Below are 221,685 nucleotides of genomic sequence, written 5' to 3'. Positions count from 1 at the left end.
TGCTGGGATCCGGTACAGAGTAAACATGGCATGGCTGATAGCTATGGTCAGAGACAGAGCTGGGGTCTGGTACACAGTAATCAGGGCATGGTTCATAGCTGTGGTGAGATTCAAAGCTGGTGTCTAGTACACAGTAATTAGGGCATTGCTGATAGCTGTGGTCAGAGAAAAAGCTGGGGACAGGTACATAGTAATCATGGCATGGCTGATAGCTGTGGTCAGAAAAAACGCTGGTGTCTGGTACATACTAGTTACGGCATGGCTGATAGCTGTGGTCAGAGACAAAACTGGGGTCTGTTACACAGTAAACATGGCATGGCTGATAGCTGTGGTCATTGACAAAGCTGGGGTCTGGTACACAGTAAACATGGAAATGCTGTTGGCTGTTTTCAGAGGCAAAGCTGGGTTCTGGTACATAGTAATCATGGTATGGCAGATAGCTGTAGTCAGAGACAAAGCTGGGGACTGGTACACAGTAATCATGGCTTGGCTGACAGCTGTGGTCAGAGACAAAGCTGGGGTCTGGAACACAGTAATAATGGCATTGCTGATATCTATGGTCAGAGACAAAGCTGGGGACTGGTACACAGTAATCATGGCATGGCTGATAGCTGTGGTCAGAGACAAAGCTGGGGTCTGGTACACAGTAATCAAGGCCTGGCTTATAGCTGTAGTCAGAGACAAAGCTGGAGACTGGTACATAGTAATCATGGCATGGCTGATAGCTGTATTCAGAGACAAAGCTAAGGTCTGGTTCAAAGTAATCATGAAATGGCTGATAGCTGTGGTCAGAGACAAAGCTGGGGCCTGGTACACAGTAATCATGGCACTGCTGATAGCTGGGGTCAGAGACAATGCTCGGATGTGGAACATAGTAATCATGGCTTGGCTTATAGCTGTGGTCAGAGACAAAGCTGTTGTCTGGTACACAGTAATCATGGCATGGCTGATAGCTGTGGTCAGAGACAAAGCTGGGGTCTGGTCCACAGTAATCATGGCATGGCTGACAGCTGTGGTCAGAGACAAAGCTGGGGTCTGGTACACAGTAATCAAGGGATGGCTGATACGATAGCTGTCTTCAGAGACAAAGCTGGGACCTGGTACACAGTAATCATGGCATGGCTGATAGCTGTTGTCAGAGACAAAGCTGAGGTCTGGTACACAGTAATCATGGCATGGCTGATAGCTGTCTTCAGAGACAAAGCTGGGGTCTGGTACACAGTAATCATGGCATGGCTGATAGCTGTGGTCAGAGACAAAGCTGGGGTCTGGTACACAGTAATCATTGCATGGCTGATAGCTGTGGTCAGAGACAAAGCTGGGGTATGGTACACAGTAATCATGGCATGGCTGATAGCTGTCTTCAGAGACAAAGCTGGGGTCTGGTACACAGTAATCATGGCATGGCTGATAGCAGTGGCCAGAGACAAAGATGGGGTCTGGTACACAGTAATCATGGCATGGCTGATAGCTGTTGTCAGAGACAGAGCAGGGGTATAGTACAAAGTAATTATTGGAATGGCTGATAGCTGTGGTCAGAGACAGAGCAGGGGTCTAGTACATAGAAATCATGGCATGGCTGATAGATGCGGTCAGAGACAGAGCAGGGGTCTAGTACAAAGTAATCATGGCATGGGTGATAGCTGTGGTCAGAGACAGAGCAGGGGTCTAGTACAAAGTAATCATGGCATGGCTGATAGCTGTGGTCAGAGACAGAGCAGGGGTCTAGTACATAGTAATCATGGCATGGCTGATAGATGTGGTCAGAGACAAAGCTGCGGTCTGGGACACAGTAATCTTGGTATGGCTGATAACTGTGGTCAGAGACAAAGCTGGGGTCTGGTAAACAGTAATCATGGCATGGTTGAGAGCAGTTGCCTGAGACAAAGCTGGGGTCTGGTACACAGTATTCATGTCATGGCTGATAGCTGTGGTCAGAGACAAAGCTGGGGACTGGTACACAGTAATCATGGCATGGCTGAGAGCTGTGATCAGAGACAGAGCTGGGGTCTGGTACACAGTAATCATAGCATGGCTGATAGATGTGGTTAGAGACAGAGCTGGGGTCTGGAACACATTAATCATGGCATGGCTGATAGCTGTTGTCAGAGACAAAGCTGGGGTCCGGTGCACAGTAATCGTGGCATGGCTGATAGATGTGGTCAGAGACAAAGCTGGTATCTGGTACACAGTAATCATGGCATGACTGATAGCTGTGGTCAGAGACAAAGTTGGGATCTGGTACACAGTAATCATGGCATGGCTGATAACTTTGGTCAGAGACAAAGCTGGGGTCTGGTATACATTAATTATGGCATTGCTGATAGCTGTGGTCAGAGACAAAGCTGGGGAGTGGTATACAGTAATAATGGCATGGCTGATAGCTGTGGTCAGAGACAAAGCTCGGGTCTGCTACACAGTAATCATGGCACGGCTGATAGCTGTGGTGATAGACAAAGCTGGGGCCTGGTACACAGTAATCATGGCACTGCTGATAGCTGTGGTCAGAGTCAATGCTCGAATGCCGTACACAGTATTCATGGCATGGCTTATAGCTGTGGTCAGAGACAAAGCTGTTGTCTGGTACACAGTAATCATGGCATGGCTGATAGCTGTGGTCAGAGACAAAGCTGGGGTCTGGTACACAGTAATCATGGCATGGCTGACAGCTGTGGTCAGAGACAAAGCTGGGGTCTGGTACACAGTAATCATGGGATGGCTGATAGCTGTAGTCAGAGACAAAGCTGGGGTCTGGTACACAGTAATCATGGGATGGCTGAGAGATGTGGCCAGAGACAAAGCTGGGGTCTGGTACATAGTAATCATGGCATGGCTGATAGCTGTGGTCAGAGACAAAGCTGTGACCTGGTATACAGTAATCATGGCATTGCTGATAGCTGTGGTCAGAGAAAAAGCTGAGTTATGGTACACAGTAATCATGGCATGGCTGATAGCTGTCTTCAGAGACAAAGCTGGGTTCTGGTACATAGTAATCATGGTATGGCTGATAGCTATGGTCAGAGACAGAGCTGGGGTCTGGTACACAGTAATCAGGGCATGGTTCATAGCTGTGGAGAGATTCAAAGCTGGTGTCTAGTACACAGTAATTAGGGCATGGCTGATAGCTGTGGTCAGAGACAAAGCTGGGGTCTGGTACACAGTAATCATTGCATGGCTGACAGCTGTGGTCAGAGACAAAGCTGGGGTATGGTACACAGTAATCATGGCATGGCTGATAGCTGTCTTCAGAGACAAAGCTGGGGTCTGGTACACAGTAATCATGGCATGGCTGATAGCAGTGGCCAGAGACAAAGATGGGGTCTGGTACACAGTAATCTTGGCATGGCTGATAGCTGTTGTCAGAGACAGAGCAGGGGTCTAGCACAAAGTAATCAAGGGATGGCTGATAGCTGTGGTCAGAGACAGAGCAGGGGTCTAGTACAAAGTAATCCTGGCATGGCTGATAGCTGTGGTCAGAGACAGAGCAGGGGTCTAGTACATAGTAATCATATCATGGCTGATAGATGTGGTCAGAGACAAAGCTGGGGTCTGGACAACAGTAATCTTGGTATGGCTGATAGCTGTGGTCAGAGACAAAGCTGGGGTCTGGTAAACAGTAATCATGGCATGGTTGAGAGCAGTGGCCAGAGACAAAGCTGGGGTCTGGTACACAGTATTCATGTCATGGCTGATAGCTGTGGTCAGAGACAAAGCTGGGGACTGGTACACAGTAATCATGCATGGCTCAGAGCTGTGATCAGAGACAGAGCTGGGGTCTGGTACACAGTAATCATAGCATGGCTGATAGATGTGGTTAGAGACAGAGCTGGGGTCTGGAACACATTAATCATGGCATGGCTGATAGCTGTTGTCAGAGACAAAGCTGGGGTCCGGTGCACAGTAATCGTGGCATGGCTGATAGATGTGGTCAGAGACAAAGCTGGTATCTGGTACACAGTAATCATGGCATGACTGATAGCTGTGGTCAGAGACAAAGTTGGGATCTGGTACACAGTAATCATGGCATGGCTGATAGCTTTGGTCAGAGACAAAGCTGGGGTCTGGTATACAGTAATCATGGCATTGCTGATAGCTGTGGTCAGAGACAAAGCTGGGGAGTGGTATACAGTAATAATGGCATGGCTGATAGCTGTGGTCAGAGACAAAGCTGGGGCCTGGTACACAGTAATCATGGCACTGCTGATAGCTGTGGTCAGAGACAATGCTCGGATGCGGTACACAGTAATCATGGCATGGCTTATAGCTGTGGTCAGAGACAAAGTTGGGGTCTGGTACACAGTAATCATGGCATGGCTGACAGCTGTGGTCAGAGACAAAGCTGGGGTCTGGTACACAGTAATCATGGGAAGGCTGATACCTGTAGTCAGAGACAAAGCTGGGGTCTGGTACACAGTAATCATGGCATGGCTGAGAGATGTGGCCAGAGACAAAGCTGGGGTCTGGTACATAGTAATCATGGCATGGCTGATAGATGTGGTCAGAGACAAAGCTGTGACCTGGTATACAGTAATCATGGCATTGCTGATAGCTGTGGTCAGAGACAAAGCTGAGTTATGGTACACAGTAGTCATGGCATGGCTGATAGCTGTCTTCAGAGACAAAGCTGGGATCTGGTACACAGTAATCATGGCATGGCTGATAGCTGTCTTCAGAGACAAAGCTGGGGTCTGGTACACAGTAATCATGGCATTGCTGATAGCTGTGGTCAGAGACAAAGCTGGGGTCTGGTACACAGTAATCATTGCATGGCTGATAGCTGTTTTCAGAGACAAAGCTGGGGTATGGTACACAGTAATCATGGCATGGCTGATAGCTGTGGTCAGAGACAAAGCTGAGTTATGGTACACAGTAATCATGGCATGGCTGATAGCTGTCTTCAGAGACAAAGCTGGGACCTGGTACACAGTAATCATGGCATGGCTGATAGCTGTTGTCAGAGACAAAGCTGGGGTCTGGTACACAGTAATCATGGCATGGCTGATAGCTGTCTTCAGAGACAAAGCTGGGGTCTGGTACACAGTAATCATGGCATTGCTGATCGCAGTGGCCAGAGACAAAGATGGGGTCTGGTTCACAGTAATCATGGCATGGCTGATAGCTGTTGTCAGAGACAGAGCAGGGGTCTAGTACAAAGTAATCATGGGATGGCTGATAGCTGTGGTCAGAGACAGAGCAGGGGTCTAGTACATAGTAATCATGGCATGGCTGATAGATGCTGTCAGAGACAGAGCAGGGGTCTAGTACAAAGTAATCATAGCATGGCTGATAGCTGTGGTCAGAGACAGAGCCGGGGTCTAGTTCATAGTAATCAAGGCATGGCTGATAGATGTGGTTAGAGACAGAGCTGGGGTCTGGAACACATTAATCATGGCATGGCTGATAGCTGTTGTCAGAGACAAAGCTGGGGTCCGGTGCACAGTAATCGTGGCATGGCTGATAGATGTGGTCAGAGACAAAGCTGGTATCTGGTACACAGTAATCATGGCATGACTGATAGCTGTGGTCAGAGACAAAGTTGGGATCTGGTACACAGTAATCATGGCATGGCTGATAACTTTGGTCAGAGACAAAGCTGGGGTCTGGTATACAGTAATCATGGCATTGCTGATAGCTGTGGTCAGAGACAAAGCTGGGGAGTGGTATACAGTAATAATGGCATGGCTGATAGCTGTGGTCAGAGACAAAGCTCGGGTCTGCTACACAGTAATCATGGCACGGCTGATAGCTGTGGTGATAGACAAAGCTGGGGCCTGGTACACAGTAATCATGGCACTGCTGATAGCTGTGGTCAGAGTCAATGCTCGGATGCGGTACACAGTATTCATGGCATGGCTTATAGCTGTGGTCAGAGACAAAGCTGTTGTCTGGTACACAGTAATCATGGCATGGCTGATAGCTGTGGTCAGAGACAAAGCTGGGGTCTGGTACACAGTAATCATGGCATGGCTGACAGCTGTGGTCAGAGACAAAGCTGGGGTCTGGTACACAGTAATCATGGGATGGCTGATAGCTGTAGTCAGAGACAAAGCTGGGGTCTGGTACACAGTAATCATGGGATGGCTGAGAGATGTGGCCAGAGACAAAGCTGGGGTCTGGTACATAGTAATCATGGCATGGCTGATAGCTGTGGTCAGAGACAAAGCTGTGACCTGGTATACAGTAATCATGGCATTGCTGATAGCTGTGGTCAGAGAAAAAGCTGAGTTATGGTACACAGTAATTATGGCATGGCTGATAGCTGTCTTCAGAGACAAAGCTGGGTTCTGGTACATAGTAATCATGGTATGGCTGATAGCTATGGTCAGAGACAGAGCTGGGGTCTGGTACACAGTAATCAGGGCATAGTTCATAGCTGTGGAGAGATTCAAAGCTGGTGTCTAGTACACAGTAATTAGGGCATGGCTGATAGCTGTGGTCAGAGACAAAGCTGGGGTCTGGTACACAGTAATCATTGCATGGCTGACAGCTGTGGTCAGAGACAAAGCTGGGGTATGGTACACAGTAATCATGGCATGGCTGATAGCTGTCTTCAGAGACAAAGCTGGGGTCTGGTACACAGTAATCATGGCATGGCTGATAGCAGTGGCCAGAGACAAAGATGGGGTCTGGTACACAGTAATCTTGGCATGGCTGATAGCTGTTGTCAGAGACAGAGCAGGGGTCTAGCACAAAGTAATCAAGGGATGGCTGATAGCTGTGGTCAGAGACAGAGCAGGGGTCTAGTACATAGTAATCATGGCATGGCTGATAGATGCGGTCAGAGACAGAGCAGGGGTCTAGTACAAAGTAATCATGGCATGGGTGATAGCTGTGGTCAGAGACAGAGCAGGGGTCTAGTACAAAGTAATCCTGGCATGGCTGATAGCTGTGGTCAGAGACAGAGCAGGGGTCTAGTACATAGTAATCATATCATGGCTGATAGATGTGGTCAGAGACAAAGCTGGGGTCTGGACAACAGTAATCTTGGTATGGCTGATAGCTGTGGTCAGAGACAAAGCTGGGGTCTGGTAAACAGTAATCATGGCATGGTTGAGAGCAGTGGCCAGAGACAAAGCTGGGGTCTGGTACACAGTATTCATGTCATGGCTGATAGCTGTGGTCAGAGACAAAGCTGGGGACTGGTACACAGTAATCATGCATGGCTCAGAGCTGTGATCAGAGACAGAGCTGGGGTCTGGTACACAGTAATCATAGCATGGCTGATAGATGTGGTTAGAGACAGAGCTGGGGTCTGGAACACATTAATCATGGCATGGCTGAGAGCTGTTGTCAGAGACAAAGCTGGGGTCCGGTGCACAGTAATCGTGGCATGGCTGATAGATGTGGTCAGAGACAAAGCTGGTATCTGGTACACAGTAATCATGGCATGACTGATAGCTGTGGTCAGAGACAAAGTTGGGATCTGGTACACAGTAATCATGGCATGGCTGATAGCTTTGGTCAGAGACAAAGCTGGGGTCTGGTATACAGTAATCATGGCATTGCTGATAGCTGTGGTCAGAGACAAAGCTGGGGAGTGGTATACAGTAATAATGGCATGGCTGATAGCTGTGGTCAGAGACAAAGCTGGGGCCTGGTACACAGTAATCATGGCACTGCTGATAGCTGTGGTCAGAGACAATGCTCGGATGCGGTACACAGTAATCATGGCATGGCTTATAGCTGTGGTCAGAGACAAAGCTGTTGTCTGGTACACAGTAATCATGTCATGGCTGATAGCTGTGGTCAGAGACAAAGTTGGGGTCTGGTACACAGTAATCATGGCATGGCAGACAGCTGTGGTCAGAGACAAAGCTGGGGTCTGGTACACAGTAATCATGGGAAGGCTGATACCTGTAGTCAGAGACAAAGCTGGGGTCTGGTACACAGTAATCATGGCATGGCTGAGAGATGTGGCCAGAGACAAAGCTGGGGTCTGGTACATAGTAATCATGGCATGGCTGATAGATGTGGTCAGAGACAAAGCTGTGACCTGGTATACAGTAATCATGGCATTGCTGATAGCTGTGGTCAGAGACAAAGCTGAGTTATGGTACACAGTAGTCATGGCATGGCTGATAGCTGTTGTCAGAGACAAAGCTGGGGTCTGGTACACAGTAATCATGGCATGGCTGATAGCTGTCTTCAGAGACAAAGCTGGGGTCTGGTACACAGTAATCATGGCATGGCTGATAGCAGTGGCCAGAGACAAAGATGGGGTCTGGTACACAGTAATCTTGGCATGGCTGATAGCTGTTGTCAGAGACAGAGCAGGGGTCTAGCACAAAGTAATCAAGGGATGGCTGATAGCTGTGGTCAGAGACAGAGCAGGGGTCTAGTACATAGTAATCATGGCATGGCTGATAGATGCGGTCAGAGACAGAGCAGGGGTCTAGTACAAAGTAATCATGGCATGGGTGATAGCTGTGGTCAGAGACAGAGCAGGGGTCTAGTACAAAGTAATCCTGGCATGGCTGATAGCTGTGGTCAGAGACAGAGCAGGGGTCTAGTACATAGTAATCATATCATGGCTGATAGATGTGGTCAGAGACAAAGCTGGGGTCTGGACAACAGTAATCTTGGTATGGCTGATAGCTGTGGTCAGAGACAAAGCTGGGGTCTGGTAAACAGTAATCATGGCATGGTTGAGAGCAGTGGCCAGAGACAAAGCTGGGGTCTGGTACACAGTATTCATGTCATGGCTGATAGCTGTGGTCAGAGACAAAGCTGGGGACTGGTACACAGTAATCATGCATGGCTCAGAGCTGTGATCAGAGACAGAGCTGGGGTCTGGTACACAGTAATCATAGCATGGCTGATAGATGTGGTTAGAGACAGAGCTGGGGTCTGGAACACATTAATCATGGCATGGCTGATAGCTGTTGTCAGAGACAAAGCTGGGGTCCGGTGCACAGTAATCGTGGCATGGCTGATAGATGTGGTCAGAGACAAAGCTGGTATCTGGTACACTGTAATCATGGCATGACTGATAGCTGTGGTCAGAGACAAAGTTGGGATCTGGTACACAGTAATCATGGCATGGCTGATAGCTTTGGTCAGAGACAAAGCTGGGGTCTGGTATACAGTAATCATGGCATTGCTGATAGCTGTGGTCAGAGACAAAGCTGGGGAGTGGTATACAGTAATAATGGCATGGCTGATAGCTGTGGTCAGAGACAAAGCTGGGGCCTGGTACACAGTAATCATGGCACTGCTGATAGCTGTGGTCAGAGACAATGCTCGGATGCGTTACACAGTAATCATGGCATGGCTTATAGCTGTGGTCAGAGACAAAGCTGTTGTCTGGTACACAGTAATCATGTCATGGCTGATAGCTGTGGTCAGAGACAAAGTTGGGGTCTGGTACACAGTAATCATGGCATGGCAGACAGCTGTGGTCAGAGACAAAGCTGGGGTCTGGTACACAGTAATCATGGGAAGGCTGATACCTGTAGTCAGAGACAAAGCTGGGGTCTGGTACACAGTAATCATGGCATGGCTGAGAGATGTGGCCAGAGACAAAGCTGGGGTCTGGTACATAGTAATCATGGCATGGCTGATAGATGTGGTCAGAGACAAAGCTGTGACCTGGTATACAGTAATCATGGCATTGCTGATAGCTGTGGTCAGAGACAAAGCTGAGTTATGGTACACAGTAGTCATGGCATGGCTGATAGCTGTCTTCAGAGACAAAGCTGGGATCTGGTACACAGTAATCATGGCATGGCTGATAGCTGTTGTCAGAGACAAAGCTGGGGTCTGGTACACAGTAATCATGGCATGGCTGATAGCTGTCTTCAGAGACAAAGCTGGGGTCTGGTACACAGTAATCATGGCATTGCTGATAGCTGTGGTCAGAGACAAAGCTGGGGTCTGGTACACAGTAATCATTGCATGGCTGATAGCTGTTTTCAGAGACAAAGCTGGGGTATGGTACACAGTAATCATGGCATGGCTGATAGCTGTGGTCAGAGACAAAGCTGAGTTATGGTACACAGTAATCATGGCATGGCTGATAGCTGTCTTCAGAGACAAAGCTGGGACCTGGTACACAGTAATCATGGCATGGCTGATAGCTGTTGTCAGAGACAAAGCTGGGGTCTGGTACACAGTAATCATGGCATGGCTGATAGCTGTCTTCAGAGACAAAGCTGGGGTCTGGTACACAGTAATCATGGCATTGCTGATCGCAGTGGCCAGAGACAAAGATGGGGTCTGGTTCACAGTAATCATGGCTTAGCTGATAGCTGTTGTCAGAGACAGAGCAGGGGTCTAGTACAAAGTAATCATGGGATGGCTGATAGCTGTGGTCAGAGACAGAGCAGGGGTCTAGTACATAGTAATCATGGCATGGCTGATAGATGCGGTCAGAGACAGAGCAGGGGTCTAGTACAAAGTAATCATAGCATGGCTGATAGCTGTGGTCAGAGACAGAGCCGGGGTCTAGTTCATAGTAATCAAGGCATGGCTGATAGATGTGGTCAGAGACAAAGCTGGGGTCTGGTGCACAGTAATCATGGCATGGCTGATAGATGTGGTCAGAGACAAAGCTGGTATCTGGTACACAGTAATCATTGCATGGCTGATAGCTGTAGTCAGAGACAAAGTTGGGATCTGGTACACAGTAATCATGTCATGGCTGATAGCTGTGGTCAGAGACAAAGCTGGGGTCTGGTACACAGTAATCTTGGCTTGGCTTATAGCTGTGGTCAGAGACAAAGCTGGGGTCTGGTATACAGTAATCATGGCATTGCTGATAGCTGTGGTCAGAGACAAAGCTGGGGAGGGGTGCACAGTAATCAAGGCAAGGCTTATTGCTGGGGTCAGATGCAAATCTCTTGACTGGTACACAGTAATCATGGCATGGCTGATAGCTGTGGTCATAGACAATGCTGGGATCCAGTACACAGTAAACATGGCATGGCTGATAGCTATGGTCCGCGACAGAGCTGGGGTCTGGTACACAGTAATCAGGGCATGGCTGATAGCTGTGGTCAGAGAAAAAGCTGGGGACTGGTACATAGTAATCATAGCATGGCTGATAGCTGTGGTCAGAAACAACACTGGTGTCTGGTACATACTAGTTATGGCATGGCTGATAGCTGTGGTCAGAGACAAAGCTGGGGTCTGGTACACAGTAAACAAGGAATGGCTGTTAGCTGTTTTCAGAGGCAAAACTGGGGTCTGGTACATAGTAATCATGGTATGGCTGATATCTGTGGTCAGAGTCAAAGCTGGGGACTGGTATACAGTAATCATGGCATGGCTGATAGCTGTGGTCAGAGACAAAGCTGGGGTCTGGTACACAGTAATCAAGGCATGGCTGATAGCTGTAGTCAGAGACAAAGCTGGGTTCTGGTACACAGTAATCATGGCATGGCTGATAGCTGTGGTCAGAGACAAAGCTGGGGACTGGTACACAGTAATCTTGGCATGGCTGATATCTGTGGTCAGTGACAAAGCTGGGGTCTGGTACACAGTAATCATGGCATGGCTGATAGCTGTGGTCAGAGACAAAGCTGGGGTCTGGTACACAGTAAACATGGAATGGCTGATAGCTGTGGTCAGAGACAAAGCTGGGGTCTGGTACACAGTAATCATGGCATGGCTGATAGCTGTTGTCAGAGACAAAGCTGGGGTCACAGTAATCATAGCATGGCTGATAGCTGTTGTCAGAGACAAAGCTGGGGTCTGGTACACCGTAATCATGGCATGGCTGGAAGCTGTTGTCAGAGGCAAAGCTGGGGTCTGGTATACAGTAACCATGGCGTGGCTGATAGCTGGGGTCAGAGACAAAGCTGTGGTCTGGTACAGAGTAATCATGGCATGGCTGATAGCTGTGGTCATATACAAAGCTGGGGTCTGGTACACAGTAATCATAGCATGGCTGATAGCTGTGGTCAGAGACAATGCTGGGGTCTGGTACACAGTAATCATAGCATGGCTGATATATGTGGTCATAGATAAAGCTGGGGACTGGTACACAGTAATCATGGCATAGCTGATAGCTGTTGTCAGTGTATCACATCTGTGTCCCACTCCGTATATATTCATTCTTTCTAAACCTCCTTTATGTTACCATAGGAAACATAATGGAGGATTAGACAGAATGTATATTTACGCAGTGGGACACAGATGTGATACACTGATTGATACTGAGACCCTTTGATATATCCACAGTATACCTGATACAACTGCTTGTAAATGCACCGCTGTCCACATACATCTCCAGTTGGTGCTCTGTATGTTCTGATCAAGCTCCACGCTCTCCAGATATTGTGCATGTAACAGTGAGTACGGCTGTATAAACTTACTAACATGCAATACACCACTGTCGTTAACTCCTGAACTGTTTGCTGACTGTGAGGGTCCACTGTTGTGTACTATTATTATGCTTATACCATTGCCAAGTAGTAGACACATATAACATAATCAAAGCTAAAATATACAGTAGCCAGCAACAGGAGAATGCAGAGAGTGCTGGATATGGGTATAAGAACTCTATAATCTGGTAACATGGTCACTGGTGTCAGACACCAAAGATGAAGCCGGTGTGATTAAGGGGCCTATTCATTAAACATAAAAATTCTCTGGAGGTAATTAGCTTTAGAACTCTCATGGAGTTCTAGCTAATTATAGGTGGAATTCATCATTCCACCTCTCCATAAGTATCCATTCCGAAAGCTGTCATTTTTGCGATGACAGCTTTTCGGGAAATAGATACTTTTCCTGCCTACACTACCTTATCGCATCTGGAAACAGTGCTGCGCATGCGCTGTTACATCTGTAAAACCAGCGCATGCGCAGCACTGCCTACAGATGTGTTAAGTTTCGTACCCCCCCGACCACCCCCACCCCCCTCCGCTCACCTTCCCTCCCCCCCAACTTACCTGTCAGCGCAGCAGCCTCCGGCTCCATCCTGCTGGTCTGTCGTGTGGTTTCCCAGCAGACCACATGACAGATTAGAAAAAAAAATATTTTTTTTTTTGTGTAAACTTTCTTGTGCTCTGCTGGGGAGCACACATGTCTGACCAGCCTCCGGAGCCTGTGGATGGAGCAGAGCGCCAGAGGGACTCGTCGGGGGACCTGCACATGCGGATACAGGTAAATTTCACCTGCTATTCACCACCTCACAGTGGCGAATAGTAACTGCATCAAATTCCGAAAATTGATAATTTTAGGAATTTGATGAATACCATAATTTCCTCATCCCCATACTAATGTACTAATTTACCCATACTAATGTACTAATGTACTAATGTACCCATACTAATGTACTAATTTACCCATACTAATGTACTAATGTACTAATGTACTAATTTACCCATACTAATGTACTAATGTACTAATGTACTAATGTACTAATTTACCCATACTAATGTACTAATGTATGGGGAGTGTGGAAATTAATGCAGGGGAACTTAGCAAGGAGATATCTGTGATATCTCCTGTGGTAAGTGGCTACATGAATACCAAAATAACGTTATTTAAGAAAAATGTCCTTAAAAACGTTATTTTAGTGTTGATGAATAGGCCCCTGAGGCTGTGGTTTGTGTCTAGTAATAAGAAGTGCCCTAAGACTAACAGAGAATATTGGAGTCATTTGTTATTTTATATAAGTAAAGTTAATAGCAGACTCACGCTCAGTGACGGCCTTTATAGAAAAAATTACTTAGTACTTTTACCCTCAGTAGATGTGACAATATATTAATGGGAGGATGAGCCTTGTGTCATGTATTCATTATAATCTAAATGTAACTATTGCATTTCCACTGAGGGTAGACAGGACACATTCATCTGTAAATGTAATTAGGACTTTTCAATTTTACATTAATATGTTTGATACATAGAATAATATGTAATAGGAGGCTAGTTATATACAGAATCATAAACAGAACTACTTTTGTGGACTTATCATTACCCTATTCTGTTGCAATATTACTTAGTTCCTTGCTAAGGGGGCAGCTGGGGTACTATAATATAACACTTGGAATAGTTCTAAATGTCGGATGGGTACAGAATCCTGATGCTGGCATCCTGACAGGGTTAAAATACTGACACTTGCCAGACAGTATTCTAACCCTCCCCCTCTCCCTACCCTAACCCTAAACCTGAATCTAACCTCCCCCATAGTGTTTAAACCTAACCTCCCCACCCCGCACCCTAAACCTAACCATACCCCCTATTTGTCTAACCTTCCCCCCAACCCAGCTATTTACCTTTGGTATGCTGGCACTGAGATTATAACAGGTGTCGGGATTCTGGCGCTGGTATTCTCAGTGCTGGTATCCTTTGCACCAGGATATTGAACTGATCCCTTAAATGCATCTATATTTATTTCCATAAACAATCTTATGATACAACTGGGATTTTTTAAGCAATTTTCAGGTGACAAAAAACTATTAAGGTATATATTGGTACTATAAGCAATTCTTTATAATTTAGTCTGCCCCAGTATAATTTTTCTCGAGTTCAATTCAGGTTTTATAAGCAGAATATACATCTTTGGGAAAAATATACAGCCCAGAACTCCAGCACATGAGGACAATATGGCGAATATCTCCACAGCCACCGCGTCTTTCCCTTTGGTGCTCAGATAGGCCGGGATCATTGCAATCCAGACACTGGAGAACACCAACATGCTGAAGGTGATGTACTTGGCCTCATTAAAACTATCCGGTAATGTCCTCACCATGAAAGCCAGAACAAGGCTCACAGCCGCCAGGATCCCCATGTAACCCAACACAGAGTAAAACCCAATCACCGACCCTTCATTACACTGAATGATGATCATTCCCTGATAGGAGTGATGGTCATACTCCTGGTAGGGAGGAGAAACAGACAGCCAGATACCACAGATCAGAGCTTGGACAGAGGAGCACACAATCACTACATAATTAGACACTTTGAGTGTGACCCACTTTCTCCAGGGACTGCCAGGTTTGGTGGCTTTGAAAGCAATGCAGACAGTGACCGTCTTGGCCAGTACAGAAGAGACAGCTGTGGAGAAGAAGATCCCAAATGATGTCTGTCTCAGCCTGCAGGTTATATCCAGAGGCCGACCGAGGAACAAGAACACAGAGAAGAAGCTCAGCAAGATGGAGACCAGGAGAATGAAGCTTACAGCCCGATTATTGGCTTTCACAATGGGAGTGTCCCAGTAATAAATAAAGTTCCCTAATATAAATAATGTTATGGCAGAGAAAGATAAAGCTGTTACTGCAGAAATTAGCAACACAATGTCCTTCTCATATGACAGAAAGTCGTACAATTTGGGAATACAGCTCACTTTTCTCTCATCTGGCCATTCTTCATCAGGACATCTATGGCAGCTCTCACTGTCTGTGATGAAATATACAATAACACATAATATCTGTGTGGCCAATAATTTGTTTAATAAAAAAAAATTCTAAAACATCCATAGTAAATAAAACTCTACAGGAACAATGTATAACACAATTCACTGGTAATAGTCTTGCTGTGCTTCTACCTAAAATGCTTCATCATGTGGTTGACCAATTAAGGGATGTACTGTCAATGGAACAGTATGGCCAGGGCTGCCGACAGCCAAACTGGGCCCAGGTGACAGGTTGCATGGCCTAATCATGGGAGATTTTCAGGTCATCTGTCACAGCGCTGGAGCAATGATGAATTAATTCAGATTCCGTGACTATTTATAATGTCAGTTATCAGGGCCCAAATGGAATAGACCCTTAAGCATGTTACTGTTACAATAAAAAAATGTGCAGATGTCTACATTCAATTATTTTTAGCTGTGGTGACTGTGCAGGTACAGTATGTGATAGATGTGGTGACTGTGTATGTACAGTAGGTGATAGATGTGGTGACTGTACATGTACAGTAGGTGATAGTTTCCGTGACTCTGCATGTACAGTAGGTGATAGTTGTGGTGACTGTGCATGTACAGTATGTGATAGATGTGGTGACTGTGCATGTACAGTATGTGATAGCTGTGGTGACTGTGTATGTACATTATGTGAAAGCTCTGGTGACTGTGTATGTACAGTATGTGATATATGTGGTGAATGTGCTTATACAGTGTGTGATAGCTGTGGTGACTGTGTATGTACAGTATGTGATTGCTGTGGTGACTGTGTATGTACAGTAGGTGATAGCTGTGGTGACTGTGCATGTACAGTATGTGATAGCTGTGGTGACTGTGCATGTACAGTATGGGATAGATGTGGTGACTGTGCATGTACAGTAGGTGATAGCTGTGGTGACTGTGTATGTACAGTATGTGATAGATGTGGTGACTGTGTATGTACAGTATGTGATAGCTGTGGTGACTGTGTATGTACAGTATGTGAAAGCTCTGGTGACTGTGTATGTACAGTATGTGATATATGTGGTGACTGTGCTTATACAGTGTGTGATAGCTGTGGTGACTGTGTATGTACAGTAGGTGATAGCTGTGGTGACTGTGCATGTAGAGTAGGTGATAGTTGTGGTGACTGTGCGGGTACAGAAGGTGATAGTTGTGGTGACTGTGCAGTAAGTGATAGTTGTGGTGACTGTGCTGGTACAGTATGTGATAGATGTGGTGACTGTGCAGGTACAGTATGTGATAGATGTGGTGACAGTGCATGTACAGAATGTGATAGCTGTGGTGACTGTGTATGTACAGTATGTGATAGTTGTGGTGACTGTGCATGTACAGTATGTGATAGGTGTGGTGACTGTGTAAGTACAGTATGTGATAGCTTTGGTGACTCTGCATGTACAGTATGTGATAGTTGTGGTGACTGTGCATGTTCAGTGTGTGATAGCTGTGGTGACTGTGCATGTACAGTGTGTGATAGATGTGGTGACTGTGCATGTACAGTGTGTGACAGATGTGGTGACTGTGCATGTACAGTATGTGATAGCTATGGTAACTGTGCATGTACAGTATGTGATAGCTTTGGTGACTGTGCATGTACAGTATGTGATAGATGTGGTGACTGTGCATGTACAGTGTGTGATAGATGTGGTGACTGTGCATGTACCAGTGTGTGATAGATGTGATGACTGTGCATGTGCAGTATGTCATAGGTGTGGTGACTGTGCATGTACAGTATGTGATAGCTGTGGTTACTGTGCATGTACAGTATGTGATAGATGTGGTGACTGTGCATGTACAGTATGTGATAGATGTGGTGACTGTGTATGTACAGTATGTGATAGCTGTGGTGACTGTGCATGTACAGTATGTGATAGATGTGATTGTGTATGTACAGTAGGTGATAGATGTGGTGACAGTGTATGTACAGTATGTGATAGATGTGGTGACAGTGTATGTACAGTATGTGATAGCTGTGGTGACTGTGCATGTACAGTATGTGATAGCTGTGGTGAATGTGCATGTACAGTATGTGATAGCTGTGGTGACTGAATGTACAGTATGTGATATATGTGGTGACTGTGCATGTACAGTAGGTGATAGATGTGGTGACTGTGCATGTACAGTAGGTGATAGATGTGGTGACTGTGCCGGTACAGTAGGTGATAGATGTGGTGACTGTGCAGGTACAGTATGTGATAGATGTGTTGACTGTGCAGGTACAGTATGTGATAGATGTGGTGACAGTGCAGGTATAGTATGTTATAGATGTGGTGACTGTGCATGTACAGTAGGTGATAGATGTGGTGAACGTGCATGTGCAGTAGGTGATAGCTGTGGTGACTGGGCATGTACATTATGTGATAGATGTGGTGACTGTGCATGTACAGTAGGTGATAGATGTGGTGACTGTGCATGTACAGTAGGTGATAGATGTGGTGACTGTGCAGGTACAGTAGGTGATAGATGTGGTGACTGTGCAGGTACAGTATGTGATAGCTGTGGTGACTGTGCATGTACAGTAGGTGATAGATGTGGTGACTGTGCATGTACAGTAGGTGATAGATGTGGTGAACGTGCATGTACAGTATGTGATAGCTGTGGTGACTGTGTATGTACATTATGTGATAGATGTGGTGACTGTGCATGTACAGTATGTGATAGATGTGGTGACTGTGCAGGTACAGTAGGTGATAGATGTGGTGACTGTGCAGGTACAGTAGGTGATAGATGTGGTGACTGTGCAGGTACAGTAGGTGATAGATGTGGTGACTGTGCAGGTACAGTAGGTGATAGATGTGGTGACTGTGCATGTGCAGTATGTGATAGCTGTGGTGACTGTGCATGCACAGTATGTGATAGTTGTGGTGACTGTGTATGTACAGTATGTGATAGATGTGGTGACTGTGCATGTACAGTATGTGATAGTTGTGGTGACTGTGCATATACAGTATGTGATAGTTGTGGTGACTGTGCATGTACAGTATGTGATAGTTGTGGTGACTGTGCATGTACAGTATGTGTTATATGTGGTGACTGTGCATGTACAGTATGTGATAGTTGTTGTGACTATGCATGTACAGTATGTGATAGATGTGGTGACTGTGCATGTACAGTTTGTGATAGATGTGGTGACTGTGCATGTACAGTATGTGATAGATGTGGTGACTGTGCATGTACAGTATGTGATAGATGTGGTGACTGTGCATGTACAGTTTGTGATAGATGTGGTGACAGTGTATGTACAGTATGTGATAGATGTGGTGACTGTGCATGTACAGTATGTGATAGATGTGGTGACTGTGCATGTACAGTATGTGATAGTTGTGGTGACTGTGCATGTACAGTATGTGTTATATGTGGTGACTGTGCATGTACAGTATGTGATAGTTGTGGTGACTGTGCATGTACAGTATGTGATAGCTGTGGTGACTGTGCATGTACAGTTTGTGATAGATGTGGTGATAGTGTATGTACAGTATGTGATATATGTGTTGACTGTGCATGTACAGTATGTGATAGGTGTGGTGTCTGTGCTGGTACAGTATGTGATAGATGTGGTGACTGTGCATGTACAGTATGTGATATATGTGGTGACTGTGCATGTACAGAATGTGATAGTTGTGGTGACTGTGTATGTACAGTATGTGATAGATGGGGTGACTGTGCATGTACAGTATGTGATAGGTGTGGTGTCTGTGCTGGTAAAGTATGTGATAGATGTGGTGACTGCATGTACAGTATGTGATAGTTGTGGTGACTGTGTATGTACAGTATGTGATAGATGTGGTGACTGTGCATGTACAGTATGTGATAGTTGTGGTGACTGTGTATGTACAGTATGTGATAGATGTGGTGACTGTGCATGTACAGTATGTGATAGGTGTGGTGTCTGTGCTGGTACAGTATGTGATAGATGTGGTGACTGTGCATGTACAGTAGGTGATAGCTGTGGTGACTGTGCATGTACAGTAGGTGATAGCTGTGGTGACTGTGCATGTACAGTATGTGATAGATGTGGTGACTGCATGTACAGTATGTGATAGATGGGGTGACTGTGCATGTACAGTATGTGATAGATGTGGTGACTGTGCATGTACAGTATGTGATAGGTGTGGTGTCTGTGCATGTACAGTATGTGATAGATGTGGTGACTGTGCATGTACATTATGTGATAGCTGTGGTGACTGTGCATGTACAGTAGGTGATAGCTGTGGTGACTGTTCATGTACAGTATGTGATAGTTGTGGTGACTGTGCATGTTCAGTATGTGATAGGTGTGGTGTCTGTGCTGGTACAGTATGTGATAGATGTGGTGACTGTGTATGTACAGTATGTGATAGATGTGGTGACTGTGTATGTACAGTATGTGATAGCTGTGGTGACTGCATGTACAGTATGTGATAGATGTTGTGACTGTGCATGTACAGTATGTGATAAATGTGGTGACTGTGCATGTACAGTATGTGATAGTTGTGGTGACTGTTCATGTACAGTATGTGATAGATGTGGTGACTGTGCATGTACAGTATGTGATAGGAGTGGTGTATGTGCATGTACAGTATGTGATAGATGTGGTGACTGTGCATCTACATTATGTGATAGCTGTGGTCACTGTGCATGTACAGTATGTGATAGTTGTGGTGACTGTGCATGTACAGTATGTGATAGTTGTGGTGACTGTGCATGTACAGTATGTGATAATTGTGGTGACTGTTCATGTACATTATGTGGTAGTTGTGGTGACTGTACATGTACAGTAGGGGTGAGCGGGTTCGGATTTCTGAAATCCGAACCCCACCGAGCCCTCACGATCCGAGGCCGATCCGAGTCAGGCTCGACTTTTCCCGCCTGACTCGGATCTGAAATCGAGGCAAAACATCATCATTCCGCCTTCCGGGTCTCGCAGGTTTTGGATCCTATATAAGGTTCCCTACGTCGGCTCCATTTTCTCACTCGACTGTGGACAGTGAAGAGGGAGGGTGGGAGTTAGGGCTGGCTGGGCTGTGTAGTGTAGTGTAGTGTAGTGTTGTAGTGTAGTGTAGTGCAGTGTAGTGCTGTGCTGTGCTGCACTGTGCTGCTGTTTTCCATAGGGGCCCTGTCCACTACTTCAAAGTCCATAGGGGCTGGCTGGACTGTGTTGTGCAGTCAGTTGTCCATAGGGGCTGTGTCCACTCCAAAGTCCTGTGCAGTGTCCCAGTCCTAAAGGGGTGCTGTAGTGTTGTCCAGGGGGTGCTCTGTCCCTCAGGGGTGCTCCCCCCAAGTGCTAAAAAAAAAATATTTTTTCTGTGTTTGTGAATTGTGTGCACTGTGGCTGCACGTGCATCAAGAAAGGATCAGCGCCAAGCGTGCGCCTGTGTCACATAAGTAAAAGGCCGGCTGGCTTGTCCGTTAAAGGGTCCTGTAACCCCCAAAGGGCACTCCAAACAAAATAAAAATATATATTTTTTTGTGTTTGTGAATTGTGTGCGTAGTAGCCGCACGTGCATCAACAAAGTAGTGCCAAGCGTGCGCCTGTGTCCCTAAAGTAAAAGGCCGGCTGGCTTGTCCATTAAAGGGTGCTGTAACCCCCAAAGTACACTCCAAACAAAATAAAAAATATTTTCTGTGTTTGTGAATTGTGGGCCTGATTCAGAGCCACTCGCTCTTTGCGGTCTTTCGTTTTCTAAAAAGGGGTGGCTATTCAAATGAACCGTTCACACTTTGCGGTCTGTTCACGCCTCTAAGTCTGAACGAGCGAGCAAAACATGCGAACGTAAATTTGAAAAATACGCCCCCTAGCCGCTCGCACCATACGTCATGTCCACTATTTATTAGATTAATCGAGTAAATCGAACAGCGTCTGAACTGCTCACTATTCTAGTGGTTGGTTTTTTCAACCACTATTTTGCGAGCAGTTCTAAGTTAAAAAAAACCAAGTGACGTGGTCAATGACGCTGATGGATTAATTATGCACTCCCTTAAAACGCCCATTTTGACCTTTAAGCACGCCTGCGATCGGATCTCCACTCCTCATTTTCAAGCACCTTCCCCTGTTACCACCCACATATGCCTCATTCTGTCACTCAAAATAGCAGGCATTCGCTATTTTGCGAGCACTTTAATTTCGGCCGCACTGACTGGTTCGCGCATGCGTATAATGATCCGTACGCATGCGCAGTTGGGCAAACATTGCTCGGAGCGAACGAGCTGCCACTTACGAGTGGCTCTGAATCAGGCACTGTGTGCGCAGTAGCCGCACGTGCATCAACAAAGTAGTGCCAAACGTGTGCCTGTGTCATAAGTAAAGGCCCAGCTGATTTCTTAAAGGGTGGTGTAACCCACAAAGTGCACTAGTCTGCAACAAAAATAAAAAATTATTTTCTGTGTTTGTGTGCGCCTTAGCCGCACTTACATATCAATATAACATAAATGGAAGAACAAACTTTCTCCGATAAAAATAAAATAGGGAAAGATCAAGAACCACTTCCTCCTAATGCTGAAGCTGCTGCCACTAGTCATGACATAGACGATAACATGCCATCAACGTCGTCTGCCAAGGCCGATGCCCAATGTCATAGTAGAGGGCACATACAATCCCAAATGGCAAAGTTCAGGAAAATGACCTTGAAAAAAACATTTAAATGATCTGAAGAGAAACGTAAACTTGCCAATATGCCATTTACGACACGGAGAGTCAAGGAATGGCTAAGGTCTTTCCCTATGTTCATGACTGGTGGTACAGCTTCACATGACGATGGAAGCCCTCCTCCCACTAAAAAAATCAAAAGAGTTAAGCTGGCAAAAGCACAGCGAAGAACTGTGCATTCTAAGAAGATATCACAAATCCCCAAGGAGAGTCCAAGTGTGGTGGTGGTTGCAATGCCTGACCTTCCCAGCACTGGACGGGAAGAGGTGGCTCTTTCCACCATTTGCACGCCCCCTGCAAGTGCTGAAAGGAGCAGTCACAGTCCACTTGCTGATATGCAAATTGAAGATGTCACTGTTGAAGTACAACAGGATGAGGATACTGGTGTAGCTGGCGCTGAGGAGGAAGTTGACGAGGAGGATTCTGATGGTGATGTGGTTTGTTTAAATCATGCTCCGGGGGAGACAGTTGTTGTCCGTGGGATGAAAAAGCCCATCACGGTCATGCCTGGGCAGAAGACCAAACATTCCACCTCTTTGGTCTGGCAATATTTCTATCCAAATCCAGACAACAACTGTCTTGCCATATGTACCATATCTAAAGGTGAAATAAGTAGGGGTAGGGACGTTAACCACCTAGGAACATCCTCCCTTATACGGCACCTGCAGCGCTTTCATAAAAAGTTACTGTCAAGTTCAGAAACTTTGGCTAAGCAGTCCAGGGACACCTAAATCCCGTTGTCCTGTTGTATCCAAGCGCCTGCAAACCACTCCGTCAACTCCCTCCTCGTCAATTTCCTCCTTAGTCAGGATCGGAAGTAGTCCTGCAGGCCATGTCACTGGCATGACTGACTCTCCTATCCGGGATTCCTCCGGAGGATCCTGCATTGCTACGCCTCCTGCTGCCGCTGCTGCTGTTGCTGCTGCTGGGAGTCATTTATCTTCCCAGAGAGGAAGAAGGAACACCACTACTTTTACTAAATAATTGACCCTCCAACAGTCCTTAGCGAGGAGGATGAAGTACGACAGCAGTCATCCTGAAGCAAAACGTATAACTGAGGCCTTGACTGCTATGTTGGTGTTAGACGTGCGTCCGGTATCCGCCATTAGTGCAGTGGGATTTAGACAATTGATGGAGGTAGTGTGTCCGTGGTTCCAAATCACATCTAGATTCCACTTCACTAGGCAGGCGATACCGAGACTGTACAGATATGTCAGAAAAAGTGTCCTCAGTGTCCTGAAAAATGCCATTGTACCCAATGTCCACTTAACCACGGACATGTGGAAAAGTGGAACAGGGCAGACTAAGGACTATATGACTGTGACAGCCTACTGGGTAGATGTATCACCTTATGCAGCAACAGAAGCATCGTCACCAGTAGCAGCATCTCAGAAACGCCAGCTCGTTTTAAGGCAGGCTACGCTGTGTATCACCGGTTTCAGTAAGAAGCACACCGCCGACAACCTCTTAGAGAAACTGAGGGAAATCATCGCCCAGTGGCTTACCCCACTTAGACTCTCCTGGGGATTTGTGATATCTGACAACGCCACCAATATTGTGCGGGCATTACATCTGGGCAAATTCCAACACGTCCCATGTTTTGCTCAAACAATAAACTTGGTGGTGCAGAATTTTCTGAAAAGCGACAGGGGCATGCAGGAGACGCTTTGGGTGGCCCGAAAAATTTCTGGCCACTTTCGCCATTCAGTGACTGCGTGCTGAAGACTGGAGCGCCAACAAACACTCTTTAACCTGCCCTGCCATCACCTGAAGCAAGAGGTTGTGACGCGGTGGAACTCAACCGTCTATATGCTTCAGAGGATGGAGGGGCAGCAAAAGGCCATTCAAGCCTATACATCCACCTATGACATAGGTAAAGGTGGGGGTATGCACCTGACTCAAGCGCAGTGGAGAATGATTTCCGTGTTGTGCAAGGTTCTCCAGCCCTTCGAACTTGCCACACGTGAAGTCAGTTCAGACACTGCCAGCTTGAGTCAGGTCATTCCCCTCATTAGGCTTTTGCAGAAGCAGCTGGAGAAAGTGAAGGAAGAGCTAAGACAGAGCGATTCTGCTTGGCATGTGGGACTTGTGGATGAATCCCTTCATTCGCTTTGCCAGGATTCCAGGGTGGTCAATCTGTTGAAATCAGACCACTACATTTTGGCCACCGTGCTCGATCCTAGGTTTAAAGCCTATGTGGTGTCTCTCTTTCCGGCCGACACAAGCCTGCAGAGGTGCAAAGACCTGCAGGTGAAAACACTGTCAGCTGAAGCAGAAAGTGACACGTCAACAGCTTCTTCATTTTCTCCTGCAACTGGGGCTGCCAGGAAAAAACTTAGTTATGCTAAGCAACCCGCTGGCAGTGATGCAGGGCAGGCAGGACCAAGTTTGGACATCTGGTCCAGTCCGGAGGACCTGGCAACAATTTCTGACATGTCTACTGTCACTACATATGATACTGTCACCATTGACAGAATGGTGGAGGATTACATCGGTGACAGCATCCAAGTAGGCATGTCAGACAGTCCATACCTGGACTGGCAGGAAAAAGAGGCAATTTGGAGGCCCCTGTACAAACTGGCTCTATTTTACCTGAGTTGCCCCCCCTCCAGTGTGTACTCCGAAAGAGTGTTTAGTGCAGCCGGGAACCTTGTCAGCGAAAGGCGTAGGAGGTTGCTTCCACAAAATGTGGGGAAGATGATGTTCATAAAAATGAATTATCAACTCTTCCAGGGAGACCAGCCTCCAGAACGTACAGAGGGACCTGTGGTGGTGGATTCCAGTGGGGACGAGTTAATACTCTGTGAGGATGAGGATGTACACAACACTGAAGAGGGTGAGGAATCGGTGGATGAGGAGGATGAGGATGACATCTTGCCTCCGTAGAGCCAGATTGTGCAGGGACAGATTAATTGCCAGCTTGTTTTGTGGGGGCCCAAACGAACCAATCATTTCAGCCTCAGTTGTGTGGCAGACCCTGGCACTGAAATGATTGGTTTGTTAAAGTGTGCATTTTCTGTTTATACAACATAAGGGTGGGTGGCAGGGCCCAAGGACAATTCATCTTGCACCTCTTTTTTTCCTTTGCATTATGTACAGTTTGGGGCCTAGTTTTTCAAACTGTCATCCTGTCTGCCACTGTAGTATCACTCCTAGATGGGTCACGTGTTTGTGCCGCCCACTCGTGTTGCTTAGCATAGTCATCCAGCTACCTCGGTGCAACCTTTTGGACATAAAAACACTATTGTGAGGTGTGAGGTGTTCAGAATAGACTGGAAATAAGTTGAAATTAAGGTTATTGAGGTTAATAATAGCATAGGAGCAGAAAAACCAACACATTCTATGGTTTTAGCTGTTTTTATGTTTTTTTTTAAAAAAATACAGATCCAAACCACAAAACCCAGAACCCAAAACAAGAAAGGGTGGTTTTTGCCAAACCAATCCAGATGCAAAACACAAAGAAAGATCCAGATCCAAAACCAAAACACAAAACACGAAAAGTGGCCAGTGCACACCCCTAATGTACAGTAGTTGATAGTTGTGGTGACTGTGCATGTACAGTGTGTGATAGTTGTGGTGACTGTGTATGTACAGTGTGTGATAGCTGTGGTGACTGTGCAGGTACAGTATGTGATAGTTGTGGTGACTGTGTATGTACAGTGTGTGATAGTTGTGGTGACTGTGTATGTACAGTGTGTGATAGCTGTGGTGACTGTGCATGTACAGTAGGTGATAGCTGTGGTGACTGTGCATGTACAGTATGTGATAGCTGTGGTGACTGTGCATGTACAGTGTGTGATAGTTGTGGTGACTGTGTATGTACAGTGTGTGATAGCTGTGGTGATTGTGCATGTACAGTAGGTGATAGCTGTGGTGACTGTATGTATAGTGTGTGATAGATGTGGTGACTGTGCTTGTACAGTATGTGACAGTTATGGTGACTGTGCAGGTACAGTATGTGATAGTTGTGGTGACTGTGCTTGTACAGTATGTGATAGTTGTGTTTACTGTGCATATACAGTATGTGATAGATGTGGTGACTGCATGTACAGTATGTGATAGCTGTGGTGACTGTGTATGTAAAGTATGTGACAGCTGTGGTGACTGTGCAGGTACAGTATGTGATAGCTGTGGTGACTGTGCATGTACAGTATGTGATAGTTGTGGTGACTGTGCATGTACAATATGTGATAGATGTGGTGACTGTGCATGTTCAGTGTGTGATAGCTGTGGTGACTGTGCATGTACAGTGTGTGATAGATGTGGTGACTGTGCATGTACAATATGTGATAGCTGTGCTGACTGTGCATGTACAGTATGTGATAGATGTGGTGACTGTGCATGTACAGAATGTGATAGATGTGGTGACTGTGTATGTACAGTATGTGATAGATGTGGTGACTGTGCATGTACAGTAGGTGATAGCTGTGCTGATTGTGTATGTACAGTATGTGATAGCTGTGGTGACTGTGCATGTACAGTATGTGATAGATGTGGTGACTGTGTATGTACAGTATGTGATAGATGTGGTGACTGTGCATGTACAGTAGGTGATAGCTGTGCTGACTGTGCATGTACAGTATGTGATAGCTGTGCTGACTGTGCATGTACAGTATGTGATAGCTGTGGTGACTGCATGTACAGTATGTGATAGCTGTTGTGAATGTGCATGTAAAGTATGTGATAGCTGTGGTGACTGTGCATGTACAGTATGTGATAGGTGTGGTGAATGTGCATGTACAGTATGTGATAGTTGTGGTGACTGTGCATGTACAATATGTGATGATGTGGTGACTGTGCATGTTCAGTGTGTGATAGCTGTGGTGACTGTGCATGTACAGTGTGTGACAGATGTGGTGACTGTGCATGTACAGTATGTGATAGCTGTGGTAACTGTGCATGTACAGTATGTGATATATGTGGTGACTGTGCATGTACAGTGTGTGATAGATGTGGTGACTGTGCATGTACCAGTGTGTGATAGCTGTGGTGACTGTGCATGTACAATATGTGATAGCTGTGGTGACTGTGCATGTACAGTATGTGATAGTTGTGGTGACTGTGCATGTACAATATGTGATAGATGTGGTGACTGTGCATGTTCAGTGTGTGATAGCTGTGGTGACTGTGCATGTACAGTGTGTGATAGATGTGGTGACTGTGCATGTACAGTTTGTGCCAGATGTGGTGACTGTGCATGTACAGTATGTGCCAGATGTGGTGACTGTGCATGTACAGTATGTGATAGCTGTTGTAACTGTGCATGTACAGTATGTGATAGATGTGGTGACTGTGCATGTACAGTATGTGATAGATGTGGTGACTGTGCATGTACCAGTGTGTGATAGCTGTGGTGACTGTGCATGTACAATATGTGATAGCTGTGGTGACTGTGCATGTACAGTATGTGATAGATGTGGTGATTGTGCATGTACAGTATGTGATAGCTGTGGTGATTGTGCATGTACAGTATGTGATAGATGTGGTGATTGTGCATGTACAGTAGGTGATAGATGTGGTAACTGTGCATGTACAGTATGTGATAGATGTGGTGACTGTGCATGTACAGTGTGTGATAGATGTGGTGACTGTGCATGTACCAGTGTGTGATAGCTGTGGTGACTGTGCATGTACAGCATGTGATAGATGTGGTGACTGTGCATGTACAGTATGTGATAGATGTGGTGATTGTGCATGTACAGTATGTGATAGCTGTGGTGACTGTGCATGTACAATATGTGATAGCTGTGGTGACTGTGCATGTACAGTATGTGATAGCTGTGGTGACTGTGCATGTACAATATGTGATAGCTGTGGTGACTGTGCATGTACAGTATGTGATAGATGTGGTGATTGTGCATGTACAGTAGGTGATAGATGTGGTGACTGTGCATGTACAGTAGGTGATAGATGTGCTGACTGTGCATGTACAGTAGGTGATAGCTGTGCTGACTGTGCATGTACAGTATGTGATAGATGTGGTGACTGTGCATGTACAGAATGTGATAGATGTGGTGACTGTGCATGTACAGTAGGTGATAGATGTGGTGACTGTGCATGTACAGTATGTGATAGATGTGGTGATTGTGCATGTACAGTATGTGATAGCTGTGGTGACTGTGCATGTACAATATGTGATAGCTGTGGTGACTGTGCATGTACAGTATGTGATAGCTGTGGTGACTGTGCATGTACAGTTTGTGATAGCTGTGGTGACTGTGCATGTACAATATGTGATAGCTGTGGTGACTGTGCATGTACAGTATGTGATAGCTGTGGTGACTGCATGTACAGTATGTGATAGCTGTTGTGAATGTGCGTGTAAAGTATGTGATAGCTGTGGTGACTGTGCATGTACAGTATGTGATAGGTGTGGTGACTGTGCATGTACAGTATGTGATAGTTGTGGTGACTGTGCATGTACAATATGTGATGATGTGGTGACTGTGCATGTTCAGTGTGTGATAGCTGTGGTGACTGTGCATGTACAGTATGTGATAGCTGTGGTGACTGTGCATGTACAGTATGTGATAGCTGTGGTGACTGTGCATGTACAATATGTGATAGCTGTGGTGACTGTGCATGTACAGTATGTGATAGATGTGGTGATTGTGCATGTACAGTAGGTGATAGATGTGGTGACTGTGCATGTACAGTAGGTGATAGATGTGGTGACTGTGCATGTACAGTATGTGATAGATGTGGTGACTGTGCATGTACAGAATGTGATAGATGTGGTGACTGTGTATGTACAGTATGTGATGATGTGGTGACTGTGCATGTTCAGTGTGTGATAGCTGTGGTGACTGTGCATGTACAGTATGTGATAGGTGTGGCGACTGTGCATGTACAGTATGTGATAGTTGTGGTGACTGTGCATGTACAATATGTGATGATGTGGTGACTGTGCATGTTCAGTGTGTGATAGCTGTGGTGACTGTGCATGTACAGTGTGTGACAGATGTGGTGACTGTGCATGTACAGTATGTGATAGCTGTGGTAACTGTGCATGTACAGTATGTGATAGATGTGGTGACTGTGCATGTACAGTGTGTGATAGATGTGGTGACTGTGCATGTACCAGTGTGTGATAGCTGTGGTGACTGCATGTACAATATGTGATAGCTGTGGTGACTGTGCATGTACAGTATGTGATAGATGTGGTGACTGTGCATGTACAGTATGTGATTGATGTGGTGATTGTGCATGTACAGTATGTGATAGATGTGGTAACTGTGCATGTACAGTGTGTGATAGATGTGGTGACTGTGCATGTACAGTAGGTGATAGATGTGGTTACTGTGCATGTACAGTATGTGATAGATGTGGTGATTGTGTATGTACAGTAGGTGATAGATGTGGTGTTTGTGTATGTACATTATGTGATAGATGTGGTGACTGTGCATGTACAGTAGGTGATAGCTGTGCTGACTGTGCATGTACAGTAGGTGATAGCTGTGCTGACTGTGCATGTACAGTATGTGATAGCTGTGCTGACTGTGCATGTACAGTATGTGATAGCTGTTGTGAATGTGCATGTAAAGTATGTGATAGCTGTTGTGAATGTGCATGTAAAGTATGTGATAGCTGTGGTGACTGTGCATGTACAGTATGTGATAGGTGTGGTGACTGTGCATGTACAGTATGTGATGATGTGGTGACTGTGCATGTTCAGTGTGTGATAGCTGTGGTGACTGTGCATGTACAGTATGTGATAGGTGTGGCGACTGTGCATGTACAGTATGTGATAGTTGTGGTGACTGTGCATGTACAATATGTGATGATGTGGTGACTGTGCATGTTCAGTGTGTGATAGCTGTGGTGACTGTGCATGTACAGTGTGTGACAGATGTGGTGACTGTTCATGTACAGTATGTGATAGCTGTGGTAACTGTGCATGTACAGTATGTGATAGATGTGGTGACTGTGCATGTACAGTGTGTGATAGATGTGGTGACTGTGCATGTACCAGTGTGTGATAGCTGTGGTGACTGTGCATGTACAATATTAGATAGCTGTGGTGACTGTGCATGTACAGTATGTGATAGATGTGGTGACTGTGCATGTACAGTATGTGATAGATATGGTGATTGTGCATGTACAGTATGTGATAGCTGTGGTGACTGTGCATGTACAGTAGGTGATAGATGTGGTTACTGTGCATGTACAGTATGTGATAGATGTGGTGATTGTGTATGTACAGTAGGTGATAGATGTGGTGACTGTGCATGTACAGTATGTGATAGATGTGGTGACTGTGTATGTACAAAAGGTGATAGATGTGGTGACTGTGCATGTACAGTATGTGATAGATGTGGTGATTGTGTATGTACAGTAGGTGATAAATGTGGTGACTGTACATGTACAGTAGGTGATAGATGTGGTGACTGTGCATGTACAGTAGGTGATAGCTGTGCTGACTGTGTATGTACAGTATGTGATAGCTGTGGTGACTGTGCATGTACAGTATGTGATAGATGTGGTGACTGTGCATGTACAGAATGTGATAGCTGTTGTGAATGTGCATGTACAGTATGTGATAGATGTGGTGACTGTGCATGTACAGTAGGTGATAGATGTGCTGACTGTGTATGTACAGTATGTGATAGCTGTGGTGACTGTGCATGTACAGAATGTGATTGCTGTTGTGAATGTGCATGTACAGTATGTGATAGCTGTGGTGACTGTGTATGTACAATATATGATAGCTGTGGTGACTGAATGTACAGTATGTGATATATGTGGTGACTGTGCATGTACAGTAGGTGATAGATGTGGTGACAGTGCATGTACAGTGTGTGATAGCTGTGGTGACTGCATGTACAGTATGTGATAATTGTGGTGACTGTGTATGTACAGTATGTGATAGTTGTGACTGTGCATGTACAGTATGTGATAGCTGTGGTGACTGCATGTACAGTATGTGATAGTTGTGACTGTGCATGTACAGTATGTGATAGCTGTGGTGACTGTGCATTGACAGTATGTGATAGCTGTTGTGAACGTGCATGTACAGTATGTGATAGTTGTGACTTTGCATGTACAGTATGTGATAGCTGTGGTGACTGGGCATGTACAGTATGTGATAGATGTGGTGACTGTGCATGTACAGTATGTGATAGTTGTGGTGACTGTGCATGTACAGTATGTGTTATATGTGGTGACTGTGCATGTACAGTATGTGATAGTTGTGACTTTGCATGTACAGTATGTGATAGCTGTGGTGACTGGGCATGTTCAGTATGTGATAGCTGTGGTGACTGTGCATGTACAGTATGTGATAGCTGTGGTGACTGTGCATGTACAGTAGGTGATAGATGTAGTGACTGTGTATGTACAGAGTGTGATAGGTGTGGTGACTGTGCATTTACAGTATGTGATAGATGTGGTGACTGTGCAAGTACAGTAGGTGATAGATGTGGTGACTGTGCATGTACAGTATGTGATATATGTGGTGACTGTGCATGTACAGTATGTGATAGTTGTGGTGACCTTGTATGTACAGTATGTGATAGATGTGGTGACTGTGCATGTACAGTATGTGATAGGTGTGGTGTCTGTGCTGGTACAGTATGTGATAGATGTGGTGACTGTGCATTTACAGTATGTGATAGATGTGGTGACTGTGCATTTACAGTATGTGTTAGATGTGTTGACTGTGCATTTACAGTATGTGATAGATGTGGTGACTGTGCATGTACAGTAGGTGATAGATGTGGTGACTGTGCATGTACAGTATGTGATAGATGTGGTGACTGTGTATGTACAGTATGTGATAGTTGTGGTGACTGTGCATGTACAGTGTGTGATAGCTGTGGTGACTGTGCATGTACAGTAGGTGATAGCTGTGGTGACTGTGCATGTACAGTATGTGATAGCTGTGGTGACTGTGCATTTACAGTACGTGATAGATGTGGTGACTGTGCATGTACAGTATGGGATAGATGTGGTGACTGCATGTACAGTATGTGATAGATGTGGTGACTGTGCATGTACAGTATGTGATAGTTGTGGTGACTGTGCATGTACAGTATGTGATAATTGTGGTGACTGTGTATGTACAGTATGTGATAGCTGTGGTGACTGTTCATGTACATTATGTGGTCGTTGTGGTGACTGTACATGTACAGTAGGGGTGAGCGGGTTTGGATTTCTGAAATCCGAACCCCACCGAGCCCCCACGATCCGAGGCCGATCCGAGTCAGGCTCGACTTTCCCGCCTGACTCGGATCTGAAATCGAGGCAAAACATCATCATCCCGCCTTCCGGGTCTCGCGGGTTTTGGATCCTATATAAGGTACCCACGTCAGCGCCATTTTCTCACTCGACTGTGGACAGTGAAGAGGGAGGGTGGGAGTTAGGGCTGGCTGGGCTGTGTAGTGTAGTGTAGTGTAGTGTTGTAGTGTAGTGTAGTGCAGTGTAGTGCTGTGCTGTGCTGCACTGTGCTGCTGTTGTCCATAGGGGCTCTGTCCACTACTTCAAAGTCCATAGGGGCTGGCTGGACTGTGTTGTGCAGTCAGTTGTCCATAGGGGCTGTGTCCACTCCAAAGTCCTGTGCAGTGTCCCAGTCCTAAAGGGGTGCTGTAGTGTTGTCCAGGGGGTGCTCTGTCCCTCAGGGGTGCTCCCCCCAAGTGCTAAAAAAAAAATATTTTTTCTGTGTTTGTGAATTGTGTGCACTGTGGCTGCACGTGCATCAACAAAGGAGCAGCGCCAAGCGTGTGCCTGTGTCCCATAAGTAAAAGGCCGGCTGGCTTGTCCGTTAAAGGGTGCTGTAACCCCCAAAGGGCACTCCAAACAAAATAAAAATATATATTTTTTTGTGTTTGTGAATTGTGTGCGTAGTAGCCGCACGTGCATCAACAAAGTAGTGCCAAGCGTGCGCCTGTGTCCCATAAATAAAGGGCCAACTGGATTGACCACTAAAGGGTGCTGCAACCCCCAAAGGGCACTCCAAACAAAATAAAAAAAAATTTCTGTGTTTGTTAATTGTGTGCACTGTGGCTGCACGTGCATCAATGAAGGAGCAGCGCCAAGCGTGCGCCTGTGTCCCTTAAGTAAAAAGCTGGCTGGCTTGTCCATTAAAGGGTGCTGTAACCCCCAAAGTACACTCCAAACAAAATAAAAAAATATTTTCTGTGTTTGTGAATTGTGGGCCTGATTCAGAGCCACTCGCTCTTTGCGGTCGTTCGTTTTCTAAAAAGGGGTGGCTATTCAAATGAACCGTTCACACTTTGCGGTCTGTTCACGCCTCTAAGTCTGAACGAGCGAGCAAAACATGCGAACGTAAATTTGAAAAATACGCCCCCTAGCCGCTCGCACCATACGTCATGTCCACTATTTATTAGATTAATCGAGTAAATCGAACAGCGTCTGAACTGCTCACTATTCTAGTGGTTGGTTTTTTCAACCACTATTTTGCGAGCAGTTCTAAGTTAAAAAAAACCAAGTGACGTGGTCAATGATGCTGCTGGATTAATTATGCACTCCCTTAAAATGCCCATTTTGACCTTTAAGCACGCCTGCGATCGGATCTCCACTCCCCATTTTCAAGCACCTTCCCCTGTTACCACCCACATATGCCTCATTCTGTCACTCAAAATAGCAGGCATTCGCTATTTTGCGAGCACTTTAATTTCGGCCGCACTGACTGGTTCGCGCATGCGTATAATGATCCGTACGCATGCGCAGTTGGGCAAACATTGCTCGGAGCGAACGAGCTGCCACTTACGAGTGGCTCTGAATCAGGCACTGTGTGCGCAGTAGCCGCACGTGCATCAACAAAGTAGTGCCAAGCGTGTGCCTGTGTCATAAGTAAAGGCCCGGCTGATTTCTTAAAGGGTGGTGTAACCCACAAAGTGCACTAGTCTGCAACAAAAATAAAAAATTATTTTCTGTGTTTGTGTGCGCTTTATCCGCACTTACATATCAATATAACATAAATGGAAGACCAAACTTTCTCCGATAAAAATAAAATAGGGAAAGATCAAGAACCACTTCCTCCTATTGCTGAAGCTGCTGCCACTAGTCATGAAATAAACGATAACATGCCATCAACGTCGTCTGCCAAGGCCGATGCCCAATGTCATAGTAGAGGGCACATACAATCCCAAATGGCAAAGTTCAGGAAAATGACCTTGAAAAAAACATTTAAATCATCTGAAGAGAAACGTAAACTTGCCAATATGCCATTTACGACACGGAGAGTCAAGGAATGGCTAAGGTCTTTCCCTATGTTCATGACTGGTGGTACAGCTTCACATGACGATGGAAGCCCTCCTCCCACTAAAAAAATCAAAAGAGTTAAGCTGGCAAAAGCACAGCGAAGAACTGTGCATTCTAAGAAGATATCACAAATCCCCAAGGAGAGTCCAAGTGTGGTGGTGGTTGCAATGCCTGACCTTCCCAGCACTGGACGGGAAGAGGTGGCTCTTTCCACCATTTGCACGCCCCCTGCAAGTGCTGAAAGGAGCAGTCACAGTCCACTTGCTGATATGCAAATTGAAGATGTCACTGTTGAAGTACAACAGGATGAGGATACTGGTGTAGCTGGTGCTGAGGAGGAAGTTGATGAGGAGGATTTCTGATGGTGATGTGGTTTGTTTAAATCATGCTCCGGGGGAGACAGTTGTTGTCCGTGGGATGAAAAAGCCCATCACGGTCATGCCTGGGCAGAAGACCAAACATTCCACCTCTTTGGTCTGGCAATATTTCTATCCAAATCCAGACAACAACTGTCTTGCCATATGTACCATATCTAAAGGTGAAATAAGTAGGGGTAGGGACGTTAACCACCTAGGAACATCCTCCCTTATACGGCACCTGCAGCGCTTTCATAAAAAGTTACTGTCAAGTTCAGAAACTTTGGCTAAGCAGTCCAGGGACACCTAAATCCCGTTGTCCTGTTGTATCCAAGCGCCTGAAAACCACTCCGTCAACTCCCTCCTCGTCAATTTCCTCCTTAGTCAGGATCGGAAGTAGTCCTGCAGGCCATGTCACTGGCATGACTGACTCTCCTATCCGGGATTCCTCCGGAGGATCCTGCATTGCTACGCCTCCTGCTGCCGCTGCTGCTGTTGCTGCTGCTGGGAGTCATTTATCTTCCCAGAGAGGAAGAAGGAACACCACTACTTTTACTAAATAATTGACCCTCCAACAGTCCTTAGCGAGGAGGATGAAGTACGACAGCAGTCATCCTGAAGCAAAACGTATAACTGAGGCCTTGACTGCTATGTTGGTGTTAGACGTGCATCCGGTATCCGCCATTAGTGCAGTGGGATTTAGACAATTGATGGAGGTAGTGTGTCCCCGGTTCCAAATCCCATCTAGATTCCACTTCACTAGACAGGCGATACCGAGACTGTACAGAAATGTCAGAAAAAGTGTCCTCAGTGTCCTGAAAAATGCCGTTGTACCCAATGTCCACTTAACCACGGACATGTGCACAAGTGGAACAGGGCAGACTAAGGACTATATGACTGTGACAGCCTACTGGGTAGATGTATCACCTTATGCAGCAACAGCAGCATCGTCACCAGTAGCAGCATCTCAGAAACGCCAGCTCGTATTAAGGCAGGCTACGCTGTGTATCACCGGTTTCAGTAAGAAGCACACCGCCGACAACCTCTTAGAGAAACTGAGGGAAATCATCGCCCAGTGGCTTACCCCACTTAGACTCTCCTGGGGATTTGTGATATCTGACAACGCCACCAATATTGTGCGGGCATTACATCTGGGCAAATTCCAACACGTCCCATGTTTTGCTCAAACAATAAACTTGGTGGTGCAGAATTTTCTGAAAAGCGACAGGGGCATGCAGGAGACGCTTTGGGTGTCCCGAAAAATTTCTGGGCACTTTCGCCATTCAGTGACTGCGTGCTGAAGACTGGAGCGCCAACAAACACTCTTGAACCTGCCCCGCCATCACCTGAAGCAAGAGGTTGTGACGCGGTGGAACTCAACCGTCTATATGCTTCAGAGGATGGAGGGGCAGCAAAAGGCCATTCAAGCCTATACATCCACCTATGACATAGGTAAAGGTGGGGGTATGCACCTGACTCAAGCGCAGTGGAGAATGATTTCCGTGTTGTGCAAGGTTCTCCAGCCCTTCGAACTTGCCACACGTGAAGTCAGTTCAGACACTGCCAGCTTGAGTCAGGTCATTCCCCTCATTAGGCTTTTGCAGAAGCAGCTGGAGAAAGTGAAGGAGGAGCTAAGACAGAGCGATTCTGCTTGGCATGTGGGACTTGTGGATGAATCCCTTCATTCGCTTTGCCAGGATTCCAGGGTGGTCAATCTGTTGAAATCAGACCACTACATTTTGGCCACCGTGCTCGATCCTAGGTTTAAAGCCTATGTGGTGTCTCTCTTTCCGGCCGACACAAGCCTGCAGAGGTGCAAAGACCTGCAGGTGAAAACACTGTCAGCTGAAGCAGAAAGTGACACGTCAACAGCTTCTTCATTTTCTCCTGCAACTGGGGCTGCCAGGAAAAAACTTAGTTATGCTAAGCAACCCGCTGGCAGTGATGCAGGGCAGGCAGGACCAAGTTTGGACATCTGGTCCAGTCCGGAGGACCTGGCAACAATTTCTGACATGTCTACTGTCACTACATATGATACTGTCACTATTGACAGAATGGTGGAGGATTACATCGGTGACAACATCCAAGTAGGCATGTCAGACAGTCCATACCTGGACTGGCAGGAAAAAGAGGCAATTTGGAGGCCCCTGTACAAACTGGCTCTATTTTACCTGAGTTGCCCCCCCTCCAGTGTGTACTCCGAAAGAGTGTTTAGTGCAGCCGGGAACCTTGTCAGCGAAAGGCGTAGGAGGTTGCTTCCACAAAATGTGGGGAAGATGATGTTCATAAAAATGAATTATCAACTCTTCCAGGGAGACCAGCCTCCAGAACGTACAGAGGGACCTGTGGTGGTGGATTCCAGTGGGGACGAGTTAATACTCTGTGAGGATGAGGATGTACACAACACTGAAGAGGGTGAGGAATCGGTGGATGAGGAGGATGAGGACGACATCTTGCCTCCGTAGAGCCAGTTTGTGCAGGGACAGATTAATTGCCAGCTTGTTTTGTGGGGGCCCAAACGAACCAATCATTTCAGCCTCAGTTGTGTGGCAGACCCTGGCACTGAAATGATTGGTTTGTTAAAGTGTGCATGTTCTGTTTATACAACATAAGGGTGGGTGGCAGGGCCCAAGGACAATTCATCTTGCACCTCTTTTTTTTCTTTGCATTATGTACAGTTTGGGGCCTAGTTTTTCAAACTGCCATCCTGTCTGCCACTGTAGTATCACTCCTAGATGGGTCACGTGTTTGTGCCGCCCACTCGTGTTGCTTAGCATAGTCATCCAGCTACCTCGGTGCAACCTTTTGGACATAAAAACACTATTGTGAGGTGTGAGGTGTTCAGAATAGACTGGAAATAAGTTGAAATTAAGGTTATTGAGGTTAATAATAGCATAGGAGCAGAAAAACCAACACATTCTGTGGTTTTAGCTGTTTTTATGTTTTTTAAAAAAAATACAGATCCAAACCACAAAACCCAGAACCCAAAACAAGAAAGGGTGGTTTTTGCCAAACCAATCCAGATGCAAAACACGAAGAAAGATCCAGGTCCAAAACCAAAACACAAAACACGAAAAGTGGCCAGTGCACACCCCTAGATGTGGTTACTGTGCATGTACAGTATGTGATAGATGTGGTGATTGTGTATGTACAGTAGGTGATAGATGTGGTGACTGTGCATGTACAGTATGTGATAGATGTAGTTACTGTGTATGTACAAAAGGTGATAGATGTGGTGACTGTGCATGTACAGTATGTGATAGATGTGGTGATTGTGTATGTACAGTAGGTGATAGATGTGGTGACTGTACATGTACAGTATGTGATAGATGTGGTGACTGTGCATGTACAGTAGGTGATAGCTGTGCTGACTGTGTATGTACAGTATGTGATAGCTGTGGTGACTGTGCATGTACAGTATGTGATAGATGTGGTGACTGTGCATGTACAGAATGTGATAGCTGTTGTGAATGTGCATGTACAGTATGTGATAGATGTGGTGACTGTGCATGTACAGTAGGTGATAGATGTGCTGACTGTGTATGTACAGTATGTGATAGCTGTGGTGACTGTGCATGTACAGAATGTGATAGCTGTTGTGAATGTGCATGTACAGTATGTGATAGCTGTGGTGACTGTGTATGTACAATATATGATAGCTGTGGTGACTGAATGTACAGTATGTGATATATGTGGTGACTGTGCATGTACAGTAGGTGATAGATGTGGTGACAGTGCATGTACAGTGTGTGATAGCTGTGGTGACTGTGCATGTACAGTATGTGATAATTGTGGTGACTGTGTATGTACAGTATGTGATAGTTGTGACTGTGCATGTACAGTATGTGATAGCTGTGGTGACTGTGCATGTACAGTATGTGATAGTTGTGACTGTGCATGTACAGTATGTGATAGCTGTGGTGACTGTGCATTGACAGTATGTGATAGCTGTGGTGAACGTGCATGTACAGTATGTGATAGTTGCGACTTTGCATGTACAGTATGTGATAGCTGTGGTGACTGGGCATGTACAGTATGTGATAGATGTGGTGACTGTGCATGTACAGTATGTGATAGTTGTGGTGACTGTGCATGTACAGTATGTGTTATATGTGGTGACTGTGCATGTACAGTATGTGATAGTTGTGACTTTGCATGTACAGTATGTGATAGCTGTGGTGACTGGGCATGTGCAGTATGTGATAGCTGTGGTGACTGTGCATGTACAGTATGTGATAGCTGTGGTGACTGTGCATGTACAGTAGGTGATAGATGTAGTGACTGTGTATGTACAGAGTGTGATAGGTGTGGTGACTGTGCATTTACAGTATGTGATAGATGTGGTGACTGTGCAAGTACAGTAGGTGATAGATGTGGTGACTGTGCATGTACAGTATGTGATATATGTGGTGACTGTGCATGTACAGTATGTGATAGTTGTGGTGACTGTGTATGTACAGTATGTGATAGATGTGGTGACTGTGCATGTACAGTATGTGATAGGTGTGGTGTCTGTGCTGGTACAGTATGTGATAGATGTGGTGACTGTGCATTTACAGTATGTGTTAGATGTGTTGATTGTGCATTTACAGTATGTGATAGATGTGGTGACTGTGCATGTACAGTAGGTGATAGATGTGGTGACTGTGCATGTACAGTATGTGATAGATGTGGTGACTGTGTATGTACAGTATGTGATAGTTGTGGTGACTGTGCATGTACAGTGTGTGATAGCTGTGGTGACTGTGCATGTACAGTAGGTGAAAGCTGTGGTGACTGTGCATGTACAGTATGTGATAGCTGTGGTGACTGTGCATTGACAGTACGTGATAGATGTGGTGACTGTGCATGTACAGTATGGGATAGATGTGGTGACTGCATGTACAGTATGTGATAGATGTGGTGACTGTGCATGTACAGTATGTGATAGTTGTGGTGACTGTGCATGTACAGTATGTGATAATTGTGGTGACTGTGTATGTACAGTATGTGATAGCTGTGGTGACTGTTCATGTACATTATGTGGTCGTTGTGGTGACTGTACATGTACAGTAGGGGTGAGCGGGTTCGGATTTCTGAAATCCGAACCCCACCGAGCCCAAACGATCCGAGGCCGATCCGAGTCAGGCTCGACTTTTCCCGCCTGACTCGGATCTGAAATCGAGGCAAAACATCATCATCCCGCCTTCCGGGTCTCGCGGGTTTTGGATCCTATATAAGGTACCCACGTCAGCGCCATTTTCTCACTCGACTGTGGACAGTGAAGAGGGAGGGTGGGAGTTAGGGCTGGCTGGGCTGTGTAGTGTAGTGTAGTGTAGTGTTGTAGTGTAGTGTAGTGCAGTGTAGTGCTGTGCTGTGCTGCACTGTGCTGCTGTTGTCCATAGGGGCTCTGTCCACTACTTCAAAGTCCATAGGGGCTGGCTGGACTGTGTTGTGCAGTCAGTTGTCCATAGGGGCTGTGTCCACTCCAAAGTCCTGTGCAGTGTCCCAGTCCTAAAGGGGTGCTGTAGTGTTGTCCAGGGGGTGCTCTGTCCCTCAGGGGTGCTCCCCCCAAGTGCTAAAAAAAAAATATTTTTTCTGTGTTTGTGAATTGTGTGCACTGTGGCTGCACGTGCATCAACAAAGGAGCAGCGCCAAGCATGTGCCTGTGTCCCATAAGTAAAAGGCCGGCTGGCTTGTCCGTTAAAGGGTGCTGTAACCCCCAAAGGGCACTCCAAACAAAATAAAAATATATATTTTTTTGTGTTTGTGAATTGTGTGCGTAGTAGCCGCACGTGCATCAACAAAGTAGTGCCAAGCGTGCGCCTGTGTCCCATAAATAAAGGGCCAACTGGATTGACCACTAAAGGGTGCTGTAACCCCCAAAGGGCACTCCAAACAAAATAAAAAAAATTTTCTGTGTTTGTTAATTGTGTGCACTGTGGCTGCACGTGCATCAATGAAGGAGCAGCGCCAAGCGTGCGCCTGTGTCCCTTAAGTAAAAAGCTGGCTGGCTTGTCCATTAAAGGGTGCTGTAACCCCCAAAGTACACTCCAAACAAAATAAAAATATATTTTCTGTGTTTGTGAATTGTGGGCCTGATTCAGAGCCACTCGCTCTTTGCGGTCGTTCGTTTTCTAAAAAGGGGTGGCTATTCAAATGAACCGTTCACACTTTGCGGTCTGTTCACGCCTCTAAGTCTGAACGAGCGAGCAAAACATGCGAACGTAAATTTGAAAAATACGCCCCCTAGCCGCTCGCACCATACGTCATGTCCACTATTTATTAGATTAATCGAGTAAATCGAACAGCGTCTGAACTGCTCACTATTCTAGTGGTTGGTTTTTTCAACCACTATTTTGCGAGCAGTTCTAAGTTAAAAAAAACCAAGTGACGTGGTCAATGATGCTGCTGGATTAATTATGCACTCCCTTAAAACGCCCATTTTGACCTTTAAGCACGCCTGCGATCGGATCTCCACTCCCCATTTTCAAGCACCTTCCCCTGTTACCACCCACATATGCCTCATTCTGTCACTCAAAATAGCAGGCATTCGCTATTTTGCGAGCACTTTAATTTCGGCCGCACTGACTGGTTCGCGCATGCGTATAATGATCCGTACGCATGCGCAGTTGGGCAAACATTGCTCGGAGCGAACGAGCTGCCACTTACGAGTGGCTCTGAATCAGGCACTGTGTGCGCAGTAGCCGCACGTGCATCAACAAAGTAGTGCCAAGCGTGTGCCTGTGTCATAAGTAAAGGCCCGGCTGATTTCTTAAAGGGTGGTGTAACCCACAAAGTGCACTAGTCTGCAACAAAAATAAAAAATTATTTTCTGTGTTTGTGTGCGCTTTATCCGCACTTACATATCAATATAACATAAATGGAAGACCAAACTTTCTCCGATAAAAATAAAATAGGGAAAGATCAAGAACCACTTCCTCCTATTGCTGAAGCTGCTGCCACTAGTCATGAAATAAACGATAACATGCCATCAACGTCGTCTGCCAAGGCCGATGCCCAATGTCATAGTAGAGGGCACATACAATCCCAAATGGCAAAGTTCAGGAAAATGACCTTGAAAAAAACATTTAAATCATCTGAAGAGAAACGTAAACTTGCCAATATGCCATTTACGACACGGAGAGTCAAGGAATGGCTAAGGTCTTTCCCTATGTTCATGACTGGTGGTACAGCTTCACATGACGATGGAAGCCCTCCTCCCACTAAAAAAATCAAAAGAGTTAAGCTGGCAAAAGCACAGCGAAGAACTGTGCATTCTAAGAAGATATCACAAATCCCCAGGAGAGTCCAAGTGTGGTGGTGGTTGCAATGCCTGACCTTCCCAGCACTGGACAGGAAGAGGTGGCTCTTTCCACCATTTGCACGCCCCCTGCAAGTGCTGAAAGGAGCAGTCACAGTCCACTTGCTGATATGCAAATTGAAGATGTCACTGTTGAAGTACAACAGGATGAGGATACTGGTGTAGCTGGCGCTGAGGAGGAAGTTGATGAGGAGGATTCTGATGGTGATGTGGTTTGTTTAAATCATGCTCCGGGGGAGACAGTTGTTGTCCGTGGGATGAAAAAGCCCATCACGGTCATGCCTGGGCAGAAGACCAAACATTCCACCTCTTTGGTCTGGCAATATTTCTATCCAAATCCAGACAACAACTGTCTTGCCATATGTACCATATCTAAAGGTGAAATAAGTAGGGGTAGGGACGTTAACCACCTAGGAACATCCTCCCTTATACGGCACCTGCAGCGCTTTCATAAAAAGTTACTGTCAAGTTCAGAAACTTTGGCTAAGCAGTCCAGGGACACCTAAATCCCGTTGTCCTGTTGTATCCAAGCGCCTGCAAACCACTCCGTCAACTCCCTCCTCGTCAATTTCCTCCTTAGTCAGGATCGGAAGTAGTCCTGCAGGCCATGTCACTGGCATGACTGACTCTCCTATCCGGGATTCCTCCGGAGGATCCTGCATTGCTACGCCTCCTGCTGCCGCTGCTGCTGTTGCTGCTGCTGGGAGTCATTTATCTTCCCAGAGAGGAAGAAGGAACACCACTACTTTTACTAAATAATTGACCCTCCAACAGTCCTTAGCGAGGAGGATGAAGTACGACAGCAGTCATCCTGAAGCAAAACGTATAACTGAGGCCTTGACTGCTATGTTGGTGTTAGACGTGCGTCCGGTATCCGCCATTAGTGCAGTGGGATTTAGACAATTGATGGAGGTAGTGTGTCCCCGGTTCCAAATCCCATCTAGATTCCACTTCACTAGACAGGCGATACCGAGACTGTACAGAAATGTCAGAAAAAGTGTCCTCAGTGTCCTGAAAAATGCCGTTGTACCCAATGTCCACTTAACCACGGACATGTGGACAAGTGGAACAGGGCAGACTAAGGACTATATGACTGTGACAGCCTACTGGGTAGATGTATCACCTTATGCAGCAACAGCAGCATCGTCACCAGTAGCAGCATCTCAGAAACGCCAGCTCGTTTTAAGGCAGGCTACGCTGTGTATCACCGGTTTCAGTAAGAAGCACACCGCCGACAACCTCTTAGAGAAACTGAGGGAAATCATCGCCCAGTGGCTTACCCCACTTAGACTCTCCTGGGGATTTGTGATATCTGACAACGCCACCAATATTGTGCGGGCATTACATCTGGGCAAATTCCAACACGTCCCATGTTTTGCTCAAACAATAAACTTGGTGGTGCAGAATTTTCTGAAAAGCGACAGGGGCATGCAGGAGACGCTTTGGGTGTCCCGAAAAATTTCTGGGCACTTTCGCCATTCAGTGACTGCGTGCTGAAGACTGGAGCGCCAACAAACACTCTTGAACCTGCCCCGCCATCACCTGAAGCAAGAGGTTGTGACGCGGTGGAACTCAACCGTCTATATGCTTCAGAGGATGGAGGGGCAGCAAAAGGCCATTCAAGCCTATACATCCACCTATGACATAGGTAAAGGTGGGGGTATGCACCTGACTCAAGCGCAGTGGAGAATGATTTCCGTGTTGTGCAAGGTTCTCCAGCCCTTCGAACTTGCCACACGTGAAGTCAGTTCAGACACTGCCAGCTTGAGTCAGGTCATTCCCCTCATTAGGCTTTTGCAGAAGCAGCTGGAGAAAGTGAAGGAGGAGCTAAGACAGAGCGATTCTGCTTGGCATGTGGGACTTGTGGATGAATCCCTTCATTCGCTTTGCCAGGATTCCAGGGTGGTCAATCTGTTGAAATCAGACCACTACATTTTGGCCACCGTGCTCGATCCTAGGTTTAAAGCCTATGTGGTGTCTCTCTTTCCGGCCGACACAAGCCTGCAGAGGTGCAAAGACCTGCAGGTGAAAACACTGTCAGCTGAAGCAGAAAGTGACACGTCAACAGCTTCTTCATTTTCTCCTGCAACTGGGGCTGCCATTAAAAAACTTAGTTATGCTAAGCAACCCGCTGGCAGTGATGCAGGGCAGGCAGGACCAAGTTTGGACATCTGGTCCAGTCCGGAGGACCTGGCAACAATTTCTGACATGTCTACTGTCACTACATATGATACTGTCACCATTGACAGAATGGTGGAGGATTACATCGGTGACAGCATCCAAGTAGGCATGTCAGACAGTCCATACCTGGACTGGCAGGAAAAAGAGGCAATTTGGAGGCCCCTGTACAAACTGGCTCTATTTTACCTGAGTTGCCCCCCCTCCAGTGTGTACTCCGAAAGAGTGTTTAGTGCAGCCGGGAACCTTGTCAGCGAAAGGCGTAGGAGGTTGCTTCCACAAAATGTGGGGAAGATGATGTTCATAAAAATGAATTATCAACTCTTCCAGGGAGACCAGCCTCCAGAACGTACAGAGGGACCTGTGGTGGTGGATTCCAGTGGGGACGAGTTAATACTCTGTGAGGATGAGGATGTACACAACACTGAAGAGGGTGAGGAATCGGTGGATGAGGAGGATGAGGACGACATCTTGCCTCTGTAGAGCCAGTTTGTGCAGGGACAGATTAATTGCCAGCTTGTTTTGTGGGGGCCCAAACGAACCAATCATTTCAGCCTCAGTTGTGTGGCAGACCCTGGCACTGAAATGATTGGTTTGTTAAAGTGTGCATGTTCTGTTTATACAACATAAGGGTGGGTGGCAGGGCCCAAGGACAATTCATCTTGCACCTCTTTTTTTTCTTTGCATTATGTACAGTTTGGGGCCTAGTTTTTCAAACTGCCATCCTGTCTGCCACTGTAGTATCACTCCTAGATGGGTCATGTGTTTGTGCCGCCCACTCGTGTTGCTTAGCATAGTCATCCAGCTACCTCGGTGCAACCTTTTGGACATAAAAACACTATTGTGAGGTGTGAGGTGTTCAGAATAGACTGGAAATAAGTTGAAATTAAGGTTATTGAGGTTAATAATAGCAAAGGAGCAGAAAAACCAACACATTCTGTGGTTTTAGCTGTTTTTATGTTTTTTTTAAAAAAAATACAGATAAAAACCACAAAACCCAGAACCCAAAACAAGAAAGGGTGGTTTTTGCCAAACCAATCCAGATGCAAAACACGAAGAAAGATCCAGATCCAAAACCGAAACACAAAACACGAAAAGTGGCCAGTGCACACCCCTAATGTACAGTAGTTGATAGTTGTGGTGACTGTGCATGTACAGTGTGTGATAGTTGTGGTGACTGTGTATGTACAGTGTGTGATAGCTGTGGTGACTGTGCAGGTACAGTATGTGATAGTTGTGGTGACTGTGTATGTACAGTGTGTGATAGTTGTGGTGACTGTGTATGTAAAGTGTGTGATAGCTGTGGTGACTGTGCATGTACAGTAGGTGATAGCTGTGGTGACTGTGCATGTACAGTATGTGATAGCTGTGGTGACTGTGCATGTACAGTGTGTGATAGTTGTGGTGACTGTGTATGTACAGTGTGTGATAGCTGTGGTGACTGTGCATGTACAGTAGGTGATAGCTGTGGTGACTGTATGTATAGTGTGTGATAGATGTGGTGACTGTGCTTGTACAGTATGTGACAGTTATGGTGACTGTGCAGGTACAGTATGTGATAGTTGTGGTGACTGTGCTTCTACAGTATGTGATAGTTGTGTTTACTGTGCATATACAATATGTGATAGATGTGGTGACTGCATGTACAGTATGTGATAGCTGTGGTGACTGTGTATGTAAAGTATGTGATAGCTGTGGTGACTGTGCAGGTACAGTATGTGATAGCTGTGGTGACTGTGCATGTACAGTATGTGATAGTTGTGGTGACTGTGCATGTACAATATGTGATAGATGTGGTGACTGTGCATGTTCAGTGTGTGATAGCTGTGGTGACTGTGCATGTACAGTGTGTGATAGATGTGGTGACTGTGCATGTACAGTTTGTGACAGATGTGGTGACTGTGCATGTACAGTATGTGATAGCTGTGGTAACTGTGCATGTACAGTATGTGATAGATGTGGTGACTGTGCATGTACAGTATGTGATAGATGTGGTGACTGTGCATGTACCAGTGTGTGATAGCTGTGGTGACTGTGCATGTACAGTATGTGACAGATGTGGTGATTGTGCATGTACAGTAGGTGATAGATGTGGTAACTGTGCATGTACAGAAGGTGATAGATGTGGTGACTGTGCATGTACAGTGTGTGATAGATGTGGTGACTGTGCATGTACCAGTGTGTGATAGCTGTGGTGACTGTGCATGTACAGTATGTGATAGATGTGGTGACTGTGCATGTACAGTATGTGATAGATGTGGTGACTGTGCATGTACAATATGTGATAGCTGTGGTGACTGTGCATGTACAGTATGTGATAGCTGTGGTGACTGTGCATGTACAGTATGTGATAGCTGTGGTGACTGTGCATGTACAATATGTGATAGCTGTGGTGACTGTGCATGTACAGTATGTGATAGATGTGGTGATTGTGCATGTACAGTAGGTGATAGATGTGGTGACTGTGCATGTACAGTATGTGATAGATGTGGTTACTGTGCATGTACAGTAGGTGATAGCTGTGCTGACTGTGCATGTACAGCATGTGATAGATGTGGTGACTGTGCATGTACAGAATGTGATAGATGTGGTGACTGTGTATGTACAGTATGTGATAGATGTGGTGACTGTGCATGTACAGTAGGTGATAGCTGTGCTGACTGTGTATGTACAGTATGTGATAGCTGTGGTGACTGTGCATGTACAGTATGTGATAGATGTGGTGACTGTGTATGTACAGTATGTGATATATGTGGTGACTGTGCATGTACAGTAGGTGATAGCTGTGCTGACTGTGCATGTACAGTATGTGATAGCTGTGCTGACTGTGCATGTACAGTATGTGATAGCTGTGGTGACTGCATGTACAGTATGTGATAGCTGTTGTGAATATGCATGTAAAGTATGTGATAGCTGTGGTGACTGTGCATGTACAGTATGTGATAGGTGTGGTGACTGTGCATGTACAATATGTGATGATGTGGTGACTGTGCATGTTCAGTGTGTGATAGCTGTGGTGACTGTGCATGTACAGTGTGTGACAGATGTGGTGACTGTGCATGTACAGTATGTGATAGCTGTGGTAACTGTGCATGTACAGTATGTGATAGATGTGGTGACTGTGCATGTACAGTGTGTGATAGATGTGGTGACTGTGCATGTACCAGTGTGTGATAGCTGTGGTGACTGTGCATGTACAATATGTGATAGCTGTGGTGACTGTGCATGTACAGTATGTGATAGTTGTGGTGACTGTGCATGTACAATATGTGATAGATGTGGTGACTGTGCATGTTCAGTATGTGATAGCTGTGGTGACTGTGCATGTACAGTGTGTGATAGATGTGGTGACTGTGCATGTACAGTTTGTGACAGATGTGGTGACTGTGCATGTACAGTATGTGATAGCTGTGGTAACTGTGCATGTACAGTATGTGATAGATGTGGTGACTGTGCATGTACAGTATGTGATAGATGTGGTGACTGTGCATGTACCAGTGTGTGATAGCTGTGGTGACTGTGCATGTACAATATGTGATAGCTGTGGTGACTGTGCATGTACAGTATGTGATAGATGTGGTGATTGTGCATGTACAGTATGTGATAGCTGTGGTGACTGTGCATGTACAGTATGTGATAGATGTGGTGATTGTGCATGTACAGTAGGTGATAGATGTGGTAACTGTGCATGTACAGTATGTGATAGATGTGGTGACTGTGCATGTACAGTATGTGATAGATGTGGTGACTGTGCATGTACAGTATGTGATAGATGTGGTGATTGTGCATGTACAGTATGTGATAGCTGTGGTGACTGTGCATGTACAATATGTGATAGCTGTGGTGACTGTGCATGTACAGTATGTGATAGCTGTGGTGACTGTGCATGTACAGTATGTGATAGTTGTGGTGACTGTGTATGTACAGTGTGTGATAGCTGTGGTGACTGTGCAGTTACAGTATGTGATAGATGTGGTGACTGTGCATGTACAGTAGGTGATAGCTGTGGTGACTGTATGTATAGTGTGTGATAGTTGTGGTGACTGTGCATGTACAGTATGTGATAGTTGTGTTTACTGTGCAGGTACAGTATGTGATAGATGTGGTGACTGCATGTACAGTAGGTGATAGCTGTGGTGAATGTGCATGTACAGTATGTGATATATGTGGTGACTGTGCATGTACAGTATGTGATAGATGTGGTGACTGTGCATGTACAGTATGTGATAGATGTGGTGACTGCATGTACAGTAGGTGATAGCTGTGGTGAATGTGCATGTACAGTATGTGATAGATGTGGTGACTGTGCATGTACAGTAGGTGATAGATGTGGTAACTGTGCATGTACAGTATGTGATAGTTGTAGTGACTGTGCATGTACAGTATGTGATAGATGTGGTGACTGTGCAGGTACAGTATGTGATATTTGTGGTGACTGTGCTGGTACAGTATGTGATAGCTGTGGTTATTGTGTATGTACAGTATGTGATAGATGTGGTGACTGTGCAGGTAGAGTATGTGATATTTGTGGTGACTGTGCATGTACAGTATGCGATAGATGTGGTGACTGTGCATGTACAGTATGTGATAGCTGTGGTGACTGTGCATGTACAGTATGTGATATTTGTGGTGACTGTGCTGGTACAGTATGTAGTAGCTGTGGTGATTGTGTATGTACAGTATGTGACAGATGTGGTGACTGTGCTAGTACAGTATGTGATAGTTGTGGTGACTGTGTATGTACAGTATGTGATAGATGTGGTGACTGTGCATGTACAGTATGTGAAAGCTGTGGTGATTGTGTATGTACAGTATGTGATAGGTGTGGTGACTGTGGTGGTACAGTATGTGATAGCTGTGGTGACTGTGCATGTACAGTATGTGATAGTTGTAGTGACTGTGCATGTACAGTATGTGATAGATGTGGTGACTGTGCAGGTACAGTATGTGATATTTGTGGTGACTGTGCATGTACAGTATGTGATAGATGTGGTGACTGTGCATGTACAGTATGTGATAGCTGTGGTTACTGTACATGTACAGTATGTGATAGATGTGTTGACTGTGCAAGTACAGTATGTGATAGCTGTGGTGACTGTGTATGTACAGTATGTGATAGATGTGGTGACTGTGCATGTACAGTATGTGATAGCTGTGGTGACTGTGCAGGTACAGTATGTGATAGATGTGGTGACTGTGCATGTACAGTATGTGTTAGATGTGGTGACTGTGCATGTACAGTATGTGATAGATGTGGTGACTGTGCATGTACAGTTTGCGATAGTTGTGGTGACTGTGCAGGTACAGTATGTGATAGCTGTGGTGACTGTGCATGTACAGTAGGTGATAGCTGTGGTGACTGTGCATGTACAGTTTGCGATAGCTGTGGTGACTGTGCATGTACAGTATGTGATAGCTGTGGTGACTGTGCATGTACAGTTTGCGATAGCTGTGGTGACTGTGCATGTACAGTAGGTGATAGTTGTGGTGACTGTGCATGTACAGTATGTGATAGATGTGGTGACTGTGCATGTACAGTATGTGATAGCTGTGGTGACTGTGCATGTACAGTAGGTGATAGCTGTGGTGACTGTGCATGTACAGTATGTGATAGCTGTGGTGACTGTGCATGTACAGTAGGTGATAGTTGTGGTGACTGTGCATGTACAGTTTGCGATAGCTGTGGTGACTGTGCATGTACAGTAGGTGATAGTTGTGGTGACTGTGCATGTACAGTATGTGATAGATGTGGTGACTGTGCATGTACAGTATGTGATAGCTGTGGTGACTGTGCATGTACAGTAGGTGATAGCTGTGGTGACTGTGCATGTACAGTAGGTGATAGCTGTGGTGACTGTGCATGTACAGTTGGTGATAGCTGTGGTGACTGTGCATGTACAGTAGGTGATAGCTGTGGTGACTGTGCATGTACAGTATGTGATAGATGTGGTGACTGTGCATGTACAGTATGTGTTAGATGTGGTGACTGTGCATGTACAGTATGTGATAGCTGTGGTGACTGTGCATGTACAGTATGTGATAGATGTGGTGACTGCATGTACAGTATGTGATAGATGTGGTGACTGTGCATGTACAGTATGTGATAGATGTGGTGACTGTGCAGGTACAGTATGTGATAGATGTGGTGACTGTGCATGTACAGTATGTGATAGATGTGGTGACTGTGCATGTACAGTATGTGATAGATGTGGTGACTGCATGTACAGTATGTGATAGATGTGGTGACTGTGCATGTACAGTATGTGATAGATGTGGTGACTGAATGTACAGTATGTGATAGATGTGGTTACTGTGCATGTACAGTATGTGATAGATGTGGTGACTGTGCATGTACAGTATGTGATAGCTGTGGTGACTGAGCAGGTACAGTATGTGATAGCTGTGGTGACTGTGCAGGTACAGTAGGTGATAGCTGTGGTGACTGTGCATGTACTGTATGTGATAGTTGTGGTGACTGTGTATGTACAGTATGTGATAGATGTGGTGACTGTGTATGTACAGTATGTGGTAGCTGTGGTGACTGTGCATGTACTGTATGTGATAGATGTGGTGACTGTGTATGTACTGTATGTGATAGTTGTGGTGACTGTGCAGGTACAGTATGTGATAGCTATGGTGACTGTGTATGTACTGTATGTGTTAGATGTGGTGACTGTGTATGTACAGTATGTGATAGATGTGGTGACTGTGCATGTACAGTATGTGATAGCTGTGGTGACTGTGCATGTACAATATGTGATAGATGTGGTGACTGTGCATGTACAGTATGTGATAGTTGTGGTGACTGTGCATGTACAGTATGTGATAGATGTGCTGACTGTGTATGTACAGTAGGTGATAGATGTGGTGACTGTGTATGTACAGTAGGTGATAGCTGTAGTGATTGTGTAGGTACAGTATGTGATAGCTGTGGTGACTGTGTAGGTACAGTATGTGATATTTGTGGTGACTGTGCTGGTACAGCATGTAATAGCTGTGGTGATTGTGTATGTACACTAAGTGATAGATGTGATGATTGTTTATGTACAGTATGTGATAGATGTTGTGACTGTGCTTGTACAGTAGGTGATAGTTGTGGTGACTGTGTAGGTACAGTATGTAATAGGTGTGGTGACTGTGCAGGTACAGTATGTGATAGCTGTGGTGACTGTGTAGGTACAGTATGTGATAGATGTAATGACTGTGTATGTACCGTATGTGATAGATGTGGTGACTGGTCATGTACAGTAAGTGATAGATGTGGTGACTGTGTATGTACAGTAGGTGATAGATGTGGTGACTGTGTATGTACAGTATGTGATAGTTGTGGTGACAGTGTATGTACAGTATGTGATAGATGTGGTGACTGTGCAGGTACAGTATGTGATAGATGTGGTGATTGTGTATGTACAGTATGTGATAGCTGTGGTGACTGTGCATGTACAGTATGTGATAGTTGTAGTGACTGTGTATGTACAGTATGTGATAGATGTGGTGATTGTGTATGTACAGTATGTGATAGCTGTGGTGACTGTGCATGTACAGTATGTGATAGTTGTAGTGACTGTGCATGTACAGTATGTGATAGATGTGGTGACTGTGCAGGTACAGTATGTGATATTTGTGGTGACTGTGCTGGTACAGTATGTGATAGCTGTGGTTATTGTGTATGTACAGTATGTGATAGATGTGGTGACTGTGCAGGTAGAGTATGTGATATTTGTGGTGACTGTGCATGTACAGTATGCGATAGATGTGGTGACTGTGCATGTACAGTATGTGATAGCTGTGGTGACTGTGCATGTACAGTATGTGATATTTGTGGTGACTGTGCTGGTACAGTATGTAGTAGCTGTGGTGATTGTGTATGTACAGTATGTGACAGATGTGGTGACTGTGCTAGTACAGTATGTGATAGTTGTGGTGACTGTGTATGTACAGTATGTGATAGATGTGGTGACTGTGCATGTACAGTATGTGAAAGCTGTGGTGATTGTGTATGTACAGTATGTGATAGGTGTGGTGACTGTGGTGGTACAGTATGTGATAGCTGTGGTGACTGTGCATGTACAGTATGTGATAGATGTGGTGACTGTGCAGGTACAGTATGTGATATTTGTGGTGACTGTGCATGTACAGTATGTGATAGTTGTAGTGACTGTGCATGTACAGTATGTGATAGTTGTAGTGACTGTGCATGTACAGTATGTGATAGATGTGGTGACTGTGCAGGTACAGTATGTGATATTTGTGGTGACTGTGCATGTACAGTATGTGATAGATGTGGTGACTGTGCATGTACAGTATGTGATAGCTGTGGTGACTGTAAATGTACAGTATGTGATAGATGTGTTGACTGTGCAAGTACAGTATGTGATAGCTGTGGTGACTGTGTATGTACAGTATGTGATAGATGTGGTGACTGTGCATGTACAGTATGTGATAGCTGTGGTGACTGTGCAGGTACAGTATGTGATAGATGTGGTGACTGTGCATGTACAGTATGTGTTAGATGTGGTGACTGTGCATGTACAGTATGTGATAGATGTGGTGACTGTGCATGTACAGTTTGCGATAGTTGTGGTGACTGTGCAGGTACAGTATGTGATAGCTGTGGTGACTGTGCATGTACAGTAGGTGATAGCTGTGGTGACTGTGCATGTACAGTTTGCGATAGTTGTGGTGACTGTGCAGGTACAGTAAGTGATAGTTGTGGTGACTGTGCAGGTACAGTAGGTGATAGCTGTGGTGACTGTGCATGCACAGTAGGTGATAGCTGTGGTGACTGTGCATGTACAGTAGGTGATAGCTGTGGTGACTGTGCATGTACAGTATGCGATAGCTGTGGTGACTGTGCATGTACAGTTTGCGATAGCTGTGGTGACTGTGCATGTACAGTAGATGATAGTTGTGGTGACTGTGCATGTACAGTATGTGATAGCTGTGGTGACTGTGCATGTACAGTAGGTGATAGATGTGGTGACTGTGCATGTACAGTAGGTGAAAGCTGTGGTGACTGTGCATGTACAGTATGTGATATATGTGGTGACTGTGCATGTACAGTATGTGATAGATGTGGTGACTGCATGTACAGTATGTGATAGATGTGGTGACTGTGTATGTACAGTATGTGATAGATGTGGTGACTGTGCATGTACAGTATGTGATAGATGTGGTGACTGTACATGTACAGTATGTGATAGTTGTGGTGACTGTGCATGTACAGTGTGTGATAGCTGTGGTGACTGTGCATGTACAGTAGGTGATAGCTGTGGTGACTGTGCATGTACAGTAGGTGATAGATGTGGTGACTGTGCATGTACAGTAGGTGATAGATGTGGTGAATGTACATGTACAGTAGGTGATAGATGTGGTGACTGTGCATGTACAGTATGTGATAGTTGTGGTGACTGTGCATGTACAGTGTGTGATAGCTGTGGTGACTGTGCATGTACAGTAGGTGATAGCTGTCGTGACTGTGCATGTACAGTGTGTGATAGCTGTGGTGACTGTGCATGTACAGTAGGTGATAGCTGTGGTGACAGTGCATGTACAGTAGGTGATAGCTGTGGTGACTGTGTATGTACAGTAGGTGATAGCTGTGGTGACTGTGTATGTACAGTAGGTGATAGATGTGGTGAATGTGCATGTACAGTATGTGAAAGATGTGGTGACTGTGCATTAACAGTGTGTGATATCTGTAGTGATTGTGTAGGTACAGTATGTGATAGATGTGGTGACTGTGCATGTACAGTATGTGATAGATGTGGTGACTGTGTATGTACAGTATGTGATAGCTGTGGTGACTGTGCATGTACAGTAGGTGATAGCTGTGGTGACTGTGCATGTACAGTATGTGAAAGATGTGGTGACTGTGCATGTGCAGTAGGTGATAGCTGTAGTGACTGTGCATGTACAGTTGGTGATAGATGTGGTGACTGTGTATGTACAGTTGGTGATAGATGTGGTGACTGTGTATGTACAGTATGTGATATTTGTGGTGACTGTGCTGGTACAGTATGTAATAGCTGTGGTGATTGTGTATGTATACTATGTGATAGATGTAATGACTGTGTATGTACAGTATGTGATAGCTGTGGTGACTGTGCATGTACAGTAAGAGATAGATGTGGTGACTGTGCATGTACAGTATGTGATAGATGTGGTGACTGTGTATGTACAGTATGTGATAGATGTGGTGACTGTGCATGTACAGTAGGTGATAGCTGTGGTGACTGTGTATGTACAGTAGGTGATAGTTGTGGTGACTGTGTATGTACAGTAGGTGATAGTTGTGGTGACTGTGCATGTACAGTATGTGATAGATGTGGTGACTGTGCATGTACAGTATGTGATAGCTGTGGTGACTGTGCATGTACAGTATGTGTTAGATGTGGTGACTGTGCATGTACAGTTTGCGATAGTTGTGGTGACTGTGCAGGTACAGTAAGTGATAGTTGTGGTGACTGTGCAGGTACAGTATGTGATAGCTGTGGTGACTGCATGTACAGTATGTGATAGCTGTGGTGACTGTGCAGGTACAGTATGTGATAGCTGTGGTGACTGCATGTACAGCATGAGATAGCTGTGGTGATTGTGCATGTACAGTATGTGATAGATGTGATGACTGTGCATGTGCAGTATGAGGTAGCTGTGGTGACTGTGCATGTACAGTAGGTGATAGCTGTTGTGACTGTGTATGTACAGTATGTGATAGATGTGGTGACTGTGTATGTACAGTATGTGATAGTTGTGGTGACTGTGCATGTACAGTATGTGATAGCTGTGGTGACTGTGCATGTACAATGTGTGATAGATGTGGTGACTGTGCATGTACAGTATGTTATAGTTGTGGTGACTGTGCATGTACAGTATGTGATAGTTGTGGTTACTGTGCATGTACAGTATGTGATAGATGTGGTGACTGTGTATGTACAGTATGTGATAGATGTGGTGATTGTGCATGTACAGTATGTGATAGTTGTGGTGACTGTGCATGTACAGTATGTGATAGATGTGGTGACTGTGTATGTACAGTATGTGATAGTTGTGGTGACTGTGCATGTACAGTAGGTGATAGCTGTGGTGACTGTGCATGTACAGTAGGTGATAGATGTGGTGACTGTGCATGTACAGTATGTGAAAGATGTGGTGACTGTGCATGTGCAGTAGGTGATAGCTGTAGTGACTGTGCATGTACAGTTGGTGATAGATGTGGTGACTGTGTATGTACAGTATGTGATATTTGTGGTGACTGTGCTGGTACAGTATGTAATAGCTGTGGTGATTGTGTATGTATACTATGTGATATATGTAATGACTGTGTATGTACAGTATGTGATAGCTGTGGTGACTGTGCATGTACAGTAAGTGATAGATGTGGTGACTGTGCATGTACAGTATGTGATAGATGTGGTGACTGTGTATGTACAGTATGTGATAGATGTGGTGACTGTGCATGTACAGTAGGTGATAGTTGTGGTGACTGTGTATGTACAGTAGGTGATAGTTGTGGTGACTGTGTATGTACAGTATGTGATAGTTGTGGTGACTGTGCATGTACAGTATGTGATAGATGTGGTGACTGTGCATGTACAGTAGGTGATAGATGTGGTGACTGTGCATGTACAGTATGTGATTGTTGTGGTGACTGTGCATGTACAGTATGTGATAGGTGTGGTGACTGTGCATGTACAGTATGTGATAGATGTGGTGACTGTCCATGTACAGTAGGTGATAGATGTGGTGACTGTGTATGTACAGTATGAGATAGTTGTGGTGACTGTGCATGTACAGTATGTGATAGGTGTGGTGACTGTGCATGTACAGTATGTGATAGATGTGGTGACTGTACATGTACAGTAGGTGATAGATGTGGTGACTGTACATGTACAGTAGGTGATAGCTGTGGTGACTGTGCATGTACAGTAGGTGATAGATGTGGTGACTGTACATGTACAGTAGTTGATAGATGTGGTGACTGTGTATGTACAGTAGGTGATAGATGTGGTGACTGTGTATGTACAGTGGGTGATAGCTGTGGTGACTGTATGTATAGTGTGTGATAGTTGTGGAGACTGTGCAGGTACAGTATGTGATAGATGTGGTGACTGTGCATGTATAGTATGTGATAGTTGTGGTGACTGTGCAGGTACAGTATGTGATAGATGTGGTGACTGTGCATGTACAGTATGTGATAGCTGTGGTGACTGTGCATGTACAGTATGTGATAGCTGTGGTGACTGTGCATGTACAGTAGGTGATAGCTGTGGTGACTGTGCATGTACAGTAGGTGATAGCTGTGGTGACTGTGCATGTACAGTATGTGATAGATGTGGTGACTGTGCATGTACAGTATGTGATAGCTGTGGTGACTGTGTATGTACAGTATGTGATAGATGTGGTGACTGTGTATGTACAGTATGTGATAGATGTGGTGACTGTGCATGTACAGTATGTGATAGCTGTGGTGACTGTGCATGTACAGTATGTGTTAGATGTGGTGACTGTGCATGTACAGTTTGCGATAGTTGTGGTGACTGTGCAGGTACAGTAAGTGATAGTTGTGGTGACTGTGCAGTTACAGTATGTGATAGCTGTGGTGACTGCATGTACAGTATGTGATAGCTGTGGTGACTGTGCAGGTACAGTATGTGATAGCTGTGGTGACTGCATGTACAGCATGTGATAGCTGTGGTGATTGTGCATGTACAGTATGTTATAGTTGTGGTGACTGTGCATGTACAGTATGTGATAGATGTGGTGACTGTGTATGTACAGTATGTGATAGCTGTGGTGACTGTGCATGTACAGTAGGTGATAGCTGTGGTGACTGTGCATGTACAGTAGGTGATAGATGTGGTGACTGTGCATGTACAGTATGTGAAAGATGTGGTGACTGTGCATGTGCAGTAGGTGATAGCTGTAGTGACTGTGCATGTACAGTTGGTGATAGATGTGGTGACTGTGTATGTACAGTAGGTGATAGATGTGGTGACTGTGTATGTACAGTATGTGATATTTGTGGTGACTGTGCTGGTACAGTATGTAATAGCTGTGGTGATTGTGTATGTATACTATGTGATAGATGTAATGACTGTGTATGTACAGTATGTGATAGCTGTGGTGACTGTGCATGTACAGTAAGTGATAGATGTGGTGACTGTGCATGTACAGTATGTGATAGATGTGGTGACTGTGTATGTACAGTATGTGATAGATGTGGTGACTGTGCATGTACAGTATGTGATAGCTGTGGTGACTGTGCATGTACAGTAGGTGATAGATGTGGTGAATGTGCATGTACAGTATGTGAAAGATGTGGTGACTGTGCATTAACAGTGTGTGATATCTGTAGTGATTGTGTAGGTACAGTATGTGATAGATGTGGTGACTGTGCATGTACAGTGTGTGATAGTTGTGGTGACTGTGTATGTACAGTATGTGATATTTGTGGTGACTGTGCATGTACAGTATGTGATATTTGTGGTGACTGTGCTGGTACAGTATGTAATAGCTGTGGTGACTGTGTATGTACAGTATGTGATAGCTGTGGTGACTGTGCATGTACAGTATGTGATAGATGTGGTGACTAGTCATGTACAGTAAGTGATAGATGTGGTGACTGTGCATGTACAGTATGTGATAGATGTGGTGACTGTGTATGTACAGTATGTGATAGATGTGGTGACTGTGCCGGTACAGTATGTGATAGATGTGGTGATTGTGTAGGTACAGTATGTGATAGCTGTGGTGACTGTGCATGTACAGTATGTGATAGTTGTAGTGACTGTGCATGTACAGTATGTGATAGATGTGGTGACTGTGCATGTACAGTGTGTGATAGCTGTGGTGACTGTGTATGTACAGTTTGTGATAGTTGTGGTGACTGTGTATGTACAGTATGTGATAGTTGTGGTGACTGTGTATGTACAGTATGTGATAGTTGTGGTGACTGTGCATGTACAGTATGTGATAGATGTGGTGACTGTGCATGTACAGTATGTGATAGATGTGGTGACTGTGCATGTACAGTATGTGATAGCTGTGGTGACTGTGTATGTACAGTATGTGATAGTTGTGGTGACTGTGTATGTACAGTATGTGACAGATGTGGTAACTGAGCATGTATAGTATGTGATAGTTGTGGTGACTGTGCATGTACAGTATGTGACAGATGTGGTGACTGTGCAGGTACAGTATGTGATAGCTGTGGTGACTGTACATGTACAGTATGTGATATATGTGGTGACTGTGCATTTGCAGTATGTGATAGATGTGGTGACTGTGCATGTACAGAATGTGATAGATGTGGTGACTGTGCAGGTACAGTATGTGATAGCTGTGGTGACTGTGCAGGTACAGTATGTGATAGATGTGGTGACTGTGCATGTACAGAATGTGATAGATGTGGTGACTGTGTATGTACAGTATGTGATAGCTGTGGTGACTGTGCAGGTACAGAATGTGATATATGTGGTGACTGTGCATGTACAGAATGTGATAGATGTGGTGACTGTGTATGTACAGTATGTGATAGCTGTGGTGACTGTGCATGTACAGTATGTGATATATGTGGTGACTGTGCATGTACAGTATGTGATAGATGTGGTGACTGTGTATGTACAGTATGTGATAGCTGTGGTGACTGTGCAGGTACAGTATGTGATATATGTGGTGACTGTGCATGTACAGAATGTGATAGATGTGGTGACTGTGTATGTACAGTATGTGATAGCTGTGGTGACTGTGCATGTACAGTATGTGATAGATGTGGTGACTGTGCATGTACAGAATGTGATAGATGTGGTGACTGTGCAGGTACAGAATGTGATAGCTGTGGTGACTGCATGTACAGTATGTGATAGATGTGGTGACTGCATGTACAGAATGTGATAGATGTGGTGACTGTGTATGTACAGTATGTGATAGATGTGGTGACTGTGCAGGTACAGTATGTGATAGATGTGGTGACTGTGTCGGTACAGTATGTGATAGCTGTGGTGACTGTGCATGTACAGTATGTGATAGTTGTGGTGACTGTGTATGTACAGTATGTGATAGATGTGGTGACTGTGCAGGTACAGTATGTGATAGATGTGGTGACTGTGCAGGTACAGTATGTGATAGATGTGGTGACTGTGCATGTACAGTATGTGATAGATGTGGTGACTGTGCATGTACAGTATGTGATAGATGTGGTGACTGTGCAGGTACAGTATGTGATAGATGTGGTGACTGCATGTACAGAATGTGATAGTTGTGGTGACTGTGTATGTACAGTATGTGATAGATGTGGTGACTGTGCAGGTACAGTATGTGATAGATGTGGTGACTGTGTATGTACAGTATGTGATAGCTGTGGTGACTGTGCATGTACAGTATGTGATAGTTGTGGTGACTGTGTATGTATAGTGTGTGATAGCTGTGGTGACTGTGTATGTACAGTATGTGATAGTTGTGGTGACTGTGTATGTACAGTATGTGATAGCTGTGGTGACTGTGTATGTACAGTATGTGATAGTTGTGGTGACTGTGTATGTACAGTGTGTGATAGCTGTGGTGACTGTGCATGTACAGTATGTGATAGTTGTGGTGACTGTGTATGTACAGTATGTGATAGTTGTGATGACTGTGTATGTACAGTATGTGATAGTTGTGGTGACTGTGCATGTACAGTATGTGATAGATGTGGTGACTGTGTATGTACAGTATGTGATAGTTGTGGTGACTGTGCATGTTCAGTATGTGATAGCTGTGGTGACTGTGTATGTAAAGTATGTGATAGCTGTGGTGACTGTGCAGGTACAGTATGTGATAGCTGTGGTGACTGTGCAGGTACAGTATATGATAGCTGTGGTGACTGTGCATGTACAGTGTGTGATAGCTGTGGTGACTGTGTAAGTACAGTATGTGATAGTTGTGGTGACTGTGCATGTACAGTATGTGATAGATGTGGTGACTGCATGTACAGAATGTGATAGATGTGGTGACTGTGTATGTACAGTAGGAGATAGATGTGGTGACTGTGTATGTACAGTATGTGATAGATGTGGTGACTGTGCATGTACAGTATGTGATAGATGTGATGACTGTGAATGTACAGTATGTGATCGTTGTGGTGACTGTGCATGTACAGTATGTGATAGATGTGGTGACTGTGCATGTACAGTATGTGATAGATGTGGTGACTGTGCATGTACAGTAGGTGATAGCTGTGGTGACTGTGCGTGTACAGTAGGTGATAGATGTGGTGACTGTGCATGTACAGTAGGTGATAGATGTGGTGAATGTGCATGTACAGTATGTGATATCTGTAGTGATTGTGTAGGTACAGTATGTGATAGATGTGGTGACTGTGCATGTACAGTATGTGATATCTGTAGTGATTGTGTAGGTACAGTATGTGATAGTTGTGGTGACTGTGTATGTACAGTAGGTGATAGCTGTAGTGACTGTGTAGGTACAGTATGTGATAGCTGTGGTGACTGCATGTACAGTTGGTGATAGATGTGGTGACTGCATGTACAGTTGGTGATAGATGTGGTGACTGTGTATGTACAGTAGGTGATAGTTGTGGTGACTGTGTAGGTACAGTATGTGATATTTGTGGTGACTGTGGTGGTACAGTATGTGATAGCTGTGGTGATTGTGTATGTACAGTATGTGATAGCTGTGGTGATTTTGTATGTACAGTATGTGATAGATGTGGTGACTGTGCAGGTACAGTATGTGATATTTGTGGTGACTGTGGTGATTGTGTATGTACAGTATGTGATAGATGTGGTGACTGTGCATGTACAGTATGTGATAGCTGTGGTGATTGTGTATGTACAGTATGTGATAGCTGTGGTGATTGTGTATGTACAGTATGTGATAGATGTGGTGACTTTGCAGGTAGAGTATGTGATATTTGTGGTGACTGTGCAGGTACAGTATGTGATAGCTGTGGTGACTGGTCATGTACAGTAGGTGATAGATGTGGTGACTGTGCATGTACAGTAGGTGATAGATGTGGTGACTGTGTATGTACAGTATGTGATAGATGTGGTGACTGTGTATGTACAGTATGTGATAGTTGTGGTGACTGTGTATGTACAGTATGTGATAGATGTGTTGACTGTGCAGGTACAGTATGTGATAGATGTGGTGACTGTGCATGTACAGTAGGTGATAGATGTGGTGACTGGTCATGTACAGTAGGTGATAGATGTGGTGACTGTGCATGTACAGTAGGTGATAGATGTGGTGACTGTGTATGTACAGTATGTGATAGATGTGGTGACTGTGTATGTACAGTATGTGATAGTTGTGGTGACTGTGTATGTACAGTATGTGATAGATGTGTTGACTGTGCAGGTACAGTATGTGATAGATGTGGTGATTGTGTATGTACAGTATGTGATAGCTGTGGTGACTGTGCATGTACAGTATGTGATAGTTGTGGTGACTGTGTATGTACAGTATGTGATAGATTTGGTGACTGTGCATGTACAGTATGTGATAGGTGTGGTGACTGTGCATGTACAGTATGTGATAGCTGTGGTGATTGTGTATGTACAGTATGTGATAGATGTGGTGACTGTGCAGGTACAGTATGTGATATTTGTGGTGACTGTGCATGTACAGTATGTGATATTTGTGGTGACTGTGCATGTACAGTATGTGATAGCTGTGGTGACTGTGCATGTACAGTAGGTGATAGTTGTGGTGACTGTGCAGGTACAGTAGGTGATAGATGTGGTGACTGTGTATGTACAGTATGTGATAGCTGTGGTGACTGTGCTGGTACAGTATGTAGTAGCTGTGGTGATTGTGCATGTACAGTATGTGATAGTTGTGGTGATTGTGTATGTACAGTATGTGATAGATGTGGTGACTGTGGTGGTACAGTATGTGATAGCTGTGGTGATTGTGTATGTACAGTATGTGATAGCTGTGGTGATTGTGTATGTACAGTATGTGATAGCTGTGGTGACTGTGCATGTACAGTATGTGATAGCTGTGGTGATTGTGTATGTACAGTATGTGATAGCTGTGGTGACTGCATGTACAGTATGTGATTGCTGTGGTGAAAGTGCATGTACAGTAAGTGATAGTTGTGGTGACTGTGCAGGTACAGTATGTGATAGGAGTGGTGACTGTGCATGTACAGTATGTGATAGCTGTGGTGACTGTGCAGGTACAGTATGTGATAGCTGTGGTGACTGCATGTACAGTATGTGATAGCTGTGGTGACTGTGCAGGTACAGTATGTGATAGCTGTGGTGACTGTGTATGTACAGTATGTGATAGTTGTGGTGACTGTGCATGTACAGTATGTGATATTTGTGGTGACTGTGCTGGTACAGTATGTAATAGCTGTGGTGATTGTGTATGTACACTATGTGATAGATGTAATGACTGTGTATGTACAGTATGTGATAGCTGTGGTGACTGTGCATGTACAGTATGTGATAGATGTGGTGACTAGTCATGTACAGTAAGTGATAGATGTGGTGACTGTGCATGTACAGTATGTGATAGATGTGGTGACTGTGTATGTACAGTATGTGATAGATGTGGTGACTGTGCAGGTACAGTATGTGATAGATGTGGTGATTGTGTATGTACAGTATGTGATAGCTGTGGTGACTGTGCATGTACAGTATGTGATAGTTGTAGTGACTGTGCATGTACAGTATGTGATAGATGTGGTGACTGTGCATGTACAGTGTGTGATAGCTGTGGTGACTGTGTATGTACAGTATGTGATAGTTGTGGTGACTGTGCATGTACAGTATGTGATAGATGTGGTGACTGTGCATGTACAGTATGTGATAGATGTGGTGACTGTGCATGTACAGTATGTGATAGTTGTGGTGACTGTGTATGTACAGTATGTGACAGATGTGGTAACTGAGCATGTATAGTATGTGATAGTTGTGGTGACTGTGCATGTACAGTATGTGACAGATGTGGTGACTGTGAAGGTACAGTATGTGATAGCTGTGGTGACTGTACATGTACAGTATGTGATATATGTGGTGACTGTGCATTTGCAGTATGTGATAGATGTGGTGACTGTGCATGTACAGAATGTGATAGATGTGGTGACTGTGCAGGTACAGTATGTGATAGCTGTGGTGACTGTGCAGGTACAGTATGTGATAGATGTTGTGACTGTGCATGTACAGAATGTGATAGATGTGGTGACTGTGTATGTACAGTATGTGATAGCTGTGGTGACTGTGCAGGTACAGAATGTGATATATGTGGTGACTGTGCATGTACAGAATGTGATAGATGTGGTGACTGTGTATGTACAGTATGTGATAGCTGTGGTGACTGTGCATGTACAGTATGTGATATATGTGGTGACTGTGCATGTACAGTATGTGATAGATGTGGTGACTGTGTATGTACAGTATGTGATAGCTGTGGTGACTGTGCAGGTACAGTATGTGATATATGTGGTGACTGTGCATGTACAGCATGTGATAGATGTGGTGACTGTGTATGTACAGTATGTGATAGCTGTGGTGACTGTGCATGTACAGTATGTGATAGATGTGGTGACTGTGCATGTACAGAATGTGATAGATGTGGTGACTGTGCAGGTACAGAATGTGATAGCTGTGGTGACTGCATGTACAGTATGTGATAGATGTGGTGACTGCATGTACAGAATGTGATAGATGTGGTGACTGTGTATGTACAGTATGTGATAGATGTGGTGACTGTGCAGGTACAGTATGTGATAGATGTGGTGACTGTGTAGGTACAGTATGTGATAGCTGTGGTGACTGTGCATGTACAGTATGTGATAGTTGTGGTGACTGTGTATGTACAGTATGTGATAGATGTGGTGACTGTGCAGGTACAGTATGTGATAGATGTGGTGACTGTGCATGTACAGTATGTGATAGATGTGGTGACTGTGCATGTACAGTATGTGATAGATGTGGTGACTGTGCAGGTACAGTATGTGATAGATGTGGTGACTGCATGTACAGAATGTGATAGTTGTGGTGACTGTGTATGTACAGTATGTGATAGATGTGGTGACTGTGCAGGTACAGTATGTGATAGATGTGGTGACTGTGTATGTACAGTATGTGATAGCTGTGGTGATTGTGCATGTACAGTATGTGATAGTTGTGGTGACTGTGTATGTACAGTGTGTGATAGCTGTGGTGACTGTGTATGTACAGTATGTGATAGTTGTGGTGACTGTGTATGTACAGTATGTGATAGCTGTGGTGACTGTGTATGTACAGTATGTGATAGTTGTGGTGACTGTGCATGTACAGTGTGTGATAGCTGTGGTGACTGTGCATGTACAGTATGTGATAGTTGTGGTGACTGTGTATGTACAGTATGTGATAGTTGTGGTGACTGTGTATGTACAGTATGTGATAGTTGTGGTGACTGTGCATGTACAGTATGTGATAGATGTGGTGACTGTGCATGTACAGTAGGTGATAGATGTGGTGACTGTGTATGTACAGTATGTGATAGTTGTGGTGACTGTGCATGTTCAGTATGTGATAGCTGTGGTGACTGTGTATGTAAAGTATGTGATAGCTGTGGTGACTGTGCAGGTACAGTATGTGATAGCTGTGGTGACTGTGCAGGTACAGTATGTGATAGCTGTGGTGACTGTGCATGTACAGTGTGTGATAGCTGTGGTGACTGTGTAAGTACAGTATGTGATAGTTGTGGTGACTGTGCATGTACAGTATGTGATAGATGTGGTGACTGCATGTACAGAATGTGATAGATGTGGTGACTGTGTATGTACAGTAGGAGATAGATGTGGTGACTGTGTATGTACAGTATGTGATAGATGTGGTGACTGTGCATGTACAGTATGTGATAGATGTGATGACTGTGAATGTACAATATGTGATCATTGTGGTGACTGTGCATGTACAGTATGTGATAGATGTGGTGACTGTGCATGTACAGTATGTGATAGATGTGGTGACTGTGGATGTACAGTAGGTGATAGCTGTGGTGACTGTGCGTGTACAGTAGGTGATAGATGTGGTGACTGTGCATGTACAGTAGGTGATAGATGTGGTGAATGTGCATGTACAGTATGTGATATCTGTAGTGATTGTGTAGGTACAGTATGTGATAGATGTGGTGACTGTGCAGGTACAGTATGTGATATCTGTAGTGATTGTGTAGGTACAGTATGTGATAGTTGTGGTGACTGTGTATGTACAGTAGGTGATAGCTGTAGTGACTGTGTAGGTACAGTATGTGATAGCTGTGGTGACTGCATGTACAGTTGGTGATAGATGTGGTGACTGCATGTACAGTTGGTGATAGATGTGGTGACTGTGTATGTACAGTAGGTGATAGTTGTGGTGACTGTGTAGGTACAGTATGTGATATTTGTGGTGACTGTGGTGGTACAGTATGTGATAGCTGTGGTGATTGTGTATGTACAGTATGTGATAGCTGTGGTGATTTTGTATGTACAGTATGTGATAGATGTGGTGACTGTGCAGGTACAGTATGTGATATTTGTGGTGACTGTGGTGATTGTGTATGTACAGTATGTGATAGATGTGGTGACTGTGCATGTACAGTATGTGATAGCTGTGGTGATTGTGTATGTACAGTATGTGATAGATGTGTTGACTGTGCAGGTAGAGTATGTGATATTTGTGGTGACTGTGCAGGTACAGTATGTGATAGCTGTGGTGACTGTGCATGTACAGTAGGTGATAGATGTGGTGACTGGTCATGTACAGTAGGTGATAGATGTGGTGACTGTGCATGTACAGTAGGTGATAGATGTGGTGACTGTGTATGTACAGTATGTGATAGATGTGGTGACTGTGTATGTACAGTATGTGATAGTTGTGGTGACTGTGTATGTACAGTATGTGATAGATGTGTTGACTGTGCAGGTACAGTATGTGATAGATGTGGTGATTGTGCATGTACAGTTTGTGATAGCTGTGGTGACTGTGCATGTACAGTATGTGATAGTTGTGGTGACTGTGTATGTACAGTATGTGATAGATGTGGTGACTGTGCATGTACAGTATGTGATAGGTGTGGTGACTGTGCATGTACAGTATGTGATAGCTGTGGTGATTGTGTATGTACAGTATGTGATAGATGTGGTGACTGTGCAGGTACAGTATGTGATATTTGTGGTGACTGTGCATGTACAGTATGTGATATTTGTGGTGACTGTGCATGTACAGTATGTGATAGCTGTGGTGACTGTGCATGTACAGTAGGTGATAGTTGTGGTGACTGTGCAGGTACAGTATGTGATAGCTGTGGTGACTGTGCTGGTACAGTATGTAGTAGCTGTGGTGATTGTGCATGTACAGTATGTGATAGTTGTGGTGATTGTGTATGTACAGTATGTGATAGATGTGGTGACTGTGGTGGTACAGTATGTGATAGCTGTGGTGATTGTGTATGTACAGTATGTGATAGCTGTGGTGATTGTGTATGTACAGTATGTGATAGCTGTGGTGACTGTGCATGTACAGTATGTGATAGCTGTGGTGATTGTGTATGTACAGTATGTGATAGCTGTGGTGACTGCATGTACAGTATGTGATTGCTGTGGTGAAAGTGCATGTACAGTAAGTGATAGTTGTGGTGACTGTGCAGGTACAGTATGTGATAGGAGTGGTGACTGTGCATGTACAGTATGTGATAGCTGTGGTGACTGTGCAGGTACAGTATGTGATAGCTGTGGTGACTGCATGTACAGTATGTGATAGATGTGGTGACTGTGCAGGTACAGTATGTGATAGTTGTGGTGACTGTGCAGGTACAGTGTGTGATAGCTGTGGTGACTGTGTATGTACAGTATGTGATAGTTGTGGTGACTGTGCATGTACAGTATGTGATATTTGTGGTGACTGTGCTGGTACAGTATGTAATAGCTGTGGTGATTGTGTATGTACACTATGTGATAGATGTAATGACTGTGTATGTACAGTATGTGATAGCTGTGGTGACTGTGCATGTACAGTATGTGATAGATGTGGTGACTAGTCATGTACAGTAAGTGATAGATGTGGTGACTGTGCATGTACAGTATGTGATAGATGTGGTGACTGTGTATGTACAGTATGTGATAGATGTGGTGACTGTGCAGGTACAGTATGTGATAGATGTGGTGATTGTGTATGTACAGTATGTGATAGCTGTGGTGACTGTGCATGTACAGTATGTGATAGTTGTAGTGACTGTGCATGTACAGTATGTGATAGATGTGGTGACTGTGCATGTACAGTGTGTGATAGCTGTGGTGACTGTGTATGTACAGTTTGTGATAGTTGTGGTGACTGTGTATGTACAGTATGTGATAGTTGTGGTGACTGTGTATGTACAGTATGTGATAGTTGTGGTGACTGTGCATGTACAGTATGTGATAGCTGTGGTGACTGTGTATGTACAGTATGTGATAGTTGTGGTGACTGTGTATGTACAGTATGTGACAGATGTGGTAACTGAGCATGTATAGTATGTGATAGTTGTGGTGACTGTGCATGTACAGTATGTGACAGATGTGGTGACTGTGAAGGTACAGTATGTGATAGCTGTGGTGACTGTACATGTACAGTATGTGATATATGTGGTGACTGTGCATTTGCAGTATGTGATAGATGTGGTGACTGTGCATGTACAGAATGTGATAGATGTGGTGACTGTGCAGGTACAGTATGTGATAGCTGTGGTGACTGTGCAGGTACAGTATGTGATAGATGTGGTGACTGTGCAGGTACAGAATGTGATAGATGTGGTGACTGTGTATGTACAGTATGTGATAGCTGTGGTGACTGTGCAGGTACAGAATGTGATATATGTGGTGACTGTGCATGTACAGAATGTGATAGATGTGGTGACTGTGTATGTACAGTATGTGATAGCTGTGGTGACTGTGCATGTACAGTATGTGATATATGTGGTGACTGTGCATGTACAGTATGTGATAGATGTGGTGACTGTGTATGTACAGTATGTGATAGCTGTGGTGACTGTGCAGGTACAGTATGTGATATATGTGGTGACTGTGCATGTACAGAATGTGATAGATGTGGTGACTGTGTATGTACAGTATGTGATAGCTGTGGTGACTGTGCATGTACAGTATGTGATAGATGTGGTGACTGTGCATGTACAGAATGTGATAGATGTGGTGACTGTGCAGGTACAGAATGTGATAGCTGTGGTGACTGCATGTACAGTATGTGATAGATGTGGTGACTGCATGTACAGAATGTGATAGATGTGGTGACTGTGTATGTACAGTATGTGATAGATGTGGTGACTGTGCAGGTACAGTATGTGATAGATGTGGTGACTGTGCATGTACAGTATGTGATAGCTGTGGTGACTGTGCATGTACAGTATGTGATAGTTGTGGTGACTGTGTATGTACAGTATGTGATAGATGTGGTGACTGTGCAGGTACAGTATGTGATAGATGTGGTGACTGTGCAGGTACAGTATGTGATAGATGTGGTGACTGTGCATGTACAGTATGTGATAGATGTGGTGACTGTGCATGTACAGTATGTGATAGATGTGGTGACTGTGCAGGTACAGTATGTGATAGATGTGGTGACTGCATGTACAGAATGTGACAGTTGTGGTGACTGTGTATGTACAGTATGTGATAGATGTGGTGACTGTGCAGGTACAGTATGTGATAGATGTGGTGACTGTGTATGTACAGTATGTGATAGCTGTGGTGACTGTGCATGTACAGTATGTGATAGTTGTGGTGACTGTGTATGTACAGTGTGTGATAGCTGTGGTGACTGTGTATGTACAGTATGTGATAGTTGTGGTGACTGTGTATGTACAGTATGTGATAGCTGTGGTGACTGTGTATGTACAGTATGTGATAGTTGTGGTGACTGTGTATGTACAGTGTGTGATAGCTGTGGTGACTGTGCATGTACAGTATGTGATAGTTGTGGTGACTGTGTATGTACAGTATGTGATAGTTGTGGTGACTGTGTATGTACAGTATGTGATAGTTGTGGTGACTGTGCATGTACAGTATGTGATAGATGTGGTGACTGTGCATGTACAGTAGGTGATAGATGTGGTGACTGTGTATGTACAGTATGTGATAGTTGTGGTGACTGTGCATGTTCAGTATGTGATAGCTGTGGTGACTGTGTATGTAAAGTATGTGATAGCTGTGGTGACTGTGCAGGTACAGTATGTGATAGCTGTGGTGACTGTGCAGGTACAGTATGTGATAGCTGTGGTGACTGTGCGTGTACAGTAGGTGATAGATGTGGTGACTGTGCATGTACAGTAGGTGATAGATGTGGTGAATGTGCATGTACAGTATGTGATATCTGTAGTGATTGTGTAGGTACAGTATGTGATAGATGTGGTGACTGTGCATGTACAGTATGTGATATCTGTAGTGATTGTGTAGGTACAGTATGTGATAGTTGTGGTGACTGTGTATGTACAGTAGGTGATAGCTGTAGTGACTGTGTAGGTACAGTATGTGATAGCTGTGGTGACTGCATGTACAGTTGGTGATAGATGTGGTGACTGCATGTACAGTTGGTGATAGATGTGGTGACTGTGTATGTACAGTAGGTGATAGTTGTGGTGACTGTGTAGGTACAGTATGTGATATTTGTGGTGACTGTGGTGGTACAGTATGTGATAGCTGTGGTGATTGTGTATGTACAGTATGTGATAGCTGTGGTGATTTTGTATGTACAGTATGTGATAGATGTGGTGACTGTGCAGGTACAGTATGTGATATTTGTGGTGACTGGTGATTGTGTATGTACAGTATGTGATAGATGTGGTGACTGTGCATGTACAGTATGTGATAGCTGTGGTGATTGTGTATGTACAGTATGTGATAGATGTGGTGACTGTGCAGGTAGAGTATGTGATATTTGTGGTGACTGTGCAGGTACAGTATGTGATAGCTGTGGTGACTGTGCATGTACAGTAGGTGATAGATGTGGTGACTGTGCATGTACAGTAGGTGATAGATGTGGTGACTGTGTATGTACAGTATGTGATAGATGTGGTGACTGTGTATGTACAGTATGTGATAGTTGTGGTGACTGTGTATGTACAGTATGTGATAGATGTGTTGACTGTGCAGGTACAGTATGTGATAGATGTGGTGATTGTGCATGTACAGTTTGTGATAGCTGTGGTGACTGTGCATGTACAGTATGTGATAGTTGTGGTGACTGTGTATGTACAGTATGTGATAGATGTGGTGACTGTGCATGTACAGTATGTGATAGGTGTGGTGACTGTGCATGTACAGTATGTGATAGCTGTGGTGATTGTGTATGTACAGTATGTGATAGATGTGGTGACTGTGCAGGTACAGTATGTGATATTTGTGGTGACTGTGCATGTACAGTATGTGATATTTGTGGTGACTGTGCATGTACAGTATGTGATAGCTGTGGTGACTGTGCATGTACAGTAGGTGATAGTTGTGGTGACTGTGCAGGTACAGTATGTGATAGCTGTGGTGACTGTGCTGGTACAGTATGTAGTAGCTGTGGTGATTGTGCATGTACAGTATGTGATAGTTGTGGTGATTGTGTATGTACAGTATGTGATAGATGTGGTGACTGTGGTGGTACAGTATGTGATAGCTGTGGTGATTGTGTATGTACAGTATGTGATAGCTGTGGTGATTGTGTATGTACAGTATGTGATAGCTGTGGTGACTGTGCATGTACAGTATGTGATAGCTGTGGTGATTGTGTATGTACAGTATGTGATAGCTGTGGTGACTGCATGTACAGTATGTGATTGCTGTGGTGAAAGTGCATGTACAGTAAGTGATAGTTGTGGTGACTGTGCAGGTACAGTATGTGATAGGAGTGGTGACTGTGCATGTACAGTATGTGATAGCTGTGGTGACTGTGCAGGTACAGTATGTGATAGCTGTGGTGACTGCATGTACAGTATGTGATAGATGTGGTGACTGTGCAGGTACAGTATGTGATAGTTGTGGTGACTGTGCAGGTACAGTGTGTGATAGCTGTGGTGACTGTGTATGTACAGTATGTGATAGTTGTGGTGACTGTGCATGTACAGTATGTGATATTTGTGGTGACTGTGCTGGTACAGTATGTAATAGCTGTGGTGATTGTGTATGTACACTATGTGATAGATGTAATGACTGTGTATGTACAGTATGTGATAGCTGTGGTGACTGTGCATGTACAGTATGTGATAGATGTGGTGACTAGTCATGTACAGTAAGTGATAGATGTGGTGACTGTGCATGTACAGTATGTGATAGATGTGGTGACTGTGTATGTACAGTATGTGATAGATGTGGTGACTGTGCAGGTACAGTATGTGATAGATGTGGTGATTGTGTATGTACAGTATGTGATAGCTGTGGTGACTGTGCATGTACAGTATGTGATAGTTGTAGTGACTGTGCATGTACAGTATGTGATAGATGTGGTGACTGTGCATGTACAGTGTGTGATAGCTGTGGTGACTGTGTATGTACAGTTTGTGATAGTTGTGGTGACTGTGTATGTACAGTATGTGATAGTTGTGGTGACTGTGTATGTACAGTATGTGATAGTTGTGGTGACTGTGCATGTACAGTATGTGATAGCTGTGGTGACTGTGTATGTACAGTATGTGATAGTTGTGGTGACTGTGTATGTACAGTATGTGACAGATGTGGTAACTGAGCATGTATAGTATGTGATAGTTGTGGTGACTGTGCATGTACAGTATGTGACAGATGTGGTGACTGTGAAGGTACAGTATGTGATAGCTGTGGTGACTGTACATGTACAGTATGTGATATATGTGGTGACTGTGCATTTGCAGTATGTGATAGATGTGGTGACTGTGCATGTACAGAATGTGATAGATGTGGTGACTGTGCAGGTACAGTATGTGATAGCTGTGGTGACTGTGCAGGTACAGTATGTGATAGATGTGGTGACTGTGCATGTACAGAATGTGATAGATGTGGTGACTGTGTATGTACAGTATGTGATAGCTGTGGTGACTGTGCAGGTACAGAATGTGATATATGTGGTGACTGTGCATGTACAGAATGTGATAGATGTGGTGACTGTGTATGTACAGTATGTGATAGCTGTGGTGACTGTGCATGTACAGTATGTGATATATGTGGTGACTGTGCATGTACAGTATGTGATAGATGTGGTGACTGTGTATGTACAGTATGTGATAGCTGTGGTGACTGTGCAGGTACAGTATGTGATATATGTGGTGACTGTGCATGTACAGAATGTGATAGATGTGGTGACTGTGTATGTACAGTATGTGATAGCTGTGGTGACTGTGCATGTACAGTATGTGATAGATGTGGTGACTGTGCATGTACAGAATGTGATAGATGTGGTGACTGTGCAGGTACAGAATGTGATAGCTGTGGTGACTGCATGTACAGTATGTGATAGATGTGGTGACTGCATGTACAGAATGTGATAGATGTGGTGACTGTGTATGTACAGTATGTGATAGATGTGGTGACTGTGCAGGTACAGTATGTGATAGATGTGGTGACTGTGCATGTACAGTATGTGATAGCTGTGGTGACTGTGCATGTACAGTATGTGATAGTTGTGGTGACTGTGTATGTACAGTATGTGATAGATGTGGTGACTGTGCAGGTACAGTATGTGATAGATGTGGTGACTGTGCAGGTACAGTATGTGATAGATGTGGTGACTGTGCATGTACAGTATGTGATAGATGTGGTGACTGTGCATGTACAGTATGTGATAGATGTGGTGACTGTGCAGGTACAGTATGTGATAGATGTGGTGACTGCATGTACAGAATGTGACAGTTGTGGTGACTGTGTATGTACAGTATGTGATAGATGTGGTGACTGTGCAGGTACAGTATGTGATAGATGTGGTGACTGTGTATGTACAGTATGTGATAGCTGTGGTGACTGTGCATGTACAGTATGTGATAGTTGTGGTGACTGTGTATGTACAGTGTGTGATAGCTGTGGTGACTGTGTATGTACAGTATGTGATAGTTGTGGTGACTGTGTATGTACAGTATGTGATAGCTGTGGTGACTGTGTATGTACAGTATGTGATAGTTGTGGTGACTGTGTATGTACAGTGTGTGATAGCTGTGGTGACTGTGCATGTACAGTATGTGATAGTTGTGGTGACTGTGTATGTACAGTATGTGATAGTTGTGGTGACTGTGTATGTACAGTATGTGATAGTTGTGGTGACTGTGCATGTACAGTATGTGATAGATGTGGTGACTGTGCATGTACAGTAGGTGATAGATGTGGTGACTGTGTATGTACAGTATGTGATAGTTGTGGTGACTGTGCATGTTCAGTATGTGATAGCTGTGGTGACTGTGTATGTAAAGTATGTGATAGCTGTGGTGACTGTGCAGGTACAGTATGTGATAGCTGTGGTGACTGTGCATGTACAGTATGTGATAGCTGTGGTGACTGTGCAGGTACAGTATGTGATAGCTGTGGTGACTGTGCATGTACAGTATGTGATAGCTGTGGTGACTGTGCAGGTACAGTGTGTGATAGCTGTGGTGACTGTGTAAGTACAGTATGTGATAGTTGTGGTGACTGTGCATGTACAGTATGTGATAGATGTGGTGACTGCATGTACAGAATGTGATAGATGTGGTGACTGTGTATGTACAGTAGGAGATAGATGTGGTGACTGTGTATGTACAGTATGTGATAGATGTGGTGACTGTGCATGTACAGTATGTGATAGATGTGGTGACTGTGTAGGTACAGTATGTGATAGCTGTGGTGACTGTGTAGGTACAGTATGTGATAGCTGTGGTGACTGTGTATGTACAGTAGGTGATAGATGTGATGACTGTGCAGGTACAGTAGGTGATAAATGTGGTGACTGTGTAGGTACAGTATGTGATAGTTGTGGTGACTGTGCATGTGCAGTATGTGGTAGCTGTGGTTACTGTGCATGTACAGTAGGTGATAGCTGTGGTGACTGTGCATGTACAGTATGTGATAGTTGTGGTGACTGTGCAGGTACAGTAGGTGATAGCTAGGGTGACTGTGTATGTACTGTATGTGATAGATGTGGTGACTGTGCATGTACAGTTTGTGATAGAAGTGGTGACTGTGCATGTACAGTATGTGATAGCTGTGGTGACTGTGCATGTACAATATGTGATAGATGTGGTGACTGTGCATGTACAGTATGTGATAGATGTGCTGACTGTGCATGTACAGTATGTGATAGCTGTGGTGACTGTGTATGTACAGTATGTGATAGATGTGATGACTGTGTATGTACAGTAGGTGATAGATGTGATGACTGTGCAGGTACAGTAGGTGATAAATGTGGTGACTGTGTATGTACAGTATGTGATAGTTGTGGTGACTGTGCATGTGCAGTATGTGGTAGCTGTGGTGACTGTGCATGTACAGTAGGTGATAGCTGTGGTGACTGTGCATGTACAGTATGTGATAGTTGTGGTGACTGTGCAGGTACAGTAGGTGATAGCTATGGTGACTGTGTATGTACTGTATGTGATAGCTGTGGTGACTGTCTATGTACAGTATGTGATAGAAGTGGTGACTGTGCATGTACAGTATGTGATAGCTGTGGTGACTGTGCATGTACAATATGTGATAGATGTGGTGACTGTGCATGTACAGTATGTGATAGTTGTGGTGACTGTGCATGTACAGTATGTGATAGATGTGCTGACTGTGCATGTACAGTATGTGATAGCTGTGGTGACTGTGTATGTACAGTATGTGATAGATGTGATGACTGTGAATGTACAGTATGTGATCGTTGTGGTGACTGTGCATGTACAGTATGTGATAGATGTGGTGACTGTGCATGTACAGTATGTGATAGATGTGGTGACTGTGCATGTACAGTAGGTGATAGCTGTGGTGACTGTGCGTGTACAGTAGGTGATAGATGTGGTGACTGTGCATGTACAGTAGGTGATAGATGTGGTGAATGTGCATGTACAGTATGTGATATCTGTAGTGATTGTGTAGGTACAGTATGTGATAGATGTGGTGACTGTGCATGTGCAGTATGTGATAGTTGTGGTGACTGTGTATGTACAGTAGGTGATAGCTGTAGTGACTGTGTAGGTACAGTATGTGATAGCTGTGGTGACTGCATGTACAGTTGGTGATAGATGTGGTGACTGCATGTACAGTTGGTGATAGATGTGGTGACTGTGTATGTACAGTAGGTGATAGTTGTGGTGACTGTGTAGGTACAGTATGTGATATTTGTGGTGACTGTGGTGGTACAGTATGTGATAGCTGTGGTGATTGTGTATGTACAGTATGTGATAGCTGTGGTGATTTTGTATGTACAGTATGTGATAGATGTGGTGACTGTGCAGGTACAGTATGTGATATTTGTGGTGACTGTGGTGATTGTGTATGTACAGTATGTGATAGATGTGGTGACTGTGCATGTACAGTATGTGATAGCTGTGGTGATTGTGTATGTACAGTATGTGATAGCTGTGGTGATTGTGTATGTACAGTATGTGATAGATGTGGTGACTGTGCAGGTAGAGTATGTGATATTTGTGGTGACTGTGCAGGTACAGTATGTGATAGCTGTGGTGACTGTGCATGTACAGTAGGTGATAGATGTGGTGACTGGTCATGTACAGTAGGTGATAGATGTGGTGACTGTGCATGTACAGTAGGTGATAGATGTGGTGACTGTGTATGTACAGTATGTGATAGATGTGGTGACTGTGTATGTACAGTATGTGATAGTTGTGGTGACTGTGTATGTACAGTATGTGATAGATGTGGTGACTGTGCAGGTACAGTATGTGATAGATGTGGTGATTGTGTATGTACAGTATGTGATAGCTGTGGTGACTGTGCATGTACAGTATGTGATAGTTGTGGTGACTGTGTATGTACAGTATGTGATAGATGTGGTGACTGTGCATGTACAGTATGTGATAGGTGTGGTGACTGTGCATGTACAGTATGTGATAGCTGTGGTGATTGTGTATGTACAGTATGTGATAGATGTGGTGACTGTGCAGGTACAGTATGTGATATTTGTGGTGACTGTGCATGTACAGTATGTGATGTTTGTGGTGACTGTGCATGTACAGTATGTGATAGCTGTGGTGACTGTGCATGTACAGTAGGTGATAGTTGTGGTGACTGTGCAGGTACAGTAGGTGATAGATGTGGTGACTGTGTATGTACAGTATGTGATAGCTGTGGTGACTGTGCTGGTACAGTATGTAGTAGCTGTGGTGATTGTGCATGTACAGTATGTGATAGTTGTGGTGATTGTGTATGTACAGTATGTGATAGATGTGGTGACTGTGGTGGTACAGTATGTGATAGCTGTGGTGATTGTGTATGTACAGTATGTGCTAGCTGTGGTGACTGTGCATGTACAGTATGTGATAGCTGTGGTGATTGTGTATGTACAGTATGTGATAGCTGTGGTGACTGCATGTACAGTATGTGATTGCTGTGGTGAAAGTGCATGTACAGTAAGTGATAGTTGTGGTGACTGTGCAGGTACAGTATGTGATAGGAGTGGTGACTGTGCATGTACAGTATGTGATAGCTGTGGTGACTGTGCAGGTACAGTATGTGATAGCTGTGGTGACTGCATGTACAGTATGTGATAGATGTGGTGACTGTGCAGGTACAGTATGTGATAGTTGTGGTGACTGTGCAGGTACAGTGTGTGATAGCTGTGGTGACTGTGTATGTACAGTATGTGATAGTTGTGGTGACTGTGCATGTACAGTACATGATAGCTGTGGTGACTGTGCATGTACAATGTGTGATATATGTGGTGACTGTGTATGTACAGTAGGTGATAGCTGTGGTGACTGTGCATGTACAGTAGGTGGTAGCTGTGGTGACTGTGTATGTACAGTATGTGATAGATGTGGTGACTGTGCATGTGCAGTAAGTGGTAGTTGTGGTGACTGTGCATGTACAGTATGTGATAGCTGTGGTGACTGCATGTACAGTTGGTGATAGATGTGGTGACTGTGTATGTACAGTAGGTGATAGATGTGGTGACTGTGTATGTACAGTATGTGATATTTGTGGAGACTGTGCTGGTACAGTATGTAATAGCTGTGGTGATTGTGTATGTACAGTATGTGATAGATGTGGTGACTGGTCATGTACAGTAAGTGATAGATGTGGTGACTGGTCATGTACAGTAAGTGATAGATGTGGTGACTGTGCATGTACAGTATGTGATAGAAGTGGTGACTGTGTATGTACAGTATGTGATAGATGTAATGACTGTGCATGTACAGTATGTGATAGATGTGGTGACTGGTCATGTACAGTAAGTGATAGATGTGGTGACTGTGCATGTACAGTATGTGATAGATGTGGTGACTGTGTATGTACAGTATGTGATAGTTGTGGTGACTGTGTATGTACAGTATGTGATAGATGTGGTGATTGTGTATGTACAGTATGTGATAGATGTGGTGACTGTGTATGTACAGTATGTGATAGATGTGGTGATTGTGTATGTACAGTATGTGATAGATGTGGTGATTGAGTATGTACAGTATGTGATAGATGTGGTGACTGTGCAGGTACAGTATGTGATAGATGTGGTGACTGTGCATGTACAGTATGTGATAGATGTGGTGATTGTGTATGTACAGTATGTGATAGATGTGGTGATTGTGTAGGTACAGTATGTGATAGATGTGGTGACTGTGCAGGTACAGTATGTAGTAGCTGTGGTGATTGTGTATGTACAGTATGTGACAGCTGTGGTGATTGTGTATGTACAGTATGTGATAGATGTGGTGACTGTGCAGGTAGAGTATGTGATATTTGTGGTGACTGTGCATGTACAGTATGTGATACATGTGGTGACTGTGTATGTACAGTATGTGATAGATGGGGTGATTGTGTATGTACAGTATGTGATAGTTGTGGTGACTGTGCATGTACAGTAAGTGATAGTTGTGGTGACTGTGCATGTACAATATGTGATAGATGTGGTGACTGTGCATGTACAGTATGTGATATTTGTGGTGACTGTGCATGTACAGTATGTGATAGATGTGGTGACTGTGCATGTACAGTATGTGATAGATGTGGTGATTGTGTATGTACAGTATGTGATAGATGTGGTGACTGTGCAGGTACAGTATGTAGTAGCTGTGGTGATTGTGTATGTACAGTATGTGACAGCTGTGGTGATTGTGTATGTACAGTATGTGATAGATGTGGTGACTGTGCAGGTAGAGTATGTGATATTTGTGGTGACTGTGCATGTACAGTATGTGATACATGTGGTGACTGTGTATGTACAGTATGTGATAGATGGGGTGATTGTGTATGTACAGTATGTGATAGTTGTGGTGACTGTGCATGTACAGTAAGTGATAGTTGTGGTGACTGTGCATGTACAGTAAGTGATAGTTGTGGTGACTGTGCATGTACAGTATGTGATAGATGTGGTGACTGTGCATGTACAGTATGTGATATTTGTGGTGACTGTGCATGTACAGTATGTGATAGATGTGGTGACTGTGCATGTACAGTAAGTGATAGTTGTAGTGATTGTGCATGTACAGTATGTGATAGCTGTGGTGATTGTGCATGTACAGTAAGTGATATTTGTGGTGACTGTGCATGTACAGTATGTGATAGATGTGGTGACTGTGCATGTACAGTAAGTGATAGTTGTGGTGACTGTGCATGTACAGTATGTGATAGATGTGGTGACTGTGCATGTACAGTATGTGATATTTGTGGTGACTGTGCTGGTACAGTATGTAGTAGCTGTGGTGATTGTGTATGTACAGTATGTGATAGATGTGGTGACTGTGCTAGTACAGTATGTGATAGCTGTGGTGATTGTGTATGTACAGTATGTGATAGGAGTGGTGTATGTGTATGTACAGTATGTGATAGCTGTGGTGATTGTGTATGTACAGTATGTGATAGCTGTGGTGATTTTGTATGTACAGTATGTGATAGATGTGGTGACTGTGCAGGTACAGTATGTGATATTTGTGGTGACTGTGGTGATTGTGTATGTACAGTATGTGATAGATGTGGTGACTGTGCATGTACAGTATGTGATAGCTGTGGTGATTGTGTATATACAGTATGTGATAGCTGTGGTGATTGTGTATGTACAGTATGTGATAGATGTGGTGACTGTGCAGGTGGAGTATGTGATATTTGTGGTGACTGTGCAGGTACAGTATGTGATAGCTGTGGTGATTGTGCATGTACAGTATGTGATAGCTGTGGTGACTGCATGTACAGTATGTGATAGCTGTGGTGACTTTACATGTACAGTATGTGATAGATGTGTTGACTGTGCAAGTACACTATGTGATAGCTGTGGTGACTGCATGTACAGTATGAGATAGCTGTGGTGACTGTGCAGGTACAGTATGTGATAGTTGTGGTGACTGCATGTACAGTATGTGATAGCTGTGGAGACTGTGCATGTACAGTATGTGTTAGATGTGGTGACTGTGCATGTACAGTATGTGATAGCTGTGGTAACTGCATGTACAGTATGTGATAGCTGTGGTGACTGTGCAGGTACAGTATGTGATAGATGTGGTGACTGTGCATGTACAGTATGTGATAGAAGTGTTGACTGTGTATGTACAGTAGGTGATAGATGTGACGACTGTGCAGGTACAGTAAGTGATAGCTGTGGTGACTGTGCAGGTACAGTATGTGATAGATGTGGTGGCTGTGCAGGTACAGTATGTGATAGCTGTGGTGACTGTGTAGGTACAGTATGTGATAGATGTGGTGACTGTGCATGTAAAGTATGTGATAGAAGTGGTGACTGTGCATGTACAGTAGGTGATAGATGTGACGACTGTGCAGGTACAGTAAGTGATAGCTGTGGTGACTGTGCATGTACAGTATGTGATAGCTGTGGTGACTGTGCATGTACTGTAGGTGATAGATGCGGTGACTGTGCATGTACAGTATGTGATAGATGTGGTGACTGTGCATGTACAGTATGTGATAGAAGTGGTGACTGTGCATGTACAGTAGGTGATAGATGTGACGACTGTGCAGGTACAGTAAGTGATAGCTGTGGTGACTGTGCATGTACAGTATGTGATAGATGTGGTGGCTGTGCAGGTACAGTATGTGATAGATGTGGTGACTGTGCATGTAAAGTATGTGATAGAAGTGGTGACTGTGCATGTACAGTAGGTGATAGATGTGACGACTGTGCAGGTACAGTAAGTGATAGCTGTGGTGACTGTGCATGTACAGTATGTGATAGATGTGGTGGCTGTGCATGTACAGTATGTGATAGCTGTGGTGACTCTGCATGTACAGTATGTGATAGATGTGGTGGCTGTGCAGGTACAGTATGTGATAGATGTGGTGACTGTGCATGTACAGTGTGTGATAGCTGTGGTGACTGTGCATGTACAGTGTGTGATAGCTGTGGTGACTGTGCATGTACAGTAAGTGATAGATGTGGTGACTGTGCATGTACAGTATGTGATAGATGTGTTGACTGTGCATGTGCAGTATGTGATAGCTGTGGTGACTGTACATGTGCAGTATGTGATAGATGTGTTGACTGTTCATGTGCAGTATGTGATAGATGTGGTGGCTGTGCAGGTACAGTATGTGATAGCTGTGGTGACTCTGCATGTACAGTATGTGATAGATGTGGTGGCTGTGCAGGTACAGTATGTGATAGATGTGGTGACTGTGTAGGTACAGTGTGTGATAGCTGTGGTGACTGTGCATGTACAGTGTGTGATAGCTGTGGTGACTGTGCATGTACAGTAAGTGATAGCTGTGGTGACTGTGCATGTACAGTGTGTGATAGCTGTGGTGACTGTGCATGTACAGTATGTGATAGATGTGGTGACTGTGCATGTACAGTATGTGATAGATGTGTTGACTGTGCATGTACAGTATGTCATAGATGTGGTGACTGTGCAGGTACAGTATGTGATAGATGTGGTGACTGTGTATGTACAGTATGTGATAGGTGTGGTGACTGTGCATGTACAGTATGTGATAGGTGTGGTGACTGTGCATGTACAGTAGGTGATAGATGTGGTGACTGTGCATGTACAGTAGGTGATAGGTGTTGTGACTGTGCATGTACAGTATGTGATAGATGTGGTGACTGCGCATGTACAGTATGTGATAGATGTGGTGACTGCGCAGGTACAGTATGTGATAGATGTGGTGGCTGCGCAGGTACAGTATGTGATAGCTGTGGTGACTGTGCATGTACAGTAAGTGATAGCTGTGGTGACTGCGCATGTACAGTATGTGATAGCTGTGGTGACTGCGCATGTACAGTATGTGATAGATGTGGTGACTGTGCATGTACAGTAGGTGATAGATGTGGTGGCTGCGCAGGTACAGTATGTGATAGCTGTGGTGACTGTGCAGGTACAGTAAGTGATAGCTGTGGTGACTGTGTATGTACAGTATGTGATAGATGTGGTGACTGTGCAGGTACAGTATGTGATAGATGTGGTGACTGTGCATGTACAGTAAGTGATAGCTGTGGTGACTGTGCATTTACAGTATGTGATAGATGTGGTGGCTGTGCAGGTACAGTATGTGATAGATGTGGTGACTGTGCATGTAAAGTATGTGATAGAAGTGGTGACTGTGCATGTACAGTAGGTGATAGATGTGACGACTGTGCAGGTACAGTAAGTGATAGCTGTGGTGACTGTGCAGGTACAGTATGTGATAGATGTGGTGGCTGTGCATGTACAGTATGTGATAGCTGTGGTGACTCTGCATGTACAGTATGTGATAGATGTGGTGGCTGTGCAGGTACAGTATGTGATAGATGTGGTGACTGTGCATGTACAGTGTGTGATAGCTGTGGTGACTGTGCATGTACAGTGTGTGATAGCTGTGGTGACTGTGCATGTACAGTAAGTGATAGATGTGGTGACTGTGCATGTACAGTATGTGATAGATGTGTTGACTGTGCATGTGCAGTATGTGATAGCTGTGGTGACTGTGCATGTGCAGTATGTGATAGATGTGTTGACTGTTCATGTACAGTATGTGATAGATGTGGTGGCTGTGCAGGTACAGTATGTGATAGCTGTGGTGACTCTGCATGTACAGTATGTGATAGATGTGGTGGCTGTGCAGGTACAGTATGTGATAGATGTGGTGACTGTGTATGTACAGTGTGTGATAGCTGTGGTGACTGTGCATGTACAGTGTGTGATAGCTGTGGTGACTGTGCATGTACAGTAAGTGATAGCTGTGGTGACTGTGCATGTACAGTGTGTGATAGCTGTGGTGACTGTGCATGTACAGTATGTGATAGATGTGGTGACTGTGCATGTACAGTATGTGATAGATGTGTTGACTGTGCATGTACAGTATGTCATAGATGTGGTGACTGTGCAGGTACAGTATGTGATAGATGTGGTGACTGTGTATGTACAGTATGTGATAGGTGTGGTGACTGTGCATGTACAGTATGTGATAGGTGTGGTGACTGTGCATGTACAGTAGGTGATAGATGTGGTGACTGTGCATGTACAGTAGGTGATAGGTGTGGTGACTGTGCATGTACAGTAGGTGATAGATGTGGTGACTGTGCATGTACAGTAGGTGATAGATGTGGTGACTGTGCATGTACAGTATGTGATACATGTGGTGACTGTGCATGTACAGTATGTGATAGATGTGGTGACTGTGCATGTACAGTATGTGATAGGTGTGGTGACTGTGCATGTACAGTATGTGATAGGTGTGGTGACTGTGCATGTACAGTATGTGATAGATGTGGTAACTGTGCAGGTACAGTATGTGATAGGTGTGGTGACTGTGCATGTACAGTATGTGATACGTGTGGTGACTGTGCATGTACAGTATGTGATAGATGTGGTAACTGTGCAGGTACAGTATGTGATAGCAGTGGTGACTGTGCATGTACAGTATGTGATAGATGTGGTGACTGTGCATGTACAGTATGTTATAGTTGTGGTGACTGAGCATGTACAGTAGGTGATAGTTGTGGTGACTGTGCAAGTACAGTAGGTGATAGATGCGGTGACTGTGTATGTACAGTATGTGATAGCTGTGGTGTCTGTGCATGTACAGTATGTGATAGATTTGGTGACTGTGCATGTACAGTATGTGATAGCTGTGGTGACTGTGCATGTACAGTAGGTGATAGCTGTGGTGACTGTGCATGTACTGTAGGTGATAGATGTGGTGACTGTACATGTACAGTATGTGATAGATGTGGTGACTGTGCAGGTAAACTGTGTGATAGCTGTGGTGACTGTGCATGTACAGTAGTTGATAGCTGTGGTGACTGTGCATGTACAGTATGTGATAGATGTTTTGACTGTGCATGTACAGTATGTGATAGATGTGGTGACTGCGCATGTACAGTAAGTGATAGCTGTGGTGACTGCGCATGTACAGTATGTGATAGCTGTGGTGACTGCGCATGTACAGTATGTGATAGATGTGGTGACTGCGCAGGTACAGTATGTGATAGATGTGGTGGCTGCGCAGGTACAGTATGTGATAGCTGTGGTGACTGTGCATGTACAGTAAGTGATAGCTGTGGTGACTGCGCATGTACAGTATGTGATAGCTGTGGTGACTGCGCATGTACAGTATGTGATAGATGTGGTGACTGTGCATGTACAGTAGGTGATAGATGTGGTGGCTGCGCAGGTACAGTAGGTGATAGCTGTGGTGACTGTGCATGTACAGTAAGTGATAGCTGTGGTGACTGTGTATGTACAGTATGTGATAGATGTGGTGACTGTGCAGGTACAGTATGTGATAGATGTGGTGACTGTGCATGTACAGTAAGTGATAGCTGTGGTGACTGTGCATTTACAGTATGTGATAGATGTGGTGGCTGTGCAGGTACAGTATGTGATAGATGTGGTGACTGTGCATGTAAAGTATGTGATAGAAGTGGTGACTGTGCATGTACAGTAGGTGATAGATGTGACGACTGTGCAGGTACAGTAAGTGATAGCTGTGGTGACTGTGCATGTACAGTATGTGATAGATGTGGTGGCTGTGCATGTACAGTATGTGATAGCTGTGGTGACTCTGCATGTACAGTATGTGATAGATGTGGTGGCTGTGCAGGTACAGTATGTGATAGATGTGGTGACTGTGCATGTACAGTGTGTGATAGCTGTGGTGACTGTGCATGTACAGTGTGTGATAGCTGTGGTGACTGTGCATGTACAGTTAGTGATATATGTGGTGACTGTGCATGTACAGTATGTGATAGATGTGTTGACTGTGCATGTGCAGTATGTGATAGCTGTGGTGACTGTACATGTGCAGTATGTGATAGATGTGTTGACTGTTCATGTACAGTATGTGATAGATGTGGTGGCTGTGCAGGTACAGTATGTGATAGCTGTGGTGACTCTGCATGTACAGTATGTGATAGATGTGGTGGCTGTGCAGGTACAGTATGTGATAGATGTGGTGACTGTGTAGGTACAGTGTGTGATAGCTTTGGTGACTGTGCATGTACAGTGTGTGATAGCTGTGGTGACTGTGCATGTACAGTAAGTGATAGCTGTGGTGACTGTGCATGTACAGTGTGTGATAGCTGTGGTGACTGTGCATGTACAGTATGTGATAGATGTGGTGACTGTGCATGTACAGTATGTGATAGATGTGGTGACTGTGCATGTACAGTATGTCATAGATGTGGTGACTGTGCCGGTACAGTATGTGATAGATGTGGTGACTGTGTATGTACAGTATGTGATAGGTGTGGTGACTGTGCATGTACAGTATGTGATAGGTGTGGTGACTGTGCATGTACAGTAGGTGATAGATGTGGTGACTGTGCATGTACAGTATGTGATAGGTGTGGTGACTGTGCATGTACAGTATGTGATAGATGTGGTGACTGTGCATGTACAGTATGTGATAGATGTGGTGACTGTGCATGTACAGTATGTGATACATGTGGTGACTGTGCATGTACAGTATGTGATACATGTGGTGACTGTGCATGTACAGTATGTGATAGATGTGGTGACTGTGCATGTACAGTATGTGATACGTGTGGTGACTGTGCATGTACAGTATGTGATAGATGTGGTAACTGTCAGGTACAGTATGTGATAGGTGTGGTGACTGTGCATGTACAGTATGTGATACATGTGGTGACTGTGCATGTACAGTATGTGATAGATGTGGTAACTGTGCAGGTACAGTATGTGATAGATGTGGTGACTGTGCATGTACAGTGTGTGATAGCTGTGGTGACTGTGCATGTACAGTGTGTGATAGCTGTGTTGACTGTGCATGTACAGTAAGTGATAGATGTGGTGACTGTGCATGTACAGTATGTGATAGATGTGTTGACTGTGCATGTGCAGTATGTGATAGCTGTGGTGACTGTACATGTGCAGTGTGTGATAGATGTGTTGACTGTTCATGTACAGTATGTGATAGATGTGGTGGCTGTGCAGGTACAGTATGTGATAGCTGTGGTGACTCTGCATGTACAGTATGTGATAGATGTGGTGGCTGTGCAGGTACAGTATGTGATAGATGTGGTGACTGTGTAGGTACAGTGTGTGATAGCTGTGGTGACTGTGCATGTACAGTGTGTGATAGCTGTGGTGACTGTGCATGTACAGTAAGTGATAGCTGTGGTGACTGTGCATGTACAGTGTGTGATAGCTGTGGTGACTGTGCATGTACAGTATGTGATAGATGTGGTGACTGTGCATGTACAGTATGTGATAGATGTGTTGACTGTGCATGTACAGTATGTCATAGATGTGGTGACTGTGCAGGTACAGTATGTGATAGATGTGGTGACTGTGCAGGTACAGTATGTGATAGGTGTGGTGACTGTGCAGGTACAGTATGTGATAGGTGTGGTGACTGTGCATGTACAGTAGGTGATAGATGTGGTGACTGTGCATGTACAGTAGGTGATAGGTGTGGTGACTGTGCATGTACAGTATGTGATAGATGTGGTGACTGTGCATGTACAGTATGTGATAGATGTGGTGACTGTGCATGTACAGTATGTGATACATGTGGTGACTGTGCATGTACAGTATGTGATACATGTGGTGACTGTGCATGTACAGTATGTGATAGGTGTGGTGACTGTGCATGTACAGTATGTGATACGTGTGGTGACTGTGCATGTACAGTATGTGATAGATGTGGTAACTGTGCAGGTACAGTATGTGATAGGTGTGGTGACTGTGCATGTACAGTATGTGATACATGTGGTGACTGTGCATGTACAGTATGTGATAGATGTGGTAACTGCGCAGGTACAGTATGTGATAGATGTGGTGACTGCGCAGGTACAGTATGTGATAGATGTGGTGGCTGCGCAGGTACAGTATGTGATAGCTGTGGTGACTGCGCATGTACAGTAAGTGATAGCTGTGGTGACTGCGCATGTACAGTATGTGATAGCTGTGGTGACTGTGCATGTACAGTAGGTGATAGATGTGGTGGCTGCGCAGGTACAGTAGGTGATAGCTGTGGTGACTGTGCATGTACAGTAAGTGATAGCTGTGGTGACTGTGTATATACAGTATGTGATAGATGTGGTGACTGTGCAGGTACAGTATGTGATAGATGTGGTGACTGTGCATGTACAGTATGTGATAGATGTGGTGACTGTGCATGTACAGTATGTGATAGATGTGGTGACTGTGCATGTACAGTATGTGATAGCTGTGGTGACTGTGCATGTACTGTAGGCTATAGATGTGGTGACTGTACATGTACAGTATGTGATAGTTGTGGTGCCTGTTCATGTACAGTATGTGATAGATGTGGTGACTGTGCATGTACAGTAAGTGATAGCTGTGGTGACTGTGCATGTACAGTATGTGATAGCTGTGGTGACTGTGCATGTACAGTAGGTGATAGCTGTGGTGACTGTGTATGTACAGTATGTGATAGATGTGGTGGCTGTGCAGGTACAGTATGTGATAGTTGTGGTGACTGTGCATGTACAGTGTGTGATAGCTGTGGTGACTGTGCATGTACAGTATGTTATAGATGTGGTGACAGTGCATTTACAGTATGTGATAGATGTGGTGACTGTGCATGTACAGTGTGTGATAGCTGTGGTGACTGTGCATGTACAGTGTGTGATAGCTGTGTTGACTGTGCATGTACAGTAAGTGATAGATGTGGTGACTGTGCATGTACAGTATGTGATAGATGTGTTGACTGTGCATGTGCAGTATGTGATAGCTGTGGTGACTGTACATGTGCAGTGTGTGATAGATGTGTTGACTGTTCATGTACAGTATGTGATAGATGTGGTGGCTGTGCAGGTACAGTATGTGATAGCTGTGGTGACTCTGCATGTACAGTATGTGATAGATGTGGTGGCTGTGCAGGTACAGTATGTGATAGATGTGGTGACTGTGTAGGTACAGTGTGTGATAGCTGTGGTGACTGTGCATGTACAGTGTGTGATAGCTGTGGTGACTGTGCATGTACAGTAAGTGATAGCTGTGGTGACTGTGCATGTACAGTGTGTGATAGCTGTGGTGACTGTGCATGTACAGTATGTGATAGATGTGGTGACTGTGCATGTACAGTATGTGATAGATGTGTTGACTGTGCATGTACAGTATGTCATAGATGTGGTGACTGTGCAGGTACAGTATGTGATAGATGTGGTGACTGTGCAGGTACAGTATGTGATAGGTGTGGTGACTGTGCAGGTACAGTATGTGATAGGTGTGGTGACTGTGCATGTACAGTAGGTGATAGATGTGGTGACTGTGCATGTACAGTAGGTGATAGGTGTGGTGACTGTGCATGTACAGTATGTGATAGATGTGGTGACTGTGCATGTACAGTATGTGATAGATGTGGTGACTGTGCATGTACAGTATGTGATACATGTGGTGACTGTGCATGTACAGTATGTGATAGATGTGGTGACTGTGCATGTACAGTATGTGATAGGTGTGGTGACTGTGCATGTACAGTATGTGATACGTGTGGTGACTGTGCATGTACAGTATGTGATAGATGTGGTAACTGTGCAGGTACAGTATGTGATAGGTGTGGTGACTGTGTATGTACAGTATGTGATACATGTGGTGACTGTGCATGTACAGTATGTGATAGATGTGGTAACTGTGCAGGTACAGTATGTGATAGCAGTGGTGACTGTGCATGTACAGTATGTGATAGATGTGGTGACTGTGCATATACAGTATGTGATAGATGTGGTGACTGTGCATGTACAGTATGTTATAGTTGTGGTGACTGAGCATGTACAGTAGGTGATAGTTGTGGTGACTGTGCAAGTACAGTAGGTGATAGCTGTGGTGTCTGTGCATGTACAGTATGTGATAGATTTGGTGACTGTGCATGTACAGTATGTGATAGCTGTGGTGACTGTGCATGTACAGTAGGTGATAGCTGTGGTGACTGTGCATGTACTGTAGGTGATAGATGTGGTGACTGTACATGTACAGTATGTGATAGATGTGGTGACTGTGCAGGTAAAGTGTGTGATAGCTGTGGTGACTGTGCATGTACAGTAGTTGATAGCTGTGGTGACTGCGCATGTACAGTATGTGATAGATGTGGTGACTGCGCATGTACAGTAAGTGATAGCTGTGGTGACTGCGCATGTACAGTATGTGATAGCTGTGGTGACTGCGCATGTACAGTATGTGATAGATGTGGTGACTGCGCAGGTACAGTATGTGATAGATGTGGTGGCTGCGCAGGTACAGTATGTGATAGCTGTGGTGACTGCGCATGTACAGTAAGTGATAGCTGTGGTGACTGCGCATGTACAGTATGTGATAGCTGTGGTGACTGTGCATGTACAGTAGGTGATAGATGTGGTGGCTGCGCAGGTACAGTAGGTGATAGCTGTGGTGACTGTGCATGTACAGTAAGTGATAGCTGTGGTGACTGTGTATATACAGTATGTGATAGATGTGGTGACTGTGCAGGTACAGTATGTGATAGATGTGGTGACTGTGCATGTACAGTATGTGATAGATGTGGTGACTGTGCATGTACAGTATGTGATAGATGTGGTGACTGTGCATGTACAGTATGTGATAGCTGTGGTGACTGTGCATGTACTGTAGGCTATAGATGTGGTGACTGTACATGTACAGTATGTGATAGTTGTGGTGCCTGTTCATGTACAGTATGTGATAGATGTGGTGACTGTGCATGTACAGTAAGTGATAGCTGTGGTGACTGTGCATGTACAGTATGTGATAGCTGTGGTGACTGTGCATGTACAGTAGGTGATAGCTGTGGTGACTGTGTATGTACAGTATGTGATAGATGTGGTGGCTGTGCAGGTACAGTATGTGATAGTTGTGGTGACTGTGCATGTACAGTGTGTGATAGCTGTGGTGACTGTGCATGTACAGTATGTTATAGATGTGGTGACAGTGCATTTACAGTATGTGATAGATGTGGTGACTGTGCATGTACAGTATGTGATAGCTGTGGTGACTGTGCATGTACAGTAGGTGATAGCTGTGGTGACTGTGCATGTACTGTAGGTGATAGATGTGGTGACTGTGCATGTACAGTAAGTGATAGCTGTGGTGACTGTGCATGTACAGTGTGTGATAGATGTGGTGACTGTGCATGTACAGTATGTGATAGTTGTGGTGCCTGTGCATGTACAGTAAGTGATAGCTGTGGTGACTGTGCATGTACTGTAGGTGATAGATGTGGTGACTGTGCATGTACAGTAAGTGATAGCTGTGGTGACTGTGCATGTACAGTATGTGATAGCTGTGGTGACTGTGCATGTACAGTATATGATAGTTGTGGTGCCTGTGCATGTACAGTAAGTGATAGCTGTGGTGACTGTGCATGTACAGTATGTGATAGATGTGGTGACTGTGCATGTACAGTATGTGATAGATGTGTTGACTGTGCATGTACAGTATGTCATAGATGTGGTGACTGTGCAGGTACAGTATGTGATAGATGTGGTGACTGTGTATGTACAGTATGTGATAGGTGTGGTGACTGTGCATGTACAGTATGTGATAGGTGTGGTGACTGTGCATGTACAGTAGGTGATAGATGTGGTGACTGTGCATGTACAGTATGTGATAGGTGTGGTGACTGTGCATGTACAGTATGTGATAGATGTGGTGACTGTGCATGTACAGTATGTGATAGATGTGGTGACTGTGCATGTACAGTATGTGATACATGTGGTGACTGTGCATGTACAGTATGTGATAGATGTGGTGACTGTGCATGTACAGTATGTGATACGTGTGGTGACTGTGCATGTACAGTATGTGATAGATGTGGTAACTGTGCAGGTACAGTATGTGATAGGTGTGGTGACTGTGCATGTACAGTATGTGATACGTGTGGTGACTGTGCATTTACAGTGTGTGAAAGATGTGGTAACTGTGCAGGTACAGTATGTGATAGATGTGGTGTCTGTGCATGTACAGTGTGTGATAGCTGTGGTGACTGTGCATGTACAGTGTGTGATAGCTGTGTTGACTGTGCATGTACAGTAAGTGATAGATGTGGTGACTGTGCATGTACAGTATGTGATAGATGTGTTGACTGTGCATGTGCAGTATGTGATAGCTGTGGTGACTGTACATGTGCAGTATGTGATAGATGTGTTGACTGTTCATGTACAGTATGTGATAGATGTGGTGGCTGTGCAGGTACAGTATGTGATAGCTGTGGTGACTCTGCATGTACAGTATGTGATAGATGTGGTGACTGTGCAGGTAAACTGTGTGATAGCTGTGGTGACTGTGCATGTACAGTAGTTGATAGCTGTGGTGACTGTGCATGTACAGTATGTGATAGATGTTTTGACTGTGCATGTACAGTATGTGATAGATGTGGTGACTGCGCATGTACAGTAAGTGATAGCTGTGGTGACTGCGCATGTACAGTATGTGATAGCTGTGGTGACTGCGCATGTACAGTATGTGATAGATGTGGTGACTGCGCAGGTACAGTATGTGATAGATGTGGTGACTGTGCATGTACAGTATGTGATAGATGTGGTGACTGTGCATGTACAGTATGTGATACATGTGGTGACTGTGCATGTACAGTATGTGATAGATGTGGTGACTGTGCATGTACAGTATGTGATAGGTGTGGTGACTGTGCATGTACAGTATGTGATACGTGTGGTGACTGTGCATGTACAGTATGTGATAGATGTGGTAACTGTGCAGGTACAGTATGTGATAGGTGTGGTGACTGTGCATGTACAGTATGTGATACGTGTGGTGACTGTGCATGTACAGTATGTGATAGATGTGGTAACTGTGCAGGTACAGTATGTGATAGCAGTGGTGACTGTGCATGTACAGTATGTGATAGATGTGGTGACTGTGTATGTACAGTATGTGATAGATGTGGTGACTGTGCATGTACAGTATGTTATAGTTGTGGTGACTGAGCATGTACAGTAGGTGATAGTTGTGGTGACTGTGCAAGTACAGTAGGTGATAGATGCGGTGACTGTGTATGTACAGTATGTGATAGCTGTGGTGTCTGTGCATGTACAGTATGTGATAGATTTGGTGACTGTGCATGTACAGTATGTGATAGCTGTGGTGACTGTGCATGTACTGTAGGTGATAGATGTGGTGACTGTACATGTACAGTATGTGATAGATGTGGTGACTGTGCAGGTAAACTGTGTGATAGCTGTGGTGACTGTGCATGTACAGTAGTTGATAGCTGTGGTGACTGTGCATGTACAGTATGTGATAGATGTTTTGACTGTGCATGTACAGTATGTGATAGATGTGGTGACTGCGCATGTACAGTAAGTGATAGCTGTGGTGACTGCGCATGTACAGTATGTGATAGCTGTGGTGACTGCGCATGTACAGTATGTGATAGATGTGGTGACTGCGCAGGTACAGTATGTGATAGATGTGGTGGCTGCGCAGGTACAGTATGTGATAGCTGTGGTGACTGTGCATGTACAGTAAGTGATAGCTGTGGTGACTGCGCATGTACAGTATGTGATAGCTGTGGTGACTGCGCATGTACAGTATGTGATAGATGTGGTGACTGTGCATGTACAGTAGGTGATAGATGTGGTGGCTGCGCAGGTACAGTATGTGATAGATGTGGTGACTGTGCATGTACAGTATGTGATAGATGTGGTGGCTGTGCATGTACAGTATGTGATAGCTGTGGTGACTCTGCATGTACAGTATTTGATAGATGTGGTGGCTGTGCAGGTACAGTATGTGATAGATGTGGTGACTGTGCATGTAGAGTGTGTGATAGCTGTGGTGACTGTGCATGTACAGTGTGTGATAGCTGTGGTGACTGTGCATGTACAGTAAGTGATAGATGTGGTGACTGTGCATGTACAGTATGTGATAGATGTGTTGACTGTGCATGTGCAGTATGTGATAGCTGTGGTGACTGTACATGTGCAGTATGTGATAGATGTGTTGACTGTTCATGTACAGTATGTGATAGATGTGTTGACTGTGCATGTACAGTATGTCATAGATGTGGTGACTGTGCAGGTACAGTATGTGATAGATGTGGTGACTGTGTATGTACAGTATGTGATAGGTGTGGTGACTGTGCATGTACAGTATGTGATAGGTGTGGTGACTGTGCATGTACAGTAGGTGATAGATGTGGTGACTGTGCATGTACAGTATGTGATAGGTGTGGTGACTGTGCATGTACAGTATATGATAGATGTGGTGACTGTGCATGTACAGTATGTGATAGATGTGGTGACTGTGCATGTACAGTATGTGATACATGTGGTGACTGTGCATGTACAGTATGTGATAGATGTGGTGACTGTGCATGTACAGTATGTGATAGGTGTGGTGACTGTGCATGTACAGTATGTGATACGTGTGGTAACTGTGCATGTACAGTATGTGATAGATGTGGTAACTGTGCAGGTACAGTATGTGATAGATGTGGTAACTGTGCAGGTACAGTATGTGATAGGTGTGGTGACTGTGCATGTACAGTATGTGATAGATGTGGTAACTGTGCAGGTACAGTATGTGATAGCAGTGGTGACTGTGCATGTACAGTATGTGATAGTTGTGGTGACTGAGCATGTACAGTAGGTGATAGTTGTGGTGACTGTGCAAGTACAGTAGGTGATAGATGCGGTGACTGTGTATGTACAGTATGTGATAGCTGTGGTGTCTGTGCATGTACAGTATGTGATAGATTTGGTGACTGTGCATGTACAGTATGTGATAGCTGTGGTGACTGTGCATGTACAGTAGGTGATAGCTGTGGTGACTGTGCATGTACTGTAGGTGATAGATGTGGTGACTGTACATGTACAGTATGTGATAGATGTGGTGACTGTGCAGGTAAACTGTGTGATAGCTGTGGTGACTGTGCATGTACAGTAGTTGATAGCTGTGGTGACTGTGCATGTACAGTATGTGATAGATGTTTTGACTGTGCATGTACAGTATGTGATAGATGTGGTGACTGCGCATGTACAGTAAGTGATAGCTGTGGTGACTGCGCATGTACAGTATGTGATAGCTGTGGTGACTGCGCATGTACAGTATGTGATAGATGTGGTGACTGCGCAGGTACAGTATGTGATAGATGTGGTGGCTGCGCAGGTACAGTATGTGATAGCTGTGGTGACTGTGCATGTACAGTAAGTGATAGCTGTGGTGACTGCGCATGTACAGTATGTGATAGCTGTGGTGATTGCGCATGTACAGTATGTGATAGATGTGGTGACTGTGCATGTACAGTAGGTGATAGATGTGGTGGCTGCGCAGGTACAGTATGTGATAGCTGTGGTGACTGTGCATGTACAGTAAGTGATAGCTGTGGTGACTGTGTATGTACAGTATGTGATAGATGTGGTGACTGTGCAGGTACAGTATGTGATAGATGTGGTGACTGTGCATGTACAGTAAGTGATAGCTGTGGTGACTGTGCATTTACAGTATGTGATAGATGTGGTGGCTGTGTATGTACAGTATGTGATAGGTGTGGTGACTGTGCATGTACAGTATGTGATAGGTGTGGTGACTGTGCATGTACAGTAGGTGATAGATGTGGTGACTGTGCATGTACAGTATGTGATAGGTGTGGTGACTGTGCATGTACAGTATGTGATAGATGTGGTGACTGTGCATGTACAGTATGTGATAGATGTGGTGACTGTGCATGTACAGTATGTGATACATGTGGTGACTGTGCATGTACAGTATGTGATAGATGTGGTGACTGTGCATGTACAGTATGTGATACGTGTGGTAACTGTGCAGGTACAGTATGTGATAGGTGTGGTGACTGTGCATGTACAGTGTGTGATAGCTGTGGTGACTGTGCATGTACAGTGTGTGATAGCTGTGTTGACTGTGCATGTACAGTAAGTGATAGATGTGGTGACTGTGCATGTACAGTATGTGATAGATGTGTTGACTGTGCATGTGCAGTATGTGATAGCTGTGGTGACTGTACATGTGCAGTATGTGATAGATGTGTTGACTGTTCATGTACAGTATGTGATAGATGTGGTGGCTGTGCAGGTACAGTATGTGATAGCTGTGGTGACTCTGCATGTACAGTATGTGATAGATGTGGTGACTGTGCAGGTAAACTGTGTGATAGCTGTGGTGACTGTGCATGTACAGTAGTTGATAGCTGTGGTGACTGTGCATGTACAGTATGTGATAGATGTTTTGACTGTGCATGTACAGTATGTGATAGATGTGGTGACTGCGCATGTACAGTAAGTGATAGCTGTGGTGACTGCGCATGTACAGTATGTGATAGCTGTGGTGACTGCGCATGTACAGTATGTGATAGATGTGGTGACTGCGCAGGTACAGTATGTGATAGATGTGGTGACTGTGCAGGTACAGTATGTGATAGATGTGGTGACTGTGCATGTACAGTATGTGATACATGTGGTGACTGTGCATGTACAGTATGTGATAGATGTGGTGACTGTGCATGTACAGTATGTGATAGGTGTGGTGACTGTGCATGTACAGTATGTGATACGTGTGGTGACTGTGCATGTACAGTATGTGATAGATGTGGTAACTGTGCAGGTACAGTATGTGATAGGTGTGGTAACTGTGCATGTACAGTATGTGATACGTGTGGTGACTGTGCATGTACAGTATGTGATAGATGTGGTAACTGTGCAGGTACAGTATGTGATAGGTGTGGTAACTGTGCAGGTACAGTATGTGATAGGTGTGGTGACTGTGCATGTACAGTATGTGATACGTGTGGTGACTGTGCATGTACAGTATGTGATAGATGTGGTAACTGTGCAGGTACAGTATGTGATAGGTGTGGTGACTGTGCATGTACAGTATGTGATACGTGTGGTGACTGTGCATGTACAGTATGTGATAGATGCGGTGACTGTGTATGTACAGTATGTGATAGCTGTGGTGTCTGTGCATGTACAGTATGTGATAGATTTGGTGACTGTGCATGTACAGTATGTGATAGCTGTGGTGACTGTGCATGTACAGTATGTGATAGCTGTGGTGACTGTGCATGTACTGTAGGTGATAGATGTGGTGACTGTACATGTACAGTATGTGATAGATGTGGTGACTGTGCAGGTAAACTGTGTGATAGCTGTGGTGACTGTGCATGTACAGTAGTTGATAGCTGTGGTGACTGTGCATGTACAGTATGTGATAGATGTTTTGACTGTGCATGTACAGTATGTGATAGATGTGGTGACTGCGCATGTACAGTAAGTGATAGCTGTGGTGACTGCGCATGTACAGTATGTGATAGCTGTGGTGACTGCGCATGTACAGTATGTGATAGATGTGGTGACTGCGCAGGTACAGTATGTGATAGATGTGGTGGCTGCGCAGGTACAGTATGTGATAGCTGTGGTGACTGTGCATGTACAGTAAGTGATAGCTGTGGTGACTGCGCATGTACAGTATGTGATAGCTGTGGTGACTGCGCATGTACAGTATGTGATAGATGTGGTGACTGTGCATGTACAGTAGGTGATAGATGTGGTGGCTGCGCAGGTACAGTATGTGATAGATGTGGTGACTGTGCATGTACAGTATGTGATAGATGTGGTGGCTGTGCATGTACAGTATGTGATAGCTGTGGTGACTCTGCATGTACAGTATTTGATAGATGTGGTGGCTGTGCAGGTACAGTATGTGATAGATGTGGTGACTGTGCATGTAGAGTGTGTGATAGCTGTGGTGACTGTGCATGTACAGTGTGTGATAGCTGTGGTGACTGTGCATGTACAGTAAGTGATAGATGTGGTGACTGTGCATGTACAGTATGTGATAGATGTGTTGACTGTGCATGTGCAGTATGTGATAGCTGTGGTGACTGTACATGTGCAGTATGTGATAGATGTGTTGACTGTTCATGTACAGTATGTGATAGATGTGTTGACTGTGCATGTACAGTATGTCATAGATGTGGTGACTGTGCAGGTACAGTATGTGATAGATGTGGTGACTGTGTATGTACAGTATGTGATAGGTGTGGTGACTGTGCATGTACAGTATGTGATAGGTGTGGTGACTGTGCATGTACAGTAGGTGATAGATGTGGTGACTGTGCATGTACAGTATGTGATAGGTGTGGTGACTGTGCATGTACAGTATATGATAGATGTGGTGACTGTGCATGTACAGTATGTGATAGATGTGGTGACTGTGCATGTACAGTATGTGATACATGTGGTGACTGTGCATGTACAGTATGTGATAGATGTGGTGACTGTGCATGTACAGTATGTGATAGGTGTGGTGACTGTGCATGTACAGTATGTGATACGTGTGGTAACTGTGCATGTACAGTATGTGATAGATGTGGTAACTGTGCAGGTACAGTATGTGATAGATGTGGTAACTGTGCAGGTACAGTATGTGATAGGTGTGGTGACTGTGCATGTACAGTATGTGATAGATGTGGTAACTGTGCAGGTACAGTATGTGATAGCAGTGGTGACTGTGCATGTACAGTATGTGATAGTTGTGGTGACTGAGCATGTACAGTAGGTGATAGTTGTGGTGACTGTGCAAGTACAGTAGGTGATAGATGCGGTGACTGTGTATGTACAGTATGTGATAGCTGTGGTGTCTGTGCATGTACAGTATGTGATAGATTTGGTGACTGTGCATGTACAGTATGTGATAGCTGTGGTGACTGTGCATGTACAGTAGGTGATAGCTGTGGTGACTGTGCATGTACTGTAGGTGATAGATGTGGTGACTGTACATGTACAGTATGTGATAGATGTGGTGACTGTGCAGGTAAACTGTGTGATAGCTGTGGTGACTGTGCATGTACAGTAGTTGATAGCTGTGGTGACTGTGCATGTACAGTATGTGATAGATGTTTTGACTGTGCATGTACAGTATGTGATAGATGTGGTGACTGCGCATGTACAGTAAGTGATAGCTGTGGTGACTGCGCATGTACAGTATGTGATAGCTGTGGTGACTGCGCATGTACAGTATGTGATAGATGTGGTGACTGCGCAGGTACAGTATGTGATAGATGTGGTGGCTGCGCAGGTACAGTATGTGATAGCTGTGGTGACTGTGCATGTACAGTAAGTGATAGCTGTGGTGACTGCGCATGTACAGTATGTGATAGCTGTGGTGATTGCGCATGTACAGTATGTGATAGATGTGGTGACTGTGCATGTACAGTAGGTGATAGATGTGGTGGCTGCGCAGGTACAGTATGTGATAGCTGTGGTGACTGTGCATGTACAGTAAGTGATAGCTGTGGTGACTGTGTATGTACAGTATGTGATAGATGTGGTGACTGTGCAGGTACAGTATGTGATAGATGTGGTGACTGTGCATGTACAGTAAGTGATAGCTGTGGTGACTGTGCATTTACAGTATGTGATAGATGTGGTGGCTGTGTATGTACAGTATGTGATAGGTGTGGTGACTGTGCATGTACAGTATGTGATAGGTGTGGTGACTGTGCATGTACAGTAGGTGATAGATGTGGTGACTGTGCATGTACAGTATGTGATAGGTGTGGTGACTGTGCATGTACAGTATGTGATAGATGTGGTGACTGTGCATGTACAGTATGTGATAGATGTGGTGACTGTGCATGTACAGTATGTGATACATGTGGTGACTGTGCATGTACAGTATGTGATAGATGTGGTGACTGTGCATGTACAGTATGTGATACGTGTGGTAACTGTGCAGGTACAGTATGTGATAGGTGTGGTGACTGTGCATGTACAGTGTGTGATAGCTGTGGTGACTGTGCATGTACAGTGTGTGATAGCTGTGTTGACTGTGCATGTACAGTAAGTGATAGATGTGGTGACTGTGCATGTACAGTATGTGATAGATGTGTTGACTGTGCATGTGCAGTATGTGATAGCTGTGGTGACTGTACATGTGCAGTATGTGATAGATGTGTTGACTGTTCATGTACAGTATGTGATAGATGTGGTGGCTGTGCAGGTACAGTATGTGATAGCTGTGGTGACTCTGCATGTACAGTATGTGATAGATGTGGTGACTGTGCAGGTAAACTGTGTGATAGCTGTGGTGACTGTGCATGTACAGTAGTTGATAGCTGTGGTGACTGTGCATGTACAGTATGTGATAGATGTTTTGACTGTGCATGTACAGTATGTGATAGATGTGGTGACTGCGCATGTACAGTAAGTGATAGCTGTGGTGACTGCGCATGTACAGTATGTGATAGCTGTGGTGACTGCGCATGTACAGTATGTGATAGATGTGGTGACTGCGCAGGTACAGTATGTGATAGATGTGGTGACTGTGCAGGTACAGTATGTGATAGATGTGGTGACTGTGCATGTACAGTATGTGATACATGTGGTGACTGTGCATGTACAGTATGTGATAGATGTGGTGACTGTGCATGTACAGTATGTGATAGGTGTGGTGACTGTGCATGTACAGTATGTGATACGTGTGGTGACTGTGCATGTACAGTATGTGATAGATGTGGTAACTGTGCAGGTACAGTATGTGATAGGTGTGGTGACTGTGCATGTACAGTATGTGATACGTGTGGTGACTGTGCATGTACAGTATGTGATAGATGTGGTAACTGTGCAGGTACAGTATGTGATAGCAGTGGTGACTGTGCATGTACAGTATGTGATAGATGTGGTGACTGTGTATGTACAGTATGTGATAGATGTGGTGACTGTGCATGTACAGTATGTTATAGTTGTGGTGACTGAGCAAGTACAGTAGGTGATAGATGCGGTGACTGTGTATGTACAGTATGTGATAGCTGTGGTGTCTGTGCATGTACAGTATGTGATAGATTTGGTGACTGTGCATGTACAGTATGTGATAGCTGTGGTGACTGTGCATGTACAGTAGGTGATAGCTGTGGTGACTGTGCATGTACTGTAGGAGATAGATGTGGTGACTGTACATGTACAGTATGTGATAGATGTGGTGACTGTGCAGGTAAACTGTGTGATAGCTGTGGTGACTGTGCATGTACAGTAGTTGATAGCTGTGGTGACTGTGCATGTACAGTATGTGATAGATGTTTTGACTGTGCATGTACAGTATGTGATAGATGTGGTGACTGCGCATGTACAGTAAGTGATAGCTGTGGTGACTGCGCATGTACAGTATGTGATAGCTGTGGTGACTGCGCATGTACAGTATGTGATAGATGTGGTGACTGCGCAGGTACAGTATGTGATAGATGTGGTGGCTGCGCAGGTACAGTATGTGATAGCTGTGGTGACTGCGCATGTACAGTAAGTGATAGCTGTGGTGACTGCGCATGTACAGTATGTGATAGCTGTGGTGACTGCGCATGTACAGTATGTGATAGATGTGGTGACTGTGCATGTACAGTAGGTGATAGATGTGGTGGCTGCGCAGGTACAGTATGTGATAGATGTGGTGACTGTGCATGTACAGTATGTGATAGATGTGGTGGCTGTGCATGTACAGTATGTGATAGCTGTGGTGACTCTGCATGTACAGTATGTGATAGATGTGGTGGCTGTGCAGGTACAGTATGTGATAGATGTGGTGACTGTGCATGTAGAGTGTGTGATAGCTGTGGTGACTGTGCATGTACAGTGTGTGATAGCTGTGGTGACTGTGCATGTACAGTAAGTGATAGATGTGGTGACTGTGCATGTACAGTATGTGATAGATGTGTTGACTGTGCATGTGCAGTATGTGATAGCTGTGGTGACTGTACATGTGCAGTATGTGATAGATGTGTTGACTGTTCATGTACAGTATGTGATAGATGTGGTGGCTGTGCAGGTACAGTATGTGATAGCTGTGGTGACTCTGCATGTACAGTATGTGATAGATGTGGTGGCTGTGCAGGTACAGTATGTGATAGATGTGGTGACTGTGTATGTACAGTGTGTGATAGCTGTGGTGACTGTGCATGTACAGTGTGTGATAGCTGTGGTGACTGTGCATGTACAGTAAGTGATAGCTGTGGTGACTGTGCATGTACAGTGTGTGATAGCTGTGGTGACTGTGCATGTACAGTATGTGATAGATGTGGTGACTGTGCATGTACAGTATGTGATAGATGTGTTGACTGTGCATGTACAGTATGTCATAGATGTGGTGACTGTGCAGGTACAGTATGTGATAGATGTGGTGACTGTGTAGGTACAGTATGTGATAGGTGTGGTGACTGTGCATGTACAGTATGTGATAGGTGTGGTGACTGTGCATGTACAGTAGGTGATAGATGTGGTGACTGTGCATGTACAGTAGGTGATAGGTGTGGTGACTGTGCATGTACAGTATATGATAGATGTGGTGACTGTGCATGTACAGTATGTGATAGATGTGGTGACTGTGCATGTACAGTATGTGATACATGTGGTGACTGTGCATGTACAGTATGTGATAGATGTGGTGACTGTGCATGTACAGTATGTGATAGGTGTGGTGACTGTGCATGTACAGTATGTGATACGTGTGGTGACTGTGCATGTACAGTATGTGATAGATGTGGTAACTGTGCAGGTACAGTATGTGATAGGTGTGGTGACTGTGCATGTACAGTATGTGATACGTGTGGTGACTGTGCATGTACAGTATGTGATAGATGTGGTAACTGTGCAGGTACAGTATGTGATAGCAGTGGTGACTGTGCATGTACAGTATGTGATAGATGTGGTGACTGTGCATGTACAGTATGTTATAGTTGTGGTGACTGAGCATGTACAGTAGGTGATAGTTGTGGTGACTGTGCAAGTACAGTAGGTGATAGATGCGGTGACTGTGTATGTACAGTATGTGATAGCTGTGGTGTCTGTGCATGTACAGTATGTGATAGATTTGGTGACTGTGCATGTACAGTATGTGATAGCTGTGGTGACTGTGCATGTACAGTAGGTGATAGCTGTGGTGACTGTGCATGTACTGTAGGTGATAGATGTGGTGACTGTACATGTACAGTATGTGATAGATGTGGTGACTGTGCAGGTAAACTGTGTGATAGCTGTGGTGACTGTGCATGTACAGTAGTTGATAGCTGTGGTGACTGTGCATGTACAGTCTGTGATAGATGTTTTGACTGTGCATGTACAGTATGTGATAGATGTGGTGACTGCGCATGTACAGTAAGTGATAGCTGTGGTGACTGCGCATGTACAGTATGTGATAGCTGTGGTGACTGCGCATGTACAGTATGTGATAGATGTGGTGACTGCGCAGGTACAGTATGTGATAGATGTGGTGGCTGCGCAGGTACAGTATGTGATAGCTGTGGTGACTGTGCATGTACAGTAAGTGATAGCTGTGGTGACTGCGCATGTACAGTATGTGATAGCTGTGGTGATTGCGCATGTACAGTATGTGATAGATGTGGTGACTGTGCATGTACAGTAGGTGATAGATGTGGTGGCTGCGCAGGTACAGTAGGTGATAGCTGTGGTGACTGTGCATGTACAGTAAGTGATAGCTGTGGTGTCTGTATATGTACAGTATGTGATAGATGTGGTGACTGTGCAGGTACAGTATGTGATAGATGTGGTGACTGTGCATGTACAGTAAGTGATAGCTGTGGTGACTGTGCATTTACAGTATGTGATAGATGTGGTGGCTGTGCAGGTACAGTATGTGATAGATGTGGTGACTGTGCATGTAAAGTATGTGATAGAAGTGGTGACTGTGCATGTACAGTATGTGATAGATGTGACGACTGTGCAGGTACAGTAAGTGATAGCTGTGGTGACTGTGCATGTACAGTATGTGATAGATGTGGTGGCTGTGCATGTACAGTATGTGATAGCTGTGGTGACTCTGCATGTACAGTATGTGATAGATGTGGTGGCTGTGCAGGTACAGTATGTGATAGATGTGGTGACTGTGCATGTACAGTGTGTGATAGCTGTGGTGACTGTGCATGTACAGTGTGTGACAGCTGTGGTGACTGTGCATGTACAGTAAGTGATAGATGTGGTGACTGTGCATGTACAGTATGTGATAGATGTGTTGACTGTGCATGTGCAGTATGTGATAGCTGTGGTGACTGTACATGTGCAGTATGTGATAGATGTGTTGACTGTTCATGTACAGTATGTGATAGATGTGGTGGCTGTGCAGGTACAGTATGTGATAGCTGTGGTGACTCTGCATGTACAGTATGTGATAGATGTGGTGGCTGTGCAGGTACAGTATGTGATAGATGTGGTGACTGTGTAGGTACAGTGTGTGATAGCTGTGGTGACTGTGCAGGTACAGTGTGTGATAGCTGTGGTGACTGTGCATGTACAGTAAGTGATAGCTGTGGTGACTGTGCATGTACAGTGTGTGATAGCTGTGGTGACTGTGCATGTACAGTATGTGATAGATGTGGTGACTGTGTATGTACAGTATGTGATAGATGTGTTGACTGTGCATGTACAGTATGTCATAGATGTGGTGACTGTGCAGGTACAGTATGTGATAGATGTGGTGACTGTGTATGTACAGTATGTGATAGGTGTGGTGACTGTGCATGTACAGTATGTGATAGGTGTGGTGACTGTGCATGTACAGTAGGTGATAGATGTGGTGACTGTGCATGTACAGTATGTGATAGGTGTGGTGACTGTGCATGTACAGTATGTGATAGATGTGGTGACTGTGCATGTACAGTATGTGATAGATGTGGTGACTGTGCATGTACAGTATGTGATACATGTGGTGACTGTGCATGTACAGTATGTGATAGATGTGGTGACTGTGCATGTACAGTATGTGATAGGTGTGGTGACTGTACATATACAGTATGTGATACGTGTGGTGACTGTGCATGTACAGTATGTGATAGATGTGGTAACTGTGCAGGTACAGTATGTGATAGGTGTGGTGACTGTGCATGTACAGTATGTGATACATGTGGTGACTGTGCATGTACAGTATGTGATAGATGTGGTAACTGTGCAGGTACAGTATGTGATAGCTGTGGTGATTGTGTATGTACAGTATGTGATAGCTGTGGTGACTGTGCATGTACAGTATGTGATAGCTGTGGTGATTGTGTATGTACAGTATGTGATAGCTGTGGTGACTGCATGTACAGTATGTGATTGCTGTGGTGAAAGTGCATGTACAGTAAGTGATAGTTGTGGTGACTGTGCAGGTACAGTATGTGATAGGAGTGGTGACTGTGCATGTACATTATGTGATAGCTGTGGTGACTGTGCAGGTACAGTATGTGATAGCTGTGGTGACTGCATGTACAGTATGTGATAGATGTGGTGACTGTGCAGGTACAGTATGTGATAGTTGTGGTGACTGTGCAGGTACAGTGTGTGATAGCTGTGGTGACTGTGTAGGTACAGTATGTGATAGTTGTGGTGACTGTGCATGTACAGTATGTGATATTTGTGGTGACTGTGCTGGTACAGTATGTAATAGCTGTGGTGATTGTGTATGTACACTATGTGATAGATGTAATGACTGTGTATGTACAGTATGTGATAGCTGTGGTGACTGTGCATGTACAGTATGTGATAGATGTGGTGACTAGTCATGTACAGTAAGTGATAGATGTGGTGACTGTGCATGTACAGTATGTGATAGATGTGGTGACTGTGCAGGTACAGTATGTGATAGATGTGGTGATTGTGTATGTACAGTATGTGATAGCTGTGGTGACTGTGCATGTACAGTATGTGATAGTTGTAGTGACTGTGCATGTACAGTATGTGATAGATGTGGTGACTGTGCATGTACAGTGTGTGATAGCTGTGGTGACTGTGTATGTACAGTTTGTGATAGTTGTGGTGACTGTGTATGTACAGTATGTGATAGTTGTGGTGACTGTGTATGTACAGTATGTGATAGTTGTGGTGACTGTGCATGTACAGTATGTGATAGCTGTGGTGACTGTGTATGTACAGTATGTGATAGTTGTGGTGACTGTGCATGTACAGTATGTGATAGCTGTGGTGACTGTGTATGTACAGTATGTGATAGTTGTGGTGACTGTGTATGTACAGTATGTGACAGATGTGGTAACTGAGCATGTATAGTATGTGATAGTTGTGGTGACTGTGCATGTACAGTATGTGACAGATGTGGTGACTGTGAAGGTACAGTATGTGATAGCTGTGGTGACTGTACATGTACAGTATGTGATATATGTGGTGACTGTGCATGTACAGAATGTGATAGATGTGGTGACTGTGCAGGTACAGTATGTGATAGCTGTGGTGACTGTGCAGGTACAGTATGTGATAGATGTGGTGACTGTGCATGTACAGAATGTGATAGATGTGGTGACTGTGTATGTACAGTATGTGATAGCTGTGGTGACTGTGCAGGTACAGAATGTGATATATGTGGTGACTGTGCATGTACAGAATGTGATAGATGTGGTGACTGTGTATGTACAGTATGTGATAGCTGTGGTGACTGTGCATGTACAGTATGTGATATATGTGGTGACTGTGCATGTACAGTATGTGATAGATGTGGTGACTGTGTATGTACAGTATGTGATAGCTGTGGTGACTGTGCAGGTACAGTATGTGATATATGTGGTGACTGTGCAGGTACAGAATGTGATAGATGTGGTGACTGTGTATGTACAGTATGTGATAGCTGTGGTGACTGTGCATGTACAGTATGTGATAGATGTGGTGACTGTGCATGTACAGAATGTGATAGATGTGGTGACTGTGCAGGTACAGAATGTGATAGCTGTGGTGACTGCATGTACAGTATGTGATAGATGTGGTGACTGCATGTACAGAATGTGATAGATGTGGTGACTGTGTATGTACAGTATGTGATAGATGTGGTGACTGTGCAGGTACAGTATGTGATAGATGTGGTGACTGTGTATGTACAGTATGTGATAGCTGTGGTGACTGTGCATGTACAGTATGTGATAGTTGTGGTGACTGTGTATGTACAGTGTGTGATAGCTGTGGTGACTGTGTATGTACAGTATGTGATAGTTGTGGTGACTGTGTATGTACAGTATGTGATAGCTGTGGTGACTGTGTATGTACAGTATGTGATAGTTGTGGTGACTGTGTATGCACAGTGTGTGATAGCTGTGGTGACTGTGCATGTACAATATGTGATAGTTGTGGTGACTGTGTATGTACAGTATGTGATAGTTGTGGTGACTGTGTATGTACAGTATGTGATAGTTGTGGTGACTGTGCATGTACAGTATGTGATAGATGTGGTGACTGTGCATGTACAGTAGGTGATAGATGTGACTGTGTATGTACAGTATGTGATAGTTGTGGTGACTGTGCATGTTCAGTATGTGATAGCTGTGGTGACTGTGTATGTAAAGTATGTGATAGCTGTGGTGACTGTGCAGGTACAGTATGTGATAGCTGTGGTGACTGTGCAGGTACAGTATGTGATAGCTGTGGTGACTGTGCAGGTACAGTGTGTGATAGCTGTGGTGACTGTGTAAGTACAGTATGTGATAGTTGTGGTGACTGTGCATGTACAGTATGTGATAGATGTGGTGACTGCATGTACAGAATGTGATAGATGTGGTGACTGTGTATGTACAGTAGGAGATAGATGTGGTGACTGTGTATGTACAGTATGTGATAGATGTGGTGACTGTGCATGTACAGTATGTGATAGATGTGGTGACTGTGTAGGTACAGTATGTGATAGCTGTGGTGACTGTGTAGGTACAGTATGTGATAGCTGTGGTGACTGTGTATGTACAGTAGGTGATAGATGTGATGACTGTGCAGGTACAGTAGGTGATAAATGTGGTGACTGTGTAGGTACAGTATGTGATAGTTGTGGTGACTGTGCATGTGCAGTATGTGGTAGCTGTGGTTACTGTGCATGTACAGTAGGTGATAGCTGTGGTGACTGTGCATGTACAGTATGTGATAATTGTGGTGACTGTGCAGGTACAGTAGGTGATAGCTAGGGTGACTGTGTATGTACTGTATGTGATAGATGTGGTGACTGTGCATGTACAGTTTGTGATAGAAGTGGTGACTGTGCATGTACAGTATGTGATAGCTGTGGTGACTGTGCATGTACAATATGTGATAGATGTGGTGACTGTGCATGTACAGTATGTGATAGTTGTGGTGACTGTGCATGTACAGTATGTGATAGATGTGCTGACTGTGCATGTACAGTATGTGATAGCTGTGGTGACTGTGTATGTACAGTATGTGATAGATGTGATGACTGTGTATGTACAGTAGGTGATAGATGTGATGACTGTGCAGGTACAGTAGGTGATAAATGTGGTGACTGTGTATGTACAGTAGGTGATAGTTGTGGTGACTGTGCATGTGCAGTATGTGGTAGCTGTGGTGACTGTGCATGTAAAGTAGGTGATAGCTGTGGTGACTGTGCATGTACAGTATGTGATAGTTGTGGTGACTGTGCAGGTACAGTAGGTGATAGCTATGGTGACTGTGTATGTACTGTATGTGATAGCTGTGGTGACTGTCTATGTACAGTATGTGATAGAAGTGGTGACTGTGCATGTGCAGTATGTGATAGCTGTGGTGACTGTGCATGTACAATATGTGATAGATGTGGTGACTGTGCATGTACAGTATGTGATAGTTGTGGTGACTGTGCATGTACAGTATGTGATAGATGTGCTGACTGTGCATGTACAGTATGTGATAGCTGTGGTGACTGTGTATGTACAGTATGTGATAGATGTGATGACTGTGAATGTACAGTATGTGATCGTTGTGGTGACTGTGCATGTACAGTATGTGATAGATGTGGTGACTGTGCATGTACAGTATGTGATAGATGTGGTGACTGTGCATGTACAGTAGGTGATAGCTGTGGTGACTGTGCGTGTACAGTAGGTGATAGATGTGGTGACTGTGCATGTACAGTAGGTGATAGATGTGGTGAATGTGCATGTACAGTATGTGATATCTGTAGTGATTGTGTAGGTACAGTATGTGATAGATGTGGTGACTGTGCATGTGCAGTATGTGATAGTTGTGGTGACTGTGTATGTACAGTAGGTGATAGCTGTAGTGACTGTGTAGGTACAGTATGTGATAGCTGTGGTGACTGCATGTACAGTTGGTGATAGATGTGGTGACTGCATGTACAGTTGGTGATAGATGTGGTGACTGTGTATGTACAGTAGGTGATAGTTGTGGTGACTGTGTAGGTACAGTATGTGATATTTGTGGTGACTGTGGTGGTACAGTATGTGATAGCTGTGGTGATTGTGTATGTACAGTATGTGATAGCTGTGGTGATTTTGTATGTACAGTATGTGATAGATGTGGTGACTGTGCAGGTACAGTATGTGATATTTGTGGTGACTGTGGTGATTGTGTATGTACAGTATGTGATAGATGTGGTGACTGTGCATGTACAGTATGTGATAGCTGTGGTGATTGTGTATGTACAGTATGTGATAGCTGTGGTGATTGTGTATGTACAGTATGTGATAGATGTGGTGACTGTGCAGGTATATGTGATATTTGTGGTGACTGTGCAGGTACAGTATGTGATAGCTGTGGTGACTGTGCATGTACAGTAGGTGATAGATGTGGTGACTGGTCATGTACAGTAGGTGATAGATGTGGTGACTGTGCATGTACAGTAGGTGATAGATGTGGTGACTGTGTATGTACAGTATGTGATAGATGTGGTGACTGTGTATGTACAGTATGTGATAGTTGTGGTGACTGTGTATGTACAGTATGTGATAGATGTGGTGACTGTGCAGGTACAGTATGTGATAGATGTGGTGATTGTGTATGTACAGTATGTGATAGCTGTGGTGACTGTGCATGTACAGTATGTGATAGTTGTGGTGACTGTGTATGTACAGTATGTGATAGATGTGGTGACTGTGCATGTACAGTATGTGATAGGTGTGGTGACTGTGCATGTACAGTATGTGATAGCTGTGGTGATTGTGTATGTACAGTATGTGATAGATGTGGTGACTGTGCAGGTACAGTATGTGATATTTGTGGTGACTGTGCATGTACAGTATGTGATATTTGTGGTGACTGTGCATGTACAGTATGTGATAGCTGTGGTGACTGTGCATGTACAGTAGGTGATAGTTGTGGTGACTGTGCAGGTACAGTAGGTGATAGATGTGGTGACTGTGTATGTACAGTATGTGATAGCTGTGGTGACTGTGCTGGTACAGTATGTAGTAGCTGTGGTGATTGTGCATGTACAGTATGTGATAGTTGTGGTGATTGTGTATGTACAGTATGTGATAGATGTGGTGACTGTGGTGGTACAGTATGTGCTAGCTGTGGTGATTGTGTATGTACAGTATGTGCTAGCTGTGGTGACTGTGCATGTACAGTATGTGATAGCTGTGGTGATTGTGTATGTACAGTATGTGATAGCTGTGGTGACTGCATGTACAGTATGTGATTGCTGTGGTGAAAGTGCATGTACAGTAAGTGATAGTTGTGGTGACTGTGCAGGTACAGTATGTGATAGGAGTGGTGACTGTGCATGTACAGTATGTGATAGCTGTGGTGACTGTGCAGGTACAGTATGTGATAGCTGTGGTGACTGCATGTACAGTATGTGATAGATGTGGTGACTGTGCAGGTACAGTATGTGATAGTTGTGGTGACTGTGCAGGTACAGTGTGTGATAGCTGTGGTGACTGTGTATGTACAGTATGTGATAGTTGTGGTGACTGTGCATGTACAGTACATGATAGCTGTGGTGACTGTGCATGTACAATGTGTGATATATGTGGTGACTGTGTATGTACAGTAGGTGATAGCTGTGGTGACTGTGCATGTACAGTAGGTGGTAGCTGTGGTGACTGTGTATGTACAGTATGTGATAGATGTGGTGACTGTGCATGTGCAGTAAGTGGTAGTTGTGGTGACTGTGCATGTACAGTATGTGATAGCTGTGGTGACTGCATGTACAGTTGGTGATAGATGTGGTGACTGTGTATGTATAGTAGGTGATAGATGTGGTGACTGTGTATGTACAGTATGTGATATTTGTGGAGACTGTGCTGGTACAGTATGTAATAGCTGTGGTGATTGTGTATGTACAGTATGTGATAGATGTGGTGACTGGTCATGTACAGTAAGTGATAGATATGGTGACTTGTCATGTACAGTAAGTGATAGATGTGGTGACTGTGCATGTACAGTATGTGATAGATGTGGTGACTGTGTATGTACAGTATGTGATAGTTGTGGTGACTGTGTATGTACAGTATGTGATAGATGTGGTGATTGTGTATGTACAGTATGTGATAGTTGTGGTGACTGTGTATGTACAGTATGTGATAGATGTGGTGATTGTGTATGTACAGTATGTGATAGATGTGGTGACTGTGTATGTACAGTATGTGATAGATGTGGTGATTGTGTATGTACAGTATGTGATAGATGTGGTGACTGTGCAGGTACAGTATGTGATAGATGTGGTGACTGTGCATGTACAGTATGTGATAGATGTGGTGATTGTGTATGTACAGTATGTGATAGATGTGGTGATTGTGTAGGTACAGTATGTGATAGATGTGGTGACTGTGCAGGTACAGTATGTAGTAGCTGTGGTGATTGTGTATGTACAGTATGTGACAGCTGTGGTGATTGTGTATGTACAGTATGTGATAGATGTGGTGACTGTGCAGGTAGAGTATGTGATATTTGTGGTGACTGTGCATGTACAGTATGTGATACATGTGGTGACAGTGTATGTACAGTATGTGATAGATGGGGTGATTGTGTATGTACAGTATGTGATAGTTGTGGTGACTGTGCATGTACAGTAAGTGATAGTTGTGGTGACTGTGCATGTACAGTATGTGATAGATGTGGTGACTGTGCATGTACAGTATGTGATATTTGTGGTGACTGTGCATGTACAGTATGTGATAGATGTGGTGACTGTGCATGTACAGTATGTGATAGATGTGGTGATTGTGTATGTACAGTATGTGATAGATGTGGTGACTGTGCAGGTACAGTATGTAGTAGCTGTGGTGATTGTGTATGTACAGTATGTGACAGCTGTGCTGATTGTGTATGTACAGTATGTGATAGATGTGGTGACTGTGCAGGTAGAGTATGTGATATTTGTGGTGACTGTGCATGTACAGTATGTGATACATGTGGTGACTGTGTATGTACAGTATGTGATAGATGGGGTGATTGTGTATGTACAGTATGTGATAGTTGTGGTGACTGTGCATGTACAGTAAGTGATAGTTGTGGTGACTGTGCATGTACAGTAAGTGATAGTTGTGGTGACTGTGCATGTACAGTATGTGATAGATGTGGTGACTGTGCATGTACAGTATGTGATATTTGTGGTGACTGTGCATGTACAGTATGTGATAGATGTGGTGACTGTGCATGTACAGTAAGTGATAGTTGTAGTGATTGTGCATGTACAGTATGTGATAGCTGTGGTGATTGTGCATGTACAGTATGTGATATTTGTGGTGACTGTGCATGTACAGTATGTGATGTGGTGACTGTGCATGTACAGTAAGTGATAGTTGTGGTGACTGTGCATGTACAGTATGTGATAGATGTGGTGACTGTGCATGTACAGTATGTGATATTTGTGGTGACTGTGCTGGTACAGTATGTAGTAGCTGTGGTGATTGTGTATGTACAGTATGTGATAGATGTGGTGACTGTGCTAGTACAGTATGTGATAGCTGTGGTGATTGTGTATGTACAGTATGTGATAGGAGTGGTGTATGTGTATGTACAGTATGTGATAGCTGTGGTGATTGTGTATGTACAGTATGTGATAGCTGTGGTGATTTTGTATGTACAGTATGTGATAGATGTGGTGACTGTGCAGGTACAGTATGTGATATTTGTGGTGACTGTGGTGATTGTGTATGTACAGTATGTGATAGATGTGGTGACTGTGCATGTACAGTATGTGATAGCTGTGGTGATTGTGTATATACAGTATGTGATAGCTGTGGTGATTGTGTATGTACAGTATGTGATAGATGTGGTGACTGTGCAGGTGGAGTATGTGATATTTGTGGTGACTGTGCAGGTACAGTATGTGATAGCTGTGGTGACTGTGCATGTACAGTATGTGATAGCTGTGGTGACTGCATGTACAGTATGTGATAGCTGTGGTGACTTTACATGTACAGTATGTGATAGATGTGTTGACTGTGCAAGTACACTATGTGATAGCTGTGGTGACTGCATGTACAGTATGTGATAGCTGTGGTGACTGTGCAGGTACAGTATGTGATAGTTGTGGTGACTGCATGTACAGTATGTGATAGCTGTGGAGACTGTGCATGTACAGTATGTGTTAGATGTGGTGACTGTGCATGTACAGTATGTGATAGCTGTGGTAACTGCATGTACAGTATGTGATTGCTGTGGTGACTGTGCAGGTACAGTATGTGATAGATGTGGTGACTGTGCATGTACAGTATGTGATAGAAGTGGTGACTGTGTATGTACAGTAGGTGATAGATGTGACGACTGTGCAGGTACAGTAAGTGATAGCTGTGGTGACTGTGCAGGTACAGTATGTGATAGATGTGGTGGCTGTGCAGGTACAGTATGTGATAGCTGTGGTGACTGTGTAGGTACAGTATGTGATAGCTGTGGTGACTGTGCATGTAAAGTATGTGATAGAAGTGGTGACTGTGCATGTACAGTAGGTGATAGATGTGACGACTGTGCAGGTACAGTAAGTGATAGCTGTGGTGACTGTGCATGTACAGTATGTGATAGCTGTGGTGACTGTGCATGTACTGTAGGTGATAGATGCGGTGACTGTGCATGTACAGTATGTGATAGATGTGGTGACTGTGCATGTACAGTATGTGATAGAAGTGGTGACTGTGCATGTACAGTAGGTGATAGATGTGACGACTGTGCAGGTACAGTAAGTGATAGCTGTGGTGACTGTGCATGTACAGTATGTGATAGATGTGGTGGCTGTGCAGGTACAGTATGTGATAGATGTGGTGACTGTGCATGTAAAGTATGTGATAGAAGTGGTGACTGTGCATGTACAGTAGGTGATAGATGTGACGACTGTGCAGGTACAGTAAGTGATAGCTGTGGTGACTGTGCATGTACAGTATGTGATAGATGTGGTGGCTGTGCATGTACAGTATGTGATAGCTGTGGTGACTCTGCATGTACAGTATGTGATAGATGTGGTGGCTGTGCAGGTACAGTATGTGATAGATGTGGTGACTGTGCATGTACAGTGTGTGATAGCTGTGGTGACTGTGCATGTACAGTGTGTGATAGCTGTGGTGACTGTGCATGTACAGTAAGTGATAGATGTGGTGACTGTGCATGTACAGTATGTGATAGATGTGTTGACTGTGCATGTGCAGTATGTGATAGCTGTGGTGACTGTACATGTGCAGTATGTGATAGATGTGTTGACTGTTCATGTACAGTATGTGATAGATGTGGTGGCTGTGCAGGTACAGTATGTGATAGCTGTGGTGACTCTGCATGTACAGTATGTGATAGATGTGGTGGCTGTGCAGGTACAGTATGTGATAGATGTGGTGACTGTGTATGTACAGTGTGTGATAGCTGTGGTGACTGTGCATGTACAGTGTGTGATAGCTGTGGTGACTGTGCATGTACAGTAAGTGATAGCTGTGGTGACTGTGCATGTACAGTGTGTGATAGCTGTGGTGACTGTGCATGTACAGTATGTGATAGATGTGGTGACTGTGCATGTACAGTATGTGATAGATGTGTTGACTGTGCATGTACAGTATGTCATAGATGTGGTGACTGTGCAGGTACAGTATGTGATAGATGTGGTGACTGTGTATGTACAGTATGTGATAGGTGTGGTGACTGTGCATGTACAGTATGTGATAGGTGTGGTGACTGTGCATGTACAGTAGGTGATAGATGTGGTGACTGTGCATGTACAGTATGTGATAGGTGTGGTGACTGTGCATGTACAGTATGTGATAGATGTGGTGACTGTGCATGTACAGTATGTGATAGATGTGGTGACTGTGCATGTACAGTATGTGATACATGTGGTGACTGTGCATGTACAGTATGTGATACATGTGGTGACTGTGCATGTACAGTATGTGATAGGTGTGGTGACTGTGCATGTACAGTATGTGATACGTGTGGTGACTGTGCATGTACAGTATGTGATAGATGTGGTAACTGTGCAGGTACAGTATGTGATAGGTGTGGTGACTGTGCATGTACAGTATGTGATACATGTGGTGACTGTGCATGTACAGTATGTGATAGATGTGGTAACTGTGCAGGTACAGTATGTGATAGCAGTGGTGACTGTGCATGTACAGTATGTGATAGATGTGGTGACTGTGCATGTACAGTATGTTATAGTTGTGGTGACTGAGCATGTACAGTAGGTGATAGTTGTGGTGACTGTGCAAGTACAGTAGGTGATAGATGCGGTGACTGTGTATGTACAGTATGTGATAGCTGTGGTGTCTGTGCATGTACAGTATGTGATAGATTTGGTGACTGTGCATGTACAGTATGTGATAGCTGTGGTGACTGTGCATGTACAGTAGGTGATAGCTGTGGTGACTGTGCATGTACTGTAGGTGATAGATGTGGTGACTGTACATGTACAGTATGTGATAGATGTGGTGACTGTGCAGGTAAACTGTGTGATAGCTGTGGTGACTGTGCATGTACAGTAGTTGATAGCTGTGGTGACTGTGCATGTACAGTATGTGATAGATGTTTTGACTGTGCATGTACAGTATGTGATAGATGTGGTGACTGCGCATGTACAGTAAGTGATAGCTGTGGTGACTGCGCATGTACAGTATGTGATAGCTGTGGTGACTGCGCATGTACAGTATGTGATAGATGTGGTGACTGCGCAGGTACAGTATGTGATAGATGTGGTGGCTGCGCAGGTACAGTATGTGATAGCTATGGTGACTGTGCATGTACAGTAAGTGATAGCTGTGGTGACTGCGCATGTACAGTATGTGATAGCTGTGGTGACTGCGCATGTACAGTATGTGATAGATGTGGTGACTGTGCATGTACAGTAGGTGATAGATGTGGTGGCTGCGCAGGTACAGTAGGTGATAGCTGTGGTGACTGTGCATGTACAGTAAGTGATAGCTGTGGTGACTGTGTATGTACAGTATGTGATAGATGTGGTGACTGTGCAGGTACAGTATGTGATAGATGTGGTGACTGTGCATGTACAGTAAGTGATAGCTGTGGTGACTGTGCATTTACAGTATGTGATAGATGTGGTGGCTGTGCAGGTACAGTATGTGATAGATGTGGTGACTGTGCATGTAAAGTATGTGATAGAAGTGGTGACTGTGCATGTACAGTAGGTGATAGATGTGACGACTGTGCAGGTACAGTAAGTGATAGCTGTGGTGACTGTGCAGGTACAGTATGTGATAGATGTGGTGGCTGTGCATGTACAGTATGTGATAGCTGTGGTGACTCTGCATGTACAGTATGTGATAGATGTGGTGGCTGTGCAGGTACAGTATGTGATAGATGTGGTGACTGTGCATGTACAGTGTGTGATAGCTGTGGTGACTGTGCATGTACAGTGTGTGATAGCTGTGGTGACTGTGCATGTACAGTAAGTGATAGATGTGGTGACTGTGCATGTACAGTATGTGATAGATGTGTTGACTGTGCATGTGCAGTATGTGATAGCTGTGGTGACTGTGCATGTGCAGTATGTGATAGATGTGTTGACTGTTCATGTACAGTATGTGATAGATGTGGTGGCTGTGCATGTACAGTATGTGATAGCTGTGGTGACTCTGCATGTACAGTATGTGATAGATGTGGTGGCTGTGCAGGTACAGTATGTGATAGATGTGGTGACTGTGTATGTACAGTGTGTGATAGCTGTGGTGACTGTGCATGTACAGTGTGTGATAGCTGTGGTGACTGTGCATGTACAGTAAGTGATAGCTGTGGTGACTGTGCATGTACAGTGTGTGATAGCTGTGGTGACTGTGCATGTACAGTATGTGATAGATGTGGTGACTGTGCATGTACAGTATGTGATAGATGTGTTGACTGTGCATGTACAGTATGTCATAGATGTGGTGACTGTGCATGTACAGTATGTGATAGGTGTGGTGACTGTGCATGTACAGTAGGTGATAGATGTGGTGACTGTGCATGTACAGTATGTGATAGGTGTGGTGACTGTGCATGTACAGTATGTGATAGATGTGGTGACTGTGCATGTACAGTATGTGATAGATGTGGTGACTGTGCATGTACAGTATGTGATACATGTGGTGACTGTGCATGTACAGTATGTGATAGATGTGGTGACTGTGCATGTACAGTATGTGATAGGTGTGGTGACTGTGCATGTACAGTATGTGATACGTGTGGTGACTGTGCATGTACAGTATGTGATAGATGTGGTAACTGTGCAGGTACAGTATGTGATAGGTGTGGTGACTGTGCATGTACAGTATGTGATACATGTGGTGACTGTGCATGTACAGTATGTGATAGATGTGGTAACTGTGCAGGTACAGTATGTGATAGCAGTGGTGACTGTGCATGTACAGTATGTTATAGTTGTGGTGACTGAGCATGTACAGTAGGTGATAGTTGTGGTGACTGTGCAAGTACAGTAGGTGATAGATGCGGTGACTGTGTATGTACAGTATGTGATAGCTGTGGTGTCTGTGCATGTACAGTATGTGATAGATTTGGTGACTGTGCATGTACAGTATGTGATAGCTGTGGTGACTGTGCATGTACAGTAGGTGATAGCTGTGGTGACTGTGCATGTACTGTAGGTGATAGATGTGGTGACTGTACATGTACAGTATGTGATAGATGTGGTGACTGTGCAGGTAAACTGTGTGATAGCTGTGGTGACTGTGCATGTACAGTAGTTGATAGCTGTGGTGACTGTGCATGTACAGTATGTGATAGATGTTTTGACTGTGCATGTACAGTATGTGATAGATGTGGTGACTGCGCATGTACAGTAAGTGATAGCTGTGGTGACTGCGCATGTACAGTATGTGATAGCTGTGGTGACTGCGCATGTACAGTATGTGATAGATGTGGTGACTGCGCAGGTACAGTATGTGATAGATGTGGTGGCTGCACAGGTACAGTATGTGATAGCTGTGGTGACTGTGCATGTACAGTAAGTGATAGCTGTGGTGACTGCGCATGTACAGTATGTGATAGCTGTGGTGACTGCGCATGTACAGTATGTGATAGATGTGGTGACTGTGCATGTACAGTAGGTGATAGATGTGGTGGCTGCGCAGGTACAGTATGTGATAGCTGTGGTGACTGTGCATGTACAGTAAGTGATAGCTGTGGTGACTGTGTATGTACAGTATGTGATAGATGTGGTGACTGTGCAGGTACAGTATGTGATAGATGTGGTGACTGTGCATGTACAGTAAGTGATAGCTGTGGTGACTGTGCATTTACAGTATGTGATAGATGTGGTGGCTGTGCAGGTACAGTATGTGATAGATGTGGTGACTGTGCATGTAAAGTATGTGATAGAAGTGGTGACTGTGCATGTACAGTAGGTGATAGATGTGACGACTGTGCAGGTACAGTAAGTGATAGCTGTGGTGACTGTGCATGTACAGTATGTGATAGATGTGGTGGCTGTGCATGTACAGTATGTGATAGCTGTGGTGACTCTGCATGTACAGTATGTGATAGATGTGGTGGCTGTGCAGGTACAGTATGTGATAGATGTGGTGACTGTGCATGTACAGTGTGTGATAGCTGTGGTGACTGTGCATGTACAGTGTGTGATAGCTGTGGTGACTGTGCATGTACAGTTAGTGATAGATGTGGTGACTGTGCATGTACAGTATGTGATAGATGTGTTGACTGTGCATGTGCAGTATGTGATAGCTGTGGTGACTGTACATGTGCAGTATGTGATAGATGTGTTGACTGTTCATGTACAGTATGTGATAGATGTGGTGGCTGTGCAGGTACAGTATGTGATAGCTGTGGTGACTCTGCATGTACAGTATGTGATAGATGTGGTGGCTGTGCAGGTACAGTATGTGATAGATGTGGTGACTGTGTATGTACAGTGTGTGATAGCTTTGGTGACTGTGCATGTACAGTGTGTGATAGCTGTGGTGACTGTGCATGTACAGTAAGTGATAGCTGTGGTGACTGTGCATGTACAGTGTGTGATATCTGTGGTGACTGTGCATGTACAGTATGTGATAGATGTGGTGACTGTGCATGTACAGTATGTGATAGATGTGGTGACTGTGCATGTACAGTATGTCATAGATGTGGTGACTGTGCCGGTACAGTATGTGATAGATGTGGTGACTGTGCATGTACAGTATGTGATAGGTGTGGTGACTGTGCATGTACAGTATGTGATAGGTGTGGTGACTGTGCATGTACAGTAGGTGATAGATGTGGTGACTGTGCATGTACAGTATGTGATAGGTGTGGTGACTGTGCATGTACAGTATGTGATAGATGTGGTGACTGTGCATGTACAGTATGTGATAGATGTGGTGACTGTGCATGTACAGTATGTGATACATGTGGTGACTGTGCATGTACAGTATGTGATACATGTGGTGACTGTGCATGTACAGTATGTGATAGATGTGGTGACTGTGCATGTACAGTATGTGATACGTGTGGTGACTGTGCATGTACAGTATGTGATAGATGTGGTAACTGTGCAGGTACAGTATGTGATAGGTGTGGTGACTGTGCATGTACAGTATGTGATACATGTGGTGACTGTGCATGTACAGTATGTGATAGATGTGGTAACTGTGCAGGTACAGTATGTGATAGATATGGTGACTGTGCATGTACAGTGTGTGATAGCTGTGGTGACTGTGCATGTACAGTGTGTGATAGCTGTGTTGACTGTGCATGTACAGTAAGTGATAGATGTGGTGACTGTGCATGTACAGTATGTGATAGATGTGTTGACTGTGCATGTGCAATATGTGATAGCTGTGGTGACTGTACATGTGCAGTATGTGATAGATGTGTTGACTGTTCATGTACAGTATGTGATAGATGTGGTGGCTGTGCAGGTACAGTATGTGATAGCTGTGGTGACTCTGCATGTACAGTATGTGATAGATGTGGTGGCTGTGCAGGTACAGTATGTGATAGATGTGGTGACTGTGTATGTACAGTGTGTGATAGCTGTGGTGACTGTGCATGTACGGTGTGTGATAGCTGTGGTGACTGTGCATGTACAGTAAGTGATAGCTGTGGTGACTGTGCATGTACAGTGTGTGATAGCTGTGGTGACTGTGCATGTACAGTATGTGATAGATGTGGTGACTGTGCATGTACAGTATGTGATAGATGTGTTGACTGTGCATGTACAGTATGTCATAGATGTGGTGACTGTGCAGGTACAGTATGTGATAGATGTGGTGACTGTGCAGGTACAGTATGTGATAGGTGTGGTGACTGTGCATGTACAGTAGGTGATAGATGTGGTGACTGTGCATGTACAGTAGGTGATAGATGTGGTGACTGTGCATGTACAGTAGGTGATAGGTGTGGTGACTGTGCATGTACAGTATGTGATAGATGTGGTGACTGTGCATGTACAGTATGTGATAGATGTGGTGACTGTGCATGTACAGTATGTGATACATGTGGTGACTGTGCATGTACAGTATGTGATAGATGTGGTGACTGTGCATGTACAGTATGTGATAGGTGTGGTGACTGTGCATGTACAGTATGTGATACGTGTGGTGACTGTGCATGTACAGTATGTGATAGATGTGGTAACTGTGCAGGTACAGTATGTGATAGGTGTGGTGACTGTGCATGTATAGTATGTGATACATGTGGTGACTGTGCATGTACAGTATGTGATAGATGTGGTAACTGTGCAGGTACAGTATGTGATAGCAGTGGTGACTGTGCATGTACAGTATGTGATAGATGTGGTGACTGTGCATATACAGTATGTGATAGATGTGGTGACTGTGCATGTACAGTATGTTATAGTTGTGGTGACTGAGCATGTACAGTAGGTGATAGTTGTGGTGACTGTGCAAGTACAGTAGGTGATAGCTGTGGTGTCTGTGCATGTACAGTATGTGATAGATTTGGTGACTGTGCATGTACAGTATGTGATAGCTGTGGTGACTGTGCATGTACAGTAGGTGATAGCTGTGGTGACTGTACATGTACAGTATGTGATAGATGTGGTGACTGTGCAGGTAAAGTGTGTGATAGCTGTGGTGACTGTGCATGTACAGTAGTTGATAGCTGTGGTGACTGTGCATGTACAGTATGTGATAGATGTTTTGACTGTGCATGTACAGTATGTGATAGATGTGGTGACTGCGCATGTACAGTAAGTGATAGCTGTGGTGACTGCGCATGTACAGTATGTGATAGCTGTGGTGACTGCGCATGTACAGTATGTGATAGATGTGGTGACTGCGCAGGTACAGTATGTGATAGATGTGGTGGCTGCGCAGGTACAGTATGTGATAGCTGTGGTGACTGCGCATGTACAGTAAGTGATAGCTGTGGTGACTGCGCATGTACAGTATGTGATAGCTGTGGTGACTGTGCATGTACAGTAGGTGATAGATGTGGTGGCTGCGCAGGTACAGTATGTGATAGCTGTGGTGACTGTGCATGTACAGTAAGTGATAGCTGTGGTGACTGTGTATGTACAGTATGTGATAGATGTGGTGACTGTGCAGGTACAGTATGTGATAGATGTGGTGACTGTGCAGGTACAGTATGTGATAGATGTGGTGACTGTGCATGTACAGTATGTGATAGATGTGGTGACTGTGCATGTACAGTAGGTGATAGCTGTGGTGACTGTGCATGTACTGTAGGCTATAGATGTGGTGACTGTACATGTACAGTATGTGATAGTTGTGGTGCCTGTGCATGTACAGTATGTGATAGATGTGGTGACTGTGCATGTACAGTAAGTGATAGCTGTGGTGACTGTGCATGTACAGTATGTGATAGCTGTGGTGACTGTGCATGTACAGTAGGTGATAGCTGTGGTGACTGTGTATGTACAGTATGTGATAGATGTGGTGGCTGTGCAGGTACAGTATGTGATAGTTGTGGTGACTGTGCATGTACAGTGTGTGATAGCTGTGGTGACTGTGCATGTACAGTATGTTATAGATGTGGTGACAGTGCATTTACAGTATGTGATAGATGTGGTGACTGTGCATGTACAGTAGGTGATAGCTGTGGTGACTGTGCATGTACAGTAGGTGATAGCTGTGGTGACTGTGCATGTACAGTATGTGATAGTTGTGGTGCCTGTGCATGTACAGTAAGTGATAGCTGTGGTGACTGTGCATGTACAGTAGGTGATAGCTGTGGTGACTGTGCATGTACAGTATGTGATAGTTGTGGTGCCTGTGCATGTACAGTAAGTGATAGCTGTGGTGACTGTGCATGTACTGTAGGTGATAGATGTGGTGACTGTGCATGTACAGTAAGTGATAGCTGTGGTGACTGTGCATGTACAGTATGTGATAGATGTGTTGACTGTTCATGTACAGTATGTGATAGATGTGGTGGCTGTGCAGGTACAGTATGTGATAGCTGTGGTGACTCTGCATGTACAGTATGTGATAGATGTGGTGACTGTGCAGGTAAACTGTGTGATAGCTGTGGTGACTGTGCATGTACAGTAGTTGATAGCTGTGGTGACTGTGCATGTACAGTATGTGATAGATGTTTTGACTGTGCATGTACAGTATGTGATAGATGTGGTGACTGCGCATGTACAGTAAGTGATAGCTGTGGTGACTGCGCATGTACAGTATGTGATAGCTGTGGTGACTGCGCATGTACAGTATGTGATAGATGTGGTGACTGCGCAGGTACAGTATGTGATAGATGTGGTGACTGTGCATGTACAGTATGTGATAGATGTGGTGACTGTGCATGTACAGTATGTGATACATGTGGTGACTGTGCATGTACAGTATGTGATAGATGTGGTGACTGTGCATGTACAGTATGTGATAGGTGTGGTGACTGTGCATGTACAGTATGTGATACGTGTGGTGACTGTGCATGTACAGTATGTGATAGATGTGGTAACTGTGCAGGTACAGTATGTGATAGATGTGGTAACTGTGCAGGTACAGTATGTGATAGATGTGGTGGCTGTGCAGGTACAGTATGTGATAGCTGTGGTGACTCTGCATGTACAGTATGTGATAGATGTGGTGACTGTGCAGGTAAACTGTGTGATAGCTGTGGTGACTGTGCATGTACAGTAGTTGATAGCTGTGGTGACTGTGCATGTACAGTATGTGATAGATGTTTTGACTGTGCATGTACAGTATGTGATAGATGTGGTGACTGCGCATGTACAGTAAGTGATAGCTGTGGTGACTGCGCATGTACAGTATGTGATAGCTGTGGTGACTGCGCATGTACAGTATGTGATAGATGTGGTGACTGCGCAGGTACAGTATGTGATAGATGTGGTGACTGTGCATGTACAGTATGTGATAGATGTGGTGACTGTGCATGTACAGTATGTGATACATGTGGTGACTGTGCATGTACAGTATGTGATAGATGTGGTGACTGTGCATGTACAGTATGTGATAGGTGTGGTGACTGTGCATGTACAGTATGTGATACGTGTGGTGACTGTGCATGTACAGTATGTGATAGATGTGGTAACTGTGCAGGTACAGTATGTGATAGGTGTGGTGACTGTGCATGTACAGTATGTGATACGTGTGGTGACTGTGCATGTACAGTATGTGATAGATGTGGTAACTGTGCAGGTACAGTATGTGATAGCAGTGGTGACTGTGCATGTACAGTATGTGATAGATGTGGTGACTGTGTATGTACAGTATGTGATAGATGTGGTGACTGTGCATGTACATTATGTTATAGTTGTGGTGACTGAGCATGTACAGTAGGTGATAGTTGTGGTGACTGTGCAAGTACAATAGGTGATAGATGCAGTGACTGTGTATGTACAGTATGTGATAGCTGTGGTGTCTGTGCATGTACAGTATGTGATAGATTTGGTGACTGTGCATGTACAGTATGTGATAGCTGTGGTGACTGTGCATGTACAGTAGGTGATAGCTGTGGTGACTGTGCATGTACTGTAGGTGATAGATGTGGTGACTGTACATGTACAGTATGTGATAGATGTGGTGACTGTGCAGGTAAACTGTGTGATAGCTGTGGTGACTGTGCATGTACAGTAGTTGATAGCTGTGGTGACTGTGCATGTACAGTATGTGATAGATGTTTTGACTGTGCATGTACAGTATGTGATAGATGTGGTGACTGCGCATGTACAGTAAGTGATAGCTGTGGTGACTGCGCATGTACAGTATGTGATAGCTGTGGTGACTGCGCATGTACAGTATGTGATAGATGTGGTGACTGCGCAGGTACAGTATGTGATAGATGTGGTGGCTGCGCAGGTACAGTATGTGATAGCTGTGGTGACTGTGCATGTACAGTAAGTGATAGCTGTGGTGACTGCGCATGTACAGTATGTGATAGCTGTGGTGACTGCGCATGTACAGTATGTGATAGATGTGGTGACTGTGCATGTACAGTAGGTGATAGATGTGGTGGCTGCGCAGGTACAGTATGTGATAGCTGTGGTGACTGTGCATGTACAGTAAGTGATAGCTGTGGTGACTGTGTATGTACAGTATGTGATAGATGTGGTGACTGTGCAGGTACAGTATGTGATAGATGTGGTGACTGTGCATGTACAGTAAGTGATAGCTGTGGTGACTGTGCATTTACAGTATGTGATAGATGTGGTGGCTGTGCAGGTACAGTATGTGATAGATGTGGTGACTGTGCATGTAAAGTATGTGATAGAAGTGGTGACTGTGCATGTACAGTAGGTGATAGATGTGACGACTGTGCAGGTACAGTAAGTGATAGCTGTGGTGACTGTGCATGTACAGTATGTGATAGATATGGTGGCTGTGCATGTACAGTATGTGATAGCTGTGGTGACTCTGCATGTACAGTATGTGATAGATGTGGTGGCTGTGCAGGTACAGTATGTGATAGATGTGGTGACTGTGCATGTAGAGTGTGTGATAGCTGTGGTGACTGTGCATGTACAGTGTGTGATAGCTGTGGTGACTGTGCATGTACAGTAAGTGATAGATGTGGTGACTGTGCATGTACAGTATGTGATAGATGTGTTGACTGTGCATGTGCAGTATGTGATAGCTGTGGTGACTGTACATGTGCAGTATGTGATAGATGTGTTGACTGTTCATGTACAGTATGTGATAGATGTGGTGGCTGTGCAGGTACAGTATGTGATAGCTGTGGTGACTCTGCAGGTACAGTATGTGATAGATGTGGTGGCTGTGCAGGTACAGTATGTGATAGATGTGGTGACTGTGTATGTACAGTGTGTGATAGCTGTGGTGACTCTGCATGTACAGTATGTGATAGATGTGGTGGCTGTGCAGGTACAGTGTGTGATAGCTGTGGTGACTGTGCATGTACAGTGTGTGATAGCTGTGGTGACTGTGCATGTACAGTAAGTGATAGCTGTGGTGACTGTGCATGTACAGTGTGTGATAGCTGTGGTGACTGTGCATGTACAGTATGTGATAGATGTGGTGACTGTGCATGTACAGTATGTGATAGATGTGTTGACTGTGCATGTACAGTATGTCATAGATGTGGTGACTGTGCAGGTACAGTATGTGATAGATGTGGTGACTGTGTATGTACAGTATTTGATAGGTGTGGTGACTGTGCATGTACAGTATGTGATAGGTGTGGTGACTGTGCATGTACAGTAGGTGATAGATGTGGTGACTGTGCATGTACAGTATGTGATAGGTGTGGTGACTGTGCATGTACAGTATATGATAGATGTGGTGACTGTGCATGTACAGTATGTGATAGATGTGATGATTGTGCATGTACAGTATGTGATACATGTGGTGACTGTGCATGTACAGTATGTGATAGATGTGGTGACTGTGCATGTACAGTATGTGATAGGTGTGGTGACTGTGCATGTACAGTATGTGATACGTGTGGTGACTGTGCATGTACAGTATGTGATAGATGTGGTAACTGTGCAGGTACAGTATGTGATAGGTGTGGTGACTGTGCATGTACAGTATGTGATACGTGTGGTGACTGTGCATGTACAGTATGTGATAGATGTGGTAACTGTGCAGGTACAGTATGTGATAGCAGTGGTGACTGTGCATGTACAGTATGTGATAGATGTGGTGACTGTGCATGTACAGTATGTTATAGTTGTGGTGACTGAGCATGTACAGTAGGTGATAGTTGTGGTGACTGTGCAAGTACAGTAGGTGATAGATGCGGTGACTGTGTATGTACAGTATGTGATAGCTGTGGTGTCTGTGCATGTACAGTATGTGATAGATTTGGTGACTGTGCATGTACAGTATGTGATAGCTGTGGTGACTGTGCATGTACAGTAGGTGATAGCTGTGGTGACTGTGCATGTACTGTAGGTGATAGATGTGGTGACTGTACATGTACAGTATGTGATAGATGTGGTGACTGTGCAGGTAAACTGTGTGATAGCTGTGGTGACTGTGCATGTACAGTAGTTGATAGCTGTGGTGACTGTGCATGTACAGTATGTGATAGATGTTTTGACTGTGCATGTACAGTATGTGATAGATGTGGTGACTGTGCATGTACAGTATGTGATAGCTGTGGTGACTGCGCATGTACAGTATGTGATAGCTGTGGTGACTGCGCATGTACAGTATGTGATAGATGTGGTGACTGCGCAGGTACAGTATGTGATAGATGTGGTGGCTGCGCAGGTACAGTATGTGATAGCTGTGGTGACTGTGCATGTACAGTAAGTGATAGCTGTGGTGACTGCGCATGTACAGTATGTGATAGCTGTGGTGACTGCGCATGTACAGTAGGTGATAGATGTGGTGGCTGCGCAGGTACAGTATGTGATAGCTGTGGTGACTGTGCATGTACAGTAAGTGATAGCTGTGGTGACTGTGTATGTACAGTATGTGATAGATGTGGTGACTGTGCAGGTACAGTATGTGATAGATGTGGTGACTGTGCATGTACAGTAAGTGATAGCTGTGGTGACTGTGCATTTACAGTATGTGATAGATGTGGTGGCTGTGCAGGTACAGTATGTGATAGATGTGGTGACTGTGCATGTAAAGTATGTGATAGAAGTGGTGACTGTGCATGTACAGTATGTGATAGATGTGACGACTGTGCAGGTACAGTAAGTGATAGCTGTGGTGACTGTGCATGTACAGTATGTGATAGATGTGGTGGCTGTGCATGTACAGTATGTGATAGCTGTGGTGACTCTGCATGTACAGTATGTGATAGATGTGGTGGCTGTGCAGGTACAGTATGTGATAGATGTGGTGACTGTGCATGTACAGTGTGTGATAGCTGTGGTGACTGTGCATGTACAGTGTGTGATAGCTGTGGTGACTGTGCATGTACAGTAAGTGATAGATGTGGTGACTGTGCATGTACAGTATGTGATAGATGTGTTGACTGTGCATGTGCAGTATGTGATAGCTGTGGTGACTGTACATGTGCAGTATGTGATAGATGTGTTGACTGTTCATGTACAGTATGTGATAGATGTGGTGGCTGTGCAGGTACAGTATGTGATAGCTGTGGTGACTCTGCATGTACAGTATGTGATAGATGTGGTGGCTGTGCAGGTACAGTATGTGATAGATGTGGTGACTGTGTATGTACAGTGTGTGATAGCTGTGGTGACTGTGCATGTACAGTGTGTGATAGCTGTGGTGACTGTGCATGTACAGTAAGTGATAGCTGTGGTGACTGTGCATGTACAGTGTGTGATAGATGTGGTGACTGTGCATGTACAGTATGTGATAGATGTGTTGACTGTGCATGTACAGTATGTCATAGATGTGGTGACTGTGCAGGTACAGTATGTCATAGATGTGGTGACTGTGTAGGTACAGTATGTGATAGGTGTGGTGACTGTGCATGTACAGTATGTGATAGGTGTGGTGACTGTGCATGTACAGTAGGTGATAGATGTGGTGACTGTGCATGTACAGTAGGTGATAGGTGTGGTGACTGTGCATGTACAGTATGTGATAGATGTGGTGACTGTGCATGTACAGTATGTGATAGATGTGGTGACTGTGCATGTACAGTATGTGATAGATGTGGTGACTGTGCATGTACAGTATGTGATAGATGTGGTGACTGTGCATGTACAGTATGTGATAGGTGTGGTGACTGTGCATATACAGTATGTGATACGTGTGGTGACTGTGCATGTACAGTATGTGATAGATGTGGTAACTGTGCAGGTACAGTATGTGATAGGTGTGGTGACTGTGCATGTACAGTATGTGATACATGTGGTGACTGTGCATGTACAGTATGTGATAGATGTGGTAACTGTGCAGGTACAGTATGTGATAGCAGTGGTGACTGTGCATGTACAGTATGTGATAGATGTGGTGACTGTGCATATACAGTATGTGATAGATGTGGTGACTGTGCATGTACAGTATGTTATAGTTGTGGTGACTGAGCATGTACAGTAGGTGATAGTTGTGGTGACTGTGCAAGTACAGTAGGTGATAGATGCGGTGACTGTGTATGTACAGTATGTGATAGCTGTGGTGTCTGTGCATGTACAGTATGTGATAGATTTGGTGACTGTGCATGTACAGTATGTGATAGCTGTGGTGACTGTGCATGTACAGTAGGTGATAGCTGTGGTGACTGTGCATGTACTGTAGGTGATAGATGTGGTGACTGTACATGTACAGTATGTGATAGATGTGGTGACTGTGCAGGTAAAGTGTGTGATAGCTGTGGTGACTGTGCATGTACAGTAGTTGATAGCTGTGGTGACTGTGCATGTACAGTATGTGATAGATGTTTTGACTGTGCATGTACAGTATGTGATAGATGTGGTGACTGCGCATGTACAGTAAGTGATAGCTGTGGTGACTGCGCATGTACAGTATGTGATAGCTGTGGTGACTGCGCATGTACAGTATGTGATAGATGTGGTGACTGCGCAGGTACAGTATGTGATAGATGTGGTGGCTGCGCAGGTACAGTATGTGATAGCTGTGGTGACTGTGCATGTACAGTAAGTGATAGCTGTGGTGACTGCGCATGTACAGTATGTGATAGCTGTGGTGACTGCGCATGTACAGTATGTGATAGATGTGGTGACTGTGCATGTACAGTAGGTGATAGATGTGGTGGCTGCGCAGGTACAGTATGTGATAGCTGTGGTGACTGTGCATGTACAGTAAGTGATAGCTGTGGTGACTGTGTATGTACAGTATGTGATAGATGTGGTGACTGTGCAGGTACAGTATGTGATAGATGTGGTGACTGTGCATGTACAGTATGTGATAGATGTGGTGACTGTGCATGTACAGTATGTGATAGATGTGGTGACTGTGCATGTACAGTAGGTGATAGCTGTGGTGACTGTGCATGTACTGTAGGCTATAGATGTGGTGACTGTACATGTACAGTATGTGATAGTTGTGGTGCCTGTGCATGTACAGTATGTGATAGATGTGGTGACTGTGCATGTACAGTAAGTGATAGCTGTGGTGACTGTGCATGTACAGTATGTGATAGCTGTAGTGACTGTGCATGTACAGTAGGTGATAGCTGTGGTGACTGTGTATGTACAGTATGTGATAGATGTGGTGGCTGTGCAGGTACAGTATGTGATAGTTGTGGTGACTGTGCATGTACAGTGTGTGATAGCTGTGGTGACTGTGCATGTACAGTATGTTATAGATGTGGTGACAGTGCATTTACAGTATGTGATAGATGTGGTGACTGTGCATGTACAGTATGTGATAGCTGTGGTGACTGTGCATGTACAGTAGGTGATAGCTGTGGTGACTGTGCATGTACTGTAGGTGATAGATGTGGTGACTGTGCATGTACAGTAAGTGATAGCTGTGGTGACTGTGCATGTACAGTGTGTGATAGATGTGGTGACTGTGCATGTACAGTATGTGATAGATGTGGTGACTGTGCATGTACAGTAGGTGATAGCTGTGGTGACTGTGCATGTACTGTAGGTGATAGATGTGGTGACTGTACATGTACAGTATGTGATAGTTGTGGTGACTGTGCATGTACAGTATGTGATAGATGTGGTGACTGTGTATGTACAGTATGTGATAGATGTGGTGGCTGTGCAGGTACAGTATGTGATAGTTGTGGTGACTGTGCATGTACAGTATGTGATAGCTGTGGTGACTGTGCATGTACAGTATATGATAGTTGTGGTGCCTGTGCATGTACAGTAAGTGATAGCTGTGGTGACTGTGCATGTACAGTATGTGATAGATGTGGTGACTGTGCATGTACAGTATGTGATAGTTGTGGTGACTGTGTTTGTACAGTATGTGATAGATGTGGTGACTGTGCATGTACAGTATGTGATAGCTGTGGTGACTGTGCATGTACAGTATGTGATAGATGTGGTGACTGTGCATGTACAGTATGTGACAGTTATGGTGACTGTGCATGTACAGTATGTTATAGATGTGGTGACAGTGCATGTACAGTATGTGATAGATGTGGTGACTGTGCATGTACAGTATGTGATAGCTGTGGTGACTGTGCATGTACAGTAGGTGATAGCTGTGGTGACTGTGCATGTACAGTAGGTGATAGCTGTGGTGACTGTGCATGTACAGTGGGTGATAGCTGTGGTGACTGTGCATGTACAGTATGTGATAGATGTGGTGACTGTGCATGTACAGTAGGTGATAGATGTGGTGACTGTACATGTACAGTATGTGATAGATGTGGTGGCTGCGCAGGTATGATAGTTGTGGTGACTGTGCATGTACAGTGTGTGATAGATGTGGTGACTGTGCATATACAGTATGTGGTAGTTGTGGTGACTGTGTATGTACAGTATGTGGTAGTTGTGGTGACTGTGCATGTACAGTATGTGATAGATGTGGTGACTGTGTATGTACAGTATGTGATAGTTATGGTGACTGTGCATGTACATTATGTGATAGTTGTCGTGACTGTGCATGTACCTTACCTGTAACATTGGACACTTCCCCCTCAGAACACGGGACACAGTCATAGCAGCAGACATGGAATCCTCCATTAGAAGCTCTTCTGTAGCCAGGAGAACATCTGTCATTGCACCGAGATTTTGGAATCTTGTACAGGGAGTAATAAGTAAATCATGAATTTAATCTTATATGTAAATTACTTATTACATAAATTTTTAATTGTTACTGTGCTGTTTTCTAACTATCTGATGCATACTTCACTTGGCAGCTGATGAAACTTACATTATTTTGTTTAATTAATGTGACTTGAGTTTTGTTTTTATTATTGATGAGCGGGTTCAGATTTTCAAAATTCAATCCCCACCCTATCCGAGAACAGAGTTCGGCTCATGTTTTCCCGCCAGACTTGGTTCCCAGAACGAGGCAAAATGTTATCATCCTGGTGTTGGATTCTCGCGAGACCTGGACTTTGCACATTTCGAGCCTCCCGCCCCGCCGTCTTCACACCAGCCCTAGAGAGTATAGTGAGAGGACGTGAAGTTTGAATCAGGCCCAAAGTTCAGTAAAATTACCAAAAAAAAATTTAATTGAAATCGTCTGAGAAATGTAAACTTGCCATTATGCCATTTACGACATGGAGTGACAAGGAATGGCTTTGGTCCTGGCCTATGTTCATGACTAGTGGTTCAGCTTCACATGATGATGGAAGCCTTCCTCCTGCTAGAAAAATGAAATGAGTTAAGCTGTCAAAAGCACAGCAAATATCTGTCCGTTCTAAGAAGATATCACAAATCCCCAAGGAGAGTCCAAGTGTGGTGGCGGTTGTGATGCCTGACCTTCCCAGCACTGGACAGGAAGAGGTGGCTCTTTCCCCCATTTGCACACTATCTGCAAGTGCTGGAAGGTGCACCCACAGTCCACATGCTGATATTCAAATTGAAGATGTCACTGTTGAAGTACAACAGGATGAGGATAGTGGTGTAGCTGGCGCTGAGGAGGAAGTTGACGAGGAGGATTCTGATGGTGATGTGGTTTGTTTAAATCAGGCACCAGGGGAGACAGTTGTTGTCCGTGGGATGAAAAAGCCCATCACGGTCATGCCTGGGCAGAAGACCAAAAATTCCACCTCTTTGGTCTGGAAATATTTCTATCCAAATCCGGATAACAAATGTCTTGCCAAATGTAGATTATGTAAAGGTGTAATAAGTAGGGGTAAGGACTTTAATCACCTAGGAAAATCCTCCCTTATACGTCACCTGCAGCACATTCATAAAAAGTTACTGTCAAGTTTAGAAACTCTAGCTAAGACTGTAAACAAATTTGTACAATTGTACGTTTAAATCTGAAAAAAGGGTATTCGTTTGACTAAAGAGGCAAATAAAATTGAGAGTCACTTTAGGAAATTTGGTGATGCGAGGTCAATGTGGCAAGGGATTTAGCATTTAACTGATTATAAAGGCATAAATACCTGTATGATGGCCCATTAGCAGATGAGTTTTAAAAAATTATATACTAGGTTTGATCCCTGTAGTAAATATGTGATCCCTCTCAAATAGTCCTTTGAATATATCTGAGTCTGAGATCAGGCTTTGCCTAAATAGAACCAATGCTAGGAAGGTGCCAGGTCTGGATTGTTTTCCGGGTAGAGTCTTACATGTGTGTGTTGAATAACTAGCAGGTATTTTTTCCAAAATTTTTCACCTCTCACTAGCTCAGTGTATCATTCCGCAATGTTTTAAAGCTTTTTAAACAATTGTTCCTGTCCCCAAATCTGCAGTAGTATCCGGTCTAAATGACTAGTGCCCAATTACTCTCACATCATTACTTATGAAGCGCTTTGAAAGAGCTGTTTTGGTTCACCTTAGGAGTGGCATACAAGTGGGTTTTGACTTTCACCAGTTTACATATAGGTCAAATAGATCTACCAAGTATGCTGCTCTTACGGTTCATCATAAGGTTCTTTGTTATTTAGAGAACACAGACTCATATGTAAGATTGTTGTTTGTGGACTATAGTTCCAATTTCAACACCGTTGTACCAGTGGTGCTAATTGCTAAGCTCCTATAGATGGTCCTGATGGGGAGGCAATCGGGAAGCCGACTGCCTATATACCGGCAGCCGGCTTCACGACTGTCTTATCCCGGCATGGGTGAAATGCCGGGCATCTAGATGTAGACGCCCGCTTTTCCCAGACGCCGGGAGACCGGCGCCCGGCATCACGATCGTAGTGATGCCGGGCGCTGCGAGCGGACAGCCGCGGGGGTGAGGGTTAGGTTTAGGGCCCCTGGGGGGGACTTAATGTTAGGCACCCCCCCGGGAGGGTTAGGCTAGGGGGAGGGAGGGTTAGGGTTAAGCACCCCCGGGGGGGACTTAGGGTTAGGCACCCCCCCGGGGGACTTAGGTTTAGGCAGCGGGGAAGGGGGTGGTTAGGGTTAGGCACTTAGAGGGGGGATTAGGGTTAGGCACTTGGGGGGAATTTAGGGTTAGGCACCCCTAAGGAGGGTTAGGGTTAGGGGGGTTAGGTTAGGCTAGTAAATACTCACCTCTCCGCGATCGGGATTTCCAGTGCTGTCGGGCTTCCGCTGCGTCGCACTCTGCTCCTGTCGGGCTGCCGCTGATGGGAATCGAACCGCCAGCCAGGTGGCCGGCGGTATTTCATACCAATCCCTTTTGATGTGCCCATACATAATTGGTTGTTAGATTTTCTGAATAACCATCCACAGTCAGTTAGGATGTGTTTTACTCTCTCATCTGAGCTCGTAGTGAACACAGGAGTTCCTCAAAGTTGTGTTTAAAGCCCCTTTTTTATTCATTATACACATCTGACTGTACTACAAATATGTCCAATTTTATTGTAATATTTGCGGATGACACTACGCTTGTAGGTTTGATTAGCAAGGGAGACGAGGATAGTTATTGGGAGGAGGTGAGGCAGCTTGTTAAGTGGGGGAAGAATAACAACTTGCTAAATAGTAAGAAAACTATGGAGGTGGTTAAAGATTTTAGAAGATCTAGAAAAACCACCCCACAGCCATTGTTTTTGAATGGTGAGAAGGTAGAGATTGTTAGTGGGATTAACTTTCTAGGCATTAACTTTACTAAGAATTTATCATGGTCCTCCCACATTCAGCTGTAGTTGGCAAGGATTTGTAATGCCTTTTCTTTCTACAAAGACATCCAACAGTGGGTTTATCAAAGCCATGCTTGTGAATTTCTACCACTACATAATTAAGAGTCTTTTGACTTATTCTATTCTATTATGGTGTGGTATGGGAATTCCAAGTGTTCTGATCGCAGCTCTTTAGATAGAGTAGTTAAAGCTGCTGAGACAATCATTGGCAAATCTCTGCCTAAGTTGGATGACATCTGTCAAAGTCGAATAATTGTATATGATCGCAATACAATTGTTATCTGACAATTTGGTCATCTGCTCATCTGATTTGTGTCAGTGCAATTCACGATGCACCTTTGCATGCGCATGCATCCTTGAGTGCGCACACACCCACACATACGCACAATGCAAACTAGCAAAACTATATAATATTCTCATACTTACATATTCAATTTCTTATAAAAAGGTTCCCAAGCTTTAAGCTTAATATTAGAGGTTTTATTAGCGAATACTTATGTTGTGAAATGTAATGTATATGATATTTAAGAAACATAAGCTAGTAGACATATCATGTTTGGTACCATTCTAAATCACTGTTTATTTGCAGATCTCCGGTTCTATAGACAAGGAAATTGCATCATGCGTCTGCAAGTTATGAACTATATTAAATTAGTGGTTAGAATGTAAAGCTGTATGTAGTGTCTTTTTTAAACCAGTTCTTCGGCGGGAAAACCACACAAAGCAACATCTGAGGAACTGGGACATACCCAAAATGACATCATATGAACTGACCTATGACCTGCATCGATACAGAATGTCCAGGAGCAAGAACCAATGAAAACATGACACCTACAGAAGTTTCCTTGTTTGTACTGAACTTTGTAAGGTATATAGCCCGAGTACGGATGCCAGTCTCCAGCTATTCTCCTTGGATGACCACAGACCTCTGGATTGATGACTGTAGACTGGTGACCAGTGCGCGTGTGTATGTATCAGCCTGTACCTTGTATTATACTTGCTTTTGGCACTCATTGTCTAGATCACAGCGTGTTATACTTGTACTTTTAACAATATAACTTTTTGTGCGTTGGAAACACAAACAGCTTGGAAAGCAATTATTTTCATTATAGCGATTAGTTAGGATCGATAGATGGGGGCTCGCAGTTATCACATCATGGAAAGCCGCACGATAGAGTACAGATCTCGATTCCGCAACAAATGGTGGAAAGGCACCATACGTAGGTAAGAATGCACTATGGGTCTCAATCAGACCTGCTTGCAATCACTGAGCACTCACAAGCGGGTCAATGTTGAGGCCATGCACACACACAGTGGCTGCACAGTGTGTGCGCAAGCCCTGGAGCGAGAGATAAATTCTCTTGCTCCGGTGCTCACTACAAATGGGGCGGCTGTTGATGGTGATTGACAGCTCGCCCCATTTTGTAGGCAGGGTGGGGGGATGGCTGGCCAAATGGAGGCGTTCCCGAAGGAATGCCTGCCATTTGTGGATGGCCCCACTGACATCACTCGTGATGTCAGTGGTGAGCTTCCGGCTCTATTAGAGCTGAAAGCTCACTTGGGCTTGTGGCAGAAGAGACCCTACAACAAGGGTCTCATCGCAAGCCTCGATGGTTGCGATGGTCGAGAACATCGCGACCATCAACCTGGTCACTCGCTAAAGCTGTGGGTGGTCACCCACAGCTTAGCGAGTGGCCTGGAGGCCGGATTTAAAATGTGATGCGGCCGCCCTCAATCAGAGCGACCGCTTGCATTTTGTGAGCGGGCTCTGAATGAGGTCCAGTGTTCAAAACCCAGCTACTATTCAGTGTTGTTGAATCGATGTCCTTTATCATGTGATCTGGTGACAAGAGAGGAAAAAGATTGTTTCTTTAATTGGCTGTTTGTGTGTTAGTAGCATTATTGTATATGCAACTAGTCACACAATAGCATAATTTTCATTTTGCGCTTTGTGTGTCAGTCGCATTATTTTGTATGCGACAAGTCACACAATAGCCTACACGTGTATCCGGTAATACTGCCATGGGTTTAAACAGTCATTTTTGATAAATAGTCTTGTTATATGCATAGCGTGGTTAATTGGTTAACCCCTTTAAATTGAAAACTGCCAAATTTAAGTAAAAGTTTTTCTGCACAGGAAACAAAAGGTGCATGAAAGAGAATGTATGCTTGTGATGAATAGGTCACTGGCAGGACCTTGTGTAACTTGGTAGGTGTCTGACGTGGCAGGAAAACTACTGGGTCAGTGTATAGAGCAGGTACATTGTGGTATTCGGTAGCTAACCATAAGTTTCCAGTGCATCAGGAATACGGAGGTTAGCTGTTGATCGGCCCCTCAATGTAGTCGCAAAGTCCATTGATCAGTTAGGTTCTCTGGGCATTACGATTGGACTGCAAGGTTGGGTAGACCGTGATTGTGACGGGGGGTGGTGGAGTAAAATCACTGGAAAGGGTAAGCATTATTGGAACAATTACATGCTACCAGGATAGAGTAACTCAAAAAGGGGAGGAGTGCATACACGTAGCTCAGTGAAATCATGTAGAAGTGAGCGGTTGAAGCTTGGTTAAATTCGCTGCATGCAGGGCAGATTGAAATAGGCAGGTATTTTGCTCTTCGTTGTGCAAGCTGACCGAAATGACTAGCGGGTCGGCGAGCATAACGGGAAGGAGTGCGTACATGTAGCTCGTGAAATCGTGTACCAGTCAACCTTGCGCACGCTACGCAAGGGAGTGCATATGCGATGTAAACAATGTCGTGTGCGTGCCTCATGGGAACGAGCACACACCGCAAGGTAGCTCTTCCAATAGCAAAGGGAATAGTGCATGAGCACCACCACCACCGCCTTATGTGGTAGAAGATGGAGGTACAGCCGATAGTAACATTTATAAAAATGAAACAAGTAATTTGTACCCTGTCCTGAGTAATTATAAGGAAGATGTGTATATCGATGATGAACCTGTTGTAGTGTCAGCCATTTCACATGCAGTAAATCTGTTAGAAACAGCACTGAACTCAGAAAGGGAAGTGATCCAACCAGGTGTATCAGCAGAAGGGATCACATCAATTGTACCAGCAGTAGAAATTGATGCAGATTACAAAGGTAAAAGTTCCCATAGGTAATCATAAAAACAGCAAAGTAATAGGCGTCCATCCTGTCCGGACAATAACTGTTCCCAATGGGAATCTGAAAGGAGATGGTGTAGTTCCCACAAGGGAAGTAATTATGCATTGTCCATGGATGAGGGCAGAGTTACGATCCATAATGTCAGATTTCCCTGATCCTAGAAAAGAGTTAGCTAAGTGTCAGAAATTTGTTAAGGATCTGGGTAATGCCCACGAGTCAACTAACAAAGATTGGCGAGTGGTATTACAGGCATGTCTTCCCTCCAATACCAATGTGAAAAAGTTTATCACATCTTGTGTATTGGATGGAGATGTACCTTTAACTGATGAGGATAATCAGCAGAACATTACACATATAGTCACACAATTAGCTGTATATTTTCCAGTGGTAGTGAACTGGAGTAAAATTTTCACTATTAGACAGAAGGATAGTGAGTCTGCAGCAGAATATTTCACCCGAGCACTGCAGACAATTACTCAGTACACTGGGATAGAGGATATAAAAGATAATACACACCACAGGGAAGTAGCTATCAAGGTACTTATGGATGGTCTCAAAGATAACATGAAGACCAGGGTTTAAACCTCTCAGCCTAACTGGAGAGGAATTACGGTAGACGCTCCCAGAGAGTCAGCTATAGAACACGATAAAAACTTCCTCAGGAAGAGAGAAACACAAAATGAGAAGCTAATGGCAGTGAGCATTCAATCTTTAGAGGTAATGTACACCTAGCCGCAACACCCATATCACACCCAGCAACAAAACACATATCAACATACCTTGCCACAAAATCCATACCATACACAGCCACAAACTCATCATGCACCCCAATCCACATAGCAAAAACCTTTTAACCCATCCGAATCACGAATGTGTTTTAAATGTGGTCAATTAGGACATATAAGTAGGTCCTATAAAGTAAAGAAGTGGGTACCGCCTAATCAGGGAACACCTATATACCCACCAAGAGTACACCTCCATAATTCAGGAAACTTCCAACAATCACCTGCTCACATAGTGGCAGTGAATGCTCTTTTAGAGAGTGACAGTCAGCACTAGGGGGTAGGTCATACCTGTAGTCTACAGCCAGTCAGGATAACTGGGAGTACTAGGGAAGAACCTACAATGACAGTTAATATAGCTGGTACTAAACATACTTTTTTGTAGACACAGGGGTGACCAGATCCGTGTTAAATTCTCCAACTAATTTACAGGTGACTAACAAGACAGTACCAGCAATGGGAGTAACATGTAAAGTGCAGCATTATCCTTTAACCAAATCTTCAGAAGTTACTATTGGGCCACTGCAAACCAAGCATTCCTTTCTCTTGGCAGTGGCAGCTCCTACTAACCTACTGGGAAGGGATTTGTTATGTAAAATGGGATGAGTAATTTACTGTACCCCTGATGGTATATTCTTAGATATCCCAGAGAAGGTTGCGCATGAGGTAAGGGATATATTGGATACTCCACAAAGGTTAATGCTTCACTCTACCATTTTAGAACAAAGCCCATCCCAAGTAAAAGACATGTTATCTCAAATACCGGGTTCACTTTGGACCAAGGATGGACAGGACACTGGATTGATGGCAAATTTATCTCCTGTAATGGTAAATTTAAAAAGTAATAGGCAAGCTCCAAAAATCCCTCAATACCTGTTAAAACCATAGGTAGAGCTAGGGGTTTATCCCATAATTGAAAGGTTGTTACAACAAAGGATTTTAATCCGTACAGCTAGCCCAGCTAATAGTCCCATTTTTCCAGTGAAGAAGGCTGCGGGAGGGGCTATAGGTTAGTACAGGACCTTGGGGGTGTAAACAATGTAGTCGAAAGCCAATTCCCTGTAGTGCCCAATCCAGCAGTCATCCTCAAATTCCACCATTTGCAACCCATTTTACTGTCATAGACCTATGTTCAGCTTTCTTCTCTGTCCCTCTTCACCCTGACTGTCAATATCTCTTTGCATTTATTTACAGAGGGGTACAATATACATTGACACAATTGCCCCAGGGTTTCATAGATAGCCCCAGTATTTTCTCTCAAGCCTTACATGACAGTTTGCAATCTTTTCAACCATGCAATGGATCTGTTCTAATTCAATATGAAGATGATTTATTGTTGTGCTCTGATTTGTTTATGTCATGTTTAAATGATACTAAACTACTGTTGCTTCATCTCTCACAGATAGAACACAAGGTTGCAAAGGACAAATTACAGCCATGCCAGACTAAGGTTAAATACTTGGGACACTGTCTAACCCAGGGCCTACGACATTTGACAACCGACAGAATACAGGCCATATAGACCATGACACTGCCGCAGAACCAACAGCAAATCCATACCTTCTTGGGCATGTGTGGATACTGCAGGATGTGGATCCCAGGTTTTTCTATTTTGGCCTTACCTTTGCAAGAATTGGTGTCATCCTCAAAACACAACCGTTTCACACAAACTGAGGAAACAGAGCAGGCTTTCCTTAACCTTAAGGACAGTCTGACAAAAGCACCTGCAGTGGGAGTATCAGATTACAAAAAACCTTTTGATTTATATTGTACAGAGGCTGATGGCTGTGCAGCAGGTGTCCTCACACAAAAACATGGTGATGCTAGCAGACCTGTAGCATACTACAGTGCACAATTGGACACTATAGCAAGATCACTCCCAACGTGTTTAAGAAGTGTAGCAGCAACTGCTCATTTTGTCAGTAAGAATGAGGATGTAGTATTAGGTCATGATATGATAGTTTATACACCCCTTGCTGTATCTGCTTTGTTGAATTCTGCCCAGACCAGACATGTTTCCTCAGATAGGTTCATGAAATGGGAACTAGCTCTAATGGCACCTGCAAATATCACCATTAAATGGTGCAGAACATTAAACACAGCAGCGTATTTACCATATATGCCTCAGGATGCACAAAGGGTGGAGGAAGGTGAGTCACTGGTGGAAGGTGAGTTTTGCAGGTATATTGATGCACATGCTTGTATGGAATATTTGAATCAGACCTAAACTGTATAACCTGACATACGTAATACACCATTAGAAACTGTAGATGTGATGTTTTACACAGATGGGAGTTGTCATAGACAAACTGACACAGGAGAATTATGCACAGGTTATGCTGTTGTAGATGACGAGGATGTTGTAGAAGCTGAACCACTTGGTCCACCTCATTCAGCACAGGTAGCTGAACTGGTGGCATTAATGAGAGTGTGTGAACTGGCAGAAGGTAAGTCAGCTAATATCTACACTGACTCTAGGTATGCCTTTGGGGTAGTTCACATTTTCGGGGAACTTTGGCGTCTTCGAAATTTTATGACGGCAGTAGGCACACCAGTTGCACACTCACACCACATAAAAGGACTCTTGACAGCAATCCAACTACCAAAGGCAGTAGCTGTCATCAAATGTAAAGCCCATACATGTGATCACCCAGTGTCACTGGGCAATAACAGAACAGAAAAAGCTGCCAAATGGGCAGCAGGGTTAAAAGTAAACATGCAAGTTGATAAAATGATGGTTTTTCTAATGATTGACACCCAGAAATTAATTGAGATGCAAAATTTGTGTTCCATACAGGAAAAGGCAGTCTGGAGATCAAAGGGATGTGGTCAGGAGTCCTCTGGAGAGATGGACAAGGTAGGCTGGTTGCACCCAAGGCATATTACCCAACCCTGGCTGAGGCAGCGCATGGATCGACTCACCTAGAAAAAGGAGGTATGTGTAAGTTAGTCAGAGCATACTGGTGTGCACCTCAATTTTCATCTCAAGCTGAAAAGAGGGCTATGTCCTGTTTGACTTGCTTGAGGAAAAATGTCAGGAAGACAATCCCTACCGAACCATCCCATATCCCTCCGACAGACAGACCTTTTCAGGTAATACAAATTGATTTCATTCAATTACCACCCTACAGGAACCTTAAGTATGTATTAGTTTGTACCAATGTGTTTTCCAATTGGGTAGAGGCATATCCAGCTGCCACTAATACTGCTGTGTTTACTGCTAAAAAGATTGTTCAGGAATTTGTATGCAGATACGGTATCCCTAGAATTATTGAAAGTGATAGGGGTATCCATTTCACTTGTGATGTATTCCAGAACATGTGTAAGTTAATGGGTATTAATAGTAGGCTTCACACCCCTTATTGACCGCAAGCTAGCGCCAAGTTGGAGAGGATGAATGGTACTATTAAAATCAAATTGAGTAAGATCATGGTTCAAACTGGATTGGGATAGCCAGAAGCCTTACCGCTCGTGCTCCATACCATCAGGACCACTCCTAGATCCTATTAATTTGTCCCAATTTGTGATACTGTTTGGGAGACAACCTCATTTGATTGTCCACAGGATGATCTGAAGTGTAATAATGAGGTTACTGTGAAATACCTTATAACAATGAGTAAACAACTAAAACAGCAGCAGCAGAAATTTAAATTGTTATCACCTGACATGCCTGAGACAAACTGTCATGATGTTGAACCTGGAGAATATGTTATGATCTGAAATTTCTTATGTTCAGGTTGTTTGACAGACCGGTGGGAAGGTCCATATCTAGTGTTGCTGAAAAGTACAACATCGCTGAAAGTAGCAGAAAGAGATACCTGGGTCCATTCCACTCACTGCAGAAAGGTCAATTACCAGGAGGAGATACAAGGTGGAGTCAAGACAGATAATGTGGACCTGTCAATTGCGAGCCTGTTCCAGGAGAGTTAGAGATTTCAGTGGAACACCTGAGCTAGGGAAATTTGCAGACCACTATTCCAGCAATGGAGTGGCAGGCTGGGGTTGTGTTTTGTGTTTCCTTCCAGGGTTCTCATCATATTAATTTGTTTTGTTATTTTCTGTTACTGTGACGGAGGTCAGATGGTGGAGAGGGAGGCTGGTGGTGATATTGATGGAGTGGGGTCAGGAGAAGGAGCAATAAAACCATTAGGGCAGTATTTGGCAAAACCCAGTACAGTAATTAAGAGATCTGTCATGCTAGAAACTCACAGTCAGTATGAAGGTCTGTTGTCTGAGGAATACTGTATGTGTGCAAATTGTGTATCCCTAATTGATGAAAAGTGCATCCAGCAATGACAGTCCAAGAGTAACCTGTATTTTGGTGAGCATCCTTATGAGGATTACCATTCCTTAGTTGGTAAGGTCTTAAACCAGACTGTGTTGGGTTTGCACTCATGTGTCTCAGGGACAACATAATGTAGGTTTAGTACCACTCCTGTTAAATGTCTCTGAGGTTTTTGGGTTACATAAGGGTAAAACGCTGGACGGGAAATTCATTAAATCCAAACCTCCAAATTTTAAGCTCCACCCGTACCAAATAGATAGAACTCTTTTATGTTTAAACTTCACCAATTCCAATAAACCAGGAAGTTGAGAAGTGACCGGGAACAATCAGACAATGACCTTCTCACACAGAGCTGATAATGGACCACTAGATGATAAACTTGTACATGACATTACTAACAGTGGGAGAAATTTCCGGTATAGGTATACTCATAGTCCCATCAAGGAGATGGTTGGCTACTGTGCAGATATTACACAACCAGAGATGTGTATTAGCCAAATGGGAGAACCTGGGATAGGATCCTTTGTTAGAGAAATGTGTTTAATGGTAATGATGCATTCTATCCCTTATGTACTCCCAGATGATGTGTATTTTATATGTGGAAGGAAAGCGCACAAGTGGCTCAATCCGAGTTTTGAAGTTTTATGTTATCTTGGAAGGGTACTCCCAGAGGTTATGACCCTTACACATGGTGAAATGCTTGGTATTCATAAAAAAACAACACCATCACCATATCTTCATAAACAGTATGAACACAGAGACAAAAAATATATGATACCTTGTGATGTACATACAGCCACACAGTTGATTAGTGAAACAACTGGCATCCTAATTTTGGTAGCATTAGCATCGCTCGGGGTACTTTAAATTTTAGATACATCCAAGACCTTGCTAAATTAATAGATGATATCACTGAGTTGTATGAGGACATGTTCAGGTACACTGGTAAGGAGCTACAGGCCTATAAGAAAGAACTTGTGCAACATAAACTAGTGTTAAATTATTTAACATCTGTTACTGGTGGATACTGTGTGACTCTGGCCACCCAAATTGGTGTCAAATGTTGCACCAACATCACAAATAATACTAGTGATCCCAAAGAGGTGATAGACTGGAAGATGGATGAGATTCTGCAGCTGAAATGGGAATTTCAAAAGAACCATAATGCCTCATTGACTGAGGTTGAGGAAAAGGTAGAAGAGTGGTTCTCATGGTTGAACCCTGTAAAATGGTTCTCCGGTCTAGGAAATGGGTCCAGGAAATAGTTGCTAGTGTAGGTAAGCTCCTGATCCTCATATTATTTGTCATCTTAGTAATTGGCTGATGTGTCAGATGTGTTCCTACTGTGATGAAGCGTGGAAAATGTACTGCTAAAGCTAACAGGGAGAATGAAATCATGATGGTGGTAAGCAATGATAGTATGGATACCAAGGTGGAGGAAGAACTGCATTACAACCCTGATTTAGAGTGTACCATCAGATGATAGAATATGGAACCATGTGGTCATGCATGAATGTATTATTAAAGTTATTTTCAAACATCCTAGATAATGTAGTCTCAAGACCCCAAACTTCCTTGATAGGTTCGATGAGATCCCACATCCCACCAATGATCCCTACAGATCCGCAGATGACATATAAGGGTTGTTCTACCCTCTTGAAATGCATTATTAACAGTTCAGTGACCTACTTGTGTCGCACCGTTTATAACCTTGAATAATACATTATTATGCATGACTACAAAAGGTTAAGATCAGAGAGTGGTAGCATCTTGTTTGCTATCAAAGGCTGTACTGTCAAAGTAGAATAATTGCATATGATCACAATACAATTGTTATCTGACGAGTTGGTCGTCTGTTTATCTGATTTATGTCTGTGCAATTCACATCGCAACTTTGCGTGCGCACATATCCTTGAGTGCGCACGCACCCACACATACGCACAACACAAACTAGTGAAACTACACAATATTCTCATACTTAAATATTACATTTCTTATAAAAAGTTTCCCAAGCATTAAGCTTGATATTAGAGGTTTTATTAGCGAATACTTATATTGTGAAATGTAATGTATATGATATTTAAGGTGCATAAGCTAGTAGACATATCATGTTTGGTACCATTCTAAATCACTGTTTATTTGCAGATTTCCGGTTCTATCGACAAGGAAATCGCATCATGCGTCTGCAAGTTATGAACTATATGAAATTAGTGGTTAGAATGTAAAGCTGTATGTAGTGTCTTTTGACTAGTTTAAACCAGTTCTTCGGCGGGAAAACCACATAAAGCAACATCTGAGGAACTGGGACATACCCCAAATGACATCATATGAACTGACCTATGACATGCATCGATACAGAATGTCCAGGAGCAAGAACCAATGAAAACATGACACCTAGTTTCTTTTGTTTGCACAGAACTTTATAAGGTATATAGCCCGAGTATGGATGCCAATCTCCAGCCATTCTCCTTGGATAACCACAGACCTCTGGATTGATGACTGTAGACTGGTGACCAGTGCGCGTGCATATGAATATGCCTGTACCTTGTATTTTAATTGTTTTTACCGCTCATTGTCTAGATCACAGCATGGTATACTGTACTTTTAACAATATAACTTTTTGTGTGTTGGAAACACAATCAGCTTGGAAAGCAATTCTTTTCATTATAGCGATTAGTTAGGATCGATACATCTTTTCTAGGAAGAATATAGCAAAGGCCAATAAAATCATCTCTGATCCTAGTTATCCATGTTACTTGCTTTTCTCATTGTTGTACCCCAAGAAACAATGTAGGTAGAAATGGTCGGGTTCAGTTTTACTCGCTTCTTTTCACCAAAATTATTGCAAGTTCGGATTAGTTTGGATTTATTTTATTGGCTATCCAAAACAAGTGATAGACTATAGCCAACATGATGCAGTTTTTGAGATCTAAACATATCTGAGTAAAAATGCACCCGCACATTCCTAGTTGTTGGTATCTTGGATGCCGAACCAGCAGGGTGCGAAACAGCTTCTTTCCCCCTGTAATTGTTAGTCTAAATCATTAATACTGTGTATTTTAAACTTTTATGTGAGATGTGAGTGTACTTCATTGTAATTTAACTTATGCATTTTCTAATGTTGTAGTGACAATAAACAATTTGATTAATTGGTCTCTTGTTCCCACCAACAAAAAAAAATTTGGCATTCATTGGGCACAAGTTGAACCCATAGCTCTACCTTTTGTCTGCAGAAAGAATCTATTGTCAAAGGTGAAGTCATTCATATACCGTATGAATTGGAGTAGATCTATTATGAAAGTATTAAACTCATTGTTGTTTTACATCACTAGAAATGATCTGGCTGCTTGTAATCCATCTTTATGTCCAATGGATGTGTATAAGGTTTCTACTTCAAAAGATAATAGCAGATATCAGATACCTTCCATCCAAATACCTAATAGCGTGTTCTGCTCTGCATTGTACTACTAACAGTGCAGACAGCCGTGGACCACTGTAGCTTGATACAGCACATGCTGGGCTACTGTGAGGGAGGGTGGGGGCGGCGCTGGATCTGGGCCCCTCTAGCAAGCCCGGGACTGGGTAAATAATATGCGCCCCCCCTGTCAGCACCCCTGAGTGGAGGCTCATCATCTGGGATCTGAGAAGATGAGGTAGTCTGTTCCAAATGGAAAGGATCAGGTGAATTTAGTGAAACTGGGCAAACTCCACCACGATGGTGGATACCATTGATCTCAAGGCATGCATTGCAGAGTGAATTCACACTCTGCAACTGTGAAGCAGTTTGCATAGTCTGTACTGTAGCACTGAAATCTTGTCTGCTGTCATGAAAATTCTCTGAACTCCAGAGTCCTGGAGAGCTCCCAAATATACCATCCTTTGAGAGAGTGTCAGGGAAGACTTGTTCTAGTTGATCAGCCAAATGTGCATGTGTAGAAAGGTAATGGTTACCTGCAGATGACACTGAAGAGTATCTGGGGAGCTTGCCAACAGCAAAAGATCATCCAATTATGGGAGCAGTCTGATCCCTTGACGATGAAGTGAGGCCATGTGACTGCCATTATCTTGATAAAAACTAGAGGTGCTTTTGAGAGGCCAAATGGTAAAGCCTGAAATTGGTAATGTTTCTGTTGTATAGCAAACCGGAGATATTGTTGATGAGAATGCACTATAGGCACATGTAGGTAAGCATCCTGAATGTCCAGGGTAACCATAAAATCTCCAGGCTCCATAGCTAGGATAATATAATGGAGAGTTTCCATACAAACTTGGGCACCCTGATAAATTTGTTCAGAGATCTGAGATTGAGGATAGGCCAATGAGACCCGTTGAGCTTCTGAAATAAGAAAAGGGTAGAATAATAGCCCTGGCCCCATTGTGAGGAGGGGAATCAAAATATTACTCCTGAATTCAGTAAGGACTAAAGGGCTTTGTGGAGCAACAGGGCCTTGGTTGAGTCCGATGGAAGTCCTGTGCAAAAGAACTGTTGGGGGGTCACCTCAGAACGGGAGGTCATATCTGTGGGAGACCACTTCTCTTACCCAAGCATCTAAGGTGGTCTGATGCCAAACGGGGGTGAATTGAAGAAGTCAGCCTCCCATCCTGGGAGCCACCAAGGAGAAGCCCACCCTGTCAGGTTGCAGGCTTGTCCATAGACTTGGCTCATGGACATCTAGTAGCCCACGACAGTTTGGCCCTAGGCTTGGAGGCCTTGGCTGATGTCTGGTGCCATGGAAAAGACTGACCTTTGGCTTTTCCTTGAGTGCAAAAGGACTGAAAGGATGATGTCGGAGGCTTTGTATTGTATGCAGAGAGCAGAAAAGCTGTCTTGTTAACTCGCCAAGGTAGTCACAATTTGATCTCGCTCAGGACCAAATAGGATGTCCCCTCAAATATTAATCTGCTTTCCAGGAACTGAGACAAATTATATGACTGGCCACTTCCGAAGTGGCAGATATCCTAGAGGCCAGGAGAGCCGTAACCATAGCTGCTTCACCTAAGTAGGAGGCTGCATCCCTAATGTGAGATACATAGGATAGTTGTTCCTTTGAATCATCAAAGGGAAATGTTTCTTCTAGAGCTTCTGCCCAACTCTCAATGGCTTTTGCCACCCAGGCCGTAGCCAGAGCAGGATGAGTAATAGCTCCTGTAAGAGAGTAAATGGATATATGACAAGCTTCTATATGTGTATCTATAGTCTCCTTTAATGAGGTAGCAGTGTGAATGGGTAACGTGTCATTTTTAACCAAACAAGATTTATGAGAATCCACTGGTTGGTGAACTTCCCATTTACTGCAATCAATAGCTGGAAGAGGGTAAATGGTACTGAATTATTTTGGGATTTGAAACCTTTTACCAGTATATTCCATGCTTCACTCATGTGATCAGATAGCTGGTCTGATTGAGGGAACTCTGGTAAAACTACCTTTTGTCATTTAAAAAGTGCATTATTTTTCTTAGGAGCGGGTTCAGCCTCTTCAATTTGAAAAATGGATTTTACAGTTCTAACAAGAGCAGGTATATCTAGCTTAGATGGTGGCTGTATGGAGTCAGAGAGAGGTCTGCATCTTCCAGATGATATGTCCGAATCAGATAACTGAGTGGACTGCAAGGAAAACAGAGCCTGTTTAGAGGGTTGGTAGGTAAAGGCTTTTCCTTGTGTAGCATTTGCTGCAAGGCTGTAGAGGTATTGGCTAAACTCTGTACTGAGGGATACAGCATGTCTACCCATGGGGGAGGAAACAGATTTTCAGGAAGTACCTGCTGTGGCCATCCCACAGGGGGAGCCACTATGGGGACAGCTCCCTGCCAGGATCTGTGAAAAGGCCACCCAGGGAGGGTCCTGAGGGAGAGACACCAGGGCTGTGTAGCAATTAGTGCAAAGCCCATCCTGAATAAAGTCTCCTGGGGCCAAACCCACTGAGCAGGCTTTACAGGACAACAAAATAGTGACAGGATCCTGAGGCTATTTATTATTCTTTTTTATTCTTTCCTCTGCCCGTCATAGTAATGATGCAATGCAGTATACACGGTGCAGTGTGTGAAATATTGTACAATGTGGTGTATAAACACGCTATATATGACCCAATAACATATGAAACAGCACTATATATGGCACCACGTAGTATGCAACATGTAGTATGAAACACCGCTATATATGGCACAAGGTAATGTGCAACAGCGCAATATATGTATATAAACAATATTAGCCCTGGAACAAATAGGACATTGTCAGTGATAAATGTGTGGATCATAAAAGGTCAAATATATAATAAAAATCATTTTAATTCATAGAAAAAAATTAACTCTCATTTTTATAGTCATATGATGCTGAATATGATACCATCCCAATATGTAATCCTAGTTGCAAATGGGTAAATAGTCACTGTCCCAATAGGTAGTAAAAGCCATTGGAAGATTTCACAGTGATGCTAATAATTCATAGATAAAAAGTCAGTTTAAAAGTCAAATCCTTTTTCCAAATAAAACATAAAAAATAATCCGTTCTCTGTGCAGCATGCAATAGTCCCACATATAGACAGCACTGTATGGAAGTGTTGCAGCTTACCGGTAAGTCTGGCTGGGTGAAAGATCGTTCCATTTTCCCACCTGTTGGCGGTCCGGGTATGTGTTTGCCGTGCCTTCCCATCGGAGTCCTCCTGGTGATCTCCTCACTCTTAGCGGATGGCCGGGTTCCCCCTTCAGATCTACAGCACATCACAAATCTTCTGCTCCTTTCGGCAGTCCCGTCTGGGTGTGGGCAGTGGCTCACTTCCGGGATGCGGACGTTCTGGCTTCACTGCTGGCTGCTGCTATGCCAATGCATTTCTCCCATGACCCGGGCTTCATCAGGGCTATAATTCTCATTACAGAGGGGTTCTATTTATCCAGAGCTCAATTATGCATAACGCTTTCGAAACTGGATTATTGGCTGAGACAAAATCAGTTTAAAATTGAATCGCAGCGACACCATCTTGCGACTGGCCGCAAGACACCATTTTGCGAAATGGTCGCCTAAGCGCCATTTTAGATAAACTCACACTTTAGTACATGTGGCGATAATACTATTAGCATCATGCGAATGCATCTGTGACCATCACCATAGGTTACAGCGATTCACCAAAAGCCTATTTCATTACTTTACGTATTATAAAGGATATATATATTTCAGAAATGGCTTTACAGTATGCCAAAATTGCATTAGCTGAATAGAGCAAATGGCTACGTCACAACTAGCTTATGTAGATAAGCTTCCTGGATAGTGTTTGCTCTCACTCCAGGTGGTCCGGCTAGAATACACACCTTACATTAGCATGCTTCCTGCAATGACATGATTTCAAAGACTAGAGTGTCATCTTAGGTCTGTCTCTTATAGCTGGCTATTTGCATTCACACAAGAGACTGGGAGAAGAAAGAGTTTTTCTTTTGAAGCCTGGGACAGGTGGGGGGGCTGCTGACAGAGGGGGCATGTGGAACTATCAGGCTCAGCATGTCACACTGCTGGATGTTCACTTAGCGAGATTTAAGTGCATCATTCCTCATACACACATTAATACGCACAATTGCGCTGTTAACTGGTCGCATATTAGCGAATGCATAAGACTTTGTATGAAACCGCTGTTTTTATTAAGCTTTGTGCACACGCATCTGCCCCAAGTTAACTAGCGTCCTTATATCAAACCCTGCATACTCACACACTACATATTCACACATAAGGTTTAATAAGCTTTAAAGTATAAGATTTAAGCTGGTTCAGTTAGTTTAAATGCTGTGAAATAAAGATATTTGATAACTAAGGTTTTATACATGCTAAGAAAGCCGTGTTTGGGTTCGTACTGATGCATACTCTTTCAACAGAATTCCGCTACTATCGGTGTGGAGATCGCATCATGCATTCTCAACTTATGGACCGCAGAAACTACAAGCAACAAAATGTATATTTTATGAACAACTGTTAGGATGCAGCATGGGGGGGTGTGAGACTAAAGACCAACAGTTGTTAGAGGCTGGGTGAGTCTATTTGTGCTTTGTAACCACATGTTCTAAGTCTGTAGTCTCTATTTACTGTATCATTGCGTACGCAAACTAGTGTCATCCTTAGAGGTTTATAGGTAGGATTTTAGAAGGTACAGGAAGGGGTATATAGAGGTTCAATTTTAATATCGTCAGTTGGGGGCTCATCGAGTGAAGTCACTTACCTACTCACGGCACATACGGCTATCGATATCTCAGCAAAGGGTGGAGTGGCCACATACAGGGTTTTCCTGTAACCGCTTTGTGCTGAAAAATTGCTATCCATTTTCGTGTAAGCAAAGGCAGCTGACTAGAATTCAGGTACAAGAGAGGAAAAAGTTTGTTTTCCTTTGTTGATAGAACCAAACGTTTAAAAGGGTGCTGCAGTATTGAGTACGCGGCTGAGTCGCAGTTTTGCGCACAGCAAAGACGAACTTTTGCATACGCCGTTAAAAAGTCATTATACGGTTGTGTGGTAGTCGCATTATTGTGTATGCAGCTGGTCGCACAATAGTGTATACGTACTTCCGGTTCTACTGCAACGTGTTTAAACAAAGCAGTCGAGGTTTACCTTTTTCAATTGTTATCAATATCTGGGTTAACATGTATTTTTCTGCGCAGGAAAAAGTGTGTAACAGTGAATATTTGTATGACCAAGTTAAGGGTATCGTATGATCCTTAAGGGCTAGGTGCAAGGGTTAGTCTAGCCGCTCAGAAAGTAGCTTTACCGTTCTATACACAGCAGCAGGTGTACATGTTGTCTTTGTTGTAGAGAGGTGCATGGGAGTGGCCGACATATAAACTCCCATAGGTGTGGAAGTTGCCTTACTTAATCTTATCCAGGTGTGGAAGTTGCCTTTTTCAAATCTTATCCAGGTGTGTGGGCACCGCCGACTTAAATCATCCACAGGTAAGTGAAAGTATCTTGATTGTCTTTCACCAGTTTAAATCTTTATTAAAAAGGGTAGGATTTTGTCTCAGAATGGGAGCCATGCAAACAGTAGAGATGTTAGACAATGATGTGCTGCTAATGGAAGCGCCGATCGGATCGGCCCGTCGTATTATGCATACTAAGTACGGTACTTATGCAATAAGGTATTGTGATGTATGGTTTAAAATGACGATGAGGAGTGTTAGACCATTTCCCAGAATTGGTAGTTTTGAAAAGGATGTATTAGATAATGTTCGGGATCACTTCAGTTTGATGCGCTCCTGAGAGAAAAAGGTCAAATATTGTGAATGTTTAAAATTGTGGCAGCATAAAGGGGATGCGTGGCTTAAAACTGTGCAAGCAACGCAAACTATCATCGCGAGCGCATTGCCAGAAAATACATCCGCGACGCTAACTTGCAATATGGGCGAGCCGCAAAATGGCGTGCATGTGAGGCAAGGTAGCATTGTGGAGAGTATTGCCAGCAGTTCACACTCACCTCCCCCACCTTATGTGGATGGAGGTGCAAGTACAGTTACCAAAAATACCCATAAAAATGAAACAAGCAATTTGTACCCTCTCTTAAGCAACCATAAAGAAAATGTTTATGATGTGGATGATGAGCCTGTTGTAATCTCTGCCATTTCCCATGCTGTGCAAATGATAGATGCTGCATCAACACAATCATGGGTGGTGCCGCCATCTTCATCAGTAACAGCAAGGGAAGTATTAACACACTCTGCACCCATAGAGGAAGTTGTTAATACCATAAGTAGCAGCAGCAGATTAAACCCCCAGCCAGGTAACCAGGTCAGAGGTAGCAATGCTACCGGTCTGCATCCCATTCGGATGATAACTATTCCGAATGGAAATGCGGATGCGAACGGTGTAGTGCCCACAAGGGAAGTGGTAATGCATTGTCCTTGGACAAGAGCAGAACTAAATTCCATCATAAATGATTTCCCCAATCCCAAAAAGGAACTAGCCAAATGTCAAAGATTTTTGAGAAATTTGGGTAGTTCTCATGAGCCAACTAATAAAGATTGGCGTGTGGTGTTAAGGGCCTGTCTGCCATGCAATACCGACGTGACAAAATTTATCACGGATTGTGTATTGGATGGTGACGTTCCCTTAACAGACCAAGTAAACCAAGGTAACATTTCCCGCATTGTAACTCAATTGGGTATATATTTTCCAGTAGTAGTAAACTGGAACAAAATTTTCACAATCAAGCAAAAGGAGAGTGAAACTGCAGAAGACTATTGCGACCGGGCTCTGCAGGCTATCACCCAGTACACTGAGATAGAAGATATTAAAGATAGCACTCACCACAGGGGAATGATAGTCACGGTACTCATGGATGGTCTTAAAGAGAATTTAAAGACTCGGGTTCAGACCTCACAGCCTGGCTGGAGGGGACTTACAATAGATAACCTCATAGAGTCTGCCATATAACATGACAAAAACATCTCAAAAAAGAGGGAGATCCAGAGCGAAAAACTAATGGCTGTCAGTATACAAGCTCTAGAGGGAATGACTGTAACATCACAGCCAACAGACACACTCGCACCTGCCCACACACTTACACTTGCCCTCACTAACCCCACACAACAACAAACACAGCTCTATTCTGCTAACCCAATACAACCACAGGTCCCATACTCATATCCCTCACAATATCCTTACCCTCCCTATCCTTACCCATATCCACCACCTTTACTCTCTGCTCAAACCTCACAACAACACATGTTTTCACCTGATTCACGGACATGTTTTAATTGTAAACAAACAGGACACTTCAGTAGAAATTGTACAGTAAAATGAGTAGGAACCCCAAATCAGGGAAGATCTGGATATCCCCATAAGGGATATGTACAGAGACCAGCAAATGTTCAACAGGCATCAGCTCCAATTGTGGCCATAAATGCTTTATTGGAGAATGGTTGATGTAGCTGGTACTGAATATCCTTTTTTTGTAGACACAGGGGTGACCAGGTCAGTGATGAAATCTCCCATTAATTTACAGGTGACCAACGAGACAGTACCAACAATGGGTGTAACAGGTAAAGTGGAGCGTTATCCTTTAACAAAGTCCAAAGAGGTTACTATTGGGCCGTTGCATACCAGACATTCTTTTCTTCTGGCTGCTGCGATCCCTACTAACCTGCTGGGATGAGACTTGTTATGTAAAATGGGATGTGTTATATATTGCAACCCTGATGGTGTATTTTTAGATAACCCAGAGAGAATGGTATACGAGGTGCGTGATATGTTAGACACTCCACAAAGGATAATGTATCACTCTACTGTTGTAAAAGAAAATCCATCATAGGTAGATGAAATGTTGTCCCAAATTCCAAATTCCCTTTCAACAAAAGATGGACAGGACACTGGATTAATGGAAAACGTAAGCCCTGTAATGGTAAACTTAAAAAGCGGTAGACAAGCTCCAAAAAATCCTCAGTACCCATTAAAACAGGAGGTAGAATTAGGGGTGTTTCCAATAATTGAGCGATTATTGCAAGTGGAATTTTAGTTCATACAGCTAGTATAGCCAATAGCCCCATCTTTCCAGTAAAGAAGAGTGGTGGGAGGGGTTATAGGCTGGTGCAAGAACTTAGAGGTGTTAATAAGGAAGTAGAGAGCCAATTCCCTGTAGTGCCAAATCCAGCTGTCATCTTGATGCAGATCCCACCAAATGCAACCCATTTCACTGTCATTGACCTCTGTTCTGCTTTCATCTCTGTGCCTCTCCACCATGACTGTCAGTACCTATTTGCATTTACATTCAGAGGTGTGCAATATACATGGACACGGTTACCCCAAGGTTTCATAGACAGCCCCAGTATCTTCTGCCTGGCAATGCACGACTGTTTACAATCTTTTCAACCTGCCAATGGATCTGTTCTAATTCAATATGTGGATGATTTATTGCTATGTTCTGACTCGTTTATGTCATGTTTGAATGATACTAAACTTTTGTTACTTCATCTCTCGCATACAGGACACAAGGTGGCTAAGGTCAAACTACAGCCGTGCCAATCCAGAGTAAAATATTTGGGACACTGCCTAACCCAGGGGTTACGACATCTTACAAATGATAGAATCCAGGCCATATAAAACATGACACTGCTGCAGAATCAACAGAAAATTCATACCTTCTTGGGAATGTGTGGATATTGCTGAATGTGGATCCCAGGTTTTTCTATTTTGGCCTTGCCTTTACAGGAATTAGTCTCTTCCTCAAAGCCCGATCGTGTCATACACACAGAGGAATCAGAGCAGGCTCTCCTTAATCTTAAGGATAACCTGACAAAAGCTCCTGCATTGGGAATACCTGATTATGAAAAACCTTTTGATTTGTATTGTACGGAAGCCGATGGTTGTGCTGCAGGTGTTCTTACACAAAAACATGGTGATGCCAGTAGGCCCGTAGCATACTACAGTGCCCAATTAGACACGGTAGCAAGATCACTCCCCACTTGTTTGAGAAGTGTAGCAGCTACCGCTCTATTGGTGAGTAAAAGTGAGGATGTAGTACTGGGCCATGATATGATTGTCTACACTCCCCATGCTGTATCTGCTCTGTTGATCTCAGCTCAAACCAGACACATCTCATCAGATAGGTTTACCAAATGCGAACTAGCTCTAATAGCACCCACAAATATCACTGTTAAACGTGGCAGCACGCTGAATCCAGCAACGTATTTACCATATGTACACGATGATGTACAAAGGGTGGAGGGAGACGAGTTGCTGGTGGGAGGTGAGTTCAGAGGACATAATGATATGCATGATTGTATGACATATCTGAATCAGACCTTTACTGCTAGACCTGACATACATGACACACCTTTAGAGAATGTGGATGTGACTTTTTATACAGATGGGAGTTGTCATAGACAAACAGACACAGGTGAATTATGTACATGTTATGCTGTTGTAAATGGCACAGACATCATAGAAGTTAAACCTCTTGGTCCTCCCCACTCAGCCCAGGTAGTAGCACTAACTAGAGCGTGTGAACTGGCGGCAGGCAAATCAGCTAACATTTACACTGACTCGAGGTTTGCGTTCAGGGTGGTGCACGATTTTGGGGCTCTATGGCGTCTGAGACATTTTATGACAGCAACAGGCACACCAGTTGCACACTCACGACACATAAAACATCTTTTAGAAGCAATCCAACTGCCCAAAACAGTGGCAATAATTAAGTGTAAAGCCCATACATGTGAGGATGACCCGGTGTCACTGGGCAACAACAGGGCCAATGAAGCTGCAAAATGGGCAGCAGGGTTGAAAATGTTTTCTCCAACTGAGAAAATTATGTCTTTCCAAACAATTGATATGCTGAAATTAACTGAGATGCAAAATTTGTGTTCGATTCAGGAAAAGTCCATTTGGAAGTCCAAGGGATGTGGGCAAGAGTCCTCCAGGCTCTGGAGGGATGGACAAGGTAAGCCAGTAGCCCCCAAGGCATATTACCCCAGCCTGGCTGAGGCAGCACATGGTCTGACTCATCTGGGAAAACAAGGTATGTGCAAGTTGGTGAGGGCATACTGGTGTGTACCGGGTTTTTTTTCACAAGCAGAAAAGATAGCAATGTCCTGTCTGACCTGCTTGAGGAAGAACATAGGGAAAGTGATCCCTACTGAACCGTCCCACATTCCACCGACTGATGAACCTTTTCAGGTGATACAAATTGATTTAATCCAATTACTACCCTGCAGGAACCTTAAGTATGTATTAGTGTGCACCGATGTATTTTCTAACTGGGTTGAGGCCTACCCAGCAGCCACTAATACTGCTGCATTTACTGCCAAGAAAATAGTCCAGGAATTTGTATGCATGTACGGTATCCCTAAAATCATAGAGAGTGACAGGGGTACTCATTTCACAGGTGAAGTTTTCCAAAATATGTGTAAGCTGATGGGTATTAATAGCCGACTTCATACACCCTACCGACCGCAAGCCAGTGCCAAGGTAGAGAGGATGAACGGGACTATTAAAAATAAATTAAGTAAAATTATGGCAGAGACTGGACTAGGATGGCCAGAAGCGTTACCTTTGGTCCTACATAGCATAAGGACCACTCCTAGACCCCCTCTAAATCTGTCCCCATTTCAAATACTGTTCGGTAGACAACCTCATTTGATTATAAGTCCACAGGAAGACTTGAAGGGTAACAACAAGGTAACTGTAAAGTATCTTGTATCAATGAGTAAGCAGTTAAAGCAACAGCAGCAGAAATTTTAATTGTTGTCTAATGATATGCCTGAAACTAACTGTCATGATGTTGAACCAGGAGAATATGTTATGATCAGAAATTTCTTGCATTCAGGTTGTTTGACTGATCGGTGGGAAGGTCCATACCAGGTGCTGCTGATGAGTACTACATCTTTGAAGGTGGCTGAGAGAGATACCTGGGTCCATTCCACTCACTGCAAAAAAGTCAATCAACCGGTGGAGAAACAAGTCAGAGACAAAGCAGATAGCGTTGACCTGTCAATCGCGAGCATGTTCCAGGATTGAACAGGTTGTAGTGAGATACCTGAACTGGGAGAAATTTGCAGATCTTGTTGTGACAATGGACAGGCCTGCTGTGTTCATTTTCATATTCTCTTTTAGAGTGTTCACCATCCTGATAGGTTTGGGGATATCCAGTGTCTGTGATGGGGGACCAATTGAGGGAATGGAAGCTGATGGCAGTGCTTATGGAATGGAGTCAGGAGTAGTGCAATGCCAATCAGGGGAGTGTCTGACTAACAACCTTAGTACTGTTATTATTAAGAGAGCTGTCATTCCGCATACTCGGGGAAGGTGTGGAGGTTTATCGTCTGAAGATTCCTGTATTTGTGAGCTTTGTGGGTCCATAGTTGATGAGAACTGTATCCAACGGTGCCAACCTAAATATAACCCGTACTGGGGTGGGTATCCTTTAGAGGATTATCATAGCATGGTAGGCAAAGTGTTAAATCAAACTGATTGCTGGGTGTGTTCACACGTGCCACAGGGATAGCATAATGTAGGGTTGGTGCCATTTCCGCTGAATACCACATAAATTTTAGAATTACAAAAAGGGAAAACCTTGGATGGAAAATTTCTCTCATCCAAACCACCTCATTTCAAACTCTATCAATTCCAAGTAGATAGATCACTTTTGTGTTTAAACAAAACCAACCCCAATAAACCCCGAGGTTGGGAAGTGACGGGGAATAATCAGACAATGACCTTCTCACAAAGAGCTGATAATGAGTCCATAAACCATGATCTGTTACGCTCAATTAAATCTAGTGGGAAACATTTTAGGTATCGGTATACACTGAGTTCCACCAAGGAAATTATTGGTAAGGTGCCAGATGGTTATTGTGCTAAAATAATACAACCTGAGACTTGCATGAACCAGATGGAAAACCCAGAAATAGGATTGTTTGCAAGAGAAATGTGCTTAATGATAATGATGCATACCATTCCTTATGTTCTCCCTGATAATGTATATTTTGTATGTGGAAGAAAAGCGTATAAATGGCTCTCCCCGAGTTCCGAAGGTTTGTGTTATCTGAGAAGAGTAGTCCCACTAATTAACTGAGTGGCATTATGCACATCACCAGGTATCATGTTTCTTTTGCCTCTGTGTTCATATTGCATGTGAAGATATGGTGATGGTGTGTTTTTATGTATACCAAGCATGTTGAAATGCTTGGTATACATAAAAACACACCATCACCATATCTTCACACGCAATATGAACACAGAGGCAAAAGAAACATGATACCTGGTGATGTGCATAATGCCACTCAGTTAATTAGTGAGACAACTGGCTTTTCAAATTTTAGTGGCACTGGATCCCACGAGGATTGCTTGGGGAACACAAAATTTTAGATATATTCAGGAACTTGCTAAATTGATAGATAATATCACCGAGATGTACGATGACACATTCAGGTATACAGGCAGAGAATTGCAATTGTACAAGAAAGAACTGGTGCAACACAGGCTAGTGTTGAATTATTTAACTGCTGTTACTGGAGGGCATTGCGTAATGTTAGCCACCCAATGTTGCACCTATGTCACCAATGATACCAGCTACCCAAAGGAGGTGATAGACCAGAAGATGGATGAAATTCTGCAGCTAAAGTGGGAATTTCACAAGAACCATAACGCTTCAGTGGGGAGAAGATAGAAGGATGGGTTTCATGGCTGAACCCAGTGAAATGGTTCTCAGGTCTAGGGGAATGGGTCCAGGAAGTGATCGCCAGCATAGGCAAATTCTTGATCCTTATACTAATTGTCATCATAATAATTGGCATATGCGTCCGGTGTGTTACTATTGCGTTGAAGTGTGGAAAATTTAAAAATAGAGTAAAACGAAAGAATGAAATTATGATGGTGGCCAGTATGAATATCGAGGTAAATACAGAACTGCATTACAACCCTGAGCTAGGAAATACCATCATTTAATGTATTATATTTAGACATGCATAGAATGTATTATTGAAATGTTATTTTTAAAACACCTAAGATAATGTAAAGTCAAAATTCCTTTTCAAGACTGCTTTTATAAGACTGGTGCATCCCCACACCTTTCACATGATCTTCCAAGATCCACAGTGTGCGTATAATAGTAGTTTTATGTCCCTACTCAGAGACACATTATTGATGGATTAAGAACCACCTTGTGCCATCCCATAATAACACAAAATAATATATAAATGTAAGCCTAAATTAAATTTTAAGATCAGATTGTGATAGCATGTTGTTCGCTATCAAAGGGTGGACTGTCGAAACTGGATTATTGGCTGAGACAAAATCAGTTTAAATTGAATCGCAGCGACACCATCTTGCGACTGGCCGCAAGATGCCATTTTGCGAAATGGCCGCCTAAGCGCCATTTTAGATAAACTCACACTTTAGTACATGTGGCGATAATACTATTGGCATCATGCGAATGCATCTGTGACCATCACCATAGGTTACGGTGATTCACCAAAAGCCTATTTCATTACTTTACGTATTATAAAGGATATATATTTCAGAAATGGCTTTACAGTTTGCCAAAATTGCATTAGCTGAATAGAGCAAATGGCCAAGTGACAACTAGCTTGTGTAGATAAGCTTCCTGGAATAACGTCTGCTCTCACTCCAGGTGGTCTGGCTAGAATACACACCTTACATTAGCAGGCTTCCTGCAATGACATGATTTCAAAGGCTATAGTGTCATCTTAGGTCTGTCTCTTGTAGCTGGGCTATTTGCATTCACACAAGCGACTGGGAGAAGAAGAGTTTTTCTTTTGAAGCCTGGAACAGGTGGGGGGGCTGCTGACAGAGGGGGCATGTGGACCTATCAGGCTCAGCATGTCACACTGCTGGATGTTCACTTAGCAAGATTTAAGTGCATCATTCCTCATACACATATTAATACGCACAATTGCGCTGTTAACTGGTCGCATATTAGCGAATGCATAAGACTTTGTATGAAACCGCTGTTTTTATTAAGCTTTGTGCACACGCATCTGCCCCAAGTTAACTAGCGTCCTTATATCAAACCCCGCATACTCACACACTACATATTCACACATAAGGTTTAATCAGCTTTAAAGTATAAGATTTAAGTTGGTTCAGTTAGTTTAAATGCTGTGAAATAAAGATATTTGATAACTAAGCTATTAAACATGCTAAGAAAGCCGTGTTTGGATTCGTACTGATGCATACTCTTTCAACAGAATTCTGGTACTATCGGTGTGGCGATCGCATTATGCATTCTCAACTTATGGACCGCAGAAACTACAAGCAACAAAATGTATATTTTATGAACAACTGTTAGGATGCAGCATGGGGGGGCGGGAGACTAAAGACCACCAGTTGTTAGAGGCTGGGTGAGTCTATTTGAACCAGCCTGTTAAATGCTCTGTAACAGATGCTTCTCCCCTGGGAACCAATGGCATAGCAAGAAACTTCTCTATTGTCCTGTCTATTCTGGGGGGGTATAAACATGTGTGCTCAAGCACTGAGTCTTTAGTCTTCTTGCTGAATGCTGAATGACGACGGGGTCTCTTGCTGATGCCTATCACCAGGTCCAGAAGCGTGGCGTATGTATACTGTACTTGGGGGTCTCTATAATTCCTTTGCGCTAAATTGTACACAGATCATAGCGTGTAACTGACTGTACTTTTTACTTGAATAATACTTTGTGCTTTGTAACCACATGTTCTAAGTCTGTAGTCTCTATTTACTGTATGATTGCATACGCAAACTAGTGTCATCCTTAGAGGTTTATAGGTAGGATTTTAGAAGGTACAGGAAGGGGTATATAGAGGTTCAATTTTAATATCATCAGTTGGGGGCTCATCGAGTGAAGTAACTTACCTACTCACACGGCACATACGGCTATCGATATCTCAGCAAAGGCTGGAGTGGCCACATACAGGGTTTTCCTGTAACCACTTTGTGCTGAAAAATTGCTATAAATTTTCGTGTAAGCAAAGGAAGCTGACTAGAGTCCAGGGACAAGAGAGGAAAAAGTTTGTTTTCCTTTGTTGATAGAACCTAACGTTTAAAAGGGTGCTGCAGTATTGAGTATGCTGTCGAAACTGGAAAATTGGCTGAGACAAAATCATTTTTAAATTGAATCGCAGCGACACCATCTTGCGACTGGCCGCAAGACGCCATTTTGCAAAATGGTCGCCTAAGCGCCATTTTAGATAAACTCACACTTTAGTACATGTGGCGATAATACTATTAGCATCATGCGAATGCATCTGTGACCATCGCCATAGGATACAGCGATTCACCAAAAGCCTATTTCATTACTTTACGTATTATAAAGGATATATATATTTCAGAAATGGCTTTACAGTATGCCAAAATTGCATTAGCTGAATAGAGCAAATGGCCAAGTGACAACTAGCTTGTGTAGATAAGCATCCTGGATAGTGTTTTCTCTCACTGCAGGTGGTCCGGCTAGAATACACACCTTACATTAGCAGGCTTCCTGCAATGACATGATTTCAAAGACTAGAGTGTCATCTTAGGTCTGTCTCTTGTAGCTGGGCTATTTGCATTCACACAAGAGACTGGGAGAAGAAAGAGTTTTTCTTTTGAAGCCTGGGACAGGTGGGGGGGCTGCTGACAGAGGGGGCATGTGGAACTATCATGCTCAGCATGTCACACTGCTGGATGTTCACTTAGCGATATTTAAGTGCATCATTCCTCATACACACATTAATACGCACAATTGCGCTGTTAACTGGTCGCATATTAGCGAATGCATAAGACTTTGTATGAAACCGCTGTTTTTATTAAGCTTTGTGCACACGCATCTGCCCCAAGTTAACTAGCGTCCTTATATCAAACCCCGCATACTCACACACTACATATTCACACATAAGGTTTAATAAGCTTTAAAGTATAAGATTTAAGCTGGTTCAGTTAGTTTAAATGCTGTGAAATAAAGATATTTGATAACTAAGGTTTTATACATGCTAAGAAAGCCATGTTTGGGTTCGTATTGATGCATACTCTTTCAACAGAATTCCGGTACTATCGGTGTGGAGATCACATCATGCATTCTCAACTTATGGACCGCAGAAACTACAAGCAACAAAATGTGTATTTTATGAACAACTGTTAGGATGCAGCATGGGGGGTGGGAGACTAAAGACCACCAGTTGTTAGAGGCTGGGTGAGTCTATTTGAACCAGCCTGTTAAACGCTCTGTAACAGATGCTGCTCCCCTGGGAACCAATGGCATAAGCAAGAAACTTCTCTATTCTCCTGTCTATTCTGGGGGGGGTATAAACATGTGTGCTCAAATGCTGGGTCTTTAGTCTTCTTGCTGAATGCTGATTGATGGAGGTTTTCTTTCTGAATGCTGGGATCTGGTCCAGAGGCGCTGCGTATGTATACTGTACTTGGGTCTCTATAATTCCTTTGCGCTAAATTGTACACAGATCATAGCGTGTAACTGACTGTAATTTTTACTTGAATTATACTTTGTGCTTTGGAACCACATGTTCTAAGTCTGGAGTCCCTATATACTGTATGACTGCATACACGTATTAAGCGTCATCCTTAGAGGTTTATAGGGAGGATTTTAGAAGGTACTGGCAGGGGTATATAGAGGTTCAATTTTAATATCATCAATGCATTCAATAATGCATGGTTTTTCATCAATGATTCTTATCAATCGGCTTATCAGCCTCATAGAGTTTGTTACTTATTGCTTCAGCATTAAAAAACAATTATGATCCTTATATGAAATTGTAGATGAAATAAAATTAAATAAATAAAATTAAATGAAATAAAAATAAAATAGAAATGCAAAGTAAAAGTAAAAAATAAAATAAAATAAAGTGCAAATGCTCAAAACTATTGTTTTTCTATTTGAATGTGGTATCTATTTTATCTGTATTAACAATTATACTTGAATGTGATACCTATTTTATCTATATGAAAACAAACTGACTCATAGGGCCAAATGTAATAGGTAGTCAGTTTTAGTAACAGTACAAACTCGCACTTTCTCGCACTTTTAAAAAGTGCGAGTTTGTACTGAAACTCGCAAATTCAATAGCCTGTGAACTTTTCAGCTCGAGGCTACTGCATTTGCGAGTGTAGGTGAGTTTTTCTCAATGTAAACTGACACCTTTTAATGCGAGTTTAACAAAAGCATCACAGATCAGTGAGATCAGTGATGGCTTCTGTGTGTGTTTAGAAAACAAAACGTGCACCCCCTCCCCAAAAAGCATAACCATCCCTGGGCTTTATAAAGCCTGTTCTTGTTCTAAAAATACAGGGGCCAAAATGCGTAGGGGACCCCTGTATATTAAGAACCATCACAGGGCTTTGTTGAGCTGGTCCTGGTTCTGGAAAATCAGGTGACAAAACGAGTAGGGGTCCCCTGAAAGTTCCAAAACCAGCACCGAACTCTGTCTAGCGGGGGAATAATGCCACAGCCAGGGAAAACCTTTCACCAGTTTTGCCGGCCAAAGCATTATCCCTGACCGCTAGTCAGTCCAGGGCAGGGATCCCTGGGGAGTTGGGTACCCCCCCCAATAAAGGTGTATCCCTCTCCAGTGCACCCCAGGCCTAGACTGATAGCCTGGGGCTATCCCTGGCTCCCTATGGGCATGGGTGCCGGGTTGATGCTCTGACGGAGATGCTCCCTGGTTGGCTGGCATTTTTGAATGAATATTGACTTTGATCTGGGAACCTTCTTGGAAAATTCTTAAAATGCACATATATACATGTAGAAATAAGATCTAAACTCTCCCTGACATTATTAAAAACATTCAAAAACATTATAAATGTCATATCCTAATCGGATTGTAAATGTTAAAAACACCAAGCAGAAACATCTAAATTCTGCGCTATTAATTTCTTCCTCATGTAGCAATAATATTGACACAATGGGCCAAATGTAATAGGGTGTCAGTTTTGGGAAATTGTGAGTTTGGTGCTAAACTCGCAATTTTTCACAACTCTCCAATGTAATAGGGTGTCTGTTCACTAAAACTCGCATTTTTCAGAGTTACTAAAACTCCCCATTCTCAAACTCACATTCAGATGTTTTCACATTGAAAACTATCAACTCGCCCAATGTAATAGAGGGTCTGTTTCAGACTCGCAAAAAAAAGATTTCCAAAAGTCCCCAAATAATAGACCTGCTTCAGGCTAGCGAGTACATCCTGAGCAGGTCAGATTAACACAGAAACATGCACATATCCATGAAATATGTACATGTTTCTGTGTGTACTTATGTAAAATGTTTTTAAATTATTGTATTTTTAGAACCAGAACAGGCTATATAAAGCCCAGGGGCTGGTTATGCTCTTGGGGAGGGGGTGCACGATTTTTTTTTTAAACACACACAGAAGCCATCACGGATCTCACTGATCTGTGATGGCTTTTGTAAAACTCGCATTAAAAGGTGTCATTTTACATTGGGAAAAACTCACCTACACTCGCAAATGCAGTAGCCTCGAGCTGAAAAGTTCATAGGCTCTTGAATTTGCGAGTTTCAGTACAAACTCGCACTTTTTAAAAGTGCGAGAAAGTGCGAGTTTGTACTGTTACTAAAACTGACTACCTATTACATTTGGCCCTATGAGTCAGTTTGTTTTCAAATAGATAAAATTGGTATCACATTCAAGTATAAAAGTTTGTTTTAATACAGATAAAATAGATACCACATTCAAATAGAAAAACAATAGTTTTGAGCATTTGCACTTTATTTTATTTTATTTTTTACTTTGTATTTCTATTTTATTTTTATTTCATTTCATTTTATTTATTTCATTTTATTTCATCTACAATTTCATATAAGGATAATTGTTTTTTAATGCTGAAGCAAAAAGTAACAAATTCTATGAGGCTGATAAGCCGATTGATAAGAATCATTGATGAAAAACCATCCATTATTGAATTATTGAATGCGTTATGCATAATTGAGCTCTGTATATATAGATCCACTCTATAATGAGAACTATAGCCCTGACGAAGCCCTGATCACGGGAGAAACACATTGGCATAGCAACTGCCAGGAGTGAAGCCAGAATGTCCGCATCCCGGAAGCGAGCCGCTGCCCATACCCAGACGGGACCGCCGAAAGGAGCAGAAGATTTGTGCTGTAGGGGGAACCCGGCCATCTGCTAAGAGCGAGAAGATCACCAGGAGGACTCCGAATGGAAGGTGCGGCAAACACATACCCGGACCGCCCACAGGTGGGAAAAAGGAACGATCTTTCACCCGGCCAGACTTATCGGTAAGCTGCAACACTTCCATACAGTGCTGTCTATATGTGGGACTATTGCATGCTGCACAGAGACCAGATTATTACTTATGTTTTATTTGGAAAAAGGATTTGACTTTTTAAACAGACTTTTTTTATCTATGAATTATTAGCATCACTGTGAAATCTACCAATGGCTTTTACTACCAATTGGGACAGTGACTATTTACCCATTTGCAACTAGGATTATATATTGGGATGGTATCATATTCAGCATCGTATGACTATAAAAATGAGAGTTCATTTTTTTCTAAGAATTTAAATTATTTTTATTATATATTTGACCTTTTATAATCCACAAATACCCTATTTGCGCCAGGGCTAATATTGTTTATTACTCACCCTATTGTGTAAAGTAGGATATTTTACTTTAGTCCATTTTAGGCAGCAGACCAGTATTGTCTCACATCAGGTAAAATACTGATTCCTTTGCGCAGGTGACACTTCAAATTATCCAATATATGTATATATAGGTAGCACAAAACAGTGTGTAACTGCAATGCTAGAAGCCCCCCTGTAGTGACAGAACTTTATAAGGCACAATTTAGTTGCAAAAGCACAAAATATGATAATAGGTCGCATGCAACTGCGTTAGGTATGGCACCATGTAGTGTGCAAGGCAGTGTCATCTATGTGATAGCCCTCACAAATGTGAGGTACAATGACCCTCTTTACCTTAGTATGACATAGTACAGTAGAAGAAAGGGATAGTTATAACTGACAGCAGTGGCGTAACTTCATCCCAGACGCCCGGAGGCAAGTTATAATTTGGTACCTCCCATCACAGCCACTGACACAGTAATGTAGCAATTTGCATGCAGACAGATTATAGATAGATTAAGGCAGCAGATGATGGTCTTACATAGAGCTCTCCACTAGTGTATGGTGGCTTCTCAGGTGCCAGGAAGAGGTGCCATGTTTTGGGTGGCCTTGATGGTACACTCCGGATACATAGTTACAGCCCTAAGTGGGGTGAATATGTTGTGGACAATGGATGAGGTGCCCCTTCAGAGCTGGAGCCCGGCAGCAGGCACCTCCTTTGTCTCCCATAGTTATGCTCATGACTGGCAGTATAGAAAAGAAGAAGTTAGCGCTAGCACAAGTGACATACAAATCAGAAAGAAAAATCTAATTTTCTGCAATGTGCACTAATATCAACTACACAGACCACAGTGGCTGGTAGGTTACAGCACTGTATAACCTAGCCCTTGGGAGAGGTATACAGAGAGACTGGACCCAGCAATTTCTGGAGTCTGCTTGCCTAAAATGGCTGCCGAGTGTCTCTAAGGGGGTGGAGGGTAAAGGAGGAGCAGCTGGGTGAGGGGCTTGGGAGATCATCTTTTTCCCCTGGCTGACTTTAACCACCAGTTCCCCTGGCCTTAGTATATGCCTCTGTGCCAGTATGTTAATGCCCCGGTGGTATAAATGGAGTAGTGTCCTACCTCCATGTTTGACACTGCCTCCCCAGTGTTCACATCAGCGCCTCCAGTCTGTCTCCGGAGACTGGAGGCAAGAATGCAATATTATGTTGGTCCCTGCAAACAGGGTTCTGCTTTACCTGTCCCCTGGAATCCGGGCTGCAGTCTGGGGGTCCAGGTAACCTGCTAACTAGTTCCCGCTGGGAGTATCTAGCACAGGCTTGGAGTCACAGTGCCACAGAGGGGTGATGGGGTGGCAGCACAGATGTCAGGAGGACAGTCTGGTGCTGCTCACCACTCTGGTAAAAATAAAAATTAAATAAAATAAAAAAATAAAAGCTTGGGCTGCATAAGGCAGCACCTGTTATAATGGTGGTCCAGCTCTTTGTCAGACACCAGTGAAACTGAATTGCCTTCATTCTGTGGGAGGGATATAGGGGGAAGGACTGGAGCATCCTGGGATTGAAAGGCCCTGAAGAAGAACATTTTTGTATCAGTTTCCTGCCATAGAGATAGAGATCATTCTCACAGCTAAATCTGTCAAACATGGAGGTAGGACAGAGAGTCAATCCTTTCTTCAGTAATGATGTTTGTATTGCAGAGAGTGTTTTTTTGGAAAGATTGATAAATGTTGAAATTATCTAAGTTTTGGATTTCATTCAGATTCTCCTGTTGGTTTGAGACAATTGTCTTTGAGGCATTGGAGAATCTCATTCTGATTGTTCTCTGTTTATTCTTCCTGCTCCCCTGCCTCCTCCTCATCCTCCTCTTGTCCAGTAGTTTCCGGGACAATTGGCTTTGGAGATGTGGAGAATGGTTCCTTTCGATATAATTCTGTGTTGTCCTTTGTACCGGAGGAATCTGCTTCAAATGGGGAATAGTGGGAATTGTAATATTTGTTTAAAGTAGCTCTTAGTTTCTGATTTCACTTTAAGATGTTTCAAGTGGAGAAATCTTTTTTTATCAAGACTGGATTTGTTCCATTTGTGTACAGTATTGGTCTTCTCAAATTCCTCTAAATCTTTTATGATCTTGTCAAAACATTTCTGAAAATGGTTGTCTTGTTCCCACTGTGAGAGTTCTCTCCTTTCTTTTTGCACTCTTCTAAAACTGAAAGTTTTAGGCTTTATTAGAATAGTGATACAATCCTGAAAACACTTTAATAAGCAGGATTCCCACTGTTTATGTAAATTCTGCATAATAAGATTAAAAATTGAAAAAAGTTTAGGTTTTGGACCTCCTGGAGATAATTTCTATTTTTGGTAGTTTTCAAGGATTGTAAGGTCAGAGTTGTAAATAATACTTCAGTTGTTTGAAAATGTTTTACCAATTGGTGCTGGGTATCATATCCCTCAGATCTGATGGGATAATGCTCTTAAGGTCCTATTGGCTCTTCTGCTTGGAGGTTCTGTCATTTTTAAGTCTGGATCTTGCCAAAATACTGAGTTGAATGTGAATATATTTTTTTATATCAGAATTAAAGTTTATTTATTGGTATGTCCTCTATGCTATAATTTACTTAAAATGCTATAAAATGTATATAATCATGTAGACCATGTTTGTAAATATAAAACAGAGACCAGATTCTTGGTCCAGCACTCTCTCTCAAACTGGGAGAACCTGGTCGAGTGTGAGGTGCTTCCTTGTGAGAAAGCTCCACAGGTGAAACGAGTGTCTTAACCACCAAGAACCTTATTACTGTGCACAGCAGAACACCCAAGCATACAGATCCAAGTCTCTCACCATGCTCTGCACTACACTGCAAGCAGCTTCTTACACGGACTACTCAGGGGTGTGTGCAGGGTACCTATGTGCTTAAGCTCCATACACACGGAGCGATGCCTCCGATCAGACAACGATCAGATGATAATTGTCTGATCATCCTGCATGTGTTGGATGTTTGATATCAAACATCCAGCACATGCAGCAACCCCCCAATGATTATAACAACCTGGTCGATATCAATCTGGTTGGCATGCATGCACGGGCAATGGTTGATATTGATATCGGCCATCCATGCCCTTGCATCGACCATCGTTTGGTCATTTGAAGGGGCCAAAAACTGGATGATTTGAATGATAATGATATGATCAATATCGTTATTGTACAAATCGACCAGTTTTATCTGACTGTGTATTCACCTTTACTGTAAGAAAATGTTTCTAGCCAGGAGCAGTGTTTAACCATTTTGGCACTGAATTAGGCATGTTATATTTCACATAAGCAGTAAGCTCATTACCCATTTGAAAGTTCATAGGACATTTTTGAATATTTTATGGGGCTGACAGCAATCTCACACAGGTAGAATATCTTTCACAACTTGACATCTACTATAATTATCAAAATAATAATTAATTAGTATTAACACACAGTGTTGAAAATTAAACACTAAGGGGCCTATTCATCATACCTAAACTTTCTCTGGAGGTAATTAGGTTTAGTGCTCGCATGGAGTTTTACCTAATTACCGGAGGATTCATCATTCCTCCTCCCTATAACTATCTATTCCAAAAAGCTGTCATTTTTGCGATGACAGCTTTTCAGGAAATATATGGTTATCCCTCTCTACACTAACTCACCGCATCTGTAAAACCAGCATATGTGCAGCACTGCCTATAGCTGTGGTAATTTTATGTGCCCCTCCTCCCCCCTCCCCTGCTCACCTCCCCCCCATCCCCAACTTACCTGCCTGCGCAACAGCCTCTGGCTCCATCTGCTATGCTGACACGTGTTCTCCCAGCAGCACACAGTACAGTTTTCTAAACTTTATTGTGTTCTGTTGGGACAACACAGTGTCAGAGCAGCCACAGGAGTCAGAGGAGGGAACAGAGCGATGGAGGGAGACACTGGGGGACCTGCCCAGCTGGAAGCAGGTAAGTGTAACCTACTATACCCCACCTCACAGTGGCGAATAGTAACACCATCAAATTCCAAAAATACATAATTTTTGGAATTTGATAAGTAACTTCATTTCCATATCCCCATATTAATGTACTAATGTATGGGGAGTGTGGAAATTAATGTAGGTTGATTTAACCAGGAGATATCAGTGATATATCCTGCATTAAGATACTTCATGAATACTAAAATAACGTTATTTAAGGAAAATGTCTTAAAAACGTTATTTGAGTGTTGATGAATAGGCCCCTAAATGTTATATTTACCACTAGTCTTACAGTATGATATGTCTCATATTTGTCTATGATTACCCACAGCTTCCATCAATGATGTCAGGGACCCCAATAGGTATCCTTCAGTTTGCACTGTCTTTAGAAAGTTCAAATACTTTTATTTATCTTGATTGTATCACACTAGCATCATGACTGTGTTCACGCACATCCCCTGATTCAGTGGGTGCAGTACCGAATACAATATACTGTAATACCTACACTGAATATTCTTTATCTCTGCCTGTTGTACCATACACTTATCTTTATAACTACCATCACCCTTGGTTATCACCAGAGCCACAGTAGCCCTAACATTCAATCACATTGGAGCATGTTCAGCGAATTGTGATAAAGTGTCTAATCTATCACAATTGGACAAGCTCTTCCACACAAACTACCACATAGTTGTCTGCGGTCCTCCTGCTTCTAACAAGAAATAATAAATAGAATATAACCTAACTGATCAATTCCCTCCTCAAGGACTGCATTCTGGTGTATATGAAATAGACTAATTAAAACCATTTTACTTACATAAGAAGCACAAATCTTAGCTACTGAAATGTTATAAAGAAAATAGGCTACAATTTACTTAGATAAACTTTGCAATTTAAAATAAATAACGAAGAAACTTACAGAAAGGCACGCAGCCTATTATTTGCTGGGGGCACAGCCAGAAGATGATGGTGCATTCATTCAATTAGATTTATCCCCAAAGTCTGAAAGAATAAAAAATTCCCTTACCTTTATCAGGTCACCCGCCACTCATAGATGATGTCATTACCATGTATCTGATGATTGGGTGGCTTGTTAATTTATATAGGGTTCATAACAGAACTGCCCACATAACTTTTAACTTAAGTATAAATACCTGTATTAAAGCTATCTGGAAATACGGTACGTTTACATTAATCTCCATTGTTTAAGCTATAATATGAGTGTAACCATGACTGTTTTGTCATGTGTGATTGGTAAGATACCTTTTTTCTCATAAACCCTAAATCACAAATCACACTTGACCTGCGCGCAGACTTCAGACTTTTTTCTATGTTTTTGGGAACTTCTAGTTGTTGTGGCAGGAGAACCAGCCCACAATACTAAGATGGCAGACTCAGCACTGAAGGGGTAAAGCCTTATGCCATTTTTAGTTAGACCAATCGGTGCTGCACATTTTCAAATTGACTACAGGCACCAGACACCATGTGTTTAAAAAGGTTTCAAATTGTTTTACAGTACATACTGTATGTACTGCAGCACCAAGCACTGTACAGTAGGTGTAGATCTAAGCCAGGAGGGCAAGTAGGTCCTGGTGCACTGAGTAGTGGTGCAGGGACTAGGTACACAGCAGCCCAGCCCAAGTCCAGCAGCTGCGGTGGTATGAACCAGGGGAGTGTAAATGAAGAGCCACTGGAGCTGGGACATAGTCCCAGGTTGCTTTGCTGTATGCTGATTGTTGGGGTCCAGAAGCTTAGCTGAAAAACTTCTAAATCTTCATCAATCTGGAGGGTGTGGTTCATTCTTTTTTTTAATATTACATTTTTATTGAATTACACAAAATAAAATATAATAGAAATGATTACAAATATTAGAATAAGATGTTACAGTGAAAACTATGGTTCTGTGGTTAACAAAAAAAACCCAGAAAAAAAACAAATAAAAAAATCACTTATATTACCAAGTTACTGAGGTGGGGAATAATTACTACTTTGTCCAGCAGCCAAATATGAGCCCAATATTCACTCCAGCTGCAATGAAGATGAATATCGGCAACCTGCTGTCTGAAATTCGTAACAGGCTTTTATCCTGGTTTCAATAATTAATATTTATATTTGGAATAACAGCCAATAAGCAACTTGGTCATTATAAGTGTATGACACACTATATAGTGGTCATTATTAGTAAGATCCCCATAGTATAAATGAAAAATAGCTAGTAAAAGATTTGGGGATGTAGAAACATTTAAAACCTTAGAAATTGGATCTAATACCAATTTTCATAGTAGAGGTAAGGCAGGACAAGACCAGAACATACAGTATGTAATAAGGTATCTATGTGGCCAAAGTGATGCCAACATTGATTTATAACCGATGGCCACATCACATGCAGTTTCTCTGGAGTTAAATACAATCTATGAAGAAGTTTATAAAATTGTTCAACATGGGAAAAACATTTAGATAACTGAATTCCAATCATCCTCAGTAAGTGAACAAGACAAATCTGTCTCCCATTTCACTAAAGAGGGGAATTTTGAAGGTTTCTGCATACAAACAATAAGAGCATACCACCAAGGTATACTCCCTTTATATAAAACTTTAACATCTCTATCATATAAGTATCTAGGGACAGTAAACACAGCGTGGGGAGCATGTGTAGAATTAAATAGACAGTGACACAATTGGAGATATTTATAAAAATCTTTGGATGATATTGGAAGCATCTACTGGAGCTGAGTAAAGGAAGGCAGAGTTCCACCTACTGTTACATCATTTAGGGAGAACACTCCCTGGGTTTTCCACTTATCAAATCATAAATTAGAAATGAGGGATGTCACTCCTAAGGAAAGATTAATATCGGGTAAAGTAACATCCTCCATTGTGCACCACTTTATGGGTGGAGGAAACAGCCACCGACCTGGAAGACTGTTGCTGCTTGATAGACTGGGCAACCATAATAGATCTGTTAAGGGGAATGGGGAAACCTTTTTTTTTCCAAGTAGACCCACATTTTAGGGTTTTCCTGAACAAACCAATCTCCTACCTGACTCAGTAAACATGTTAGCTGGTAAGACTGTAAATCTAGGAAAGCTAACCCACCTTCCAATGTAGGACGCAACAATATTCTTCTACCCAGTCTAGATTTCTAAGTTTTCCAAACATATTTATTAATATTGCATTAGATTTATTTTTTAAATATTTTGGAACCAGAACAGGAATTGTCCTAATAAATAAAGCAACTTAAGGAGAAGGACCAATTTTAATGCCCCATCCATGAGACCTCTTGCATCATCCAGTCCTTTAATAGCAAGGAAATTGAACACAATAGGGTAAGATAATTGCAGGAAACTAGATCGGCAATTCATGGTGTGATCTTAATCCCCAGATATTTAAGACTTTTATCCTGCCAGACATATGAAATTGTAGCTCTGAGCATGGTCAATAGACTAAGGGGGAAAATTGGTCTGAAGGGCCTCTGTTTTAGAGGTATTTCATTTACAGTAAGATAATAGAGAGTATTCCTTTAATACTGCATGCAAATGCGACAAACTAGATGTGAGGTTAGTGAGAGATAGAAGTACATTGTCTGCAAATCAACAATTTTTTTGACTTACGGTATATCGGAGTACACTGGGCCCTGAATAGCTGCGTTGGATCTGATAGTCTCAGCAAGAGGTTTTACAGCAAGCACTAAAATTAAAGGAGATAATGGGCAACCTTGACAGGTGACATTAGATATAAAGAACCTGGAACAGTGTACACCATTGACAAATAAAATAGCTGTTGGATTAGAATAAAAGGCCAGTATAGAAGTTAAGGCTCTATTACATATTCCTATACGCTTTTAAACTGCCATCAATATCCTTAATGAAGCCTATAGAAAGCTTTCTCTTCATCTAGAGAAAACAACAATAGGGGTTCACCTGTAGTTGAGAAGGCCTCCACCAGGTCTATAACACGCCAAGTATTGTCTGGGGATTCCCGGCCAAGAATAAAACCAACCTAGTCGTGATGAATTAGAGAAGGAAGCAGTGGGCTCAATCTATTAGCTATAGGTTTGGCATAGAGTTTAACATCAGAAATTAATAACGCTATTGGGCGATAATTAGAGAACAGAGTAGGGTTCTTCCCTGGTTTAGGGAGTGCTACTATCCTTGCTTCCAACACCTCTTTGGGGAAAAAAACCCTCTCAGAGTCTTCGTTAAAAAGTCAAACCAAAATATGGGTTAGCATATCCTTAAACTCCTTATAAAATTTGTTATTATATCCATCAGGACCAGGGGCCTTATCTAATGGTTGAGAGTTGATATCCATTCTCAATTCTACTACTGGCCATGGTTCATCTAAAGACTGAGCAGTTGTTTCATCCAGCAATGGTAGCTGTATAGTGTTTAGAAATTTAGCAATACCCAGCAAAATGAATTGTGGGACTTAGGGATCCTCCGCCAAATTCTAAAGTTTGGAATAGTGTACTGCGAAGGCATTTGCTATTTCCAGAGGATCAGTTACTTTAGTTGTTACAGTATTAAAGACAGCCCGAAGCCTCTGCATTGCCAGTTTCCCCCGCAACTTCCGCGCTAATAATCTCCTGGTCCTGTCACCATAGACATAAAATTTCTGTTTCAATTAAAAAATAGATAACTTTATGAACCTGCTTTAGAGCTAACACATTCCATTCTTCCCGGGCCTTAAGAAGTTCACAATATAAATTACCATTCAAGGGAGAGTTTTTATGTCTAGATTCCAAATCTGCTAACTTAAGTTCCAAGTCTATTTGATGTTTAATAGCGGCTTTCTTAAGTCATGCCACAAATTGGATCACGGAACCTTGCACAACTGCTTTTAAAGAGCACCAAATGTAAATAACAATGTGTCCTCTAGTTTATTGGTCTTTTAAATACATTGTAAGTGTATGAAAGACATTTTCTTTAGATTCTAAATCATTTAATATGTGGTCCCCAAGACTCCAGGGTCTGGGAGGAGTGTTAATCAAACCTACAGTACATCCCAAAGCAAAACAAGAGCTGAATGATCAGACCATGTTATAGGCAGGATAGAAGCTTTTTTTATCTGCTGCAATGTCCATTTGTCAGAAAGACCTAAATGGATACGGGAATAGGAGCAATGTACATGTCAGTACAATGTATAGTCTCTGGATGAGGGATTTTACAAATTGTAAAATTTGTAAAATTTTGCTAAACATATGAGAATGATCTCTGACAGCTTGAGGTCATCATTTACATGTAGGGATAGTTTTGTCCATAGCCGGATCTAGGACGATATTAAAATCCCTAAGAGAATAACTGATTATTTAAAATATTTTGGAGTGTAGTACAACATTTCCTACAGAATAAAACTTGCTTAGTATTTGGGGCATAAATAGTAGCAATCGTAATGGCCTGAATCTCCATTTTTCCAATTAGTATGAGAAATTTGTTTATCCAGCACAAAATTACAAGTATCTGAAAATAAAAGCCTTTTTCTGAGGGCCATTAGACATATAACAGTGAGGATAATGAGAATCAAAAAAATCTAAGAGGGGAAGAATTAATAAAATGTGTTTCCTGAACCGCAACTGTGTGCGCCTTATTAAAGCAAAGCTATACTGTGTACCCAATCTGGAAACTCCCCCAAAAAGGAACAAAAAATAGGGGGACACCCAAACACAACTATATAAAACAAAATATAAACAATAAAAAGGTGTAAAAAGAAAAAGAAAAAACTAAATAGTACCCAAAAGGGGCTAGAGTTGACCACTCCCAGAGGTGGCACATAGAGAGGAAGTGGGGGTAGCGGCCTCCCCACACCTCTCCATACAGCACAACTATTAAACATTGTAATAACTAACTAATGTATATCTATCATTAAAGAGAAAATACTAGCTAACCAAAAAAATATTTAAGCAAAGAAATGTAAAAAAACTTAGCCAGTTGTGGAGTAAGATACCTATGATACAGGTACCATTGTGACCTTAAGCATACTTTAAAAGATACCAGCAACATTTTTTTAAGAAAAGGCAAATAAACAAGGATACTGTATGGCAAGCATAATGTACTTGTTCAAGACCATTCTCATTCAACACGTGGACTGTTGTAAACTTTTAAGGAAATGTCCTCCAGGTTCCTTGAGACAAAAAGTTGGATATCATCTGCTGGGGTTGAAACAGCTGAAGTTGATCCATTCCGTGTGATCAGTAACTTGGTGGGAAAACCCCATCGATAGGGAATATCAGCCTTTCTTAGAGCTCTTGTGACTGGGTAAAAGTATCTGTGTGTGGCCAAGGTAGTTGCAGATAAATCATCAAACACTTGAGGGTCCACCAGGATTGGCATAGAGGAGTCTAGTTGCATGAAGAATAGCATCCTTAATGTGGAAATAATGCATTTGCAAAAGAGTGTCTCTGGGGGACCCTGCTGGAGCATTTTTTGCTTTAGGTAGGCGATGGATGTGGTCCGAGAGGAAGTCTGTAATGGGAACCGTAGGAAGTAGTTTTCTGAAGAAATATATGACAAATTCCATAAGTTCGGCATGCGTAATGGACGGAGGAATGCCACATATTTTAATGTTGTTGCATCAAGACCTATCTGTCAGATCACCAACTTTATCTCTCAGGGTGGCGACATCGGTCTAAAGTTGCTCATGTAGCAGTATTAGATAATTGTGTGACTTACCAACATCTTCCAACTTATTCTCTAGGTGGCCTGTATGATCTCCTAGGGTTTCCACAGATTAATGACAGGACAGGATCACAGCTTTGAATTTGGTGGTAATGTCTGATTTGAATGATGTAAGACATTGTTTCATGGAGTCCACATTTAGGGGCTGATCATCCCCTAGAGGGTCCTGTGGTGTGGAGTTTAATTATGCAGGTTTAGACACCATGTCAAGATTAGTAGGTGGTTTAGTTCCCTTTTCACTCGACATAGATCCTTTAGCTCCTTGCACTGGAGATGCATGCTTAAAAATACTCACAGTGGGTACCTTTGTGGAGTCTTTATGTTGCTTGTGAGCCATTTGAAATTAAGGAACAGGAGTAAAAGGCTTCATAAGAAATTTAAGGTGATATTAGAGCGACTTGAATAAATATACATTAGAGCATCAATAAGTAGTGAGGAGTCTGGAGCACACCCTCAAACCATCATTTCAACAGTTGCAGGGATATTATAAAAAAAGTGGAACTGGCTAGCATAGAATAGAAGATTCTTTTAAATTCTAAGGGTACTGGCTTGCTTATAATAAAAAATAATGATAAAAAATAAAGAAAGTAATTCGATCGCAGCAGACCACCACATAAGGGAGTCAAAATATCAGGAATGGAAGCTGATTTCCTATACCATAAATTGGTACATAATATTAACTGATAATTTCCACTATATAGGGGCCAATACTGAGAGAGACAATGAGTGCTGTAATAATGAACAAAAACTCACCACTACCAAAGTATATCAGGTACAATGGGTGCTCAACCATAGTATGCTGGGTACGGTCCTGCCAGTACCCAGCATATTCAAGCAGGCTCAAAACTGCTTGGAGTATGTGCTGCTGAAAGAAATAGGGAATATGGCATCTGCCTAACTCTGAAGGATGTCCCTTCCACTCCACACGCTGGCTAGAACAGTGGAGGAGATCCAGCATGGGATACCGGTGGTAGATTCTCCCCCCACAGCCAGAAACAACAGAGTCATGGTGGGAGCAGAGACTGGGGGCTGGTCTGCTTCAGGTCACTCACTACTGCGGTAGGAAGTGTTGGCTCCAGTTGAGACTCTAGTCCCCAGGCTCCAGTCAGGTGAGCTGGCTGCAACCTGCAAGGTCACAGGAGCGTCCTCCGACTTTGCAGAACTTGCTCACTGCCGTGGGCTGCCTGTTAAATATGGGTTGGGTCGGTCTGGGGTCTCCGGGAAGCCGTAAGGAGTGGTGATGGGCACTTTAGATAGACTCCGCTGCAGTAGCTGAAGCTTACCGCAGGTCCTGTCAGCTTGCAAGGCCAGGAAATCTACATCCACTGAAACAGACCTTTGTTTTGTCTCTCCCAGAAGATGGGGGCAACAAACCCCACTTCTGGGAACACTGCCCAGGAACTCCCCTGCTTTGCATCCCAAATGCAGGAGCCTGTCAATCATTCACTGTAAGTGGACTTGAAGATGGGCAGATACACATGCGCAGTACATATCCTGTGCATATGCAGTCCTCTAGCAATCATAGATATGTGCTAAGTATTGGATTAGCGTACATCCTTGGATCAGGCCCTCAGTTCAAAATCAAACTTATTCCCTGGGGATAAAGTCTGGTTGTCCATGCAATGTCTTAGACTTTAGATACCTACAGTAGCTTACAATTTGCTCCACACTGTTTTGGTCTATTTAGGATCACCAAGGGAATTAATCCTGTTTTGATCAGATTCTAGTTGCCACCCTCACTATGCACTTCAATTATTTCCATTTTGTGTTTTTGTTCCTCTTGTCTTCCCATGATACTCCTCTGGGGGAAAAAAATTAAGAAAAAAGTTGAAGAATTCATAGAGTACAAGACATTCAAAGGTGTGCTCCACTTCTTGGTAGATTGGAAATGACTTGACACAAACAACTTTACTAAATTAGGGCTGTAACATTAGTAGTATGTTTTTTAGAGCTGAGTCTGGATTTGTGGACTGGGCTGATGGGCTGAAGCAGAATAGTGGTGGTATAATCAGAAGTCTACTCATGGGTGAGACCCTTGTGGTAATGCCTGGGGACTAGAATGGACATTGACACCTACGAAGCTCCCAGTATGCCCCTGGAACCATTTGAGTAGACTCAACTCCTTACATGGATGTATGAATATCAACTGGAACTGAGGAAAGCTCAAAGGACAGCACAGCGAGTAAGTCAAATAATCAGTAGCCCTTCTAGAATCTGCTTACAGATGCTGCAGATTGATTATCAAAGCTGGGTCACTGGTGCCTAAATCCTCAAAGAGGAGCCTAGACCAGCACTCAGTTGCCAACAACCAGAATAAACACTATAGCAGAAACTTAGCACAATAACCAACACTCTAAGAGAGGACTCATAGGGCAACAATCACCATCAATAGAAGTACCGAATGTATAGTAATTAGTGAGTTCAAAAGCAAACTCAATATTATGCTGGAGAGGAGTAAACTGAAACACAGTGAGGTTAAAGTCCATTTGAACCTGCAATAAGCAGGAGAGATGTACTGTACTCAGGGACTTGCTAGTGGATGAGGTCACTGTGGCAGAAGATGTGGCACTGGAAGATCTAGGAGTCTTTTAGATACCCAGGAGACTTCAGAATACAACAAACTGAAACTACAGAATAACTTACAGACCTGGACAATAGTTAAACTGGATAGGAACCAGCAGTTACAGACATGGAACCAAAATGGAACAGTAGGCTTGAACCAGACTATAACTGGAGGTAATTGCAGAGCAGCCACAGTGGAACTGAAGGTTTGAACCAGACTGGGACCAGAGTTCTTGAACTGGACTGGGACTAAAGGAAGAGCTACAGAGTAACCAGAGTGAACCCAAAGTCTTGATCCAGAAAGTAGAACAGCAGAGTAACTGAAGTGTAGTCAGAGAGATACAGCAACAGTCAGCCAGGGTGGAACCACAGGCTTACACCAGGGTGGGATCAGAGAGAGCAGCAGCTAGACAGAGTAGAACCACAGACATGAACCAGAGTGGGACCGGAGATAGCATCAGCCAGCTAGAGTGGGACCACAGGCTTGGACCAAAGTGAGACCAGTGAGAGTGTCAGTAGTAGAGCCAGAATGGAACTGGTGCATAAACACAGGCTGGTAGGTATAGGTTAGGAATCAGCATATAGCTCAGGACTGGAGAGTTAATGTAGTAACACAGAGGCAGCAGCTTGAAGAAGTCTAGCAGTGCAGCTATAGGCAATGGATCACAGGTAGCACTTACTCAATAGTGACTGAGAGCAAGATTCAGCAGTACACACAGATTCACAATTATTGGCAATCAGCACATGCACAGGACCCACTCTGCATGTGTGCAGAATGGGTCCTACTTAATCGCATGCTATACCTTGAATGCCTCCGACAGATTGACAGGCAGAGGTATTTAAGTGGCAGTGCAGGGGTGGCTGGCGTTCCCGGAAATGGGGTGTTTCCACCCTGTTTTTCAGGAGTGGCCCACCCAGGGACTGCGTAGACGTATGCAGTCTGCTGAGCTTGCAAGTCAGCCAGCCTGAGTAAGCTGAGGCTTACTTAGCTGGCCGGCTGCCCGGCGCCATCCACCATGGTCACGATGGTCGCGATGGTGATCCCATCACACTGCTGGGATCACAAATGCATCAGGGGGTCATACACAACCTGCTGCATTTGCATATTAGCTGCGTGGAGCTTTGCAATTGCGATCCTTGCTGAATTAGGCATTGATATCTCTGGGAGGAAAATAACCAGAATGTTCCAACAATGTGCTATTGTCAGGTGCAGGATAAATTGGGCGCTATTGTCAGGGATAGGCTGAGGTGGTCATGTGAGTGCAGGTGACAGGTAAAGACTGGATACTGGTGTTCACCTGATCAGAGCAAACATGGCTGCACCCATGACCCTCAGGAGTGAAGTGACAGGGCTATGGGGCAGAGTTACTCACCATGATGAAGGACAATGATGCAGCACCATGTTGTGAAATATGTTAATCAGTTTGGGATGAGTACAGGAGGTTGACAGTGATGATGTCACCAGTCAATCTGATGACCTCACATCCTGACATGCATGAAATTTGCATTAGTGCATTTCACCTGTTTGGGTGTTATAATTTTAAACAAGCAGCTTCCTGGTTAAATGTTTAAAGTTCTAACAACTGCACGGGTGAAATACTGTAAGAAGGATGTCAGCCATTAAGGGATCCTGGCACCGGCATAGTGAGGAGGACATAGTGACTGGTGAAATCATCTTTGCCATCCTCCTGACCACATACCAATCAGCTTATTTATTCATTCACTCAATCAATTATACAGGTGCATCATATCAAACATCGTGTGATGTTCTCTCACCGAGCCTTTTTTCCATGTGATATCTCCTGGTTCGATATGATAATCCTGGTCATCTTCTAGCGATTTTCCAAAAGTGGTCAAGTGTTTTATATCAAACTCAATTCTAGGACCAAATCTATAAATGACCCAGTTTGCTAGAGACCATGTAGAGGGCAGATCTCCTCTCTCATTAAAGATCATCTCTTCTCCAGTGGGATCTGTGTAATGAAGGTTTTTCATATAGCGCCACTTACATAGGGAAATAAAAAAGAGAATGATAAAATAATAACATTTAAATTGTTACAGATTACCACATTTACACCTGCTTATATCATAGATGATTAAAATGTGACAAGTGATCGTGCTGGTTGGTCACCTAAAATAGTATAGTAGACAGAAATAACTTATTCAATTTTAATATATTGGATATAGCTGCTGCTATCAAAAACACAATGGTCACTTTGCAAAGATGTAAAGAAAATGATAGTGATAGGTGCAAATGTGTAGATTCTATGGAAGAGATGGAAGGACAGTGTGTGTGTAATTACACTTCAAGATCTATCATTAGGCAGATGTAATAAAAAAAATATAAATTTAATAAAAATTCATTGTACAACCTTACAGGAAGGCTATAGGACCTCATTCAAACCCGTTTTCAAGCGCTGAGCACTTGCAAGCGGGTCGATGTTAAGGTCTGCGCACACACAGCAGCCACACTGCATGTGCGCAAGCCCCGGAGCGAGAGAGAGATTCTCTCGCTCCAGAGCTCACTATAAAAGGGGCGGCTGTCGATGTTGATCGACAGTTCGAGACGTTTTATAGGCGTGGCGGGGGGGTGGTTTCACAAACGGAGGGCTCTCTTTCCTTGTATATTTATCAGCCAGAGCAAAAAAATAATAAATGTTTTTTAAAGTATACCTAATAAAATTTATATATTTTATGTGTTTAAAAAAGGGGTTTTGAGTGCACCCTTAATTTAATTGATTCCCTTTTCTTTTTCTCATTAATGTACAGCTATTCAGGATTTCTTGCTTTGCCACCAAATTTTATTTATTTGCTGCCTTTATATGATTTTGGCCATAAAGATGGAAAAAACTGGATAGTCGGACATTTGTCGTCTTTCCACAAACTAAATGCCATAGCAAATAGATGAAACAACAACAGTCACTACCACAAATGACATCTTCATGCATTTACTGTACATACAACTTACTATTTGTCGTAATCCAGAAGTCTCAGTCCTTCTCTTATATTGGTTCATGTTCTGCAAAGCGTGAGCCAGCGCATACACGCCCATGTACGAGTAGTACGGCTTTGAATCATTCTTACCATGATATGCAGGTAAAATATACTTTTTACCAGTACAGTTCACTCCAGAAAACTTATATAGATCTTGATAAAACATATTTTTAATTTTGTCTGAGGAAAGACACCTGAAATACCATAGCCAAATATCTTCCAATACTGGATCATTTGGGCGATTAGACGGATTTATGTTGAGGATAAAATTATTAATGTTGGGCATCTTTTTAGGAGACAGTATGAAAATTAAACTACAATTTACTGGTAGAAAGATAGAATCTTGCATGTACTTAATATCAGACCCTGATTCATGCAGAATTAGTGTAATATTTTTATTGAAATTTTTTGATTTATTTAAAAATGGTATAAAATTTATAGAGAATAGACCACATAATACTATAACTGTAGAAGTTAACTTATCAATCTCAGTCATTTTCCTTATGTTAATGTTGTCATCATGAGTAAATTTAATGATCAACTCAATGCAGATCCCATGCTGGGTCATCATTGTACTCAGTTCTCGTAATTCCATGTCCCCACTACCATCACTTGGTGTAATGATTCCAACCCAGTTCCATCCAAAATGTTGCAGACACTTCACAATCGCTGCATAACGGCTCCGAGCATCGGGGACAATCCGGTAAAAGGTTGGATATAATTGTCTGTCACTTAGGACAGGGTCACTGGTTCCATAATTGATCTGTGGGAACAGAATATACTGGAAAATACTGTAAATATATTTAATTTGTGTATTCAATGCAAAAGTAAATGTAATGATTGATAAGTGGAAAATGTTAAAAAGAGAAAGCGATTCCCATAATAGGAGTAATTATTCCTGGCTGCTCTTATTGTGTATTCTGCAGTGTCCCCATAGTATCTGCACACAGTAAATATTAAACATAATTGGTTTTCCTATAAATTAGAGTATTTGGGTCCTGGTTTTTGCATAGGATAAAGATTGTAACCATTTCATGTTCACACTTTTCAATATTTCGGTTCACAGCCTAAGAGGTAGTAAGCATGGTGCAGTCTGAAAGACTAAACCCAGTATCCCCCTAAAGGTTTGAGATACCAAAATGATAAATCAGCAGCCAGCATAGATTTGGGTGTGTGGGACCATAACCCATCCATCCTTAGAAAAGACCATGTGAGCTCTGTTTGGCTGAAGTGTTTAACCAAACCACAATAAGTACCTCATTTTCTTTGAGAATCCCTCGGTGTGAATTTGGATGGAGCTGAGGAAGAATAAATCAGAGAGTACTGTTATTTTATAGCATTAGGTTCATTATTTGGCTGAAGTCTTAAGGGCCCCATCACAAGTCTTGCTGGGATAATATGAATGTTGGCCATACTTATAGGCTTGGTGCACACCCATAGCAGAGAAGTGGATGGAGTCTGATGTATTAGTGATTTTCACAATGGACTCCTGCAAAGGGATGTGAGCAGTACCAAGGGATCATATGATGAGAATCATTTCATGGACCAGATCAATACACATATAAGTATGCAGGAAGTTCAAGCAGAATAGATGCTGGAAATCAGAAAATGAGACTAATATTCTGATCCTGAATATTTCCCAGAGACGTACTTATATTGGGAGGGATTGTAATACAGTATATGCACCAACATAGAGCCGGCCCTAGGAACAGGCAGAATAAGCCTAGAGTGACATCTGAGAAGGGGGGCACCACTGAGGCTGGATATAATTATCTAATTATCAATTTCGCAAGGACATACATTTATCTAGTACAGGCAGCAGCAATGGATCCGTTCCACGATTCATGGAGCTCAGGTTCTTAATCCTTCTCCCCCCTACAGCATCAGGTCACTCTGACAGAAGCTACACATGGAAGATGGAGAGACTATGACCCTCAGCTTCCTCTCACTCTGCTTGCTGTATGGCTGAGTGAGTCGGAGGCTAGAACATTAGTGTCAAGTGTTGTCGTGTCTAAATGTCAGATCTACCAGTCAGCCTGTGCACCACAGCTTCATTGAGCACAGAGGGCTCTATTTACTACAATCCACATATTGAATGCAGATTGTAGTGTGATATTATCGACTGAATTTGCTTTGCAAATTCAGGAAATATAACAGGGATTTACTACAAATCCCTTGAAGCTCTGTCCCTGCGAATCCCATCCGCACACTAGTCACGGTATTTTTGCAAAAAATACCGTGACAAAGTGTCCACGCATTTGCCGACCGACCGTCGCTGCTACCCCCCGGCACTAAGCTCTGCCCCCTGGCAGTAAGCCCCTCCCCCCATGATAACGGACCTTCCGTGACCCCCCTTCCCCCCTGCGACTCCCCCTCTCCCTTAATTACACTTACTTGCATGCTCCGGGCCTCCGGTGATGTTCTCCATGCCTTCGATCAGGTGATTTCCCATACTGCTCTGGAACCCGATCAACTGATGACCGGGCCGCAGTGCACTATGGGAGACCAGCTGACCGGAGGGGACACATCACAGGAGGCCCGATCACCGGTCCCTGGAGTCAGGTAAGTAAAAAAAAATGTTGACATTTTTTTTTCCTTTTTTTTTTTTTACAGTAATCAGCTTGCTATCTGTTTAGACCAAACAGCTGATCACTGGGGCCAGCTCCGGGCTCTGCTCACCCCATTAGAGCAGAGTAGGAGGCCGGTAACCGGGGGAGACCCTGGATAATGCCACCTCTAGGTGGCGTTATTATCACAGGGCTTTCCCCAATATTTTTTTACAATTTATTTTTAGTAACTTTGGTCAGATCACATTTTCCATTACAATTATGGGAAATGCAATCAGCTTACTAAAAGTAAGTGATAGTTAGGGGTTGGAGTAGAATTTTACGAATTCTACTCCAATTGCCCTGCAATAACTATAGGTGATACTAAAATCATGTGAAAAGGGTGTGAAAACACAAAACAACCTTTCACTTTATTTTAGTAAAAATAATGTTAATAAATAGATCCCAGAGTGAGCAGAAGAAAGAGTAAATGAAAACTGAAAAGAGAAGAGCTCGAGGAAGAAGACAGAGAGGTAGAATGTTAGAACTTGCATGTACAGCAGTTTTTAAGTCACTAGATGTCTGAATAAAGTTTTTATTCGATCTCTTGGCCAGCTATAAAATGTCTGTTTTGCATAAAGAGTCCAGGGTCAGGATATATATATATATATATATATATATATATATATATATATATTATACATACATATATCTCTATGTCTAGACATACAGAGTGATTATGTATAAATAAATTTAAAAATATAGAGGTTTGTGAGTAATTAGTGCAGTTCTATGTATGGGTCCAGCTGGCTCATGCACACATGTGATGGGGGAGAGTTCTGAGTACCTAGAAAGCCCAGTGCCCCCAATCTGTTGCTGCAGCTGACTTTTTTTGGTAGATGGAGGATCTCAGGCAGCTGTACTAGTAACACACCTGCAGATACCTGCCTCCTAATATCCGTGACTGAGAGGCTGACTAAATCTAGAGGGAGCTGCAGTTCATAGCTCTTCTGTTTTTCATATCCCCTTATATCCTGTCCTCATGCTTCTCCGTCTTTTTTTTTACAAGATTCCACATCACTACAGTTATCCAGCCCCTATCTGGGACACTCAGAGACACCCTTCACTTAAAAACACTCACACACACAAATAAACACATCTGCCTATCAGTTAATTAAATACTGTACGCTCCACCCACACACTTGCAGTTTTTGGGACAGATTGGAAGGCGGTGAATCAGTGCATCACCCTCAAAGCCCCATGGGAAAGGAGGAGCTATGCGCTGCACTCCCTCTAGATTCTACACAATAAAACTATCTGCAGGCAGCTTTTTTTGTGTTTATTTAAGTATTTATTTTACAGTGGGGGTACAGGTGCCGGCCACCTGCTGTCACTTGTAGTTCCACAAGTGCCAAAAAGCAGGCATGCTGGCACCTGTAGTTCCACGGTAAAATACATTTTTCACTTTATTCTATTCTTCACTTTATTACACCCAAACCCACAGCCCAGGAGTGCAGGGAAGAGCCCCGGGCTTCAGACCAAGCCTTGGGTGCTCAGGAGAGGGGGACCCATTCTTGGGGGGTCCCCACCTCCCCTGAGACTTCCAGCTACACCTGACCAGCTTGGGGCGAGAATACTTTGGCCCCTGAGACCTGGTAATAGGGTATCCTGGCTTTGGCATTACACCCCAGCTGTTTTGGGTCCAGTGCTGGTTTTAATTTTAATTGCATTTTTTCCCCCTATATTTAGAACCAGGACTGGCCATGCAGCCTGGTGCTGGTTCCTAAATTATGGTGGAACCCTACTCATTTTGTTCCCCATAATTTTAGGTACCAGGACTGGCTGAGAAGTCCAGGGCTGGTTAGTCTTTTGGGGGGGACCCTATGTCAATTTTTTTTTAACATTAACTCCTTTTTAACTCTTTCTAGCAAGACAAATACACAAATCACAATGATTTATTTCTGCCAATCTCGCAGCTCAGGAGGTTGAGAGATTGAAGAGTGATTTTGCAAGAGAGTTTGCTCCTATCTCACCTAAGCTTGTAATCCCGATTCTTGGTAAATTTTGGATATGTAACTTTTAGGTGATAAGTACCTCCGAGTTGCACCCCTTATATCTATGGTAGTTCTGCCCAAGAAATGAACCATCCTTCTTTCTATCAGTGAAGAATTTGTAAGAGGCTTTCTGTAGATTTTTCTTTACTTTGCTCCAAATTTCAAGAAAGTGTTTAACAGTGTCACAAACTGCTGTAAGAGGAACTAACTGACATGAGGGTGATTCTGGCAAGTGAGGATGGAACGCATTCTGTTTCTAGAAGGGCAAGTACTCTAGATGGGAAAAAAGTCTGAAGCCTCCTGGAAGAATTTATTATGGGCAAATTCATCCCATGGCATAGAATCTGATACATTTCTCCAGGTATGGATGTACATGTGCCTTTTGTCCATTACTCTGAACATGACATACTGATAAGACATTTAATTTAATCTTGAAACATTTTTAGGGAGCCTTCCAAAACTTGGAGGTGAACTGGACTCTCCAGTCTGAATTGATGTTTTTGAGATGTCCATGAATGCTGAAGATTTATTTAAAAAAACAATATGTTCACATCAGCGAAACAAATACAAAAGCCAAATCAGTGCAACATACATATAGGAATAAGCATGTAAAAATAGACAGCGGAACTATGGATATTGCAATATGTAATAGTGATACAAAAACATATATTCAGGCTAAACAGAAATTCCAGTTGCGGTCAACCAAAAATATAGAGATAACGAAATAAAGAAAAAAGGGGGGAGAATGGGTATTTCTAAAATAGTCATGAATCGGGGGTTGGAGAGAGGGCGTGAGTGTGTCAATATACAGATGTGTCCTCACTCAACTAGCATTTATATGATGAGACTAGCTAGTCATGTCTCGTACACACACATCAAAATGCATTTTACCATATTCAGGGCCTGATTCCGCATTGCATATGCAAGTGTGCAGAATGGGTCTTGCGTAGTTGCACGCAGACCCTTCTATATCTGATTGACAGGCAGAGGCATTTAAGGGTAGGTGTAGGAGTGGGGTCAGTCAGCATTCCTGAAAATGAGGGCATGTCCTGGGCTCACAAGCCATCCAGCCTGAATATGCTCAGGCTTATTCAGCTGGCTTGTGGCCTGGTGCTGTCCACCATCACGACCATTGACCACCAATGGCCACAATGGTGATCCCAGCCTGCGACCTCTGTCACAGTGCTGGGATCGCAAATGCAGCAGGCGGTGTCATACAGGGGGTGTCATACAGGGGGTGTCATAAAGGGGTTGTCATACACCTCCTGCTGCATTTACATTATTTCAAGGACATCTGTGTACAGCTTTGCAACTGCATTTTATGCTGAATCAGGGTCTCAGTTGCAGCACAGTGTATGGAGATGCCAAAAAGTGTAATACTGGTTTCCATCCACCAAATGATTCTTTGAAGTTATCTGGTGGAAAAGTCACAAGTTTGATAGTGAATATGTCTCTTTGAGATATCACTGCAATACAAAGCACTGGCAGGCAGACCAATCACCTACCATACTGTATGGTGTCAACACATCCGCTGCTCCTGGAAGAAGACGCTGTAAATGTGCAGATGTAAAGTACGGCAAACCACTGGAGCAGCAGCGCACAGGGAGGTTATCCGGCAGAAAAGTCACAAGTTTGACAGTGAATATGTCTGAAGTGCCGTCTTTAATAGAATAAAATGTTCTCATGATGAGACTGGCTGACATATCCTCTAACAGCTTACATTACGGTACCTTATTGCTTCCTATAATGTTGCAAAAAAATGGCCTTATTTAATGCCCAAACTTCTTATACTACACAGGCCCCTATGTAATAATAGTGAGATTAATAAGGACCATCAGAAAGGGATGTGTGCGGCACCTGAATCATTGGCTTCTGTGGCTACGATGTATATTGGATGCTTAGCATGGTCTTAACCTGGTTGTCCATTCCTGTTGAGGACAGGGGTATTTACTGTAGATAAAGTATAAAGTATTTTTAAAATGTTAATTTTAAATAGCTCTGCAAGTGAACTATTGACATGCGTATGACTGCAAAATAGAAATCACAGTAAGTACAGAAAATGAGTACAGTACACAACAGCAGTTAGAAAAATAAAAATTTCAGTAATCAAATGTTGCAGATGCGTACAAGTGCCTGCGACTGCGACAGTCACCTGTTATGGTTATCTTGGGCTCCAGACAACCAGAATACCTAAAAGGAGTGAGACACCAGGATACATAGGGTGAACTCTAAATAAATGACTTTATTGTCACAGAAGAAACAGACAAATACATATAAAATAATAGTCCATAGTACAAAGGTGCGGCTGAATGCCTATGCTGTATGGCTAGGGAGCCGATGGTGTGGCTATGGTGCCGACGGTGCGACTAAGGAGCCGAATGAAGTGGTGATTGTGCCAGTGAAGGCGTAGGTCTTTCAGGGTCAATAGATGCGGTATGGGCCGAGTCATGGCTACTGAGCCAAAGTAAAGTGGCTATTGAGTCAGTGATGATGTAGGACCTTAAGGGTCAATTGGTGTGGCATAGGCCAGGTTGTGGCTAGTGAGCCGAATGAAGTGGCGATTGTGCCAGTCAAGACGTAGGACCTCGAGGGTCAATTGATGTGGCATGGGCCGAGTCGCGGCAAGTGAGCCGAATGAAACAGAGTCACGGAACAGGTGTGCGTACCTGTAGTATGAAGCTTAAAAGAGCAAGTATGTTGAACTCCCAGAATGAACTAGTAAAGTAGTCCAGACTTGATGAAGATGCAGCTGATTCAGGAATACATGCAGGTAGAGAAATTATGTGTATAACTCAGTCACTAAGCATATGCAGGATGTGTACAAATGAAATGAGAGTAACAACTGCAGCAGTAAGGTGGGATTTCCAACTTGCAAAGTGAGTTCAGATTTGATGAAGGTACAGCTGGTATAATTATACATGCAGGTTTAGTAATCAGGGGCGCCGAGAGGGGGGGAGCGGGTACTGTTTACCTGGGCCTGGGCTTCCTGAGGGGCCCACCACCATCCTGCCAAAAATGTTTTACTCATTCACATCAATCCTTGCCCCAGAAGAATCCTTGAGCACCATGCCCGATGCTGCTGCTGGGAGTGGAATTTCATCCCAGAAGGGGACCAGGGAGACTACTAGTAGTGCTTTCCAAAACAACTGACTGTTAAATATTCCTTTCAAAGACTTCACTTGAAATTTTATCCCAACCTGTACAGGGATATTAAAACACATAGTTTTTAGTGGCCTTCAAACTTCCATTGTACACACTGTCCACGTAACCAGCACAAATGGACAAGTGGAACAGATCAAATGCAAGATAACATAATTAAGGTTTAATTATTACGTTGAGTCTTTCTTGAGAATCTTGCGCCTGCTTCTGCTGCTAGGAGTGGATTTTCATCCCAGAAGGGGACCAGGAAGAGTGTTTTCCAAAACAATTGACAGTTAAATAATCCTTTGCAAAGATTCCACTTGAAAATTTTTCCCAACCTGTACAGGGGCATAAAAATAACATAGTTAGTTGCCTCCAAACTGCCGTTGTACCCACTGTCCACTTAACCAGCACAGATATGTGGACAAGCAGAACAGAGCAAATGCAAGACTTCAGATTGAAAGGTATAAGTCTTATGTTGTGTCTTTCTTGATAATCCTTGAGCACTGAGCCTGATGCTGGGAGTGGATTTTCTTCCCAGAAAGGATGAAGACATTCTTTTTTCTTCCAATGGATACACATCTGAAGAGATGTAAAGAGCTGATGATAAGCAAATTGTCAGCTCAAGTGGCATGTGATGCAGCGATGGCTTCTCCTTCAGTTTCTCCAGCAAGTGTATCTGTTAAGAAAAAACTAAACTTTCAAAATACCAACTGGTGATGTAAATGAGTCAACACAACCAAGTTTTGACATCTGGTCGGGACAGAATTACCTACAATTAATGATACCTCTACCGTAACTGCATCTGATACAGATACCATTCAAATAATGGTTGAGGACTATTTAAAAATGTTTAATGATAGCATCCAAATAAGCATGTCAGACAGTCCTTTTGATTACAGTCAGGAAAAAAAGGTAATTTGGAGGCCCTTGCACAAACTGCCTTTGCTTTACTTGAGCTGCCCACCCTCCAGTGTGTACCCAGAAAGAGTTTTCAGCATAGCCGGGAACCTGGTCAGTGAACGGCCTATGAGGCTACTTTCCCAAATGTGGAAAAAATTATGTTCATCAAAATGAAGTACAAATTCCACGAGGAAGACCTTTATCAGCAATTAAGTAAAAAAAAAATCAGAGGTGCCTGTAATGGTGGATTCCAGCAGGGATGAAATAATATAGTGTGAAGAGGATGTACACACTGATGGGGATGATGATGACAATGATGACATCTGATGGATGCACTGCATGGTTAAGGTCCCTATCTCAATTCTCTACTAATTTTGGCTTTTCAAATGGTTTAGATGCCTTCACAACTGATTTGGGTTAATTCCACACCCAAGATGTGGCTTTTCTGGTCTTATGCCTAGGCATCACCCCAGCCTATAACTGCAGTTTACATCATTACCACAGCCTATACCATCACCCCAAATTATACCAGCAGCCAAGCCTATACCATCATCCCATCCTGTGTTGTGAATAAATTACAGCTGAGCTCCCTGTTAGATTGTAGAGATGAGCGGGTTTGTTTCCCTGAGAACTGAACCCACCCGAACTTTGGAATACAATCCGAGTCGGCTCAGGGTTTCCAACCTTATTTGGATCTCAAAATGAGGCAAAACATCACCATCTCGCTGTCAGATTCTTGCGGGTTTAGAATTGTATAAAAGGTTACAGTGATCGCAGCCATTTTTCATTCTGGCTATGGAGAGTGAAGAGAGAGGGGGTTGTGAATGTGCTGTTGCTGATGCTAGACATAGGGGCTGGCTACTGATGTCATTGTCACTCAGGGACTGGCTGCTTACATCCATAGGGGGTGGGGCTGGCTGTTGTCCATATATAGGGGCTGGCTGTTATCCTGTCCACTCCATAGGGGCTGGCTGGCTGTTGTCCATAGGAACTGGCTGGTTGTGCAGCTGTGTTGTCCAGGGGGTGCTCTGTCCAGCAGGGGTGCTCTTTACCCCCAGTGTGGAAATTTTTTTTTTTTTCTGTTGGTGTTCACATTAGCCACAATTATCAGCAAAGTAGGTGCGCAGGGGTGCTGCCTGTGTTATTTATCAAGGGGTTACTGCCTTGTTCAGGGGTGCTTCCGCCTAGTATGAAAAAAAAATATATTTTATTTCTGTGTGTGTGTGTGCGTTAGCCACACTTATCAGCAACGTAGGTGAGCAGGGGTGCTGTGCTGCATGTGTCTCATTTATCAAGGGGCTGCTGCCTCATTCAGGGGTTCTCCCCCAAGTGTAAAAATAATAAAAGCAATTTTTTGTGTGTGCATGGTAGCCACACTTATCAGCAACGTAGGTGCACAGGGGTGCTGTGCTGCCTGTGTCTCATTTATCAAGGTGCTGCTGCCTTGTTCAGGAGTGCTCCCCTCCAGTATGAAAAAAGAAAAACATTTTTTTGTGTGTGCATGTTATCTTCACCCCCAGTGTGAAAAAAATTGTAAAAATGTTTTGTGTGTGCGTGTTAGCCACACTTATCAGCAAAGTAAATGTGCAGGGGTGCTATGCTGACTGTGTAATTTATCAAGAGGTTGGTGCCTTGTTCAGGTGCTCTCCCTCCAAAGTGCCCCCCTCAAATAATTAATCAATTAATCAATCAATGTGTTTTTTTTGTGTATGTGCGTGTTAGCCACACTTATCACCAGCAACATAGCTGCACAGGGGTGCTGCCTGTGTCATTTATCAAGAGGCTGGTGCCTCGTTCGGGTGTTTTCCCTACCAAGTACCCCCCAAAAATAATTAATCAATTAATGTGGTTTTTTTTGTGTGTGTCAGAGGTGCTGCCTATGTTGTTTATCAATAGGCTGGTGCCTTGTTCAGGCGCTCTCCCTCCCAAGTGCCTCCCCAAAATAAATAATCAATCAACTAATGTATTTTTTGTGTGTGTGTGTGTCAGGTGTGCTGCCTGTGTCGCTTATCAAGAGGATGGTGCCTCTTTTGGGTGCTCTCCCTCCCAAGTGCACCACCAAAACTAATTAATCAATCAAACAATGTGTTTTTTTTCTGTGTGTGTGCGTGTTAGCCATGGTATCACAAATGCCTTTGCTGAAATTTGCATAAATATTTTCAAAGGTGAAAATAGAGGCGATGGTTTAAAAAAATGGAACAAAGCAACTAAAACTGTGTTCTCTGATTATAGTGTCCCTAATCCCTACCCATGGCCCCTCTACCTGAATTTCAGTGAGTCAGAGGGGCAATTCCATGCAACCATATTCTAGAGTGCAGCTGCTCCTCCTGTAGCCCAGGTCAGAAGATGTGTAGGGGGTGTGGTGATGGTATGTACTAAAATGGAGCTCACATCCACTAAAATGGACAATGAATCCCCAATCTAACAGGGAGCGCAGCTATAATTTATACACAACACGTGATGGGATGACGATATAGTCTTGGGTGATGGCATAATTTAGAGTGATCTATACATCATCTTCTTCACACAATATTAATTTGTCCCTGATGGAACCCACCATTACTGGTGCCTCTGTAATTTTGTACATAATTGATGGTAAAGGTCTTTCTCATAGAATTTGTAGTTCATTTTGATGGACATCTTGTCCACATTTTAGGGAAGTAGTCTCAGGCCGATCACTGACAAGGCTCCCGGCTGTGCAGAAAACTATATATATATAAATCCGAATAAAAACCATACATGGGCCTAAAACAATTAAAATTAAAGTATATATTAGGGTAAGTGTTCCTCTCACATTATCCTCCTGATGAAGTCCAGCTATATGAGCAAAAGGACAAAACACGTTGAGGACAGAGTGACCTGCGCATACTGACTTGTGGCCAGTATCAGACAAGCTTTCTGAAATCCTTTTTAATGTAATTGTTTCTATGTGTTTTGTGTCGTATGTAATAAAATTGTTTTGACTGTTACACTATGAGAGTTTTTTTCTCTCTCTCTATACGGACTGGGCCTCGTGAGAATCTGTAACTCTAATCACGCAGACTGTTGTGGGGGACCAGAGGTGACTTCCCAAAAAAGACCACATACTATAAGCCTATAGGAAAGGGCAATATGGTACGCATAATATATATATGTAGTGCGTGACCGTGAACTTGTTAAATGTGATTACACTATTTGGCGCTTGTTTCCACCTTTTATTATTTTAATATGTATATATATATATATATATATATATATATATACTATAGTACACACTGGAAGGTGGGAAGCTCAAGTAAAGCAAAGGCAGTTTTGTGTAAGGGCCTCCAAATTGCCGCTTTTTCCTGCCAGTAATCCACTCCCTGCAGCAGGCATGGCACTCAAAAATTCCAAAGAAAGACAAAACGTAAGGCCTTAAATCAGGGGTAGCCAACCTCTGTCCTCGAGGGCTACTAACAGTTCACATTCTCCAGACCACCTAGCTGGTGCACAGGTGAATTCATTACTCAGCAACACAGTTGAAAAGATCCACAGGTGGAGTTAATTAGTACACTTGTAATTCTGTGAGGAGACCCAGAAAACATGCACTGTTGTAGCTCTCGAGGACCAGAGTTGGCTACCCTTTCATTAGATCTTATGCTTGCCCACAAATATGTGCTGGATAAGTGGCACTTTGAGGCCACTAACTAACTATGTTTTTTTAAATGTCCATGTATATGTTGGGAAATGTTCAATGTGGAAATTTTGCAAAGGATTATGTTACAGTCAATTGTTTTGGAAAGCAGTCTTCCTGTTCCCCTTCTGGGATGAAAATCCACTCCTAGCAGCAGAAGTTGATCTTAAGGGGTAAATTTAATTTAGTAAGTGAGAGTTTTTAGAAGTGAGTTTTAGAAGTGATGTTGCATGCCCATAGAAAGTAATCAGATTCTAGCTATTATCTTCTAGAAAGTGCTAGGTAAATGATGTTAAGTAGAATCTGGATGGTTGCTGTGGGCAACATCACTTCTAAAACACACTTCTAAAAACTCTCACTTTAGTAAATAAAGTGTACCCCTTAATATCTTTGTGCTGGTTAAGTAGTAGTTTGGAGGCCACTAATTAACTATGTTTTATTAATGTCCCTGTACAGGTTGGAAAATGCTTCTTCATGTGGATTACATTACTAGAAGTCTTTATGGGCCCCTTAAGGGGTGAGAAAATCCACTACCAGCAGCAGGTATGGTGCTCAAGGATTCTTCTGGGGCAAGGACTGATGTGAATAAGTTAAATATTTTTTTGTAAATGCCTTCTCCCTCATAAATTTACTTGGAATAAAAAAATTAAATTAATTTTAGTAACTAACCCTTCCTGTCCCTGCCTTCATCTACATACATACTCCAACTCCCTCAGACCTCTCTTGAATAATAAAAACATTTGTTTCCTGATGTGCCATGTTATAAGTTGAACTGCCATGTTTTTGTGCCACCCACTGCTGCCGCATAGCTTAGTCAGCCAGATAGCTTGGTGCAAATTTTGGGTCCAAACTGGATGAAAACAATAGTGAGCTGTGAGGTGGTCAAAATTGACTGGAGATTAGTGAAAATAAATGTTATTGATGTTAGTAATACTGTAGGAAGAAAAACAGGACCATTTTATGTGATTTTAGTTGGTTTTATGATTTTTTAAGAAAAATCCAGATCCAAAACCGAAAAACAAAACACGTAGGTGAGGTTTTAACAAAACGAATCCTTATCCAAAACCAGGGGAGATCCAGATCCAAAACTAAAACCAAAGCACGGGCGTCAGTGCACATCTCTTTTAGATTGGGGATTCATTGTGCACTTTAGAGGATGTGAGTTCATTTTAGTCCATATCTCCACACCCCTACACATCTTCTGACCTGGGCTACAGGAGGAGCAGCTGCACTCTGGAATATGGTTGCATGGAGTTGCCCCTTTGACTTGCTGAAATTCAGGTAGAGGGGCCATGGGTAAGGAGTAGGGACACTGTAATCAGAGAATACAGTTTTAGCTGCTTTATTAATTTTTTTAAACCATATCTTCTATTTTCATTTTTTGAAAATACTGTATGTTTATATGAATCTCAGCTGAGGCATTTGTGATGTCATCATGTTTAATAAATTCTGCACGTTATTTAGCACTTTGTTGTGGTCTTGTAGTCAGCATGTAGACTAATCATTTGTCACAAGATTTTCTATGAATACACTGCGTTTTCCACTTACAGTGTCACAATATTTTTAATGAATACACTGCGATTTCCACTTACAGTGTCACAATATTTGTTATGAATACACTGCGTTTTCAACTTAGTGTCACAATATTTTAAATGAATACACTGCGATTTCCACTTACAGTGTCACAATATTTTTTATGAATACACTGCGTTTTCCACTTACAGTGTCACAACATTTTTAATGAATACACTACGATTTCCACTTACAGTGTCACAATATTTTTAATGAATACACTGCGTTTTCCACTTACAGTGTCACAATATTTTTAATGAATACACTGCGATTTCCACTTACAGTGTCACAATATTTTTAATGAATACACTGCGTTTTCCACTTACAGTGTCACAATATTTTTAATGAATACACTGCGGTTTCCACTTACAGTGTCACAATATTTTTTATGAATACACTGTGTTTTCCACTTACAGTGTCACAATATTTTTAATGAATAAACTGTGATTTCCACTTACAGTGTCACAATATTTATTATGAAAACACCCCTGCAGCCCCTGCCCCTGGATGGACACAGTTAGAAACCCCTGGATGGACACAACAGCCACTGCCCCTGGATGTACACAGCAACAGCAAACCTTGGATGGACACAGCAGAGGTGGACACAGCAGACCCTGAATAGACACAGCAGCCCCTGTCTGAGATGGACACAATAACCCCTGGATGTACACAGCAGACACTGCACCTGGATGGACACAGCAACTGCAAACTCTGGATGGACGCAGCAGAGATTGTCACAGCAGACCCTGAATTGACACAGAAGCCCCTGGATGTGCACAACAGCCACTGCCCCTGGATAGAGACAGCAGAGATGGACACAGCATATGCTGGATAGACATAGAATCCCCTACCCTTGATGGACACAGCCACCCCTTTTGGATGAAGCACAGCCCTGACATCCCGGGACTCAGCAAGCAAATGGCACCATTCATGGTGAGGGGGAGAATTTCATAAAATACATAACCCACAAGAATCAGACACAGCGGGATGATAGCATTTTGCCTCACTTTGAGATCTGAGTCAGGTGGGAAAATCAGAGCCAGACTCAGATCTCACCTCAGATCTGGAAGTTGCATTGGGCTTGGTTCTCTGAGTACTGAGAGTGTGTGCCTGCATTCTATGTCCCCTGTTTTGTACAACAAGTCTTAGCATGGGAGCACCTCTTATTATGTTTAAAATTAGGGTGTGCAGTCCAAGCCCCCCCTTTCCAACAAGGAGGAAGAACACATCTGTAACTTTCCCACAATTAAAAAAATGTAAACCGGGTTCCTATTACAAGATTGATTCAATCCAAACCATGCAGAAGGCAAATAACATTTTAGTTTTAAATAAGGACAAAGTCAGAGGTTCACTTTTTAAACATATGTAAAATGCATTTTCTAGCAAGAGCAGATACAATTTAAATATTTTTACAGGCAGTGGTGGGTTGAGAGGAAGTTGAATTAATTCCCAAAATACCCTACTCATGGAAGAGGGGGGCAAATTTGTCAAAATGACTTATGGAGTATGTCCTAGCCTGTCTCCAGACAAATTGATAAGGTTACATTCCCATATACAGTCATAATAAGAAGACTCTCTTGAATAACATTTGGGACAAGTATCTGAATCAGATAGAACATTAAAAACCGTCTCTGGGGTGACAAATATGCTCAATGAAAATATTATAAAACTCCATAAATACTATAAGGTAAACCTGATAGGGAATTAGAAAAATTATCCCAAGATGTTATCCAATAAGATATTTGGGAAAAATAGAAACCAAATATACAACCTGTCTTAATTGTCAAGTGATCAACTGGTGTGTGCAGTGTTGGACTGGGACAAAAAGGGCCCACGGGGACATTAAAATGGTAGGGCACACTGGAAGGCATTGGTGAAAAGTTGAATGAGTGTGACCAACTGTTCTAGGGGCTGTGACCAGACACCAAAGAGTCAGAATCAAAGAAGGAGAACTGCCCCTCTCACCTGCATGACTTTGGAACAAGGAAAGTGGTCTTGGTATGATTTTAACCATTGTGAGACTGCTCTCCAATGCTTTGCTGTGCAATTGAAATACATAGGAAATGTTGTGTGCACTACTGCTAGGTGCATGCAGCTAGACCACCATCACGAAAAAAGCAGTGTGAAGTTGGACATAACTCTAACTTGTCCTTGCGGTAGGCACAGATTCCAGGCTGAACAGGCCAGCCTCCTAAAATCAGGTCTACTCCAACAGCATCATGACAGTTATCAGATGTCCTGGTCTCTCCTACCTGTTCCTGAAGATTTCACTATCAGATATCCAGATTTATGGATCCTGGAATGTTGAGACCCTGTTTAGAAGAATGGATAGATACATGTATGGAAACACTTGCTAAGGGGAGTATCACAATATGCATATCATGGTCAAAATACTAAGTGCACCAAAATTTGCACACAGCATAGTACATATAGTTATGATGCACCCAGCATAATCATATACAATGGATCCCTGCTTGTTTCCTGGACCTTATACATTGAGGACTCTATTTAATAAGGAGTCCTAACCCCTTGAGCAAGCTTATCTTTGCATTGCTCGTGACTGTACAGATTACGACTTTTATACTGTAGATGGCGTTAACGGTATAGTACGCTGAGTCCCTGCCAAGTTGCAGCACAATACGGGTGAGAAAACATTTGTTGCATTTGTTCATTGTACAGTAACCAATCGCCAGCAGCAGAAGGTTGCCGGTACCTTAGCAGAAGAAACCACTTAGGAGGTGGACACCACTAGACATCGCCAGACAGGTAAGTCACCTTAAATACTGGCAGCATATTTGTAAGTGTCACAGTGATAGTAAACAAAATATGCCACCAGTATTTGGTATCACTGATAAATGGAGTGCTACATATTATGAATTTTAAGAATAGAAGTCACAATGTGAACAACTGCTCCTTGGTTCTCTGCACTCTGCATTCCTCATCCCATTTACTTTTTCCATTCCAAGTTCTCTCCAATATGCACTTCCTGGTTTTCTCTGCCCCCCACTCTTTCTGGTTCTCTCTACACCCCCACTCTTCCATGTTGTCTCCACATCCCCCACACTTCCCGGTTCTCTCCACATCCCCCATACTTCCAGTTTTTCTCTACATCCTTCACACTTCCCAGTTATATCCATGCCCCCCACTCTTTGCAGTTCTCTCCATATCCCCCACTCTTTCTGGTTCTCTCTGCATCCCCCACTCTTCCCAGTTCTCTCTGCACCCACACTTCCCAGTTCTCTCCATTCCCACCTTCACTCTTCCCGGTTCTCTCCATGTCCCCAACTCTTCCCGTTCTCTCCACGCCCCCACTCTGTGGTTTTCTCTATATCCCCCACTCTTCTGGGTTATCTCTGCATCCCCCACTCTTCCTGGTTCTCTCTGCACCCCCTACATTTCCCAATTCTCTCCACAACTCCCACTCTTCACAGTTCTCTCCACATCCCCCTATTCTTTCAATGCTCCCCACTTTTCCTGGTTCTCTCTGTGCCCCCCACTCTTCCCTGTTCTCTTTGCACCCCCGCTCTTCCCAGTTATCACTGTGCCCACCTTTCCATGGTTCTCTCCATGCATCCCCACTTTTCCATGGTTCTCTACACTTTGTACCTATTCTGGGTCCTGGGTGTGTGCAGAGGAGAGGTAAAGCAAATGCAGTCATCTACATAATCACCATCAATATGCTGCTAGCCTGACAGGAACAGCAAACTGCCAGACACTATGGGGTAAATTTACTAAAGTGAGAGTTTTTAGAAGTGAGTTTTAGAAGAGATGTTGCCCATAGCAACCAATCAGATTCTAGCTATAATCTTCTAGAAGGTGCTAGTTAAATGGTAAGTAGAATCTGATTGGTTACTATGGGCAACATCTCTTCTAAAACTCACTTCTAAAACCTCTCACTTTAGTAAATTTACCCCTATGTGTCTTCCACAGAGATAACATGCAAGTAGACACACAAAGAGCATGTGTCCATGTATGGACAAGGGTGATAGCATATGTGACCAGAATCCGACCACACATGATTAAAATTGCTGCCATGGCACTAAAGGGACTAACCCTCATGCCATGTCACCATTTTTAAAAGGACCTTTGGGACACGGGCACCATGTATGGCGAATGTATATGTAATGTTTTTGAATGTGTTATATTCAATGTGCTGTGCGCAGTTGTGGAAATGTACTTTCAAATGTATAGCTTATGGACTTATAAGGAATGTACGGTATAAGTTATTTTGTTTTAGAATGCTGTAACATTTATAACCAAATGGCTTTTGAGACATTCTCACCTCCTAGTGATATGTTACTTATCTTGATGTAGTGGCCAAACCCTTTGCTTATAGAACTTTCATTGAAATGCACTGCAGAGGTCTCCGATGTGTCTCTGTGTAAAATACCCAGCAAGTTGGGAAAAACAATTTGTGTTTATGAAGCTCCTATTGGATGGAACTTCCTAAGAACTTAGAAAGTGTTAAGATTGTAAATAAGCCAAACTGGTTTTAGTCATAGATATGTGGTGGTAAAGGATGAATGTAATTGAAATTTGCATTATATTTACCTTTTCAGAGACAGTATATACTAACAGTTTGTGTTTTAGGAAAGCCAACTATTTTCAGTATGGTACCGAGGAAATTTTGTTAGTTCCTTTAAATTGTAAGATGTGTTTATTTATGTTTTGTGAGCTAGCCTGATTGGCTAACAGGAGCATAGGGTGTGCTTACCCCCTGTGGTAATGTGTATTGGAGTGACATCTACTGTATACCTGGCATGCAAGCCTTGTTTGTGTGTATCTTCTTGAACATCAATTATTGAACTACTGTAACATTTCTGTATGCTGACCCCCTTAAAGCTGCTGGAAGATACATTTTTAAGACTATTGAGCAATAAACATCTTTGCCTTATACAATGACTGCATCTGAGTCCTGCGACAACATAATTGTGCAAAACACTATTCTGTTCTCTGGCTGTTCTGGAATAAGCCCAGGTGCCTCCAAGATCAAACTCTCTACCAGCTATCATGCAGAGCCTGGTCCATACTGAGGGATCAGGAGAAAAATCAGGAGGTGTGGTCACAGCTCATCGACTATGCGAAGCAGGCATGATTCCAGGTGCCAGCAGTAGGAGCCTGGTTGTATGTAAGAAGCAGTTCCAAATGCCGATGGCAGAGTTTGGTGGTGGCAGCATCGTTACATGCCCACTGCGCCATTGCCGGAATCAGTGACAGGTGGTTACTGACAGTAAGTGGGAATCCCTGATACCCCAAGTTCAAGTGGGGATCGAACCCAATCTGTAACTGGTGTCAAGTTGAGGTCATCTGGTCACAGATATTGGTGGCATAGCAGTGGGATAATCCCAGGCAGCTTTTCGGTTACCTGACGGGAGAAGCCGAGTTACTAAGGAGGAGCAAATGCAGTTGAGGAGAGCATTCAGGATGGCTGACTACAGCGGAACAGAGTTGCACCAGATGGAGGTGGAAAATGCGTATAGCGTAACAATAGATGCCCATCAGAACCTGATGTGAGCTACAATTTCCACTTCTTCTAACAGCAGTTATGTTTCACAACATTCCCAAGCATGGCAGGAATCCCAAATTCCCGGGGAGCGGAATTGATACCCTATAAGATCGGCTAGCCAAATTGGGAAAAAGAGGAATGGAACAGGAATGCATGCTCATCATCTGGATGTGGAATAGCAAACATGTACCACCAGCCATTATACCCGAGAACCGTTGCAAGCTGCTGTACCCAGATCAGGACATATATAGTTTGGCAAGTTTGCAGACAGTGATGGGGAAAGTGATGGATACTTGCAAGTATTTGAAAGGACTTGCAAACTACTGGATTTACCCAAGCATGAGTCATTCTTACACCTAGTGCCCACACTGAATGGAGCGGCACTGGATGCTTATCAAGGAGTGGTCACTGAGGACTGCGGTGACTATGACAAAGTCATAAGAGCCCTCCTACAGCAATACTTCTTCACTCCTTAGTCCTACAGGACATTCTGGGACTTTCCCAAGAACCCTAACGGCACTCACGAGCAATTCACCACCCAACTGAGGCAGTACATGGTGAAGTGGATGAAGGGATCTGATGCCACTACCTGGTATGCACTCATTGATCTGCTGTGCACCACAGAGGTAAAGGAGTGGGTGCTAGACCAGAAGCCATCCAGCTTGAAGATGGCAGCCCAGCAAGAAGACAAATATGTGGCAATTCAGCCACAAGGGCAGAAGTGCCCAGCCAGCAGCTAACCCCAAAAGACTGTAGAACCAGGGGGAAACCCCTCTTCTGCTCATTGCGCCCCAAAGCAAACATCCTTCAACCCAGGTGCTCTTTGCCAGCAACCACCCCATCCTGTCCCTGCAAATCATCAGGGACCACCGGGTCCCCGACTGGACAATAAGTGTTATAGCTGTGGAAAAATTGGCCATCTGTGCATGAACTGTCCAACACCCCAAACACACCAGACATCCCTCAGATCTGTGTGCTGGAGCCCTGCTTGCTTGTCTGATGTGTGGAGGTGAGCCCAAAGAGACTGTTCCCACTCCAGTCAGTCCAATGGAGTGTGGCAAGGGGCAGGTGGACTCTGTGGAGACAGTCACCTGCATGGCTAAGGGGCCATTCTTAAACATGTGGTGGCACCTGCAGCTGGTCCAAATGGGACCTCTGCAGGGACAAGGATTACGAGACTCTGGGGTTTTAATTAATGTAGTGAGCCCCCAAATATTGATCCTGCCACAGTACTTCCAGGTCGCACTGCCACAGTGACCGTGGCAGGCAGCGTGGAGCAAATGGTTCCTTGGGAAAGAGTCTACCTGGACAGGGGAGCTGGCCAAGAGTTGTGAGATATTGCCTTCATGGATGGCCTTCCGACAGATGTAGTCCAGGGGAATGATCTTGGTGGTTGAATTTCTACCACATTTGTCAAATATCCAGACTGCAGCATTATCATCCAGCCCAGAGGAAAAATAGTGGCTAGATCAGCACATCTACCCAACATGCCTTTTGCCTCTGGTATGCCTATGTCCCCTAACAATGCAGAGGATGTTGGTTCTGGCTCATTGGATCTTGTGGGGGTGCCTAGTAATGCTCCTATCCCTAGTGGTTTGCCAACTCTGGCAGTCAGTATGAGTGACCACACTGACTTCACTTTGACTGACCTCAACCAGACTGACCCTAGCAATCCTAACCAATACCCACCTATAGAATGTGCCTACTTAGAAGGAAATGAGGGCCACAGGAAGGAGTTCATGGAAGTTCAGGGATGGCAGCAGTGAGTGTGACCTGGTGGGAAGGATTAAGGTACAGGATAGCCAGGAAGTTAGAAGGGAGCAAGGTCCCCTGCTTGTGCCAAGTAGATCGGGGAAGATACATAGGAATTAGATTAGACAGGGAGCATGTCCAGCTGTTGCCCCCAGGGAGCTTTCTGTGCAACTGGTGCTAGTTGCCCATGAAACCCCCTTTGGACAGTTACCCAGAGATAGACATTACACTGAAGTGCATGACACAGAGCCTGTCCTTGCCTGGAATGTCAGATGATGTTCAGCCCAACTGTACTGTATGTCCTGTGCCATTTTCTAAATAAGCCAATCTGGTTTTAGTCTAAGATATGTGAAAGGATGAATGTAATTAATGTCTGTGTAATATTTACCTTTTGAGTATATGCTATCTCAGTTGTGTTTTTGGAAAGCCAGCTGTTTTTTGGGAGGTAACGAGGACATTTTGTTAATTCCTTTAAATTGTAAGATGTGTTTATTTATTTTTTTGTGAGATAGCCTGATTGGCTAAAATGAACACAGGGCAGATTTACCCCCTGTGGTAATGTGTATTGGATTGATATACAGGGCCTGTGAACCTGGTATGTGTGTATCTTCTTGAACATCAATCGTTGAACTGCTGTGACATCTGTTTGCTGACCGCTTTAAAGCTGAGGGAAAAGTCTATTTTAAGACTATTGAGCAACAAACCTTTTTGCCTTTTACAATGACTTCATCTGAGTCCTGCGACAACAGAATTGCGCAAAACGCTATTCTGTTCTATGACTGAGCTCGCCTATAGAAGCGCGAGCAGAGAAATCTGCCTATATGGTGTACGGCAAAAAGTACGCTCACTCCAGCGCAGGTGGTCGGACCTGCTGAGGAGGGACAGGCCTCGCCTAGAGCGAATTCGGAGGCGAATAATTCGAAGTAAGTACAGCATTGCTGTATAATCACATGAATTACAGTATACTGTACAAAGCGAATACAGTACAATGCACGACTCTGAAATACTCTACATTACTGTACACTGCACTGTAGGGTGTTGGATACTACAGTATGTGACAATGACTGACAGTTGTTAACACATACTGACATGCCTGGCAGACATTTGATTGACAGGCTGATTAAATCTACAGTACTGTACATGGACAAAAGGGTTACACACTATTGGTCGACATGGCTTGTTTGATTAATAAATTAGTAACAAAAGGTAAGTTGATTGATCCACCATTCTAATGTCTGTCGACCAAATCTATGTTAACCTAGAATACTGTACACACTATTTTTCTGTGCTGGGCCTGCCCCCTTTAAGTCTGACATTATTACTGTACGTCATGGACAGATTCAGGGGTCTCCAATCAGCTCCCAACTGTCATCTCACAGGCTGTGTTTGAAAAATGAAATTTGGGAGCTGATTGGCTGGTATCTAATCACTTCTCACTCTGTGCCCCATTTACACACGAAGGGAAATACCAGGGGGAATTTTCATTTGGTATCACTGTGATACAAACGAAAATTCCACTGGTACTGTATTTATTAATACCATACTTACCCCTCCGGCGAGGTCTCGCAAAGTCCTCAGCGAGGTCCTCCGCTGGGTTCGGCCTCCAGTGTCATGTGCATGTGCCATCTTGTACAGCTCGTGGGGTGGCGACAGTGCCACCCACATAGCCTATGTGTGACATTGCACCACTTGGTCATACAGTACTTTACTGGACTGTATATTTTTTTATATACAGTACAGTACCATACTGTTTTATTTTGGGGCCAATGCCAGCTTCACAGACTACAGTAGTTTTTGTACTACAGTATACTGTATTGGTTTGTATTTTAATCAATAATTCCCTAAGGCCATCTACAGTACTGTACCATAATCCCTCTCCAATTTGGAATAGAGAACCAAACTCTTGTTTTCAAATGCTCCTTAATGACGACAATGAATTTTCGGAGTAAGTACATTACACACTACTGTACACTGTTCTCTTTCTCTCTCCCTCTCTCTCTCTCTCTCTCTCTCTCTCTCTCATTTGTGTGTTTGTTTTTTGGTGTTTTTGGTGTTATGGAGACTCTGGTCACAATTTGTACAGTTTATTAGTTTAAAAATGGTTTTGAGGGAAACTGACAGTACAATGTTCTTTTTCCACAGTCCTACCTCCACGACTACCAGCACCACCACCTTCTCCAGTTTCCTCAAATGACAGTGGTAATGATTACAACAGTTATAGTATGGACACAATAGTGTCATGCTACTGCCTTTTTGAATTTTTTGTATAATATTTTTTTTCTTATACTGTACACACAGACAGACTCATCATTGATGAGGAGGCTGCAGGAAGCCCCCTGCTCTGTAAGTACAGTACACCACATTGTTTTCTACAGCACTATCTCTCTCTCTCTCTCTCTCTCTCTTTCTCTTTCTCTCTCTCCCTCTTTCTTTCTCTTTATCTTTCTCTCTCTTTAATTTTCCTCTCTCTCTCTTTTTTCACTCTCTTTCACTGTTTTTCTCTTTCTTTTTCTCTCTCTCACTTTCTCTCCCTGTCTCCCTCTGTTTCTCTCTCTCTCTCTTAAAACATCTCCAACGCCTTCTCCTTACACAATAATTGTTTCTGTCCTTGTGTATTTTAGTTGAAGACATTGAAGTGCCTCAGCCCTCCCCAGGGCAAGAGGAGGACCCAGACTCCCCTCCCCTGCCAAGTAAGTAATGTATACAGTTTTATACTGTAGAACATTTTGTATTAATACTGTAATACCATGTTAGTACAGTACTGTATCTCTCTGCTTTATTTCCTTAGCCTCTCTCTCTTTCTCTCTCCCTCTCTCTCTTTCTTTTTCTCTCCCCCTCTATCTCTCTCTCTCCCTCCCTCTTTCTCTCTCTCTTTTTTTCTCTCTCTCTCTCTTTCTCTCTCTTTACATGTTTTTTTCCCACAGTTACAGAGACCGTTCCCCCAGCCGGCCCCAGCGAGAGTCTGCGTAAGTACAGTACTGTACACTACAGTACATTGTTCTCTCTCTCTCTTTTTCTCTCTCTCTATCGCTTTTTCTTTCTCTGTCTCTTTCTCTCTCCCTCTCTCTCTTTCTTTCTCTCTCCCCCTTTATCTCTCTCTCTCCCTCTTTCTCTCTCTCTTTTTCTCTCTCTCTCTCTTTCTCTCTCTTTACATGTTTTTTTCCCACAGTTACAGAGACCGTACCCCCAGCCGGCCCCAGCGAGAGTCTGCGTAAGTACAGTACTGTACACTACAGTACAATGTTCTCTCTCTCTCTCTTTTTCTCTCTCTCTCGCTTTTTCTTTCTCTCTCTCTTTCTCTCTCCCTCTCTCTCTTTCTTTCTCTCTCCCCCTCTATCTCTCTCTCTCTCCCTCCCTCTTTCTCTCTCTCTTTTTCTCTCTCTCTCTCTCTTTCGCTCTCTTTACATGTTTTTTTCCCACAGTTACAGAGACTGTACCCCCAGCCGGCCCCAGCAAGAGTCTGCGTAAGTACAGTACTGTACACTACAGTACATTGTTCTCTCTCTCTCTTTTTCTCTCTCTCTCTCGCTTTTTCTTTCTCTGTCTCTTTCTCTCTCCCTCTCTCTCTTTCTTTCTTTCTCCCCCTCTATCTCTCTCTCTCTCCCTCCCTCTTTCTCTCTCTTTTATTCTCTTTATCTCTTTCTCTCTCTTTACATGTTGTTTTCACACAGTTACAGAGACCGTACCCCCAGCCGGCCCCAGCGAGAGTCTGCGTAAGTACAGTACTGTACACTACAGTACATTGTTCGCTCTCTCGCTTTTTATTTCTCTGTCTCTTTCTCTCTCCCTCTTTCTTTATCTCCTTCCCTCTCCCCCCTCTCTCTCTTTCTCTCTCCCTCTGTCTTTCTCTCTCGCCCTCTCCCCCTCTCTCTCTTTCTCTCTCCCTCTTTCTTTCTCTCCTTCACTCCACTCTCCCCCCTCTCTCTCTCTCACTTTATCTCTGTCTTTCTTTCTCTTTTTCTCTCTCTTTTTCGTCCTCTGTCTCTCTTTTTTTCTCTCTCTCCCATTCTTTCTCTTTCTCTCTTTCTCTATCCCTCTCTCCCCCTCTATCTTTCTCTTTCTCTCTCTCTCCCTCTCCTTTGTTTCTCTCTCTCTCTCACTCTCTCTCTCTCTTTTTCTCTCTTTTTTTCACTTTCTCTCTCTCTTTCTCCCTCTCTTTCTTTCTCCTCTTTATTTCTCTCCCTCCCTGACTTTCTTTCTCTCCCTTTATCCCTCTCTCCCCCTATATCTTTCTCTTTCTCTCTCTCCCTCTCCTTTGTTTCTCTCTCTCTCTCTTTCTCTTTTTTTCTCTCTTTCTCTCTCTTTCTTTCTCTCCCTCCCTCTCCCTCTCCCTCTGTGTCTCCCTCCCTCTCCCTCCCTTTCTCTTTTTTTTTCTCTGTCATGTGTTTTCATTAATTTTTTGACTTGTCAACATTTGTTTTTCTTTGACACACAGATGATTGCTTTATCGTACAGTAGTGTACTGTACATTACATTGTTCTACCACTGTATACTTACTGTCTCTCTCTCTCCATGCATCTCCAACCTTTTCTCAGTACACGCTAATTCTTTCTCTCCTTGTGTTTTTCTTATTTTCCAGTACTGTACAGTATGTTTCGGTGACCTGTCTTAAGGTGCACACACATGACGATTTGGATGAACGCTAATAATATTGTTCAATGATACAGTACAGTACATTATACAGTGTTGTTCATATCATCTAGTATGTACTGTATGCAGTAAATCACCAAGGATGCGTGTGTGACATTTTTCCATATTGTTTTCATGCAAAATGAAAATTTTTTTTACCCACAGTGCAAGGCACAGAAGGGCACCAGCCTCCCAGGGTCAACTGGAAAAGGAGGCAATCCATTTTGTGTAAGTACTGTACCGTCCACTACTGTACATTGTCTTCTACTGTATCGCACTCCTTCACAGTGTCTCTCTCTCCCTCCTGTACTACAAAGACCCATCTCACTTGCTCTGGTGCTCGCGTGCGCACTGCCGGACAATCGACCCGGTTGCGCGCGGATCTGAATCAGGCCCTACTGTAATTCTTTCTCTACTGTACTTGTATAACAGGAACATTCTGTTTTTTTCCCACCACAGTTCTGCAACAAGGAAAGTGCAGGCGCCAGTCCCCCACTGACCCAAATTTGTTATTTTGCCCGCGTAAGTGCTGTACCTTACACTACTACAGTATACAGTACTATAAATTGTCTTCTACTGTATCACTCTCGTTTTTTGTGTGTTTGTATTGGTATTATGTACAGTATGGAGGTGTTATTTTTTCTACCGTATAATCGTTTTTTTCTTAAACACACAGTAAAAAAATTCAAACAGGAGCAGCCCGAGCCACAGCTCCCTGGCCTCTGTATGCGTAAGTAGAGTACTGTATCTTTTTCTGTCTCTCTCCCTCTCTCTGTCTTTCTCTCTCCCTCTCCCCCTCCCCCCTACCTTTCGCTCTCTTTTTCCCTCTCTCTTTCTCTCTCCCCCTCTGTCTCTCCCTCCCTCTCTCTTTTTCTCTCTCTCTCTTTTTCTCTCTGTCTTTCTCTCTCCATCTCCCCCCCTCCCTCTTTCTTTTTCTCCCTCTGTCTGTGTTTGTTTTTGTTGTTATGAAGGCTCTGTTCAAGATTTATGGTGTGTACACACTGGGCGATAAAGTGGACAACTCAGGGACCATATCGTGTAGTGTGTACGCACCATTATCATGAGACAATCCGAGCAGCAAGTCCGTACAGTTAAGTAGCAGATTCACAGTATGGATAGCTAGTCTGCTCTGAGACGCTCTTTTATGCTACCAGAGACAAAGAAAACCTTGCCGCCGAACTCTGCCATGCCATTGGACCACAAGGAAGTGCATTATTCAAATACACCAATCAGCGGCCAGATTTTCAGAGGGAAGGAATTCTTTTGTCTCTGGTAGCATAAAAGAGCGTCTCAGACCACACTAGCTATCCACACTGTGAATCTGCTACTTAACTGTACCGACTTGCTGCTTGGATTGTCTCATCGGCATGTATCAACAGGATGAACCAGTGAGATACTACTACTGCCTGCAACGCTGCCTGACTTCTAAGTCGCTGTTGTTGCTGCTCATTACCTTGATCTAACTCTGCCTGACTACTGAGTCACCTTTGTTGCTGTACCCTGAGCTACTACAGGAGTTTCCTACAGTATCAACCCACTGGTACTGTAAAGTATGGTAGCTTGCTATGTTAAGGTTCACGGTCATTTTGCAGTTTGCTGTGTTAGACGCTGATTTGTGTAGCGAGGTTTCAATGCATATACGGTACCTTTTTTTTTTTGCTTGGCGGACATCTTAGTTTCAGTCGCAAAATTGATGTATTTATCGTCCCGCTGCCTCGGTATGCCCCGTCCTTCACCCATCCCCGTAGACGCTTATTTGTGTATGGACAAACTATCACACACACAACGATTGTTCCCTAGCCTCCCGCTGCTCCTCATAGTCTCCCGTGAGTGACCGTCCTGTACCCACAGCCATCTTGTTTTGCTCGGTGGCCATCTTAGTTTCAGTCACAATATTGCTGTGTTTAACGTCCCGCTGCCTCGGTATGCCCCATCCTTCACCCATCCCTGTAGACATTTATTTGTGTATGGAGTAACTATCACACACAACGATCATTCCCTAGCCTCCCGCTGCCCCTCATAGTGTTGTGTTTATTGTCCTGTTTCTCTCCTTCATAAGGTAGATGCATATTTGCATATTTAGAGGCATACTGTATGAAAGCTTGATGTGAGATTAAATTGGGAAATATATATCACTAATTAGCTCAAAGCTATCATTTATTAAACACAGCCTGCAAAATTAAATTTACTAGCTGATTATACTGTACAGTACAGTTTATACCGGTGTACACATGTTACGGCTGATGTACAGTAAGAATGTAATACCCCCTGTGTTTTTTAAGATACTGAACATTAAATTATGTACTGTATGCTGTACTCAGTCTGTATACTCAGCAACAGTACTGTAACGTATTTCTTTTGTTCTCTCCACAGATTTTGTCGTCAAACATGGCAAAAATCAGCAAAGCCATCAGCAAGATAATTGCAAGCATGAAAAAAGAACACAAAACAACACGACAGATCCAGGCCTGGCTGAAAGAGTGTGGTGTTCTTCTTAGTTTACAGACTGTGCGCTATCATGCATTTGAGAGAACGCTTGTTCACAGTTTCTGAACTATGGAACAGATTCAGAGCTGGACGCTTTGACAGAGTGCTCGCTCTGAATCAGGGCCATCCTTCTTCATTTTTAGAGTGGCCTCCTGGCCGCTCGTATAGCTGTGGGTGACCACCCACAGCTATAGCGAGCGGCCAGGAAGATGATCACGATGGTCAAGACCATCGCGACCATCAGGCTTGCAATGAGACCCTTGTGGTAGCGTCTCATTGCCGCAAGCCCTGGAGTGCTTTTGGCTCTGTCAGAGCCAATGGCACTCCCACTGACATCACTTGTGATGTCAGTGGGGCTGGCCTCAGATGGTAGGAATTTGCATGGGAATGCCTCCGTCTGGGCAGCCACGCCCACCAAAGGGGGTGTGCTGTCACTCACCATCGACAGCACGCCCCCTTTGGTACATGACCCAGAGCGACGGCTTGCCCATCGCTATCCAGGTCTCATGCATGAGCACGACAGAGCAGGCTCTGGCATGCACATGCACACTGGGCCAACATCGATCCGCTTGTGAGTGCTCAACACTCACGAGCGGGTCTGAATCAGGCCCTATGTGTTCTAAACCCCCAGGAAATGTCTGTGTCTGCTTGATTAGAGTTTGGGCTTTGAGTCAAAGCTGGATAATGGGTCCTGGGGCTGAGGATGTGGGAGAGAAGGGAGGGCTCCATCCAGAAGGCCGGTTCAGATGTTGAGGCCTTCAGCCAGAGAGCAGGCTAAATAATGTCTGCAGCTGTGAGAGGCTCATATAAGCTGTGTCATAGTTTGGCTGAGTGTCTCATACCTGGGAGAGCAAACAGTCACACTGTGATGTACTAATAGTAAGTACTGTGCATATGCCTATGTTTGTGGTGAGGGCAGTAGGTCCTACCACTTTGAGAGAGGGAATTTATTGTTTAGTTAGTGCCCAGATGGGCTAGGATTTATTTGTATGATTTCCATTTTTATACAGCACAATAAAAACTAGCTGCAGATAGCTTGCACAAAAACCCTGGACTGCTGTGCTGACTCCTGGTGGCTGTGTGTTTGGAGGTGTCCATATACCCCATGAGAGGGATCTCCTACCCTGATCATATTACAACACTATATAAGACACAAATTATCCAGTGGTGAGAATATTGTATCAATATATCCTTTCATTGGAGTCAGAGTACATGGAGACAATGTCATATTTACATTTCAATTAGAGCTAAAAGAGGCTCTCATCAGCATAAATGTACAATTAGTTTATCATAGAAAATACATCAGGTACCACAAAATGGAATCAGTGTTCTCAGTATAGGGGGTATATTTACTAAAGTGCAGTTTTTTAGAAGTGGAGATGTTTCCCATAGCAACCAATCAGATTCTACTTGACATTATCTAGCACCTACACCTACACCTATGAGCTTGGTTTGTGTGTATCTTCTTGAAGATCAAGGATTGAACTGCTGTAACATCTGTATGCTGACCCCTTTAAAGCTGAGGGAAGAGTCTTTTTTAAGACTATTGAGCAACAAACCTCTTTGCCTTTTACAATGACTGCATCTGAGTCCTGCGACAACAGAATTGTGCAAAACGCTATTCCGTTCTTTGGCTGGTCTGGATTGAGTCAGGTGCCTGCAAGCTCAAGCTCTCTGCCAGCTACTGTGCAGAGCCTGGTGCAATGGGAGGGATCAGGAGGTATCAGCTGACACTAATCAAAAGATGTGGCCACAGCTTTTCGACGCATATGCAGCAGAAGTGGTTCCAGGTGCCAGCAGTAGGAGCCTGATTGAAGTGGTTCCAAATGCCAATGGTAAAGTTTGCTGGTGGCAGCATCGTTACATGCCCACTGAACCATTGGCAGAGTTGGCGACAGGAGGTTACTGATGGTAAGCAGGAATCCAGGGTAGATCAAACATAATCTGATTGGTGTCACGTTAAGGTCATCCAGTCATAGCATACATATGTATTGTTTGTCTTCAGAGAACATTTCATGTGTATACATCTCTGGTATACAGCTGTACTGGCTCTGGTGACAGTTAGGGCCAGACTGGGACTAAAAATAGGCCCTGGCATTTACAACATACAGACTGCATTCTTTGCTGAATCAGGCCCTAAATGAGATAAATAGTGAGCACGACCTTCACAATTCATTTGTTTTTTCTGTGCACTGTGATACAAGCACTGGTAAAGTGCAAAATTACAAATATGTTTGTTCACAGTTTCTGACCTATGTGTTCTAAACCACCAGGAAATGTCTGTGTCTGCTTGATTAGTGTTTGGGCTTTAAGTCAAAGCTGAATAATGGGTCCTGGGGGTGTGGATGTGAGAGAGAAGAGAGGGCTCCATCCACAAGGCCAGTTCAGGTGTTGATGCCTTTAGCCTGAGAGCAGGCTAATTAATGACTGCAGCTGTGAGAGGCTCATATAAGCTGTGACATGGTTTGGCTGAGTGTCCCATACCTGGGAGAGCAAACAGTCACACTGTTGTACTAATAGTAAGTACTGTGCATATGCCTATGTTTGTGGTGAGGGCAGTAGGCCCTACCACTTTGAGAAAGGGAATTTATAGTTTAGTTAGTGCCCAGATGGTCAAGGATTTATTTGTATGATTTCCCTTTTTATACTGCACAATAAAAACTACCTGCAGATACCTTGCATGAAAACCCTGGACTAATGTGCTGACTCATGGCTGCTGTGCATTTGGATGTGTCCATATTCCCCAGGAGAGGGACCTCCTACCCTGATCATATTACAACACTATACAAGATACAATTTGTCCAGTGCTGAGAATATTGTATCAATATATCCTTTCATTGGAGTCAGAGGACATGGAGACAATATCATATTTACATTTCAATTAGAGCTAAAAGAGGCTCTCATCAGCATAAATACAATTAGTTTATCATAGAGAACACATCAGGTACCACATAATGGAATCAATGTTCTCAGTATAGGGGGTATATTTACTAAGGTGCAGTTTTTTTGAAGTGGAGATGTTGGCCATAGCAACCAATCAGATTCTACTTAACATTTATCTAGCACCTTATAGACAATGTTGCCTACTCGCTTCATAAACAAAAATACACAGTTTAATCAAAGTTAGTTAAAATAAAAACACTGTAGCAGATTATTTGAATATACTGTATGTTGCCCAATAACACGCCCCTATATAGTCTGTAGTCAGGACAGTTCGCTATTGTAGCTAGATGACACCATATGCTTAATGCCAGAGATACAGTATGTCCATAGACTAAACATATAACAAAGAGTTCATACACATTAATAGTTATAATAGTGTTTTACTTTAGAAGGTTTTCCTATTGAGTTATATAATTCTTCATATATGGGATAATAATAGAGCAAAGTTCTGTATATTGAGCTCGTAAAATATGATTGGTACCAATGTTAGTTAATGTCTCCAATGTGTGTAGGTGATGAATAGTACATACTTGTGGCCGTGACATTCTACCAGGGCCGTAGCTAGGGTAGTGTGGTTGGTGCCATTGCACAGGGCACCACAGGTCAGGGGGCACTGTTTGGGCATGTAAATTTTCTGTTTATTATCATTCTCACTTGTAGCTTCCTCTTATTTCATCCCCAGCATCTCCTGGCCTCCTCTATCTCTTCCCTGGCCCTTCCCCATGAAGCCATGGCCCTTTTTTGGGTGCATTATGTCCCTTTGAAAAATGAGGGGGGCGCCAATGCTCTTTCTGGCACAGGGCACCAAAAAGTCTAGTTACGGCTCTGCATTCTACTGTGTCCTCTCTTCCATCTTCTTTCCCCCTGACCTCCTTTAGTAGATGATAAAGAAGTACTATGACTGCCAGCACTAATACTGAGCTGCTTCTGCTCTTCTATCAACTGATCCAAGATTGGTTTTATGTTACACACTATGACAGGTGTAAGGTTAATGTATCTGGGCTTAGTATAAGTGATTGTAGTACAATGAGACAGGGAAATGAGAGACTGTTACCTTTACCATGTAGTTAAAGACTGGAGATTTTTGTGGACACTGCTTAAGGATTTTCGCCATGCAGATGGTGGGCACACATCATCCCACCCCCACTAAGTACTAAGGGTACAAGCAAAAATGTGCCAGAATCCTGTGGTCAGGGCATCCTAACCAGGACTTTAGATGGGTTTAGCTGTTTTACATGGTAAAAACAGGTCTAATAAGGTGTGAAGAGGGCGATGATTAATGAGTGCCCAGAACGATTAAATTGCAAAACAGGGTGCTCATTAATGATTGCTGACCATGCAACAATAGAGTCGCCCCCTTTGTCCAAATGGTGCCCTGATAACATCCTAATGGCAATTTTCTTAGCGCTGCTACTGTGAGATACAAGCTTGGCAGGAAGACCTGAGCCTGGAAAACAGAACCGCACATGTGTAATTATTACTGGCTTGTTGTCTGTGATATTTGCTGTATTTATTTCCATGTAATATGTAAGTCCATTGCACAGACTATTTCATCTACTATACTCGTGGTTATATCTCTGAGTGCCTACAATAACTATAAGCTGTTCTAGTGTAGATTTCCAGTTACCCATGCTGGCAATGTGTGTCTCTGTGTATAGTGAGAGTACTGGGAGCCACTTACCTGTGGGTACCGGTACAGACTCAGTAACTGGGCCATCGCATGACTTGTATGGAAACCAGAATCACCGACAAATCCGGCTACTTCCCCGTGTTCCCTACAGGAATAATTAGGAGCCTCCTTCCTTTCTCCAGACAATATCTGCAGGACATAGCTTAAGGATTTCTTTGGATCCCCACAAGTGTTATATATGTGATAGCCCAGAGTAACATTGGGGAGAAGGTCGGGGTCCTTGTTAATTTCATCAACAGCAAAGATAAATGCCAGGATGCTCCTGTACTCTTCAATGTTAATGCTGGAAAATTGTTAGAATATTAGCAATGATGTAATTCCATTATATTATATCTTATACCCAATTTTGAACTAATGCAATAAATAAAACTCTATAATTATCAGAACCAACCAGGAGTTTTCCTTTAGCTAGCACATGGGACAAAGCATTTAGCAAGTAGTGCGGTGAGGTAAATGGCTGGGGAGGCACTAGCAGTGATGTGCGGTGAGGTAAATGGCTGGGGAGGCACTGGCAGTGACGTATGGTGAGGTAAATAGCTGGGGAGGCACTGGCAGTGACGTGTGGTGAGGTAAATGGCTGGGGAGGCACTGGTAGTGACGAGCAGTGAGGTAAATGGCTGGGGAAGCACTGGCTAGTATCAGAACCAGATGTACAGATACATATATGTGAACATTGTACAAAGGTGAAGCAGTATAAAGTGCTGGAAATCTGTGGAGTTTTGATCAGGGATGTGCAGAAAAGGTAGATAAGGGAGTCAGTGCCTCACCTTCCATACACTTTTTACTCCAGAGTTTTGACTATAAAAATTATTAGAATAATACAAAGAAGATATTTATAATGTTTTTTTTTAAATGTTAAAGAATAAAAACTGTGGAGTATACCATAGCACTGCCTCACCTGACCGCACATCACTGGCACTTAGCACTGCCTCACCTGACCGCACATCACTGGTACTTAGCACTGCCTCACCTGACCGCACATCACTGGCACTTAGCACTGCCTCACCTGACCGCACATCACTGGCACTTAGCACTGCCTCACCTGACCGCAGATCACTGGCACTTAGCACTACCTCACCTAACCGCACATCACTGGCACTTAGCTCTGCCTCACCTGAACGCACATCACTGGCACTTAGCTCTGCCTCACCTGACCGCACATCACTGGCACTTAACTCTGCCTCACCTGACTGCACATCACTGGCACTTAACTCTGCCTCACCTGACTGCACATCACTTGCACTCAGCACTGCCTTAGCTGCCGCACCTGACAGCACATTACTGGCATTTAGCTCTGCGTCACCTATATCACCTGACCGCACATCACTGGCACTTATCTCAGCCTCACCTACCTCACCTGACCGCACATCACTGGCACTTAGCACTGCTTCAGCTGCTTTGCCTGACTGCATGTTAATGGCACTTTGCTCTGCCTCACCTGCCTCACCTGACCACACATCAATGGCACTTAGCACTGCTTCACCTGACCGCACATCACTGGCACTTAATACTGCTCAACATACTGCACATCACTGGCACTTAGCACTGCCTGACCTGACCACTCATCACTGGCACTTAGCACTGCCTCACCTGACCACACATCACTGGCACTTAGCAATTCCTCACCTGACCGCACATCACTGGCACTTAGCACTGCCTCAATTGTCTGCATATCTCTTGCAATTAGCACTGCCTCACCTGCCTCACCTGACCGCACATCACTGGCACATAGCACAGCCTCAGCTGCCTTGTCTGACCACACATTACTTTCACTTAACTCTGCCTCACCTGACCGCATAACACTGGCACTTAGCTATGACATACCTGACCACACCTCTGTGGCACTAAGCACTGCCTCACCTGACCGCATATCACTCGCAATATACACTACTTTACCTGACTGCACATCACTGGCACTTAGTTCTGCCTCACCTGCTTCACCTGACCACTCATCACTGGCACTTAGCACTACCTCACCTGACTGCACATCACTGGCACTTAGCACTACCTCACCTGACTGCACATCACTGGCACTTAGTACTGCCTCACCTGACCGCACATCACTGGCATTTAGCTCTGCCTCACCAGCCCGCACATCACTGGCACTTAGTACTGCCTCACCTGACCGCACATCACTGGCACTTAGCTCTGCCTCACCTGAAGGCACATTACTTGGACTTAGCACTTCCTCACCTGCGTCACCTGACTGCACATCTTTGGCACTTAGCACTGCCTCACCTGCGTCACCTGACTGAACATCACTGGCACTTAGCACTTCCTCACCTGCCTCACCTAACCACAAATCACTGGCACTTAGCTCTGCCATAACCTGACCTCACAAAACATTCACTTACATCTTACTCACCTGCCTTACCTGAGCACACATCACTGGCACTTAGCGCTGTCTCACCTGAAGGCACATTACTTGCAATTAGCAGTACCTCACCTGCCTCACTTGAACGCACATCACTGCCACTTAGTGCTACCTCACCTGACCGCACATGACAGGCACTTAGCAATGCCTCACCTGCCTCACTTGACCGCACATCTCTTTCACTTAGCTCTGCCACGCCTGCCTCAGCTGACTGCACATCACTGGCACTTAGCACTGCCTTAGTTGCCTCGCCTGACTACACATTACTGTCATTTAGCTCTGCATCACCTATCTCACCGGACCGCACATCACTGGCACTTAGCACTGCCTCACTTGACTACACAACATTGGCAGTTAGCACTGCCTCACCTAACTGCACATCCCTTGCTATTAGCACTGCCTCACCTGTCCACACATCATTGACACTTAGCACTGCCTCACCTGACCGCACTTTAAAAACACTTAGCACTGCCTCACTTGACCACACATCACTGGCACTTAGCACTGCCTAACCTGCCTCACCTGACCACACATCACTGGCACTTAGCACTACCTCAATTGACCGCATATCTCTTGCACTTAGCACTGCCTCACCTAACCACACATAACTGGAACTTAGCACTGCCTCACCTCACTCACATGATGACACATCACTGGCACTTAGCACTGCCAAATCTAACCACACATCACTGGCACATAGCCCTGGCTCAGCTGCCTCACCTAACTGCACAACTCTAGCACATAGCTCTGCCTTAACTGACCACACATCACTGGCACTTAGCACTGCCTCTCCTGACCGCATATCACTGGCACTAAACACTGCCTCTCCTGACTGCATATCACTGGTACTCAGCACTGCCTCACCTGACTGCACATCACTGGCACTAAGCACTGCCTCACCTGCATTGCCTGACCACACATCACTGGCACTTGGCACTGCCTCACCTGACTGTACATCACTGGCACATAGCACTGCGTTACCTGACCGCACATCACGTGCACTCAGCACTGCCTCACCTACCTTACCTTACCACACATCACTGGCACTTAGCACTGACTAACTTGACCAAACATTACTTGCACTTAGCACTGCCTCACCTGACCGCACATCACTTTCACTTGTCTCTGCCTCACCAGCCTCACCTGACCACACATCACTACACTTAGCACTGCCTTAGCTGCCTTACCTGACAAATTACTGTCATTTAGCTCTGCATTACCTATCTCACCTGACCGCACATCAATGGCACTTAGCACTGCCTCACTTGACTACAAAACATTGGCACTTAACACTGCCTCACCTGACTGCACATCACTTATTCTTAGCAGCCCCTCACCTGTCTCACCTGACCACACATCACTGTCACTTTGCACTGCCTCACCTGACCACACATTACTTGTACTTAGCACTGCCTCACCTGACCGTACATAACTTGCACTTGGCTCTGTCTCACCTGCCTCACCTGACCACACATCACTGGCACTTAGCACTGCCTTCCCTGACCGCACATCACTTGCACTTAGCTCTGCATCACCTGCCTCACCTAACCTCACATCACTGGCACTAAGCACTGCTTCAGTTGCCTCGCCTGACCGCATATCAATGGCACTTAGCTCTGCGTGACCTGACCACATATCACTGTCACTTACTGTAGCACTGCCTCACTTGACTGCACATCACTGGCACTTAGCAGTGCCCACCTAAATGCACATCACTGGCACATAGCACTGCCTCACCATTCTCACCTGCCTGCACTTCACTGGCAATTAGCACTGCCTCAAATTCCTCACCTGACCACACATCACTTGCACTTAGCCCTGCCATTAGCTGACAGCTCAACACTGGCACTTAGCTCTGCCTCAACTGCCTCACCTGACTGCACATCTCAGGTACTTAGCACTGACTCACTTGACCACACAATACTTGCACTTAGCACTGCCTCACCTGAGCACATAAAACACTTTATCTTATCTCTGCCTCACCTGACTACAAATCACTGGCAATTAGCACTGCCTCACCTGACAGCACATCACTGGCACTTAGCACTGCCTCACCTGAACACACATCATTGGCAATTAGCACTGCCTCACCTGCCTCACTTTACCAAACATCACTTAGCACTGCCTCACCTGAACACACATTACTGGCACTTAGCACTGCCTCACCTAACCACACATAACAAATACATAGCACTGCCTCACCTCACTCACATGAACACACATCACCTGACTGCACATCACTGGCAGTTAGTACTGTCTCACCTGACCGCATATCACTGGCACTAAACACTGCCTCACCTGACCGCATATCACTGGTACATAGCACTGCCTCACCTGCGTTGCCTGACTGCACATAACTGGTACTAAGCACTGCCTCACCTGCAACGCCTGACCACACATCACTGGCACTTAGCACTGCCTCATCTGCCTCTACTTACCACACATAACTAGCACTTAGCACTACCTCACCTGACCACACATCCCTGGCACTTAGCACTGAATCACCTGACCACACATCACTTGCACTTAGCACTGCCTCACCAGACCACACATCACTGGCACTTAGCTCTGTCATAACCTGACCGCACAACACTGGTACTTAGCTCTGCCTCACCTGCCTCACCTGACTGCACATCACTGGCACTTAGCACTGACTTAACTGACTGCACATCAATGGCACTTAGCACTGCCTCACCTGACCACACATCACTGGCACTTAGCACTGCCTCATCTGCCTCACTTCCTTGCACATCACTGCCAATTAGCACTGGCTCACCTGCCTCACTTGATACCACATCACAGGAACATAGCACTGCCTCAATTGACCACACATCACTTGCTCTTAGCTCTGCCTCACCTGACCAAACATAACTGGTACTCAGCACTGCCTCACTTCACTCATGTGACCACAAATCTCTGGCACTTAGCACTGCCTCACCGGACAGCACATCACTGGCAATTAGCACTGCCTAACCTGATCGCACATCATTGGTATTTAGCACTGGCTCAGCTGCCTCGTCCGACGGCACATCAATGGCACTTAGCTCTGCCTCAATTGACCACACATGACTGTGAAACTTAGCACTGCCTCACCTGCCTCACCTGACCGCACATCGCTTGCACATAGCACTGCCTCACTTGACTACACAACATTGGCACTTAGCACTGCCTCACCAGACTGCACATCACTTGCTCTTAGTACTGCCTCACCTGCCTCACCTAACCGCACATCACTGGCACTTAGCACTGCTTCAGCTGCCTCACCTGACCACACATCACTGGCACTTAGCACTGCCTCACCTGACTGCACATCACTGGCACTTAGCACTGCCTCACCTAACTGCACATCACGGGCACTTAGCACTGCCACACCTTTCTCACCTGCCTGCACATCACTGGCACTTAGCTCTGCCATAACCTGACCACACAACACTGGCACTCAGCACTGCCTCACCTCACTCTCATCACCACACATCACTGACACTTAGCACTGGCTCAGTTGCCTCATCTGACTCCACATCACTGGCACTTAGCTCTGCCTCACCTGACTGCACAACACTGGCACTTAGCTCTGCCTTACCTACCTCACCTGACCAAACAGCACTGGCACTTAGCACTGACTCACTTGACCACACAATACTGGCACTTAGCATTGAATCACTTGACCACACAATACTGGCACTTAGCACTGCCTCACCAGACCACATAAATCAGTTTCTCTTATCTCTGCCTCACCTGCCTCACCTGACCACACATCACTGGCACTTAGCACTGCCTTAGCTGCCTCACCTGACTGCACATCACTGGCTCTTAGCACTGCCTCACCTGACCACACCTCACTGGCACATAGCAATGCCTCACCTTACCACACATCACTGGCACTTAGCACTTCCTCACCTGAACACACATCATTGGCACTTAGTACTGCCTCACCTGCCTCACTTTACCAAACATCACTTAGCACTGCCTCAATTGACTGCATATCACTTGCACTTAGCATTAACTCACCTGCCTCACCAAACCACACATAACTAGAACTTCGCACTGCCTCACCTCACTCACATGAACATACATCACTGGCACTTAGCACTGCCTCAACTTTCTCACATGACTGCACATCACTGGCAATTACCACTGCCTCAACTGTCTCAGCTGACTGCACATCAATGGCACTTAGCTCTGCCATAACCTGACCGCACAACTCTGGCACTTAGCTATGCCTCACCTGCCTCACCTGACTGCACATCACTGGCACTTAGCTCTGCCTCACCTTTCTCACATGACTGCACATCACTGGCAATTACCACTGCCTCAACTGTCTCAACTGACTGCACATCAATGGCTCTTAGCATTGCCTCACATGACTGCACATCACTGGCACTTAGCACTACCTCACCTGAGTGCACATCACTGGCACTTAGCACTGCCTCACCTTTCTCACATGACTGCACATCACTGGCAATTAGAACTGCCTCAACTGTCTCAACTGACTGCACATCAATGGCACTTAGCTCTGCAATAACCTGACCACACAACACTGGCACTTAGCTCTGCCTCACTTGCCTCACCTGACCGCACATCACTGGCACTTAGCACTGCCTCACCTGACTGCACATCACTGGCACTTAGCTCTGGCTCACCTGACCGCACATAACTTGCAATTGGCTCTGTCTCACTGCCTCATCTGACCACACATCACTGGCACTTTGCACTGCCTCAGCTGACCACATATCACTTTCACTTAGTTCTGCATCACTTGCCTCATCTAACCGCACATCACTGGCACTTAGCACTGCCTCACCTGACTACACATCACTGGCACTTAGCACTGCCTCACCTGACTACACATCACTGGCACTTAGCACTGCCTCACCTTTCCCACCTGACTGCACATCACTGGCAAAAAGCTCTGCCTCAACTGTCTCATCTCTCTGCACATCACTGGCACTTAGCACTGCCTCACCTGACAGCACATCACTTGCACTTAGCTCTGTCATAACCTGACCACACAAAACTGGCACATATCTCTGCCTCACTTGCCTCAACTGAACGCACATTACTGGCACTTAGCAATGCCACACCTGACCACACATCTCTGGCACAGAACTTCCTCACCTAAATGCACATCACTTGCACTTAGCACTGCCTCACCTCACTCACGTGACCACACTTCACTGGCACTTAGCACTGCCTCACCTGACTGCACATCACTAGCACTTAGCACATCCTCACCAGACTGCACATCACTGGCACTTAGCTCTGCCTCACCTGACCACACATCAAATTCACTTATTAAGGCCTCCCCTGAAAGTATATCACAGGTACTTAGCATTGCCTCTCTTGCATCGTCTAAATGCACATCACTGGCACTTAGCTCTGCCTCACCTGACCACACATCACTGGTACTTAACACTGCCACACCTGACTGCACATCACTGGCACTTAGCACTGCCTCACCTGACCACACATAACTTGCAATTGGCTCTGTCTCACCTGACCACACATCACTGGCACTTTGCACTGCCTCACATTTCTCACCTGATTGCACATCACTGGCACTTAGCACTGCCTCACCTGACCGCAAATAACTTGCAATTGGCTCTGTCTCACCTGCCTCACCTGACCACACATCACTGGCACTTTGCACTGCCTCACCTGACCACATATTACTTTCACTTAGCTCTGCTTCACCTCCCTCACCTGACCGCACATCAATGGCACTTAGCACTGACTCAACTGACTGTACTTCAATGGCACTTAGCACTGCCTCACCTGACCACACATCACTGGCACTTAGCTATGCAATAACATGACTGCACAAATCTGGCACTTAGCTCTGCCTCACCTGACCACACATCACTGGCACTTAGCACTGCCTTACCTGACCACACATCACTGGCACTTAGCACTGCCTCATCTGCCTCACTTGCCTGCACATCACTGGCAATTAACATTGCCTCACCTGACCGCACATCACTGGCACTTAGCACTGCCTCACCTGATGGCACATCACTGGAACTTAGCACTGCCTCACCTGCCTCACTTGACCCCACATCACTGGCACATAGCACTGCCTCAATTGACCACAAATCACTTGCTCTCAGTACTGCCTCACCTGCCTCACCGAACCACACATGACTGGTACTTAGTACTGCCTCACCTCACTCATGTGATCATACGTCTCTGGCACTTAGCACTGCCTCAGCTGCCTCATCTGAAAGCACATCACTGGTTTATGGCTCTGCCTTAACTGAGCACATATCACTGGCACTAAACACTGCCTCA

At 43.8% G+C, this 221,685-nt stretch overlaps 2 protein-coding genes across 2 annotated transcripts; both read right to left on the bottom strand.

The window, feature by feature from the left end:
* Positions 1–14,434: 14,434 nt before the first annotated feature.
* On the bottom strand, positions 14,435–146,617 carry LOC148481537 (vomeronasal type-2 receptor 26-like). Its single transcript, XM_088453295.1, has 3 exons — positions 146,387–146,617; positions 129,588–129,711; positions 14,435–15,342 (listed from the first exon to the last, which is right to left on the bottom strand). The coding sequence occupies exons 1-3, from the start codon at positions 146,615–146,617 to the stop codon at positions 14,435–14,437; spliced, it is 1,263 nt and encodes a 420-aa protein (XP_088309421.1).
* Positions 146,618–173,989: 27,372 nt separating this feature from the next.
* Positions 173,990–219,586, bottom strand: LOC148481536 (extracellular calcium-sensing receptor-like). The gene is made up of 7 exons (XM_088453294.1): positions 219,473–219,586; positions 215,153–215,355; positions 213,018–213,309; positions 180,126–180,914; positions 178,934–179,161; positions 176,336–176,396; positions 173,990–174,258 (listed from the first exon to the last, which is right to left on the bottom strand). Exons 1-7 carry the CDS (start codon positions 219,584–219,586, stop codon positions 173,990–173,992), a joined length of 1,956 nt encoding a protein of 651 aa, XP_088309420.1.
* Between the last annotated feature and the right edge of the window lie 2,099 nt (positions 219,587–221,685).

This window comes from Taudactylus pleione, unplaced genomic scaffold, assembly GCF_031769625.1.
Source record: "Taudactylus pleione unplaced genomic scaffold, aTauple2 ptg000575l, whole genome shotgun sequence".
In the NCBI taxonomy this organism is placed as follows: domain Eukaryota; kingdom Metazoa; phylum Chordata; class Amphibia; order Anura; family Myobatrachidae; genus Taudactylus; species Taudactylus pleione.
Note: the sequence above shows the minus strand (reverse complement) of the source record. Positions and strands in the feature narration are given on the sequence as shown.

Coding starts and splice junctions, on each gene's coding strand:
- LOC148481537 (XM_088453295.1), bottom strand. CDS start 146,617: ATGGGTAGACATGCTGTATCCCTCAGTACAGAGTTTAGCCAATACCTC. Junction 129,712..146,386: donor TACCTGCTCTTGTTAGAACT/GTAAAATCCATT, acceptor TCCCTGTACAAG/ATTCCAAAATCTCGGTGCAA. Junction 15,343..129,587: donor GGAAGTGTCCAATGTTACAG/GTAAGGTACATG, acceptor ATTTCATCACAG/ACAGTGAGAGCTGCCATAGA.
- LOC148481536 (XM_088453294.1), bottom strand. CDS start 219,586: ATGGCAGAGCTAAGTGCCATTGATGTGCAGTCAGCTGAGACAGTTGAG. Junction 215,356..219,472: donor CAGTGCTAAGTGCCAGTGAT/GTATGTTCATGT, acceptor TTGTGAGGTCAG/GTTATGGCAGAGCTAAGTGC. Junction 213,310..215,152: donor CTAAGTGCCAGTGATGTGCG/GTCAGGTGAGGC, acceptor ACAATTTTCCAG/CATTAACATTGAAGAGTACA.